The sequence below is a fragment of the Accipiter gentilis genome, chromosome 25, assembly GCF_929443795.1.
Source record: "Accipiter gentilis chromosome 25, bAccGen1.1, whole genome shotgun sequence".
NCBI lineage: Eukaryota > Metazoa > Chordata > Aves > Accipitriformes > Accipitridae > Astur > Astur gentilis.
The window spans coordinates 16,962,893-17,229,394 of record NC_064904.1 but is presented as its reverse complement, the minus strand read 5'-3'; the positions used below and the strand labels follow the sequence as shown (position 1 = coordinate 17,229,394).

The window sequence follows — 266,502 nt, the reverse complement described above, 5'->3', positions numbered from 1 at the left end:
CTGTGGGCTCTGAAACGGCTCCCAGTTAGCGACCCCATTCATTTCTCCCCGCTGCGTTGTTGCTAATGCCTGTTCCCACCTTTTCTAGGAGCCTGCATTGAGGCAGCCGCCGGTTTTGCATCCCGGGATTGGATCATCTCCCTTTCTCCAGCTGACGGAGCTGAGCCGGTGCTGGCTGGGCTGGCCAGCGTGCCTCTAGCAAGCCTATCTAGACACACCAGAGATGTTTTCTTGGCAGTAGCCCAAACTCCTCTTGGCCTATTCATGCTCACCATTGCCTTTCCCACACACCTTTCCATCTGGGCTCTATGTTATTTTTCTTCTTTTTCCAATGCTCTTTGCATTGAGTGACCTTCACAGCACCCAGTGTCCCCAGACCTCGCTGTCTCTAGTGACGGGAGCGCCTACACTGTGCTCAGACCCATACACTTCCCCCCTTTGATCAGGGCTTTCCCCAGTATAACCAGTAAGCCAGCACAGATGAGGCATCTAACACGTCCCTGGGCTTGGTGGGGCTTCCTTTGGTGCGATCCCACTCAGCATCCAGGCTGGCAAACACCGCAGCTTTCTCCTATTTACATGCCATGGCCTGTGTTTCCTACCACGGAGCATATTTATGGCCCAGCGTTGGTCAGATTTGGGCTGGCGGGGAACGTGGGACAGTGGTGGTACCATCGCAGCGCCCAGTGGCCAGGTGGGCTGGTGATGCCACGGGAAAGCATCCCCGGGCTGTGTAGTGAAAGGACCCGAGCAAAAGGGGAATGGCTTCAGCGGCTCTTCCCTTCATAAATCCCCATGTCCCCACCACAAGGGTGCTCTGGGGTGCATCCATAAATGGATGTGAACAAGCCGGCCAAACCCTACAACCCGATAAGGACCTGAAATGCTGGTTAATGGCAGATTGCAGGTTTCCTGGGCCACACCAGTGTGTGACACAGGACAGTCCCCAGGTCGGGGACGGGGTGGTGGTGGGATATGTGAGCAAGGACAGGGCATGGCTTTTTATTCAACCAAGATATCTGATGGGGAAAAAAAGCCTGGTAACGTGCCAGCTTCCCAGCCTGCAAACCCTTCCTGAGGGCTGAAATAGCAGCACCTATGGCTTGAGAACATAAATTTGAGATACAACGTTTGTTATCCCAGAGGAAAGAGAACTGTAGTGGGTGCTGTGCTGGACTGGTACAGCTGTGCTATGTGAGCCCATGCCACCAGGAGCTCATGTCCACCGAGAGCCTGGCTGGCTGGGTTTTCACCTGAAAAAGGACTTCTGTGCCCCAAATCCTGGCTGCTCCCTCCAGTTAAAGCCATGAGGGCATGCTGGATGGGCCAAACCTGCCCAGACCCGCCGGTGCCAGGGGAGCTGCGGGGCATGACACTCCCGGAGGAATTGTGCCATGGGGCCACCTGGGTCGGTGGCACCAAACCTGCTGAGCCAGCCTTGGCTGTGCTCTGCTCCAGCCTGGCAGCTTTCCCCATTGTGCTCTGCTCCAGCCTGGCAGCTTTCCCCATTGCCGAAGGCTGGGGCGACTGGGAGTCCCGCTGGAGCGAGGAGCATCAGGTGTCATCTCCTGCATTCAACCTGTTATCCTTGGCATGATGACCCAGCTTGGAAAAGATGAGTCAAGAGGTTGGGGCGATGGCCTGATGCAGACACAGTATTGCATGCAAAACTCAGCTCAGCAAGTAGGGCAGGCACAGCTCGACAGGGAGACAGCGGGCTCCCAGCCCCGCTGGCAGCACTGCCGCTTTGGTGCCACCGGCAAGGGGTCGCAGGATGCTGGGTTGGCAGGAGCTTGCCAGACTTCATGTCCAGAAATATTGATTTACTCCCAAGGCAAGGTACAATAGGACCGATGGATCTGTCAGGCTTTGGGATCCGTCCTGGAGACCCTTGGGAAAGGGTAAGCAAAGCGGGGATGCTGCCAGTCCTGCTCCATCCTGTGTTGTAGCTGGCCCTGGCTCTGTCCCCGATGCCAGTGCCTATGTCACAGGTCAAGCAGATGTTCTGGGGTAAAATTGCACTTTGCCAGCGTCATGATCTCCCACAGCCCGATCACCAGATCTGCAGCCCTTGCGCAGGGCTGGCACTGCTGGAGCGCCCCAAGAACAGGCTCATCCCTCAATGCAGAAACTAGCATAGCAATAAAACTCCATAAAAGCACCCAGGTATTTCTGTACCAGATTGTGCTGTGGGGTGAACATGCCCTTCAAGCTGTGCTTCTGGGTGGGATGGGAAAGGCCAAGGTGACACGAAGGCTGATGGGTGCAGGAGGGAGGCTGTGAGCCATCCCCATCCCCATCCCCATCCCCTCTCCTGCACCAAATCCTGCAGATATCTCTCCTGTGAGCTCTCTCCCTGGCATTGCTTGGGGTCCTGCAATATACACATGTGAAAAGAAGAGTTCTGCGTTTTACTCAGAGGCACTCTGACCTGAAACCTCTGAGCATTTTATGTTATTTTTAGCCTTGAACCAGGGTTCTTGCGTGTGTGCAGGTAAGCCAGGGAGAAAGCCGGGAGCCTGTGCTGCAGGGCCCCAGCAGAGCCTCAGGAAAGGCAGCACCACCATCTGCTGGCACTTTCCAGACTTCACGGTTTTAGAGCTGTCCTGAGTATAAAAAAATCAACCCTGCCTCTTGCTTTCCTCTGCCAGACCTCTACTGTGGTCTGAAAAGTTTAGTGTTCTCTGGCTGTGGAACAGTCAGGATGCTAAATTTCATATTTAAGTTTCCCCCAACGTAGTTGAGGAGGGATAATTTTAATTCTATCCATCATAATTTGAGTCAAAGAGCCAAAGGTCACAATGTGGGCTTCGCTGCAACTTTCTGCACTGCCTGAGCTTCAGGTTGGTGCACTCTGTGTGTGCATGCAGGCAACACGAATGCATGTATGTGTAAGATAAACTAACTCAAAATACTTTCATGGGTCTGAAATCACAGAGGGCCCCACTCCAATACAGTGGCCCCCCCCGCCGGACTTGTCCCAGTGCTAGAGTCTGTGTGGGAGCCTGTTTCATGCAGGCTCCCCTCGCTAAAACCCAGCTTTCCTTGCACTCTTTTGTCATGTTGCAGGAACTTGACATTAAGGTGGAGTTCCCCAGTTCCCAGGGCAGCTCTGTAAAGATAAGTCATTGAATTGTCATTTTTCCACTGCTTTCTTTACGGGCCCATATTCCAGCATTTGTTTACGTCCCCATGGTCTCAGTTCAGCCGTGGCTCTGCAGGAGAGGTAAGACACGTGTCCTTGCGCAACAGCAAGCAGGGCTGCCCTAAACCAAGGATTTATCCTGGGCACCAAAACAGCAAGTCTGGAGGACATGGGACAGCAAAACATAGCTATGCTCCTGCTGCCAAACCCATCCCTTTGGCTTCCAGGACGCTGCTGTAGACAAAGCTGAGCTGGGACAGTGCCCTGGCTTTACCTAGGATTTGGGCACTGTGGCATACTGGGAGCCTTTCCCTCTGCTTCAATTTGTGCTTGTGTACATTCACACAGCTTTACTTTGCCAAGCTCTGTGCAGATCATTGCATGGGCTTAAGGAAAGGTGAGGAAGCCCCAGCCTTGTGCTTCACCCACCTTGTGATCTCTCCCTGAGACCCTTTTTATTGTGAAATCAGAGTGTGAAGCACTCAGGCAAGACCAAGTTTTGACAGCAAATCTTTCCACTTTAATAGCAGGGGGCATTCACTGTTTGAGTTGTTACATTTTTCTGGAAATAATCCACAATTCAGATGTTGTATTCAAAACTTGACACGACCTCAGGGACTGTATATTACCAAATGTTCTGTAAAATGCACCAGACTGAGCACAGAAGCCACAGGCAAAGGTCAGGGAGAAGCACAAGTGCTGTGGCACATTAGATTTCGCTGGAGAAATAAGTGACCTGGTTACTCAGAGCATTTTTTCCCCTATTGCTGAGATTAGTTCAGAGTATGTTGCTAGGTCAGGAAAGCAAATCACATTTACGTGGTTGTGAGGGAATTGCTGGGGGAGCAATTTAAGAGAAATTTATCTTACTGCTTTTGTCCACATCTATGACCCTGAGGGTTTTGAATTTTTAGGACCCATCCGAGGGGGTTCATTCCTCACCAGCCGCAGCACCAGCATCTCTCCAGCTGCCCTTTGCTGCGGTGGGATGGGCTAGCCTGGTTCTAGCTGTCAGCCTCGCCTGGGAGCCAGACCAGCGCCCACATGCAGCCCAAACCTGGGGACGATTTCCGTCTGCTCTGAGTGTGCACACTTCAGCGAAACCCTCTGGTCAAGCCTCTGAGCATAAACCTAAGTGGTTAAGCCTATGCATCAGTACTGCTGGCAGAAGCAGGTGGAGGGATTCCTGCTGCCTTCAGCCAGACTTGCTCTGGCCCCTGGGAGAAACAGGGATGTTCCTCGAGAAGTGGAAGGGCAGCGCTGAGTATTTCCACTCCCAATCTCCATCCTGGGAGCTGAGGAGTGTCATTTTCCTAAGTAAGTGACCTTCCCAAGGTCACCCTTGCTGCAACTTTCTGCTTCTCCTTATGGTGGCAAGGAGGATAGGGCATCCCCATGTCTGAAGGGAAAGAAGATGCATGAAGAACTGAGATTTGCAAAGGTCTTTAACTCTTCAATGCACACACAACAATAAAAACCCCTCTGAGAAAAGGTGAAATCCTCTTTTCAGAGCAAAGCTTTAAAAAAAACCCATTTTTAGTTTATGAATCCCTTTAGATGCTCCCTTGTTTATTAGTTTCTGAGCTGACTCTTTATGAAAGAGATAAGGCTGAAAATAGTTCATAAAGGCAAGAATAATGGATGCATAAATTAAGGAACCCAAGTATTTGGAAACTGCTCCCCAATCAGTTTTGTGGGCTTCTGCCAGTGCTTGCCTTTCCAAAACCAGCTGAATCTGGAGGAGCTCAGTGCCAGCAAGTCCAGAAATAGCACAAATAACAAACAGCTCCTGTCAGAGTGAATTTACTTCCTCTGATGAATCATAGCTGGATCCAGCTCACCTTTCATGATCACCTCAGAAGCCTGTGGGCACGTTGGTGTGCTGTTTCACCCAGTACAAACTGCTCAAGCAAGGCTGCAGGGCTTGACCGCTGCCGGAACAGCAAGCACCGGCACGGCCCCTCCAGTTGGGGTGGCAAGATGAGCACAATCATCCCTGCAGAAAAACGCACAGATTGTTCTTTGGTTGTGGCTATTGCAATTTGTGCTAGAAGAGCCTGAGTTTAAGGCTCAGCCAAAAACCCACCCCTGAGGAGTGTGGAGCTGAGCACAGGGTGGCGATGGCCACAGTGATGGGGACAGGAGCTGTGCAGACACGCCAGCCTGGCCTGGGAGCTGCTTGGCGCAACCCTGCCAGCTCCCTGGGACAGAAATGCTGGAGGGTGTCACCACCTGCCTTCTTTCTGGCACAGCTGCCTGGCGAGGAGGGGGTCTTTGTGAGTGAATCCAGTGCAGGATCTGACCCTCAGTGTTCATCATGCTGTGTCGGCATTCCCTTCACCTTTAAGCCCCCCTTGCTAAATCTCCTCTGGCTTCTGTCACAGCCTCCTGGGGACTTCTTGGCTGAGCACATCATCCATCACTGCCCTGCTAGACTAATGCAGGCCCTGGTGTTGTGCTCTGGGGTTTCTACTACTTTCACTTTGATTTCATGCATTTGATGCCACTGAGAGGGATTTACAGTCTGCCTCTCCATGTCACTTTTCCTCCTGCTTCTCACAGTGGTGATTTCCTAGGAAAAAATATCAAGAAATGCAGAGCTATTCCCCAAGCACTTCAGCTGGGATGACTATCGATGCTTCAAGACTCGCAGTGTGCTGCCAGCAGCATAGCATTAGAAACCCATTGCTCCTTCACAAATTGGGAACAGCAAGAGGGCTGGCCATGGTATGCATAGTGCCTCACCCTCCCACATCCAGCCCCAGTGAAGTCACTGGGACTCACCCCACTAGTCCTGGCGAGCTCATGGCTTGCAGCAGCAAAGCAGTGCAGCGCAGTTGGGCATAGGGTCACCCAAGCCTGGATCCCACTGCAGGTTACTCCTCCTGAAGGATTTGGGACCAATTTATTTTGCCGGCGCGTAGTTGCTACCTTGTAGCTGTGTAATGCTTTGCAAGCAGATCTAGAGGTGCACCCATTTATTATTAATAATCAGAGTCACCATATAAAATTACAAATGCAGCTAGACTGAAGAGGCAGCTCTGCCGCTGAACTAAGTGCCCTGCCAGCATCAGGACTGATCTCACCAGGCATCCAGGCTGCAGCTTCTGCAGCTCTAGAGAGCGTGTTGCACAAAATGCCACTTTTCTGATGCGCTTTCTAAACTATTCATTCCAGCCTCTTTGACAAACCTTCCAAAGAGCAGCACATGTTGAGTTTGATGACTACTGAATCTGTCTTTGAAACTAGGTTTCAGAAAGCTACTCTTGGGGCTTGCACTATGTTGGTCGGAACCCTCACTCTGAATGCTTTTATTTGGGATGCAGCAGTCCTGAAGGCAGAGTGGTTGATCTCATTAACAGAAGGAGGCTTTTCTTAGGATCATTAGTTGAAAAGCTGTGCTGGGTGGTCAGGTCTCTGCTGGCATCTACTGGATATGCAAGCAAACACAAGTGCTGAAAGAGAAGTGGGAATGGGGGATCTCATTCACAGGAGCTGTTCCAGTTCTGGTGATTATTGTCAGGTATTACAGCCCATCAGGCTGTCACTTATAAATTGGTAATTGTTCACAATTCATAAGTTATGCACAAAGCATTTGCTTTGAACCAAGACTTCATCCAGAGATTAGGAAGGGAGTGGAAAATAATGCCTTGAATGAATCTGATCATTAAATCAACATCAAAACTATGACTGACTCCAGTTGGAACAATTCCTTCTAAAATGCTTGTCATTCATCAAGACATAATGTTTTTCCTTCTAAGATACAATGCATTAGTTATATCAGTGGCGTGCATATCATTGCCAGATAGTATGGCACTCTTAAACTGAGGGTAAGTACGCTGGAAAGTCAACAAGGGACTAAAGAGCCCAAGGAGTAATTTTTAATTTGGCTTTGACTAACTTTGTCACTGGTATCCAGGGCTTAACTGGTCTTCAAAACATGTGAACTGCCATCTCCCTTATGTCAAATATCCTGCACTGAATAACCCAGGTGTTTAATTGGGGTGCTAAAAAGTGTCCCAACATCCCTTGCAGAGTCCTTGTGCAAACAAGATTGCGGTTCACCTTGCATACAGGCTCATCTCAAGGGAGGAAGAAGGAAAGAACTATTGCAGACCCATGGCTGGAGGGCTGGACCCTCAAAGCTAGTTTTGCAGTGTCTAAAACCTCGCTGTCTTGCTGCCTTCTGAGTTCTCCTTCAGCCCAAAGAAAGGGGATCTCTAAGAGGGCTGACACCAGCATAGGCATGTAAGAGATGTGGAGCTGATATCCCCATAGAGGCTCGGCCAGGAGCCACCTCCTCAATGTTTTCTTACCCAGGAATAAGCAGCTGTGACCATGGGCAGAGTTCTCAGAGCTAGAGTAAAACAGTGAGGTTTTATATAACAGCGAGTAAACCAACCTCAGGTCTCCTTCTTCTGGATGAACACACAGAGCTATTGTCAGGTGCTAGCATGGCCAAGACCTTCTCGCCCACCCTGCACTGCCAGTGAGAAGCAGCAACCTTCAGCACAGCTGGGACACAGCAGCATTTCAGGTACCCTTTTGACAGGCAGCCTGCAGCCTTTGGCGTGCTTTGTGTGTGTTTGTGTGTGTCTCTCTCTCTGCTCTTTGTGGTTTAAGACACTTCACACTTTGTTGTATTTTTTAAAACATGCTTCTAAAAATGTGACAGGAGAGACCCATGTACCTGACTTGCTCAACAGTGCTGTGATATGAGGAATGGCTGATAGAGCTGGCGTTGTTTAGTCTGGAGAACAGAAGGCTGAGGGGGGAGACCTTATCGCTTTCTACAGCTACCTGAGAGGAGGTTGTGGCGAGGTGTGTACAGGTCTCTTTTCCCAAGTAACGAGTGATAGGATGAGAGGAAATGGCCTCAAGTTATACCAGGGGAAGTTTAGATTGGATATTAGGAAACATTTCTTCACTGAATGGGTTGTCAAGTGTTGGAACAGGCTGCCCAGGGAAGTGGTTGAGGCGCCATCCCTAGAGATATTTAAAAGATGTATGGACATGGCGCTTAGGGACATAGTTTAGTGGTGGAGTTGGCAGTGTTAGGTTTACAGTTGGACTTGATGATCTTAAGGGTCTTTTCCAACCTAAATGATTCTATGATTCTATGATTATGAGGAGTACAGGACAGGCACAGCTTTAAAACACAGGCTGGCTCTCTAGTGGAGCTGCAGCAGGTCCACGTCAAAAAGGATCTGGTCAAGAATCTCCCCTTGCTATAGCCCAAGTTAGTGTTTAACAGAAATGTGCTAATTTGTGAAGGCTCAAAGGCTGCAGCCAGCTGCCCTCATTCAGCTCTTCACATACAAGACTAACATATGGGCACCGGCCAGTGCTTGTTAAAAACATGTTGAAATCTGTGTTGTTCCAACTTCACTACCACCTTCCTAGAAAGCTGTGTTAGTTCACTCCTGGTGCAGCTCCCACGACACTTCATGGTCGACCTCAGTCCTAGCATCCCCAATCCTGACCTTGCCAGAAACGAGATGCTTACCTGGCCTGTGGTATGCTGGTCAGGGTATTAAAGCAGTAGAAAACTAAACCAGTATGCAAAAGAGGGAATCAGTGGTTTTCTGTGGTTTAGTGCCTGAGCTGGTTAGCGAGAGTCAGCTGGGGTGGTGGGGACAGAAGGGACTGGGAAGGTGGCCAGAGCTGAGCACCAAGGGGAGCAGGACCACCCTTTTCAAGGGCTTTCTGCCATAAGATCAATGCAGCCACAGACAGCACTGAATGGCATGCCACAAGTCAGGCACAGTGGTGCTGGACCTTCATCTTCCTCATTTTCTTAACCCAAGAACCACCCCTTAGTTCATCTATTCTGACCAAGTTTGTTCCAATTGGCAGAGAAATCTCTTCTTGCATGCAAAAAGTGGAAAAAACCGCAGTGAATCGGTGTGGTGCTAAAGACAGGAATGCTCTAAACGATCACTTCTGGTCAAAGTACAGGCTCTGCTTCAGAGCTGCAGAGGGGCCAGGCTAAAAACAGTGCCATCCTTTCTCCTACAACACGGACTTCATACCACAATAAGGATACAAGCCAAACACCCTAGCTGTACCATGGCCAGAGGATCGGAGTTAGGGTGCTGCACTGCAAGTGATACAGGAACCTGAAGCGGTCTGCCTTTGCCTGCTGTCTATACTGCACAAGGCTGATGAATATTCAGCTTGGACAGTTTTCCTTGCTTCTGCCCTCCCAGCATTACAGAGCACTGGAATTTACTCTAAGGACTGTTGCTACAACTCATGGAGAAATGTCCCTTCTGGGAAGGCAGAACCCCATGGGTTTTCTCTGCTATCTCCTGGATCATAGTTAAAGTTTTCTATAGATAATACAAGAGTCAATGACTAGTGGAACTCAGGCAAAAGCTTTTGATGCTGTTCAAACACCAGAGTGATCTGTATGGCAAATTAGACCGCACCAATCTCCTTGTTACCACCTGTCAGCTACCTAGGTAAGAGTTAAACCTAATCTCATCATTCACAACCACCTCTTTTGCTTTACACTAGCCATACCTTGCTGTGGAAGGACAGGTATGCAAGAAATTCCTGTCCTACCCTTCTAAGAAGTCACTAGTGTTCACTTGCTGTCAAACAGCTTGTGTGAAAAGCTGTGTTTTCTGTACAGCTTCTCTCTGAAACAGTATGAATACACTGCTCAACTTGTAAAATCCAGGATCTGCAGGGTGAAGTATCAGTGCTGAGAAGTAGTCAAGGGTCAAACCTTTTCCTTATGGACTTCAGGAGCATCACAGAAGAAAATTACAGTAATGCTCACAGCATGAAAAACAGCTGCCTTAAAATTTCACAAACACTTAGGTCTCTCTCTGCTATCGTTCATCTGGCAATTTTTTACAGAAGTTCCCTTTTCAAGGCTGGGCTGAGAACAATGCCAGGCTGAGACACTTTCATCTCCTGCATAAAAGACAATTTATTTCTTGTCTCACTTACAAAATAATGATAGTATGTTCACTTGGATCACGAACAGTTGAAAAAGCCGGTAAAACAGTAACAGTTTATTTTTAAAGCCTGTACAAGGAAAAACACTGCCTGTTCTTCACATTTAACTCTGGCAAAGATAAAGGAAGGCCCAGTCTTAGCTTCTGATTCAAAATACTAATTTAAGGCTTTAGGCCTTTGGACAAAAAAAATTACACCGATAAATTCACATGAATTTATGCTGTGCAATCGCACTTCCATTGTGTTATTTTCCTTTTTTTCAATGGCAAACAGAGTTGGCTTTTAAATATTAAACTCCAGCAGCAGATTGCTGCCATCAATACAGTAATAGCTGTTCTCTGCATATACACATTTTCACATGCTTAAGAGGACACAAAGAGCACATGATATTGCTTTACCTCTCCTTTCAGATACTCACCTCTCTCACATGGCTCCTCTAAACATGGTTAAACTCTTAAGAGGCGTGAGACACTTTGGACGAGCTCAGAAAGAAAACACACACCTTGTGCACAAACTCAGTGATAGCAGTCTACACCCACACCCTTTTCCTCAGTCTGTCTGAAGAACACTCATTTCTCATATTCATAGTATTTTAAGCTGACTGTACCTGCAAAAAAAAAAGAAAAGGCTGCTGAAATTCTGACAGCTGAGGTTTCACCTTCCTTTCCCTCCCTCCCGATACCATATATCTTCCCTGTCACAACAATTACTGTTTTGTTATGCTTGGGAGTTTGAAGAAAAAAAAAAAAAAAATCATCTTTCTTAATAGATCACTTTTCTAGCCTGTCCTACAGCCTGTGACTTTCTGACTATCAGCACTTCCACATATGATGGGTTAAAGCAACATTTTCTTGCTATGATGCCAATTTCACAGTGTGGTGTTTTCAGAGTGTCTTCCAGCTGCCAGTGCTCAGCTTTCAAGCACTTTTTTAGCACTTAACATACAGTTCACACAGTCAACCAGTTTGGGCTGTATTTGTGTGTCTGTCTCTTAGCTTCACTGTGGCACTTTCTGCAGCACTGGAGCAAACACCGTTTCATTCTTGCAGTCAAGCTCTTGTGCTGGCTGGGCCTGGCAGCTATCACCAGTGTGTCAGGCCTGCTGAAAGTGAAGAGGGACTGATTTCCCTGTGGAGCTCATGCTGCTCGCAGGCTGGGTATCCAAACCAGTTCATACAATGGAGAAGAAACCACACTGTGGCTCACGCAGTCCCGTCTCTCCCATTTCCCGGTAATCTGGCTGAAAAGGGCTCCAAGAGCTGGGGCTGCCTGCGTTTCCTCAGGGAGACAGTCCCGCAGCCCAGTGACTCCACACCAGGCCCCCATCCCTTCAGAGGCTGGTGTTGACGGTGTCCGCTTTGGCCGGCAAGGCAGCCTCAGAGATGGTGTCTGGTTGCCCATCCCGACAGAAGAGTACAGCGGGGTTCTTGCAGGCCCACATGGCCACCTCTGCCCCGCTCGCCGGGCTGGAGGAGGTCGGGGCGCTGCCCGGGGGGCCGCTGTGCCGGTTGACGTAGCGCTCCCGGACGCGGTCGGCCCGGTTCCAGGGCTCCGGCTGGCGGCCCGGGACCGAGAGGTAGGCTGCCACGTTGTTCCTAGTCCTGTAGCCACCCTCACGACTGCGCCGCAGCAGCACGGAGATGTTGGGGTTGCGGGCGGCGTAGATGAGTGGGTTGATGGCACCGTTGGCCCAGGCCATCCCGCTGGCTACGGCGTCCATGGTGGGCGAGAAGGGCAGGTGGCCGGCGGCGGCGGCCAGCCCCAGGATGCAGTAGGGCCCCCAGCAGCAGATGATGGAGACGATCATGATGAGGACGGTGGTGGCCGTGCGCATCTCCCCGTAAGCCCGCAGCAGGTGCCCGTAGGTGGTGAGGGGCCGCACGCGGCTCTCGGCCAGCCGCACGGCCCGGCAGATGTTGTAGTGGCAGAAGCACATGAGGGCGAAGGGCAGGAGGTAGCAGAGCACGATGAGGGCCGCGCCGTAGGGCGGCCCCAGCCGGGAGGAGCCCCAGGGCAGCACGTAGACGCAGCGGTAGGCCCCAGGCCGGGCCTCCCGCCGCCCCTCGCCCGCCAGCCCGTACCAGGGTCCGGCCAGGGCCAGGGCGGCCAGCCAGACGGCGGCCAGGAGCTGGGCGGCGCGGCGGCGGCCCATCTTGTGTCGGGGCTGGCGGACGATGGCGCAGTAGCGGTCGAAGGAGAGGAGGGCCATGGTGAGGGTGGCGGCGATGCCCAGCCCGGCATGGAGGGCGGCGCTGGCCAGGCAGAGGCGCTGGCCGAAGAGCCAGGCGCCAGGCGGGCGGCTGAGCAGGCTGAGGAAGGCCAGGGGCAGGCAGAGCAGGGCGCCCAGCAGCTCCGACAGCGACAGCGACAGCACGAAGGCGTTGGTGACCGTGCGGAGCTGCCGGTGCCGGGCGATCACCAGCACCACAGCCCCGTTGCCCAGCGCCGAGAGGGCGAAGATGAGCAGCAGCGCCAGCGCCTGCGAGGCCAGCGCCGCCGCAGACCACCCCGCCGCCGCTCCCGCCGCCGTTCCGCCGCTCTCGTTGCCGCCGCCGCCGCCGCGGGAGAGGTTGCCCGGCACGGCCGCCGCCGCCGGCTCCATAGGCAACCTCATGCCCCGGCCCGCGCCGCGGCTGTAGAGGCGCTGCCCGCCCGCCCCGCTCCCCGCCCGCGCCGGGCCGCCGGCCCCGCCAGCCCCGCCAGCCGCTGACGTCGCCCAGCCGCCGTTGCCCGGGGAACCGGCTCCCCGAGCCGAGCAGCGGGGACGGGAGACCCCGGCCATCACGGCTGGGCTGGGGACAGGGAACTTCCCCGCCGCCTCAGCCCACACTGGCATCATCCCCATCCCAGAGTCGGGGACGGGTCCCCACGGCCCCTCTCCCCTCACGGCCTCTCTCCTCTCACAGCCGTCTCCCCTCACGGCCCCTCTGCCCTCATGGTCCCCCTCCCTTCACAGCCCTCTCCCCTCACGGCCCCTCTCCCCTCATGGCCCCCGTCCCCTCACAGCCTTCTCCCCTCACGGCCTCTCTCCTCTCACAGCCCCTCTGCCCTCATGGTCCCCCTCCCTTCACAGCCCTCTCCCCTCACAGCCCCTCTCGCCTCACACCCCTCTCCCCTCACGGCCCCTGTCCCCTCACAGCCCCTCTCCCCTCACAGCCCTGCACCCCATCACGAAGGGGCAGGGGCCAGCTACCCCCAGACATTCCGGTGGAGGCCGGGACCACCCCCCATGCTCTCTGGGCTGGGGTCTCAGAAGCTGAGGGGTTGAGAGGTCAGACCGGGACCCCCCCTCCCATGGGCAGCAGGACCCCGTACCCCTGCTCTCAGCCATGCTGGAGCTGCCTGCTCCTACATGAAAAATCCCTTAGGGATAGGGATAGTGAAAAACGAAGGCTGCGACTCAATTAATGGCTGAAGAGCTTCCAACCTTCCTTTCCATGCTGGGCTTCATGACTTGCTGCCCCAGCTCTTCCCCGGGAGTCAGGCTGCGGGGCTGGTGACAAGGGAGATGCCCAGAAACTAGAAACACGTCGTGGAGTTTGCTCCTGCAAGCACAGAGGATTGGTGCGTCACTTCTTGCTCCCCTGGACCAGAGGCTGTATGGGATTTATCTGGGGGTTACAGGAAAGCTAGGAGCAAAAGCCCCTAAAAAATCACTGTTGTTGGCAGCACAGCCGTTCTCTGAACGAGGGGATTTTTGTTTCTTCCCATTCCAAAGTTATAATTTTCAAGCTGACAGAAGAAACTCCTCCCAGGCTTTTCTCTGCCAACCTTTTCCAAGCTTTCCAGTATGACTTGTTCCCTTCCACTGCATGAGCTACTGGGAGATGATTATTCTCATTTTCATGTCTCATTTTAACAAGGCACGCTCTCAGGAGTGTCTTCAATAAACGAACGCCATTTTGTCCAGAGACACAGTGGAAATTACAGGCCATGAGTGGTCTGAAGCTCTCTCTGCTTCTGACACTGCAAATCCTTGCCTACAGCCCAGGGCTTGGTTTGGTTTTTCCACCGGCAATAAGCAAGCATTGACTGCACTCCGAGCAAGCTGCCCCCAGGGCTGAGACACAATCACCAGTAAATAATTAGCAATCAAAGGTCATAATGGCTCAGACCTTCCAATTCCTGCCGTTGAAAGTTAACCATAAGGTATTTGCAGCCAATGGTCCGAGATAAACAAGAGAGGAAGGTTTAGGGAAGCGGCCTGATGTGGACACCCATCAGGGACAGCAGGAAGTTCTGAGCAAGTACCTGCAACCAGCCCCAGGACGCAGGAGAGCTCTGGCAGGAATGAAAGGAGCGCAGTGAGGAAGGGGGTGTCCGGACAGGTCTGAACAGGGTAGACTGGGGAAGCTGGGACGTGAGACAGAGCAGCAGGGCCAGCTGAGCAGGAGGCATCGAGAAAGAGCAGGCAATTCAAACCAACAGCCCTGACACTCAGCAGAGTCCTGGAAATGAGCTCCAGGAGTGAAAATGAGGAGAAAGGCAGTGTCCTCAGCTGGCATTTAATAGGAATCTGCATTTGAAATTAGTAATTTGCAGACATACAGAAGGCACATAGATTTGAAGATAGCTCTCCAAGATCGGCTCTGTTTTCTGTGAGTAATTATGGAAAAAAAAAAGAAGAAAAAGATTATGGCTTCTCAGAGTAGCCCATATATGCTAATCACATTGCACCCAATATGCTAATCACAACAGGAGAACACGCTCTGTTGTCCTGAAACATGGCAGACACTGTCACACCGCCAAAGGCTGTTCCTGTTGCTCTGGCATATTGCAACGAGCCGTGTGAAGCAGAACAGAAATGCGTGGGCAGGAGAAGTGCAGCACCGTCAGGGAGACTTTACCACTGCCCAGTGGCTCAGATCACTTGAAGAAGAAGCCATGTTTCAGCGGGTCCTCCTCTTCGACAGTGAAGGTGGCTGTACCAGTGTAAAAGGCTTCTCCCGAGACTTCCACGATGACAGCATTGTACTCCCCAAACTTGGCTTCCTGCAGAGGTATTAGGATCAGGACAGAGGCGACAGGAGGTTCTCCGCTCTCCCGACCCCTCGAAATGCCAGCACTACCTGGCACTGAGCACCCCTCACTGACCGCTCTGCCCTGCCCAGGTACACCCCAAAGTGCGCAGCAGCCTTTTTACACCTCACCTTGCCTGCATGAGCTCCACACACCCGCACAACTGCTGCTCCGACCTCACAAGGCCCCGCACTGCCACAGCGTGTGTTTGCCTTAAAGGAGGCCAACAAGCTGGCGGCTGCTTGCAGCCAAAGACCAAGAGCTCCCTGGGGCACATCCAAAACTTCACAGCCACGTGCTGCCAGATCCCATGGGGCCAGGGCCAGGCCTGGAAACCTGGATGCGCAGACCCAGCTTCTACATCTCTGAACAATGCGCTCAGCCTTTAAGCAGGGAAGAGAGGACTAAACCAGGAATCCACCCTTAGCTGCCACTGAGAATGGACCAGACTGATTTATCTACATCAGCATCGGAGATTTTCTCACCCCGGTCCTTTCCTGATGGCCGAGAGACAACTTGCAGGGAAGCCATGCAAGAGAACAAGGTCTTACTGTTGCTTGCTTCCCTAATAAAAAATCTTGAAGCCTGAGTCTTGTGGGAAAGCAAGACACCCAGGCACCTCCCTCCTTCCATACATCCTTCCCCAGGTACAGAAAGGCTTTTCTGCTTCTTCACTGACCCAAGGCAACAGGACTTTTCCAGCAGTCCTCAAGACAAAAGGAAAGTCTGGCACAAGTCACTTGCCTTCACTGCCTTCCCGGTGAACAAGGACCCCGTGGTGCTGCTCCGAAACTTTCTGGTCTGATTCAGCTGGATGAGTCCCTTATGGTACTGCAAGGCGATGCGAGCTGTCACACCTGAACCAGTCGGACTTCGGTCAATCTACATTCAGAAGAGAAGATGAACCAGCTCTAGTGTTTTGGGGTTTAATAGAAAACAATATTGCTTCTCTCAGTTCTCTTTGCCACCTTTATACTGCGCTTGGGGGAAACCCCTCTAGCCCAGGGTTTTCACCAGAATCTGGATATATCACAAATGAGAAGACAAAATAAGGTTTGGGGTACTTTTGGATTATGATCAGCTTTGGCAAACTTGTAGGGATGAATGATCTAATAAATGTTGAGGCTATTTGGGGAGCACTTGAAATCTTCCAAGCATCATAGCAAATGGACTGACAGGAGCAGAGGCTACCTTCCCCATTCTCACGTGTCAAGGTAGGATTAGTTCTCCTTACACTAACTGAGAGAGCTGCCGGCCAGCCTGGTTTTTAAAACCTCCAAAACCACAGTGTTGGCCAGCTTCCAAGGTGATCTGTCCCAGTGCTCCACACTGCTCACTGCTGGAAGTCCAACCAAAACTTCCCCTGCTATTTACATGACTGATACCTTACCCACTGCAGACAAGGTAAGGTCTCTTGCTCTGTTCATCCCCAGCAACTGTTCCCTAGACTGGGACTTTTAAGGACATGCACTATGTTGGGATCCCACCTCAGCCCCTGAACTCCTGGGAAACTCCCATCTATGGGACATGGGTATGAATGTTTTTTAAATGCCACTGTCTAGGATGTGCAGAAGTATTTCTGTCATTAGGAACTAAACTGGCATGTGTTAAGTGACACTCAGCTCTTCAGAGACATCACTGTAGCAGAAGCAACAATCGCTGCTCAAACCAAGAAGCAGCAGAGCTGCCCCTTGTCTCTGCAGTGGATGTAAGAAGGGAAAAAGGTGGTGCCTTGTGTGTCTGAGAAGAGCCTGTTTCTGTACCTGTTCGTCTGCAAACACACAGATGTTGGTGGTGGGCTCCTCACTAAAGGCGTCTTTCCCATCTGTCAGTATGGTGCCGTAGAGGAAAGCCAGGTCTTCACTTTCAGGGTGATGAAGCTTGAACTGGGAACAGCACAGAGAGATTCACCAACAGGCAACACAGCTAGGCAGTCAGCAGTACATGCAGCACAGCTTCCTCGAGAGACCAGAGGAAGGGGAGAAGGCCACAGTGCTGCGTTTCCACCTCTGCTTCTCCAGTAACAGAGACGGATGGAGCAGCAAGAAAGCGAGGTCCTTCTCACATCCTTGTGAGGCTGGAGGAGGACCCTGAAGTTCAACACGGGGTTGGAAGGGTGGGACTCCCTCCCACCTCAAGCGTCTTGGGGGAATAAAGGACCTCACCCTGGTGCAGTCACCCCTGAAGGGCACACGTTGGGGTACCACAGCACTCCGCCATACCTGTTTCTTCACCGCTTCCGTCACCACGCTCGCCGCATTGACGAGTTCTCTGGTCTTTGAGGAGCACACGTCAAGGCCCAGCTGCTTGGCGCTGAGGAAGGCGTAGAAAGTGCCACCGTAGCCGATGTCGACCACCACCTTCCCGTGACCAGGGACGTCGATGGCCAAGTCTGGGCAGGGAAAGGGAGGTCGGTGAGGAGGGGAAACCATGCCGAGTCATGGGCTCGCACGCAGAGCGAAGGGACCCAGCCGTGCACAAGGGGAGGGGACAATGACTTGAGCGCTCCCATGCCAGAGAGCAGCATGTGACACCTTATGCCATCCCTGGTGGCCTCTGAGGAACATCGGAATTGGGGAGGGATTTGCCAGACGCCCATCAGCCAAACCGCCAGCCCCCCAAACCCACAGCACGGCCACCACCAACCCCCTCCCCCTCCCCAACCCCAAAACCCATTGCGGCGGGCCTGGTTCCCACCAGTGGCGGCGGCGAAGGCGGGCACGCTGTGGAAGCGGACAGGGTTGCCGCTACGGCGGCCATCCCAAGGCACGAAGGCGGTGACGGGCCCGCAGGGGCAGCGCAGGCGGACGGCGGTCTCGGGGCTGCTGGGCTCCGCCACCAGCCCGTAGTCGAGGGCGAAGCGGCCGAGGGCCAGGACAGCGTGGCCGCACATGGCGCTGTAGCCGGCGCCGTGCAGGAAAAGGGCTGCCAGGTGGGCGCCGGCGGCGGCCGCCCCGCCGTGAACCACCACCGCCCCGTACATGCCGGCGTGGCCCCGCGGCTCGTGCACCAGCGCCCGCCGCACGTGGTCCTGCGTGGCCGCCACTTCCCGCCGCAACGACAGCAGCGACAGCCCCCCGCTCTCCGCCGCCTCCTCCGCCGCCTCCAGCCGCGGGATGATGCGCAGCGGCTCGCCGCCCGTGTGCATCTCCACCGTCTGCAGCACCAGGCCCGAGGGCGAGTGCGGCGGCAGCCGCCGGCCCGCACAAACCCCACCGGCCTCCGCCGCCTCCGCTGCCGCCGCCATCACCCTCGCCCCGGGGGGACGGGGCGGGGACCACGCGGGGCACGCCCCCAGCCCGCGGCCACGCCCCTCCGAGGCAGAGCAATCCCGCCCCTGCGTATGGCCTCGCTCATGGGCGGAGCAACCCCTCCCCCTGGGCGTGACCACGCCCACTCCACGTTCCTCTGACGGGAGGGGGGTGTAGAGCGTGTGTCCGCGCCGGAAGCGGAAGTGGCGCGTGCGGAAGTAGCTCGGCGGAGCGGGAGGGCCTTTTGTTGGGTTACCGGGATGTTCCGCTCCGGTAGGACGCGCCGGGCCGGGGGCAGCGGGCCCGGCGGTACCCGAGTGGGAGCAGGGATGGGGAATCGAAAGGGGAGGCTGTCAGCGGCTGGAGCGGGCCGGGGTGCTGCTCGGTGCCTCTCGGCTGCGGGGGGAGCCGCCGTGTGCGAGGCGGGGGGGCGGGGGGGGGGGGGGCAGATCGTATCGGAGCGCCGCGGTAACGCGGGCTGCGCTCTCCCCGCAGCTGTGGACATCCAGCCCGCCTGCCTCGGGCTGTACTGCGGCAGGACCGTCCTGTCGGTCAACGGCTCCGTAGAGACCTACGGGGACTGCGGGGTAAGTGCGGCGCCGGAGGGGCTCGGCCTGGGGAGGGGGGATGGCCCCGCTCCCTCCCGGGCTGGGCCTGGCATCGGCAGCGCGGGCCGGACCGCACCGCACCGCTGCGGAGGCTGATGGGGATCCTGCTGTAAGCAGCACCGCGGCCCGCAGCCCAGCCCCGAGGTGCCTTGGGGATCAGGGGGAGATGAGGCTGCAAAGGGCGGGCAGAGCTCCCTTGCCGAAAGCAGCAGCTGCTCGATGAAGCGTTTCCCGAAGGAGGTACTGAAGGCTCGGTGCTAAAACGGAGGTGAGCGGAGGGGCTGTGAAAGCTAGAAGAGAACGGGATGGTACGGAGAGCTGTGCTGAAATCGCTCTGTCTGCAGATTTTATTGGAGTACTAAGGGAGAGCAAGATCCAGGAAGGGTGGAATAAACAGGGAGCAAGAAACTCTGAGGGGCAGTGGTTGTGAGCGGCCTGGTGAGTGAGCTTAGTGATAACAGGACAGCAGGAGAGGAAAAGGGGGTCTTGGATGAAGCCTTTTAAACATGCTTCACCTTTGTTTATATTAAGAAGCAATAGCCAGAGAGAGCAAGGCCAGTGTAAGCTGAGAAATGGCTGGGGTTAATGTTTCATCTCTTTAAAAATCTGATACTTTTCTTGCCCCAGTACTACTTCAGGCTGTTTTTCTAGGAACCACAATGATTCATTATTGGTACTTAGATGCTTTGTAAACACAGTCTCTGCTTTTTGTAGGTATGCCCTAGAGGTCAAAGAACCGATGACAACAAAATCTGCCGGGAATGTATGGGATCTCCAGACCGCTATGACTGGCTGTACCTTGGCTTCATGGCCATGCTTCCTCTGGTTTTACACTGGTTCTTTATTGAATGGTATTCAGGAAAAAAGAGGTACGTATACCTCTTCTTCAGATAAGTTATTTAAAAATGGAAATCTCGTATCCATGAGTGATCAACCTGAGATGCTGAATTGAACTGTGCAGCAGTTCATGCTGTTGGTTGATGGTAGCACATAAGCTTTGAGCAGAGGGAGGGGAGCAGGGTTATTTACAAATACAAGAGTCCTTCGGGTCCTTCTTGCCAGTCACTGCCCTCAGGAGATGGTCCGTATCTCTTTAATGTGGTGTTGGCTGGTCCTTCTGGCAATTTGGGCTGGATTGAGTTTCCCAGTAGCGGGCAAGAGTGTGTATCCCCTCTCTCCTGGGCCAGGCCTACCACCTGCAGAGGCCCAGATCAGCAGTGCTGCACCCATGCAATGAGAGAATGAATTTGAGTTTTCTCTTTAGGAATATGTATACTGGGTTTTGGTCCTTATAGCATAGCTGATGTAACCTTTACGTCAGCATGGTACATCAAGGAAGTTCTGTAAAAAAGGAGTTTAAAACCACACTACATGTGGCCATTAGGTGCCAGACTGGAACTTTTAAGAAGTAATGACTCTGGAGTGTACTGAACGCTGAAAACATAGGGGACTGAGAGAGTTTAATATATTATTATATGCCATCTTTAGCAAGGACTTGCAGCTTTGAAAATTTTACTTATATCGTATGTAACAATGTTATCCCTTCTGAGACTTGCAGCTTTGAAAATTTTACTTGTATCCTATGTTGTTGCGGAGGATCCACAGGGGAAGTCACGCACAGACCAATGTGATCAAGTGAAGTCCAATTACTACAACTTTTAGCACAGTTATATACCTTATGTGCTTGTACACGCGCCTTATACAATACTCTAATCGGTACAATACCCCGGTTCACGCGACACTATCTTATCCTCTATTGGCTGTGCAAGCTTCTTCACGAGGTGTCCAGCAGTTACTTATTTCATTCTTCGGCATCCAGGAGTTGCTTGTCAGGCTCTTTTTATCTTCCTTTTTCCCAGCATACAAGGACACAGCGTCCTTGTCTGCTCCAGCACTTTGTAAACTTATGCTTCTTTCCCACCTAACGGCGGGATTGCTCACATGCCCTCGCCCAGCCAAGAAATCCTCAACAGGATGTAACAATGTTATCCCTTCTGAAACTTGCAGCTTTGAAAATTTTACTTGTATTGTATGTAACAATGTTATCCCTTCTGAGACGTGTTGTGTCTTATCCTCACTGCTGCTTTCTTTGAAACTGCAAGAGCATGAGTGTTGCCATCCCTCACCTGACAGGATGCTTATGCTACAGCAAGCTTTCATTTAAGAAGCTGGAATGTTGTTCAATCACATTTTGCACACTAAATCATCTGAGATTGTAAATGAGTTTTCACATTCAGCTTCAAATACTTAACTTTTTATTCAGAGTTGTCCTAACCTTGGTCACAGGGAATAGTAAGTCTGTAGAAGGTTTTGTACTGCATGGGCCTCCACTTCCCAGTCGGCATTCGAATTTCCTATAGGTTTAGCACGTTAGTAGTAAATCTCTCTTTTTCCTTCCACAGCTCCAGTGCATTGTTGCAGCATGTCACCGCCTTGTTTGAGTGCAGCATTGCAGCAATTGTTACGCTGCTCGTCAGTGACCCCGTCGGCTCTCTGCATATCCGCTCCTGCAAGGTGAAGAAGCTTTCGGACTGGTACACGATGCTTTACAACCCAAGTCCTGACTACATCACCACGGTGCACTGCACTCATGAAGCAGTCTATCCCCTGTGAGTCTAAAGGCATTTGTGCTCCTGACTGTCCTTTCCTTTTATACAAGCATGTTTCTGTCTGTGCCACTTCTCAAAGCTGCAAAAAGTGTTCAGATATAACTCAGACCAATGAGTATCAGTCCCCTGAAGTCTTTCATGCATTGGGCTGTTTTATGTGTGAAATACTTAGCAACACCTAATGACTTTCTGAGCCACCAAAGAAGGTGGCTTTGTCCAGGCTATTTAGCTATGAAGCGTAAGACTTCCTTTTTTTTCCCCTTTGCTGCATCTTGACCATTTCCACTAGGAAAAGTGAACCCGTCATTCTGTGTTTACATCCTTTGATTTTAAATTCTTTAGACTTGACTGACTCTAACCCCAAACTCTCTGGTTCTGAGTTGAGTCTGCAGGAGAAAAAGAACTGCACGTTTTAAGGAATTTCTTTTTTTTTTTTTTTTTGTTTTCCCCCCAGGTACACCATTGTGTTTATATATTACGCCTTCTGTCTTGTGTTAATGATGCTACTTCGGCCTCTTCTGGTTAAGAAAATTGCCTGTGGTTTAGGAAAGTCTGATCGATTTAAAAGCATTTATGCAGCGCTGTACTTCTTTCCTATCCTCACCGTGCTTCAGGCTGTCGGAGGAGGCTTGCTCTGTGAGTTCCTTCCTAGTAACACTCATAAATGCACCTATAAACACAAACAAACAAATGACTTATGGGAGGGAGGGAAGGGACATGACGCTCTTTTTTGCTTTGAGAATATGGACATAGTTTAAGGTTATTGTGAGGGGTCTTACCTGAAAATGTTGCTCAGTAGTAGCCCTGTCCTAACGAGGCTCCTGACCAACACTGCTTTCTCTGCCAGTGCTGCTAGAGACTGTCCTTTTCCCAGAAAGGGAGTAGAGCGGGTATGAGAGGAAATTACCTCAGAGGGAGTTAATTCCACTTCCTGCTAAGGCAGATTTTGTCTGATTTCAGGGACGGCTTATAGTATAAGTTTGGGGAGATCAGCTTTTTTTGGTTTAGCTTCCAGCATACTTGTCACTTGAAGGAGACAGGTGCCACAAAATCCCCACTCAGCCTGACTACTTTTCTTGTTATCTGCCTTTTGTCAACTAGTGATTTAAGTGTACAGTAATTCCTCCTAGAAATATTAGAAAAATTTTGAAAACCTAAGACGAAAGTGTTGAATAGTTGTATTGGACCCTTACTGCTGTGCGTGTTTGAGATGATAAAAGGCAGGCTGTAGTAGCTTAGTTTACTTCGCACCCATGGTTATATGTGGAAAAACTCTCTGCTGCAATGTCTATGGTGTTCTTTTTCCTGCTCATGTGTTCAATGTTTGCCTTTAGATTATGCGTTCCCATACATCATACTGGTATTGTCTTTGGTTACACTGGCTGTGTACATGTCTGCTTCTGAAGTGGAGGTAGGTAAACATGTTTCCTATGTTAAAACTCATAATATAAAATACTGGAATGAGCAGAGACCACTTCGTCTCTTGCCTTTTCTCAGCAGTGTATTCTGCATTTAAACCTCTTCCTTTATGACTTCTCCTCTTAGCTGGAGGAAGAAGCTCCTGCGAGAGTTCCCTCTTGTGGCGCACTGAGAAACTGTGTTATGTGCAGGAAGGTCTCAAACCCAGGAGGCTTCCCACAGTGTCTCTGCGCTTCCTAAGAACATCCCTTAAACATCAGGGACTAGGTAACAGGCTGAATGCTAACAGGATACTCTCTTTATTTTGCAAGTCTTTCAAGGATCTTCTTGTGAGGAAGAAAAGGCTCGTTGTCCTCTTCAGCCACTGGTTACTTCATGCTTATGGAATCATCTCCATTTCCAAACTGGATAAGCTTGAGCAGGACCTGCCGTTGCTTGCCTTGGTACCTGCACCTGCCCTCTTCTACTTACTGACAGCAAAGTACACCGAGCCGTCGCGCATACTCTCAGAAGGTGGAAATGGACATTAAAAGGAGCCCGTGCCAACAACGCTGTCCTAACGATCTGGATTAAGCAATTTTAGTACTTGTTACACTTTGGAAACTTCTGGTTTAAAAGAAGTTATTGATGTAGAAGACTTCTAGGTGAAACACCTCTCAGTGAGACTGTGTAATGTTAAAAAGCTGCACTTTGTATTCTTTGTGTCTCGTAGAGATCAAAGGGAATGTCTTTGCATCTATTTATCACTGTGAATCTGTATAAAAATCTTGTGCCACATCCTAGTACAGCAGTTTGCTTGTATATGTTTATTTCCTAATACAATATTTTAGGTGGTGTTTGAATAAAACAATAGAGCCTAGTTTTCAATAGACTTTAAGTAAAACAAATAGGGCTTGAATATATCATAGAGCTTCACGTACATAGGGCTTTCTCATCACATACTCTAGCTGCTATCCCCCACCAGTGAAAACAGACTTTTATCTTTCTTCCATCAAAAAATAAATCATGCTGAGCATGATTCCTCATGATGCTTTAGTCTGACTGCTAGGTAGAAGGAGAGGAAAAGTATAAAATTCTCTATAGTTTATGCTCTGTGTACTTCATGTATGGAGACCTCTTCCTGGAGAAGATTAAACAGTAGTAGTACCCTGCCCCCTAATGCTATTTTCTTATACCTTGATTATAAATTTCCATCTAAGATCAAAGATTTTCTTTTCCTGGTAGTTGTCAGCAACCCACTTGCTGTGGGTAAGCCTGTGAAGCATCTGTTCACTACATCTGGGTGAAGCCTTCTCTGCACCTTTCAGCACAGTCACCTTAGCTTCCTCCCGTGAGGGGGCTTTGTGCCCATTTCACCTGTGTATTGGTGGTGCCAGCTGCTCACGTTGCTTGCTGTGTGGGTGCAGCTGTACCCGTACTACTGTAAGAGCAGTGGTCAGGCAGGACTGGAGTTTAGCAGCGGAGAAAAGAACGGCTCTTTATGCAATATCACCGCTGCAATGACAAAAACTGCTGGAGTGACTGAAGTGCAAAACCAGCACAGATTTAATAAAAAGAATTGGAGATTGCTTATCTCCTTAAAGTGATACCATTATCTTTGCTCTACATTCATCAAAATCTATACTTCATGTGAACACCTTGCTAAGAATTGCTAGAATTTCTGAGGCTGTTCAGAAGTGAGCTTTTGGCCTTGCTGAAGCAAAATGTTCACTGACAGACTCTAGCCTTCTCTCTGAATTGTACAGGAAGATACCCAAGGTGCGTATCCCGTATGTTAGTCACCGGTAACTTAGTGCTATAGAGGGTCTAGAAGAAGATGCAGAGCAGTGCTGAAGGTCTAAACACAGAGGGAAGAGTAATCTTGATTTAAACTCTTCCTGCTGTATGGATCATTGGCTGTAGCAGTGCAAATAACTGTGTATTTCTACATTTAAGTGCAACAGTAATGCCTTTTCTATTCTATTACTTATCAACATTGGTAAGGACAGAGCCTGCCAGCAGCTCAGGGGCTTTGAGGGGTGTCATCTCAGCCAGGCTGCCTCGAGATGTCGCTCTCCTCTTTCTCCATTACATCTGAACATCTTTCCTGATGATAGCTTTTTTCCTTTGAAATGCCAATTGACAAGTTCACTGCTTCTAAAAATAGTGTGCAAACAAACTAGGTCTTGCATGCAGAAGTAAGGTTTTATTTAGGGATTAAGGAAGTAATTGATCTCCTTAAGGAAATCAAATGCTGTCTGTACTGCTATATACAATATGTACTTTGCAGACACAATCTAGACGACAGTTCTAAAAGTATGGTTTTAAAAGTCATGTGTTAAAATACCATTTCCATAACTGAGTCATAGGCCTATTTTTCTTTAAAATGTCCTAAACACAGTTTTGTGTCTACATTTGCACAACTGTCACGTCAGTACAGGCACTGTAGGCATGTGAGCAGCCAGTGCAGCACCGTCCAGGAAAAGCCCTTTGAAAAGGTGTGGTACTAAGGACCGCACACTTTTATGTGCATTTCTATGTATGGACTATATGTATTGGGTTTAAATGTTGGGCAATGTTAGCTGTAGTAAAGCGTACATCTTTCGATAGGTCTAGAGAATCATGTGTTGATTTTGAAGGCTGCAGAATGAGGGACTCTATTAAAAACAGAGCTTACAGGAAGGCAGTGTGCCCTGTGGACCATGCGTGGCATATCCAAACACTGACCTTCCTGCTGGGCTCCAGCGCTTTAGCCTTCAGCAAAACCTTCTCTCACTAGCATTAAAAAATGTAATGGCAGCCAAAGAGTTAGGTAGACGCAACTAAATTAATACATGCAGTTTTGAATGACTAAGCAATGTTTTTGTGCAGGCTCCTTGTGAAGGAACCTGCCCTGCACAACTGACACAGAAAATAATACTGGTGCTGGCTTTCAGATGAAGCAGGATTCTCTTCTGCTCTATGTTCACCATCCTTCCCCTCTCTGCCTGACTTCCTTCCAGGGCCATTCCCTTCCTCTGAAAATTCATCATTCCTTTCCCTGGTTTCCTGCCACACTACCCACACACAATGATTTCAAAGCAGCCTGTATGCCATAGCCTTTCAGCTTTAATATTTATAAAAACAGATTCTGAACAAGACAATGGTCATTCAGTGACCAAACCTGTGACTCATTACAAATGAGACCTCTGTGAAGCAACAAGTAACACAGGTATCTATAGGTCTGAGTTAAAAGGAGGCCCTGAAGCAAGTGATTGTATGTGCCCAGGGCCCCTGTGTAATACCACCTCTCCCCAAGACAGAAGTACCAAATATTGTTCATTTAAATGGAAACAGCAGTACAAATTGCCCACATGTAAAGTTCTAAAGAACATAAACAATTATCAATCATATAGTCCTATAGTGATAACCATGCAACCACAACCTGTGGGATTTGGGGGTCTGTTATCTTTATCTACCCTTTGTTGAAAAGCAAACATATAGTTCTGGAGAGACCAGTGATGCTCAGACTATTTTACAACACCCTCACTGTTATTATTACAACCCTTTAGAAAATGGAAATTAAAGATGATAATATCCAGACTGTGTTATAAAGCACGCCTAGTTCTTCTAATAAATGTACCACTAGGTCTCAATCTGCAGCAAAGTTATCAGATAGAACATGGCTGTACTACTTGTGTTTTATCACAAACTGCTAAGAATTAACATATTCTGGGATTTAAAAAAAAAAAAAAAGAAAAAGAAAAAACTTTTTAAAAGGTTGGGAAAAAAGTTTAGTGTATCTTTAAGTGATCATCCATTCTAGATTTTTTGTCAAACAGAGAAGTCAGTCCTTCCAGCTTATTTTTTAGCCTCCTATTAATATCACCAATCTTTTCCTCTCGTTGTTGAATTTTTCTTGTTAGAGCTGTCACTGTGTTCAGTACTTCCTGCTCATTCTCCAGAAATTCCTATAAAGACACAGAGTAAAATTTATTTTTTCTTTAAAAAAAGCCCAAACAAACAAAACCTTCACAAAATGTTAAGAAACTTGTTTTGTTTGTCTTGTTTTCCCACAGCTTGACTGGCCACCAGACCTGTTTGACTTTCTGATGGAATAACTGGAGAAAAACTTACATGATAGTTTGGTTTAATTCCTGTTCAAAATGAAGACTATCCCCAACTGGTTTTATGTACACGTTTAAGTAAGGCTTGAATATAAGACCAGCAAAAGGAACAACATTGGGAAAAATTATTTTTATAGCCAGGACTTCTATACAGTGTTGGAAAACATAGGTTTAATACTTTGCCCCTGTATGACTTTAAAGATTGTAGTGCCTTATTTGCAATATGAAATTTTATTTTTTACATGGTAACTGAAATATATTTATGCAAATAAGTATGATAGAAAATCGAAATTCACCTTTTGAATCAAGCTCTCCTCTGACCATCCCTTCAGAAGAAGATCTACAACAGAGACAACAGTTAAAATGTGGTAGATTGCTGTGCCAAAAAAAAGACATAAGGATGGAAACATATTCTTTTAAAAATTAAACTTTTTTGTTTTGAAACCATTATTAACATGTTACCATGAAGCACTGCTAGGTCATTCAGGATTTTGACTGTTGCTGACTTGTGGTTTTCTGCTTCAGCATTCATTGCAAAAATATCTTCTTTTATCTGCGCATTGCACTGTTAAAAAATAATTACAACTGAATACTTGCCACAGTTTTCTAAATAATTTCCAAACAGTTTCATTGTTTCTAGAGAGATCAGGAAGAATAAGCTGAGTTTTAGCTTATGGAAATACAAAGGTTAATGTATTCCTCTGGACAGGCTTTCTTTCAACAATGACATCCATTTCATCTTGTTGAACAAATTTTAACAGTTGCCAAAATCAACACAAAGCCAGCTATGTCCATGCTACCAAATAAAATTGATGAGGATGTGGAGAACAGGCAGAGCAGCATAGATTGTGTGCAAAAAGGGAAACTCTTCCTCACTCGCTCCCCCAAAATAGGATGGACTCATTCACGTTGGATCAGCTCTACCAGTACCCAGCTTGTACTGTCCCAGGTTTGGCTGAAATGGGTTAGGTGGCCCAGGTCAGGCACAATTAAAAGCATTCCCTGGTGCAATACAGGCATCAGAAAAATCAGAGCTGCTCAGCTTCTGTTAGTGAATTGTAAGGAGAGTGAAGTTTGTAGTATAACCAAGAGTTTTCTTCCCAAGGGAAGTCTTTGTTTCCATAAAGGTATAATCAGATAGAGCTGCAGAATAGCTGGTACCTCGCATCTGCAGTGCTAGCACACCCACAGATTCAGGCAGCTGCCCTTGCAGCAGTAGAGCTCTGTGCTTGCAGGCAGCAACAGTGCACAGGGTTCAGATTGTCTCGCAAACATAGCCCACATGGCTGCACAAATGTGAGTTCAGGTCTACATGGCAGCCTGGTAACAGTTGGCAATAAGACCAGGTTTTACAGGGAAGGAGATTCTACCACCCTGATAGCCCAGGGCCTGAAAGGTACACAGAGCATTTTCAAAAGCATATATTCAAAATTGCACAGGGCTATTCTACATCTCACGTTCATCTCAGCCCCCTTCATGTGGCAGGAAGGCCTTTTCCTACAATCCCTGACTGAATGCAGTAGATACACGGTATTGATTATGTCTCAGGGAGATGCCTGGACCTTGGATATTCCTCTTTGTTTCCTTCCAAATTAAACACAGCCCCACACATTCATTTAAAAGGCCTGGTTTGCCCTGTGCTGTTTATGTTTCATCATCTTCCACAGCTAGTTCTCTGTGAAATGAAAAATGTCCAGAGAACTTCATACTGGGAAGGAATACTGTCAAACTTCAATATACTTACTAATTTCAATCTGCAGTTCTCAGTGTTCACAATGTCAAGTTTCCTGTTGATCTCATAGATGTCTCGTTCTAACAGCTTCATACTCTCTGTATGATTTTTCAGCTGGCCGGTTGCAGCATCACGCTTGATCCGCAATTCGTTCCTCAGCTCCGGCTGTTAATAATAAAGTCTTCACTGCTAACTGATCTTTATATAGGTTTTTTGTAATTAAATGAAGACAGTTTTTATGTGGCAGCTTTCATTTAAAAATTTCAAAGTACCATCTGAGATGGGTTATCTATGCCCTCTTACCAACGAGGAGGAAGAGATACAGAGTGGGGAAGTGATTGCTTATGGTCCACAAGAAAGGAACAAGCTCTGATGTGAAGTGACCTTCCTGCTGCAGGGTCACCCAATGACAGGAGCATCACTTTTCTGTCACTGGAGGCTCAGGTGTACACAACCATTTTGTTGTGCTATTCCTATTCTAATATGGTTGGAGAAACAGGTCTCCCCCGTTTTCTGAACAGAGACAATTTCTGTGTTGATGCGGCTTCTGTGGAGCTCATCAGAGAGAGTTGCCCATTACGAGACCACTGGGGCACGAATCCTGCAATCTGACCAGCCTCATAAGAGCCCTTTATGTAGTTTATTGAGCTTGTCTTATGCTTATCAGTACCGAAAGACATTTTAATTCTTCCTATTAGCAGCAGAAGGTGTGACTGTGTTTCTTTTCCACTTAAAAGTTTTGCTCTGGCAGAGAAAGAGAAAGCAAAAGCAATCTGATTGTTTGCCTGGGATGTATAGCCCAGCCTCTGGCGAGGTTGCCTGATGCCCAGCAACCATAAGCAAATGGCCGCAGTACATACTGGGACTGATTAAGTATGCACCATAAAAATGACCAGTGCAGGCACAGCATGCCTGATGCACTGTGGCTACCGCACTCGGGCTCATCAGCTGTAGCAGGTCTGAGGGTGGCTGACAGGCAGAGTCACTGTGCGAGCTCTGTGGGGACACTGTGGCTGGAAGCACTAGATGTATCATGCCTCAGACATTTTGAGCAACTGCAACTACCCCCACAGCTCTACAACTTTCTCTCTCTCTGCTCATGCTGGTGCTGATAGAATGCCTGAAGTAAGAAATGAGAAATACAGATAAGGAGGCAAGGATACAGGAAGATTTTTCAAATATGAGCTACTGAGGTGGCAGAAATTCCTGCCCTAGCAGCAGCAACCATCTGAATAGAAGCAGGTTCACAAATGCCCTTAGTTCACCAGCTTCTTTTTTACTTGCTCATGTGCCTAAGGAATGCCAAATCAAGCACAAGGGCAGCTTGATATAATTGCTGCATTACAGGTTGAGCTGAGGTCTGAGGCATCCCCCAGATGGAAGCACAGCAGCAGGGAGGAAGGTATATCCCCAGTCCCAGCCTGTCTCCCCCGACCCCAGCCTCCATAGGTACCTGGACTTTACTAAGGGGAAATAAAGTTGGTGGTGGAAACTTGCAGAAGTAGTGCAGCTGAGCTTTAAGTTATTACCATGTCCTCCTTGAGCTTCTCAGTAGTTTTGATTGACTGCTGAATGGCTCTTTTGACTCGTACCTCTTCATCTTTCTTTTCTACAAAGCAAGAAAAGGGGTTTTAGATAGTGTAATGACTGAACATTAAAGTTAAGCTGTTATAAATAAAACTAGGTTCTATCAGTAAGTCAGCTGTTTAACTAGTCTGGCATTTTTAAAAATGCTTCATATTTATGTTATGGCCATGTCTACAGACTCCAGTTGTTGCAAAGAGCTCGGTTTATACTTGTTTCATAGATCACCTGAGCCATAGGCAGACAAAGGGCTATGGCACGCTGGTTTTGGAAACAGCAAGAGAATGCCCCCCTATGTAGAGGAGCTACTTAATACTTACCTAAAAATGATTTCCTCAGTTCTTGGTATTTTGCATACTTCTGTTCTGTTTCTCTCTGGGTTTCTTGCAAGGTTAGTCTGCTTGTGTTTAATTCTTGTTCTTTTTTAAGCAGATTTTCAGTTGCAGTTTTGATGTCATTCTTTAATGAAACTAAATATTAATCAATAATCTAAGCAGCATTTAAATGCATAAATAATTCAACATATCCAGAGGGGGCAGGGGGGGGGAACAAAACAGATAAAAGAATACTGGAAGTGATCCCAAAAGGTCATCTTAGTCCATCTTTTTGCTGTACAGCAGAATCAATTAGACCTAAGTACCCATGACAGATGTTTGATTTGTCCTTAAAAACCCTAGTGGTAGAGATACCGTGTCTCAGACAACTGATTCCAGGGTTTTACTATTTGTGCTGTCAATGCTTTCTTAGGGCCTAAATTTTTCTTAAGTTAAATCTATTCTCTTCCCTGTTATTTGTCTCAACAAGTGGACAAGGAGAAAAACTTATTACCTTGTTATCAATTTTTATTTATTCAGTAGTTACTACCATGTTTTCTGTTAGATTTACCTATTGTAAATGGAAAAGCTGCACATCTTTTTTTTCTGATCATCTTTACTTAGCTCCTCTTGGACCTCAAAATAAACTACATCCTCCTTAAATGAGGTGATCAATACCAAAAACTGTACTCCAGCTGTGTCCTACCAAAACCAGGTGGAGTAGAAAACTTACATCATAAGCCTTGCCTGGCTATCTGCCTTTTTATACAGACTGGTTTGACAGTTGCCTTTTTCATTGCTACAAATCTTTGTTGACTTATGTTCAACTCGTCAGCTTTAATACTATTTATCACTGCCTAAACACCTGCCTTGTGGTGGAGTTGTACGGGGATTTTATTATCTTTTTTCCCCAAAATTACTTCTCCAGCTTGCTAAAATAATTCTGAATTCTAGTTCTTCTGCCCTGCAGAGCATGCTCCCACTCTTACCATGTTTGTCATCTGCAGATACAATAAGTATTCACTCTATCCTATCACTTGAGTCATGAAGGAAATAATTACAGATTAATTCCAGGCTGAGAGCAGACCTCCCGCAAACTAATGTGGACCATTATTCTGTTTTGTCAGTAAACCATGGGTAACCATTATCTAGGATGATTTTCCAACTGTTTTTGTACCTGGGATTCTTCAGCCTGAAAAAGAGACAACTGAGGACACACACAATAAAGGTGTATAAAATCACACACCTTTGCTGGAGAAGATGAGAAGACAACAGTTATTCATTGTTTCTTGTAACGCAAGAACTGCAAGATGCCAATAAACTTGTGAGACAGCGGGTTTAAAACAAAAGAAAATTATTGTCCTTATTAAATAAATTATATGTTATAGGTTGTTATGGAGGATAAATGTATATATGAGCTAAAAGAATCAATCAGTGATAAGAGAATATTGCACTGAAGATCCAGCATAGCATAAAATTCCATCAAAGGCTATTAAATGCAGATACCATCTCCATCCAAAGAAGTCCCTGACACTTCATTTGTCACGGAAATTATACAGAAGAAGGGTCAGTCTATATTTTACTGTTCTTGCATTACTTCTCCAAGAAGGACTATTGATCACTGTAGAAGACAGGATCCTGGTAGGACCAACATCGTGTCTTACCCAGTAGGGCTATTTTTGAAACTGAAGTTGATTCGAGCTTTGCTCACCTATTCTTGATGTGCACTTAAATATAACCATGAATAGCTCCAAAATGGCTTCAGCCACTTAACTACCTGAAGGTGAATTTCGTCAGACTCAGATGATCTGAAGGCATCTGAGTTGTCTAGGTATGCTTGCTAACTGGTTCCTTCCCTATTCTTGCCTGAGATGTTACTTTTCTGATGCTGGCATTAGTATACTAGGCATTTGATTCTGCTGACCCATCACTGAAGCAAAACTAGTATTTCTTTATCTTACCACAAACATGGAGGGCTTTCACATTATTCCACATGTCCTTTCCTACCAGCATGTAATTTTGTGGCTTGACCTGTCTCACATTGTTGCTCCATGCCCAGCCATAAGCAAATTTTTTTTCAATCATAGTAATATTTGTTGGATACAAATGTAACTACAGCGCTCCTGGATCTGACCCATACATCCCCCCATAACGGGGCTGCACAGACTTACCAGCCTGGGAATCTTTGCACTCCGTTACATCAGCATGGGGAAGAAGATACTATTAGCTCTTAAAGACTAAGCAGATCATCACCTAAATACCACTACAAGTCTGTACACTTTAATCTTTCTCTGTCTCATTCCTTAGCTTTAAAAAAAATCTGACCTTTGATTTTAAAGGGGAAAAAAAAAGTCTAATTCAGTGTATGTGCATCTCTCAGCATAGTGGAATCTCATCTTGTTTTAGGCCAAAGGAACACAAGCCATGAGTTAAATGACTTTGCATTGGAAAAATACATCTCTTCTCTTTTGCTGCAACACATAAAAATACAAAAAGGGAGAACAGGAACAACCTATATAGACTGGGAGACTTGAAGAACAATATTAAGAGAGAGACAAGATGATACCGAAGGAATAAAGGTATACAAAGAAATGAAACTGGGCCCAGGATGTGAAGTGTAACACCAGGACTCTGAACTTGCTTCTTTACAGGACATTAACATCAAATGCTGCACTACAAGTTTTTGTACCCTCTGAGACTCTGAAGTCGGGTAAGTCACATCCACTTCTATGATCAAAGACTAGAAATATCAGAAAACCTCAAGTATAGATGTTTGGGTATGCTCATGAGCTGTATTTTTTTTTTTAAGGACTGAAATAGAAGAATGGGTAAAAAGAATGAAAAAACTGGAAAACATGGAGGAGGATAGATGAAATGGCTCCCTTGGCAGATACAGATAATTGAAGAAGGCAGAGAAAGAAAGGTGATCTGAGTCTCATTTCTATGGACTAATTTGATATCATGCATCATCATGATGCTCCAGACAGAGCAGAATGAACCTGATCTGACATGACTCTTACAAAGGAATTTATTCCCCTTACACAGACCACCTCCATGAGACAGCATTCAGACAGAATCATTTTGCAGGTGAAAACAGTGGAGAGCAAGTGCAAGAGAATGCTGAAAGCTCCAAAAGCAAAACGGGGAAGGAAAAAAAGCAACTTCAATTGTTTCATCAAAATGGTAGGAAATGAAAGCAAAGCAGGAAAACAGCTAGAAAAGGAGAAAATGCTAGAGCGCATCACTGAATGAAAATAAACAGTTACAATTACTTTTTCAATCTGGCTCTGTCCAGGCCACAAAGGAAATGGCAACCTTCTGATGACTATTAGATGGGGGGGAAAACTCTTTTAGAATGGATCATATTAAAGGAAAGACAGAGAGTGTCAAGGTATATTTAGCGTGTTTTTTGTATACTCTGCATAGCTCAACTGCCAGAAAGAGCATGAGAATGAATCCAGCGCAACTGTTTACTTAGCAGTGACAGTCCCAGCACTCATTTTTAGGGAAGCTTGAGCAGTTATATGACCATAACTGTCTTGTGTGATATGGGAGCATAACCTCTCCAAAGATCTTCAAGGCCTTCTGTAAATCTACCTTTCTAAGCTCAGATGTACAAAGAGAATATTTCTTACACTCCTGGCATGTGATTTATCCTCTCTCCAATCCGACTGTTGACCATGAATCAGTTTCCCTGGAGATAGAGGGTATGCTATATACCAAAGACCAGAGAAGCGCTTGAAATCTTTGAAAGCTCTGCATAGTTCATATTCAGCATTTCAGTGTCTGTCCTACTTTCTTTGGGAAAGAAAGCTCATCAGTGTTTTAAAGAACACTGACACTAAGTAGCTTTGGGTTATGTCTTGCACACCATCAGTCACTCCAATGGATTTACAACAACAATAATTCAGAGGAGACTTTGACCAGTGTCTAAAATCAAGATGTCATATCTCCATGAATGTTGGCCTGTTTACCCAAAAATGATGAAACAAATTCTACATGAACAGGTTACACATTGGGAGGCTCACTACAAAGCTAAACTGGATGCATCTCAGGAATGAATCTGGTCCTGCACATATTTTTATTTTAAAATGGGAGGCATCCCTTCTGAGAAACACCTTCACTGCATTCTTTTGACATAGATGCCCACACGTACATGAATATATATACATACATGTACTTATATAGTTGTGTACTGACTCCAGTGTCTCAATCTAAGGGTCTTAAGTGTTTTTGACCATTAAAAAAACCAAACAACAAAACACCAACCTGAAAAGTAGAGAATTTTCTTGAAACAATTACTGACAGATGGGTCACATTTGAGCATAGCTCCAATGAGCATAGCTGCAATGAGGTGCAACAAACACTACCAATTCATCCATTAGAAATCTTCCCAAGGTAAATAAAAAGAACAATGAAACTTACCTCCAGACATTTTATTTTGATAGAAAAATCCTCATTATAATTCCTGTAATCATTTTCCCTCTTACTTGCTTCTTCACTCAGGGCTTTGGCTTGCTTTTCAGACTGAAAAAGCTTTTTCTCAAGGTCTTCAATCTCATAATGGAAAGCAAAATGAAGGTCAGTGATTTCTGAAATACGTAATGTCTACGTGGACCACTCAGAAATAAGCAATTAGAGCAAAATGAGAGCAATCTGCATTTAAAACACAACATCTGCTAAGAAAAATAATTGCTTTAAAATGGTTATTAATAGGAGTTAAGGTCAGATCACAGGATCACAGAATAGTTGAGGTTGGAAGGGACCTCTGGAAGTCATCGTGTCTGACCCCCTGCTCAAGCAGGGCCACTTGGAGCAAGTTGGCCAGGACCATAGTCAAATGGCTTTTGAATGTCTCCAAGCATGGAGATATTTCGATTTTTAGATACTGAAGATCATTAGACCTGATATCATATCAGGTTTAATAGCTTACAAAGAATTCGCCTTTGGAGGTTACTTACTTAGGTGTCAGTTTACTCTGATTATGTACAGCATGAATGTATCATAACACTGGATGTAATGGGTTATAATACCTGTTGTTCAACATACATACCTCCAGAAGTAGTTCAGCATGCCTTTTTTTGCCAGCCTCTATTCTTTCATTAACTTTTCTGTTTGTATTCTCCTCCTCTGAGAAAAAGAGTTCCCTCTGCTTTGCTAAGTACAGTAGCTTCCAATGAAGCATTACTCTAGTGACAGACACATAAGCAGAAATAAATTGAAATTGGGAGAAAAAACAGAGAAGGGAGACAACATTATCAGAGGCACTGCAAGCCTAATTTGAGTGATTGGAAGACTCAAACATATAACCTGTAATTTCAGGACTACAATCAAAGTGGTTCAAATAGAAGTCTGGGATCCTGACAAAATCTAGGAGAGATGCATGAAAAGACAGAAAAACCTCTACTGAACCTGGAGAAGGAGTCTTAAGGTGACTAGTCTCACTTAAGTGCCTCTGTTTTCTACCTAAAATTAGTTAGCATAAGTCTGGACCGAATAATTTAGTTAATTTAGCTTAGCAAATTGGAAAGTTGGAATGGACAAGATTTCACATTCATAAAACTCTAGGGTTTGTAAACTGTGAAAAGGATAAAAGACTACACTGATACAAAACCAAAAAGGCACTAGCTGTCTATGTGAAAATGCAGACTGGAAGTCAGAAAAAACCTATTTTCTTACTATTCATCAAAATAATAAGATTTCAGAATGACATCTTAATGAGAGTAAGGGGGGAAAGCAACAACGGCTTTTTGGATTGAGTATGATTATTTTTGGAAGACAAAATTATGATGCAATATTCAGGAGAGAACCAGACAGGACCAGATGACCAAGAAATCTCCAGATCTCTTTGCACCTTACATGGCAGAATAATAAAATGAGAAGTCAGAGCTGCAGAGCTAGTCTGAAACAGCTGAGCAGACAATGGGTTTATTTTGGAGAGCATCCTACCAACTGTAGGGGGCTAAGTACTTTCCTGAATTAACTTTTTTTCTTGCCAGTAATGAAGTGGAGGTGAAAATCCTATCAGGGATCTCACATACAAGGAGGCATTTATGGAAGAAAAAAAAAGAATGCCCCCAAAACCTATCAAGTACATAGGTCTTAATGCTCTGACAAGAAGGCATCTCCATATTGGTGTGGAATGATAGCACCTCAAGAACCAGACACACAAAACTGAGTTTAGACAAACAGTATGAACAGACCCCCAAGAGCTTCAGTTGAAATCTGGCAGGTGCTAAGAAACTCAAAACTAGCAGGAAACCTTTATATCACTCTCACTTTAACTCCAGCTACAATCATTCACTTAGATTTATCCAACTCAAGGCTCTTTCTATAGGTACCTCACACCACTGTGGGTAGACATGTCTCTGTATATGAAGAGTGATGCAAACTACTTCATGGCAGATGTTCTGAATACAGGTAAAATAACCCTGTCTTTTTGTGACTTTTGTGTAACATGCTCCTTACAATTCTCTCTAAAAGTTTCCTAAAAAGACAGATTCAGTAGAAGACACTGCTTAAGTAATGAAAAATACATAAATCCAAGGAAGAAAGATGAAATATCTGAAAATGCAAGGATATCTCATTTTTACAGACTCAGTCAAAGGCTTTGTGTATATGACAGCTGGAACCCCAGATCCCACCAGTCTGAGGACCTGATTTTGAAAGGTGTTCAGTACACAAAGTTCCCATACTTCCTAGCTGGAGCTATGGGTGCTTGATACTACAGGGAACTGAGACACTTTTTTCTCATCAAATTCAATGGCAAAGCTCTCATTGACCTCAGAGGTGCGGGATCAGCTACCAATGAACATTAATTGAAATTAATTAAAACGAATAAATTAAAAAATGCAGTTTTACAATTTACATAAGTGTCCATATCCTGGGAAAATCCCAAATAGCTTATAAAATAAATTAGAACACTTAGTGCCATAATGATTAAAAGCCACTTATACGGTAAGTTCAGTGGTTCTCACCACTTGGCAGTATAGCAATAATATACAAATGAAACCTTGGATATACTTGAGGAGATGTCCTTTTATCTGCTATCATATCACTGAATATTTACACAGTAAGGCTTTGGGTTTATATCTCTTATATAACAGCACCAACAAGATGCGGTAATTCATTAATTTGCTGCTTTGTTTTAAAGATACAATGCACACTTTCTAGTTTATCCTACCTTGTCTTATTTTCTGTCTTCAAGTCTTGCTTTAGAGATGCCAGCTCTTCTGCATAGCTCTTTGTAGCATTTCTAGGGGGGGGAGAAAGATAAGCTTTCAGAAATAATGCTGAAGATTTGGAAAGTGCTTACTCTAAGTCAAAATTTTAGTACAGTTTTTCAAAATTTCCTTCCCACCAACCAACATGCTAACACTAGTTGGAGAGAGACAATATGGTACCTTGGGTCACATCTCAAAAACCTACACATATTATAGTGTTCAACCATAGCTATGTGTTAACACATTGTTGTTTCTCAGGTTAGAAACATCAGTTTAAAATTCAGAGGGTCTTGTTAGGGACCAAGGCAAATCCAGGAGTATTTTTTTCAAGCCAGAAACAATAAACAAATGCAAAACAGAAGAACAGATGTTTCAGAAATGAACAATTACTCTAATGTATTAGTAGCAAATACTACAAATGAGCATTGTCAGAAGTAGAACTTCTGGCCAGATGGACAAATCAATTCATTTTAATTGTGTATGTATTTTCCAGTGTATTATGTGTGATAAATACTAAAATGCATGAACTTTATACATATTCGACCCATTCTAGGAGAGTTCAATACAATAAAAAGGCTGGTAGTATGAAACCAGTGATTCTCACTTCTTCGAGACACAAAGGTGGTGGGAAGCACCTACTCCAAACCCCACATGGATTTACAAAGGGATAGTATGGTGCTTTCTTCCAAAGGTTTTATTGTTCTAAATGCAAAGCTAAATGTATGGAGCCAGCACTGCAAGGCATTTTACTAGTAGCAGAATGCATCCTAAATAATTATTAGAAAACACTGAAAAATTAGACTTCTGTTCCATACTTTCCAAAACTACATTCATTATTGTCAACTGCTCAGTTCAGAGGGTTTAATCAATTGAAGACTGCCCTCTTTGCATGAAATCTGACAGACTTCATTTGAAATTGCTCATTAAAAAAAATAAATAATCGGTTAATCTTATAAGGTGAATAGTGAGATTCTGAATATATTGCATATTACTTTTAGAAAAAAAAAATTTGACAAAAGAATTTTGATTTCCAGTTTGGTGGCCCTGTTAAAGTGACTGGGAGGTCTGTGATGTCCACTGAAATTAAATTATTTGGGGTTTGATATAGGGAGATGTTGTGAAGCTAGTGAAAATTCACAGAACAAGATAATTATGTACAGACATAAAATAAAAACCTAAGGAAGTATGGGGACAGGGACTGGGAGAAGGGAATTTTACAATCAGTTTTTCTAAGGGATCAGAGCTGCGGTGCATTTTGCACAGTTCCAGGTAGTCTAGTTTAAGAGTCTGAAATTAAAGGCTGATTGTCTCTGGGAGAAAGCTCTTACAACTCTTTTCTTTACTATCATTAGTGTAGATATCCAATTGGCATCAAGATACTATGCGATGCTTATTTCACCTCATTATCTTGTTAACTTAGTTTTATACTGTATATACATAGCACTTCATTACAAATTCTCGTCCTCTTTAGCAGTGCGTGGCTACCTCCTTTTTGGCAGTGTGTGACTACCTCATGGTCTTATTTTCTGCTTCCCACGTTTACATGGCAACAATACTTCCTTTGCCAGGAAAAATGCAGGCACTGATCCTATCAAGATAAAAATGTACTTCTTTTCCTACAAAGCAGAATAAATGTATTGTATGTTTTCTTATTCAGGATGAAAAGGGAGGTGAGCAGTTATTTTCTTACTTTTTAGTTACAATTATATCCACAAGTAGGGCAACTCCATATTAACAAAACATTCCTCAGGAGGATTTAGATAACAGGAAGACCCCAGGAGCACAGCCCCTTCAGTGCCACACTGTGAAGATATTGCACAGAACCAGGACAATTGGTGTCATTCAAAACACAGAGTGCATGCAAATATTTGGCTCTGCTAAGTTTGAGGGACATAAGATTAATTGGCTGAACCTTTTTACTTTCTCTTGCAAAGGATGAGACTCCAGCAGAGACAAAAAGAAAGGCTGTCCCATTTCTCAGGATTACCTTTGTTACATGACAGAATTTGATTATTAGCGTGTAATGTAAGGCCTTGATCTCCTGATTCTCTATCAAATAGATGAAATGGGTCAAAAGCAGGATATCTGGGGTCAGCACACATGGGCCTACCCTCACCCTATGGCAGCAAAATCCCAAATCTCTTCCACCAACTACAGGCTAACAGACAGCTGCAGTGCTTTGACCATGCTCCTGCCAGCCATCCCCCACTGCACAGGGCACAGGACGTCTGTTCTGCTTAGACTACACAAGCCAAAGATTTCTTTTGCAGAGCACTTCTGTGCACAGGGCAAATCTGTGCTTACTTAGCTTTATCTGAGTAAAAGCAGATTTCCTCAGATACCACCATAAAATGGTAGTGGCTTGGTCCAAGACCTGGTACCACACTATGGAGTTCACAGTCCCAACTGTTTGTAAGTTTTACATTCTGCATTGCTTCAATAGCTTCACTATTTGTATGTGCATTGCCTGGTGACAAGAAACTGCAGATTAAATTAGGGTAACTGGCAGCTAACCTCTTTTTTGTATGAAGTTTCATACCAGCCTACTAGTATAGTTTATAAACCCATTTAACTTCCCTATTGAATGTTACACTTCAGAATCACTTAAACCAGCTGAACTCCTGAGTAAACAGTACTGAGGCCATTTACTGTTGTCAAGATTGGAAAACTACATACAGTAGGCTGTCTTCAAGATTTTCAATCTCTTTCTCTAGGTTTTTCTTTTCCATCATATGATTTGCCAGAAATTCAAGCTTTTCATCCAACAAAACAGATAATTTCCCCAATCTACCAGAATAAAAAAGAAATGTTAGATACCTTGTCAGAAACATGATCTCACTATAGCAAGAAAATCCTTAGTCATAAAATCACAAACTTAAGAAATCTGTATTAAAAAGCTGACAGGTGAAACTTACTTTGCCGCCATCTCATCCCTTTTTATAGCCCAGCATTGTTCTTCTTCCAGTACTTGTTCATACTTTTGGCGCACAGCTTTATTTTCTGATTTAAGTTTTTTATTCAGGTATTTAGCATTGCTTAGATCTTCCTTAGTCTAGAAATAAGGACCATAGATGGTAGCTTATTATTTCTATCTCCGTTTTACCTTATAACAACATTTTATACTGCTATAGTTACTTTAATCAAAAAAATCTTGGAGAACTTTACAATGAATCAAGATTCACAGTACGTGTGTGATTAACATATATAGATGTCACATCAAGATCATGTTTCTGGATCTTCATTTCCACGGCCTCATTCAAATCCACCACTCTGAAGCAGCCTGCAAGCTGCATGCTGCTCCCAGACACATGTTGCCTTGCTCCAGCTGGAGGCAGTGACTTCCCCTGTGTGGACTACAAAGAGTGATAAAGCAGAAATGAGGAAAGCTTGATAATGAAGGAACACTGGGACGGTGGGCATGCAATATCAGGATGGAAGGAAGCAGGAGTCATGGATCCTGCCTGAATGAGGCAAGGGCAGGAAGATGGAAGAGAAAAAGGAAGTAGGAAGATGATGAGTGGGGTCCTGGCTTTTGATGGTAGGAAGGCAGTAGAAGAGCAGGTGGGGTTGCCATAGGATGGGAAGAATGTGGTTCCCACCTAGTGCTGCCTAATGTCAGTATGGCAGCATTTTTAATGGACCAGCATCTTGTTTGATGTGTACACCTTTGGAGAAGTTATGAACATAGCTAGGAAACCACCCCCGATAGATGTGTGTAGTCTACATAACAACAATAATCTCAGGCAGTCGGCATTCCTTCACAGGTTGAGCAGATGGAGTGCCGCCACTAGTTACATTTTCCCCACATGCAATAAAAGCTAATAATAATATTAAAAAGCATGGAGCAAGTCAACAAGGATGAAAACTGCACACTCAGCTTTCCAGACCAGGACCCCAACCTCATCCTTGTTAACAAATCTCCCCACAATCCTCCTACATACATCTGTCTGCCCCATTCTCTTGCTGCACATATACTCCCTCCCAAATCAACATCCTAATCTCATAACCCTCTATTCCCTTATATCCCAGCACACAAGACCCTCAAGCTTACCCCACCTGTCAGTGCCCCTTAAGTCTTTCAATTGAAGAGAAGATCTTGCCCCTACCTCCATCATGGCTTCCAAAACCCAAGTATAGTAGAAGGTAGAAGCCACATGTCCTGCAAATGTTTGTCCCTCTTCTCCCTGCTTGCACTCATCAAGCACAGAGGCACAGGCAAATCAAAGCACCTAAAGCACCTCACATGTCACACTTTGTGCAGGCCTGTTCTCATTGAGTATTTCAACAAGACAAGGCCTAGTAAAAACTCTGAGCCAGAATAAAAATATCTCTCTTACCTTTTCAAGTTCCTTATTGAAATCTTCCTTTTCTTGGGCAATTTTTGATTGTAAAAGCAGTAATTCAGAGTCAAGCTGAATCCTATTAAACAAAGCCAATGTAGACATATTTAGGAGGGCATTAACAAAAAAATATTAAAAAGAAATAAAGCATGCATTCTTATTCTCAGGCCCCTCATGTGAACATAAGCTATGCCTACATATATTTGAGTTCTATTCCATTCAACTGTCTTTTTTCATTACTTTCCTCTAATATACCTGATGAGAATACAACCTGCAAAGAAGGTAAGGACATAGAGAACTAGGAGGCTTTCTACTACAGGATCTTAAAATACAAAATATAAGCCAAGGAAGGCCTGTGGGAAGAGGCAATATTTTCTATAGACAAACTGATAGAAAAAGTACACAAGGAGAAAGCAGATAGGCTTTCAGGTAGGTAAGTTCTACTAGCAACAGGTCTACAGGTTAAAATTGGAAAGTTTGTGCATAGATTTATATTTCTTGCTTGGATGAACATTGTGCATTTGTATGTTTTACAGGATGCAGTCAGAACAAGGGATAGTCACTTCCTTTTTCTATCTTCCATACAAAACAGGAGTCATGCAAAAAGCATGAGCCTACCTAAAGAAGTGTCTGAAGAAAGAAATCTGATATGGAGGAGGAGAGGACATCAAAAAGAAAAAAGAGGAATAGAAATCCCCAGCATCCTAGTAACCTTATAGCAAACAAATACAGAACCAGAAATCCATATTGACCAGGCTTTGAGAGCATGTGCCAAACACTGTGAAATTAAAAATACATTGACCAGATCCTTTCTTTAACTCAACTGCCAAACTCATCTGTTACATTAAATAGTAGAATAAGTTATGAAGGACAACCACTCTAAAACAAATAAAGACATTCACAAAACAGCAGCTATAAAAATGCAGCACAAAAAGAACAGAAAGACAATGCTTCTGTTACACCCAGGCTATGAAATTCACCATAGCCCACAGCTCTGTGGTTGTCACCAGATCATAACTGTTTGGACCCTCGAAACATGAGCATGGTCAACTTCCCTAGTACAAATATTTCTACTGAAGTTAATACTCAGGAGAGTAAAGATAAGCAATTTATAACTGCCTACAGGATCAAGAGCCACAGCCGGATGCTGGCTACAGCTCATTTTTTACAGTAATTACATTGTTAATTAATGGCAACATTCATTTCATGAAGACATTAATGAATTAGTTCTGCCATCAAGAAAAATGGTGGAGTTCAGAGCAATAATTTTAGCCAAGTTTCCAAGAACTTATATTTTCTTCTTTGTAGGGATTCTCAGCTCAGCTTGTACAGAGAAATGGGTTCAAAAAAGAAGTTTGAATCACCAGGAAAAGTCTGAGTTTTTCTCCCCATCTCTTTGGTCATATAACCCTTCAGAAGGCCTATGGCAGCATCAGAAGAGAAGCAGCTATGGAGCTAGCCTGGATAATATTAAATTGAGGATCTCCACATTGAGCTCCATGGGTGTAACATAGGCAAGCCCATAGAATGATATTTGGATTATTTTGCTTATTCACATCATTTGTCATGCTTTGCATCTCAGGTAACATACAGAAGAAATCTCTGTGCCACAGCAAATGTAAGTATTCCAGCTGATAGGACAATGATAGCATATGTAGGCAGTAATGACTGACTTTCCAACCATGTGTATTGTTAGAATAACAGTATAACTCTAGCCCAAAGGGCACTGTTTGTGAATATTTGTTCCCTGACAGTTAATTTAGATTAACTTCAGCTGTCCTCCAAGTCTTTACTGTATGCCCACTGATGCCAATAGAAAGATTCCCATTACATAATTCACATACTTTATAGAATTTGGCTGGTTCTTCTTAAACACTGGGCAAAAATTCCCTCAGAAAACATTAATGCAGGTTTAGCAAAAAGATCAAATCAAATGGTATAATAATTCTTACTTCTTCTCTGAGAGTGCCAGCATGTCTGTCTTTTTTAATTCCAGGGTTTTTTCCAGTTGCTTGCTTTTTTCTTTCAGTTTTGCTATGAGGCTTTCCTCATTAAATATAGCCTATAAAAATATAACAGACTATGTCAAAAACATCTGAAATTTCCAAAACAGCAGATAATGAATGCCTTTACTGCCACTGGTCGGTATTTTTGTTTTGTTTTGTTTTTTTTAAGATTTCATAACATCTGCATGAGACTGCTATTTTCTAGCCACTCTGAGATTTCACAGTCAAAATGGCTACAGCCTGCAAAGAAAGAATATTGAGGAAGCAGTAGTTAAGGCTGTATTTACTGTATTTAATCACTGAAAGAGTTAAAAAAAAATAATCAGTGCAGGTTGGTAATGAAAAGACACTTTAAAAAATTAACCTATGAAATCTGTCATTCAAGGGAACCTCGCTGCAGAGGTAACTCAGGTGCAGTTCTGGAATTTTTACTAACATGGTACTCATTCAGACAGAAAGGACTTTTACTGGGAGGGCAGCAGTGCTTCTGACAGAAGTTAGCAAGACTGGGACAGAAAATGGATGTTTTACATCTCAGTTTGGCTCAGCTCATTACACAAGTATTAGTTTTGCAGTATGGTTGCTTTCAGGAGTCCTGAGGTAACTTAGCAGATATCAAACTGAATGCACATAGTTTGAGTTAACTCTGCAAGAAATCATAAAAGGAAAGATGAAGACACTGATCTTTCCTTACTTTTCTCTGATAAGTTATCCCTGCAAAAAGGGAAAAGTAGTTTTAGAGTAGGCAGGGTTGAACTAGAAGCCCATATTAAATAGGTGGCAGACGAAGAAAGCCTGGTTGTCTTTTAGCCCTATTAGCCTTGACTTTCCAGATCCTGAGCCTCCTTAAAATTGCCATGTCCACCAGTGTGGAGTTACTTACACTGCTGAATGCATTCCCAGGAGGTTGGGCATATTTTAGTTCCTACAACACTTTTCCAGTACAAACTCTTTCATAATATCTGAACAGCCTTCTTTTCTAAATTTCTTCCTATTTCTTCCTCTTACATCATAGTTTGCATCCACTAAATATCTGTTGATTATCATGTCTCTTTTTCAGCTAGTCCTCCAACTACCTCTACCAGAGCGATGTGCAGGACTGGGAGCCAAGTCATCCTCTCAATGACTTTTTTTTAATATTCCCTGTAACAATGTCCTGATAAATAGAATGACGAGCACATAGTAGCCAACTGTTTCATTAAGCTGGTAAAAACAGTCTATATGGACCTTCTATTTTTTAAAGTGACTTTATAACTGATTAACTAACAGTTAATAATGTCAGTCAATTAGACATCATGCAAGCTTATTTTTCTTCTTAAGAGGTAGGGACTGTGTTTCTCTATAAATTCCCCTTACATTGACCAATTATGAATTGAATTTTGATCTTTGCATTAATGAACCGAAACAATTTTCTATATAACTTACCATTGAACTCAGACTTATCAAATTCTGTAGGTCCAAAGATTTTATATTCAAGTTTTCAAATTCCTGCTGTTTCTTGGAATTGTTTGCCTCCTGAGTATCGAGGATTTTTTTCATTTCTCTCTTCTACATTAAAAATCATACAATTAATTGAGCAATGTACGGTACAATGTTTAAAAATTTATATTAAAACATCTGAAGCCTTCCAAAATTAAATGAGCACAAAATTTACCCTGGAAGAAAATAATTTTCTGCAAAAGCCACAGCTATGTACCAAATGGCAAAATTCTATAAGAAAAAGAAACAATAATTAATTAATATAACAAGCAAATTAGGACCTGATCTGTCAAAACTTCATGTGATTTTATTCCAGTGTAGGAATCTGATTATATGATATTTTCTACCAGAAAGTTTTCTTTTAATCTGATCATCTGTTTTTATGTTATTGTTCAGAAAGAATATCAAATATACACAACTGAAAGTAGGGCAGAATATAAAAAAACCAGTAAAACCTTATCTCAGAGCTTGCTGGAAAATATAGGTACCTTTATTTTAAGCAGTTTGCCTGGAGGGGTTGAGTTCCCAGTACATGATTATTTGTCCCACAGTCAGTAAGAAGCACCAATACAGACATGACATTCTGAGATGTGCTGCTAGAAAACAAATTTCATATACCATGCAATTTTGATGTGTGGGTGTTTATGTGTATATGTATACACACCACATACAGATAAGTACATGTATACAGAAGTCAAAACAGCATGTGCGCACCTGATGTCAAAAGAGTCACTGTTCTGTTTGTGCTGCTGTGGAGCCATACGTTAGCACCATATGAGAAAGCAAAATACAACATCTGCAATAATTTCTAAGGTAATTTACTGTGAAGTACATTTCAAAACCTTTACCTTTTTATCACATTCTTCTTTCTCTTTCTCAAGTTTACTTATTTTTTCAGCTATTTTTTCTTTCAATTCTGCTAATGCTGCCCTCGCCCTGATTATTTCTCTTTCTGTATCTCTTGTTTTATCACAAGTTTCAATTAAGAGAACATTTGTGTTAACTTTTGTTGCCATCCTTTCATTCAGCAAGTCTACTCTTTCTTTATACTGTGTCCGCAAGTATTCCTGTTCCTCACTGGAAAAAAAAAAAAAAATAGATGAAAATTATATTTCCTACCATTCATTCAGATCGAAGACTTGGTTCAGATGTTCGTTGAAATGAATACTTGCCTATCCATATGTTAGCAACTCAGTCTACTATAGCACTATATGTACTATAAAGCATGACATGCAGCAGTACCTGTGATGAAGACCATCTAAGACCTTGCATTCCAATGAAACAGCTTTCAGTTATTTGTATTATAACTTTATCAAAGCTTTACTTTTACTGATGAGATTATTTTGCACAAGTTTCATTAAAAATGGAACGGCTGCTTGCAAGCATTGAAAGAATCAAGAATTCAGGCTTCCCCTAAGAAAATGCATTGCGATTTATTTTTGAACAGCTCTAGCAGCAAGGCAGAAGGTGACAGTAACATGAAATCTGGCAGGGAGAAAACAAATATCTCCCAAGTCTCTGTACCCTCTTGGGGTAACTCTTGAAGAGGAAGATGGGTCTCTAGCACAGTAACTGATTCAGAGTTCCTTCCACTGTTCTTGTTTTAACTGAAAACTATGATTTTTGTCTGTAGTAGTTCCTTAACATTAATTGTTGAAAAAGAAAACTCTCCCTGCTGGTGTGAGAAGTGAAGCTGCAGACGATTTTCCCTAAGAGAGCTTGTCAGGGCTACAGAGGGCAGGCAGCAGCAGGCAGGCTCTGCTCTTCAACAAAATAGTTCTTAAAAACCAGGCTTGCTGCTGCAGCAAAGAGTTGCCTAGGAACATTTGTGGCTAGCTGCAGGGGTGAGGGCCAAGCACTACTCAGCATGTTTTGATAACATTTCAGTTCTCCTTAATCATCTCGCTAGTATGGTTTTCCTTGTTCAAATGAAAACATACCACAGTGCAGCATTCTGTCTTTCACAAAGGCTTTGCTTCTCATTCAGTAATTCAATTTCACAAGCAATGCTTTTCAATGCAGACTGCAGCTGATGTATCTTAGCAGCACTAGATTCGCGTGCAGCAGTAACAAGAGCTAAAAAATAAATACAAAACATGCAGAAGCCTTTTAGCTATAAAAAGGTATATACAAGATAATGCAATAAGGGATTGATCCATAATCTTTAATTCACTACTATTGGTACTAGTGCCCGGTAAGGGATAGCTGTGATTCTAAGACACTAACATCCCTGAAATCATGTATGTTATTTCAGTAGCTTAGTCTTATCACATTTTCCCTGAGTCATCTGCATTTATCAACAAGAAGCCTGCTGTGTTCTCATGGAACAATTGCTCTTTTTCATACTATATGTCTAAGAAATTCCCTAGATGTATTGTGAACTGATAAAAATTATCCCCGCCCCCCGCCCCCCAATCTTCTGCATAACCAGCTCTGGCAGCCAGGGACAAGGAACAAGATCACCTGGCTTGAAATTCAATAGATTTTCTCCCAGAAGAGCCACTGCTGTGTAAAACTGAAGACCCTGCATGAAGAGGCACTGTGGATAAAGCTCCTCTGTGCAGGGGCGTTGTACTACAGCATCTCTTCAGCTTCTGAGATAACAGTCACATTAGTGTACATCCACCCACATAAAAACACTTAGGCAGTGCAGAATGGGAGCAGCTAGTATAAACAATCAACTAACTGCATTGCAGCCACGTGGTATAGGCAGAGAGAAGGTGAGGGAGGAAACTTGCTATGAGAAAGTAATCAAGAAACATAGAATGTAGCTGGGGGAAAAAAAATAAAAAAAAGAAAGAAAAAAAATATAAAAAGAGCAACTCTGGTTGCCGTTTCATGACGAACCTAAAGCTGATCTAACTCCATAGTACTCCAAAAGAAGCAGTCCTGCTCTCGCTGGCCACCCTGCCATGTTGCCATTCCTCCTCCTGTGCCACTGTTGTCCCACAAACAGGGTTCATTTACCCAGCATGCAAGCCAGTAACACACAGAGTCGAGGTATTTTCAAATTAATTTCATTGATGTGTGTGAATGGGTGCCTGTCTCAAGACAGCACACCCTTGTCTCAAAAATTCTCACATTTAGACACTTAATACATATTCATTGTTATTTTCCTTAATGAGACGTTCTTTCTTCTTCACCCCTCAAGTAAATTAATGAGCAGACACTTTCTTCCTTCATTGTCTTCTTTTGAGTAGGTGGTATCATTTAAGTAGGTGGTCAATGAGTCAGTGGTCGCGATCTCCTCCTGTAGGAATTACCTTTTACCTACTTCTTTCCTAATCTTGGCAGTTCCAAGTGTTTCTTCAAGTGTGACCAGACCAGACCACAATCCATTACCTTTTCTGACATAAACATAAAGCCCCATGGTCTAGTAATTAGTTCCTAAACACTGAATCATGTCTAGTTATTGTTTTCCTGTTTTAACTATTAACTGATGGGAACTATACACAGGACTTTAGCAGCTCCTTGGTTATTTCAGTCATATTGTACATATTAATTGATAACACCACCACTAACAATCATGCAGCCTCATGGTTAGCCAGATAAAGAACTCCAACTCTGTTGCTTCTCCCACAAAGAAGAAATCCTAACATTCATCTAGATCAGCTCCCTGACCACTTTGCTTGTGACTACAGTGTAAAGAGAAGGGTGGTAGCAGAATATGCCTTGGTCATCTTAAAAGTCAAGCCATTCCTGGCGGGGGGGGGGGGAGAAATAGAGCTCAACTTTATTTTCATCTAGATATCTACATTTGAGCCAGGGCTTTAGCCTCCCTTCATAGCCAGTAGAGAGAAAGAGGCACTTCCAACTCATGATTCTTGTGACTTGCTTTAAACATCTATTCTAGGGTGAGATGAATCATGTCTAGAAGTGCGTCTCTCTCTTCTCTGTCTACAAGAGACAGCTGATAAGCATTTGGTCAGATGAACCCCACCCAAAAGTAACAGTGCATCAGATAAGCATTATTATCCCAACTTCACAAAGAGGGAACTTGCAGCACAGAGCACTCAAATGCTTCTTCTCAAGTATCAGAGAAAGGCTGTGGCACAGCTGGGATCAGAACCGAATACTGCAATTCTCCAGTCATTCCTCTAGTGCTTGTGCATGGTCTTCAGTGAAGATATCTCTCATTTATACTCTTATGTGAGACAATAATCCCTCACAGTATCACACATCAGCAAACACCTATCTTCTTTCATTAAGAAGTTATTATAGAAAGTTATTCCCTTTAGCAGTAAGATTTATTTTATAGAATACTTCAAGTTGTTTAAATGCATAGAAAACTCAATTCTCTTGTTTTTTCAGAACTGGTTAAATCAGTACTACCTGTCATCTCTGCAATAATCTCTCCTGGAAAACTCTGCATTCTGAAGCGAAGATTGCTGGTTTTTATAGTCTCCTCTTCTAGGCATTCAAGGGTATGTCTTCGAATTTCTTCCTGACAATTAAAAAATCCACAAGTGAGAACCAAGTAATACAACAGATGAAAAAGCACTTCTTCCTGACAAACCCTTTATTTCTTTTTTAAATTAGTTGATACTGGATATTTTCCATGCCTACATATATCACTCCCCTTGCTCATACTTGCTCTCTTTCCTCCTTTCTTTCACTCTTCAAAATAACAACTAACTTGTTTCACAGGTAGCTGAACAAACCTATGTATCTCCAGGAACTGTTGGCTTCTGACTGTTAACAACCTTTAGGAAGCCGTTACCGACACCTCTGCTACAAAAGCTGTGCTGGCAGGGAAGGTCTTAGCTGTCAGCTTCTGCCATTGTGCACGAGAGGTGTTATTTAGGCAACAGCAGAGTGTCACTTCCCTGTGGCCTGAAGCTGTACTGAAGAAGGGGGACCCTAGCTGGCCTTGAGACACACTAGAAAGTCATCTGGTTCATGGTTAATGGTATGAAAAAGGTCACTTTTAGAGTGATGGTGGAGCAAGAGAAAACAGACTGAACTGTTTGTGGGAAAAGCCCTCAAACAACTGAGTCCACAAATTTGTATGACTGGAAGTTGTAGGTGGGTTGATGAAGCCCCAAATGTCTGGGACAGAAATTGGTTCTTAAATGGATGTTGACCTTGGCATCACAATTTATGCATAAAATGAATCCTATCTTTCTCCTTCAGTTTTGCTAGCAGTTACAATCACCAGCTGAGACACTATGAGAAGAAAAGATACTGTTGGATTTTACTGTCTACAGAGCAAATTCTATATGTACACATATAAATTACTCTCATTTCCTTGGGAAGATGAAATATTTAGAGATGTAAAATAAATGTGTAAAAGGTTTTAATTTCGTATGAGTTACATCGTCAATTAGCTGAAGCAGTGAAAAAGAAAACAGCTTTATGATTTCAGAACGTTACATAAAACACTCATCTGACAGGCTAATGCAGAGCTGGTCTGAAATAGATGACTTAGAGGCCTACTGAAGGAGAAAGTAAAGTTTTACAAGATTTACACCTACCTAGACAAATACATTATGGAGATACTTTTAAAATACCTTCTGTTTGAAGCCATTCTGGCTTTAATGGCTTCAGAGGTCTTACAGCAAAAGTTAGCTACCTATGAACAGCCATTCTCAGCTCATAATTACTATAGGGTCTCTTATTATCACACACAATGCAATTGTTTCAAGGAAAAACAAACTGTTAAAAAAAAAAATCCTTTTGTACCTAGTCATAGGGCAAACGACCTACCTGTTGAACTCTGTACCATCTGCAGAACACACTAACATTAGTGGGTGTATCCTCACAGCAGCCCTGAGAGGGAGCATTATTTTTCTCCCTTGTACCAACAGCATTAATGCCCTTATGACGTAAAAAGCTTTACAGAACACCTTTGCCTTCGAGTGATTTTTGTGATGTTGCTACTAAGTCACTGTAGGTTCAGAGCTTACACTTCTCACACAAAAGCAAACTATGAAGACACACTAGAGTAAAGGGGAAAAAAACGTCAGCCCTGAGTCCCAAATTACTTTGCTGAGCATAAGACCCTTCCTCTTTTTACTGCAACAGAAGGCTAGCCATGCCTCAAATTTCACTAGCCCCCAGTATAAGTGGTATCTACTGTTCCCCCATTAAGATATCAGCAGGTGAGCTAAGGCTTGTATCAGCTGTGTGATCTATACTAGTCAGGTTGGTTGGTTCTATTATAGCCAAACTTCTGCAGGCAGCAAAGTACATGCAAGCACCCACCAACTTCACTCCAAACTGCCTCTTTCTCTCTCTAAAAGTAGAATGTTACTCACACAAGAGAACACAGTACAACCATAAAAGATTAATTTCATGGCTACCAACTAACTTTTCCCCACATATTTGAAACTAAATATTAGATTTTTCTTACCAATTTCTTAATAGCAGCAATAGTATCTTCAAGACACTGTACAATTTCCCCACTGAATGGAGAATCTTCATTTTTTAAGTGTTTTTCTAAATGAAAAATACAGTGAAATTAGAACATATAGTTTTAAATCTTCAAATATTGCTCTATTGTTCTGCAAGAATTATCCTGAAAGAGAAGGATTTATTTTTTAATTATTTCCTAAATCTGTTTTCCCTTGTTCTAAAGTAGGTCAGCATCCTTCATACTCCTCCTCCTGGTGCACAGAAAAGGCAGATGCACAAGTGGCATATGAAGTCCACAGGACCTGGTAAAATTTTCAGTCACAATATGCTTCCAACTTAAATTCTGCAGAATTAATCTTTTCGGAGTCATTCAGAGAAGTTTACAGAGGTTATTAAAAAGAAGTAAAAGCTGTGGATCAAAATAATTTCCCTTTAAGCAGGGTGTAACTAATCTTTAGAATTTTTCCAAGCAGTCATGGCTTCATTATGTCTCTTTCCAACCAATACTAATCCGGATTCATCAAAGCCTGAAGTGAGATTTACAGTACTCCAGAAGCTACTTTTTGTATTGTTAAATTTAATTTAGCTTGAGCTGGAATAATAATTGCAAGGATTTGAATTCATCCAAAAGATTATTGTACCTGTTACAGTGGCATGAAATTTTTTTATACCCTGATTTTGTAACAGAGACTAAATCCTTATGGGGGGGGCGGGGGAGAAAATTCGTGACCCAAGCATAAGTGAATTTGTAGGGAAGATGAGGCACTCAGCCAGCTGAGAGCTCTGTTTTTAATTTGACCTACTAACTTGTTTGAAAAGCAGCAACTGTCCCATTTCACTAGGATCTTTATCTGGAGTTGGTGGGAGCAAAGGCCATGAGCAGCTGCTACCTCTGCCCATCTTCAGACCTGATGATGACAATCACCTACCAGTATGACATTTTCTGTGAACTATGAGCAGGAGAGATGTCAGAAAACAAGCCTATATATGCAGCAAACAGCAGAGTGGGTGGGGTAAGAGCAGAATTTGCCCCAGCTTCACCAATTAGTAGTAATTCCAGACAATTCTTTCTAATGATAGCAGTCTGAAATCACAGTCTTTTTACCACCTGAGAATCAAAAGAACTATGAGCTGTTTTCCTCAGAAACATAAAAAAATTTAAGGCATATTGTGCATAAATGAAAATCCATGTTAAAATCTAACTTAAGTCCTGCTTCTGAAGACTTTTTTTCCAGTCATTTAGGCCGTCTTTCTTCCAGACCCCCTCTTGATTTCTTTTTATCTGTTTGATTTTCTCACCTCTTTTGTATTTACACTTGCTCTCTCAAAATCTCTATTTCCTAGCTGAAACATCTCCTTCAGAAAAAAGTTGAGATAAAGCATTCAGATATTTTCAATTTCCTTCTATGTCTGTTATTAAACCAAACCCGAATGCCAGATGTAAATTAACATTAGTAAATTATAGGTTTCCTAAATGCAGAGTTTTTATTAAAAAAAAAAAAAAAAGCCTCTGAAAAGTCTTGCCATTTTTTCCTACATGCTGCTCCAGAATTCAGCCAGCCTTTTATCCCAGCCTCTTCACTGCCAAAACTCTTCTCATAATCAAACCCTTAAGCCTAAAAGTGGCATAAAAATCAAGGTGATATGCAAATAATGTCAGCTATCCAATCCCTCCTGGTCTCTCTCCTTCAGTGGCACAGGCACAAATTTCTGGCTTCAGAACAGCATCAGTTCACCCTCCTTGCACAGCAGTGCATTACTTGCATACCACATTCTCAAAAACTATAGTCACTGCTTTGTCCCACCTGAAATCCCTCCTGAACCCCCCTGGCTCCTTTGGGCACGGGATGAACTGCAACCTGACAGTGGCTGGGAGGGCAGAGTACTGAGACCATGGACATTTACTGGTGAAGTGTTTCCATATCATCTTAGATCTCATACTACAGCTTATGTCACCCCAAGCCATTTGTTTCATATGTATATACCTTTTTCTGACCTCTAGGTTATAAGCTCTTTGAGGGACATTATAATTGCACAGCCTTTGAAACCAAGCTGTTGAGATAATGCCCTGCAACCAATCTCAAAGGCAACAGGGAAGCTCAGGCCCTAGTTCCATACAGCCCTTAGTTGGACAGCTGAGGCCTCCAGAAGTGAATTTTTGTTATACTATAACCACAAGCTGTGCCCAATCCTTGCTATTTATAAAAAACCAGTTTTGTTAGACAAGAATAACTTTCTATTAAACAGATTTGACAGCGATGGAAAGTTTTGAATGTTCTGAAATTGGAAAATTTGAAATGATAACCAGAGGCAGTGTCACCCAGCATGGAATCCATCCCTCGAGACTGCTCAGCTGTAATACATGTCTGCCCCTACCTCTCAAAAAGGAGTATTTGAGAGCCAGATAAAATATGTTTGAAAGGTATCTCCTCGTACTTAGTTTATTTGGTGCTTTTACTCTGGCTAACTTTATTACTCATAACACAATTTCCTTGCTTACACTTGAAGCAATCCTTCTCTTGCATGATGATTATTCTTTCCTTCTAAAGCAAATTTATTCCGGTTTTAGTCATTACTTCATCTCCTTCATGAAGGCCTTTGCACCAAGTTCCTGATTGCTGAATTGTTGCAGTTTTGCATCTCTGTAATCCATCCAGCTACCCTGAAAGCAAGCTATATTTCTTACAAGAAACACCATGATAAATGTGATTCTATAGGTCACATTTATCTTCCAAGAAGGCCCAACAGCTCCATAAGCAGCTTCTCGCCTGATACTGCACAGGAAAAAACATTAACATTCAAGACAATTCAAGGGCTTCTAACCTCTCAAGACTTGAAAGGAACGAATTTGTGCTTTGAGCATATTTAAAATTTTCTTCTGCCTTGAGATACCATGCCACATGCTCACTTCAGAGGCTGAGGGGACCACAAGCATCTGTCTCACACCACCTGCCACAGCACCTGAACCACCCTGTGAAGTGCATTCGCTTTCTTAATGTGCCACCAGACCTGTAGTTGAAGGAGGATTTTTCTCAATGCTGCCCTACAATGTCAGCTCTGCTGATAGTGAGGAGGTTTGTGTTACAGGTAGAGACTGCAGCTGTCCATGAAAACTCTTTTTTAAGCAGGGTTTCCAGAAATAAGATGTAGTAGAAAGGCTTGAGAGGAAAAACCCTAGACATCTTCAGATATGTGCTTGCCAAAAAGTCTTGGGAGTCCCACAGAGGAACCAGATGGCCCCATATGTGATAGTAAAACAAAAAAGACAAGGATGAAATGCATTAATAACCATGGCAGCCATCTCATCTAGAAGCACATGGCCTACACATGGCCCTTCCCCACCAAATGCTTGCAGTGACTCTTCCCTTCAGATTTTATGTCTTCTACATTAACCCCAGTAAACCAGGCTGAAGGTAAACAGGAAAAGACAGTCCATGGCCATTGCAGCCATGGGGAGAACATTAGCCATATTTTCTTAGGCGGATATTTAAAACGGCAAAAAAGTGTAAGGCAAAATACTACCCATTTTCTCTCTTAAGCCCTGGCTCCACACATGCCCACAGTAGCAAATATATGTACAAGACAAGGTGTGGGCCTTTCCCTGCTTCTGCCTGCCCGGGGCTGGAGGGACGTTGTTCCTAGGGACACCAGCCCTCCAGCCCTCCCTCCCTCCCTCCCAGTGCCAGGGCAGGAGTCACCTCAGCAGCCCCCCAGGCCCTGCGCCCACCCACCCAGGCTCTGCAGGCGGCTGAGGGCGGCCGGCGCCACCGCAGAGGACGAGAGCGCCGTGGTGGATCGACCAGGTCTCAACATGGCGGCCAGGCCAGACTTCAACATGGCGGCCAGGCCAGGCCTCGCTGTTGCCAGGCAACCAGGCTCTGAGAGCCCAGGGCCATGCTCTGTCCCCTCACCCCGGGGCAGAAGGACAGACGTCCTGGGGGCTCAGGCTGGGTCCGTCCCCCTGACAGACATCCCAGGGTTATGGTGGGGGTGTAGCCCCCACCCCATGCCACTCTCCCAGAGGTGCTGATGAGGGTGTTGTGATGTCCATGGGCGTCTGAGGAAGACCTTGGGCAGAAGACCTCACCGCCTTCCACACATCACATCCCTGGGGACAACGGCAGGGTTGTTGTTCCTTGTAGAAGTCATTTTTGGGGAGCAGATGAATGATCAGGAATTTTCTTTGTTGTTGCAACCTCTGTGCTTCTGGTTTGAGGCTTTCCTCTGTCACAGACAATGAATCACATCAAGATTAGATCAAAATATTACAATAAACCTAGAAGAGTCTTGGCCCGCATATTAAATGGCCTTCTCACAAAACACAGTGCATACAGTACTTTTAGGTCTCAGAAGTTAAACCTGGTAATTTCTGGCCTTGGAGACTATTGCTGGCACCGCAACATTTCAAAGCATGCAAGATTTAAAAATATTAATAATAAAGGTTAGATTCTTTATTTGATTTTTTCAAGCCTGCAGGCTGCAATTGACTTGCATTTTGAAGCTTTCCCATGGATCTTTTAAAATGCAGTCATCTGTGTTTTACAGTTATCACTGTAAAAACAGGGGCTTTAAGAACAAATATCCTCTATTCAAATTTGAAGATAAAATAGTGATTGTATGAGGGAATATCAGATGGCACTGCTGATTATTTCCAAGTGAACTAAGCTCATACAGACAAATAATCAGCGGGATAATTTCACCTCTTTTTAATTATCTTAAAAAAATCTAATAAAAAGTGCTGTAAGTTTCCTCTGGAGATAACCAGCTTGTTAGGAGATGACCCCTTTCTTTCCTACATATTTACGGCTGCTGCCACCTTGCCAAGCTACTACTGGAGACCTTTGTTCACAATCAGTATTGATTTATGGCTCAGCAAGGGACAATCAGCAAAGGTGGTGCCATCCTTCACCTCCAGCACTCTGAGAAATTGCTTTGGAAATTGAACTGTGCTAAGAACAGCCACATTAAGTGATCTGCTGTTAATCCTGTATGTTGGGTACACGCACAGGACCTGATCCCAAGCGAGATGAGCATCCTGCCCTCCTCCTGATGTTTGCAGGAGATGGGGGCAATCAGTGTCCACTGCCTTGTAGACTGTGGTAACGCTCTTCTGCAGTTTGAATACGCAAAGTATCTCCAGTTAACCCCCCAAATAGATGGATCCATGTCTTCATTTCACTGCAGACAGAATACCATTATCTGGGTGAACATAGTAATGCCTGGACTAGTAGAAGACCTGCTCATAGACCTGGACTAGTAGAAGACCTATCCTTTCTGACTTAAAAATAAAAAGGTCAGCTGTACACTGCATGGCAGCCAATTTGGTAACTAGAAGATAAAGCTTTGCTAGGAAGAAGGTGTCATGACCCACTTTTAGAAGAGGAGGGTTGGAGACTCAGATTTGTAAATCCCCAGCAACATAGACTAAGGTGAGACAACTCTCAAGGTCCATACACAAACATTTATTAGATTCCCACAGTGATTAATATATGTCTTGAACTAGGTTTTCCCATAATTGTTTAGGAATAGAACAAATTATGGCAAGCTGTAAGGTATGCCTTGTGTTACTTAACAACTCTAAGAGAAAAGAGAAACAGGGCGGGAGGGGGGAGGGGGGGAGATAAAGAGATCATCGGTCCTGGTTCCAGCATTGGTCCAGCCAACGGGGAGGGGTTCTGGTTCATAAGAGCACTCTTCTGCAGAATTCCACTTTTCCTTTTCTTTAGTGGCACCTATCTTCCCCCTTTAGATTCATCGTATCAGTATAACCTGCCCTTCTGCTACAGTGGCAGCTTCCTTTCAGGTTCTCCCCCCTTCCCCCAGGTGATGTGTAGCATGATTTGGGTTGAGAGAGGAGTGCTGTAGTCACATATGTTTAGCGTGATCTCCATAATCTTCATTAGTATATGCAGGGGGGTCAACTTTAATATGCATTTCACAGATAATGAGGCCAAGGTCATTCATTGGACACTATGGCCCCGAAAACAGAAAGTTAACAAGTTTCACAAGTTTTTTCAGAGTGGAACCGTCCTGCCTTCACAGGGCTTCCTCCTCCAGCATCACCCTTTGCTATTTCTCCCACATGGTATCCTTATCTGTCCATTGAGCACCAGACCTGCATTATTCAGTTCAGGATACTTGCAAGTGTTTGAGGGATTCCTCAGAGAGGATCAGAGGGCCTCTACCTCCCTCCCCCCTTATCTTTACCAAGTTTTGTCTCTCGCCATTGTTCGTGCTTCCCTTAGCTTGCTTTTCTCAATCTTTGTTTGGGAGTTACAAGCCATCTCCTACAGAAGGGAAGGGCCCTCTTTTTCTGAAAATCTTTAAAAGTCTTAAGCAGAAGTCAGGCCTCAATGAACTCAGTGGTTGCAGAGCGCAGGCAGTTTTGTTCCTGACTGACGTTCAGGCACCTCCGGGCCAAGTAGACAAATTGATTTCTATAATATCAAACTAGTGGGGGCACAATTCTCATGGTGAATTTAGCCCTTCAACTAGAAATTATACTTGATGAAAAACTATAGGTTGTTTCCTTTTCAAGCAATTAAGCATTTCCAGGTAGAAAATTTACCCATTCTTTCTGGGCTTTTTTGAAATATTATGGTCCCACTGTTGTGGTGGTACAGATAGATTTGTAAAAATGTATCAGTGGAATTACAGATTTTACTGGAAAAATAATAGTAGTTTTCCTGTTTCTTTATGAAATATCCATTTTTTATGCAAAAACCAGCCTCAAAATCAGGACTTCTGATGTGAAATAGTAACTTTTTTTCCAGCAGATATTTCAAGACAAGGCTTCACTAGAGCTTAAAACACTTCTGCAGAGTTGCAAAGGACTTCAAGCTCTTTAATACTTAACAGAAAATTTCTAGTTGCCTTTACACAAAAGGTCCTCCGCAGGGCTATCTCCTCTCCTAAAGACATGCCTTTTCAATTGCCATCATGCTGCCTGTGCAAGTCCTGTAAGACCTTATCTGCAGATGTTGCTTTCAAATTCGTGTCAAAGATGAGGGTGGTAAATATGGTACAGACATATAAAGTGCACACATGAGCAAAGGATAGATCATAAACTGGGATAGTTTTACAATGGCTGCAGGATATTTAAGCTAAGAAATACTTTGTTTTCTAGCTCCCGACTTCTAGGAATTTATTGCTGTGCTGTATCTGAAGTAAATTTAGCTACTGCATTGATCATCAAATGGGGAATGTCAAATCCCTGCCCAGCATTATGGTGAGAGTAGCTGGGCAATGCAGCACCAGCTTACAAGAGCTACCAGGATATTAGGTCTGAGTAAGCAGAGGTAATTTTGTCTAGGAGGATCTGCTCCCTCCTTCCTTTTACTACAACGCACAGTCTGAACATGGATAAAGCAAATGCATGTTCAATGTGAATGAAAATTTACATCTCTCATAAATCATCTGCTTCCTGACAAGTTTATTAGAGTAAAAACTAAGAAGGACATTCCAATAGATTTTTTCCCCCTCTATCTACTTATGCCAGAAAAAAATATTTTGGTTTGTTTGCACGTATTTCTATTAACCTGTCCATCACAACCTGAATCTAATCTGGTTACCCTTTTCCCTGCATAGAAAATTATGTCACAGCAAACAGGATTCATAGAGGGAGACATGGACCAGTCTGTCTTTATAGTATCTTCCTAACTCCCAGGAAATAAGAGGAGGCATGAAGCCCCATCTGCACTTGCAAGAATTGACAAGCCTTTACAATTTTGTCACAATTCTAACGATGGCCTCACTGGTGCCTGGATTTCTCTGCTGAGCCTGGAATACCTTTCTTGAGATCACAAATATTACTAGTTAATAAACGACAAGGGCAATCTTTTCTTCCCAAAGAGAATGGGCCAAATTTTGAGTTCATATGATCTGGAGAGAACTGCTCTGACTTCAGTAGATCTACTTGTCCTATCAGATGAGCACCTGTAATATTCTCTTCCTGATAAATAAACACAGAGATTCTAATTGTTAATGCACTAGTGCAATAATTTTGGGGGGGCAGGGGGCAGAATGTGTGTGATTCCCTTCAGTCATCTCTTGTAAACTCACTTTCGGCACAAAAGAAGAGTCACAGCGGGAATTGCCATCTGCTTATTTTATCAACAAGGCAATCAGCATTGTATGCAATGTATTTCCTACCTTGAATGACTCACAGTGCTTGTTTCCAGCTCCTGTTTGGGAGCTAGTGTTAATTTCCCTGACCAATAATAAATTTCAATTTCAAAACCAAAGCCATAGAATGTAATTTTTTTCCTGTGTCATCATTAAGCAGCTTAATTAAGCACCAGCTTAAACAGCTTTTAGCCTTCCTGGTGTTTACCCCCAGTGTACGTGTAAAGAACAACTACATCACTGCTTCCCAGCCTTCATTTTGCTAGTGTAATGAAGCCAAACTCTTCTGGACTCCATTCCTGTAACCGCCCCTACATTCCCTTTGATACCCCTAATAGCATTTCTCTGCCCCACTGAGCACTTTCTTACCATGTTGACTAGGGTTTTCTCATCACTATTTGTTTCTAACCGGCAACCTTCTAGCCAACAAGAGAATTTTCTGTTATCAATCCAGGACATAAATTTGTATTTGTGATGCAAAATATCATCTGATTTTTATTGCTCATGGGCTTCAAGATTATCCAGTTCCTTCCATATGGCATCCCCATGGTCTCCTCCAGTACTACTTTGTATCTTTAGCAAAGCTCGTTAGCGTCCTCTGCATCTGGGATATTTTATTTATTTTCATTTTATGTATGAAAAGTTGAAATACGGCTGATATTTGGGAAACTTCAGTACTGACCTCTTCTTTTAAAACTACCGTTTACCATCTGCTCCTGAAGAGCTTCTTAAAATCTTTTATTAACTGCCATTTTATCTGGTTCACTCATAATTTCTCTCATGGCACCATATCACAGACTCCAGGTACATGACTGTTTAGCAGCTTCTCTGCCTGATTTCTTTTGCAAAACTTAAGTTATGATACTGTAGTTCAACCTGCATAACGGAGTCCATAGCATTTCACTCTAAAAGGAAGATTTACTCAGGTCTCTTGTGACTGGAGAGCTGTAGGAGTACCTTTGGCTAAATGGCAGTAGGAACAATGTTTTCTTTTAATTTGCACTATTGGTATAGTGTATGAGTCATAGACTTGTGATTGCTGTTGAGCGAGTGGGTGAGATAAAACACTTGAGACTAAGAGAGATTCTTAGTTATATCCTCATGTCAGAATTAAAATTTAAGCTTATTTCTGAAAGTCTGGTGTTCAAATGTGACACTACTAGTATCAGCATTTTATACAGGGGGTTTTTTTAAGCTTACGTGAAAACTTTGCATATACTTTTTGATAGTTTTGCTTTCTGTAGTTCATCACAGCTCTGTATTTCAGCTGAGAAAGTTGTAAATTGTCTAGTTTTCAAGGGGGGAGAGACGTGAGAAAGGTTTCCAGGACTTCAGAATTTCTGACTAGAAGGAATACAAGAGGTGCTTCCTCAAATGAGTTCTAAGAAGGCTAGAGCCCTACCTCTTCCTAATTAAGTGCTGCAAATTTGCTGATAACTGACAAGTTAAGCTGATGTTCTGGTGGTAACTGTTCAGTAACTATGTTTAGCCTGTGCTGAAGGTGATACTTTTTCACCTGTAGCCTGTAACAGGCTAATAATCCTGTGGATGGTGCCTTGTTCAAGCAAGCATCTGTGGAATTAAGAGAAATTAAATTAGGCCTCATGTCTAACTTGGTAAATGAAGAATATTTTGTGTAAAGACATCTGCTATCCAAGTCACTCCACCACCTGGATGTTACATATTCCCCCTCCGCTTTTTTTTTTTTTTTAAGTCACATCTATAAAACATTATAGACATTTTTGGACTGGTCTGTGCTACTTTACATCACTTCAGCTAAATTAGAGGGCTATACAAAAGAAGTCAAAATGTAACTAATACTCTCTTTATAGCTTCCTCGTAAAGGCAAATATATGCAGAGAGGCCTTACTGTGAATGACGATTAGCTTCACTGGACTGAATTATTTTTTCAACTTAAACGAAAAAAGCCATGAGGAGGCATAAATTGCAGCCTTGAAGCTGAATCACTCTGATATTCAGTGAACATGAGAAATGAGTCTGACGTACTAGTTAAGGGGCAGACAGGAGGGAAAAGCAATGAAAGCATGTCAGCACAGGGCTACTTTGTCTTTTGGTTTTCCCTGATAGACTCCTTCTGCAGCTCTATCCCATCCTCTTATTTTGATCCTGGTCCCTTCAGCATCTCCCAGCAATTTGGCTGAGGCAGAGCAGGAGGGAAAGGGAAGACAAGAACACAGGCAATGCGGAGATGGGCACATCCCAGTCAATGGGGGATTGCCAGAGGGCTAGACAGAACCGTCTACCCACGTACCTGCCTGCCCACGTAACTTTACCTTACCTTGTGCATACATGGTGATGTCCCCCAGATTATAAGTCTGGCATACTTGTAGATATAGCAGTCTTTCTAGGGGAGCTGCAGAGATGGTGAAGATAGCTGGGCTTGCAACAGGTTCAGGGGGCTCAGGTGCCCTTTCTGGTTCTGTTATCAATTAATATGTACGATACGATTGAAATAACCAGGGAGCTACTAAAGTCCTGTGTACAGTCCCCATCAGTCAATAATTAAAACAGGAAAACAATATCTAGACATGATTCAGTGTTTAGGAACTAATTACTAGACCATGGGGCTTTATGTTTATGTCAGAAAAGGTAATGGATTGTGGTCTGGTCAATAAACCTTGAAGAACCACTTGGAACTGCCAAGATTAGGAAAGAAGTAGGTAAAAGGTAATTCCTACAGGGGGAGAGAGCTACCACTGACTCATTGACCACCTACTTAAATGATACCACCTACTCAAAAGAAGACAATGAAGGAATAAGAAAGCGTCTGTGCACTAATTTGCATGAGGGGCGAAGAAGAAAGAACGTCTCATTAAGGAAAATAACAATGAATATGTATTAAGTGTCTAAATGTGAGAATTTTTGAGACAAGGGTGTGCTGTCTTGAGACAGGCACCCATTCACACACATCAATGAAATTAATTTGAAAATACCTCGACTCTGTGTGTTACTGGCTTGCATGCTGGGTAAATGAACCCTGTTTGTGGGACAACAGTTCTACAGAGGTCATCCTCACCCAATAACCCTCACCCATACAAAGAAGAAAGGAGAGCTGTAGAAGTGGCGAGTCACAGGCATCTGACTTGCTAGCCTGCAGTTACTCAGATTAGATGCTGACCAGAGGAGAACACCAACAGATGGTGAGCTGACTGTGTTGTCCTAAAAGGAGATTCGTTACTTGGTGTGCAAGAGGCCAGTCTCACACACTCAGGAGAGCTATTGCTTTTTATTCAGGCCTGGGTGCTTGGTGGACTTTCCACAAATCAGGCACACCAGGTTCATCAGGTGTGTCCCTTTTATACAGTAACAATTGCACCTAATTTATTAAACTACTCCTACCTAGTACATAGTAAAACTATCTAACATGTATGCATAGGATTATATAAACATGACACACCAAATGCCTTCTCCGCATGCGCAGGGGTCTCAGGTGGTCTTCAGTGGTCGTTTGGGGAGTATCACCTCTTCACTTTGACTGCTAAGTTGCTCTCTATAGGGTCAATGGTTTGTTTTCCTGCCAAGAGGGATGCATTATCAATCAGGAAGACTAGAAAGGATCAGAACGATCTTGGCTACTTCTCTAGGTATTATTAAGTTCAAAATGATTAACTAACTTAATTTAAAACAGGATTTTCTATATCTGACTTCTACTGTTCACTTACAAGCAAACACCGAAGACAAGGAAATGAACAGTTCAGGTAAGAGAGAGGCAGGTCAAGCCCATATACCTACTTACAGTCAACTCCCATTTCCATGCACACCTGTGGAGAAGGATCATCCGCTCTCACTGTCTTTCCCCGACCGCGGCAGAGAGCAGGGTTTTGCCACTCTCTCCTGTAAAGGTGCTGAGCAGCAAGAAAGCCTGGCAGAAATGACTAGAGAGCATTCCTCCTTCCATTTTTCAGGCACTGCAGCTATTTAATCTTATCAGTGGACATGTCTCACCCTTATCCAAATACCATATGTTCCACAGTGGCTGCATGTGCCAGCCAGTCTTACCAGGCTCCTTCATGCCAGCAGCCTCACTCCACTGATTCCCGGCATCCCAGGAAGCTTGCAAGCAAGTTCACTGATGGAGCATCTTTTAATTCTATACCTGAGAAACAAATGTATTAAGAAAAGCCAGGAAGAAATACATCACACTTGGTGTTTTCAAAGCTGCACTGGGCAAACACATGGGCTTGCCATGTATTTCTCTGGGCCCATATGGAGAAGGAAAGGCTGAGAAGCTTACAGCTGACTGACTTGTAACCCACCAGGACAGGAATGGGAGCCAGCTGCCATCTGAAAGCGTGCAGGGAGATAGCAAAAGCTATGAAGAAGCAGACAAATTCTCTTTAACTGGATTAGCTGCTCACAGAATATTATATCATTCTTTCCTCCCCCAGTTCCAGGACTTCCCTGATGCTGATGTGTTTTATGATCCTACTCTCACTAGATTAATATTAAAGAGCAGAGGATGCATAAAAAAAGATCAGTAACAGCTCAGAGGCAAATACATAGGCTTGAAGAAGAGTGGAATACTGCTGAGGCACCAAGAAGGAGGGAATCAAAACCAACAACATTAGAGAGTATTCACATTTCACATCAAATTACCAATGGAGTATCCATTTCAAGGTACATAGACATTCAAGTGACAAGGCACTGACAGAGCTCTTCAGTAACTATCGAACGTCTCCTTAACAGGCAGCAATTTAGGAGCAAGCTTCTAAAGTTTCTGGAAGTACAGGTGAAACCATGGAGAAGATATTTTAAAGTCATAGAGCTTAAAAAAGACACATTTGTAGGTGTAGATATTCCAACAAAATTTTTTCTCCCATCAGCACGCCACTCCTGATTTCATATCCCCAAGTCAGAGTTGAACAGGTTTGAGTTCAAATTAGCACAGTCATTTGGGCTGGCTTTCAAAGGTAAGCTCAGCAGTAGACCTGTTATCTTCCTTGAAAGGCAGCCCCATGTTGAGCAGATCAAAACACAGCCGTCTTCTTTAGCCAGCCAGTTCCCATCGGAAGGCCAGGTCCACACCTGTCCTTGCATCTAAAGAAGCCTCCCAGCTGAGACATCCACCTTAGAAACCTCTCAGCTTCCTCTCCAGAAAGGGAGTATCAGCATCTCAAGCTACCCAGAGACAGAGGATGAGAGACACTCTTGGGCAAGGTATTTAGCACAACCTAACTCCAACCACCTGAACTTGGTTAGGTGGGTCTTCAAAACATCCATACACTTGCTTATCTTGTTAAAGCAGCCTTTGAACCAGGAGGATAAGCTGACTCGTGAAGCACTAGTGATGTGGTGTGATGCCCAGGTTCCTCTAGCAAGGAACATTTTTAAGACAAAAGAATGGTTTAATGCCTTCCCCTCCTCTGCATTTTACCCAGGCAGTGTGAGCTGCTTTCCAAGTTTCACCTGCCTAGAAATCCTCACAAGTTTGCTGCTTTTACTATTCAGGCTTGTCTACCCCTGCTCTTCACTTTGAATACAAATAAAGATCAGAAACAAAAGGGCTTTACAGCCTGTGAACCTCAGAGCACAGCTCAGCCCATGAATGTGTCATTGTGGTATCTTTAGCCATCTACTGTAATCACACTAAAATATTTTAAAAAGTAGAGCTCAGTGTTGTTTTTTTCCCCCACTTGTTTGACAACCAAAAAAAGATGGAGGTATAGCCCCTCCCCACAGTGTTGCTCAATGAATGAGACTTAATCAGGGAACACAAAAGGCATCACAAGCTCTCAGTCCCTATAGGCACAGGGGCTCTGTTGTTGCAAGCTGTATAGCAGGACCATGAGTTAGCAAAGGTTTGCAAACAAGGCTTATGGGAACTTTGGGCATGATGGCTTTCTCCAGGCTTCCCTGTTCAAAGGTATTATGGGAAGTGCTGCTGTGATCCCAGTAAGGTGATAGTGGCCATGGGCAGCACAAGCAATCCAAGCCCTGGCTAAAGTCCTCTGCTTCTGGTATGTCCCAGCATGGTGTCTCAAGTTGGTTCCACCCACCAGATTAGCGCACCCCAGCTGCTCAGCAGCACTTGCCCACTTGCAGGCTGTTGTTGCTAAACACATGGAAAGTCAGAGTGGCTGCAAGGAAGTTTGGGAGCTGGGCTGGAAAGGTGGGATGTGAGGAAAAGATAAAGGGTATGGGCTTGAGAGGTGTAGGTGCAGGGGTACGGTCAGGGTGATGAGGGCCTGGTGTGGGAGGATGGGGGTTTTGAGAAAGGCTGATGCTGGAGGAGACAAGAATGGGGTTCTTTGTCTCTATTGATTTAGGCTCTTAAGAATATTTAGACTCTGCCAGAAGGTTTTCTTTTGTTTGATTTCCAAATATACAGGAGATTTAGCCTTTAAATCCTGCATACTGTTCAGCATTGCAAAAGGCTAGTCTTGGGTATAACTGCATTGGTGGTGCTAGGGAAGAACGTATTTATGTGGCCAGTGGGATGGGACACTAAATGTGCTCAGTTTCAAAATTAAGCTGTTGGACCCACATACTCATCTTGTAAATGGCAAGAATTCTGAAGGTCAATCTTTATCCTCAAGTGCACTAGTACAGGCTGTACTGTCTTCGTCAGAGATACAGGGTATATATTGGCCACCTGAATGCACTGATAGGAAAGTCTAAGAGGCAGTTAAAGCTGGGGGTAGATGTTGAATTTTAACTCCTGGCTGCAATCTACACGTGCTAAACCAAAGGTACTCCATTTGATCAAAAGCAACACATGTCACTGAGGCATTCAGTTTTTCATTGAGAAAAAATGTTCCTATCTAGCTGAAGGTGACATTTAAAAGACAGTTTAGTATTTTTAAATAAGAGCAAAGAAGCACATAAATCTTAAATGAAAATAATGGTATTTGAGACTCATCACAATTAACTAGCCCACAGCCATACCAATGTTTCTACCAACTCCTCTTGTGCATTTGGGTTGTAGATTTATACACAGAACTGCAGCCTGACCTCGGACAGATGTCACCATGTCCATGTGTAACTGAGATGCTGAATTGAATGAATCTAAGGAAAGACTTCAAGTCAATAAGTTGGGATAAGTGCTTAAGGATCTAGTTCTTCGTAGAAAAAATAATTTCTGCATAAAACCCTTTTGTGATAGAAAAAAAGAAAAACTGCAATTTGGCTGAAAATGTTTTGATGTTCACATTTTTATAAAAAAAAAAAAAAAAATTTCTACAGGTATGTTCCACAAATGGGCAAATCATTCAGCACTTAACCAATTGTTTGTTTTGAAGCACTTTAGATAATGTTCAACAGCTGTTTCTCTTGTCTGATGGTTCTCAAACACCAAATCCCAATTTTAAAAAACTTTGCCTTTGAACAAGAGCAAATGTTTATTTCAGTTCTCAGCCTCCAGATTCAGTATGGATCCCACAGTTTAAAGCAGATTTCAGAGAACAGCTTTGGATAAGAGAGTAACATGACGATAAGGAAATTAAAAAGTCCATTTTGGTGTGCTGACCCCTCCCATAGTGAGTTGCTTATGATTTGCACAATGTGCAAATGGAGGAAGAGACAATTATTCAGTTCCTGTTATTTGCCAACACCACCAACAAAAAAACCAAACGACATGCTAAGATCCTTTTTTTATTGCCGTACTCATCAAGATGTGAAACTGATAGATGAGCTACGTATTACAGATGATCTTGTTGGACTGTACCATTTTGTAAGGGCAAGGCATGGGAGGATCTCAAGGGGAGAGAGAGAGAAAAAAAATCCTTCTTTTTGCATGGTACGTGTCTGGTTTGCAAACATCAGGATAATCCCAGTGGCAACAAGAGGGAGAATGTTTTACATTTAGTAACATTTATTTCTGCATTCGGTATCAAGTACATAAGTGCAAATATTCAGAGTCCATAATTAAGTCCATTAGGAACTACAGAGAATGTAATACAAATTGTAATAAATTTAACATGCTGGAACTTTCCAGTTACCATACATGTAAGTCAGCCTGTCAATCCCTTACGACAAAAGTACTGGGTTTTGTTTTCATTTTTTTGAGTTATACAAAACTGATTACCATAAGTACCGATTACTGTTTATTTTATTTGTGCTGGAAAACACTAAAACATCAGTCTACAATTCTATATAGTTAATAAAGATGAATCCAACCAGCAACCCAGTGACGTAGAAGCAATTTTAACTATTGCATCAGTGCGCTAAGCAGGAAAGCCCCTAGCCACATGTAACATTAAAAGTTATAGAAGCAATGCCAATAGAAGAAGGAAAAACACTAAAAAAATAAAATAAAAAGGTCAATATTATTTAGGCTCTCACCATCATGCACTTTATAAGCAACACAAAAAACCACATCTAGTACACTTTTCTCTTTACTATACTTTAGTGCTTGACACAAGTGATTGCAAATATTCTAAGTGCAGAAGCAGCAGGGGAAAAGCACTGCTTCTGAGTTTTATGTTTCTAAGATTACGGTGTTGAGAAAAAAAAGAACGATAAATTTGCAGTAAAGTGTAAGAACAGAGCTGTTTCACTCCAGATTCCCCCATTATTCGCTACTGTAGTAGATGAATTCTTGACGTCTGCTTTACTCTGCCTTTCTCTTAGCACCTGGGATTTTAGCTTGAATCCTAGAAATAAAGAAGAAAAAAAAAAGGATTATATGGTGAGGCAGCTATTCCATTCCAGTGGATCCCCACCTGGAGTCTTATTCAGGGGTATTCTCTAGCTTGCATTCAGTGTCTTGTTGCAACAGGTGGGCTAGAGTCTAGTAAAAAACAGAGGTGATGTCCATCTATGTGTTCTTACATGCCCCTAGTTGTAAATAGACCAGTTTGGGGTGGTTCATGTAACCATGGGATATGCTCAGTGATATTCTCCCCTGCTTCGTTATTCTACCATGGTATATTATCTATTGGAAGTCAGGAATTAAGTTTAAACAAACAATTTTCAATACAAACTTTTAGTCCTGCCCAAGGCTAAGGGTTTTGCAGAATCACAGAACTATTGGCTGGAAAAGACCCCAGAAGTCTTTGGATCAACTTCCTACATGAGGCAGGACTATTGCCAATGCTAAATCAGGTTGGCCACGGCTTTCTCTCGCTGCATCTTGAAAACCTCCAAGGAAGGGGGTTCTGGCACCTTCCTGTGTAGCCTGCTCTAGTGCTGTCCTGGTCTCCTAGTGAAAAAGTTTCTCCTAATGTCCAACAGCAACATCCTAAACTGGATTTGTGTTGTTGCTCCTTGTTATAACTTCTGCCACTACTGAGAAGACTTTGGCTCTATCATCTTGTAACTTCCCATCAAGTACTTACAGGCTGCTATGAAATCACTCCTTAGCTGCCTCCTTCTCAGGCTAAACAAGCCCAGTTTCCTCAGCATCTCCTTGTGAGTCACTTGCTCTCTGTACCTCACCATTTTGTAACCTTCCATGGGATACTTGTTATTCAGCCAGTTTTTGCAAAGCCATAGATACAAACTGCTGAGATGCACAGATCTACCTACCAGACCCGCCATCCTGCTTCAGTAATTCTCAAGTTTCAAGAACTATGCTTAGACCCTCACTGTGCCCTTAGGGATCCCACAAAAGCTTTTGATACAGGCAGCGCATTAGGAACTAGAGCAGACTGGCTCAAAAATTTCATCCAGGTCTTCTGTCTGTTCCATGGCGGTTTGAAACAAGATCATGGTGCTTCCAGGTATTTTCTTTCTGTAACAGGGTGGTGTTCTAATTCCCACTTTGTTCATTAATGGTATTATTAACTCTAAAGGACAGAGTCCCTGAAAGCAAAAACCCAGGCTTGGAGCAGTCAGGGGGGAAGGCAGTTAACACATTTCTTCCTGTTTGTCTTGGCCTATTTGTGTGGACGTCAGTCCTGGGTTGGGCTGCTCTGTCCACAGCTCCCCCAAATGGCAGGAGAGGAGAGAGAAAGATGTAGGGTCACAGCTCTGCCTTAGTCTACGCTCAGCTGAGAAGGCCTGTGTTTGTCCGGGGATCTGCCCTCCCGCAGTCTTACAGGCCAGGAGCTGGGGAGGACATCATTCATAGGGCACGTTGTCCCCGGGACCACCCAGCTCTTAGCCACCCTCAGGGCACCGCAACCTCACAGCAAGACTTCTGGTCAAGCCTGCTGCTGAACTCACTTTGCCACAACAGTGTTTATGTGGGTCCGCACAAGTCCCAAGTATTGATCAATCTGTGCCTGCAAAGAGCAAAAGGAGACCCAGTCAATCAGGCATCAACAAGGCAGAACCACCCAGACACCTAAACCACACCGAACAGACAGACTTACCTGGTACTTGTCATATACAACAGGGAGAGTAAACATAGACACCACAGCTGAGGAGAAAAAGAGCACACTGTTATATTCCTGCAGATCAGATTCCTCCAGAGAAGAGACCTACTTTAGTGACAAACACATATCATGCCACTTGGTCAGCTGATCCACCAGGGATCTTTGTATTAAAAATGAACTTTGCTCAAACCTCCCAAATATGGAATTTCCCATTGCTCTGCAAAACCATAGAACACAAATTAGTTCTAGCAGGAGGGACAATGTAATAGGAATAATGAATATTTACTGGAAAAGGAAATGAAGTTGATGGTTTAACTGTGGGGAAGGCACAACAAAGATAGGCTGTTTTGTCTAAGTAGAAATCGCGAGGGAGTTAAAGTTAAAAATAGATTTTAAAAGAAATGATGATTTTTACCCATTATCAGAAGAGTCAGGCCATTGAAGAGGGCTCCCACGTAAGTCAGCAGCCACATTAGTACTGCAAACTAAATTAAAGACGGATCATTACATCACTTCCACTGTCAGCATAAGAAGAAATTAGTGCACTTAACTAGCTAACATAATAGCACATTAGCCTTTTTTAACGTGTAAGGGGAGTTGTTAAGTAAGGCACATTAGGAACTAGGTACTTTTTCTGGGTGTATAAACCCCATTCTCTGTTCTGCTGTTCACTGCTTCTCACCCTCTTAGCTGAGCTTTCATGTATATTTAGGGCTTAATTGCATACATTTAGGACTCTGCACTGAGCAGGCATAGGCAGATTTCGGCATCCAATTTTGATGATGGCAGGGGTCACAGCCCCACAGTGATAATCCCAGTGACTGAAAACTCTTGAGGCTGGGAGATGGGTACATTTTCCTAAAAATCTTCAGTAATTTAGGAGCCTAACCCATGCCTGCTCTCTTAATGATCTTCCTTTTGCTCTGAAGAACACCTACTTGGGTTCTAGGGTGTAAGGCTTAAAATAATTACCTCAGCGGGAGGAAAAGAAGACCTTCCTCCATAGCAGGAAATGCCACCATTAGAGGAACTCCAGATTAACAGAGGTATTAGAGGGGAACACATTATTTTGTGGCAAAGTCATAGAAAGCATAATGCAGAGATGCTTCTAGAAGTGCAGTGGAGCTAAGCTCGTCCTGCAACTCTTATAACTCCTGTAGTACATACCAATAAATTCAAATGCAGATTGCCAAACCTCTTAACTGCTGGAAGAAAGCAGTTTGGAAATCAAAAAAGAGAGCAATTTTTATATTTGGAGCTACACAAAACTAGGTTTTATGATGACACTGTCAACAAGTGAAGCAGCACTTTGAAATGTAGATTGATCCTCTAGAGAGGGGTTAAAAATATTTAAAGCAATCCTACTTTTAAAGAATCCACGAGGTCCTGAACAAGAAAGAGTCTCCTCAGCTCTTTGACTGTGCTGTTGACATATAGCTGGAGACAGTCTGTGTATTTCTGAATCTGGTCCTGTGAAAGATTCATTTCCATCTCCAAGTAGGCTCTGCCAGAAACACAGGTCCAGTTACAAACCCAGGCAGGTTCACCTGCCGTTCATGCTCCTGCCTGTCTATCCCATCACTCCCTCCTCCCCAGACCTCATTTCTTTGCGCTGGAGCAACGTGTCCCCCTTCCACCAGGCACAGAGCCACCAGCACACACTGTCTTTGCCTTGCATGACCCATCTCCCTGGGCAATTGCAGGCTGTGTGGGGGCTGTTTGCCTCCAGCCTTGCCCTCTCCCCATGCAGAGCCTGGTCTTGATGGGTTGTCTCTTTACTCCATGCGAAGGGGGATGTAAATCCTAACTGGGGGTGTTTCCCCACAAACTTCTGTGCAACATCATTGCTGCAGAAGAGGATACCTCCTCCATCTGGCAGCCTCTGGAGGAACAAAAGCTGCTGTCTGGCCACGTATCACCTTCAGCAGTGATGCCCCCTTCTCTCTCCTCCATCCCTCCACCTGCCCTGCACCTCTGAGCTATGCCCATGTCCTGAGTTGCATCTCAGAACTGATCCAAGTGAAACAGTAGGAGCAGCACCCCAACAAGCCTTTTTTTCAGTGTGTGTGTTTGCAAACCAGACCGGTTCCATGACCTGGTTTACCAACTTGGTGGCACAGCAGAGGAGAAAAGATGACTGCTCTCCTGGAGCAAACCACCCAGACCCTGGGGAGGGTGGGGAGGACACTGGCATTGGCACCATCACCTAGGGTAGTGGATTGCCACATCACAGCCAAGCAATGTTGCAGAAAAGATATAAATAGTTCCCCTCTATGCCCAAAAGAGTGTGCCCAGAAACAATACTCCTCCTGCTTGCAGAGATACTGTATTATCATTAGTTCTAATGAAACTCTTTTTCTGTTTGCTTAAAAGTTTCCAGATCTTTTGAATTTCAGGAAAAAAAATTCCCATGTATCAGAGGATGATGGCTTTTGTGTTGTTTTTCTTCCCCCAGGATCTGAACCAATACAGCCTTACAGCTCTTGAGACACTGGACAACAGAAAAAATTATTTCCCCTGTTATGAGCAAGAAAAGAATTTTAGCCAGTATAAAAGCAGCAGCTAAAGAAACATGAATTGCCACTGGGAATGGATCCTTTGCAAGACAAATGGCCCCTGGCCATGACTGCAAAGCACTCACTTGAAGGGGTGGCCCTCGTCCGTCTTCTGCACAGCCTGTAGGACCGATTTGTAGATTCTGAAGCTAATGGTGGCCGAGAGGCCAGCAAGGGCCAGGTAGGCCACGACGCTGACGACGCTGAACTGGGTCAGGGAGAACAGCAGCAACAGGAGGCTGCCAAACACGATCCCTGTCTGCTTGATGTCACGCCAGTACAACAGGTCAATAGCTGGGGAGAGAAGACCAACATGTTAAAGGCAGGACCTGGAAGGGCATTGAGGATGGCCACCATGGCCACTGCGATGCTCGGAGTCCTTGCAGGAGAGTAAAGGGAGGAGTGATGCTCCTGCTCACATCAGCATCAACAGGTACTCCTCAGCAGAAGCAGTGAAGTGACTTCAGCGACACACTGAGGAAACTGCAACTGGTGACCTACTTGAAATCCTTGTATTTCTTGCATTTGTGTCTGGGTTAGATAAGATGGATGAATATCTCCAACCACAGCACGGTAAGGTGCAGCAGCAAGGCAAATGTAAGCTGCGGTTTGTGTTGTCGCTAGGGTTGTATGGAAGTTTTCATCCTAGCTTGCCTTTACTTACTGTGGAAACTGGATTAATTCTTTGTCACAAGTCCAAATGCCAAATGATTGATCAAAGCATTTTCAAATTTTGGTTGTTGATAAACCAATGAGAAAGTTTGGGGTTAGCCACAATAAACCACTTTCCCATTCAAAGTTTTGACAATATTATTTTGTTATTTCCTAAGTTTTGAGAAAGGAAAAGACTCCTGGTTTTACCACTGCTTAATAGTTACATGGGTAGGAAACCATTTTTCAGATGGGATCTTAAAATACAGAATAAATCCCTTTTGCTACTCAAATCCAACCATCTCAGAAATATTTAAAAAAAAAGCTTTCTGCTTGTTAGATAACTTCCCTTGTCTAGATCCATGGGAGATATTAGAACAAAGCAAGTGCAGAAAACCATTTGCAACCAATGTATTTTTACATTTGTAAAGCAGTTAATTTTGACAGTGTTTTTCACCCAGTTTGTATAGTTTATTCCAACTCCTCCAGCAAACAATCTTACCATCAGGAATAGCCACTATAAAAGCAAAATTTTATGAAATGATTGCTGAATATCCAGTCCACAAAGGTGAATTTAATTTCTTTACACCAATAACCTCTTCTTGAGAGGACTTTTCATCCAGCCAAAGAACATGCTTATGACAATCTAAACAAAACAGCTTTAATTTCACACACTGCACAAGTCCTCATGAACAGCTTGAACACACCACCAGCCAAACAGATTTCATAGCTGCCACTTGTCAAATCATTCTGAACAAAGAGTAAATTCAGGAAAACTGCAATCTGTCAAAAAAATTTCACAAATACAAAAAGAAACAAAATTAATCCAGCCTAGCAGTTCTTATCATCTAATCTCCAAAAATTGTGAGTCACCGCAGCATGTTTGCCTTGAGTCAATGTGCTATATTACTCATTACTATTACACATATTAGCATTGCTTTTCAAAGTGATGGGCTTGAATCTCCATCAATATACACAATATAATAACTCTTTCATATCTTTAAGTGCCAGCATTCAGCACTGGACCTGTGATCACAAGCATTCATGAATAGATCTATGGGCTGCATGGAAGCCAAGGGACAGGGGACCTTGGTGGTACATGCTGAGGTCCTGGGTGCTGACTTTACAAATCAAGGACCAGGCCAGAGTCTTTCCAGATATATGCCCAGGTCTCTTTCCTGCAGAAGCCTAGGGGCATGGACTAGGGAATGCTCCAAAATGCAGTTACAGCATAGTCAGAGCATGCACCTCTATCGAGGAGGTTAGCAGCAGGACCAGCTGTATTGATGCAGGCAGATGGAGCTCCACAAATTGCTTACAGTGTTGAGGTGCTGGAGTATGCGACTTGCAAACCATCCTTACAAAATGGCATCCAGAACACAAGTGTGCCGTTTTTACCATTTTTCATATTCTTTTTCAGTCCAGGCGCTGTAAATTTCTGCAGTACAGCACAGCAACTGGGGTGCTTTCACCAGCAAGCATTTGGACAGGAGGTGTTATTCACAGCCTGATCATTTTTGTGCTTAAAAATTCCTCTGTCAGAGGACAGTATTGGAAATTTATGCAAATCTCACTTCTCGAGCTACTTAAAGTTTATATCACACAATACCTTCATGTTAAATGAAATAAGCTGAGCTAGCTCAGCAAGCTGTACATGGAACATCATCTACTGATGAAAGAAAAAGGCCACTCACCAGGGGAAAATACTACCTGGAACGCAGGCAGTAGACAGGCAAACAAATGAGACCTGAGCCAAAAAATACAAAAGCCCACTTCAGCAGAGTTCCCTGAATCATCCCAATTGATGGTAAGACCCAAGATGAGCAACTAAGCCCCCTCTCTTTCTTTCGAGGATCTTTCACCTCGTATTCCTGCAGACTGGAAGTGGGCTCTATTCTCACATAGAGACAGATGCCAAACTGCATTTTCTCATTCCCCTCAACAAGGAAGATGCTGAATGACTCAAGACAGACTTGACCAGGTGTGTGTACATCCTGAAACTTGCCCTTTTCTGCCATGAAATGACTGGAATATTTGCTGAGCTGTATCAGGTAAGGAAAGGCTTGCCATAAATCAGAGCAAGATGGACAGACGCCAAATGACACAGTTCTGGGGATATGTGCATGCGCGAGGGAGGAGATGAGAAGGCAGCTGGCCTCTTTCTCCCGCCAAATGAGACCTGGGAGAGAGGGATCCTGTGTCTTTTAGACCTGAGGCCAATATTCCCATGTGCATGGAAAAAATATGTGCCAACTGCTAGGTGGAAAATCTCAGCACAGAGGAGGGAGATAGGAGTTGAATGATTTTTACATGGCTGTCCCAGTGCCCAGGTCCAGCCTGGGAACACAACCCTCCCACCCAGAGCCTGCAGTAGGTCAGTTAGGATTTTCAAGGGCAGGAACCAAATCTGCCTTCTCCTTGTCTCTCTCACAGGGATGGGGAGCTGCGGCACTGCTGCCATGTCCAGCTGTTCAGGAGGGATTTGCTGCTCCCGCAGCCATTCCTCCTCCTCTCCCTTAGGGAGATGGCAGTGAGCCAAACTGACTTGCAAAAGGCTGTGCAGGAGGGAGAGGAACCTCACGGCTCCTTGGGCAGGGAAGGGGGAGAAGGAGAGTTCAGAGCCACAGATCAGTGGAGACTTGTGGGGTCCAGTCATGGTCCATGGGCTTCCCTGGAGAAAGCACTTTTTTTGCTGACAGGCCTCAGGGATTTGAGCTGTATCAGTTCCCCTGAAATTTAGATGGTGCTGAAAACACCTGAGCTACATGTCAGAACTACGTTTGCTCCTTCAGTCACAGCTTCAGTCACTTCAAAGACTTTTTGCATGAATAGAATAGAATAGAATAGAATAGAATAGAATATTTCAGTTGGAAGGGACCTAAAACAATCATCTAGTCCAACTGCCTGACCAATTGAGGGCTGAACAAAAGTTAAAGCATGTTGTTAAGGGTGTTGTCCAAATGCCTCTTAAACACCGACAGGCTTGGGGCATCAACCACCCCTCTAGGCAGCCTGTTCCAGTGTTTGACCACCCTCTCTGTAAAGAAATGCTTCCTTACCGAGAGGGTAGTCAAACGTATTTTTGTCCTACATTTCCTTACATAAACAAATCTCCCTTAAAAGCAGGCAGAGGTGCACTGGGTGCAGAATCCACTAGCTGGGATCCTTTGCCTGACTTCCTCGGGGTGCCGTTTTCTCCTGTAACCATTTACGCCAGAGCAAAAGTACCTGTCACATTGTTATCTGCTGTTGTAAATAGATACCAAGGGGCAAAGGAATGAGAAATTTGCTCCTTCACCATCAGGTGAACCCAGAGCTGGGAGCATTAACACACACACACACACACACCCCGCCCCCCTTTTTTTTATTCTGAATGGGAATGAAAATGAAAGATGAAGTTGTCCACCACATTTATATGTCTGCTTTGAGTTTCATCTCATCCTGTATTCATATACAAAACTGATTAACACAGCAAACAACTCCCTCAAACACTCACCGACCCACGCGTTTACTGCCCTTCAACAAGTCACAAAATATAAATGCTGGCCTGAGTCTTTGATGATGGGTAGCTGCCTGTTCATGCCTGCACCCCTTCCTTTGCACGCTGAAGAAATGACCACCCAAGCTCAGACCAGCCTCCCCAGCACACAGGGACCCAGTGAGTCTGAGGATGGCGGGGCTGGGAGCTGGGCTGGAGCTGCGCACCTTCACACACACACTTCTCTGCAAAGCCACTTGCCAGCATGTGCTGGCCCCATGCTTGGCAGGGCTGAGACAGGCTTCGAGTCTGGCTCTTACATGGGCACAGCGTTTCCCAGATAAATTAAAGGAGATGGGATCCCTCACAGTATGAGTTAATGACATAATAATTAAATGCTTTGGTCAATCTGTAGAGAAAGAAAAAAGGTCCTAGTGCGGTGAAGGGTCCTGCAAGTGCCAGGTGTGTTACAGACAGCGTGTGAGTCTGTGTGTGTGTGCACGGCACTGCTCAGACCCGACTACAATGGCATGATTCTGAGCAATGCACGCTGAATATGCATGAAGCAGGAGGCTGGTGCCACGTGAGCCTGTCGATATGTGATGTGCATGCAATTGGACGGTGGGTCAATCTGCCTGGCTAAGCAAGATACACTTCTGAGAGCCAAAATGCCAACTTCAAACCACCTAAGGTTTGCAGCTAGGATTTGCAAACAGGGTTTGGAAAACAGGCACAGAAACCAGCCTCAGCTTCACTGAGATTTGAGTTCCTTCTGGTTTGAAAATCACAACTGTAAAATCCTGACCGTGCCCATTAACATGCAGAAGCTGTTCAGCTGTAGCTTTCCATGATCTCCCTTTAGCCTCCTGGAAGGAGACAAGCAGTGTCAGTCACTTTGCACTCTTTCCAGTGCAACACTCCAGAGCTCTGGCTCATTTGTGGAGATATAAAAGGACTCTGGGTCTTGCCAGAACTGCCTCAGACTCAAAAGTATTTGTATTTATTAAGGAGGACTTGCCAGCCATCTCTAAGACAGCAGTGCTGCAGGTCACTGCAACTGCCTTTGAAGAACTTTTCTGGAGAATCATGTCTGATGAGCTATTTATCTGAAAGTATCACCTACCTGTGCTTTTTAACTGACAGCAGAACTTGTAAAATGTTACTCAAGTAGCCTTCTATTTAAAAGAAAAAGTTTTCAAAGGTGCCAAATCAGTGTCTTTGCTATACTTTATGGTATAACTTCATCTCATTAAACTAATGTGAGTCCTCCATTTGGGGCCAACCCCCAGACTAATGATGCACAAAGGTAAACTCTATGATAGAAGCAACCACTTGTTAATATGAGTAGCTGGTAAATACCCATGTTTGCGAGGCAAGCTAAAATTAACCTCACAAATATAACAGCAGCAGCATGCAATGCTTGTGCCAGCAAGGAACTGCTCCTGAGTACAGTGCCTGAAAGCTCTCCCAGCTCTCATCATGGCTTTCAGCAGAAAATGTGTCTGCTCCTCAATATTTGGCAACAAAAAAAGCCAGAAGACAGACCTGGGGGCTGGAAAGGGCAATGCTGGAGGCAAGGAGTGAACAACTTGAGACGGACAAGGTGGACTAAGTAGTGATGCTCCTTAATCCATTCTCCTTGGCACCTGATAGAAACATGAGGACTGGGATCTGGTGGTTTACATGGTCCCCAGAAGTACCGTGGTATGGGGCTGCTGCAGCCCAAGGCTCCTGAGCGGAGATCCCAGAGGGAGAATAGAGGATCCAAACCAACTTGTAGCTAAAATGTCCTCACACCTTCAGACTCCTGTGTGGTTTTGTTTCTGAAAGGTACTTTTGTAAGAGAAACAGGGATCTTCCCATTCCATGTCTCAAAGAAAGCATTTTAAGATGAAAATTAATGAAGATCAACCGAGCACAGACTGGACAATTCACATCTTCCACAGTTTCTTCCTCCCTTCCTCTGAAAACCTCTGTTCTCTCCTTCTGACTTCGCACAATTTTCCTCTATTGCAACAACTGTATGAAAAATGAACATGCATTAAGCAGCATTTACATGGAAGTTAGTACAAAAAGTGTGTGCAAAACCCTTGTATCCAGCCTTCAAATGAGGCCCATGGGCCTTGATGACTAAATAAAAGGTTATGTGCTCTTCAGCATACTAAAAACACCCTTGGATGTGATCAAGCTGCCCCCCCACCCCCCCAATGGAAGTCCCATTGGGCCTCCTTAGGAGGTAAAATCAATGGGTCATACAGCTTCATTCACTATGCAATATTAGTATTAGTGAGAAAAACCTGTCTAGACACAGGCTTTAATCCTGTATACAGTGTAATACTATGACTTCATAAATATAAATGACTTCATAAGGAATTTCTCAGACCTACTGGAAGTAGAAAGATCAGGAAACATGATTTAAGAGGGCAATTTTGTTTATAGCATTGCCACAACAATATTTGACAACAAATGCAACAAAGCTGTAAATCTTTGAATAGAAGTAAATACTGCTCACAGTCAAAGAAATTCTAGTTTGCAGCTTTAACCACAGGCTGCAGGACCAGGCTTTCGCTCTTCTCTCCTGTGAAGGATCCAATGTGGTCATTTCTGCCCTCCCCACGACAGATCTGATTCAAATGTAATACAGATGGATACACCATTTAATGAGCAATCTGGTGCCTTCAGAAGACTGCTGTGATTAACAGCAGAGTCAAGACAGAATATCTGTGCGATTTCATGAGGCATCTCTCCTTATCCTTTATCTCCAGCCTTGAGGGATCTCTCCATACTTCTTCTGCCTCTTGGACACACTTTGTCCATTAACTTCCTGTCCTTAGTTCAGCTTTATATCTTTATCATTCACCTGCTGCAAGACTCAACTTGAAAGTTCAGACCTTCTTGGTCCCCAAACTCTGACGAGAGGAGACCTGGAATAGTACCAGGGAAAAGGAAAGTCTTGATATAGGATGCCCTCCACATTATTTCCTACTCCATCTGCAAGATCAAGATGTGAGCAAAACAGTATTGATTGATTGCCTTATGTGAGTCACCAGAGTGGGTTTGAGTAGACAGAAAAGGATTGGCAATAAAAAATCAGCCCTAAAACCATGCTGTACACATGTCTATTGTAGTATTTATTATTATTATTATTATTGTTGTTGTTGTTGTTATTGTTTTCACATGAGAGATACTTTAAGACCAGGATTTAACATAGGAGCAGGAGAAAGCCTCCTCCACCCACCTCCTGTTCATCAAACCATATCACTACCTGCCTTGGCCAGTTTCTATGGAGGATGTTACTGCTCTCACCTTAAGTGAGCAGAAACCCAGGAGACCAAGCAAAGCCCTTGAACTGAGTCCCTGAACGCACATAATGCTATGGAAATGTTAAGATTTTCCTGAGATGCTCCTGGACCAAAATAACAGAGCTGGACCCTTCCAAACTCTATCTGAACATTTGAAAATCTACAGATTTTCAAAATGAATGGGCCAGACCTATGGTATTTTTACATGGAGAGAGTATCCCCTCTGATATCAAAAAAAGCCTTACCAAAACTCATTTCCCAGAGACCTAATGAAAGCAAAAGCAGCCCTCCAATGTTGCCTTCAGCTATTGCCCCATCATCACCCTCTTGCTAGAGTTTAAATTACTCCTCAGGGAATACCTGAAAATAATCTTACTTTTGGGGAACCTTCTCCTCGTTCTGGCAGTGAAAGAATATTGTTCATCTATTCTTAAAAGGAAAGAAAAAAATTTACATTCAGACATGGCACAGCACGTGTGCAGAGCACATTTTGGCAGACCTATTGAAATCTCAGTGATTTTTTGATACTACCTATGTCAAGGTATTTGTTGGGATGGTTGGCAGTCAAACAGTGTGAAGCTCATCTAAGAGAGTTTGTCATCTAACTTTAAGCTTTTGGTCTTGCAGTTGTATTGCCATCACCAGGAAGGTGCTTGAGGAAGGATTGATACAACTTCTGCAGCAGCAATGAAAAAAGGAAAGCAGATCTGAAAGTGGAAACAAATCTTGACAAATTTAATTCAAATTTCACAGGAAATCAACTGTGAAATTAGGAATTCAATTCCTCATAAGTTAGTGTAGTTTTGTGAAACTACTAGCTAAATTGGTTACATCAGATGATGACTTATTTCCAAGATTTTAGCTCTACCAACATAATAGCCAACTACTGGGATGGATATTTAGCTGCTGAAAAGACAGAGAGCTCATTTGAGCAAGATAAGTGGATCCCAGCTGAGAGTTCAGCCCACAATATTTTCAGGAAAGCACTGAAGGAACCAACTGGCTGAATATGACAATATCTGTAATTAGACAGATTTCAGAACTGTCAATAGATTATAGATTAATAGCATGCACCCGTATTATTGCCATTGAATTTCTTTATGAGTCTTAAAGTGGGGAATGTTGCCATGAATACTTGGTGCAGCTTCTCAGCACCCTTTGGAAACCTACTGACAGATCAAGCAAGCAAGGTAGCTGGTTCTCTGAAACAGCTGCCAAGAAAATGCTACTCACTAACTCCAGTCCCAGTGGAGTTACATCAGCTAGACGGATTTGATAAAGTCTGCAGTCCTGTTCCACATTAAGTTTTATAATGTGGGTAATATTTAGGATCATTGCTATGAATGGTTCGCGGGCCTTTTTCTCTGGATCTTTCAGATTTTCTTTTTTAATAAGTCTTGCAGGAAGTTGAAACTGCAGGAACAAGCATGTCACTTATGACCACCCAAGAGCTGGCACATAGAAGAAACAAGGAAGAGGGAATAGCCATGGGGACCAGTGTACTGACATCAAATAGCTCCATCAAGTTGGGGTGCAAAGACCTTCCTAATCCAGAGAAACCTCTCCAGCAAGGCCTGGGGATGAGTCCTGCTGAGCTGGGCTGAGTCCCTTGGGAAGGCACAGAGACCTGCTCCACCACCTGAACCTGGAGGCACACCTCATCCAGCAGCTCCCCTCGGGGAGCTGTGCTCTGCGATGCGTCACACAGCTGGCGCTGGCCATAGGTTGTTACACGAAGGCCCACATCGGCCAGCATGCCCGGTCGGAGACGTTTCTCCGCACACTCATGCATTATGCATGGCTCCATCCCAGCCTACTTCAAATGCATCACCTTCCAATGCGAAAGATGACTTGGGTGTGGAAGCCAGCTGCAATTCCCCAAAGCAGCCTATGATAATATTTTGAATGTAGCATATGCCCAGCAGGGGCGAATTACTCTCCCGCTCCCCCGAGGGGCTGTATCGTGATCTACCATTGACATAATCATGCTGTACCTGCAGGATGGGTAGGTAAAACACACTGCAATATTTCTAAATGTATGAAGCAGCATCAATTGCTTCATTGCAAGGAAAATAACAGTACATTGATTGAGTGGGGCAAAGCCAAAGCTCCACCAAGTGTCCCTGCAGCTTCTTAAGATCCCCACCCAATTTTACACCAATTGTAAGTACTATAAGGGCAAACCAACAATACAGCTAGTTGAAGGCTTGACTATTAACTAAAACTTATGTTAACCTCAATGTTGTATCTCCGTAATTTCACTAAAAATATGCTCTGTATTTACTGAGGTTTGTGTCTGCATCTGTTACATTCACAGACATTTCCAGAGTTTTCAGAAAGGAACCATAATTCCATTGAAAATGAATCTGGCAAAATTATACAACTCCAGGTTTGCACAAAACTGATATTCTGGGTTGAGACAGACACTACATCAATAATAGATATTAAAAGAATCAATGAATCAAATCTTTAGTTTTCATTATTCTGAATTTTAAATTTCTCCTATTTTATCTGGGACCAATCAAAGAATTTTGCCGACAGAAATAATATTCTATGACTATTTCATGCTTTCTGCAGTATCATTTTTGAACCATAAAGCACCACCCAAGAAAAAGAAAAAAATATGCAAATGATGTGGAAGTGAGGCAAGTGATTTATTTTAGCTGCGTTGATTTTTTCAGATCTGGGTTTTATTTCAAATCATCATGGGACATACTGTGTCATTTAATTTTCAGCAAAGCTACTTCGGTTTCAAAAAGGAGAGCACAGAAGGAGGGAAAGCCCACTATTATTATTAATTATTAATTAAACAATAGCAGCATGCCCTTTGTTAGTCCTCTCTTTTTAATATATGAAAAATTACTATTTTTTTCTAATAAAGAGAGAAAATATTTAGTTTGCCTCCAAATACAGGTGTTTCAGCAATCTGACTCAGCAAATCAATGTTTTTTATAAGGATCAGCAAAATATTGAGACTTTTTGGAAACAAAACAAACAAAAAACCCAAACCCTGCCTAACAAGGAAGTTTATCTGCAAAGCTCAGATGAAAAGACCCTGAAGTTTGGTTGTGGCTCTGCCATATAAGCTTAATGAATCATGCGATCCTATAGAAAAAGCTAGCCCTTGATTAAGGCATGGAAAGCCCGATCTGCTGGAGGCTGGCATTTAACAGGTGCATCTGTTTACTTTCCAGCTACTCGTCTTCCTTAAAAAACCCCTCAGACCATAAATACAGTTAGGTACTGAATTAAGATTGCAAAAATATCGAGCTCCCTAGAGACAAGTGTCTGTCTGAAAGATGTCCCCTTGCCCTCCCCTCCCCAAAAAACAATGCAGAAAGGTTTTCTGTCTTCTGTTACATTGAGCTGCAATTATGAAACTATGTCTGCGTGCATCCTGGACCCTTTAATGAGATGATGCTATAGAGCAATCTCTCTCCCAGGGACCCTGTTGTGAGCATCAACATTACGTACCGTCTATTCAGCGTAAACATGCACCTTAACATTAAAAAATACATTCCAACAAAGCCTGCCCAAAGCAGACAGCAGCCTGCCCGGCAGGATCAGCCACTAGCTTTTCTCCCTCTAATCTGCCCACCGAGCAGTGTCACAGAGACTGTCTTTTATCAAAACAAAGGCTGGATGCTGGCTGGGAAGTGTGAAGCTGACTAAAAATGGCTGAAAAGCTGTCCGAGGCGCCCGGGAAGGTAGCCAGCCCCACCCAGCACAGACACCGACCCGCTCAAAATAAGCTGAAAATAAGCCCAAAAGGGAGACGCTATTGTTCCCCTCGCCTACTCGGAAGACAACATCATCGCAATATTTTGCCCCCGAACAGCTCAGCGGAGCGCTCGAAAGCACAACGAAGGGATTAATTTTTTATTATTTTTTTTTTTTTTAAAGCAATCCTACAGCAAAGTACGAAGTGGGCGGCAATGCCGCGGCCGCCTCGGTGCTATCGCACTTCTTGCCGAAGCTGTGTTTTCTTTGTGTCGACGCTAGGCTAAGCCCTCACTATGGGTGTGTCCGTGGGCAGGATGCACCGAGGCACCCAACGCAACCGCCTTGAACCCTCGCGAGCCCAAGCAGGCACAAATTCACCATCGCCCGGCTTTCCTAAAGCCCAAAAGGTATGAAATCCTGCCAGCAGCAGCCCGGTGGAGAGAGTCAGGGATGAGAAATGGCACCGCTAACAGCAAGGGCGGATGCTTTGGGAATGAGCTGTAAGGTGGGAAGGAAGGTCCTGTTATCCTGGATGCTTTCAGGGTGAGACAGCTGGAGATGGGAGAAATACATTCAAAGAACAGAATTAAGGGCTCTTTATCTTTCTTTCTTAAATTACCCCCAAAGAAAAGCTTCACGGGGAGGGAGAGAAAATAGCATGCAAAGGCCCACAGGTGAACAATGCAAAAATGGATGGATCCTGCCTTTGCCTCCTCTGACATGCAGTCCTTCTAGCATGCAACACTAGAATAGATATAATACCCTGACATTTCCAGTTGCTCCAAAGACAGTCCATCTTGGTGGAATCGGCACTGGCTTGCATCTCGGAGAGCTGAGGAATTGCCGGTCCTTTCGTCGGAGGCACTGCGTTACCAGTCAGGCATTCCCGAGCATGGGTGGGTTAGTGGGTATCGCTCCCGTCTCCCCGCTCGGCTCCGGACTGATGCTGTAAGCAGCACAGGCGGAGGGGGGAGGGCATATTGTACGCGCTGCGGTCTCCACTGCAGCAAATCAGCGGTGTGATGTGGTTGCCCTAGGGAGCAGGCTCCTTTGAAAAGGGGATGCAGTCCCCTTTCAAATCAAAAGCTTGCGCTCGGCAGCTTAGCCTCCTAAGCCATCGAAATGGTTAAGGCAACCTGACGGCAAAGAAATAAAAACAAATTGGGGGGGGGGGGGGGGGGGAACAGTGTTTCCTATGTGGCTGTATAGTTGTGACTATTCATGTTCCAGAAATTTCTTGAGAGCAATGAAATCCGGTGTTTTCTTAATTTTTTTTGGAGGGCCAAATTCTTCCCAACCCTTCCAGGTTTTGATGCCCCCCCCCCTCCTCTGCCCAGCTGGGTGAGGTTGGAGAGCAGGGAGAAAACCAAAGTCAAGATCCAACCCCAACAGAGCAACCCCCATTTTGCTACTTTTTTCAAAACTATTCCAGAAACAGTAGAAAATAGCAGAGTACCCACACCACCAGGGATCACCCTTCTCCCCCTATAGGCATGAGCACCCACACACACGGGGTGACCCGCATGGCCCCCCAGCCCCTCATGCCAAGCCTCGCTACACCAGGATGCCAAGCACTGCAAGCTGCACCCAGGTTAGGGTGGGGGGGATATGAGCGCTGCCTCCCCTCGTTGCTCAAAATGCTGCATAAACCAGGATTTGAGGTGCAAGAGTGCAGGTATACAGGGCAATTTGTGAAAAAGCTTGTGCTCTCAGTAGTCACCGTGAGCCCACTAATGGCTGAATTTTAACACAAGCCTCAGCACTGCTCCCCCAGATAAGACACTGCCCTTGCCTCAGTTTCCCCATCAATAAACTACTATAATTAACCTCACAGAGATGTCATAACTAAGCAATGGGCACACAGTACTTGGTAAATACTTGGAAAGAAAATGCTTTATATCCACCCAACCTATTTGCCTTTTCAGATTTTGGGGAGGGGGTTGGTTATTAATCACAAAGAACTCCCCAAAAAGTCACCCCATTTCACTGAAGAGTGACCTGAGATACAGCATATCAGACTTGGTCCAGTCATTGTTGGCAGAATGATCCCAACTGGGGACCTCTCGGTTCTGAGGCTGTATTTAATCTTTTCAATCATGCTAGTTTATGAAATAATCTTGCTTTAGCCACGTTATATGGAGTTTAGCTTTTTTATAGGGAAACAGACACCAGCACAGACACAGTGGGTCACGTACACACCAGCATGGGGAACAGAGTTTGAACCTCTCTGCTCTTTTGGCTCCAAAATCAAACAGTCTTTAATGCCTGAGTTAACAGAGATCTCCTCCAACTGGTAGTAGTAGGACACTTGTCCTTCCCTCAGGTAACTCATCTCATAGAAGAAAGCCAAAATTTAAGGAGAGATTCACCACAGTGCGATCTTAACCTTTACCTAGCAAACTCTGCTGGGATTACAGAAGCCAACAGCTATTGTTCATGTCTCAAAACCGTCTTTGAAATCCCCCAGAAGACTTGCTTCGGCTTGAATCCAGCATCTTCAGTCCCCTAACAGGGAAATAATTAACTAATTGGTGTAGAACTGGCTTCAGCTGTCATTGCATACAGTAAGTTAAATCATCTACAAACAATGTTACAAGTCTTGATTTTGTGTTCTTCCAGGCTTTGTTAAAAAAAAGGAAGAAACAGGTTGGCAAGGGATGATTTCTCAGCATGGACTGATTGGTTTAGACCCTTTGCAAGAGCAGAAAATATCCCTATTGACACATTTTGCCCTGCACACTGCTTGCAGCTCTGTGATGGGGTTCCCAGCTCCAATCCATAATATGAGATATTTACAAGCAGTGTATATAAAACAGAGCCATCATTCACATGAACTTCTTAAATCCTGGTGCCCCTGAAAAAAAGCCAGAGAGACCTCAAACTTAGTGCACCAATGAAACACATGGCTATTGCGCACATACCATCAGCAACACAGACATGAGAAGACACAAAATCTCTGCTTAGTCTCACTGTAACCCACATTTCTCAGTCAGGTATAAAAGACAAATGCCCTTTGGACAGAATAGTAGTCCATGTGCATTTAGCAACCCAGGGTTGTATAAAGCAGTGATGATTTCTCCTTTCCTTCATTGTTGGCAGGGATTTTTCTTGCCCCAGACTTCAGGTCTCCATCTCCTTCCCCAGGCTTCTAAAATAAACCATACCATCACTTTTCCTGCTTAAATTCTTACTTCCCTTTGAAAAAGTGTCTCTTCAGACCTGGCCTGTGTGATTGTACTGTCCCATGCTACTTCTAGAGCTATTTTAATTCATGGGCACCAGAACCCATCACTTTACCAGCAGTAACAACAACAATGCATCTGTGTCAGAAACCGAACTGGACTGGAACTGTGAGATGAACATACTTAGAAAATGTGAATGGGCTAAGAAGGTCTTCCAGCATGCACTCACTCATCCCAGGAGCCAAGTCGGGTGAGGGACGGAGGCAGCACCTGGCATTAACTCTGTATGTGCGTCCACACAGACGTGCACGAGCAGTTCAACAAAATCCCAATCAGCACAGGGTGGATCCAGGACTAAAATGGGAATTAATAAAAAATGCATCTCTACAATGAGAATTTAAATTATGCATTCAGTAAGTAGTAAGCCAGAAATAGGACTAAGGAGTTGGCTATCAATAGACTGAGGGTGAGAACTACTTCTTTGCAACAGAACTAAACCAGGATCACCAATTAAACATTTACTGAGCAGACTGAAAGGCACAAATAAGCATAGCACTGCCAGGATCTTGAAAACATGCACAGGTCAGAGATCTTGGCATCAAGCACAGGATACTGCAGTGTTGGAGGAAAGCTTTCCTGTGATCATGAAGAGAAGCAGGATTAAAAGCAGTAAGTGGAATTTGCTTCCCTTCCCTTCAGAGCACTGTCCATGGGAAGCCTTATTCTGCCGCAGGATATTACTGAAATGATTACAGATCTTAAGATGTTTTACTGAGGTCACCTAAAGCTCAGTGTTGATGGCACAGCCACAAGCCAAGTGGGCTCATCACTATTTGCCCGTTAAGCAGCTCTGCTGGAGATAATGAGCCATGTATGTAGGACGTGTATGGTAAGGACTCAGTAAAATAAAGTTACCTGGTTGCTTTCAGCCCATCCTAACCTCCCATTGAGGGAAACCTCTGGCCAAGTTAACACCTGAGTAGGGTATTGCTGTCTGCCTCATTTCTTTCCATCCCTCTAACCCGAGCAGGGTTTGCTGGATGAGGTTCAGACTGCAGCTCAGCAAAGGACACAGGCACCCTGCCATGGTGCGTGGGTCACCAGGGTTGTGCTGCTTACAGGGACACAACAAGCCCTGCGACAGGGCTAACTCTCCAGCTCTACCTTGCTTCCCTCTGAAGGTGAAGAGGTCACTTCCATGGTGACCCAGCCTGCCTGTGCACTGCTGATGAGCTCTGATGAGGTCAGAGTTAGCAACGTTTAAGGCTTTTTAGGTAAATATACTTGAACTGACATAACGTCCATAAGAGCTCAGAAGTACCCACTGTTCTACCATGGGAAGGATCACACGTGGCCCTAAACTTCAGGGCTGTCCCTTAACAATCCTGCTGGAGGGCAGGGTGGAAATCAGCATTGGTTTCAAAGAATATCTAATGATAACAAATTCAAAGATAGAGCTGAAACCCGTCGCCAGTTCTGCTTTAAGTGCAGTGACTTTGAAGACACTTTGGACTGATTATGTTTTTCAGAACAGCACTCTGCATCACTCCGCGTCAACGCATCGTGGGACACATTGAGGGCAGTGCCAGATCTGCAACGTGGTGCTGTAAGATCCTGACATTTAGCACTTTAGGAAAACAATAGCATTAACGGAGATCATTGGGTTTTTCTTCTAAGCTAATTTGTTCTTAGCATTAGCAACAAAAATAGAGGGGATGCTATTTTAAAAGTTGCATTAATATGTCTCGAAGCTCTAAAGAACAACGGGGAATTTTTGCCTGACTACTCCAAGCCAAGGGCAGCCAGCAATTACATTTTCATGAGGAGGCTGTCAATAGCAGAGGAATGGGCCAGATCCTGGCTCTGCTCTCATCCTTCCCACTGTCCTGCACTCACTCTTGCACATTTTCTGGGCTGCAAAATTGCTCAGAGGCAGCCCAGGTGGAAAGGCCATGAGCTGGGAGATGCTGACGGCTATTTCAGGTCCATCACTTTTCACAGCATAGGTGGTACATAAACAGCTCTGTCCTTGCTGTCTTTTGCCCGACATGTTTGATATTTTCTCTTAGGAGATGTAAGGCAGTGATTAATTACTTATTTTCTCAGGTCTTTAGACCACAAAAGCAACGAATAAGCTGGTAAAAAATATGGTTTTAAACTGGTGCAATTCAAGTCTGGAGCTGCATGCTCCTAACAAAAGAAACCTCATGTCTCGGTATGCCACATTATGTTCCAGCTTCCCTGTGATTTCTTTTAGAAGTCTTGAAATGCCTGGATTTATCAGGGCTTTTTTAAATCATCAGTCAAAATATTTAGGTTGTTCACAAGGACAAGAAGTGTGTTCTGAGATGTGTTGCTAAGCTTCTGTTCTGCTGCCTCTGTTTCGCTTTCTGCTCAGCAGAACTGTTCTTCATGCCCATTTTTGCCCAAAGTCTGAGATTATCATAAGGTCTTCAGCAACAACCATCCGACATGAGTCAAATGAGTGGGTGAAAGAATCAGGTGAGACACACTTTGCACTTGCTTCCCTCCCTGGGAATGAGGTGCCTTTCCTTGAATCCTAGTAAATGATCCATTTGGGGTGAAGTCCTTAGATTTGGCTCTATTGCTGAGAAACAATTTTCCATTTTGGTTTTTGAACCACTGATGTGCAGCCCCTCAGCGAATTTGGCACAGATCCTCTTCACTGGCCATCTTGGAGATGGCTGGCACTTCTGCAGTGCCATCTGAGCTCACTGACTACTACAGGCAACAGCACGTCTAAGACATAAGAATCAGTTTTGATTTACTCCTGGCTCTTCAGCGGTGCATAATTTCTCTTGGTTCTTTAATGTTATTTTTGAACTGTGAGGATCATAGAAATGAAGGCTCTATTCCTGCCATTGACCTAGAAAAGTCTTTTGATTCTTTCCAGTGGGACTACTTTTTTCAGTTGCTGGGAACCTTAAAATCGGGTGTTTCTTTCCTGTGGGGGAGGTAGTTGGTACATCTTCATTCCTCCTTTAAGATTTGATCAGTAAAACTGACGAAATTCTAAAATTCTGGCTGACCTATTGCATTCCCCCATTACAGTGGGCTCGTATGGTGCTTGCAGCCTACCCCCATTTTCAAGCCTGCCACTTTTAAGCCTGTGCTGCTAAATTTTTCTCTCTTACAGCATTGCTGGTGCTGCAGCTGGCATTATTAATTCCATTTCATTAACTGATCTTTCTAATGGACTGGAAGACAAAAGAGAAGACAGTCCTGAGACCACAGTGTGGCTGCGCCTCAGGAGATCTATGTTCAGTCCTTGCGTCTGCCACAGGCTTCCTACGTGACCTTGGGAATCATCTCTCTTAGGTCTCTGGGTCTGCTTGGTCTATTTAAATTTGGGGCATCTTCTGCTTTTTAAGCTTTATTTCTGCAGCACCCAGCACAACATCTGCTGCTCTAGGAAATGAGCCTTACTCATTTTTGCAATACCACTTGGAGGCTGGTGTTACTGGCTGTCATTCTTGGACCAGTGGAGATCAAGCAAGATCGTAAAGATGAATTGGGATTGCATTGCTCTTGGAAATGGTGAAATCCTGCCTGGTGCTGTGGAAGGATGCTGGGGGACAGAGAAGCCTCCTCTTTGGCCAAGCAGGCCCAGAAGAGATGAAGAAGATACACTTTTAGCAAATTCTCAAAGCAAGGTCTGGCAGCCAGTGCCTAAGCTGGGGAAATGAGGCCTGGACTTTGCCACATGAGTGTGCCACAAGCCACCAGGGACCCTGTCCCTGCCTGGGCAAGGTCCTGTGCTGGAAGCAGAGGAGGTGGCCTTGGAGCAGCTCACCTCACTGGCTCTCCCCCTGCACTGCTGGCACGCTGCAGGGCAGGCACAGCCCCTCTGAGCTGTTTTGCTGGGAGTAGGAGGCAGTAAGAGGCAGAAATAAGAGCGTGAGCAGTGACAATGCCAGTACAAGCACGCAGGCATGTGGCGTGGTAGTGCACAGAGAGAATCATGCCCCAGGCAGGCAGCCCTGCTGCAAGCTCAGGCAAAGTGCCACACTAACGCAGCTCTGCCACACAGCAGCACTAGACAGGTCCTACCTAGTCAAGTCCTTCCCCTTGCTCCTCTGCACATCCAGGTCCTGGGCTGAGACAGCTCTGGTGCAACCCCCAGGAAAGATGTGCCCACCGAAGTGTCCAAAGCCTTGCTTCCAGCTTAGAGGGGACACCCCTTGCTCCTGCCCAGCTGGGATCAGGCTGAAGTTTTGAAGCTCCAGGTGCTGATTCAGGGGCTGGGATGCTCTGTCCAAGTGCAAAATGCAACTACAGGTTGTGCAAACGTGGCTGCAAATTGAACAGCCTGCAGGCAGAGGCTCAGGAGACTGAGGTTTCATTTGCAGCAATGCCACAAGCCCTTAATTCAGGTTGGGATTCTCATAAGCAGCCAGGGGTGCTTGCAAATGAGCTGTGGTTTGCAGGGTTTCTTCTGGCTCCTCTGCTCCTGTACCCAGCACTCCTCCTGCCAGCCCAAACTAGTTGGGTGGGTGAAGGCGCAGAAAGACTTACCGCAGACCAGGCCCCTTTCCCCAGCCCTTGTTCCCCCATAAAAGTAATTTTTTGGGGGGAAGGGAATCACCCAGCATGCCCTGAGCTGCTCACCCCTCTGCACCATGTTGGAGAGCTGCTTTGAGCATTTTGGTATGGACATCTTTGCGTGCCCCGCCACTGACCCAACCCCACTGCACAGGAGGCCAGGAGGATAAATGCGTTAGTGGCAGAGGTGTGCGGATGCTGTGGCCATGCACGCACTGGCTCAACTGACACACAATTGTCATGGCAACCCCAGCTTTCCCTGGAAAACAGCAACAGATCACTAATACACAGCTGGATGCAATAGCCACAACTGCCTGCTCCATGGATGCAAGACACCTGGGTACCAAAATGCTCTCTGCAAAGGGAGGGGTGGCACTCACCGAGCCATAGCTCTAGATTATACTCAGGCTGGGATGTCAGCTGCTAATATGCAAAAATCTTGGCCGAGTTTGCAGAGGAAGAGGGGACAGGTTGGGCAGAGGCAGGTTAGAGAGTGGCCCCTTCTGTCCTGAGCAAATGCAACCCTACAGTGCTTGCAAAGGTGAGGGAGGAGGCAGAGAGTGTGGCTGCTTATTGCAGCAACGCTAACAGTGCTTCGTGGCATGAAGGGCTGATGAACGTGTTAGTACTGTCTAAGGAGAAAAAAAACAACAAAAGGCAAAATGAAGGACATAAAATACTGGTGTGTAAGACAGGAATGTCAGTGCAAGGCTGTGGGAGGGCAAAAGCAAAGAGAATATGAACAGGGCCCTGGTAAGAGCCAATATGAGCACTGGCTAGAGAAACACTTTGGACAGTGAAGCAGCACTCTGATTTTTAAATGTTATTATGGGCCTCTAGGGTAATTAGAAGAATTAGATCAGGAAATGATGTGCCAGAAGTGTTGCCTGGAAAGTGGTCAGAGTTGTGTTTGCTGGTGAAGTGAGCGGGGAAAATGGTTTTGTGGGGCATTTTAGGACATTGGCTGGAAGAAGAGCTATGCAGAAAAGCAGTGACAGTTTGAGTATTGGTGGAGCTGGCCCTGCCACGGCACATCCCCTCACAGGGGGCAGAGAGAAGAGGAAAGGATGGTTCATATGTATATATCTTATGGAAGGTACCATGAGCCAGCTTCCAGCATCAAATCAGCAAAATATGCAATGAAAATCCACACCCTGGAGCCAGCTCATTAGGAACTTGATATCAGTCATCCCTAAAATTAGGTATCTTAAACATACAGATGCAAAATGAGGAAAAAGAGAAGAAAAAAATGCAGAACCCAGATAAACCCACTGAATTTGTGGAAATGGTTTTCTCCCTGAAAAACAGATTCCATCTCTGAGTACTTGAATTCTCGCTCCCCCTCTCTGCACACAATGAGAAAGTCCTGATTTGGATGCTGACGTTGAGGATCTGAGAAAACACAATTTCATTTCCCATTCTCAAGACCAAAGGATTAAAGATAGATCAGCAAAACTATTTCACATTTAGAAAGCCAAACTAAAAGGCCTAAGGAATTCAGATTTCCCTGACGATATCATTAAACATCACAAGCTACGTTTTCCTGATTGCTTCTGCAAAGGAATGATAGCTCTCTATTCTAGGATGAGCATGAATATATAATAGGAGGTATAGAGTGAATTTTAATATATATATGTAAAATGGAATTATTTTGCCATCTTTATCAATTAATAAGCAGCATGAGTGTTCACTGAACAAAACTGAACAAGGGAAAATGTTTTCCTTATATCACAGTACATTTAACCACTCTGCTTCAATAACGGATAGCACGCAGATATGGTAGAAGTAGCAGTAGTTTCAGAGTAACAGTGTAGATTTGCAGATGCAGAACTAGCTGTTATCCCAGAGCGCTGCACATGAACAATGCGAGGTGGAAGGATAGCATACTACATTTTCTGCGAGAATAGTGAATTCCCTTGCAACAGGTTTGGCTTTTGCAGAAACTAGGGAATTCCAAAAGGAATTGTAGAGTCGGTCTGGGCAAGCATTGCAAAAGGTCTGCTGGGATTTCTGAGCTGCTTTCCCCAAGTGTTTCACTCCTTGCAAACATTTTAGTACATGGAGCTTTGCTGAAACTCCCTGACTGAGACAGGTACCACCAAATACCCCTTTGTACTGTATCAGACACCTCATTCTAAATAAAAACACCCAGAGACAAAAGCACAATATCCCTGTGTCCCATCTAAAGCTCTTGCATTTCATATACCAGATACTTAAAAATCATTTCTTGCAAATAAATCAGAGATAAAACATAATGGCATGACATTAATTTTACGTTATGATAAATTCAAGAAAACAATAATCTTTGTATATGCAAATAAAACAAACCCAAACCCCAAATCCAAATACCATGTTTTGTTTTGGATGAACCTTATCTTTCACAGGTATGCTGGACATGATCAGCCATTGCTGAATGCCAAGCAGATCTCCAAGTCCTGCTGGTCCTCAGCACCAGCAGGTCTGGGCTTTGGAAACCTCTGCCTCTGGGTACCCCCAGCTTGGTGCCGAGAAACATCAGCCCTCTCTGGGCTAGGATGTCTAGTACTGGGGGCCAGAAGAGATCGTACTTCATTTTGGAAACAGCAGCTCCTACTTTTTCCAAAACACTTGCTTTTTAATTGTGCTTTTTTTCCTCCTTTTTTTTCCCAGGCCGTCTGACATTTAAAGTGATCAAAGTTTCCTGTGAACCACAGCTTCCAAGTTTCAGATAAATATAGCCACGCTGCTCTGCGTTTGTTTGTTTTCCTCAGGTTGCAAACCTGCAGTCGAGACCTACTTGTTTTGCAGCAGGGAGAGCTGCTGCTTGTCACCATGTGCTTCAGCAGCCTGGGAGAAGCACAGCCTGGCGCACAGGGTGCAGCACCACACCGCTCGCAACATGGGGTTCAATCCTGCTCTGGTTTCAGAGCAAACTAACCAGCAGCCCCTGTGCTGGCTTGAGGAGCCAGAGCAACCCTGGAGCAGGCAGAAAGCAAAAGGAGGCGTGATGCACAGAGACAGGCTGCTTACAGGGGTGCATGGAGGCGATGATGGAGATGGCCGATGCTGAGTGTTGTGACATGTCCAGCCTACGCTGGCACACGGGGACAACACTCAGCCCTTTGAGACACAGCGAAACCACGTGCAAGGGCAGGAAGGTCCTGGCCGCGCCTCCCTTGCCCACCCATGCATACCCACTGAACCCAGTACAATTTATTTTGGCCTCCCCATTAGCTGGGAAGTAAACGTGGCAATTACTTTGCACATCTGAAGCGTCAGAACCCTTCAGCACATTTCCCTGAAGCTAAATAATTAATGAAGGGCTCTGATTAGCGTGAATCTTGTGGAATCATCAGACAGCACGCAGTGACATTTATTTTTACCTCTTGATGCCTGAGATAGGGCTTTGTTAAGAGGCCAAGGATGGATGAGCTTCCTGGCCACCGAAATGGGAGGCTGTCCTGCAGCTGAAAGGGAGCTTGGGGTTTATTTTGGAAAAGAAGGTTTCTGCCCTGCTTTGTGCTTAGGTTGCCACAGACAGAAGCAGCCTTCAAAATCTGAATGCTTTGCAAGTGATGGAGGATAAAATACACTTCTTTTCCGCGCAGGAAAGACAGCCCGCATACGTAGCACCCAGCAACTCGTTCACCTCAGTGCCTTGTTAGAGGCACCACAACTAAAAGGCTTTTTCCCCCTCTCACCAACAGCGGCCAAGCAGAAGATACCAGGTGTGCGGCTGCCAGGGGTGAGGCTCAGATCCTGCAAACCAGACCTCCACAGCAGGACCTGGCTCCCACACCAGGATCAGGCCCAGTGGAGCCATGCCTGTGGCAGTGGGTTTTTCCCCTTGGCCCCTAGTGGCAGAGCAAGCTGGTGTCCGTGCGGGATGGGAGTCCTTCTAGTGAGAGACTGCTGCATGGGAGATGCAGGAAGAGCCGGTGGCTGTCACTCCAGATCCATTTTCTCTTGCATGTTCTTTCTTTCTGAATCAGTTCCCCATACAAAACACGCCAGCCACTCAAAAAGCTGTATTGAGCCCTGCCTATGCCACGCAGGTCTGTGTGAGCTGCTGCCCTTTTCCCGGCCCTCCCTTGTTTTGCCCTCAGACTGCAAATAATCTCTTTTTTACCGTGACCCAAGGAGGAGAGAGGCTGCCCAGCGGACACATGGAGCTATTACATGAGCAAATTGGGTATCTTTGGGGTCCCGAAGCGCAGAGGAGGAGGTGAAGGTATAGCAAAGGGATTACATTAAAGCTGAACTCTCCTGACCCCAAATGCCATGGCCATAACTACACCAGCTTCAAAACCCACTGTCCCTCCCCTGCCTCACGCATTTCACCTCCGAGCAGCAAAGGGGCATGTTCACGCGCTCAGGGAGGATGCTTTCAACCCCTGCAGCAACACCAGTCAGGCACCTCAAAAAGTTGCCTCTCCCTAAAGGGATTTCCTCCTCATCCGGAGTTTTGTACAAACAGGAGGTAAAGGACTCCTTGCAAGGAAAAGCAAATATTTTGGAAATCATGTACTTTAAGTCTATGCCTGGTTTCGCCTCATCCAACACATGTTTCCATGGAAGCAGAGGAGGAAATGGGCAGCCTGCGGCTGCAAATCACAGCTATCTCACTGCCTGCTCCCGAGTCTGAAGAGACAAATGGATCGTTAAAAATAAAACAAAACTGAAATTTAAAAAAATCCCTTCTGATAGTAAATAGCTGATATTTACTGCTGCAATGTTGGTTTTAGGGACCAGGGTCCAAGGGCATCATGGCTGAATGAAACCAAACTTGGGCTCATTCTCAGAGAAAACGGAGTATGCTCTGAATAAAATGATTTGTGTTCTTTTGTTGATCACATTGGTGTAGTGATTGTGTGAGCACAGAGAATGGCAGCACAGCACACAAAGGGAGTTATATAAACGGATTAAAAAGATGTTTTCAGCATGGTTTGGAGGAGTGTATTGCAGAGAGAGACCAAAACAAGGATGATTTAGGAAATACGTATTGTTTAGGAAAACAGAAGGTTTATCTGTTGATCCAAACCCGGTTCTATCTCAGGAATGAGTCTCCTGAAGTCAGTCTGTCAGTCAGTTGCTCTTATCAACATGTCCTTTGAGCAGAAACTTATTTTTTACTATAACCACAAAGTTTTCCTGGCCTTAAACTAGCATCTTGAGGCACCACCGCATTCAAACAAAACATGCAGTTCCTAACAGCTTGCAAGCGTGTTGTAAATACATCTTTCTGCTGACCCAGGCACATTTCACTGGGAGTAATTACCATATATCCTCAGGTAAGAGCTGCCTTTTACCCAAAATGTTGCATTCAGTGACTTGAACGCAGCCGCTCCACACAGCTGCTCTCAAGCGACTGAGCTGGATCTACCCGGTTGCCTCATGCCAGCTCCCAGCAAGGTAGCAGGGCTGATATATGTGCAGCCATTACGTGAGCCAATGCAAAATGTTCTTCCTGCATTTACCCCCTCTCTGAAAAATATATATCTGCTTTACAGCATCCTGCCTTCTCCCAAAAGGCAGCAGAATTTCTCATCAGTAGATTGTTTTTTTTTCTTTCTTGACTACTGGGCAAGAAAAATTAGGCACACTTACAAAAACTGCCAATTAAAAAATATAGTTGCAGACTCTAGTGAGTTAAAAACCTGGAGTTTTTAGTGCTTGTGAGATTTCCTCCCCACAGCTCTGTGTAATGGATTTGGAGCTGTTCTTTATAGCTGCCTGAACACTGAATTTCTGAATACTGTGATCAATACTGTATTGAATACCGATACCTACAGATCTAATGACAGCTCTGTGTGCATCTATTACTTAAGTTTAGTAGATAGATTTCAGGGGGAGAATAGCAAAAGTTGAAAGAACGGGTCAAAACAACTTGAGTTTGTTAGATTCTACGTCTGAGCAGGGAAATATGTGAGATGAAAATAAATCTATTGGGGAAAATGAAGAGATTCAGCTTGGACCAGAACTGACCCTATTTCCACAGCCTGCAAAGGTCCCAGACAACTCTATACCAGCAAATCCCAATGAGCAAATGGCAGTATCACCAAAGGTACCATTCTTACCTTTTTTAGCCTGTGAAATTAATTGCTAAAAGGGGGTTCGAGCCAGCAGACCCAGACAGGGCAGGGCCCTGCAAAGGCTTTTATGCACAGGCTGGAGACACAGTCTGCAAGTGGTGCCGAGCACCAGCATCCTGGCAGGACCTGCAGGGAGTAGGGAACCACTGGTTTAGTTTTCATCTCTGGTTAGTGCTTGGTTTCTGTCTTCATCCCACCAACAGGAATTACCTGATGGTACTGGTTGGTACCATGAACTGGAATAATCCAGGATTTCTTTTTTAAAAATATGGACATCAAATCATAATAGTGATTTGTGGCTCGTTTCTACCTATGCCATTGATGAGTGAGCCATTGAGTGTCCACTGGGCCCAACGGCTTGAAGGTGAAAGGCTCTTGTATCCCATTCCCAATCCTGAGCCCACGAGGACAAGTTTTACAAACATGTAACTCAGCAAGGGAGGAACAGTGCACCTGAATTCTTGGACCAATTCAGAATGAACTGGAAGGCGAGAGAAAAACTAGTGCAGATGAGGCTGGAGGATATCAGAAAAGCATTTGCCTCTAGACAGTGTGGGATATTGATCTGCAGAGTCACACAGCAGCTCATGCTGGACAGGAAGCATCCAAAATGTATCAGAAATTGGCTGAGGGAAAGGGAGAAAGCTGTCAATAAACTCAAGCAGTGTGGCAAAGAAAGGAGGAAGGAGGAGGCTAGCAGGCCAGCTAGCGCTGGAGCCATGGGTGTTTACCTCGTGCTGTGTATCAGTGACCTTGAGAGTGATGCCATTATCTAATGATGCCAAATTGTAGGAGGCACAGAACAAATTAATTACAAATGGGAGATTAGGCTTACAGTCTGATAAGCAGCTCATGGAGTTCAATGAAGAGAAGTTTTAATGAGATTAAGTGACAAAGCCATCACTTAGAAGGAAGCATTAAACAGACTACAGACAAGGAGAAAGAACTGGGGGCGAAGGCAGAGAACTATTAAAACCATCTGTGTTATTAAAAGAAGAGTAAACAAGGCCTGTGCCTCTCAGGGAGAAATGGAGATGATAGTAAGGCATGCTGGCACTGCCGGTGGGAACTCTTCCCTTGAATGTTTCATATGCAGCATCTGAGTCAGGCTTGGGGGCATATTGATGGAGCACAGCAAGGGAAACCCAACACACATTTGGGACCAACACAAGCAGCAAAGCACTGGCTGGCTTAGTAGGAATTACTGCAAGCAAGAGCCCTGAGAGGAGGTCCAGGAGGCCTGGGTTACTGGGAGACAGCAATGGGTTGGAGCCGGCTTGATCGAGAAGACCTTTGCCGTGGCCCACTTCAAGAGCAAATACAGCAGGGCATTGGATGGTAGCAATCAAGGAAAGAAACAGGCTAGCAGTTAATATTTCAGGCTAAGAAAGGCTCTTAAATAATAATAGCTACTGCTAATGATGAATAATTAAAGCAGACCATTTGGTCCTCCAGCCCTTACGTAGTTCCGTTCCTCTAATGTACAGCAGAAGCATGATTTATAGTACGTGGCAGGAGGAACCATGCACTCGCACGGACTGGCTGAGCTTTATCTCCTACCAAACCCACTGCATCCTTCTCCATCACCTGTATTTAAAGCCGAGTTCAAATACAATGGGAACGGGAGCAGCTTCAAATCAGACTGATGACACACCTGGGGTGTAAAGGCGGCCCCATCTTGCCATGCAGCAAACATGTGCAAGGCTAGGGATTGGAGAAAACATCCTCTGTTCACGTTACCTACAAGTAATGGGCCAAAACAGTTCCTGAAGAGGAAGAGAGACTCATCTCATCTTTCAACGGAGGTGGGCAGACTTCTGTTTGTCTGTTTAATAAAGGAAATATTGGACACATTTCCTCATCTTTCCTCTTTGTGATGGGACATGTGCAGTCGGGGTATGTGGGGCTGACTGACATTGCCAGGCATGTAGTGACTCACTGGCACAAGAGTTTACCAATTCTTACTTCTCAAATGGATCCAATTAGGGAAAAGGTTTGGGAACAAAGCAGCGCAGATCCCAGCCCCCTCACTTGTCTCCCCTCTCCCTCGCCTTTCCACCCACCCCTCCACCTGTATAGTAACACCAACGTGAGGGGATTGGGGAACTCAAAAAAGGAGTGGGCACCAGGCAAAGCAGGGCTGACCCTCAGCCAACCCAAAATGGTGGAATTTCCTAGTTTCATGCATTAAACAATCCTCCTTAGACTGAAATTCATCCTGCAAACTCTCCAAGGAGAGGACCTTACTGCATGCTCTTACCTTGGCTAACAAAAGATCCTGATCTTGACTGGGTGTCCAGGCACTACAACTAAAATAAGATCTAAACCCAATAATCAGCGCAAAGCTTTCTTTTTCCTTATGAAATCAGGGAGCAATTTGTGCATGTTAAGAAACATGTCTAGCACTACAGCTTTTCAAAGTCATCTGCTATTCCCCTGACTTCTCTTGCAATGCAGATTATCCAAATGTGGATCCCTGGGTGCTCGCTGATACACAATTGCAGTAAATATTTACATCCCCTCTCTTCCTATTTTGGTCTGAAATATGCTAAAAGGATGCACAGGGGGTGCCTCAGCATTTTACAGACTCTTCACTTTGGTCAGCAAAAGCAAAATCCTGCAGGAGTGACAGCCGAAACTGTGTGTTGCATTCTTACCTTTCTGCAAAGAGTCAAACCCCTACAGTTAAATCTTATTTTTAAAAACTGCACAAAACCAAAGTCTGTGGCAGAACCTTCTTCGGTGATTTGATTTTTCAAATCTCTTTTCCCTTCCATGGGGATTATCCAAGATAAACTAACAGAGATAGACTCTCCCCATTTCTTAGGGTCTGTCACTAAGGATGGAAGAACCAATCCTGAGAAAACACAGACCTTGGTGGTTTAGGATGCACATGCTTTGTGCACGCTTCCTTGTTTGTACCTCATCTTCCCAAGCCAGTGTTGATAGGGATGAGATGATAACTTGGCTCACATGCCTGGTCACACCTGGCTTGACCTGGATGTCAGATCCCGAGGAAACCCGAGCACAGGCTGGGTGGGGGCTGTAGGTCCTTCCGACAAGTCCCTGTTCTGAGTGATGGGGACCAGGACCTCAGGGCTCACCACAGCACACCCCAGCAGGGACATATTTAGAGACAGGTCAGCTACAAACCCCAAGTGTCACACTTGTTTTGTGGCATTTGCTGGAAGTGGATGGGATGGTCTTAACGCTGGGTGTGAGGGGGGCTCAGCTCTGGTGGGGATGGCATAGGGGCTTGCTTTGCTTTCGGCTCTGGAAATAGGAAGGTGCATTGCACTCTGCAGGAGCCCAAAGAAACCAAGGATGTGGTATTTGCATGCAGCTGAGCACAGCTGGACATGCTGATGTTGGCTTTGCAAAGGCCCAGACAGTTCCTGCTGTATGTGTTTCTGCTGCGTGATTGTCCCTGTGCTTTCTCTGCAAAACCTCCATTTAGCAGCACTGGGAACTCTCTACTGAGCAAGCACAGAGCAGGCAGGAGGAGATGGGAAGGCTTAGGTATAGAATTATACAGATAGGTATGATACATATCTATGCCTGACTCAAATCCATGAATAGAAACTGCAGATCTGAACTCCACCCTTGCCCACAGGGCAAAAGCAAAGCTTGCATCTGAATAAATCCTGAAAATCTCAGCTGCCAACATCTCCAAATCAGAGCAACAACAACAGGAGCTGAAGTGAAGTGCTCTGAATATTTTCTTCCAGAATACCCAGGAGAGCTCAGCTATATGTAGCAGAGCCATTTACATGGTGTTTGAGGCAACATTTCTAGTCTTAGTAGACAGAGAGGTGCCAGGAAATGATTCTGCTCCCCAGGCAGAACTCAAACCACAGCAGTCAGGCCTTTGAATCCATGATTATCACATTGATCTTTTCACCGCCCCCCATGTAGCATCAAACATGTGTTAGATGGCTACTGCTCATCCCACATACTCTTCTTAGCTACTGCTGTGGGTTGTAGTGCAGTGAATACTGCAAAGGCAGTGTCTCTGCTCAGTCTGTCCCTGAGAAGAGGGTCAGATCCTAACCGTGCTAAAGACAAGGCTTCAGTTCCCTCCTTTCCCTCAAAACACAGTGGTGTAATACAGAACAGTTTGATGAAGCATTGTTCCCCTCTTTCTATGAGATTTCAAGTGGAGGGAAGAGGGGGGGGATACCTGCAGACAGCTGCCCAGATTGGCCAGGGAAAGGGGCTCTCACCTGGAGAAGGAGCACTGGGGGAAGACACTGCAAAACTTGTGATTGAGTTTTAACCAGGGGTGCAGGAACAGAAGAAAGCAAGACACCTTTAAAAGGGATAAGAGGAGATGGCATGTTCTCCAGACAGATGTGGCTGACAAGGATTAATCTTTCAGACTTCCTGGGTCTACCTGCTATAACACAGTTGCCCCATCAACGCCTCTGGCCCTAGACAGCTCCCTGCTGGCCATTCCCTACTCTTTGTAATACCTCCCCTCAAAGGGAGGGTCTCCCATCACAAACCGAGCTAATCTGGGCCCACAAGCATCACCAAAGTCACACCTGTCATGGCCAAAACGTTCACTCTCTCTTTTACAAAAGGCTTGCACACAGCAGCAGCTAGCACGTAAGGGGTGGGATCCCAGGCCAGATCCTCTGTGAAATCTGTGACACTGGGGCATTTGGCTAACACATCATTTGGCATTTTCTCTCCAGCACCCTCATTTATTTCCCTTTGCAATGTCAGTTTGCCCAGCCAGCTCAATGAATAATTCAGCACCATTAAGCATGTGCCAAAGCTGCTTCAGCACTTAGTAGGATCAGTTCTTTGGCCCTTTTCTCCATTTAAACTTCATTGCAACATAATCTCCCCTTCATTGCTGCTGGAGGAGCAAGATCTACAAGTAAAAAGCACATTGCCATAGGTATGTGGAAATATAGCTATATATATGGAAATCACGCCTTTGATAGAAAAGGTGTGCTGCTAACCATTCTGCCCGATGCATGATGCATGGTGCTTTGCTGCTCCGGCTCACTGCCACTTTGCATGATGGAGAAACCCACTGTGTTTTTACAGACATTTGTTGGATGTAAGGGTCAATAACGAGGCAGTAAAGGATGATCTCACAAGCCAGGATTCAGAAAAACCTGAGGTAACTTCCCAGTCCTGTTATGTATTCCTGGTGTTATTGCAGTGAAATCAATTCATCACACCCAACAAATCAATTAATCATAAGATAAATTAGTCAATCTCAGTCCCTTTTTCACCAGCTTTTCTAGACAAAGGGGCTTTAAGATGGGTGTGCACGAGTTTCAGCATCCCATCTGTAAGATGAAAATAACATCTCCTTTCTTGCCTTGCCTGGAGATTTGGACCGTTTCACTGTCCCTTGCTGCCAACCTGCAATGCTGAGAAAACTGGGGCTCTCAGCATGGACAAAACCTGTAGGTTCACTGCTTCTAGTAGCCCTGTCACTGTGATTGAACCATCTTTACTACAGTCCCCCAAAATGGCACTACTCAGACCCTTTCCCTGCAAGGACCGAGGGCTGTTCCTCTGGAACATCAGACATAACTGCACACACAATTTCTGACCCAGTTTGCATGTGCAATTACCGTGTCTGAGAGCACCAGGCAGCAGAGTCAGCACATAATATCCAGCTGCAATAACTGTCTGTGCAAATAAAGTGTATAGGTGAGCGCTCATTTCAGAAGGCACAATTGCTACTATGGCTTTTATTAAATCCCACTCATTTTATGACTCCCTAGTTGGAGTAATAAACCTTTTGCTTTCAGCTAAAGGTGAACATGGACCTGCTGTTTCAGCAGCAGCGGCACAGCTCCAGCAGCTCAAGTGCAGGCGTCTGAGACGAACAGCGAAGGCAGCCCGTTCTCTTGCTTTGGTAAGTAACTTCCATTCTTTGGAAAAGCTCTCGCACTTAACCTAAGCAAGTAAGCGTAGCTGCTTGTGTTTCAACGGTACATTAGCTGACAAAGTAACCTTCAGAAATCCTGACTATTAATCTCCGCTGCCTTTTCTGTAAGCTCTCCCACCCTGCTCCTTGCTCGTTGCCCAGATACAGACCTTGTTTTGTGGATGTTATCAGCATTTCATTAGGATGTATGCAGTAACTCCACCCCCCCCCACCCCGCCCTGTCTCTGTAAGGAACTGTCTATATTTCTAAACGAGAGCAGAAAAACCTGTCTGTACAACCCCTGCCTCTGCTAACAGCACTCACTAAGTGAGCATAGATCCTAGGTTGCTTTTAAATGAGTCACTGTGAAAACAGTGTCTCCAGGATTGTCAGAGGCTGGATTTTGATCTTACAGTACTGTGGATCCCAAGTAACACCAAACAAGGCAAAGAGTTTATACCAGCCAGGCCATAGGTGGTATCAGACCTTGGAAATCTGCATTTATTTTTTCCCTTAAATTTTGCTATCTCATTGCACCTTCTATTCAAAAGATAAGAAGCAATTTTAAAAGTTTACATTTTGCTGATTTGTATGAAATGTGCTGATCCAACAGTGTTTACATCCAGCCAGATGATGTAGCAACACCAGGACCTGCTTCCCTGGCAAATTATTCTTTAGGATCCAGTTTGAAAGGGGAGTCTTTACTAAGATTCCTACTTTACCTGGCAATCTGGACAGTCTAATGCCAAATCCTTAATGCAAGCTAAATTTGCAGCCTTGGAAGCGTCTCTCTCTAAGGCATGGCTTTTCACAAATAGTGATTATCTGTGTCCTTTTTGTGCCTCTCAAGTTACCCCAGCTCTAGAGGACTCCTGAGGTCACCTCTCACAGTTGTTTGCACTCTAATGAACTGAGTCGTGGATTATTTTCGTATGAACTGTAAGAAAGCTTGTACATCTTTTCCAGTAATGTTGAAGAATTGTAGGAAAGTACTGGACGACTGATAGCACCCAGGTGGACCTAATCAGTGCCCATGTTACAGACGACCCCTACAGGGAACAGCAATGTGAAGCAAACTCCAACACTAGCTGAAACCTTTGGAAGAGATCACCAGTTCCACATAAAATCACATGGCAGGGAAAAGGGTTTCTCTAAGCAAGCGATACCAAAGGGCTTTCAGTGCATAGACCTGTGAATCAAGTTGAAGCTGCAAGGAAGATAAACCCTAAAATGAGGCTTCTGGGAAAGCAAAGAACCCTTCACCTAAAAGCAACCCAACTGGCAGGGTTTTTCCCCACAAAATATTGACTGCCACATAATGTGTCCTTCAAATCACTCCTGCTTTGTGTCTTCTGAGCCCTGAATACACAGGAAATGAACACTCAGTCCTTTTGAATGGAGATACGCCTATTTCAGAAGCACCGGGATCTTTGTATGTCCAATTTTCATAAATGATGGAACCGCCCTGACTCGGAGCACTTGTGAAATCTATCATCACTACCAAAATGACAAGCCTTCACTTTCATTGCTAGAGCTGATTTAAGCAACTTTGACATCACCAAACGTCCCCACCACAGGCAGGCTAGTGTCTGGCAGACCAGTGTCTGGCAGACCTGTGGTGGAGGTAGAAGACTATTGCCATCCAAACCAACTCGTCCTCTTGTAGCATTAATTTTTTCCACACTTGTTTGTATTCCTCACACACAAACGAAGTGCTGTGAAAGCAAAACACCAGAATGACCTCTCACTGCCACAGTTCCCATGTAACCACTAAGCTGCTGTCAGAGCCAGAGAGGGAAGAGAGGATATCTGTGATACCTCTCTGGAAAAAACAGTGGGCAAAATTGCCCAAGTTGGGTAAAAGTCAAGAGAGTTAGAAAAAAAAATTACTGCAGAGGACTAAAACAAAAGTGGTAATCAAGATTAAGAGTCAAAATGACAAAAACAGGAGACACTCTTTCTTCAGAGGGGAAATCAAGCCCTTTGAATTGTTGGATCATTGCATGTCCCTTATTTTCTATATTGTTCTGAACCGACATGAACACAGCAGCCTGCCAAGGAAAAGGAAAAAAAGCAAATCCCCTCCAGTCAATATTGCTATTATGTCCCAATCACCAGTGCACTCTCAGAAGCTAAGGAAAAACACCAGTAAAATCAATACCCACCTCCAGGTTTTATTCCCAATGGAAATCTCCTACCACATGCCTCCCCTTCACTACAATCAAATACAACCTCATGCTATCTACCAGACACAAATAGCAGTACTCAGGGAAGCCCTCATTCTGCTTAACATCTGAAGAATTTGAGTGTTAAGACACCCTGAAACAGGCAGAGATATTAAAAAGTTTGTATTTCACTTCTTCTTGAGAGCTAGTGAGGTATTTTATATCACCAGACCTTAATCATAAATTTAAATCTGACCTGAAATGAGTCCAAACTGTTCATTTGAATTAATGAATAAAACTGGTGAACACCCATGATTCCCAGCTCACGGAGCACTGCCGAGGTTCAGAAGCAGCACCTCTAGCACATCAGAAAACAAAATATTCCAGAATTTCCCTGCAAAATACTACATTCATGAGAAAATTGCATTAATGGGCAAAATATTTTGTTAATAAAACCAAAATGTTTTATTTTTATTTTTCCTTTGCCTAATTTGTTTTATAGTATATAAACTTCCCTAAGCATCTTCTGGGCTAAAAACATGAATTGGTATGGAAAAAGCTCTTTAACATCATTTACAGAAAAGCCTTGCAAGTGGTATAACTTTTCCCCTTCATTACATACTGCATTTTTTTCTTGTTTCTGTACACCCAGAATAAACACCTCTCCTTCCTGTATATTCTGTCAGCCCCAGAAAAGCTATCAATAGGTATTAGATTTCTCTGTCAATAACAAGTCTCTGAGATCTGCTGGGAGTATCCAGGCAAAGCATCACTATATCTAGGCATCTGGGAGAAACTGCTTGCCGTCAGATTGTCAGTGTCACAGCCTTCCCTGAAAGCTGAGTCATTGATCCCTAACGCCAAGAGACACCAAAAGGGACACCGTGTCAAGATTTTGGCTTCTAAAACGTGCTTCAACTGTGAGTGATTCTGTGACTGAGGTTTGTCCGCATGAACAGAAAAATCACTTGTGAGCAGAGCAGTTGTCTCCTTGCAGCCTTCCCCAGGAGCAGGACTGAGCCAACCTTGGGTGCTCAGCTTGGCAGAGCATGGACATGGGCATGGGCATGGACACGGACACGGACGTGGACACGGACAGGGGCAGAGCCAGCAGTGGGTTTGTGCAGCCCAGCTCGCAGATATAGGTCTTCACAGATTACATGTCTTTCTTCTTTGGACCTCTTCTCAGAAGGTTCCTGTTTGTATACAGACACCCACCAACTCACTGTGCTTGGCTTAAACTTTGCCATTCACGGCTTTGATATTTAAACATTTGACATAACCATCAGGCACCTGTACACAGTCAAACAAGTAGCTCTTTTTTTTTTTTTTTTTTTCCTGGTCACAATGTAATCTCGACCACCTGTCAGAAACATTTTATAAACACCATCTTGTGTCGTACCTATCAGAAAGGTCTGTATACTTCTGTTTGAGTGCTATGACTTATGACAGCTCATCAGAGGCAGTCCTTTGCTCATAAAGGGAAGATATATGAAAACAGAAGGATAAGGACTATAAATTTTTATAGCTCTGTACTTAACTCACACACAGGCAGTGGAGCGGATAGCAGTCCCAAGAGAAGATGTATGATCCTGCTACATTAAGCTATGCCCATTTTTTAAAGCACCTCTGAGCATCCAGCCACTGTGTTTAAGATGCTTTGACACTTAGGCATTAAAAGTTTGACCTTAGCCAACACGTGGGGAGTAATTTTCACGAGCACAGCCAAAAATCAGGGGAGGAAACAGATGCCAGGGGTGAAGCGGGCCAAATGCTAAGGCTATGGACAACACAGGTTGTGATCTGAAGGGTATGAGATTTATTGAGATATTTCTGAAGGTCATCTCAAGACCATGCATGGTGCTAATCACGAGAGGGCATCATTGCCCTTGGTGGTCACTGATCCCAGCCGCTGCCCAAGCAAACCTTCATTTGGGGAGAGGAGAGAAAATTCCCTGTTCTTTGCTTCACTCTGATCCTTTCCAGGGCTCAGGCATCTCCTCTAAGTGACCACTCCTTACTTAGGAGACCCTGCTATCCTCCCACCAGACCAGGACTCCAGGAAGAACCCCAGAGCCAGCACCTGAACATCTATCAGCTTTCCTTGTCCCCTCTGCAGAGAAGACAGGTGACCCTGCAACCACTCCTGAGGCCAGAAAGTGCCAAACTCACTCCTGCCTCCCTGAAAAAAAAAGGGTCTGGGAGGAGTGGAAGAGAAATCATGTACAGCACAAACCTGCCGGTGCGTGCACTGTTCATTTCCACCACCACGACCTGCACGTCTCCAGGTTTCTCCAGCTCAGCTTCGGTTGAGTTATCACAGCTTGACAGTCATAACAAGCTGTCATGTGGCAGCTGAATTGCATTAACTGGCCAGAAATGGGGAGGCGGGCCATAGCCTGCTGCAAAGGCAGAAACATTTCCAACTTCTTGGCCCACAGTGAAAAAGGGTAGCTGTGAAGTTCCCTCTCCTCCTCCGTGGGCAGAAGAATGTGCCCATGAGTCGCTGCTGGCGCAGCTCAGCTGGGATGGGGAAACTCCTCCAGTCACAGTGGCTGGAGATGGTGTCTGGGGCCCCACTGCCTCGGTTGTTCAAAAGCCTCTGGAGTGAGACCCCATGAAATGAGGCCATCTGAATGTGTCTGCAGAGTCCATGTCATCACAGCTCGCTGTTTATGTCCTATCACGTGTTCAGAGTCATTTTTTAGATTCCTCGAACAGAGCAAAAGCACAATTGCAAACCAGCTGGAAGCCAAGACCTCTTGGTCTACCAATCTACTGCTAAACCTCCCAAAATACCACGAATGTACCATGGAAAGGTGAATCCCTGGTATGAAGCTATTCTCAGTAAGAACAACCCTCACTCCTTGCTGCAGCTCTGCATGCCTCAGACACTTTCATTTAAAGCTGTTTTCTTACTCTTTATTGACCACTTTTGATCCATCTAGCCAATAAATAGCTAATTGGCTATTTTTGCTGTAACTTTGGGTTGCTAGGCCACAAAGCCAAGGAAGAACATGCATCAGAGCAGAGAGACAAGAGCAGGCTGAAGCATATCTTAGCTGTGTTTTCTCCTGCCCACCGCCTTGGTCTTAAATTCATCCCTGACCTTACATCAGGGCAGTCAAGTAGAGGTATGGAAGGAGAAGACTGGCCTGGACAACAGACCAATTGCCAGTGCTCCAGGTGTGTCCCTAGCATGGGGTTTAGCAATGCAGGTGCCATTTCTTCTTCTAAGACCCTCTATACATAAGCTATTTCGCTGCTCTGCAACTGAGAGTACACATGACCAGTTCCTAAAGAGGGTAGGCTGGGGAAGGGCCATGCATACAGCAGAGTAAGAGAGAATTGTGAACCAAAGTGGCCTGTGGGATTGGACAGCCCAGGAGAAAGAGAAACCGTTTTGCTCAGGGGAGGAGTCCAGAAGATTTGTTGAAAAGTTATGCCTGCAGGCAATGCCTGCTCATGGTTCTTGGGAAAACACCGGTCCCTCTAGGTTCATCTGCTCTGCATTAACCAGGCAAGCCCACTTTAGCTGGCATTCAACCATCTGACCAGTAAGTCATTCAAGTTCTCCATTTCTACATTGAGTAGTATCTCTCCTTTACCCTGCTCTGCAGCGTACCTGCAGCTAATGGTGCTGAGGCAGCATCATGAGACTGACCCAGATTTGCAAGCTCCAACTCTCAGCTACCCCCAAACCTCTGCCAAGAAAATGGACAGGGAGACAAGGCCCTGAGCACCGTGACCAAACTGCTTTGAGCAAGGGGCTGGACCAGAGACCTCCACAGGTCCCTTCCCACCTAAATTATTCCATGTGGGAGGCAAGCACACCAATCTACTCCAAGATTTTGTGGCAAGGCCAGGCCTAGATTCATGTGTTTACTTCTCCAAGTGGGTTTTACCCCACTCCTCCTACAGCATCACAAGGTGAAGACACTCAAGCCCCAGGCAGGACATCTGTCTCCCCTACACCTTTTCCAAGCAGGGACTTTCCAAAGGATGCAAAGCTACCGGAGGCCCATAAAAAGCAAACTGAAGCACACAAAACAGATGGGCCAGAGTGTGGAGGCACTTGCAGCAGATGGCACTAAAATATTAAACTAACATTACCGTATGCTTAAGCCGCGGCCTGGCTTGCTGCTGATTGCAGAGCCAGCCTGGTGAAAGCATGCAGATGAGAAATGAGCCTCAGATTGCTAAATCACCCTACCAAACATCCCCTTCCGACAGAAAAATGCCTCACTAGCAACTCCTCCAACAGCAGGGACGTTCTAATGCGATACAGACGACGTTTTGCTGAACAAAAACCATCCCCAATAACTTAAAGTCTGTTCCAGATCTCTGCCAGAAAACCATCTCCTTGAGAAACTGTGTAAAATCAATTTGTCTGTGACACCAAATAGGTGGATGCAGTGAGAGATTAAACAGGAAAAGCCCACACTGCTTTGTGCTTGTCCACTGTGTGACAGCCCTGGACACCATGGGATGGCACAAGAGGAACCAGGGAGGAGGGGAAATGTTCTTCAATCCAGGGCACTTTCCAGTGTCACCTCAAAACAAGAAGTGATCCTGACTGCAGCTTGTGCCACTACCTGAGAAACACTGGGTCACCACATAGAGGTGGGTGACCATGAACCTTGGTGTTCTCATGGGCGCTCAGAGCCACAGCAGCCATGAAGGGTGTGTGGTAAGGACACACTCTTGTAGGGGACTAGCCAGATTAGTGCTCCAAAAGCCTTTCATAAAGCATGAAAAACAAGATGCCTCATAGCAGGGTGGCATAGGACTGTGCTGCAGAATAAAGCATTTCAACTAATGAACTTTATTTGGCTGAGTTTCCAGCAGGACCCCGTCTGGAACCTGGGTCCTGCCAGTTGTGCCGTCAAGCACGTGAGCGACAGCACGACCCCATAGCCCCGGGCCTGGGTTTTCCTTTTCCTATGCTAAATTTTGCCATAAAATAAAAAGAAAATTAAAGTAAACATTACTATTAATGTCCACATCTTTTTATTTTTTTTAACCTGAGCTCAGACATCTTATCTGTAAGGTAACAAGCTGTTGCACGTTTCATTAAATGGATCAAGCAGAAGGAATCTCCTAATATTGTCATTGAAGGAGAGGCTGGAGAGAGACACGATGCCCCAGCATAAGTGAAATCTCTGCCCAGGACCAGATCCCCAGGCTGTGGGACTCCAGCATGCAGTCAGCCAGGCCACTCTGGCAGAGAGCTACCAACAGGCACAGCAAGACAAGACAGGAAAGGACTCAGCCAAAATGCTGCTTCCCAGCCTGCCTTGGTCCAGGCTTTTTTGGGCTTCTTGCAAACTGCCCCAGGCCAAAAGATGCGTGTTTCCAGGATAGCAGGTCTTTTCTGAAATTTCCTGCATACCCAAGCCATGTGCAAACCCAGCCTGGATGTCACCTGGGCTATGCAATGTCACAGTGCTGTGCAGGCCACACCGATCAGTTGTATTATTTTCCAAAGGTTGTGAAAATCTGTTGCAAGACAGGGTTTTCTTAGAGTAACCTAAAAATCTGCATTTCTTGCTCTGGCTAATAGAAAAAACAAATGCATCTGCTCTTCCTTCTCTGTGGCTGAATATTTAAAAAAAAGAGGGGGGGGGGGGGGGAGAAACTGAGCTGGCAACCTCCTTTCCTGTAGAGCCACAGCCAGATGTGCTCTAAACCCTGTTGTGTAAGGGCTGTAGGGCTCGGTCCACCTCTGAGGGGGAGATGCCAGGAGTGATGCAGGGGCAGCGACAGCCAAATAGCCAATGTCTTGCTACAGCTCTCCCTTCCCCTCTTTGCTCTGCAGGAGGCAAATGAGTTGGTAACACTAACATAGATAGTAACTGTCCAATTCTGGCCAAAACAAGGCCTGTGTTGCAGCAAGCAGCGCAATCTTTCTGACCGTGCGGAAAAGCGAGCGAGGCTGCTTAGCAGTTAACAGCATGGGAATAGCTCCACTCTTTAAAATCGTGATAGTCAGCTCCAGTAAAATGGAGGTAGGAAGTCACTGCCCATTTTTGTTACTGCCACTGGATGGCAACAGACGTTAAGCAGAGATGTTGAGTTATCGCTGCACAAACCACACATGCACTTGAAGTGCTCCGCCTTGTTATTTAGGGAAATGCCTAGCAGACACACCAGAAAGGTCTCTGAGGAAATAAGCCGCAGCCTGGCAGCAACACAATCAGCAAGACTGCTCCTGGGGTCAGGTTGGATGCTGGGCTTTCACTTTGCACAGCTTCTGTATGTATTTCCTGGAGTGTGCACTCAAAATCAATTTTTGTCTTGCCAGCCCAGGGCAAACTCTTCTGATGAGCCATGCAAAGTATATTTAATGCCATGAATAGGAGTAAAAAACTCCTTGGTGGAATTACAGTATCACGCTGTGAAATAGTTAACACCTACATGTGAAACTGATGGCTGACTATTTTTAAATTACATATACCTGGATATGAGCTGGCCAAGGGCCACAGAAAGATCTACAGCTAGGTGTCAAAAACACAGCCACGCATGTCAAACAACTTCATTTGATCCATCAGTTTCCTACGAATCTCCAGACACGCTGGGCTAGCACTGACCTGAACTCAGGTGGGACTTGCCATGGCCATAGGGGGATCAGTGCCCACCCGGACTCTGAACATCACTAAAACCATTCTGTCTTAATAAGGATGTGCGGTGGTAGCATAACACTTCTGAGGTGATGTGTAACAAGGAGATAACAGGAAACAATGAAGGTTTTTCTGTTTTCTCTCTTTTAACAAATGCATAGTCACATCTTGTTAGTATTCTCTTAATGACAGATAACTACAAGTAAGATAATTCTCTTAATTAATGAATGATGACACTGTTCCTGCTTTGGGTGACATCGTTCTGCTGCACCTCCATTATGCGGCACTGCCACATCTCCCTCTATTTTCACCACTTTGGCTGAGTGTGGCCCGTGCCAAATGCCTGCCAGGTGCATCTGAGTTGGCGTATGTCACATATATGATGCCATAATGTAAAGCTCTGCCAAGACTTCAAGTTGATGCTATGAAGGCAATCCCTGTCCCCTTGGATGTGCTCTGCCACACCATTTCCTTGCCAGCCGATGCGGCTGCAGGCTGACGGAGCCTGAGAGGACCCATGGGGGATGCTCTGGTTCCACCCAGTTCACCTCTGATAACCGGAAAACTGCTGAAGGGTTTCACATGAATTCTCCGAGTGAGGAACAAGCTGTCCTTTCCCAGGACAGGAGACCCCATACTCCACCTTCAACATAAAAATTTAACTAGTGTCCAGACACAAGTGACCTATGCAGCAAGTACCTGTGACTGGAAGGTAGTGTAAACTGGACCCCACTATCATCCATATTTTCTTATCTTGAGTCCATCTCTCCATACCTTGAAATCAGCTTTAAAAAGTTACACAAGTTTTAGGAATAATCTTCTTGAGAGGCTTTATGTTTTTATTTTCCTTGCCTTAGGCACTGGAGTGTCTCAATGAAGCAAAGCACATACTGAAATAGTCCTCTATGCACCACCAAATAGTAATTAGCTGTCTTGTGTCTGTCCTGGAGGACAAGTTCCTGCCACTACTGTCCTACAGGGAATACAGATAGGAAAATACGGACACGCTACAACGCAGGGAGAAAGTCTGCTCATGCACACAGGGATTTTCTCTGACCACCATATGAGAACAAGCCTCTGTTAGTATCAGTTTAGACAACGACAGAAATTAAATGAGACGCAATAGTTAGGCCAAAAAAATCTGCATATGATCAAGGGGGACTGAATATTGTAACAGGGCCTGAAGTCTCAAAATTGAGGGACAGGCAACTAGCTGCCCACGTGATATTCCCCAACTACTTTCCCCAAATCCAAGATCAAACTGTTAGTCATCTCTGCCCAGAAAAACACACAAAACACAGTATGTGGTTGGTTGCGGAGACCCAATGCTAGAGACTGCAAGAAGGGTGTGTAAGGTAAATTCAATCATCAGCCCTACAGCTTCTAGGGTTTGGGCAGGGCCTGGGCCAGTCCTACAAAACAGGAATTTGGGAAGTGGGAAAGAAATGGTTGGAACTCATCCTACTCGTGAGGGAGCTAAGATATGCACAGTGTGACGTTGCAAGCTCTGAGAATCTGGCAGGAAAACATACTTACAAGCTATAATCATGTGTTTCTTATTCAGTCTATTAATGTCATTAGTTCATTACCGCTAAGAATATCAGTATTAACATATTTTATTGCACTGCAGATCTTGCAGTCCTTAGCGCATCATGCAAGTTCGGGCCGTTCGCTTACTAGACTTGCAGGTTTGGGTTTGCAGTGCTAGATAAATCAGTTGTAAAAGAGTACCACTTAAACGTGTCTGCCACATCTCCAGACCGTCATGTGGTCAAATGTCTGCACAAACGTGGATGGACAAAGAAGATGCTCTCTAAGCAGCAGGGGTGGGTTTCACCCCCCCTCCATCTCTACCAGCTGCTTGCAAGGAAGCAGCAGCTCTCTGAATTGCAAAACAACATCCGACAGAAGAGCAGTGGACAGCCGCTGCCCCCCAGCCCAGTCGGGGGAGACGACAGAAGGGGAGCAGCGTAGGCTTGGGGCAGCCCCAGTGTCCCTCCCTTCCATGCCAGCCTATAAAGCCAGAGGCACACAAAAGTCCTGGCTATTTAGAGCTGGCATCTTGCAAAGAATAAAATGCCTTTTTCTCTTATGCGCCTTGTGAACGAAGCCAGTTACAGGCTGCAGGGACGCCTGGCAGTGTCGGTGTGCAGTGACCGCGTGCTACCCTTTGGTCCTCAGGGTTTAGCTCAGACCAAAAGCTGGTGGTGGCTCTAAAGGTTTGGTGGGTCCAGTCAGACCTCAGTGCCTGGCACAACAAGCCAGGGCCTGGCTGGCTCTACACTGGCTTTGAAGGGATCCTAGCAGACAAGTGCTCTTGAGTTCACCTGAGTACCGGGGAAGTGTCATGCCTTTCCCCCTCCCAGAGCTGGATTAAGGAAGGGGCTTTCAGAGGGGCACACAGGATGCCCAAACGCACACAGAGCTGGGATGAGCACCCCTAAGCCACCCACCTCCCTGCACTAGCCTGGAAACATACACAAAGCCCTCATTATTCAGGATGGAGGGTGTCAGCCACCATGAGAGAGATTGGTTTAAACTGCACCACCTTCAGAAACACGCAGACCCACCAAACCCAACCCTTCTCCTCCTCCAAATCTTTCTTTTTTCCTAATTGTACACTCAAAAACATTATCCTTACATTTTTGGGAGGGTCAGGACCACCTCCCTGATTACACCCCTTCCCTGGGGCAAGGCAGGTAGTATTTCAAAAGAAAAATGATCATTAGCTGCTCTTTGTCCTCCAGATGCCTGATGTACAAATCAGTCTTATGTTACTGGGGTTCCTGCTTGAACCGGTATCTATATGCTTAAGCCTAAAAATTATTGTTGCTGGTACTTTTAATTTTTTTTCCTAAGGGAAAGGAAAAGGAGAAAAAGAAGAGGATGGGAAGGTCAGAGATAATGTGTGCATTGTCACAGGTATGCCCTGCTTTGAGTTGAGGTTATCGAGTGCCAGCAGCTCGCCCGGCTCGGCACTGCTAACATCTCCCCTGCAAGGAACAGGCACTTCTCCCTCCTCCCCCTCCTCAGCAGCATGGCAAAAAACAACATAAACATCTGCATTTACCTTTCTGCTTATTTAAAAACGGTAGTAGGGGTGAAGCCAAGGGACTTCTTTTGCCAGAGTCCTTGGAAGACACTTTACTTTGGTTAACAACAGTTTCTTCAATGGGTTTCTTCAGGATTATTCTTTCCTTCAGCTCATCGGTGCTGACGGCAGAGGTCGGGGGCTCAGCACCTACTTTTGGTGCAACAAAGGAGCATTTCAGGTAGGACGCGGACTCCGCCAGGTTTTCCCTGTTCATCCTGCTCTCTGTCGTTTTACTTGCTTCGTAGTCTGAGGTGTCAGTGCGTGAGCTGTTCTCTTCCTTGATAATGTCCATGACCATGGGCTTCATCAGAGGGGAGTCCTGCTCCCTCTTAGGGCTCTCTTCGGAGGCTGATGAGGCATCGCAGGACTCGATGATGAGCTCACTGTCAAGCTCGGCCTCCCGCTCCTCCCGCAGGATGCTGTACTGGATGGAGGGGGAAGCGGGTGACGGAGGGGGCCCTCCAATGTGGCTGAAGGTCATATAGTTGGAGTGCAGCACCTCCTCGGCAGCCAGTGGGTCCTCCGAGACCAGCTCGATCTCTGAGTCTCCTGACTCAGCGCTGCTGGCTTCGTTATCCAGGGGTGAAGAGACGGCAGGGCGCCCAGGTTTGACCCTCTGATCTCTCTTCTCCGTGGAAAGGGCTGGTGACTGCTGTACCTCCGGGGTCTCAAAGGAAAAGCTTTTTGCTTCCTTGATGGCACTGATGAGTTCATCCTCCGACAGGCTGCCTTTGCCTTGCGACTCTGAGCCGGATGGTTCTGCCACCCAGAAAGAAAGTGGGGGGAAAAAAAATTGTTAAGAATGAGATTTTCTGGCTGCTTACACAACAAACACAATAGATTTCAGGCCAGCATGAATCCTTCTAGCAGGGCTGGTAACATAGACAGAACGTCTCCCCGTCTGGGATAACTAACACTAATAACAGCTTGTCCTTACAGAGCGTTTCCCATGCACATACTCATTATAAAAGAAGTATCATTAGCATCATTTACTGAAGAAAAAGCTGAGGCACAAGGCAATGCTGGTCAGTGCTTGGCCAGTGGCTCAGCGATATGGTTTTCACCAGGAAAATCACCAGTCATGAGGAATGTGGGCTCAGGCCACACATGACAGCATCTGACTGTCACGGACAGATACAGGTCTGTTCTGGGGACAAATGCACACAGAGCTGGTGGGTTCCTGACACTGCTGATCATAACAACCCATGTGTAGTTACTAGAAGTTTTGTCAAACTTTGACTTTCAGGTGTAGAAAGTTCCAGGTCAGAAACTTTTCTCAGACTTTTTTTTTTTTTTTTTTGGGGGGGGGGGGGGGGGGAGAGGGTGGAATTCTCTGTTTGCTTTTATGTCAGCTGGGTCCAAGAATTAAACTTATTTTTTTACTGTAATTCTTAATATCATTAAGAACTACATTAACAAAATAATGACCGACCAACTTGTCACCCAAAATCTGAAACAAAAAATTTCTCTGCATTTTCTGGCTCACACTGGAAGAAGACAGACTCAGAGAGTGAAAATGAGCAGTTGAAAAGGCTGCCTAGTCATCCAGGATTAGCAAGGAGCCCACAAGCGGTACGAGAAGGGAACCTAGCACCAGACTTCCCACCTGTTCTGCCTCCCTGTATATCACTCTACCACATGGGATTTTGTAATGAAATAACAAAGAAAGTAAAACTGCATGTAGAGTGTTCACAATAAGAGGTGACGGAGGCAGCATGAGGTGCATCAGGAGCTGTCTTGAGTTACTGCATGGGGAACAGGCTTCACTTGATCATTCACAGAACATCAGCCAGCCTCAAACCCAGAGTGCACCTGGTGCATCAGCAGCAAGGCCAGCCAGGCCACCTGAGCCTGTCTGTGCCAAGGGGGACCACGGTGGCAGTTTGCATCCGATCCCCTGCCGGCACCTGGCCACCGCCGCCTCCTGATCACCGGTTTCCACTTTGTACTTCACTCACCCAGAGACTGCTGCCATCCACACCCAAGACCCTCCCTTTTGGGGGAAAAAACCACTGAATTCCCCAGTCGCGTTGAAACAGCCATCAAGCACACGTGGAGGTTTGTCCTCTGGACTCTCGAGTGCTCATTCACTGATTTTATATCATTATTAACATGACAGGGATCACTACGTGGCATTGCAGGCGTTGAGTGTTCGAGAAAGCCGTCAGGGAAAGAGACCCCCAAGTTTTCTCCTGCTGATGCTGGTAAAGAGGCCCATGGCAGACCACCACCTGTGTCTGCACATCTGGAGACCACGGCAGAGTGTAGGGAGGTTTCCAGCCCTTCGGTTGCAGGTGTGGGGAGCCCTGAGCTGACCTGTGCCCACTCCCAGTGGGTATTTGCCTTCAGTCTAGCCCTGCTTAGGGTACAGCCACTGGCATCGGCTCCCTGAGCCCACCCAGGTGCACTGGCCACCTCTGGAAGCTCCTCCACAACAGAGGGTGGGAAAGAGATTGTACCAGATGTGACCTGGGACAAAACCACTATTTCTGGCTATTTCCAGACTTAATTTCTCATGGCAATAGCATAGCTGATTTCTTCCTGATCATATGCCTTCCCCAAGATGAATCATGTAAACAGGGAGGTTTTAACGATAGCATCTAAGCCATGACATCCTACTGGGAGATGGGTAAGAAAAAGAACCTGCCCACACCCCCCCAAGCAGTTTTGGTTTGTGCATCTGCGAAAATGCATGTCAGCAGCAGTTTTGAGCATGTATTGTTGGCATGTCTGCAGCTCCTCTGACAAAACAGCTCTCTTGTAACACATCCCTCTTGCATGAGAAAGTCCTTCTGCAACCCAGAGTATGGCCACAGACAGGATTAAGGTGTTTGGGACTGTTATGACACACTCCTGTCCGGATGCTGGGAAGTTTCTGTTGTATCAGCCGCGCTGAGCAGGACCCTGTGCATCCTTTTCCTCTGGGTGCAGGAAACCCACGTGAGCCGCACCACTCTCCTGCATTACCGCATGTGAGCATTTTCTCACTGAGCGATGACTTAATCCGGCACGCGTCCAAACAGGCGTGTGATCGCCAGCCCTTGTAGCGCAGCAACGCGCCGTCCCTTGGCTTCATCCTGCTCCTGCCTGCGCTGGCAGTTTGTAACTCTCAGCCACGGCATTTACCTTGCGAACAAAAAAGTCCTTTGTGGCCAGCAGCAGGGTGTCACATTTACCGCTGGCATGGGGAAGCGTATAAATACCCACTGCCTTTCAGTGCCAGCACAGTGTATGAACAGACCACATCTTCCTTCCACAGAAAGATGATGGCCAGTAATTAAAAGCAAACTGTTTTCAAAAGTCCTGATCCAAGCAGGGGGGAACTGGGGGCTTCGCCAGAATGCTTGAGGGGTATCTAGGAGCAACGACTTTGCTGGGTCACTGAGTAGAAATAGCAAGGGCAGGTTTTACATTTCTTCCTCGCATATGAACACGGAGTCTGAGCGCAGCGTGTCCCCAGCTGCGGGAAAGGGGGAAAATCCAGAGAAAACACCCTGTGGGAGCCAGCCCCTAAAAGAAGATGCCTGCTTCTTTCCTTAATGCGATAGATAAGCAGTCTTTCTGGCTTTCCAGCACCCTGATGCAAGGCAGTGGGACCTCCCAGGGCTGTTTGGGCAGTGCTGGCAATCAGCTTAACCCACAGAGAGGAATATTCCCATGCCAGCAATCATGCTGGCCACACCAGTGCTTCCCAGTAAGGCAGCAGCCCTGAGGCTCAGCCACACACTATTCAGCTGTTACGATGGGATACAGTTAACAAGTGTCATGGAGTCAGCTTTGAACAGTCAGCAAGGACTGAATAAATAACAGTTAGTGCCTGAAGTTCTTAATTACCTTGTAGTGCAAAAAGTGTTAATCGATAAAAACCGGCATGCGTCAGAAGTAGTGAGTGATGTCACGCAGTTAAATAAAAGAAGAAAAATGGGACTTTAATGTCTATTATCTAAAGTTTCTGGCTGATGCAGGCAGGATAAAATCATGGCTGCGGTGGACTATATCTCTTTCTTTGTGTGTGAAAGTGTACAAATGCACACTCGTTTTGGATAGGAACTAGGTATTTCTCTAAGGGTAGATACTAGTGTGAGTGGAAATGCCAGACTGCCATTTTAAGGAAATTCCAGCTGATTTTTAAGTGCTTCTAGACGCCATCAAAGCCAAAGCAATGGAAATTTCAGCTTGGGGATGTTCATTGTCAAATGTCAAATGTTCATTGTCAAGGGGTTTTGATCCAGGACGTTGAAATTTAATTTCAAGTCTGAAAATTGTTTCCTGTCACAGAACTTTATTCCTTTTAAAAACACTATACTACTTTCCTATTTTAGCAGTGTATAATATTGAAAACAAGGAATAGGTATTATGTCCTACTGCAGTAATCAGACAATAAAAAAATGTATAAACACGGGATTTTGGTGCTTCCCCAATAGAAATCAGGAGCCTTTAAAAGAGACTGGCCCTTTATCCCTGCAGTCCCCTTTGTAAATGAGGTGACAGCATTTCTCTCCTCAGCACTTTCTAAAAGCAGCACTTTCACTTGAAAACAGCACTTCACCTTATTCTCTCCAAGAGCAAAGAGGTGTTAAAACAGCCATTAAAATAAAAAAAAAATGAACCCAGACACTTGCAGCACCCTGGTCCCACACACCTCATTTCCTCTTGGAGCGTGGCCAGCCAGGGTGACCAAGAGACCCCAAAATCACTGGGATCCAGCCCAAACTGTCAGCTGGCTGACAATACCCGCAATGACATCTGCCAACTCACAACTAAAGATCCCCATGGGGACCAGGCTCAGCAAGCCTGGATCTGACCCCAGCCACGCTAGTGAGTGGCTCTCGGCAACTTATTTCTGTGGATCCCCAGCCCTGTCTTCCCCTCTTTTCACACAGAAAAGTCAGCCCATCCTGAGCAGCATGTTAGTGATGGGCAGCACAGCTCGCATCCTCCTTCGGTTGGTAAAGCATGGTGCCTGAACAGAGTAGAAACACCTCCAGCCATGGAGACCCATTAATATCTGCTCGCACCCCCTTACACCCACCCCACAAACCCATAGTAGTTCTCCAACATGTAGGGCTACAATTGCAACCACTCTCCGAATACCAAAAAAAACGGTGCCATGCACAAGCATTACCTGTGCCAGACGACGGTGGCGTAACAGACCCTGGGCTGTCATCTTCTGGCTCTGACACTGTCACCGTTGGTACCACCTCATGGCTCGGCTTCAGGCCAGTCTCCGGCTGAGTCGGGCTCGACTCTTTGCTGGCAGCTTCCCCGCTGCTTTCTGTCTTGGTGAGCGTGATCTTGACAGGGGCTGTAACCACGGAGGCACTGTGCTGATCTCCAGACCTTGCGTCTTCAAGCAGGTCTTGCTCTTTGGCTGCCTTTGTGTTCTCCGAAGCCGTCCGCTGTGGTTCAGCAGTGTGGCTGGACCTAGTGGGTACTCCCTGGTACTTATCGATAAGGCCTGGGCTCTCATCTTCTGAGTCAGGGTCATGTTTTTCTTGGTATTTTATTTCTTCTGATCTACTTATGTCCATGTACTTATAAGCTTCTACTTTCATGGGATCTGCTAAGGTTTTATCAACTTCAGTAGACTCTGCAGGAGTCATTTCTATTCCCGAATCTGAGCTAAACAAGCCACGGGACTCAAACCCAGTCACATCTTGAACAGGATGCCCCAGCGTGTTAAACCCCTCTGTGCTGCCGGAGCAGGGAATGGGGCTGTTTTCCTGCTGATAAATGCCCGTGAAATAGGTGGAGTCCCGTGGGGTGGTGTAGTGGACGTCCGAGATCAGAGAGGTGTAGAAGGAGCTGTCACCTCCATTGGCAGTGGAGCCATAGTCAAAGAGGTGCGATGAGGCTGTGACACCTAAAGCAAAGACACAAAAATGGTGTGCAATGAAGAGACAAATGCCTGCATGCATCAATCTTTCTGCAAAGCCGTACTCTTTCCCTGCTGGCTTTAGATTCAGTTTGTGCACCAGGCTTGGCTTTGCGTGGAAGCTCTTTGGGACTGTCTCTTACTATACCTTGGGCGACATAGTGGCACATCTGTCAGATGAGGTTTCCAGCTGCTGCTGTATCTTAAAATAGCTATAATGATCCTGATAGCTGCTAAGAGTCCCCGGCCAATGTTTACCCAGTCTGTGCATAAAAATCTCCAGTGATGGCAATCCCAGAACCTCCCTCACAATCTGACTCAGGGGCTCACCATCCAATAACCATTTAAAAAAAATCCAATGTCCAAACCAAAAACAATCCTGAGCAAACAATTTTTTTTTTTTTTTTTTTTTTTTTTTTTTTAAATACAGAGAAATGGAAGAGTTTCACCGTAAGGAAACTTTTCATTAAGAAAAAAAAGATGCTGGACAGAAATTGAGATAGAAAGTTGGTATGCAGTTTTAGGTTTCATTTGCTCTTTTAAAAGTAGCCACCCTAAATTTGTGAAACACCAGGGCAGAGACTAAACATCCTCATTTAGTGATTTCCATGTGCCCAGAAAGCTGTATCCTGTGTGCATCATCTACAAAACATGCTGGCATGAAAGCAGTTAAACCTCTACCCACGCCCAGGCATCATTTTCATCCAGTACTTCTAATTCCCGCTGTCAAGCTTTAAGTGCCTGTGGATGACGCTAATTAAATTACAAACAATGGCCACTCTCTATTTGCAGCATTAATATAAAGCACAGCTCGATGATGAGAACAGCAAGATCTCCCATGAGGGAGGCAGGATGTGGCGAGACAAATTTTTATAGGGGCTGAGGGAACGGGTATGTAGAGGAACAAAGCTAATGTCTGCAGGAGCTGGTGCCTATAGGAAGGCAGTAGCCTCTTAACTGCTTGTGCACTGATGCACGCTGCATCGCAGAGGCTGGCCGCCTTTCTCCGACCTTTGCTCACCACCCTGCAAGGGATGTGGGGCTCCTGACCTCCTCCACATGTGCCCAGTCCTGGGCTACCATGCACAATGGAAATTTAACAGTAATATTAAAGGGACATTGCTGCAGCTACAAAGCCAGAAGCTGGGAAATGTCAGTGTGAAAGCTCCTGAGCTACTTGCATTTGGTTATTTTCTTTCTCCTCGCACACACCTAATGATACCATCACAACTATTTTTTCCCACAGCCCTCCGTGCATTAGGCATGTGCAACTCATTTAGTGAGCCCTGAAGCAATTCCTTTTCCCCTTAACACCGTTCAGTGTGTAGCTGCAGGCTTTGTTTTACTGCAAAACCTTGCTGGATTTTACATGCACAACCCAAGCCCTGCACAAAGGCAGAATGCCCGTTTCCCTCATGATATTTTTGCATCGCTTGGTGCTATGATGACTTGCAAGCAAATTCTCTTCCCTGGGCCACCTTTAGGGTGGGAACCATATGCTCCTCCTTTTACAAGGGAAACTTGACAGCATAGGGAAAAAGCAGCCCCGAAGTGCCACACTTTGCTTTTCAGCCTAGCTATGCTACCTGCTCCTGTGTGTCCATCCTCACTGACTGCAGGTGCTGCCCACCAGCCCTCACCGCTAATCTGCTCCTGCACACACGATGCTGACAGCAGCTCCATCCCCACACCCCGAGAGCCCGTGGCCAGGGATTTGGGGCAGCTGCCTTTGCCATACGAGAGCGCAGAGCAAAGGATGCCGTAGCTAGCAGGGGAAAAATTTTCATCACCGTTCCCAGTTATTCCTGGCTTTTAGTTTGCTCTTCTCACCACTATGGAGCACTGCATAGAACTTTTCATAGAAATATTTATGATCAAGCCAAGACCTTGTTTCCGAGCGGTCAGGGTCGCTGCAGAGATTTTTCCTATGCGTGTGAGTTTGGGACTTTTTTTTCCTCTCTATCTGTGTAACTTTACATTTATCTACTCTAAATTTTACCTTCTACTTTCCTGCCAGCTCACTCAGGGCCGCAAGATCCTTTTGTACCTCACTGCAGGCAGCTTTCATCCTCACTGCTCCAAATGACTCAGTCTCATCAGCAAAGGTAGATGAGAACAGAGCCTAAGCAGAAAACCACAGTGAAACCGAAGCAGAAAGAGGGCTAAGCTGGGCTGCCCAGCACCCACATCTGGTACTACCTGACATCATCCAGTACCTCGCAAAGACAGCTCATACCCAAAAAACATTTCTAAATGATCAGTAAGCAAAAAGGGATAGGTTCTTTTTCTTGCAAATATTTTTCTTGCTGAACTTGCCCTTTTGAAAATTATCAATAAACAGGCTTGGATTTTCACAAATGTGTTGGTTAGCTGGAATTATCTGATGCATTGTTTATGCCAACATATTTCAGGCTGTGAATTGCTGACTACAGACTATTCATGCCTGTTGCTGCCAGTATCTGCTGTTTGTAATTTACTATTTGTGCTGGGTGAGTGGCTGTCTAAATCACGGGGTTTCAGGGTTGCTCTTTCAATAGATGATTCCTCAGTGCCTACTGGGCCTGATCCAAAGCCCACCGAATTCACTAGAAAAGTCTCATTGATTCTGAGTGGCTTTGAACGAGCTCAAGATGGCTGAGCAGTACTTTCTGCTCTGGGTGCTCATGAAAAATACACCGTCACAACACCATCAGCGAGCAAAAAGTCTGTTTCTACAAACATCCCCACTATTGCTAGTCAAGAGAGAGCACAAACATAGTCAAAGGAAATTGAAGTCACCATCAAACCAATATTCATGGATGCTGTTTGCAGCATTCATTTCTGCTTTGTCCACTGTATATGCGAGCCAGATGCACATGAATTTGCAGCACTGAGTAATGCTGATCAATAGAGCAGTGAAAGGGTTTCTAATGCATTTGTGTCAGGTGCTTCATAGCAGGAGTTATAGCAACCCAGGAGAGCTCACAGGAGAACCACTGTGGTAAAGAGAGCCTGGGAAAATATCATCCTATTCTTTATGTTATTCATCAACAGAAAGAAAAAATAACCCTGAAATAGTCATTGACAGAAACATCACTTCACATTTTCAAATAGTACAAAGCCAATGCTGTAGCAGATGTTAACAAAAGAGCTGATTTAAAATGGACTCACTGTCGATCGTAAACCTTTTTTTTTTTTTTCTTTCTGCAGTGGTTTTGCAAATAACAATGAAACCAGAAAATGCATTTCTTACTGGGGTTCAGGAGGAAGACAAAGAGTTAAAGGGTGTGTGAGCATGTCCACGTGCATGTGTGAGTAGAGAGAAGGTTCACATTAGCAGGACATAGAGGGATCCCAAATCTCAAGGCAACCGCAGAGTCAAAAGCACTGAAGACAGCTGAAATTGCCTAATTACTAGGATTTAATGCAACTCTATTTCCACAGGGAATGATTTAAAGCTATTGGTAAAACTGCCTCTTATTTGGGAAGTGTGAATCTATCAGCTATTAGGCTGGCTATTAAAGACATGGAAACCTATAATAGCTGAGCAGATTTTTGCTGAAGAATAGTGTATTCAGAGCCTGGCGATTAAGCAATGCCCTCTCTGACTTTAAGTTTATTTAGTTCAATATCCGTGGGAAGGAGAAGCCTTGAATAGCACTGGTAACTGAGGGCAGTATCAGATCTGAATTTACCCTTGTTACAAAGGCTTGGTTTTTTTAATCTGGATTTCCCTCAAATGTGCCCAAAAACTTGCCTGCCAATTCAGGTAAAGCAAAACTATTCAGCACTTGAGAGCAGCAGTCATGCTTTCTTGTAATATGAGCCCTCGGGAAATAATTTCACTTCCTGTGACCAGCTAAGAAGTAATGGGTCTGATTCAATCATTCAAGCACAGCTGAGATGCGCAGCAAGTTACATGTGTTTTCATCAGCAGTAAAGGAAAAAAGAATTTGAAAATGACTGTTTTGTTTCCTCAGAATAACTAAGTGAATGCTCCAGAAATCCCCTCCTACAGCACTGGATTTAGAGCTATTTAGCAATTGACACAGGAAATAATTTAGAAATCATTGGTTCCATGCAGAGTAACTCTTAATTTAAGAAAGGCAGCTGAAGCCCAATTTGTATCAATGCAAGCTGAACTACTGCAGTACACTGGAAGAGGAAATCAAAAGTTAGCTGAGGATGATAGACAAGAAAAAGAGCTAATTTAAATAAAACTGCCTTCCCCGCCCCCCCCCCCCCCCCAACTAGAGTATGCTCAGTGTTCTTAAAATTGATCACTTCAGAATATTGTGTTCAATTTTCAACAAAATAACCAGTTTCCACGTTAACCTGCCTTTCTTAATCTTCACATGCAACTCTGGTGACCTTCAATGGCACAGACAGACTGACACAGAAGGACATGAAATTTCAGTTCTGCAGAACAGCTGGCAACCCCTCAATGTGAGGTTCAGTATTTATTTTATGTCAGTGATTCGATCAGAATTATTAATTTTTCAGAAGAGGAGGGGGGGAACTAATCTTTAATTAGATGATGCTATTTTTACAGCCTGGAGCTGCACCGAGAAGAGGAAGGATCTTTGGTTGCAAGTGGAGGAATCAAGGTTTCAGTGACCTTTTCAGACAAAAGCAGAATAATGTGAGCAAGCCGCTTCCAGCAAATTCCTGTAAGTCTTTTAAATAGTTGGCTCTGACTTTTACTTTGGATACTAAGCCTTAGGAGCCATTACCGGCTACCCCAGTTCTGCAGGGCTGGTAGCTCCCAGGAGCAGGATCTCCCCAGCTCTCTCCCGTGTCCACGCAGATCACAACTTCCTGGCGACAAGATCCACCTTGTCCTGTTTGGACAGTCCCTGACTTGCGTTAATTTATGGACTAGAGATAATAATGAGCAAAGGCCTATAAACAAGGGGAGTAGTCTTGTTTGACTGGCTCCAAATGATGCTAGAGGGTCTCTCAGGCCACATGGCACTCCCAGTACCTCAGCCCTTTAGGTGTCATCCGGAGACTTTAGGTAACAAAGAGGCCAAATCTGAGCGATGAGCATTTTCCGGCACAGCAACTTTGCTCTGATCCAAGACTCCTGAAGGCACCACAGAGCTCAAGAATATGCAGTGACTTTCTTTCAGCACTCAGACTAAAGCCTGGTTCTTTAAAAGATATCCTATATTGTCTTAAAGACTCAAGGAGGTGATTGAGCACTTTGCAAAGCTTTTTATTTCATAGTTACCCTCTTGCCTAGAAAGGCTGATTTCATAGCAAGGCTGACTGTCTAAATCCAAGGAGCCATCATGGCATCCCATCGCACCTGACAGTGATGCAGGAGAGTCCTATTGCCCAGACCTTGCCACCACCTAAACATCTGTATCTGGAGATCAAACCACAGCTCAGGGTCCTCTCTGATGACCAGCACAGACCATGTTTCCCAGCCCCACATCAGCAGCTTACATTCCAGCCTCTCCTTCATTTTTATTGTTCATCCATGACCACCAGATAGATGCATCTTCCTGCTTGCTTCCAAATACACAACAAAAGTAGCTATTAAACAACCTGCCTTTTCTGTACCAAATTTACAATTTTGTCATCAGCCACTAGTAAAAAGCCTATGCTTGACCTTGGCTGCTTCTTATTCCTAACTTATCCTTAAAAAAGGAGGGGGAAAAAGGGAAAGACTTTTTACTTCTGTTCTTTTGACCCTTATATATAATGTCTCACTGTTTCTTTTTAGTTTCCCAACTCAGTTACCTTCCTTTTTAAAACTCACATTATATTGCCTTACTATGATCTCATCTGTAGTCATATACATCTTTATACAGATGTTCAGTGTTTTATCATGTTTCCACATCTCTTTACAGTACCCAGATGGACAGCAATCCCAAGCCTAACTGCAAATTCAAAGCACACCCTGTTGTCTTAGATCCAGACCAAGCTGTTTCTTCCTCTCTGCTTGATTTCAAGTCCAACTCAAACCTCAGGAAAGCTCTGCGGATTTCCAAACGTCCTTTGCTAGTACCACTCCCAGCAGCGGCAAGGGCAGCTTGCACGAATGGCAGAGACATCTCTGAGCCCCATGCCAAATCACACAATGCTTCAAAGGAGGCTGGCTACCCCCAGGGATATTTGAGGGTACCACTTGGAAGCCGTGCTCTCAATTTTGCAAGACCCTTCTCCATGAATTTTCTAACCTAAGACATTTCAATATCCATGCAAACCTCAAAAGTACTTGAGCACTTGTGTGTCAGCTCAAATAGAGTTTGAAACCCAAACAGCTGAGACCTCTCATGCCAAGTGCAGGCATCACCACGTTGTGGATAACACCACGAAATCAGCTCTCAGTCTCCCCGGGATTAGCCTTTCTCAATAGCCAGAGCCAGCTGTCAGCCCTGAGCTATACAACCTCTAGATGCTATAGGTTAGATGCAGAGAGCAGCAAGCTGCTTGCAAGAGAACTGCACTAGGCATGCATCCCTGGTAGCAGTGCCAGCTATTCCCAGCTGCCAGGAGATGGTGCTCTTTGTTTTAGCTCAGGATTTGCAAACCCACTTTACAGGTTAGCAACTTCTTTTCCTCCAGGACTCTCACGTTGCTGACTGCAGGAAAGATATAACTCCTCAAGTCACAGCACTCGCAAATATGAAGTATATGGCCATACTCTGAAAGTCATTTTGAGATTCATTTGCACAATAGATGCTATAAGAAAATTGGATGTATCAGAAGGATACATGCTCCTACTCTATTATTTCCCCCTGGCTCTCTGCATGGGTCCTGAATGTGTTGGGGAAACTCAGAGCAGCAAGAAGGCTGCTTCCCGCTGTCTCAGAGCAGCTGACAGCTCTGCGCCTTAGCTCCTGGGGACAGGAATGAGTCAGTGCATCAGCTGTGCAAGTTATTCATCCTTCCCCTCCAGATCCCACAGCAGCCAGAGGAAACGCTGCCATGCAGAGAGGCTGGTGCTGTCTCCTGCACAGGTAGGAGGGCAAAAGGACGGGGGGGGGGGGGGGGATTCTCTTTACACTTCGGTTACTCCATTGACTTCATTGGAGTGACTTCTGATTCATCCCGCCTGAGATGGAAAGCAAGTCCTAAACTCAAACAAGTTAATGATATGCTTTGATGCATGTAAAACCCCTTCTGCAGATCAATATGCAGAGGAGAGGAGTTACTACAGCCGCCAGCCCCAGAGCTTTAGCTGTGTATTACAAGCAGGCATTGCAGCTTCCAGTTCCAGGGCTTCCCCGTTTCAGTCCTCCATGTGCTAAATATATGTGGGGTTGGGGGTCAGCTGGGATCCCAGCCCCCAGAAAACCTTGGCTTCTGAGGATGAGCATCCTTTATCAACACACCACCTCCTAGTAAGTAGAGAGGCTAGAGGAGGGGACAAATATCTTTCAGGATCCAACCCCTGGACGCCCTAACACTTTTAGGAATTTCAGTTTGGGGGCTGCCTGGTTGAGACACTCCCCCCAGCAGCTGGTGCCAGGGCACCGTCATGTTATGCCAAAGCGTGGTTCTTCCGTGTGGCTTCCCAAGACCCTGCCTGGGGGGTTCTCCTGTTGCCCCAGCTGACTTCGGATTTCTTCCGAAAACTGGACAGGCATGGATAGGTCCTGGCTCAGCTGCTGAGTACTGCAGCCCTGTCTGCAGGAGGGATGTGTAAGAAACACTGATAAGCTTTTAATAAGGTTAAGACAGATCCACTCAGAACGCAGGATGCACTGCACTGCCGGCACCATCATCCCGGCAGACTATTAACAGCATCTTTTTTTTTGTTGTGGACTCTGCACCACAAGAGCTATCGTCTCCCTGCCAGCACCACTCTGAAAAGATACCAGGGTCCATCTTTTTGCTGCTGCTCAGTAGGCACTGTGGCTATCATGCTGCACCCTGGACCAAGCCGAGTCAAAGAGAGGAGTGGAGCTTGGTTTGGTGATGTTGAACAGCCTCAGGTCCCACGGACATCCACAGAGCTCATGGCATCTGACAGGGGATGTTCAGCAGGTTCCCCAAAGCCAACCAGCCAGTGTGCAAAGTGAACCCATAGTAAATGATTCAGCAGTTCCCACCCCACATGCCCTCTAGGCTTTCTGCTTCAATAAATGGTCTCAGGGAGCTCCAGTTTGACCTGGCAGTAAAACCCTGGTTTAAGGTCCATGACAGCCCCCCCAGTACTCTAGACAGCATGGAAAAATCAGGAACACTGAAGAACAAGCCCTGAGAGGAGCACAAGAACTGTCTGAAATGTGCATAAAGTTGCAAATGCTCCTGCTAGAAATGCAGCTGCAGCAGATTTTCATAATTATCAGAAAAGGATACAAATAGCATTTAGTAAGTTTTAACAAAAGTCTGGTTCAGGAAAAATGCAGTTTTTCACTCCTGTGATATGAGTAACATGGCTGGCCGGTAGGGTTCAGCAACACTAAGGTACTGCCTGAAATGCTATCAAATGCATTTTGCTAAGGATAATTAAACCCCACTTATGAGAATAATTCATTCTTATTTCACTGTAGTCACATTTCCCCTAGAATGATCAAACTCCACTGAGTACCACTCCAAGCACTAAATGAATTAGCACCTAAATCATTCTTTTCAATGACTTGAAATGGGGCCTAACTCCCTTTAGAGCACTAGACACCAAAGTGTCTCACAAAATCTGGATGTGTTTGGCTAAGTGTCATTCACCTTTAAGTTCTAAAATACCTAAATCCCATTTCAAACATGATTTAGGAACTTCAGCTATTCACTGTTTTTACCCCCAAACCCTGTCACTCTCCAAACTCAGACCAGGTTGTTATTTCAATACCCCCTGTAGAAACACCTTCTTCCCCTGCCCAGCCTCCATCCCCGGGCTCTGCCACAGGCACCTCCTGCACATCCAGCCCCACCTTTGCTGCATCCCAGTTACTTAAAAATTCATCTTCGCATGATTGCTGTAAGGCAATCCACACCCGCTCAGCTGCAGATTCAAACTTAGCCTGGAAAAGAGAAAAATGCCAACGCCAGCTGCTCTTGATGCCGCAATAAACCCAGGACAGAAATCATTGCCCTACAGCTTCAGGCTCTTCCACACCCAGGGAGAGAGGGCTCAGCAGCAGGGAGGTAAAAGCCAGTATTGGAGAAGGGCTTCTATTGAAATACAAGTCTTTGAGCAAGAGTCTGATGCACATGTGGAAGGGACTGCTGAGTTTTCTCTATGCCACCTGACCGCAACACCTCATGGAAATCCAGCTAATAAAAATTGAGAAAAAAGGAAGAAAGGGTCGCTTTGCACTTGGCTCCCCATCCCCGAAGATTGAAGCTACCCCAGTGGCATGAATCTTCCAGGGAGACAGAGCGACAATAGCAATGAAGTTCAGCTGAAATCACTGAGGGCTCTCAAGAGGAAAATTAATTTTGTGACGATGCATAACACCTACAGCGATGTGTCAGGCACGGTAATTCAGGGAGAAAACCAGCTGTCAGGCACTGAGGGCTGGGGTAAATCAGGAGCGACTCCACCAAAGGCACTAGAGTTACACCTGCATAAAACTGTCACCGGGGAAGGAAGTACGAGGCCCTGGGAGCCAACAAATAGAGTCTGAAGACAAGGCATTGCTGGCCACAAATCAGGATCAAATCTAATTCCCAAGGGACAGCAGGGAAATCTAGGTCAGAGAGGACACGGCGGCATGAAGCTCATGCAGGCAAAGAGACAGACCTCAAAAATCACCATCTAAGTCTCTTTTAACCTGAGGTTTTCCCATCGCAACATGACCTGTGCCAGAAAGACCAGATGACCACTGTATGCTGGCTCCTGGTGACCACCTTTATTGGCAGTAATAAAAACATTAGGCGAAAAGACCCTGTATAGCATCAAATAGGATCCAGATTATATAACATCAAGGAGGAGTGAGGGAATATGAGCAACATCAGAAAAGATATTTGGGGTTTTTTTATTTAAAAAGAGAAACAGGGAGGTTCTGCTGAGGCAGGTGAGGCAGCAGGCTCTGATCCAAGTGCTAATGCGGCTTCCTTGCATGTTAAGTGATTTCTCTCTGTTTCTAGAAGGTGGGGGCACCAAGGGTGCATCTGAAAGTCAACCAAAAAGTTTCAAAAGTGTATTAAAAGTTAAACCTCTCAAAGTAGTGCAAAATGTGGGGCAGAGCCACTGCAGTCATAAATCAGCATCAAGCTGCTGGCTCCAGCTTCTGCTTAAGGAGGATCGGGCCATATGTGCTATAACTAATGCTATAAATGTCCTTTCCTTCAAGGTCTCTCCTTTATTTACCTGCCACTATGTATCTTCCCCTGCAAAAGATGAGTTTACTCCAGAGACAGGAAAAATCCTCCCCAGACATCTCACTTCCCTGAAGGACATTTTTAGAGACTTATTCCGCCCTTCACTCAAGTAGAGTGAAGAACCGATACAACTACAAGCCACTCCATTTCCTGACCATGAATACCTGACATCAAAAATATTTGCCCACCCAGGAGACCAGCCAGCAAGTCTGAAGTCTATACTTTGAGCAGAGGCATAATTAAGGTTTCAAGGAACACAGGTTAGTTGGACTGTCCCCCTCCCTGAAAGCCCAGGAGAAGCTCCTGCTCCTTCCTCACTCGGCAGCTCTCCATCTCTTTCCATTTGCAAAGCCTGAAGGCTTGCAAGGGTGACGTGGGACCTCTGTGGTGAGCTGGGGCCTGGTCAACAGGCTGGCTTGCCTTTGGGGACCTTTCACAGACACCTTGGATGTCACCCACAAGCTCCTCACTCCTGGATACCCCCAAGCTGTGGGAAAAGAAGCAGCTCCTCTCCCCTCTATACATGCACACCATGCAGGCAACCCCATGGGCAGCACTGCAGACTCACCCAGTTTCCTGGGATAAAGAAACCTAGCACATGGGCATCTTTGGCTCTGGCCCTCTTCTGTCCTGCTGCAGCCAGCAGGGCAGGGATAGGGGCAATTGCTTTGCTCTAGGGCTGGCAGCTGCCGATCACCACTTTTCTGGAAGAGCAGGGGAAAGCCAAGGCAAAGTCATGCCTCTGCTCTTTGCAAGGGGACCCAGCTCTCCGCAGACAGAGTTGGTGGCTAAATCACAGTCTTCTGCAGATTTAAAGACAGCGGAGGCTGCACTGCAGAAAGCTTTTGAGGTTGTGGTGGAGCAACCTTGATTCAAACCAACCATTTGCTGGAATTAATGTGTGTTATTAAAGCAGGAGGGGGGCAGCAGCTTGACAGCAGTGCCAGGACCAACCTCTCTGACAGGCGTTTCTCTCTGCATTCAGCGGCACAGCCTGGCATTTGGCTTCACAAGTGAAAAGCTGGGGATAATTACCCAGATCACAATGCCTCATGCAGCTTTCCTAAAGTCTCTGTCACCTGCCCGGGAAGGGTCAGCTGCCAGGTAACTGTGGAAGCTGCAGCGAAAGGCAGGAGCAGACAGTCGTCCCCTTGCTCTCCTCCTCTGCCTGACCTCTCATCCGTGTGCCGACGGTGCTGCTGAAGCAGTTCTTGTGGAGCAGTTATTGCACACCACTGCCTCACCCACACCTGCTGGAAGATTTCCATTAAAAGCTGCAATGAAATCTTAGCTTTTCAATCACAGGGACATCTATTTTCCTCTGAAGACTGTCCCTTCCCCCAGAGAAACATCCAAGACCCCAAAACTGAAAATCTCTGACTTTGCTACCATCCTGACCTTAGAAGGGCCAGAAAGCACTGAAATAATTTCCTATTCAGCCCAGGGAGGTTTCAGATCCTACATACTGAAGGTTTTTAAGAGTAGTTACACAAGTAACTCTTAAATGCTTTCAGTAGAGGTCCTCCTGCTTGGGGAGACAGGATAAATACATGACATCCACAGCAGCTCTCCTGCTTTAGGCTCTAGCATAAACTACTTTTGGAGGACAGCTACACAACAGCCAGACTTCCAGCTATGATCATGAACAAGGACCTTTCCATCCCAGCAGATACACCAGGTAGAGCGCTTCATCTGAGAATAAAGCAGCTTCTAGATCAAGTTCTGAACAGGACATCTCTGCAGATACTGCTGATTCACCTACGGGTTCGTGCCAAAACAATAAACATGTCTAAAGAGAAAAAGCAAATATGGCAAGCAGTTTTTCTGCTGTGTTTTCAAAGCGATAGAAAGGAACATCCAGAAAACTTCAGGGCAAGCGAAGCAACATGTCCTCGGGGAAAAAGCCCATTTTGAGAGTCTACCACAGTGAGTGAGCCAGAGGGCATTTGAAAGAGCATGACTACTACCTAAGATTAAGCATTAGGTTTTGCTTAAAAAAAAAAATAATCTAATAGCCTTCTTGGCTATAAGCTTGGTGTTAGGAAGCCAAGGAAAAGTAGTGAGTGTAGGAAACTTAACTTTCTCATGTATTTTTGGCATTCAGTCCTCACTGGTAATCAACTCAAGCTATGTAAAGGAAATCAGTCAAACGGACAAAGTGTTAACAGGGGAATTAAGACACTAAGATAACCTGGAGCGAGTTCTTCACATGCAATATCAGATATTGGCTAATCATTCATTGCATTAAAAACCTCCGCCAGGGTAGTGTAAATGCATCAGCAGATGACACTATGTGCAGGGATGTAGCATATTTCCCTTGGGCAGAAGCCAGAGTGCAAGGGTGTATGCAGTGCTGCAGACTGAGCATGACGAAGTACCCAGGCAGGACATGAAAGGAGGCAAGAGGCAGCCCAAGAACAGACAGCAAAAGAAATAAGAGCTCATGGACTAACCCTGCAATGTAAAACAAAGAAGGTCCCATATAGGGATGGGCAAGGAAGGGAGAAGAGACTCCCACTATTTATCTGTAGCTTGTCCTCTGGCACAGATAAACCAGGAGCCAGGTATTTGTGCAGTTTGTTTTCTTCATTTAGGAAAAGCATGGAAAGATGCAGAGAAGTTACAGAAGTTGCTGGTGGCGTAAGTACTGGAGGGCAGGATACCTGGAACCAGTCTGGAGGAAGGAATAAGAGATAGATTTATATTGTATGGAAAGGGGAAGGGAGGGGGAGGGCAGGATCAGAGTCTATAAATACTCTGAAGGTACCAGTATAAGTGAAGGGAGGGAATTAGTCACAGTCTTAAGAGGATGAGAGGAAAAAGAGCAATGGCTTGAAGTTAAGATATAAATTTAGGCTACATGTCAAGGTATATTTCTTGATGGAAAAGGGCAGAGAAGTGGAATAGGGAGCACAAGGTGCGCCCATATACTGTCTCCCCATTACAGCACATCTGGATGGGTCCTAGCAGGGAATGAACTCCAGCTCTGCCCTGGGAAAGGGTTCCAGATGTCTTTTTCTGGCACCACTGTCAATAGCCCAATTTTGCCTCTTGTACATTAGCACTTCAGATGAAGTTTGGCAAAACAGAAAATTAAAGGGAAATAATTCTGCTTGGAACTGAGCTGGAACAGATTTTTTTTCCATGGGTTCCCCCCCTCCCTTTTTTTTTTTTTTTTTTTTAATGAAACACAAAAACAAACCAATAAAAATCATTCTAGGTCAAATCAATTTAATTTGACCTGAAGCTAAATGTCAGATCTGGTTTACAGCAAACTTTGAATATCAAAGGGAAGCACTGTGCATCAGGGCCCCTCGTGGCAGCACGCACAACATAGTGCACATAGGGGGACCTTCATTTTCCCTACCCCACCCCAGCTGCACCTAACAGGCTGCAGCTCCCTTCAGAGTAGCATCTTTTACCTTCTTCCCTAACTTCTCCCCAAGTCCAACCATTTCAGCATAGCAGATGACCAAAGTTCACAGGCAGTCCTAAATCATGCTCAGACCCATCTTAGTTCCCAGTGTTTTGGATTTGAGCCCATGAAATTAATCACCACATCATATAGTTGCTATAGTAACATCCTATTGAGTATTATTAGAAATCGCTGTCCCAAAATCCCATATACTGGAAGAAGTTGTGCAGCAGGGGTAAGAGCCATCTTTGCCTGCACAGCTTTCCATTCCCCATAGCTCCCAACAGCAGATGATCCAGGCAGTGGATTAATCGTGCCCTATCTTTCCCCAGCACTATTGGTTGCAGCACTGAGCTGTGGAGTGCAAAAAGCAATGTGTACCCCACTTCCAACTGACCCAGCTTGTTCAAAGCAGCTGCTGTTTAAAGCTGCTTCTTCACAGCAACTTGCTTACACATTTTCCAGACGTGAATTAACAAAATATGCTCTAATTTAAATGCAGACAACGGGTATTTTTGTTAGCTCAAGCAAACAAGGAAAATCTGAGACCCTTTCCCCTCCATTTTTCACAAGAATTTAGAATATGATCCTGCAGAGATTCAATTTCGCAGTAAACCTTCCTGAACATTTCCCTTTTATGAAAAAGAACCACAACTCTTTTTTTTTTTCTGATGTTAAATGTTAGAACAGTGCACATTCCTTAGGAAACAGGAAATTAAGCCAGTACAGGGCTGAGGATGGACAGAGATGACTGGACAGAGGAAGAATCAAGCTGCACCTTGCTCTAAAACACAAGTCACTACATTCTTCCACTAAACTCCTCTTCCAAGAGGACAACTGGGTTTCAGTAGTTAAATATAACTAATTCAGGCAATGGCTTTCCACAATAAATTAGAAATTCAGGGAAGTTCTAAATAGCATTTGATGTTGTCTAATGCAAATGCCACATGGCTCAGGTGCTGCATCTCTTGCTGCCCGCAAGGCCAGCAGATGTCCACATCAGCTGTGGGGTTATAAGACAAAAAGGGCTTCCGAGGTCCACACAGCTCCCAGCCTGATCTGAAATAGTCCAAAGACAATAACCAATGCTCTCCTCCTTTAAAAACTGGAAACAGGACAGAGAAGGGAAGTTGGAGATGGGAGAGTATATGAAGAGTATTTCCAACAGGCTATTTATTACTGGCTCGACTTCCATTTACCCTGAAGGCATTTAACACTGTTTCGCAGTGTGAAAGGGCCTTCATGTGGATAAACATTCAGGTCTGTCACTGTAAGGCACTCACAACATATGGGCAAACTCTTCCTTTTTAGTATTTTCATCCACTTAAATACATCAGATAAAGGCTTAAGGATTTTATGCCTGCTTTTGACCACGGTGACAAGTGTAAACAGCCATTCCAGTGAGATATTTCTGCCTGCACACCCAGGATGCAACAAAACACCTCCCTGGGCTGCCCTCCCATTTCCCAAGCCAAATGCTATGCTGGCAACCCAGGTCAGGCCCTCACCTTTGGGTATCAAGAGCCCCCATCTCTTGTCTGAACCTGTCTCAGGGTATCTCCAGGTGGTTCTCACATAAGCTGCAGACCAAGGTCAGATTGGTCTTCAATGGGGAGAGCAGAAATGGCTTTTCCATCCTAACTATAGGTGGTCACCTTGATGCAAGATGCTTCATCCCCCAGCCCAGTTTACCCAGTCTCTGCATCTTTCAGCTAGCTCTCAAGTCAGCTTTTAAGCTGACACATAGGTTTTGGCCATCTCTGTACCAGGCGGCTAAATCACACCAGAGATCTTTGGCACCTCGCTTGCCCCAGGAACTATGTGGGCAGAGCATCCCCAACAGATTTTTGGTTGTGATGATGAGAAGGAAACAGCTGAGGAATGAAGCAAAATGGATGCAGAGACAAGAGGAAGAATGGGGAGAAGAACTCAGTGCTAAGAACAGGGAGAAGTATTGGGGGAGAAGAAAAAGATGGGGTGTGTGGGACTGATATGGAAAGCAGAGGGGAAAAAGGACACTGATGTGGAGAGAGAGAAATAGACAGTGAGAATTAAATGAAAGAAGAGTGATGCAGAGGAATTAAAACAAAGTAATGTGAACAAAGGACAAGAGAGGTAGAAAGCAGAGGGCGAAGTATGAAATGGGTGAGAAGAGACAGAAGAAATTTTAGAACTGCTAGGGTGACACACATACCTGTCTGTATGTACAGTCTGACAGATACTACATTTGATGTACACTTCCCTCGTTCATGTTCATCCATCATACATTTCTGGGACACTATTTTTAGCCACGTACAAAATCACACTAGAAGCTTTTCTCGCTTCCATTTTGGAGGAAGGGCCAGGCACTTCCCAGGCACAAGGTGAATCTCTTTTTAGAATAAATTCAGAAAGACTATCAGAGCGAACCCAATGCCTATGAATAAATAACTCTGCTCCTGTGGAGGAGGCTGTGGCAAGGAGCTATTCTCAGATATTCACATAGCCCCAAATAAGAGGATGCTTGGGAGCAAACAAGGAGGTGGCGGCCACAAGTCCTGCGTGGCTTGGGCATTTGACCTGCCCTCCTGTGGGGAAGGAGCTTTTCCAGCCTGGAGCAGCAAAGGGCATGAGGAGCAACACGTGCACAAAGGCAGAAGAACATGGCCGACATGAGCTGTTCTACAGGTCCTGTTGCCTGGACCAAGGCAGCTCCTTCTTGCACCATGGCCATCCCATGCCCTCTGCACCAGTCTGCTGGTTGATAGCCTGTGTCAGGTTCAGCAGCACCAGTCTGATGCTATTTTTGTTCCACATCAGGTGTGAGGACCTTGGGTGGAGCAGACCTGCTACTGGAGGGAGCAGGGAGGCAGGAGGCTTTGCTCTGTGCTGTTGTGCTGCCATTCTCATCAGCAGGCCTGGGATATTGCTGGCTAACATGGCTGCAGCGTGAAACATTGGGCAGGGCAGGGATTAGCTTAAGGCAGAAATGTGCTGATTTAAGTGTACCCTTCCCCAGCGTCATCTCTGTGCTTGAATCCATCAAATAAGCTGTTGTGTCTGGCTCCCTGCACATTACAGCTGCTCTGCGCCTCACTATAAGCATCAGATGAGGTCAATTTATCCAGTTATAGGAGGAAGAACCCAGAAGTTTGTATAAGCCACTGATCCCTTCTTGGATAGGACAGCAAGAAAGGCAGGAATTGAGTCTGACCAAAGATCAGCTCCAGTTTCTTCCCTTTAGGGCTGCTTGAGCCTGGCATAACTTAGCCCTGCCTCAAGGCTGCTCTAACTCCACAATGGGAGAGTGGCTCTGCATGGAGTAGCCCATGGAGATGCCCAAAGCCATTTCTATCCTCCCTCAGCACCCCCTCCATGCCACATGCAATTTGACCATGCTATACAGTACATTCAGCCTGCTCTGAAAAGCATCTGTCCACCTTCCTGGGAGGTGGCTGGGGACAGCCATGAGCTGAGACACAGGAACTAAAACAAGGTTTGGCAGTACTCATGCAAGCATCTTTCAATTATCCACTTACCCACATGTTCCTTCCCTTTGGCTGCTATATTACTAATTACCTAAATTATGCAGCCATATTCATCTGGAAATGTATGAAATAGGACATTGATACATTTTATAAGATGGCACTGGAAGCTTCACTTCCATGAGAGGTAAAAACAAAATAAGACTTTCATCCATCTGTAATCCGACTTTACTCAACTGCCTTTTATAGCAGTTGGGATGACAGAGGTGCATGTTCCTGAGAGCCCCGACACTAAAAGTATCTGTAATGTGCATCAGACTGTGAGCGCCTGCACCATTTATACTCATTAAATTGATGTGAGGCTCCCAAATCCATTCACTACTCTTTCAGAAGATACAGATTCTTGCTTAAAAACTGGTAGGTTCCCCAATTCTGGTCCATTCCCAAAGTCTCTAGGATCAGAGCTGCAGAGGTCCTGACTGCAGCACAGATGGCTTTAATGAAGTTAGTGGGCTGGGCTGTGTCCCGTGGCCAGAGGAATGTGCCAGACATGCACAGAGATGTCAGGAGGGTGAAGCTGGGTGGAAATGCAGCAGTAGTGCTGAACTCCAGGCAGGGCTGTGGCTCAGCCACAGAGGCTGTGAAGATGCAGAAGTGCTGCTTGAGAGTTGGAGGAGCGTGTTCTTGGTGAATTCAATGGATCATGCAGATGCAGAAAGTGGAGAATGTGCAAGTGCCCAGATGGGAACCAGTCTCTCCTGTGGCACTCTGTCATCCATTCCATGCAAATCCATGCAGAGCATGGGCAACGCAAAAACAAAACCCTTATGGGTTTGAAATGTGAGAGAGGTCTCTGTTGCAGGCTTTCAAACACAGACTGCCTTGATACCACAGCTAAAGAAGGAGCCTGGATATCTCAGGTCCAAGGCTTGCTGCCAGCCTTGGAAATGGCTGAAGTCCCTTCTGCTCACCAGCACTTCAGCCCTCAAAAATAAACCTATTTCCTATCACCACTTGGCAGGAGTGCAGAGTTACCTGTGCTGCTGGAAGGGAATGGCAGACTGTTCAAAGGGGAAAATGGAAGTGGGGTAAATGCCTCCCAGATGTGCAAGGCAATACACTGTAAGCTCCTGCCCTCTCCAGCCCCAGCATGACTTGCATGTCCATGACCTTGCTTCTCAACTAGACTTTTTGGGGTCATCAAACGAGACACGGCCATCTTATTTATCTCCAGCTACACCACCTTTAAACCAAGGAGTCAGACTTTTAGAGCCAAGCCGCTCAGTCACACAGCAGCCTGCTGCTGTCCAACACATTTTAAAGACACTTCATGGGAAAAGGAGCCAGTTTTCAACAACATGTAAAGGTGTAAATGGGGAATGTTTGGATCACTAAGTAGAGCCATCCCCTTACCCAACGGTGAACAATATCGCAGGCCCATTTTCAGGACATCAACCTCTGTCTTAAAAAACAATTTGACTTTTGACTCCTTACACCCATTAGAAAACTGGTCCACAACATGACTGATCTGGTGTTTAAGAGTCTCCTAAATTTCCAGCCTAAATTTATTCATCACCAACCTACATCCATTAATTCTTCTGTCAGCATTGGCTTTGGCCCTTGAAAATATTTATAGGAAGCAATCATTCCCTTGGAGCTTTCATTTTGCTAGACTGAACAAATTACTCTCTCTAGTCTCCTAAAGAAAGCTCTCCACACCCTGACATTAAATCTCATGGAGAGTCTAGGATGCCTGGTGCCACGCTCTGGGAAGTTTCTTCTATTTTCTGTCCTAAATTCTTCTTTAGTGCTATGTACTTTAAGCCACTCTTTAATGATGTTTCTACACACAGAAATGCATTTTAACTCAGTGCAGACAGCTCACACCATTATTTCATTTGGCTGGAGTAGCATGAAAACACACTGATAGCAGTAGGTTAGTTTCTGAAGCATTGTTCTTGGTTCAACCATCATAATTTCTGCTCTGGCATCATGAGAGGGAAAAAATACTGTTAAGGGTCAGAAATTATGCCGAAATTGGAAGCATACAGCACTGTCAGGGTAAAGCAAGTAGTTATCAGAGTTTCCCTGGCAAGCATGGCCACACAGTAAATACCATATCAAAGAATCAAAACCAAACTACACTCCAAAGCACATCCTTATGTATGCATGCCTATGTGTGCACACACACCTCCATGCTTACACCTTTCTTTCCCAAGCTGAAGCAATTAACTCTCAGCCTCTAAAATTTCTGGAATCACATTTCTGGATGACCATCACACACAGTGCCCTGGTCCAGTCTCTGCATTGCCATATTTGAAATGGAAAGCTCTGTGCAAGTCAGCATGTTCACACTGAATTTTAGCCAGAGCATCCTGGCCCATCTGTTTGAGATTAAGACCACAAAGGAGCAGAGCATTAATAAATGATCTGCAATTCCTACCGTCTTCCACTTTGGAACACTGGGGGGGGATGGGGGGGGGAATATTACCAACACCCAAATGCACTTTTCAGCAACAAATAATGATTTGGTTCAGCATTAAGCATATAAGGAAAAAGTTTAATGCAGAATCTGAGCACCATCCTATCTCACGGGGCTATTGTTCCGACATGAAGAATTATATATAGCTGAGTCTTTATTACATTAATTCAATTCTTCAGCTGCTTAGACTGCTCCTGTATATCTTTTCTAAATTAAATTTGGTTTTCTGTACCTGCAGCTATGGTTATCCTGGGTATTTTCTTGTGTATTCCACTGTGAAAATCGTGATTAAGTTCATTTGTCATAAAACAAACATGATGCCATGAATGATAAATAAGCAAAGCCTACTGCAGAGACTGGCAATGCAGCTCAGCTTTCTCAGTGCTTGGGGGATGGGGATGGTTTCTGTGTTGCTCATGTCTGAGATTAGAAAACTTCCTAATGAAGAAATCTGCCTAACAAATGATGTCATTTCTGGCAAAGCCACAAGCCTAATTTGCAGGGAAGGGCCCAGCGACCCCAGCATCACCTCCCCAGGCATGCAGAGAAGTTGCCTTTGCAAGCTCTCAGGCAAGGAGGATGCAGCACAGAGGCAGCAGTGGGGGCTGCCTGCCTGGCCCCCACCTCTCAAACTGAGCTGCACGCACCCACACACCTCTGCAGAGTTTAGAGAGGGACATTCACCCCAAGGGGACATCACCTGCTGTCACCTTCGTTGCATGCCTGTAGATCCAGGGATCCCATCCACTGCTGCACTGGGGCCGTAGACACTCCCCCACCCCTGCTCCTTTCTATGGCACTTGCGTCAGAGGGCAAAGGGGAAGAGGGTAATGTTCACAGCCAGATTTTGTTAAATGCATCTCAGGATAAACTATGATATTGGACAGTATTTCACCAGCACCCATGACAAGATCCCCAGCCCATATCCAGCTCCAAGCCAACAGCAGCTGGCTGGGGTCTCCCACCCCCCAGCACAGTACCATAACCAGGAAGCTGTGGGCTGTGTTTCTTGCCAGCTTTCATGTCCCAGACTTCAGGAGTTGCTAAAGCAGCCTGGCCCACCTCCAGGAGAGTCACTCCAGCACCCTGATGAGATCCAGGGCATAGACAATTGGAAATCAGGCCCTCAGCTCTGCTGGGCACATAAGCTCTGGGCTTACTTGTAAGCTCCCTGTCCCACTACCCTCACCTTCTGGGTGCTGCGTACTTTATCACCATCCCTAGATTTCAGCACTTCAAACCATGGAAGTGAAGCCCATTTTCCCCATCAAGATTATTTAACTCAGGACAGGTTAAATGCTAAGCTCAGACCCCAGGAAGCCTTCAGTGTTTTGTGGCACCCCTGGCTAGAAGATCAGGTTGATGTGGGCTGCAGTCCTCAGTTTGTGTTGCCCTGCTCTTGCTTCCAACCTTTGAGCCGGAGTTTCCACCCTGTAGACTTGATCTGCACCAACTTGCTTACTTCTGTAGAGCCCACAGGTTCTTACTCAGACCTCTCAATTCTGTGTTTAACATAAACCACAGGAGTAGCCAGAATGCAAGCCCATGCTTTGCTAAACCACAGCAAATAGAAAAAGCTGTGGCTCATGAGCTAAACAGAGGTCTTTACTGCCTATAAATCAATCCCATTCAGGCTCTTCCTTCTCCAGTTCCTAGCCCTCCCAAAGAACTTTCTTGCTCTCAGGTTATCTCAGCCCTCTGGCTATCCCTTCACCTAGCAGGCCCCAATAAAAACATATCTTTTTCCATTTTCACTGCCTTCTTGCTCCAGAGATTACCAGACCCATTGACATAATGTTTTCCACTAACCTCACACTTCAAGGCATCCATGGATCTTTGTGTTCAACACCACCTCTGGCGCTGATAAATCCTAAACCAAAAGCCTGCAGAAGCAGCCAGCCAAACGCAGACCTGCTAAATGCAGTAGCTGCAAGCCAGCTAAGCACAGCAACACAGCCATCAGGATGTGAACCCATGACAACTGCCTCCTGACCACAGGCAGCTCTTCTTTCTCTACAGGATTAAGGACAAGAGTGAGGTAGGGAGTACCTGCAAAAATTCAGAGCAAGTTTGTGACCTCCCCTGTGGGTTGCCAAAGCACCCCTTCCGTTCAGCTGTAGCTAATCCTGCTTCATTTACCTTATTTACAAGCACCACCACCATGTTTGCTTTATTTCCCAGTCCATTCTGTCTTCTGTGTTCCAGAATGTGCTCAAATTCAGCATTCCCCATTCCCAAAAATTTCTTTGGCCAACTCTCTTCCTAACCTTTTCAGCTTACAAAGTTTCAGTTAATGGCTGTTCAATATCTTCCCATTAACACAGTATTTTCTCTTCCATCCATAATGAAAGCAAGATGCAAATACATCCTGCTTCCCTTTCCAAAAGTGTCATCTCCTCTTTCTAGACCCCATCAGACATGTACTTTCTTGCCTTTCTGACACACTGATCAACGAGGTTGTCCTCTCTTTCTCTAACATCAGAGCCAATTGCTCTAATTACATGCTGTCTGCTGTGCTCTGAGAAGCTGTAAACAAAGAACTAGTCACAGTATCATCTTATCTATACTGTCCTCCAAAGCAGCAGCCCCCATGGTCTCTGCTTGCAGTGCAGACAGGCTGAGGATATATTTTGTGCAGAGCTACCTAACCAGCAGGTCTCTAACACAAAAAGGCAGATGCTATAGGCTTGGGTGTCTCTATAGGGGCCCAGCTCAGCACAGCATTTAGCTGGTCATGGGCCATTCCCCAAATACCTAAACTGCTCTACACACCCCGCTGCACAATTGCAGCAAACTGAGAGCCAGGGTCTGCTATGAACTGTATTTTTACCTATAGTGATTTTTAGGAAGGAGATCCCAGTTTTGCAGGTATTCACATATTTGAGACCTAACTGAAAATTTGATGAAGCCAGTCTGAATTGTTTCTACTTGCTAAAGCTTTCAGTCAGGTCACCTCCATCCCCTATAGAAACAAAATGGGAGGAATTAATAAGTTTCTACAGGAATTACCCCAGAAATGGTACAAAGACACATTCTAGCAACAAGACCCTTTGGGATGGTCTGAACAGCATGCAGGCAGACAGAAAGCCTGTGCTCAGCACTAGGAATTTTCCCGCAGACATTATTAAACAAGGAGAGGAATTGCTGCTTGTGAGCAGAGGCACACTGCTCTTTTAATTCAGCCTCGGGAAGACCCACACTGAATCAATGCTGTGTTTCTCAAGTGCAGGATGGGAGCTCCCCAGTCAGCCAATAATGGTGTTTGTCGGAACAATTAAATTGGAAAACACATTTCTAGGTGTCACCAAGTCACTGGCAACGCTAGCCAGAAAGTCAGTTAAAAAAAAGCTAACAACCTGCTGTTCAGTGAAGGAAACAGAGAGATATGCACTTCATCAGGCTGCACACAAGCAGCTCAAGCACTGCACAATACAGAGAACCACTGCCAGGTTTGTGGACAGTAGCAACTCTACAAGGCAGTGCTGCAGGGTTGTATCCCCTTTTCTAAGCCATGGAGCACTCCAGGTGTGGCAGAGCGGGGACAGTCCCCAACCTGCTTCCTCACCAGCAATCTGCTGCTGCACTTACTGGGCAAGAGCATCCTTGCTGGAGAGAGTGACCCTGCACAGGGCCAGTCCAGGAAAGTAGTTACTCTTCCCATTTCCCAGGTGAAAACCCATGAGACTGAAAATTTAAATGACATACCCAAAGCCACACTGAGAGATCAAGGAAGCGAGATGGCCATCTCAAGTCACTGCTCTCCTCACAAAATCAGTGCCTTCCACGTGTCCCTTTGCTCGTGCACAAGTGGCTGCAGTCCGCAGGAGGACTCCTTACAGCCAGAGAGCAAACACTGCTGGGGGTTTGCACGTATCTATTGCAGCACCCTGTTCAGAACAGGCCCAAGATCTTCAAAACAGCAAGTTTTAAAATTTAAAAACCTCTTTTAGGGCATTGTTCTTGCATTTAGACAAAGCAGCAGCAATGGTGAGGGGTTTATTGAGCTTGGTCGAAGAGTCATTGTAATAGCTTTTTCCCCCCAAAACGAAAGCTCCATCATCATACCTTAAAAGTGGAGGTGAATGGGTTCATGCAGACATCCAAGGCAGCAAGCTCCTCACTGTAGCACAGGCTTTGTAACCCACTAACCTGACTTACGATGGCAGAATAATAATATCTAGCTCTTAGACAGTCCTTTTCATCAGCAGATCTAAGAAAACTTTCTAAATGCTGGTTGTGTCAGTGCTTGTAACTGCCAGGAGAATAGGAAGAGAGCAGTGAGAGAGATTTCTGAAGATAGCTTTGGAGCACCAGGTTTTGATCAGTATCATCCTACAATGGGAAACCTGATTCAAAGGCTGCCAAAATTCAATGGAGCCATTATGCAGACTTCAAGGGGCTTTGGAGCAGAACACCAGGGATTACTGTAACTTTTACTACAATTTCTTTTACAACAATAAAACCACATGATTGTAATATGCTTTATTTGCCTCGTGTGCCCTCGTATATCTAAAAGCTTAAAGTGATCTGTTGTTGGCTGTTCCCAATGTCACATCTGCAGCAGTTCTCTAGACATTGTAAGTCCAGCTGTAAGTGATGCTAAGGATCACACAGCAGACTAAAGAGACTTTAAAAGACCGATTTACTAAAAGCCTTTTCTAAGGTTCACTGTTCCTCAGTATTTTGCGCAGTGCATTCTTCAAGACCTTAAAACAATGCCATCTGTCATGATGCTGTATTTCTTGAACTAACATCAAGAAGGACAGGATAGTTGAAAGCAACATCAGTCCAACTCAGATGTTACACCTCAGTATCTCTGCAACAGACCTGAGCAAATAACACAGGTGAATCATGATGTCCATGAAGTGGTTTTTTTGTTTGGTTTTTTTGTTGTTTTTTTTAAAGGTAGTCTTGCTACAATATCACACATTTTAGTAAAATATATTCCTGCCAGAGAAGAACAAGTACGCTCTTCAGATGCAATAAGTCCTCTGTTTACATTTTCCTTTTACTTGCATTTGCAGACCAGTGAAAAAGAAGCTAATTTCCAGTATGCCATAAGCAAGCAGGCTGTGAGCAGCAAAGTAATTTTAGAGGGGAGGAATATGCATCTACTGCTGAAATTGCTGCTCTTTTGCAAGGAAAAGTTGAACCAAAGTGCCCTTAAATTAGTGAGTGCCACTTGCCCACAAAGCTGGCAGAGGAGACCAAGCCATCTCCAGTCAACATGAATACAACTACTAGCAATTCTGGTGGAATGCGTCATGTGAAACACCCTGCATAGAAAGGGTGGCAATTTACCAGGATACATTTCCTCACAGATTAAAAAAAAAAAAAAAAAAAACAACCAACCAAACTATATGTTGTGTTGCTTATTACTTTAGCTAAACCATACCCTACTAAGGTTCAATTTTTATGTCAATGGAATAACTACAGTGTCCAACATGGGAGGATCAGGCACAAAAAAAGCACACAGGAAGGCAAGCAGGAGTCTGTAACCAGTCAGTCAGACCATGCTGTAGGAAGCAGAGAGACATGGGCTCCACTGCCTGCTCCAAAAAATTCACTTTATACAACTTTAATAGCTTATAAATAAACCAGCATATGAACACGGACTGAAATTGAGGTCCTTTGCCTTGGAGTTCTGCCTGAAGCACTAGCACTAGTCATCTCCCATTGGCTGCACACAGGCTCATGCGCTTACCCTGCTGGGGTGCAGGTTGTACCCAGCCCTCCTGAACACAAGGGTAAGACACTGATGTCCCAGGGGGATTCCCACCCCATCCCTTCTCCTCAATCCAAATCAGCTGCTTTATCAACTACTTGGGTTTCCCAGCCTCTGTGCAAGTGGCTTGGGTGCCAAAATCAGACCTGCAGCTTCCAGTCAGCAAGTTCAGCACCTCCAGACTCACCGCTGTTGTGCTGACCCAGTTGGGGATGCAAGTGACCCCCAAAGGAAGAGGTGTTTGAGGAACACAAGAGTGGGACCACAGCTCTGTTCTGAAATAGCTTTGCTCCCCATCACAATTTTATTAAGATCTCACTTGTCCAACTTTAAGGACAGGGCAATAAATTAAGTGCTTTTACTAGCCCAATGCCAAGAATAAATTAATGATTTATATTAATAATATACAGCATTCTATAAATTAATGATGTATATTAATAATATACAGCATTCTTACTGAAGCTGAGGCCATTTTCTGATGCATAAAATAGTAAGCTAAAAATGACTTATTTTTAAATCAATACAAAATTCACTCCCCAGTACTACCACATAAACCGTAACTTTTATGCTGCGTCTTAAATATTAGATGAAAGTGGATGGAAAACTCTGAGAAACTTCTCCTCCTCTACAATCTCAGAGGTGAGCTTCAGGTTTGCAAGTGGGTTTGGACCTCCCCAGAAGAGAAAAACAGAAGAATCACTGCACACAGTGAAAGACTGTTCAGAGCAGCAAGTGTTACCTGGTGATACATGAACCGCAGGTTCTGGACAGGCACAAGAGTGTTACTTTCTTTAACTCACAACCAGCTCAATGCAGCACAGGACAATGCCCATACAGATATCGGCTCCCTCCCCTCCAAGTCACCTTGCCTGGTCCAAATCTACTCGTAGCACTCCTCTCTAGCCTCTATCCTCCTTACTCACCAGGACAAGGTCACTAAAACCAGTATGGTCCTTCCCCACTACTTCCAGTACATCGGCTTAAATCCAGGAAGACAGATTTGTCCATCAGTGCAGGCAGAGGAACCAACAGTTCAGCCACCAGATATTCAGGTGAACTAGGAACAAGGGAAGGGGGGGCCATTTTTGACCTTCAGGCCTGGCACTGGAGCAGCAATCTCACACTGCAGTTTCTCACAATCAGGTCTGACCCACCGACCATCCAGCTCTTGTGAAGCAAAGAGCTGTTTAACCAAACAAGCAGCATTTCAGAGAAAACCCACCCTAAACTATGGAACAGCTTATACTTATGCCAGGTTAACCAAGTAGCTGCTCATCTTTGAGCTAAAGGGTCACATTTATGTACTCTTGTCCCTCTTTTCACCCAGGTCACAGCACTAAAAAAAAAAACAAAAAATCCCAACAAACAAATAAAAAAACACCACAAGTCCAGAGACACCACACAGCACTTGCCCTGGGATTCCTCTTGACCCACCTCTGGCCAAAAATCTTTTGTTGGGTTTTGGGGGGTGTTTGGTTTGTTTGGGTTTGGGGTTTTTTTAACCTTTCCTGGTTGCATCTGTGAAGCACCATGCCATGCAGCAGAGCAGCATCTGTGAAGCACATCACCTGAGACTGTGCACCCAGAGTGGTGGGAGGAGAGCACCCAGGGGTTCCGAGTCTGAGGGCATAAAACCTTCTGGGATGGGGCCAACACACACATAGGGTGGAACCAAACCCCAGGATTTAGCTAAAACCATGTTAATCAGCCCACCCAAAGAAACACACGTGGGAACGTGTGTGGGAGGATGATAACGATCCAGTGTTTGAGCTGGACAGCTGTGGGCTAAGAGACCCTCACAGGCACAAGATGTACAGCATTAAGAAAGGCATCTGTAAGTATTCCTACTCCCAAATCTCCTTTGCTTCCACCCAGCTGAAATTCATCTTCATGCTTTTCTAACAAGCAGTGGCTGCCTGGCTGTTTTAATTTTGGAGAAAATACATGTAACCCTCAGCTACTTTAATCTGGACAGACCACTGAAATTAATAGGTTTCCATCAGTAAAAGACTGGGTCCTGCAAGCACTTTCTTAGCAAGAGCAGGACTGATTTGCTCTGCAATGAGTTCTTACAGCAACCTTTACTGAACACCTAACTGAACACGGGTGTGCAACACCACCATTAAAAAAACTGCCTTTGGTTACGCTAATCAGGAGGACTTGAGCAGTTCCAGCTCTAAGTATGAGCCCCACACATACTGTTATAATACGATAAAGGTTAACATGACTGTACTGCAGGTATTCATCACCTAATACAATTAACTGGGAGCTCACTTCAGTCTCCCCTTCATACAATATTGTGAAAAAGGAAACCATGCAGATGCATTTTGGCTTGAAACAACAATATTTGCTACCCACAAACAGAAGCATCTGGCAACATACAGACATGACTGCTCTTTTGGGCTCTGCTGACTTCTGCAGAGAAGCAGAGTCATGAAGAGTGCCTAAACCATCTAGAGGGGTAAACCCCAATTCTTTTCACTGCTCTGCACTAAGCAAACAGAATTTTTCTCATCATTAAGATAACATAATCTCCACCGGCCTCCCAAAACCCAAGTCTGAGCAGAACTAACATAAAGGAAAAAGGTATTTTTCTTAACTTAATACAAATATTGGAAACACAATAATTTGCTTTCTGGGTGTGCCTCATCCCCCATTGTCTACAAATAAATCTTATTCAATTAAGTTAAACCAGAATGCCAACTTTTAAAATACTAAAGTCAGGTGAGATGAGTGCTATTCCTAAAAGCATAATATTCTGGGTTATAAACACATATAGGACCTCACAGTTACAGGCTCCCTAGAAACATCCAATGTTTCCTCTTACAACATGAAACCATTGCTCCTTCTAGCCATATCCCCAGCTGGTAGCAGGCAACAGAGCAGTCTTAAAATAGATATGGATGTAGGACACACTCTATTTCCCAAGGCAAACTGCAGGCAAAATACCATGACCATTATAAAAAAAAAAAAATACACACACAATAAACTCACAAGAAAGAAACACGTTAAGACAAGACAGTGACAATTTGGTGCAGGTACTGTCCAGCTTCTTTATCAACCAACAAAGTAACACCACTACAAGGACACACTCACACATCTTCCCAGTGCACAGAGATGAATACGCTATGCAAACCCCGGAAAAGAATTCTCCCCTGCTCCTCCACATAAATCCTTAGCTCTAGGCTCTTTGCAAGCTCAGAGGCAGCTGAGGAAGGCACTCCCATTTGGGTGCTAATTAGATAAAGCTGAGGTAATTAGCAAAAGCTGGTGTTCAAGTCAAAGGGGAGCCCAGAGGGTTACAGAAGAGGAAACTCTGGTATACGTGTGGATAGATGAGCGCTGCTGTCTGCTGAACAGTTATGTCCTTTCTGTGTATATCACTTATATTAGCCCACTGAAGCAGCTATTCCTGATGTAAGCTCAGAGGTGGAAGTGGGTAGGACGTGGGACTGAAGAACTCCCTGTGGCTATGTCTTCTGCAGCAGCAGCTCACACAGCTGCACAGGCACCAGCCCCTGCACCCAGCAGAGCCGCTGACTCTCCCCACACAGCTTTAGAGATGTGGGCAGCTCTGCAAAGCCAAGCAGAGCCAAGCTGGAGGGAGCCATGCCCAAGGAAAGGCACCTCTGCTTGCGGCACCGTGAACCCAAACCACAGCATCTGTGTTTGCCGCTTATAAAACTGCATGGGAAAACCTTGGTGCTAAAGTCTTCTGCCAACCCACAGTCTCCCTGCATTAAAACAAGGCACCTAAAGCTTCCAGGGTGTTTTTGTGTTCAAACAAGAGCTTTTGCTGAGCTTCCTTTAGCATGTTATTCTGTGCAACAGGTACAAATAATGCATTTTCCAAGGTGGCTTCAACATTGCATACACCTCGCCATGCACAGAGAGCCATCAGGCAGATAGCCATGTGTCGTGGTTTAACCCCAGCCAGCAACTAAGCACCATGCAGCCACTCACTGAGTTCCCCCCCCCGCCAGTGGGATGAGGGAGAGAATCGGAAGGAAAAAGGTAAAACTCATGGGTTGAGATAAGAACAGTTTAATAGAACAGAAAGGAAGAAACTAATAATGATAATAATAAAATTACAATAATAATAAAAGGATTGGAATATACAAAACAAGTCATGCACAATGCAATTACTCACTGACCGATGCCCAGTTAGTTCCTGAGCAGCAATCCCCCCCAGGCCACTCCCCCCCAGTTTATATACTGGACGTGATGTCACAGGGTATGGAGTACTCCTTTGGCCAGTTTGGGTCAGCTGTCCTGGCTGTGTCCCCTCCCAACTTCTTGTGCCCTTCCAGCCTTCTTGCTGGCTGGGCATGAGAAGCTGAAAAATCCTTGACTTCTTATTATAAACACTACTTGGCAACAACTGAAAATATCAGAGTGTCATCAACATTCTTCTCCAAGACATAACACTATACCAGCTACTAGAAAGAAAATTAACTCCATCCCAGCCAAAACCAGGACACCATGCCACCTGCATCATGGACAGAGTGGACAGAGCACACAATGTGGTTAAAAATTGGATGTCTGGGAAAATAAACAAGCACAACAAGTTTTATTCTAGTGAAATAAATCATATGCATGATGTACCATGCCCTGTGAGGTGCATCTTATTTAAAAAAAAAAAACACCAAGAAATTGTATATGTAAGTTACTGAAATCCAAGGATGGGGGTTTTTGCAGAAGCAGCATGTTGGAGGGACCCCCTGGCAGAAATGCCTAGCAAACCCCTCAGGCTGGACAACAGTTGTACAAGTCCTTCTGCGTATATTATCTTGAGATCGTTTTATTCAAGTACGACACTGCCAGTCTGCATTAATGCCAGAATGTTAATATCTAGGGAAGCCAATCTGACTAAATACCATGCTGCTCTAATGAGCAATTTTTCTGTATTCACCAGCAGTAAGGCTCTGTTGTCGAAATGTAGCTCTCCATAATTAGCACCCACTCATCACACTGCTGTGAGCTGGTGTCTGAAGGCAAAAATAAGAAGGGAAGCCCGTAAAGTTGGAAGTGCTCCTTCAGTGATATGTGTATTAGGGATAAAGATGCTCTATGGCCTTTTTAGCACAAAGAAAGGAGAGGGATGGAGAAAGAAGTGACAGTATCTTCCAAAGGATAAGGAACATCTCAACAAAGTATATACTGCGCTGAAAAAATGGAGCTATGCTTTGAAAGATATATCTGTAGATACCCGTAACGTCAGGGCATGTCCTCTATTTTCAGCTCACAGTTGGGTTTCCCCTCTGAGCCAAGGAATCCCCATAATTTTCCCTCTCCTTGTGATCAGGGTTTTGGTGGGAGACACAAGTAAATAAACAAGCCTCTACATTGCACATTTCACCCGCAAATCTCAAAGCAGTCAAAGGTTTTACAAAGCTTGTTAAGAAACAGCAGCTTTAAAGGGCTCTGGCTGACCCAGCTGGAGCAAGTTCTTGTATGGCTCAGAGGCTGGTGTTAACAACCTGGATGGTTTTGATCTTGGGCACTGAATGAAGCAGATCTCTCATACTGCTCAGCTCTGAGCAACTTTGGAGCTACACTGAGGGTTACAGAAGTGCTTTGTCTGAGACGCGCAGTGAGGGAAAAAGCGTTTGAGAAAGATAAGTACCTGAATCCCTTTGACGGGGTGGAAAAGGCTCTGCATAACCTGTTGGCACTAGCATTGGTGTTCTCCTTGCTAACCACATGTTAGCTTCTCACACCTCCCTACCTGTGGTCACTGAATAAAGATACAGAAAATGAAAGCCAAAAATGATGCCATGGATTTTTCCAATTTTTAAAAGAAATTCTTTTGAGGCTTTTTGAACAGCAGCTACAACAAAATAGAGCACATTTGTGGACCAGTAAGCAAATATTCAACAGTTCAGACATCCTTTCCCTCAAATCCCTGACTAATTAAGTGCTAAAAAGCTCAGGCTGAGGAAAATTATTATGTAACCCAATGTGGTAATTCTCAATACCACTTAAGGGGAAAAAAAGGAATCTAAGATTTTTTTTTTAGTTTCCAAATTTTACCTTCAAAACTTCCATGCTGTGTAACTCTTAGAGGGAAATAGTGAGTTTTGTAGTCAGTCATTTCAGGCATTAAAGAAGCTGTTCCTCCTCGTTAGTGCAGAAGGCAGCATAGCTTTGCATGGCTTGGACCAGTCCAGAGCCCTGTCCTTGCTCTAGTGCAGGAAAACAGGGCAAATTTCTTCTGCAGGGGCCAGTTCAAAGAAAACTTAGGGTGGTGGATGGAGCCCTGACTTCGGCATTTCAAATACATTGGCAAAACCTCTCGTATTTTAAGACATGAAGATGTTCGTCTATACTAAGAATGAGTATGTCGCTAAGGTACAATGTGCAATAAGGGGGGGTGCAATAAAGGGACTCTATGCAATAAATGTGCAATAAAGGGACTCTGCTTTGGCTCAGCAAGTGATGACAGGACTTAGTGAAGGGGATCAGTATATCTGCTAAAGTATTTGGTTGTCAGCAGCTCCATCCACAAGTGATGCATTGAAAACATCAGCTCCCCATTTTTGGTAGTTCTAGCACTGGTCCTGTTACAAATCTTCACCTAAAGCCACGCTACCTCAACAGCATCCCCATCTGCAAACTAACAATCCAGTGACAGATCAGACACGAATCCTCTGCTTGGCTCCAGGCACACATTTTGGTAAGTTGTGAGCTTATGGAAGCCATGTGTACTAGCTGACAGCTGATACAACAGTACATGTTAAATCCAATCCCCATTTAGCCCCTGATCTTCAACGTGCATGAGACCAGCTGAGTCACAGCCTGTGCAGGATGGAAAACACTGGCCTTCAGTAGTGACACTAAATATTTTCCAAATAAAACTCACTGCATTACAGGGTCAATCTAACTCCCCTTGATAAAGGCCCAGTGCTGGACATCATAGCCCTCCCAGTCTCCTCCTACAAGAACTCCTCTCTTACAGGCCAAGGTTATAAAGTAGACAAAAGGGTAAAAGATCATCAAAAATCAAATCACCTTCTAGCTTCCCCTCTTCACCCACCTCTAAAAAAAAGACAGCAAAATATCAAGCTCCAATAGATGACTTCCGTCCTGCGAGAAGTTATGGAGAGAGGGGGAGAGGAGATGGAGGGTCCAAGTCACGCAGGAGACGCGCTAGTGGCATGGCCAACCCTGTGGCCACTGCTGAGACATGAGGGTGAGGAACAGGAGAAGCAGCACAGGAGGGGTGAGACATGCCCCTGTGATACTGCTGGGATCAATGAGCACACAGGGCATAGTAGGGTGTGTCATGGGGCGTTTCCATTCACGTAGCAGGTTGTTAAAAAGCCTCTTCCCATGCAATGACTGGATCATGTATAACCCTAACAGGTCCACAGAGCTTTCACTGGAAGTTTGCATGTAGTTGCATGTAGCAAACAATGTAGTAATAGGGACATCTCTCTCTCTCTCTCTCCCCCCCTTTCTGCAGTTGTATCATGCATGAAACCAATGTCCTTGAGTGCCTCCACTCTGCAACCACCTTTTGGCCTGATCTTCTCCTTACTCATGTCTCTCATTTAGCAGGCATTATGCTGGTACGTTCATAAACATGTATTCATAACTCTATTCAAGTATACATCAGACTACACACAATGCCACCACTCAGCTGGCTTTTTTATAATGCTGTTGTTTTTACTATTTTGCTAGACCTAACACTGTTTTGTGATAACTCCAGACCTCCATGAAGACACATACCAGTGGGGCTAAGGAAGATACAGTTCCCACACATCTCTCCTAGAGCAATTAGGAAAAGCCTACTGACTGCTAAAGAACCCTCTCCTTTCCTTTACTACAGCAAAACAGGGGGAAAAGAGGCTGCTTGTGAGTCTGCCCACAATTGCCATCTGAACCTGATTAGGGTCCTGATTTGAGAAACCACGTGGGAAAAAAAAGGTTTTTCCCCAGGAACACAACAGAATTGCTCACTTATAATGATCCCTCTTTGCCTTAGCTGCGCTTGAGGAGCTGGTCCTTTATCCTGGTTAGCAGGAACTTTGTGCCCTGAAGATGCAAATCCTCATTCTGAATGCCCGAAATGCTGGAGACAGGCCTCTGGCAAACAGAAGGAGACATGAGGAAGCACTTGTGCTTGAGAGTGTGTCTGTTTTCCCTACCAAAATCAGCTGGTCCATTAGAAGCTGTTCTCGCTCCTTACCAGCTCTGCCTCGTGTATCCTCAGGCCATCACGGCTGCAACACTGTTATGACACTGGCAAACAGCTCTGGCAGCTGTTTGGGGTGTTAATAATGACGTAAGGATTGGGCTGAAGGGGAAGGAAGAGTAAACACACTAACGAATCCATGCATCCTTTTCCAGATCTCACTGGACTTGCGGTAAAACTTCACAGGATGATATTCTGACCATTGCACTCACTGGGAACTCCACCAGTCTTCAGTGTGATTGGGATTCACTCATCACTTCTTTCCCAATGACCCCTTCCTTCATCCAGATTGTTCCTTCCTTTGATAAAATAAGCTGAAAGTCTTCTTTGGTTTTTTTTTCTTTTCATTTCAGCTACTGAACAAATAAAATCATTTTCTTACTCAGCTCTCAAAGGCCAGCAAATACCTGCACATACCATGTGCAAGTAAAGAGCACATGGCTGATAGAGGCAGAGTTTGCTGTATAGGAAAAGTGCTCACAGCATAGACCTGTCTGTGGGGACCTAATGGAATCAGGAGAATGAAAATAAAACTTGTTTTTTGGAAGACAAATATCTTTCACTCTCCATCACTGTCCTCACCACAAAATGCAATGTCTGGGATGAGGACCAAGGGTTATACGCAAAAGCAAAGAACATCCAACGTATGCAGGAATGGGGAGAAAGATCTAAAAATAAATGCACCATCCTGAGAGAAAGACATCTGGATCCTCTTAGGAGAGAGGCATGAGCAGTGTTTACTGCAAAGCAATAGTGGCGCTTGCAAATGCAAATGTGTGTGTGAATCTGAAAAAGCAACAGACTGCAGGAGCAACACGAGTGCGTGGGATGCGACACAGCATTAGCTATATCTGCTTGGGGTTTTTTTTTAAGGATAGGAAAAGAAAAAGCGAGTTAGTAATGCCAAGGGAATTTAGCACACTAAACCTTGTCACTATAAGGATTGATTCTGGCTTGGGTGTTTAAAAGAAAGAAAGAAACCAATCACCTAACTAATTCATTTATCCTTCTACTTAAAGTCAATGGCTGTCATGCCCATCAAGTGTGGCTAACATCCTTTGATCACTGTGTTGAGGGGTCAATGAAACTCACCTCTAATAATCTAGATTTAACAGACAATTACAATGAGATACCCTTTTAAAAAGTCAGCCTGGAAAGCCTTGCCTGTCTCCTAAAAAGCAAGGTGGGAATTTCAAGAGCTCTTCAAGGGCTCTGTTGTGCTCACTAAAAGGAGAGGTGGAGCTCCCCACTCCTGCTCAGTCACCATGGATTGCAGGTGGGTCTATTGTTTCATGCAGTGCCAACAGAACTTAAGACCTTCACCTGTCTCCACATGACACTGTTCTTCGCATACATGTGATCAAAATAGATTCAAAATAGTTTTTGTCAAATGGACAAGCCTGACGTTCAAGCCATAGCTTCCAAAGGAAACACTTAAAAATGTAATCTGCCACAATCCGTTAACTGTAGTGCATGTACTATTATTACTAATTGTTTGAATTTCAATAAACCCTAGGTGTCCCAATAGTGACTTGTACTCCTAAACGCTGAAAACTGAACAAAGAAGATAGTCTTGCCCCAACAGCTACAGTCTGAAAAGACAGAGGCAGAAAGTAAAGGAGAAATGGGGAACACAAAGAAGCCATGTCACTGTAACTGGGACCATTTTCTATTTCGGTTATGTGCACCTCAGAGGAAGGATCTCTCTTACTACATGCCCGTAGAGTACCAATCTCAATAGTGCCTTGACCTTGGTTAATGTGATAAGCTAGATATGATAATAATAGACAGATATTTTCTGAGTGTGCTCACCTGAGATCCATGGTTTTCTGAGGGCTGGACTTAATAATCAAGCACTGCCTTGCTGAAAACATCTTGGCAAGAAATTTGCTTAGGAGGAAACTGTATTACCAGTGCCAGACAAAAAGGCTGGATCGCTTTTAACCAGACACTGAACAGCCACATCTTTCACAGATGTCCTCCCACTGTTTTCAATAGGACCTGTGAAAGGCTTGAACTTTTGAAAAGCTGGGAGTTTCATTTGAGTTCCCAAATGGCATATGTATGTTTTTAATCTGGATCTCCTTAACTATCATATTGTTAGTTCTGAATAAATTATCCAGAAACCTGAGCCTTTTTATTGCCCCTCAGTTCTGCTTTCTATAAATACATTCATTATTTGCATGTTGTCACTGAACACTTAATACTCGCTCTCCTGTGGAGCTATGGCAAATTGTTAGTTTGGAATATATACACTATTCATTAGCCACTGTGGAACTAAACAATTAACTCACATGATGTCGTCTCCTTCAGCTGATGATGATAATAACCAGCAGCAGATTGTGAATAACAAATATCCCTATTATCAAGGAATAGCCCTGTACAAATGAAGAGAAGCATCGTTTTCATATTGGTGCACTGGGGTCTGGATGATCCAGCTAGCACTTGATCAGAACTTAAGCAAACACTTGTGAGTACTGCTTTATCCCACTGTCCTAACCGCTTTATTTTTAAACAATTTGTCAAAGAAGATTAAAAGAAGCACTGTGAAATCATTTCCAGCTTTGAGCCACAGAGCAGAAGATAACTTGATAAAGAAAAGTCTCCATGTGTTTTCACTCTCGTGCATGGAACAGAAGAGAGGGATGGGGTCAGGCAGCCTGCACACGATGCAGGGCTGCAAACTCTCATGCTGTGCCTGGTTTTGGGAGAGGTGTGTGGCTTTGGGCATCCTATTTAATTTCTCCATCTGTTTATTCAGTTGGCCCTGATACTTCCACACCCGCTACAGGAAAAGGCAGCATGTGTGAATTACAATCCATATGAAAATGTTGAAGAACCATACAAAATAGGGGGGGGTGCTTATTTCAAACATATCAAATGATAGGAAGAAATGAAAAGGCTTCTTCTGTTTCCCATCCCTTTCAAATATAGACATGCACAGAAACACACACTTACTTCCAAGGTAATTACTTGCAGGGTGAGTTTGACCTTGCCATAGCACCATAAAATGACATCTTTAAGCATGAGTTCTGCAGGATGTCAGATTACATGATGTAATGTTTTCTTCTCATTTAAATCCATGAAGGACCATTTCCTTCCACCAGTAATCCTCCACCCATAAAATGCAACTGATCTTCAGCTTTGCTTTCTTTTTTTTTTTCTCTCTTCACATTAAGCTGCTGTGTTGAGTGGAGAAGGCCACATGCTCATCTGCCTGCACCTCCATCTCAACTTTGCTATATGCCAAGTGCCCATGGTCGTGTACGGCAATTCCCAATGTGTTTTCAGCCATCCTGGATACCTGAACTCACCAGGAAGGTAACTATGAGTTTGAGCTGTGTAATCTCAGGAGCAATGCACTAATGTGTTAGGGTGTCTCTGTAGGAGACCCACCACAGCATATTGCTTATTGCCTTTTCAATAATGGATTCAAATCTTTCATGTGGTTCTTAAGCAGGAACATTTTTTTACTTTGATATTTTACTTTATCATAACATCAGCAGCCATTACAACTACAGACTTTAGCATGTCATTGTCCATCTGTAATACAGCAGAGGGCATCTGATCTTCAGCAGATTATTCCCACTTATGGTGTCAGTCCCAGCCCACAAGCCCCAGGTAAACTGTGTCCCTGCAGACACTGCCTTTGCATCTTTCTACTCTGTGGCCCCTGGCTCAGTCCCTGGCTCACAGCAGATGTGGTAGTGAAAGAACAGTGGCAGGGGTGCCCCAAGAAGAAGCCCCAAAAGTGCACTGGGAAACTGCAGAGTGCTGATGGAATGGGTTATATGGCTTATATGGCTCATGTCAGCAGAACCACGTGCTAAAGATGCATCAAAAGTCTCAGGCATCAAATGGCTATTTTTAAGTTTCACCTTGGGCTTTAAGAGAAGTTACAGATGTTTATGGCTTACAGGATTTGCCCGTGTTCCTTTGACCCTGCAGGAAGGACAGGCCACTACTGCATTTCATGCCAAGGGCAGAAATTGGATGCCATATTGTAGGAAGATGGACTGAAGACACAGTACTGATTCCAAAATATGTGTGCACAATGCATCTAGCAAAGGAGATAGCTGCTCTGGGCAGGGCAGTCGGGCACATTTTGATGACAAAAGAAAGGAAAATTCCACCCAGGTATCCTACTAAAACTCCTTCACAAGTTTAATCTGGTCACATATCCCACTTCAGACTTATAGACAATCTCAGAGCCACCCCCATCCCCCTCCCTCCCCCAAAAAAAGGAGGTCGGTCTGACTTAATAGGGAAGTAAATACTGATGCACTCCTTGAAAATTGTGCTGGAGTACATACATACAAAAAACAAATGTGTGAAACAGTCAACAACTGCTTATATATAAGCAGTGTAGTGGTATTTTGCACAAGGGAAGAAGTGTCTTGGGTGGTTTCCATAGCAGGTCACTACATTTTGGTCTGTTTAAGAGGTCTCCTACTGTTTGAACGAAGTATGTTATTCATCTCATGTGCAGTCAGCACCATAGCCATGTTGTATTGTTCCTTGGGCAGCTAACACTGCACTCCATGGGCAGTGGTGCCAGAGAAATGATGTCTTTTTGGTTTTCCTACTTGCTTTAGTTTTTAAGCCTCTGTCAGTGGAAGCTTTGGATAACTAGTGCCCCAACAGCAGGTGTTTATCTGAATATGCACTGTAGACACATCTGATATTTCTAGATAGCCAGAGGCAATGACAGAGCTGTTGATGTAACCTGCTGGGATGCCAGGCCCATACAAGTGTATTAAATCCCCTAATTATCTTTGGACAATATTTCCAGGTGGAAAAGGAGGCTCAGCTCAATATATAGACGAGCTCTGCCCTCTGTGCAAGCCCTGCTCTAACAGCCTCTGTCCCCAAGGATCTTGCCCTAATTCTGCCCTAATTACTGAAAGCTGAATGGTGTCTGGGGTCAGGCAGAAAGGATGGCCGGAGGGATCCAGCTGGATTGCTCTGCCCTACATGGCAAAGGGCTTCTGGGAATAAGGAACACTGGTTTCTATTCCTGGCTCTAGAAAGCAGTATAGCCTCTTGGTGACGAACAGCACAACCTGCGGCAGGGATGGGCAGATGTCGCCTGCTCATTTTACTGGCCAGCTCACATGTGATTTTATTCTTTATTGGTTTTTAAACAAGGTGCTTAGTTGGAAGGACAACTTAAGCCAGGTTTTTCTCATTATTTCTCGGGCATGAATCTTACACTTAAAATAATGAGTTCATCTTTAAAAGAGCTATAGTAGGAGGCTTTAAAATGACTCAATACTGTATTCTGAAAAGAACTCGTGGATCGCTTGTGCCTCAGAGCTATTTATACGCTACCTGCCAGGGAAATTCACAGATGAACGAACTAGCAAGAAACATACTATTCAACAGAGAGTTTCTTAGGATCTGGAGTCAAAAAAAATCCACATAATTACATAAGGGTTCTGGTTCGGAGGGCTCGGCTCACTGGAGAGAAACTCTCCAACATCATTTCTCCATGTGCTGCTGCTGTTGGTCTCTTCCCTCTGCCAGAGAAAGTCTCTACCAAGCAGGTTTGGAATCCAATACATTCTAACAAATTGTTATTGCAGCAACATTATCGGCACTATAGCTGTCATATGAAACCAGCTTGCAAAAAATGGAAAAATGCATATGCCCGTAACTGGTTCATGCCCTGTAGCTGCTCTTTTCCATGGGTGAATAGTAATAAACAGAAATGAAAATCCAGCACACTTTCTTGCTCTCTCCTTAAAAGTGCACGATTAAAGGCATTGTTTGGAGGGGCATGGTCTCTGTGTGTCACTTTGCTCACCACCAAATAACCTCAAGAGTTTCTCCATGGGTGAAAGCTGGCTTTAAAGATGCTTGGTGCAGCCTGCAAGATGTTAAAGCGACAGAGAAGGAAGTCTCAGCAGAGGTGGAGGGGTGATGCCGAGACACCCAGCCCCAAGATTAAGATGCAGAGAGGTGTCTTGTGTTAGGCTCAGGTACTTACTTCCACTGGTTTTAACAGCACCAGAATTAATGCAAGGCATGTCTCCAAATCCCCCTTCAGGGTGGTCCTGACAGCCTCAGCCTGGCCTCCTAATTAGCCGTTCAGTCCCGGCCCAGTGAGGGAAGGCAGGGGCTCTCTCACATGTCCACATTTGGCACAGGGCAGAGATTAATTTCCTGCTGACACCGATGCAGAAAGCAGCCTGGGATTGAGTAGTAGCATGTAACTGAGGTTTCAGCACAGCATGGTAAAGGGGAAAAGCAAGAGGTATGTGGCATTGGAGAAAGAAGACCTTTTGGGGACATCCTCTGGGAGAAGGGCATCCCCACACCTCCCACTACATTGCAGGGAAGTCCTTGGAGATTTCTTCCTCCTCCTCCTTCTTCTTCTCCTCTTGCTCCTTTTCCTCCTCCCTGCAGGGCAGGCAGCAGGGCAGCAGCTCTAGTGGCCGGGGCTCCCAGGGGACACCCCAGTCCTGAGCCTGCCCTGGGCTGCTGCAGATCATGACTTGGAGGAAAAGGCCTCAGATTTTGTCCTCATTGCCATACTTTCCTCTTTTCTCAGGTATTTCCTCTGCTTTAGGGAAGGGCTGTCGCTCTACACTGTGGTTTCCTCCTCCTTTGGTAGTTAAAGAGGCTCACGGCACAATTTCAGCTAACACTTGTATCTCTTTGCCCCCACAGGTTTTATCAAGCCACAACATTGCTAACCTCTGTGTTCCCAAACCGGCATTTGTGTGTGAGCTCTCTGCAACCTACTTAATATGCACAGGGCTGTGAAAACGATGCTTCATAATCTCTCTTTAGGCAGCCACAGAGCTCTCTGGAGCAACCGGGCTGGGACAACCCAGGGGCACTCATCCACCTAATAAAGAGTAAAAACCATGCCGTTTACCAGATCAGCTGCATAAATATTGCACGAGCTGCAGACGCAGAGATCATCCCTGCGTCTCGCTGAGGCAGGCAAGGCTGCTGGGCTGACAGTCCAGGCAGGTGAATGGAGGCTTCACTTCCCCACACCGCTGCCCGTGGAGGATGGTCTCCTGACTGGAGAAAGTGCCCCGTGTGGCACAGACTGCCCCAAAACCTTCATGCTCATGCCTGCCACTGCCCACTCACTGGCTCTGAACAGTTCAGGAAATTTTCTGACCTCTCAGACCTGGGCTACAGGGCTGGGGGGGGCAGATTTGACCCACCGAGCCTTCCCTTCCCATTCCCCAGGAGAGTAGTTTGAGGGTGTTTGCCACTAGGGAGGGGAGCAAAGTGTCTGGCATGCTCAGCTGCCTAGAAAAACTGCTAGTTAAACATCTCAGGCATCTCTGGAAAGCCCCAGCCCACATAAAGCCAACAGTCGGGGTCTGCCACCTGCAAAGATGCAGCCTGCAATGAAATGGGTGGAGGAGGAAAGCAGTGCTGGGACCACACAGCCCAATCCTGCTCCGCAGTCCCCTGAGCTGCAACAAAACTCCCACCATAAGAATGGCAGTCAAAAGGCACACTGAGGGAAAAAAACACAACAAAAGTATAAGACTTGTTTCCACTGTTCTCTTTTTTAGTGCAGCTGTTCAGCTCCTTGCAAGTTGCAGAGGATCTGGCAGAACTGCTGCTGGAAAATATATTTTTTCAATTGAAAGGAGTGGAAAAAAAGCCCTCCCTTTGTTTCATGATCAGCTGTTCTGATTTTGTGTTTGATGGAGTCCTTGTCTCATATAACTCAGCCCTGGCAAAATCCACAATGGACATCTTTTAAAGTCAGCAGGATTATAACCCCACAGGCACAAGTCCCTTCCTATCTACACCCCTTTACACTGAATGGCAGGAAACCAGCCCAAAAGACAATGAAAAACACTTCCTCTAAAATTTTCTCCCTTTAAAAAGGTATTTAAAAAAATTTCCTAAAGAACAGCTTCCCATTAACCTTAAGAGGAGCAGCTCACAAGGAAGAAATGTTAGTGGCCAACACTGCAGGCTCATCTACACAGGCAGGCACCTATGCCCACATCTGGGCTCTGCAAGGGGACCGGATCCATTCGCACAGAGAGCAGCAGCCCTGGACCACATTAGTCCTTCTTGCAAGATTTTCATGATTGACACCAGACAGGGCTCCTGAGGATGGCCAAGGGCCAGCCTTATCTCAGGCTCATCAGCATTTTTGTCCTTCTAAAGGTGAACTGCAAAGGAAATGCTTCAAATCCAGAGGACTGCAAAAATAGCAGCATCCCAGCAGGGTTTCCCTGTCTGCCTTAAGATGCCTGGCTATTTATAGAGAGACACAAAACAAAAGGCTGAGGGGTTTCTATAGGCTGCTCTAACCCTTTGGCTCCAGAGCAGGTTGAGGCAATGAGGGCCGAACCCTGGCAGACCTTTGAGGTCTATTTGTTGCAGTATCCTACTTGTGCATCACAGTGATGGAGAGGCAGTCAGACATGTAACAGGCAGTCAGATACATAATGGTTGTTATCAGGTGTTCACAGTCTAACAGGGATGGAGATAAGCACCTAATAACATAGAAAATAAAAAGCCATTCCAGGACTTGAGTTTTTATTGGGTCAAAGCCTTTTCTTTTTCCTTCCAAACACAAAAAAGTTGCAATCTGATGACATGGAAATTGTTCTGGGAAGACTGCTCCCCTTCCTAGACAGGGGTTTCTAATCCCCTTTCCTCTCCCTGTCCAGTACTGTGTCTCTGTGTGCTTTCAACAGCCCTAAATCAAAGAAATTCCATTTTCTGAGCAACAAATACCTGGAGATTTGGGCTTCTGGGAGCAAACAACATGAAAAATGTTGTGGAAAATGTCAACACAAAGTTATGGCAAATATCACATGTTTTTCAATCACCTCCAGGAGCTTTCCCCATTATGGACAGGGAAAATACTCCTTGCCAAATTTACAGGGATGTTTTTTGATGTCCACAGAGATTGCCAGGGCAGTGACCCTGTGCATGCTACAAGGCACTGCCATGTACCAACCTGGGACTCTCCCTGGCTTCACATTAAGATCAGGGACAGGAGAGAGGGTCAGGAAAATCACCTTTCTCTGGGAGTGCAGCTCTGCCTGCTGGAACAGGGTTTTGCCCTCAATTTCAGCATCCCAGTGTTAGCCCCCTTGCACAGTTCAATATCTTCTGGAGGAAGCACCTTTCCACGGCTTATTTGCAAACACAGAAACAGCAGCCAATTCCTCTTTTGAAGACATCAAAGAAAGCAGCAGACATATTTCTGAAACTTGCTCGCAGGCCTCAAGGGCCTTTTATTTTCCCTAGTTTATCTTGCAGATCTATTTAACTATTTGTTGAGCCTCAGGTGCCTGCCCAGATGGGCCAGAGAGGCCATACAAACCATGTTCACAGTTGCAGAGGAAATCCTGACAACCTACCCAACAGCACATGTATTCATCTGAAGCCACTCCCATATGGAAACAGAATTCTACAGGATGCCCTGGGGGGGTTATCATTCAGTAGAGATAGCAGTCATTATGAAGTATACAACAATGTTCCTGAGTTCCCAGATCTCCTGCACAGGACCTTTACCAGTTTAACAGCCGAAAATCAAGCCTGTGGGTGGTGGTCACCCTTCCATTCGTCCCACACGTGTCCTCCCTACCACCTGCCTGAGGCACTGGCTGGTCCAGATTTGTTTAACGTATCTTCCTGTCCACTCCCTTTTTGTCCCATCTGCTTTCCAGGAGGAGCTCTCCTCTGCATAACCCTGCCTGTCACAGCAGATAACGATGCTCTTTGTGCTTTTGCCCAAGAGACAGATGGAAAAGAGAGGAGAGGGAGGCATCTCAGACACGCTGTCGTGGTGTCAGAAGGGGCTGGCTGTGACGGGCTGGTGGAGAAGAGGGCTGTCTGACACTGGGGCTTCACCAGCCGGCAGGAAGGCACTGACGGGGACCCTGAGACTCGTTTCCTATGCGGGGAGTTACAGGAGCACATGATGAGATCTCCAGCTGATGCTCAGGAGAGAAAGGGAGGAAAAAATGAGCCTGATGAAGTGACAGTCCCCAGCAGAAGCAGAATTACAAGGTTGGTTGCAAGTAGGACAAGCTCGGATGCTAGGGATGACCTGCAAACATTACATCTCCTTGGAAATGGCCTGGATACAAAAACACATATTAACTCCTACAGTAACAGAGCATGGTGCCAGGGGCTTTATTTTCCTACTCAGAACATAAACAAAGAACATCCTGGCTTTAAGCATAGCATCTAAAAGAGACGGTGAACTCACTCCTACAATGCACCCAGCTAATTTTACAGTAGGGGGAAATGTATTCCTGCTCCCAGCTGGTGAGGAGCTCAGCCACAGCAGTTGATGGCCTTCAGATTTTATCCTTGCTGGAATAATCCCAGTTTCATAACTAAGGGATATAGCTGACAAATTTCTCAGTTTGCAGATTAGAGAGAGGTCAACCCCAGCTTAATCGGCTGCTGCGACAGGTCAGGAGGCAGAGTAACTCATAAACAGTGTGAAATTAATACAAGTATTTAGCATATTGTGTATGCAGTTTTCCATGCCTGCCATCCAAAGAAAACAGAAAGGAGGAACCAAAAGCCTTCCAAGCAATTGCCAAATAACTTCTTGGAAAAATCAAGCTAGGAATGTAGTAGGGAAAAGTCAACAGTGTGCAAACTGTGAGGGATCAGATCTACCCTTCCCAAGCATAGGCTAGGGGCAGAAAAAGTTTTTGGAACAGGCCTTTGCAAGTTCATGACCTGCCTGAACTCAAAGAACCAGAGAAGAGACCTCAGTGGAGCTCTGCTGGCTTACAGTGACCAAGGGTCTGGGTCTGCCACCCCACATGTCACCCTTGGTACTTACAGCAAGGCATGGCCCAAGTGGGGGTGGCAGAGATGTTATGGATGTCATTGGTATTACTGGAGGAAGTCCAGCAGAGATTTTTAAAGGAAACAACAGAGATGCAGTCTTGTGCAAAAAGAGGTGGTAAATATCTGTGGTAAATATTTCTGCTTTATTTAAACTTCCTTTCAAAACACATTTAGGGCTTAACAATAGGCTTCATATTTTGTTCAGGATTCAAATACATGTTTTCTTCCACTCCACCCAATTAAGGGTTGCTGGAGTTTCTGCTATTAGAAAATATTCTATTTTGTGCAGATAAATGGCACAGCAGATTATGTTTGGGGCAGACTGTATTAGGTTACTTAGGAAATTAAGGCTCAGGAGCACAGCTTGACTTCTGGAAAACTGCACTGAAGAATGAAATGTTATACAGCAGGGCTGCACACCTCATAGCTTCTATAAACCAACAGCAAAGCACAGTACTGATCTCTGGCATACCTTCATCCCTCTGTCCTACAAACCTTTGCATGCCATTCCCATCCTCCACTTGACCTACAATCTCCATGCAGTCCTCCATACCAGGACCTCCTGATGAGTCCTCTTATTTCCCAAACCTTCTGTAGACCAGTTACCATCACAAGCTGGAGGCTGACTGTCTTCTCAAACCCACTCACCCTTCATAAACTGGACTGTGGAAAATGTCTGGCTTGTCCTTGGGCACATCTGCATTGCCCAAGAACACATTGCATCACCACAGCAGTGCAGAATTAAGCCTCAGCTACTCAGTCCTGCTGAGAGGCTTATTTTTTCCAGACAGGCAGAGCACTACAGAAGCTCAGCTCACAAGGCCAAGATGGCACCTCCACAGAGCATGGGGCCGCCCACGATGGACGGACAGATGGTTAATCCCTAATGCACTGCTTGCTACTGCTTGGTCTCAACTGCCCCTACACCTCAGTAACACCTCTCTTACCACTTTCCCATTCTCTCTCTATCTGGCGATCCTGCTGGTGTCTCCACATCATCTGCAGCACTCGCAACCCCACTGCGGCGTTTCTGCTGGTGCCAGGGTACCTGGGAATACCCACCCCACATCACGCTCTGCACCTTGTCCTCATATCACAGCATTTGCCAGAGGGAGTTTCTCCTGACCTAGTCAAGGGCTGAGGAATGTGAAGACAGTACTTGATGGTGAAAGGACAGTCTGCATCACACCAGCTCACACACAGCACCTTCGGGAACCAGCACACCCACTTAGCTGCCCTCACGCAAGCAGCTACTAGCTGAGATAGGTAATGGTGCTTCTTTTTTCTTTCCTGCCTTGCTAAAATGTTGTAACAACCCCATGGTGAGCAGAACAGCAGGAGAATTGCACATTGCTCATGAAAATTAAACCAGAAAATAAACAAGCCGACACACAGCAGGAGAGATACGGCAGCTCCAAAGACTTGCTCTCCTCCCTTTGACTTGATCGAAACCAGCCACTGTGAGCTGTGTCCCACCACTGTGCAACTGGACTAACACTCAGAGAGGGCAGATTCATGGCCAAACACCTTTTCCTCTGGAGAAATCAAGATTTCTCAAGTGTTAATTGAGTTTTCCACCCGTGAGCTGATAACACAGCACATGAGCAAACATCAGCACTTTTGTCACTACCTTGCCCTTATTCTATTATCACCACCCATCCTCACAAAACACTACCAGCAAAGAGCGCCAGCTCCAAGAAGCAACCATTACTCATCTCTGAGGATGGGGAAAAGAGGGAGAAAGACAGGAAGAACACATGCGCACAGGTCTTGAACATGTTAGCACTTGGGACAATGGGTGGCTGTGCCAATTTCAGTAGCCCAGTCAAACTGCCTTACAAAAACCTCATCACTACACCTTCACCTTTCTCCTTAGCTTCAGTCCTGCTTTTCACTCCTATAAAACAAGAAAAAACACTCTATACCAACTTATTCCTCCTTGAAACCAGCAGCAGCTTCACTAGTGCAAATCTCTGCTTCACCCTGCTAAAAAATGTAGTTTGTAGCACAAATATGGGATACAGGATATCCCTTCTGCACTGCCAGAATTGAAGATGGGTGAGATTTTGGGGCTTAATAGCTGATTTGGTGGAAAGCTCACACTTGATTGACCCCAATGTTTGGAAGTTGCTGCCAAATTCAGCCAATAATTTTAGCTTAGAAAAAAGATTTTTTTGATAAGGCTTGCATTTACTGCACAGTGGTTGTGGCAAACCGCATTGCAATTTGCTTATGTTCAAACAATGTCTTTTGCCAAAGCTGACTTTTCATAAAAATAGTAAATAGTTTCCAAAGTGAAGTGAAGGGAATTGGTGGGGAGACAATTGAGCACCTGGTGTGGTGGTGCATTCCCCCCTAAATCCTGGGCCCCTCTACAATCTCAGGAATTGCCATTATGCCTTGGCCTTTGTGTAATGAGTTGGGCAGTCAAGCGTCCCTTGGCCATACCAGGAACTCTTGCCTGGCTAAGGCGGGGAGTAGCACCAACTGTACCAAGAACTCCTGTTGCCTGGCCGAGGCAGGGAACAAGACTGGGAATAATTAGTCATCCCCTGACAGCCTTGGAACATCCCTTACCTGGATCATAGCTTGAGTGGAATGGTACCAGTGTTACTGGAATTCCAGTAATTTGCTGATGGCTAAAGCCGATCATCTTCCGAACCTATGAACAGCGGTCCTAAGTGAGGCCCTTTGAGCTCTCCTGGACTGCAGCAGGCTGCGACCCAGCATCTCCCTCTGTGGGGGTTGCCTCTCAGAGCTTGTGAACTCTCCAGTTTGCAAAAACCAGAGGACCGTTGCCAAAAGCTGACAATGGGACCTGGGCTGATACCCTTCACTCCTTGAAGCTCAACCCTTCACCCATTGGGAAAATGTTGACACATTTGACGTGAATATTTCACTGAACTCGAGGGGAATTTTTAACACGCATACCTTTGTTTATATATATATCTTAGTGTCTGTGTGCGTGCATGTCTGAATTGACTCAGGTATCTGATAGCAAGTACAGTATAAATATTGCCCTTTCAAATCTATAATTAAGTCACTGTCATGATTGTAGTAAATTCTATTGAATCACTTTAAATGATCAAGTTCTGCTAAATCTTGTGATTCACCTCAAACTGTGAATGAACCTCAGACTCCTGCTACACACATAATCCCTTTAGACATAAACCGTTGACCAAATCTGGGGCTAGGAGTGGATCCAGCCACACCTAAGCTCCATCAGGAGTTTAGAAAGCTAGGGGGTCTTCTCTGAACCTCATGACTCAACAGGAGGGTCTCCCCTACTTTTTTACATCTCCGATCTCTGTGTAAATCATGAAAAATTCTAACTTGATTTTCCTTTGCATGTTTCTCGCTTACCCTTTTGCATCTTTGGTCTCTGTATAAATCATTCTAGTTTGATCCTAACTTGATTTTTCTTTGTATGCTTCATCCATGCATTAAGGAATAGAGTGAATCTTGCCATTGAGCTTTGTGAAGTCACACTTTTATAAATCCCTATTAAATTGCTTTTGCTAATACCCTTGACGGTGATTCTTTAAGCGGTCCAACCCACTCATTCACAACACCTGGGATTTAATAAAAACAACTTTTTGTTTGTTTTTTGTTTTCCTGAGGAAACGGAAAATTCCTTGTCTCAGGCTGACCTGCAGAAATACATATATTTTTAATTCATTAATTTGGTCTGTGAACCAGAAAGAGAGAAGGGACTTACTCAGCAGAGCAATGAGACACCCAGCTGGGCTTGAGAAGCAACACAAGCCCTTTGTTGGTGCAGAAATGCCTCGAGGGCCAACTTTTAAAATAGCCCTAATTACATTTATATTTATAACAGGAAAATAGGTGGAAGTGGTCAGGAATAGTAGGTAGAAGCACAGCAGAGAAAAAGGTAATATAGCTGAGTCTTGAAAGTCATAGAATTACAGAAAAAATCAGGCTGGACAGGACCTCTGGAGGTCTCCAGCTCAACCCCTTCTCAAAGCAGGGGTATTTCAAAGCTAGTTCAGGTTGCTCAATGTTTTCCTTCTATCCACCCTTAGCTGAATGGAGGGAATAATCTCTTCTCTTGACTCGCTGGCTTTGCTCTTGCTAATACAGCCCACACTGCTCACTCCAGCTCAACTTACTGACCACCAGAACCTCTGCACATCATTCTGACAAAACAATTGCACTATGTGTTTGCAATATACACATGTATGTTTGCATTAATAAATGCATCATTCAGATTATGATAGCAAAATTCTAATGAATTTTATATGAATAAAGTCCAATAAAATCCTAAGAAAGACCCTAAAAAATTCTAATAATATTCACTCCCTGTATAGGAAGTGATTTGCTTACAGTGCCCCATAATATAGATTTTTGGCCTTCTTTCAGTGATCCACATGGCACCAGAGACATGCCACAAGGCAGGACCAGGCATTTGATGGGGAGATCGACTCAGGGCTGGAACAGGACAGCAAAGCCTGGAGTTCTCCCAGGTGTCATGCACCCACAACCATGCCACATCCTCTCCCCAGCTCCCCAACATATGAGGCTCTCAGCAGGTGGTGTGAAATGTGGTAGCATCTTGTGTTGCAAAGGTGATGTGCAGCTTGATGGGAGCATTACCTGGTGATGCTCAATTAGAGCATCCTCAGGATATCCTCCAGAGATCCTCAGGGAAAGGCCCCAGCTGGAAAATGGCAGAAGAACTTCTCCAAATTCCTCAGAAATCTTGGTTTTGCCTCATGGGATAATGACGTTAACTATTAGCCCTACTCAAACCCCAGCATTTGAATTTCAAACTGGATGGAAGTTCTTCTCAATCTTGCATACAAAGAAATGAAAAACTACCCACAGTTCAACACTGCTTCAATGGCATGTCTTTTGTGAAAGAAAACCCAAACATTTGCTAGAAAACTTATTCATTGCTTATTGTAGCTATTCAAGGTTATATAAAATTGATATGTTCCCTTATAAGTGTGGAAAACAATGTTACCCCAAAGCCATATAAGAAAAATCTAGGGAGCTATTTAAAAAATTGATTTTGTCCTTGGCTTATCATAGTGGTTGATGGGGGAAAGTGTATCTTTGCAGTTGAAAACATTTAATAATGAAATATTCAGTGCAGGCCAATTTTCGTACACTCTTTCTCTTCTTGGCCCCCTTTTATTTCTTTGAGCTTCTCCCTGCTCTGCAATATTAGACAGGGTCCCAGATCTCTCAAGCAGCAACTGCACCACCAGCAACAAGCAGAAACTAAGAAAGCTGATTCCAGTCAATGCCAGCCTGCTACCAGCTCAGCAATATTTTGCTGTGGTGGGAACATAAGCTAAAATTTTCTCATCATGGGTGCCTGGAGTTTGCCCCTCTAAATAAAATCCTTTCTGTAATAGGGGTGTAGCTTTCTCAGATGCCAGCAACTGGAAAAGGAGTTAGGCATTCCCAGCACTTCAAAATCTCAGGCCACTTTGGTTGAGTCAGCAAAGCACAGAATATCAAGCTTATTTTAACCATGCACAGAGTTCTATTTGAGACCTTATTTTCCTTCCTACATACCGACTGAGATCTGTAAATATTGACAAACATGAAAAATGGGTCTTCATATTTTATGAGTAAAATACTAGTCCGATCAAAAAGGAAACAACCATCTGCCACTTCGCCTTCCAGATGTTTTCCTAAACATTCTCCATTTTTTCTTCCCAAATTTGTGTTTTCTGAGTACTCCAAGAACTGCCATGATCCCCTCTTGTTTATCCATGCCCAGCTTCAGATTTCCAAGCCTGTTATTTCTTTCCCTTTTTTCTTAGTTAATCTGTCACTCCTTCAGTCAGTGAGTGGAATCTAGCAAACAGTATTGTGTTTTTGGAAAGAATTTGCCTTTTATTATGTTTGTGGTTCAAAGGGTTGTGGCTGGCTTGGCAGCAGTGTTTGAAAGGACAGCTTGTTAATAATTTAAGCCAACACATTGACCAAGGAATTTTAGAAATATCCATGCCACTAGGATGAATTTACAACATTCACTTGAACTGGGAAATAATCATCAATGTTTGGTGGAATCTCTGCTGGGACAGAAAATGAGTGTGTTGTACCTGTGAAGTCACTTTCCAAACGGATAAACTCTCGCCTTTGTACCATACAAAAAAAACCTGTAACCTCAGGGATCAAGCAGGTCACGTATCCTGGACCATTGCAGCTATACTGACCTTTACAGTGTGAAAAACTGAGATTATTTTTCGATGCAGGCAGCTCACTGACTCTGTCTTACATCAGCAGCAGCCTTTGCTGCTGAGCAGAAGGAAGATCACATATGTCATGTTTTATATTCATGAAACAGAGCTTTAAATCCAGTGAAAAGGTACTGCAGAGAAGGCTCTTCTGAACTCTGTTGTAGCTGAATGCTTTAATGAGGTCTTCAGGAAAGATAAAGTCTTTTTTTCCCAAACTTAATAAACCCTCTTTTATGAAAAATTGTTGCAACAAGCAGTGTACCACAAACGGTAAAACTACCAGTCTCCTCACATGATGATCTTTTGTGGACCTTGTGATTCCCCATTAATGCTGCATGCAGGATGAAACCCAGAGACCGGCAGCAGATGTGGCATTGGAGCAGCTATATTGGAGCTGCAACACCCACTCTTGTTCTGAGGTAAGAATTAACAGCCACCCTAACGCCCAGGAGAAACCTAAATGTACAAAAAAATGCAAAAAAACCCCAAGCCTCCAACTTACAACAGAGCTAAGAAAGCAATCAAACTGGCCTTTCCTGAAGCTGGTTCTGACTTCACCTAATAAGATTTCCACAGCTGGAAATATACAACACTGCCACCCAAATGTATCTCACAAGTGAATCTTAGTGTTATTTTCTAATTTTGGTACAGAGGGGATGATACAAGCATTTTTCAGTGGCCGTTACACATTTAAATGATTTTATAATAAGTAAATCCATATATCATTTTCTGTCAATGCTTGAGAAATGATTTTTTTGGCAAAGAAATGTTTGCCAAGGCCAATAACAAACATGTATGTATCAGCATCAAACAAAAATAAGTGCTGAAATTGGCACAGTCAAGTATGTATAAAAGATGTGTTTGCTCATTCCTCCAATCAAGGATCCTCGTTAAATAGTCATGTGACTCATATAAGAGGCTACAATTAAGCAGTACAGCTCACATTTCAAATATTCATGATCAGTCCAGAGAGTCCAAATATAAAGGGAATCATCTCCAAATTTGGCTCACGAACTGGTCTGAGGAAACGCTGTTTGCTCACTGATATTAACACAGCTGGGAAGAGGTGCTACATTTCTCAAAACTACTTTTATTGATTATTTCCTCATCCTCTGAGGAGGACGGAAAACTTTACTTAAAAGAATTGGCTAGAAAAAGTCATTTCAGTAAAACTGGACTTTTTTTCTCTTTTTTTTTTTTTTTTTGTTGAATTAGAACTGTTTCCAAGCAAATGTATTTTTGTTTTGGGAAACTTTGAAACCAAGCATGAGGTATTTAACATTTCAATTTCTTTTCTCTGATGTCATTCTTATTGCTTTCACCATTTTGTCAGAGGGCCATAGTGACTCTGTACAAAACCAGTGCAGTTATCCATAGCACTGAATGACGGTGATCCCAAGGTCAAAGCAGAAGCTGAACCAGCACTTGTACAAAGGCATTACAACCTCATCCTAGAGAGGATACACCTCAACAAACACAGCTCTTTTCACCCTTGCAGGGTGTCGGGATGTATTTCTACACCTCACAACTGCCTGGCTCAGCCAGCTTCCCCTGTAAGATGCTCCAGCCACCTCTCACCCCAACTCCCAGCATACTCCCATAGTCTGCTCTGGCTTTTGGTAGCAAACATTTTACAAAGGTATTTAATAAGATGGGCCCCAAGACTGACTGAGGAGCCCCACCAGCAACTCCCACACTGCCTGAGTAGTCTGCTTTCAGCATAAGCTGAAGCATGCCATGGCTGTATTGCCTTCCACCTTCTCCAGCTCAGCCAGTAATTTTCCATGTAGTACTGGGTTTTACACTTCACTGAAACCCAGTCAGAAACCAATTGGTTTCTTACTGAAGTAAACTATCAGGTTTGTCTTCACAGTCCACATTTATAAATCAATGATGCATTTTTCCAATTTCCTTTTACCTTAATGTTCTTAACAATACTAATTAGATCAAATTAATAAGCTGGCACTTGCTGTATCTTTTTCCCTTTCCTACTTCCCTGGATGCAGGCACTATGCTGTTAATCTCCAACTATCATTGCACACTTCATCTTCTAGAATTTCTCCCCACCGAGCATGCATGTATTCAAAATCCTTAGTTAGTACTCTTTTGTGCTCTGTTTGTCCAACTTAAGCTATTGAATGCTATGTTTAGGTTTGTCTTCAGGAGTCAATTCACCCCCCCCCCAAGGAAAGCAGGGCTTTTCCTGAAAAACAAACAAAAAGCTATTTTTCTTTAAAAAAATAAATAATTACCATCAAAAGACACTGAAACACAAAAATATCAGCCATTCCTACTTTTCTGTGATTCACGGTTGGTGTGCACTTTCAAAGGGTAACAGAAGAAGCTGCTGATTTGAACAGGATGGGGACCAAACTAAGATGGGAAAAGAAATTATTGTATTTCCTGCTGCCACCCCTCAGCTCAGCTTACAGACTCCCCCAAAATAGGGCCAGAAAGGCCTGAAAGATATCACCTAGCTCCATTGCTGGCCCTAGCCAGCAGTACCACTTCCTATGTGATCTGGGTGATGTCCCTCTGCACTGCCTGTACAGCTCTCCAGCAATGGAGCTGCAGCCACTCCCTACAGTTACCTGTGTTTCTTTATCCTACATGTCTACATTCTCCAAAAGTTTTTTCCAAATGATTAATCTGATTCTGTTATGTTGCAACTGAAGCCACATCCATTCCTGCCCACCACGCACCTGGAGATCAGGTTAACTCAGGCTCTTTGGGCTTTCATGTACTTAAAGACTGCTCTTGTTCTGTCCCCTGGTGATTCTCTCATTTAGCTTAAACAAACCTAGTTCTTTCAATCTTCCCTCCTAGATCATGTTTCCCAGCTGTCTGATCACCCTTGTTGCTCTCCGCCATACTTTCTGCATTGCTCCTGAAGTGCTGTGCTCTAGACTGGACACTGCTCTCCTCCCCAGGCCATTTGCTGCATCATGCACACAAAACCCACATCACCATATCTCAGTGTGGCATCTGCCGTTTAGCAACAGCAAAACAGCACAAGCTTTGCAGCTTTGTTGTGACCCTCAACACCCCAATGCTTCTCTGATGGACTCATCTGTGGTCTCCCATCCTGTGTTTATGAAGTTGGCTCTTCCTGCTGAGATGCTCCGTCCCTGCTGAACCCCCTCCTATTTATTGAGACCATTTAAACGGATGGCCAAGATCATTCTGAGTTTTCATGGTCTTCCTTGTAGTTTCCCAGGGTAAGCTGTAGGAGCTGGGAGAGGTCGGCCAGTCTCCAAGGGTCTGAAGAGCAAAGCCAGCACATTGGGTCCTGCTGTGGCACAGCACTCCTCCAGGTAGTACTTTCATGGTGAAAGGTTGAACAAATTTGTCTCTGCCTTGAAGAAGGAGGATTTTATGCCCTTCCACTTGAATAAAAGAAATAATTGAAAAAGTAAAACGCATTGAAAAGCTTTTTTTAAGAGAAATTATGTTAATAGCTCCAACTAAACAAAGGGTTGGGGGACTTGGTTTTGCTAGGAAAGTCTGCTTCCAGAACTCATGAACACAGAAGAAGTGGACCTGCTGAGTTTCTAAGCTTAACCCCCTACCACTACAAGCATCACATTACCTCATTGCCTCCACAACTGATGAGAAATCCATCACTTGAGAAATCCACTCCTTAGAGTAGTTCAGATTTCTTTTTCTTGCTATTCATTTTTCCCTCCATCCTGACTTCCTCTCCTCCCCGGCCTGAACGCTCCTGTCCAATTTATACAACTTTATTCTTGTGCTTACACTGACTTTTAGTGTAGCTCATTTCTCCTGGCTGTTTGCCCCAAGCTCCAGGAGCAAATACCCCTTTCCCTCTCAACTTTCTGTTGGACAAGGTTAGAAACCAGCTCCTCTAACCCGTCTTCTCAGAAGTTGGTTTGTACCTGGCACAGCAGAGCAGCTGTGACCAGAAACCTGAGCAACTAACACTGCAGGCAACATGGTGCTTTGCTCACATCTGGCTTTTTCATTTCTAAAGGCTACAAAAGCCTGGGGCACCTGGTGCTGGGTGCAGGCAGGAGCAGAGGACTCCTGGGAAACCTTGGATCTTACCTACTCTGGCAGTTACCACCATCCAGCTAAATGGATCTGAAGTTGGTTGAAAATGTCTGGAACAGCCCTTTTTTTTCTAAAATGCTGGTTAAAACACACAGCACAGCAAGGCTGAGGAAGCGGTTGTCATTGCAGCTCCAAGCGCAGGGTTGGGAAAGGGAACCTGATGGTTTCTAAAGACTTCACTTGCTGCTCACAGAGGAGCCTGCATTGCTTTCCTGCTCACACAAAGTGTGAGCTTTTAAAAAAGAAGTTGTCTTGTGGAGAGCCTGAGAAGAAAGAGTCAGATTTGCTGTCTTCATTGGCTTTCCTTCCCTTGCTCGGCACCAATAGGCAAGTCACATTTTTAAGTGAGTAAGGGAGGGAGCAGTATATAATTATTTGAATCCAAGGACACTGGGCAGCTGCTAGGTTGGGGAACACTGTTCGCTTCATGCCACCTTCCGCACAGTGGTAGCAAAGTCATCTGCCATAAAGAGAGAACAACCTGCTTGGTATTATAGTTCAGCAGCAATTAGATGGGCTGGACCAGGAGGCAACTTCATTTTCACCAGTGACAGAGAACCAAGGTCACACTCCTGTTGAGTGCATTAAATAGGTGCTAACAAATCCTACTTGCTAGTGCACTAGCTCTTGGATTTAATGGGTATTTTCAAGCTGAGAGTAAAGTGTGTTGATGTCATTGCTCTTCAGACAGCAACAGCAAAGAATAAGTCGTAAATGCAGGGTTGAAATTAAGCATACTGACTGCATTGTTTGTGTTTTTCCTGACATTAGCTGGAAGTGGAGCTATTATTGCAAAGGAAATTCTGTCCTGTGGGAAAATTTCATATTATTTTCAATTTTCTTTTCATCTCAAATCAAGGGGAAATAGAAAACCTTTCTATGGAAGAGAAAGCTCCACAGGAAAAATGTTTGGAAACGTTGAAACATGTTGCCTCAGCAAATTTAGCAATGTCAGTAGTGATGGCAAATAACACATGGTATTCCCTCTATGTTGTTCAGCTGGAACAGTGAATGCCTTTGCAAAGCATAACTAAGGATCCTCGATATGAATTTAAAAGTGAAAAACAGGCAGGAAAAAAAAAAAAACAACCCTATCTTCATGCACCTAAGTAAAAATAGCTGCCCTACATTTTTCAGGAGAGAGGAGTGACTTTTTGGAGTCTCAGCCTTAGAGGCCCCATAAACTGAGTCACCTATGATGAAGCTGAGACCCCTTTGGAGCAGCCTGGCACTGTCTGGGGCTCAGCAGACCCAGACCTAGTTCAAATGCAGCTGCTGGGGACTGTTTGTAAGACCCTTCACTTCACTGTGCATCAGTTGTCCCATCAGCAAAATAGTAATAAAGGTATCTACTTCCTTACACCTCCCCAGAATGCACCCTGAGGAACACCAGCTTAGTCTTCCATTCCGCACTTTTCATCGTCTCTTGGAAAGCAAAGGATGATGTTGGCAAAGAGCTGGCCAAGAAAAAGCAAATAGAAACACAGAGACATTATAAAGCAAAGCTCCAAGTACTACAGTCTTGCTAAACTCCTAGTTCCAGTAAATACCAAAGACCCAAGCAGGTTATGGGCAGGGGAAGGGGACAACTGACTGCTGAGAAAGTGCTGGAGGATGTGGCATTTCCATTTCCAAGATGTTGCTGATACGCTGAAAAATCCCCTTTCTGCTCATTTAGCACAGCTGGAACTTTGCTAAAATCAAACCCTCCCTGTGAAATATTTTTTGCAAATCAGCACATTCCGCAGCACATTTTTCTTCCCTTGGCGGGGAGGGAGGCGTCAGGAGTTACCACCCGGCTGTGATGACACCTCATAGGAACAGTCAGAAGAAATTCCTGAAATCCTTATTGCTGAAGCTCAGGCTTTGACCAATATAGCAGAGGGACCGTGTCCACTCACTGCTAACAGCTGCAGGCAATTATCTGCAGGCTGAGATGGGAAAATATGCAACATATTTTATACAGATGTCAGACTAAGAGAACAAGTAGTAGAAAAGGGAGCGACTGAAGCTGGCACTTCTGGGACCAGTTCACAGAACTGTGTGGAAACAGTTCAGGATTCATCCTGTGCAGATCACATTAGAAATTATCTTGATGACAAAGGAAAAAGAAATGAAGCTATTCTGTGCATCTTCCTACTCTTCAGGGTGCAATCAGAGCACATCTTCAGCACTGCTATTAGCATTCCTCCACCAAAGAAGTCTCAGCAAAGCATTGAGCTCACATTTTCAAAGATGATGCTGGAAAGCTTCCCAGATTATATATTTTCCTCTTTAATTTATACCTCTGAGGATAATGCTAATCAAGGAGGCACTGAAACTGGTGAAACATCCTCGGATCCAGGTTGATTTATTATCAGTGGTTGCATTATTCGCACTTGGAGAACGATGCTAGTATCCCAAGCTTCCAGAAAAAAAATCTTGTTTGCTGGTAGGTTAGCAAATAAAAGCTGACAATGTACTTGCACAGCAGATATGCATAACTGCATTGCACAGTATGATTCATCTGCAAAACATCTAGCATGCTAGATGCTTGATTTAAAGTAGGTTAGAAGAACGATTCATTAAAAAGCAAGAGCACAGAGAGAGGGGGGTGGAAGAAGCCCAAACTCTGAAATCTCCTACTGGGAATGATATATTTTCTTCTCACTCTTTGTTCAGCCCTCTCTCCTCAGGTTGCTTTTGAGTAGAGTTTGGATGGCATAGGGATGGACAACCATGTAAAAACACATGTAGCTAGACAAATATTACAAGTGCTGTCTTCATGGCCTGGCAGATCTACCAAATATTCTAGGGATTATATATGGTCTGTTTACCACGTTTGAAGTGAGAAGAGATTGACTATATTTCACACAGCATAAATCCCCAAGCCTGTCTCCTTAGCTCTGACCTGAACTTCTAGTACACAGCAACTGAATTATGAAGGCTAATGTCAGAAAGACTTTGAAGGAAAAAAAATTCCCAAAATGGCAACTGGCTTTTACTATGATAGCTGCTCAGATGATCCACTGTGATCTCCAGTGGTATTTTTTAGGGCAGAAGAAAAAAAAAAAAAAAAAAAAACAACAGAAAAAATCTGTGTGACATGGCAATTCTAAAATAGAATAGAGAACTTTGCAGGGCAGAATTAGTGCTTTTAAAATGAAATTTATGTGTATTTAGAATAAATGTCCTACTATAAAACCAAATGTAGAGATTTCTAAACACTGTTGCCAGACAAATCAGGTGAAACATATGAATTGATTTGGGAATAATTTGAAAATATATACACTGATTTGTAATATGTCACTATTTTTTAATTATTATTTTAATCCATGTATCTCTTGTGGAAAAATTTTTTTGTCTGATGGCAAGTTTTTTAAAAAATTTACATTTCAGGAAATTCAGTCCTTGTTCCTGGCATCAGCAGAGATAGGTATGCATTTTCAAAGGCAGAGTTCCTATTTCACCCATGTAAAAGTAGCCCAGTTTTTACTCAGTGACTCCACATTTGTGCATGCAACCAATTATCTGCTTGCTTGACTTTTCAATCCTGTATGCAACATACCCATGTTAAACACACATGAAACTTTTTAAGTAGAGAATTAAATACAAGCTACTAAAGATCTACTACAAATTGTTCAGTGATGTGAAAATCCTGTCTTGCCTGTAACCAAGATGCCACTTACCAGCCATTTTGATATAAGGATTTCTGCTTAGCGAAAGTGATAAAGAGAGCTGCTGCATAGAGGATCCAAAATTCTATTTTCTTTCATAAGCAATGTGTTCAGAAGAGGTTGAGTCCTCTAGGACTTCTCCTGACTCTCACACATCTTCTTGGAGCTTCACCTTTGGGCCCAACACCTTTCCTACAAACTAATTATGGTCTGAGAATCACAGATTATACACACAGACTTTCAGGATAACCAGGAGGTTCTGAGAAATCAATTCAATATTCAACCACGGTGATACTTTTGCTAGAGCAGTAGAGAAAACAGCAACATGAATGCTGCATTATGACTTTTTTGAAGAACTGCAAAAGCTGCAAAAGAGAGGAATCAGCCCCAGCTTTAGGTCAGCCCCATATCAAAGGCAACTGTCTCAATTAAAGTTTAGTGCACAGCAATCAGTTTAGAGCATCTATTTGGTCAATGATGTTTACTGAAGATACAAACCTTTGTACTAAAAAGGAAAAAAAAACAGCAAACTGGCAAGCAGGGTACATCCTAAGCCAGAGATGAGCACTAACCAGGAGATGAAAAAACGGTGAGCAAAATAGGGATACAGATTTTTATAACTTTTAGAACGGGTGAGAGAAGGCATTTCCCTTTTTACTACAAATAACATATGATTACTCTTCATATCATACAGCTACACCTGCACAGAGAGGAGTTAAGCCTCTAGTTCAGCTGAAGTGCACATTTGATTTCCAGCATGTTGCATTGCGCTTCATTGCTGAAGTCAACAGGAATGAAAATATCCTGAAATGCAAAACATTTCCTACGCACACAAGCAGCAAGTGCGTCTCTTTTGCCTCTAAATTAAGGACATCAAGGGAAAGACCTAATTAAGACTTATTAGAATTCAGACCCTGCCGTACATCAGTAGTCAGCGGAGAGATGGTACCTGTGAAACCTCATTGCACGCTCCCACAAAGCACATAGGGATGCTACTCAGTAGATCGGAGCAGAGATGGGACACTGTGTTCCCCAGATCTGCCTGCTGCAGGTTTTCACCTCCCGCCCCAGCCATGGCCTCAGCGCATGTTCCTGGCACAGGGAGGGGGACACAGCTGACCCGAATATGGGTGAAAAGTTGTGCAGTGGTGGCAGACTTACAGCAACTTTTAGGCTTTGCTCAGGATCTAGACCTTTGGCCTGCCAAATAAGCTTGGGATTAAAAGCATTTCCAAGCAGAGCTGCTCTGCTGGCTATGTGCATGTCAAGACCTATATAGGGTGAGGGAATCCCAGCCTCCCTGGCATGCAGAATGCTGTCTTTGGTGGGTGTAGGCATCCTCCCTGCATCAGCCTTGCTACCTCCAAGTTGGGTGGTGGGATTAGGCCTGTAAATGGCAAAACTCCCTTGCTGATTGCAAGCCATAAATGCAGTCTGTCTCTCCAGCAATTCCTTTACAGGTGCTCCTGAGTGCTTTTGGGAGCAGTGTGTAAGGGGCCAGGCTCAGCAGAAGAAAATCAGTAAAAACTCTGATGGCTCAGGCTGTCTGCAGCCCCCCTCTGCACAGCTATGCTGCAGAGGCTGCCCAGGGCAAGGATTTTTAGGCTGTTTGGTTGTACAGCCAGTGACTAACGCAGCACAGTCAGGGAAAGTTTGGGGATGTCGTTCAGATCTATAACTTCTGCATCTGTGGCTTTGCAACGTGCACATGAAGGGTGCTTCAACGGGGTGAGGGACGGCCACCCTGGGCTGTGTTTGGGAGACAAAGCACTGCCAGCACTGGCAGCCAGAGGCTCCTGCTCGGCCCCATGGCCAGAGGCTGTGTCCCTGTGCCGTGGTTCCTCCTCCTTGGCCATGGGGCTCACCCAGGGGTGCCCACGTGTGCATCTGAGACATGGACTGATATTTGCATGGAAAAAAACTCAGAGACAAGAGAAGCACAGGATCCCCAGGGTCTGGGAGCAGGAAGGTTTCCCGCCTGACAAGGCCACCCCATACATTTGCTTTTTACTGGCTGCAGTTAACAAGCCCTTCAATGTCTTTAAATCTACCAACAATAAATCAGCTGCAGTTAATAAATTCAGCACTCCTGAAAAATAAGATGTAATTCATGTCCTGAATGGCACAGTAAAGCCTTGAGCTGACATAAGTCTGCGAGTCTGCAGAGTCACCCCGGCGCAGACAGCATCCTTCGGCGAGCATCCTCCCGCGCTCAGTCCTCACCTGTACCCAAGCAAACACCCCACTGCAGCACCACATCTGGGACAGGAGCCACAGCTACACGAAGGAGACGTTGGGAATGCCGCAGCTGTTAGCGGCAATTGTGTCGAAATAATCTCTGAAGAACTGGCTACCTTTTCTGATACAAGATCTCATGATAATTGGAGGCTGTATCAAGGGCAAGCATCTCATTACAGCAGTGAAAGAAATATTCAAAGAACTCTTTTAGCAGCTGTTATTTAAATAAAGATGGAAAAGCCCACTTTTAAGGAATATTAAAGTATAAAGCCAATGCTTATGAGGTAACAGCTTAATATTTGAAAGAGACAGGCTTATAAAGGCTGTAGTCATTTCCAACAATTTTTAGTCTCACCTGGACATACACAATAGATCAAAAGAAACAACACAACATTATAATGACTTTCATTCCAAGTTTTCAATGTCTTTAAATGTTAATTTTCACAGTGCTGTAATGAGATAGGTAAGTGCTGGTATCTCCATTTTACACACAAGTGACCTGAAGCAGTCTGATCTAATGGGTAATAAAGCCAATTTATCCATGATCTATCTTCTACTTCATTTATCCCTAAATTCAGCAAAACACATGCTCACCTTTATGTGTAAGACCATCCCAATTTTTTAAAGCAGTTAAGAATGCACTTATGTTCCATATAATTAGGATCTTAAATACTTTATTGAAACAAGGAGGACTGAAATAGATGATTAAGGTCCCCTCTATTTCGAGTCTTGTCTTGCAGGTGAGTGCCAAGAATTTATTCTCACTGTTGAAGGTATGGGGTTTCTTAGAGGAATAGGCTGACCATAAATCCAAAGTATCTTAAAAAACAATACTAAACGTGGGGTGTGTTCTTGAGTGCTGAATCATGCCAAGTCTACAGCAGTACATATATTTACTTTCCCTAAATTAGAAAAGTAATTACAAATAACGCTTCATTACTTGAAACATGGTTTGCTATGTGATGGCCGCCTTTTCTTTTGAAAAAACCCACCAACCAACACAAGAAAAACAAGAATCCCCAGAATTTTCTAAGCAGCCCTAATCTGGCAGTAGGAGAATACAGCATGAAAAACAGACACAAGGACATAAACGCTACATTATGAAATGCTACAAAAATGAAAAAGGCTTAGTGCGTACTTGGCCGACTTTAGAGGTACTGACTACTCTAGGAGGGAAAGTGAGGCAAATTCCTAAGAAGTCACCCATTTAAAAACCTCCATTCCCTGTTGACGTGGTCCTGCAGCACAACTCCTTGGGTATTTCAGGAATTTTGAGCTAAAACACACGTGCACAAAATAATTAGGTCTTGGGGCCAAATCAGTTCTCGGGGCCTAAAGCAAAGCCAAACGCTAGTCCTGAGCATCGCGGGTCAATCTAGGCCATGCAGTTGGGCTGACATTCTTTCATGGGACAGTCTGTGAAGACACTATAAACAGACCTATGGGATCTGCCCAAACTTTTCCAGGAGGACTGAGCCAGAGGCAGCACCCAGGCATTTGCTGGGGTTGCCATCCCCAGGCAGACTGAAAGTACACGCTGAGTGTGCATGTACCGCACACTACAGTTTTGGGGGGAAAAATAAGGTGTAAGACATATCACTGAATGGCATTTCCAGAGCTGCAGAAAAAAGGAGGCAGATGTGCCTCCCAGAACCCTTTCACCACTGAGATACAGTGAATGACCCAGCTAAGGGGATGCTCACAGCCCAGGAAATACTGCAATATGCAAAACCCAATGCTTGCTGCAACTGGGACATCCAAAGCCTCTCCCCTCCATGCTGTTCTCCTCCTCCCCAACCTCTCTTCCTCAGTTCCTCGCTTATAAATAAAACATTTCATTACCAAGTGAGGAAGATTAAAATAAGGCAGGTGAGTCACCCTCCCTGGTACTACTCTGCTCTTTCATCTGCCTCATCCTCTTCCTCAGCCCATTTGCAGCCCTGAAGGCTGAAGAAAATTCATCAGCATGGAAGTCAAAGCAGGAATGGAGCTATCTGCATCCCTGTGGGGAAAAGGACAAAGCTGCATTTTGATCTGTATGGAGTTGAGAACTACACTGCTGTACAGATTTTAAACCAGGAGATTTTATGGACCTCTGATAGCACTTTTCACCCCCAGAAGCACAGCACTTGCTGGAGGAGCCCAACAGGAGTCGTTGCTCCTACTTTAACCAAGTGGGAATGAAGGATGGTATTTCAATAGGAATTTTTTTAGATGACTGATTGTGGGCTGTGATGAAATGGCCACTTTGTCAAGCTTCATGAGAATTACAGGAACAGAAGGATCCAAGAAGAAATCTGCTGTGTTTCTGTCCCTCTCTGCAAATCTGCTTGCTCTCACAAAACCCCAGAGAATGGGGAGAGCCTCCACCAAATGATCTCGATCACCTTCACTCACATCAGTACGTCAGAGATTTTGAGGGACTAATCCAGGGAGCAGACAAAAAATAAATTCAATTCTCTAAATCAGGAAGGACTAAAATGTCAATAATAGAATTGGCATGAATATATACTCTTCCAAAGTGAGACTAAATTTGGCCTCAGTTGGCTAAATCTGAGCAAGATTGCCTGGCAGTTGAGCACATATTTCCAAACAGCTGCTTAGGCTCCCTCGTGGCATACGCTTAGGCCAGTGAATCCACTCTATCAAGACTCTCTCTACAGCAACTTGAAAAACCAGGTTTTAGATCTTGGCCTTTACAGTGCACATGGCCTGGAGCAGTACATTGCCATGAACACTTAGGGAGGGAGAGTTCTTGCTAAAGCAATACTTGGAAAGGGGTGGGAAGGCCCCAAAGGGCAACTGAGCCAGTTGTCTTGGGGAACCTGCTGCGTTTGGTTGTGCTGTGACATACCGGAAAAGCATCAGTGCCAAACCCAAGCGGTGCAGATGTTCACGTTCATACCCACTTCTCTCCACCCAGATGAACTACAGGGCTCTCAAGCTACCTGAAAACCATCAAAAACCTCTTTCATGTTGAGGTGTAAAACTGCCAGTAACTCTCCAGTAACTGGAGAGAAACAATAAACTGAGATTTGCAGGTGAAGCATTATCAGTACAAACACAAGCTTATGCTAGGAGCACCTCACTGCAGTTGGCAGGGGCTTGGTGGCTTAGTTCATGGTGAGAGCATGCGGGTACACTGCACACATTTTCAAACTCAACCTCTACAAATCATGTGAATTAGAAATGTTTTTTAAAAATATCTTTACTTAAAGCACTGAGCCTAGAGAGCCTGTCCTTGTCACGGATGTCATGGAGCAGCAGGAGCCAGGACCACTCATGGTCTTGTGTGCTACATCTACACCCATCAGAGCACAAAACACTCCTGGGATTTGGTATCTCACTGCTCCTCGGCAGGCAGAAGCTGTTCCTCCACTCATCTGCCTCATCCAAGCAGCTTCTAGTCGCGCTTTCCCTCCTTGCCTCACTGGCACATACCATATGGGTGCCATTCAGTCCCATAATCACAGGACTTCCATGCCACTGAGGCACCTCAGGGGATCCCAACCAGCTGGTAGCTGCTGTTTCAGAAGGGTTCCCATAGGCCATATTCACCATCCCCCTGCATCCCCACAGGCACGTCCCAGTTATTAATGCCATCTCCTGTGGCACTGGCCACCTCTCCTTTGGGCAGCGGGACCCCACCTGCAGCCTGTCTTTCGAGGCAGCTGGAAATGGGCCAGGATTGCCAGAGATGTCCTGACTGCTGTGGCCAGTCTGAAGGCAAAGAGCATCCTGGCCTAAGTACCAGCAGGCAGGGCTCACTGGCAGTTCTCTCAATCTCAGTTACATAGACACAGCGGTGTACCACTGCTGCCTGTAAATCACCCTACAGATACCAACAAAATGCACAAGGCTGCTTACAGCTTTCCCGATCCTGACACACGAATCACCATTTGTATGAGTTCCTGCCCTTTTTCTCCTCTTTTCCCCCCTAAGCACACCTGCATTGTGGAGGTACAGTCCATTCTTACATTTTGCCATTTCTCTGAAGGAAACCATATGTATTTACCCTAAGGAATGCCTGGTAGCCTGTCTAGTATTTTTGTAAATAATTCTTTTCAAGGAATTTTAATCACTGTTGATGTATAAAACTAAATAACAGAATCTGTGACCAGATGGTGTGTTGGGTGGCATGGGGCTCTTTCCACCAACATGCAACTGCTCACCAGCCTTTCAGGACTACTTCAGTCTCCAGTCCTTGCAAGATCTGCCTGCAAGCAACTCTCACCCTGAACCAAATTCATCTTTGGGAAGGAGAGAAACTCTCCCTTTGAGGGAGAGAAACATTTTCAGCAAAATCCAGGGGCCAAGTATGAAAGCAAGAGAAACTGCTTTGTCCCTGCCCAGAAGCTACTGGAGTCAATCTTCATTGTAGCTCTGCAGGAGAAGCAGATGTGGGATCTGCAGCTCCTTACTGCCCTGACTTTGCTTGAGAAATCTCTGAGCTTTCCATTCCTCATGGGAATTTTTTTCTGCAGCCCCAATCATTGCCGATTTTGGTTGGTCCGAAGAACGAGGAGTGAAATCCATTGCTTTTCATCATTCAGAAACCACTCAGAAGGTTTTGACACAAAGCCAGTTTGGCTCAAAGCTGGGCCCACGGCCAGCTTGAAAATATTCCTGAACCTTTCAACAATCCCTGGCTGGTTTTCAAACTTAAAACAAAGGCCAAGATCAGGGTAAGTTTGCAAATTTTTAGGTTGTATAAGAAAACTTCTGTACAACTTGTGATAAATTCCCACCATTTATTTTCAGTTATTTTCATGCTGGGAGAGTCTCTCGGTCTCCAAACCCTGCTCTTGCCTCAAAGAGCCTAACCATGTTTCTCACAAAAAAGACTGGTCTGAGAGGTATGGAGGAAGATACAGGATGTGTTGGGAAACTACCTGGAAAACATACCATCCAGTTCACTCTTGTTTAGATGCATTGTTCCTTGTCTAAAGTGTCCCCAGGTGCCCTATTTTATAGGGAGTGTTGTAAGTTTACGGCAGATTATGGCAGTGTTGTAAGTTGCCGGAGCTAGGTATCTCCCACTGGGTCCATTCCTACAGCTTAGGAACACAGAGCAATCCCCCTCTGAGAAGGAGAATTAAAGAGTTTTCTGAAATACTTGACAGTTTTAGATATTCAGCAATATGACAGACCTCTTATTCAGCAACTTAAGAATATTTAGTCACACAGAGAGAACAGGGAAATTATTTACTTCCCCCGGTGAAGGGAGCGGGAGCTGCAGCTGACTAGGTAATGTGGAACAGAAATACAGGTGCTGCAGCCACAAACGGAAAAGGCAACTGCATGCACAGGACTGCACTGTTTGGGATGCTGCTCTGTCTGTCATGGTCGGCTAGACACACGCACAACCACATAACAGTTACTTTATTAAACAGGGAGAACAAAATGGAAATGTTTAAAACACATTACTGCTCTTATGATATTGCTAATTTGACAGTCTGTCAATCCACAGCTAGCAAACACCAAAAAGGTCTGTATTGCTCACTTTATCTCCACCTTGCCACAGTTTGACACATGCAAACAAACATGTCTAAAGCCCTTTCGCAGAGGATTCCAAAAGCCAAAAATTAAATTTTTTTGCTTCTCTTTTTCCTTTTCTTTCCTTTTTTCTTTTTCTTTTTTCTTTTTCTTTTCTTTCTTTCTTTCCTTCTTCCTTTCTTTCTTTCCTTCTTCCTTTCTTTCTTTCTTTCATTCTGTCTATTCTGCATTCTATAAGCCTGAATTTACAGATCAGGTTAAGCCTGAAGAAGCCTTCATTAAATGTAAGCAGTATCACACTCATTCAACTTAATGGGGATTTACACAATTTAAGAGACCACCCCTCTTTGTTCTGTACGCTAACATTCAGCATGGCCGTATTTTTATCCATCAGTGAACAACAAAAGCTCACAAGATCTTTTCCCCTTTCTTCATGTCATGATACTGTTGAGGCAACCCTACCTGGAAACCCCAATCCTGCCCCTCTTCACACACACTCCCCCTGCACCTACAACAGCCTTACATTACAAGCCATCTGCCTCTACCTCCAGTAAAAAGTCACGTTTCACAACCCACCACGCAGATCAGCGAATGAGCAGCACATCAGCAGATTAGCTGCCTGCCCAAAGCTACAAAACAGCAAAACATTTCCCACATCAGCCTATGGGCGTTAGATCCTATTTTACTACTGAACTCGGTAGCATCAAGCAGACAGAAAAGCACCAGGGAAACATCCATGTTGAGAGCGCACACATGCACAGATGCACACTCAGTCCCTGAAAAAAACATACAGATGGGTATCAGTGGAATAATACACGTAGTCATGCAGACTGTGTTGTTTCTGGCCAGCTACTCTCTGTGCTGATTGACTGGAGGGGATTAGAAAGGACTCAGCCCAAAAACGCAGTTCCTAATGCTTCTGCAGCTATTGCATAATGGAGACCAATTCCCGTCCCAAGCCCTGACCCTCAACTTACTCAAGACAAGTCAGGCTGTATAATGGAAACATCTACTTCCTAGTGAAGAGGAATCTAGATGGGATCCACCAGCCTCCCCAGGGCTGGGTTATTTGGGTTCTCTGATGGGTGGCAGTAGGAAAGAAAGTAGGGAAGTGTCACCAAGAAGGAAAGAGAGTAATTTTTCCCCAAACATTTCTACCAGGAGCTACTGGAAGCTGAAGCCTTCTGGGGTTCCTTTATAGATATATACCTGCTATTAATACACCCACTAAAGAAAGGAACCCTAAACCAACGGAAATCAAATAAATCCCAAAAGTAAACTGAAAATCCACGAACCTGCAGTCCCTAGCTAAACTAAATGCATCTTAAGTCAAAGACACCTAAAAAAGCAAAAGGAGGAAAACACAGCAACTAAAAAGTCCACAATTAAATGGATGTGTCTCAAAAGCATGCAGGAAACACACAAACACTTCAGAATAGGCACTCCATTAAAAGCCACACGTTTAAATAACATAAGGGGCCATGCAGGAATTCCAGGTGCACGGGGAATAGCTGAAGTAACTCCTTTGAGATCCGTCACTCCAGATGTGTACAGGTGTACAACAGACGAGGACAGAGCCTCATCAAGTCAGGTGAAATCAAATGCCCTCCAACATTTGACTGAAATCTGGATGTCCTGTGCCTAGCAAAGTGCAAAGAGCTTTAGGGAACTTGGCCGGGTCCTGCATTCCCCACCCCCCATCAGCAAAAATTATTATTTGCAAAGGCCGCAATTGCTCGTTATTTTCTGTTTTCCTACATGCGCTCACTAACTCATTAGCAATGTTTCCAAGCAGCCAGGCTGGGGGAAGAACCGGGGAAGGGACGGGAACGAGACAAGCAGGAGATGCTGCTGCCAGGGCCCCTTTGTTGAGCATCCCTGGGTACCCCTCGCCTTTTACCTGGGGATGCAGTCGCCATGGCAACGGGCGGGTGTTCCCTGGCTGAGCCGAAAACCAGCTGTTCCCGCTGCTGAGCCCCATCTCCATCTCGCAGCGGAGCCCCAGCTGCATACTGGTCCGCCCCGTCCGCAGCCCAGTGCACCCCAGTGCCCGACAGCAGCAGGTCCTGGGGGTCCGGCGGGGCTGACATGCTGCCTGCAAGGCGGCCGCTCGTCTCCGGCTCTCAGGCTGCAGCGGGAAGCCACCGAAAAAGCTGCGGTGGCCGCCGGGGGCTGGATGGTGCTGCGGCCGGGCTGGAGGCTGGCCGGCTGCGGGGACTCGGAGCCGCCGCTGCTGCTGCTGTTGCTGTATCTCCACTAGCGCTTATTACGCAGGTGAAAATGGCTTGTTAGTTGGAGCCTTCCAGCCCTTGCGTCACCCTGTGGCTGGCATATCACAGGGCAGGAATCTGCCAGCCTGGCTGCTGCTCTCCCCCGTTTAACTGCTTCGGCAGGGTAGGCATCGGCTTGTGCGTACAAGGGAAGAAGTGCCCCCTTCCAGGCAGGCACACGCCTCCCTCCCCTCTCCTGCGGTCCCCCACATAGCGCGCATCCCCCTCCTCTGCATCCCCTCCTCTCTAGAGCATCCCCCCGAGCCCCACGGCCGGGCTCAGCAACGCGCCCGCCGTGGGAACGCGCCGCTCGTTCCTCCCGCACCTCCGGGCTTGGCGGAGAGGGGAAAGACAGCCCACGGCGAAGCGCATCCGAAAAGCTCCCCAATCCCCCCTCCCTCCGGCAGCCCCCCAACCCTGCGGAAGGAGCCGCGTTCTGCTCCCGAGCACCTGGGGTTGTTTTCCCAGTCGGCTCCCTTCTGTTTGCAGCCACGCCGGAGAGAAGATCACAGCTTATTGCATCTAAATGACACTTGTCAAAATAAACTCACAGCAGGTGTCTGTGTGTGCCTTTTTTTTTTTTTTTTTCCCCCCCTCTTTTTGGTGTGCCATTGTATTTGCTTGCTTACAGAGGTGGTGTGAACTCTCAGGAATCCTTGCTGTTCGGGAAAGCAGCAGTGGCATGAGATATAGCAAAGGTGAAAGTACAGAGCGGGATCTGTGACACTTCTCAGGTGCACTGGGAACCAGTATCCTTGCCATCCTTTTACAGGTGAGGAAAGGGAGTCAGGTAAATGGTACGGGATCATTCCTGCATTGCATGGAGCTCTGGCACTGACAGGTCAAAGTAAGGAATTTACTGTCCAGCAGAAGGACCTCTCTCTCGTGGTATGACAAGTCAAGCTACAAAGTGGAGAGTAATTGCCGCAGCCAGACGACTTCAGCCCCATCTGGCTCTTTGCCTGTTGCAGCAACAGATCTCCAGCTGTGATCTTTATGTCACAGCATCCCCTAGGCATGCTTCAGACCCTCTCCAGCTCCAGCATGCTTATGCTTGGGTTTGAAAACTTAACACGTTTCTACTCTCTCTAGGCAACGGGGGAGGAAGTTCAGGGTAAGCCCACAGTGCAAGTTGAAAAGCTTCAGAAGTAGTCTCCAGCATTTCCATCTGTGTTATCTTCCCAGGGAATTGCCACCCTTATCCTCACTCCAGTCCAAGTTCTATTTCTGGGAGCTATTCTGCTGCTGCCTGAGTCCATGCTGCTCAGTTCCAGCTCCCATGGCCCTTCAAAGATGGGCTCCTTAGCATGGGGGGGTGGATCAGGGACAGGGGTGTCCTTTTGGACGTCTGCAGCCAACGGTGCCAGTGTGAGCAACATGCTTCAGATTAGCCAAATCACAGTGGAAGTGAAGTGACTGATGTGAATGCAGATAAACTCTACTGTCTCAAGCTCTAAGTAGCAAGGGTGATTTTAAAGAGTAAGGCCTTATTCTGATTGGGGTTGCGTGGTACAATTCTATTGTGGAGATACTGTAGGCTAAGACCAGCAAGATTTGGCTTTAAAAATGAAAATCACATGTCTGTTTCTATATTGTCATGAAAAAACACCTCAGAAGTAGCTATAAACCAGGTATACCATCTTCTGTCTGCCCTGTAAGCTCTGATGTCTTGCGGGACAGCTTCTGCAAACATGATTCATGACATACCATCATGAACTGCATTTGTATGCACAAGTGGACCCTTGAGGCTCTGCCTGCCCTGATAGCCATGCTTGAAAACTCATGGTATAGGTCAGTGAGCTAGTATTTGAGGCAGATCTCAACAGACAATGTGGACCTAACCACCAATACCTTCTTGTTCTGAGCTTCCCCGTGTGATTAATTACTGAAAAACAATGACATCAAACCCACTTCTCCCTTTTCTATGATTTACACCCTATTTCAAGATCAGCATTATTATATAGGTCATTTTACTTTTCAGGGCAACATATGCTTTAACACAGCATGCTAGACCATCTGAGCTAGAATAAAAAAACTACTCCAAACCGCTTTGCTGAAATATGGTTATCCAGAGGATAAAGACTACCAGGGAATCTTCTATTTAGCCACTGCTTTGTTAAAACAATTACAGAGGTAAGTGTCACACAACACAGTCTACCAAATTCAGCTTTACGTGTGAGTTACTTCCAGGTAATCCATCCTCCAAAGACACGTGAAATGATAGACAGAAAACGTATGTTTGATACCAGCTTCAAGTTTTTTGATTGAGGGTACCACTATGGAAAAAGCTGCCTGAACCCTGCAGCTCCACTGAACCCCTCGTTGTGAATTCTGACTCTCCTGTAACTCACACATAAAGCGTTTATTAATTAAGCATTATTTAACGTCTTCATGGAACAATGGTGAAAACATGCCCTTCCAGTGTGCTCAACCTGCCTTACATGCACAAGCTCATTAGATTTTCTTTATTTGTTTACGTCAAGATAGGATGGTGTTTGCTGCAGTTCAGTAGCATATAATTTTAGTCATCATGTTTGTATCGCCAAATCCCACACCTAAACCTCATGTCATGAGCAAAGGAGATGAATTTACCTAATTCATGGTTCCCCCTTTGACATATACCATGTCATGTACCACATTTTGTCTGATTATGATTCCTGCAAGATTCTGGTGACTTCAGAGTTACTATTAATGATGTTAATGATATTCAGTATGTTTTCAAAAATATGTCTTCCCATAGATCTTAATACCTGTCCTTGTTCAGACTTCCCAGTTTTCTTTTGTGTCCATCACTCTCTGGGGCAGCCTTATGATACTATTTGAGTGCATCGGTAATGGACTGGGGGGCTCAGGAGAAGGTCTGTAAGAGCACTGAGCCCCTGACAGCTTTGCTGTGTGAGCAATATGCAATCACAAAGGTCTTCTGATAATGCAGCATCATCAGAATGTGTGCACACACACTAGGAATGATTCGTTTCTACAGACCAAAAAGGTTATCATGATCTGAGGGCTGCTGGCATGAACACAGACAGTGTTACTATAGTAAAAGACTTAGAGGAAAGAGTGTGGACTGTGGGCTCTGCTTATTGAAGAGAAATGGGGACAAGCAAGGATAAGAACATAAATAAAGCAGAAAAGTGTTTTTTGCTTCAGGGATTCCAATTGTAGTGCAACCCAGGGCTTTATTTCACTGGTTCCTGTACAGTCCCCAGGTGACCTGGAACAGTCTCATGCAATACAATCAGCCCTGCTCATCACCACATAATATCGGGTGGGAAACTAGAGGTGCAATTTCAAACCTTGGATGCAAATCCTGGGCTCCTACTGACCGTCACAGGTGTGGTGCATACGTTTCTGATAGCAAAGCTCTGGTTTGCCAGGATGAAAAAAAAAAAAAATTCAACAGGAACAACAGGACAAATACTCAGAAAGCTTGACTGATCCATTTTGCATGCTTGTACAGAAAACTTTGAACTCAGCATAACCTGGGCTGTCATGTATAAAGTTAAGTCACTAGAGATTTTACAGGGGTTTTTAAGATCCCTGCAGGAGGATCAGGCTGGATGAAGATTTAATCAAATGTGTGCTTAAGAGAGGTGTGAGTTTAAATAATATTCAGCACAAAGGAACAAAGATGATGTATTTCTGTTTTCAATGAATTTACAAAAGCTCTCAGTAATTTGTATGGTATTGTGTTGAAAACTGACTTGTGCAGGGGTCATCTATCTCTGCTCATTGGTATTTAATTCTCTTGCTCTTCCCTTTGGACATTATAAATCTCTGAATGTATGAAGTCTGAAAACATACACACAAATTGCTTCTCTTTCCCTTTGTGTTCTGGGGCTGATGTATGCTGCTGGGCCAAAATGACTTTGAACCTTGAGGGGATTTTTGGTCTCAGATGTAACATTACCGGCAAAGAGCATAGGACCTGGCAGGGTATATCAACTGATTCAGCAATAGAAAAAAAATCATCTCCTCTTCCCTGAGGATTTATTCTTCAGGTTTTAGAATAAATGAATTGCAATAGGAAAAAGCAAAGCAAAAAAAAAAAAAAAAAAAAAAAGAGAAAAGGCTTCTAATATAAATAGGAAAATGAAGGTAAGTAAAACAACTTTCCCCTACCCCATAGAAAAGACTCCAGCACTGTAGCAGCTACAGTCTGGTTTTCAATTCACCACATCTGCACTGCAGACCACCTGGTTTCCACCTGTGTGTCTCATCCTCTCTCCCAAACAGGCAAACCTCTGGGAGTGTATGACAGCACTGGCCTGGCCAGCATGCATGAACTTCCTTCCACAGCATGCAACCAGATCTCATTCGGACACAGTCAGGTAGAAACCCCAGGAGCCATGCTGTGGGGTAAATCAGGCACAAGCCTGCCCTACAAGGCACAGAGAGCTGTTGGGACTCCCAAAGCAAGGCTGGAAATCTGGTGAGAATAAAGACTCCTCCTGGGCAAGCCAAACTACTCAAAACTGTCACTACAGAGAGTCAAATGGCTTGAGAGAAAAGCTGACCCATGGTGGTGGCTCTCCCCACAGCAAAGGTCCATCAAGCAGCTCTCGCACAATGGTCCTTCTGAGAGAGGCCCTTGGACCTTTGGTCTTCACACCTTCTCCCCCTCCATCTCCACAAGCTCTGGCAATGAAGCTGGGCCAGGCAGCCTCTGCAAGGTCCTCTTCATCTACTCCTCCCACTGCCACAACTGCCAAGGCCAATGCTTCAGGCCTGTCTCAAATAGGTACCCCAACCTTCTACAGAGCTTCAGGGCATCATGCACCTCGCCGCTTCCCCCCACAGCACCCGTGGGACCCACCACACAGGCTCCTATCCCAGCACTGCTTTGTAACCTGGATTAAGTTTCTACACCAGCCAGTGTGTCTTAGACACAATTGTGGTGCTGAAAGCACAAGCGTCCCAGTGCCAGGAAAGCAACAGCAAAACTAGTTAGGCCCAGGAAAGACAGAAGTTTGAGTCCGGGTGTAATAACAACCTTCCCGGACAAACAGCTCTGTAGGGTGTGCTCTCCTTTGTAATGAACAGCTGCAGAGATGAGACAGGTAATCAATCCAGAACTGCAGCTCTGAAAACGATCTCCTGGAAAGGACCATCTCTTACCACATGCTGTAAAATGGGAAGATTGATTCAACTGGGGCCTCTAGTAAGTGCAATTTCAAAAATACCAAAGTCTAAATAGTAGCATTTTTACTACATATTGTGTAATTTAACCTTCCTTCACTTTCAAAGTTCACAGCCACAGTCGTTAGCAGACAGTTCATCGCTCTGAGGTCTGCCTGGCTATAGCCGTACCAAAGCAGTATATAAAGTCCCTGCCTGGCCCTTTAATTCCCACATCACGCTAGAGCTTTCAGCATCTCTAGCCCTCCAGTTGTAATGAAATGTGATTAAAGGTGGTGCCTTCCCCGAGTAAGCCTGACTGACTGCTCTGTCCTTCATTCCCTCCACATCAACAGCTGCTCTAGAAGCAGTGAGGATTACCTCTGTTTCTCTGAAAAGGGAGTTTTGCAAGGAAATCCAGTGACAGGAACTTAAACAGCAAAACTGTTGACCACATGAGCAGGCACAGCCATGGGATGTGTGTGTATCAGGTGTCAGATAGGAGAAAACCTACTGGGCCTCTGATGAACACAGCCTGTTTCCCCCTTCTTCCCAGCTTCAACCTCTATGTAGAGAAGGAGAGCTGAGCAGAGTAGACAGGTGAGTAGGTGGAGCTCTGCATATGCAAGATACATTCAGTAGTGGCCTAGTTTGAGCAGTGCTTGGTAGCTGAATTGCCATCAAAGTGCTCTGTCTGAAAAGGTCTGCATTCACCTCTAGAATATATGTCTATTGAAATGACTCCCTGTCCTGGAGGACACTGGACCTGGAGTCTGAATCTGAATCCATGATCTTAGCTGGTGATATTATTTGCAAGTACATACTCCATGCGTCAGCAGGATCTCTGTGTGCTATCGCAAGTGTTGTTCACGAGCATCTTTAGAACAGTAATCTTTTTCTCTTTTTACAGTGCTCATCCTGGGAGCCCAGCCCAGGGTTATTAAAAGAAGAAGCATTAGAATTTGTCCTGTCAGAGATTCCCAGCTGCATGGAACAGGACTTCCTTCTTCAAGCCCTGGCAGAGCAGTTTCAGAGGCCAGTCATCACTGAGAAAAAATGTTCAGACTGACACCAATGGGTCTGGTGCTATTTAATTTCACTGTTAATGACCCAGCTGAAAAGAAAGTATCAGACAAGACAGTCTATGTGAGCTCTGAACAGATCATACAGTGCCCAGAAGTTTATATGGGTAATGGTTTTGATACTGGTAAAACAGCAAAAGTAAACAAACAAAAAAAAAACAATAAAAATACCCACAAATCTACTTTTGGGAGAAGCTGAAGAAAGTGTGACAAAGGTCTAACCAGAATTGTTTCCATCATAGGATAGTTAGGTTTGTACCCAAAAGGTACAGCCAGCTGCCAGGGAAGCAGAAACAGGTTTTTTTATGAATTCTCATTCCCTTGCATTACATTAGAATCTATTTTGCACAGAGTGCTCTGTGCACTTACACAGCTCCACAGCAAGTCCATTAGAGGTTAGCGTCTGAGTCCTGATTTATGCTGATACAGCGTTGATAATGTACTGTTTGCACATCTCAGAAACTCATAGATACGAAAGATTACAGCTTCCGTGCTGGAGGAAACAGAAATGGCCTGATATGCTTTCATTTAGGATTTGGCATAGCCCAGAGGGTATCAGAGATTCAGCCGATGGAGATAATAAGACCTGCAATCATGTCTAAAACACACAAGAGATTATACCTTTTAGTGTAACTGAGAGGCACATCCACCATCCCTAAGACCCGGAACTGCTGCAATATGCCAATATTGACAAAACCGCAGTGAAAGGCAACACATTCTTGATAGACACAATGCTTTGTGCCCAGAGATACGTCTAAGCAACTGTCACCTGGAGGTAATCAGCAGTGCTTCTAATAGTTGTTATGAAGATATCTACATGCATGCCTTTGGTTCATCTAAAGATACAGTGCTAATAGGTAACATAAGAGATCAAGTTTAATGTAAGAGGTCTGAGGACAGAGAAGTCTGCATATGATAAAACTGAACATTGCAATAGCTGCCTCAGTGTAACCTTGATAGCTGGGACTTGTATTCCCCTAATGAGCAACATAGTCTTTTCCTCCATTTTTTATAGCACAGACCTAATTTTCTTGCTTTGTATACAAATGAGAACCAAGAACATCTTTACAGCAGCCACCAGGGCCAATCCATAAATCAAAATCAGGCTCAGAACTCCCCATTTCTAATTATTCATTTAAATATTTCTTATGAGAAGAAGGTATCTAAGCAAGAGGCCGTTGCCTGTTGCCCAGTCAGCCCTGAGTATGGCAACTCTACCTCAAACCAAACTAGACAGCAAATAACGGATGTGTCTAGTTGCTCTTTTGAGCTGGGTCTATGTGGTGGGTTGACCCTGGCTGGACACCAGGTGCCCACCAAAGCCGTTCTGTCACTCCCCCCACCCCCCTCAGCTGGACAGGAGAGAGAAAATATAACAAAGGGCTCATGGGTTGAGATAAGGACAGGAGAGATCACTCACCAATTACCATCACAGGCAAAACAGACTCAACTTGGGGAAAATTAACTAATTAAATCAACCAGGGTAGGGTAATGAGAAATAAAACCAAATCTCAAAACATCTTCCCTCCACCCCTCCCTTCATCCCAGGCACAACTTCACTCCCAGATTGTCTACCTACCCCCTCCATCGGTGCAAGGGGACAGGGAATGGGGTTTATGGTCAGTTCATCACGCGTTGTCTCTGCCACTTCAACCTCTTCAGGGGCAGGACTTATCATGCTCTTCCCCTGCTCCAGCGTGGGATCCCTCCCACGGGAGACAGTCCTCCACGAACTTCTCCAACGTGGGTCCTTCCCACGGGCTGCAGTTCTTCACGAACTGCTCCAGCGTGGTCCCTTCCATGGTGTGTAGTCCTTCAGGAGCACACTGCTCCCGTGTGGGTCCCCCACAGGGTCACAAGTCCTGCCAGAAAACCTGCTCCAGTGTGGGCTCCTCTCTCCACGGAGCCACAGGTCCTGCTGGGAGCCTGCTCCAGCATGGGCTTCCCATGGGGTCACAGCCTCCTTCAGGCACCCACCTGCTTTGGCATTAGGTCCTCCCCGGGCTGTAGGTAGATATCTGCTCCACCGTGGACCTCCCTGGGCTGCAGGGGGACAGCCTGCCTCACCATGGTCTTCCCCACAGGCTGCAGGGGAATCTCTGCTCCGGCGCCTGGAGCATCTCCTCCCCTCCTTCTGCACTGACCTTGGGGTCTGCAGGGTTGTTTCTCTTACATGTTCTCACTCCTCTCTCTGGCTGCCATTTCTGTGTGCCCCGCAACTTTTTTTTTCCTTCTTAAATACGTTATCACAGAGGCATTACCACTATTGCTGATGGGCTTGGCCTTGGCCAGTGGCAGGTCCATCTTTGAGCCGGCTGGTATTGGCTCTGTCGGACACAGGGGAAACTTCCAGCAGCTTCTCACTGAACCCACCCCTGTAACCCCCCCTGCTACTAAAACCTTGCCACACAAACCCAATGCACTCTACCTGCCTTAAGGTTGGGTGTTATAATACTGAATAGTTAGGCTATAATACTGAATATAACTCTTTGCCAGTTGGTGCCCACACACCTCATCTATGATATGAGAACTGTAATGCTCTGCAGTGCAAAGTTAAACACAATTCTGAGCTGCTTGGGTGCTAGAGACCCACAGATGGCAGAGTCAGGCAGGCATTGCATTTTGCCAGTTTGAAGCCAAGCTAGAGTTGTTCTAAGACCTTTAATCTATTTTTTATTAAATTCATGAAATTAAACTCCAGTTAACAGAAGTGCTGTAGAACCAGGCTCTATTTTATATTTGTAATTAGTCCCATTGACTTCAAAGAAGCTGGTTTTGTATAACATTTGCAGGGTTGGGATTTGTTTTTGCATTTAATTGATATATCATTTAGCACTTGATATCAGCTCTTCAAAGGGAACATTATTGCTTTACATTTCAAAATCACTTTCTAGTGCATTCTGTATATCACATTATTCAAATTGGAGAGAACAACCTGCAAATTCTTACCAGCTCTACTCATCTGTGGCTTTATTTTGTGAATTAAATGTCTGCAATGAACACAAGCCTACATTCCCCAAACTCTAGCTGATGTCAGTGCTGAAAAAGCAAAACCAGGCAGGATTAATCCCTGATATAACTAACCCCTAAAATCATCATTTTTATTCTCTGCATTTTGCAGTGGAGTGAGTAGGTAAGTAAATAAGCCTGGTTGTTTGTTTTTATACCATGTGGCATGTTCTTTTCTTAATGTAACTTAACTTTTGCAAAAATCAAAACCTGAACTGAAAGCAGGGCTCTGCTGGTTTCTCATGAACAGCCCCATTGTGTAATTAAAGTAATCTTCTGCCAAAAAAAAAAAGTGAAATCAGATCCAGGGCCCTCTGCTGGATTGTGAAGAGAATGTTACCTTCCTCAAAATGCTGAGATGAATTGCTGCCTTGGAAAGTTCGTAGTAAGCATCAACATACAACTTTTGGCCACCAACGTTATGTTTATGAAAACAGAACTACAGGTTATGACTCATCTGTGTGACAATAAAGTGGGTTTTGCAACTCACAAGCAACATTACAGGGTTTCCTAGAGTAAGGCATAAAGAATCTGTCCTTATTGTGCCCAAGAATTAAAAAACAAGGTCCCATTCATTGTAATTTCCTTATCTGAGTTCTTATCAACTCATTACAGCTGAACATGGTAGAGAAATAGATAAGAAAACAGAAATAGATAAGAGCCAGTGAAAGATGCTGTAAGAGGAAATGAGCTTTTGCCCTTCACACAGCTTGGGGAGTTTGGGAGAAAAATTCAAGCAAGTGAAAGTAGTTGAATATTCTCTGTGCTTTACACTAGGAAGTCTTATCAACCCTTCTAAAGATTGCCGTGCCTTCAAGTGGTGGAAAGACCACGTTTGCGTAATTCTGTCATCTACCCCCGGGCAGCAGGAGCTTTGTGAGCTCTAGGACCTCAATCAACAAAGCAAAGTGGAGATAGGGGCTGGGGGGGGGGGGGTGGGGAGGGTGGGGAAGTGAGATAACTGGGCTCCCAGGACAGCAGGAGAAATGCTAACTCCAGATGGAAGGGGGATTGTGATGCTGATAGAAAGCATTTCAGGTCAGCAGTGTCTCTGTTCAGCTGCTAGTAGAACAGGTTTCACAAGACCATTCTGGACAAAATTAACCTGGAAGACAGGATTGATTTCTTCCTCCGTATCATGTACACAATTCTTGTGACATTCATAAAGAGGCTTCTGAAAAAGGGGGGAATCTTGGCGACTCTGACTCTCCAGCCAGGGGTGAGAAATCAAAATGAGATGATCACATAACTAGTGACCGCATGATTCAATATAGAGTTGAAAACTTAAAAGCTGCTTGAGGTTTGCCTTGTGGAAACAGGGAGGAATTATTTGTGATTTTGGTTTTTTATGACTTCTCAGAACTTTCTTAGCATCTCCTACTTGCAGCTGTATTAAGCTACTAGCTTAATTGCCTTTGTGCTCATTTATGGTAGATACATGGGAGTTTTCCTGCATCTTTACTTTTTCACTAATTTATATAAAATAAGTTTTGAAATACTTTTGGCTATTATGATAACTTCTGTGAAAGTTAAATGTTTTAAATGACACTATCTCAAAATAGTGGTTTGGATTCTGGATTTGCATTTCCACCTCCTAGCTGAAGCAGTTCAGCAGAATCAGTAGGAGATAATTCATGATTCTGAGCCTGTATTCCTAGTGGTGAAAGTATTGCTGACAGGGTTTTGTCCAGCTCTGGTATTCTCAGTAGTGAAAGTTACATCAACTGAGTTCATGAAAAAGAAATGTGAGAACTTTTACTTTAATTATTCATACATCGGTCTTGGACAGAGCCCCAAATTTCAATGCTTTTAGCAATTTGATTGTATATTAAGGCTAGCTGCTTGATATCTGTTGTGCAAGTGTGCATGGTCAGATACTAAATGCTCCAAGTGCATATTTTTTTAATCAAGAAATACAAATGTCAAGGGGGTAGATTAAAAGATCTCTCTTGAGGACAATGAAATGGCCTTCTACTGATATACATGGGAACAAGTCTTAAAATGTAAAGAATAAAAACTTTAGTTTGAATTAAAATCAGAAAACTCATTCAGATAGCTTAATTTCCCAAATACGTCTGCTTTTACTATGGCTTATTTTCCATTAAAAAAGACAATCAATGAAGTTAGAATTCATATCTTCATCCTCCATTAAAGATCTGTTCTAGTTCACTAAAACCACCACTGTGAAGCCATTACCTGTTGGTATAATAATAACACTCTCTAAAATATGCATTGTGCCTAGAGCCACAGTGATACATTACCAAGGATCCAGTCTATTATTTCAAAGATGCACTAAAGCTAACCACCAGTGACTGTTCTTGTAAGAGAAAAACATTCTGACCTGTTCTTCTATCCTACTGTATCTTCCATGTGTTTCAGTCTCTATACCATCATTTTCACCATTAATCTGGAAAACAATGTTCCAGCAGCTCTCACCAGAAAACCTACTGCTATGGTTTTCATTCAGATGACAGAAGACCTTCCTGTGTGCCTGAGAAAGAGGAGAGGGGATCACTGAGCATTTCTAACATCATATTTTCCCAAAGTGAAACATAAGATTAGATGGCAGCTTAATATTCAAAAAAAGTCATCTTCAGAGAGAAGCAGCTGTTTAAAGATAAAACTAAAATTAGAAGCTAATTTTGTAGTCTGCACTGGCCAATCGTTGTATCTGAGGTCTGATCTTTCAGGTACTGACTTCCATGGTTAGTGCCTTAGTTATAGGAACTTTCCTGAAGCCACCTGGTCTCAGAATCTGAGGTTCTTTCATGATATTTTGAACCACGTACCTGGAAATGTTGGTTCTGAAGCTCCTCTTGAAATTTATATCTCCCTACAGGCTTCTTTCTAGGATGCAGACCCTGCTCATAGTGACAATGTGGAAACCTGACACCAATTGCCTTCGAGCTGAGGGGAGCAGGTAGGAGTCCCCAGCCCAACAGGCATAACTTTTAGTCACTATTTCCTCCTTTCCAGCAACTTTCAGAGGATCCATCTCCCTGTGTGTCATATATTTGTCAGTGAGCTCCAGGGTTTGATCCTTCAAGGCTCTGTAATGTTGACTCATGATGAAGATGGGCCAATTAAAATTGCCTTGTTCATTACATTGGCCACTGCAGGGCACATCTTGAAAGTACCTGGATTACTGCTTTATTCAGTCTTATTTTAGACAACCCAAATGATGAGTCATCCATGAGTTCCTTTGAGTAAATATTGCATAACCACTTCACTCTCAGAAAGTTTCTCAAGAAAGTACTTCTCCCTCTGCCCTTCAAATGTTTATGTTCTCAAATCTTCCTTCATCTTATAATACAGAATTGCTTAAAATACAAAAATATGAGGGACTTCGTGGCTTGCCAGGCACAGTCCTCTTCTATTTCAGGCAACAATATCACATAAACTGTTCACTGTCATTTTAAAATGAGGTAGAGTGTTCTGTCCCTCTTATTTCTACTGGAAAGCTGTTCCAAAAATTCACTCCTCTTAGGGCTAGACAAATTCCTCTGATTTCCAGCCTGAATTTATTCATGGCCAGTTTACAGCCATTTGTTCTTGTGCCAACAGTGTACTTTAGCTTAAACAACTTTTCCCCCTCCCTGGTGTTTTCTTTGCTGATGTATTCATAGCTTCCCAAAAGTCACTCACTATTTTCATTTTGCTGCAGGTTTTGAACTTTGTGTAATTTGTTCTGGTTTTATTATTAACAGTCTTCTGAACCTAGATGCAGCATCATAGACATGCTTTACTACAGTTAAATCAGAAGCGACTTCATGACATAATGCCTCTGTATATACAGATCAAATTGACCATCCCCATTTCCATTTCTATATACCACTGTGATTTCATTTTCCTGTTGCTGTTCATTTAACCTCTGCTTTTCTATGTACCCACCAACATTTCTGCCTCCCATTGAAAACACGAATATGGGAAGGAGGAAGGGCAGAGTGATTCCCAGATGTATCAGTTTACAAGAGAGAGGTCATTTTTTAAAACTAATTTCCAGATTCCATTTCTTAGCTGTTCTTTTTTTCCCCCAATTGGTGTTTGCCTGTTCCAGAGCTGGATCATTTACACATTTTTTATTTGTGCATTTAAGTGGTCTTTTCGGTAACAGAAATTCATTCATGAAGAATAGCTCTTTATACAGATTTTTTTCAACCTAGCTCAACTCACTACATATTGTCACTGTCCACTATCACAGTCAATCCAGGAACACGTCACCAGTAATTAGAACTGTAACTCTGGTCTGTTCTGTGCCTCAGACAACTGTCCATACTTGCCTAGCACTGTCTTCAAAAACTTTTCCAGGAGGCATCAAGGAAAAAAACCTCTATGGCTCACATACCCAGGAGCTAATTAAAAATCCTCCCCATTTTGCCAGGTGCTAAGCATTAAGACAAGACACAGGTGAACTGTCCAATACTCCCAGGAGTCAAAAAGCATTGTAAATTCTGGTCACCCAGGAGCTATGCTACTGAGAGTCTTAGCTAATCCAATGGTTTGGTTATAAAAACTGAAGACAGATAAAGGGAAAGGAGAAAGGAAATAGAGTAAGAATTATGAAGAGCCATAATGAGTCAAGCCAAAGGATTGCTTAGGATCCTGTCTCCGAGAGGGTCCAGTTGCAGCTGATTAGAGAAAGTACACATAGAGAGGGAAACCAGGATGAAAAATCACTCCCTTTCACAGGGAGTGAAAATCCTCTGCCTTCCTTCCTCAATATATCCTTGCAGATTTCCTGCAATCTTTGCTAAAAGATTTCCCAAGTCAGATATTGAAACCGCATCCTTCTGTTTAACAGCCTTTGATAGAGGTATGTCCATAAATTTATCTAATCACATTTTTAATTCATTTATGCTTTCAGCTTCCATGACATCCTGTAGCAACAAGTTCCACAATTTAATTATAAGCTGCTTGAAGAAATACTTCTTTCTGTTTGTTCTGAACCTGACTGACAATTTCATGATGTGCTCGTATTGTAAGGAATAATAGCTATTGTTCCCTATTTGCATCTTCATGCCACTTGTGTGGCATATTTTATATATTTTTAATGTAAATATATATTTCATATATATTTTATATACCTCTGTGATTTAGTCATCTGCTTTCCAAGGGCAGCACATCTATTTAGGCTCTCCTCATATGGAAATTATTCCATACTGCCAGTCGTGTTAAGTACTCTTTCCTGAGCATTTTCTAGCTATGTTTTTAAAAAATTTTGTGAAGAAGGAACAGGGAAGAGGCCAAACGGCTTGTGTGATGTAAGGTGTGAGTACACTGGGGATTTGCTGCTGCGCTGTGATGTTTTCTTGTCTCCCCCTTCAGTGGTTTCTAACTTTTCAGCTGCTTTTTTCACTGCTCCCAAACATGATACTGATATTTTCATTGAATTATCCACAATTACTCTGAGATCTTTTTTCCTGAGATGTGATAGCTAAGTTAGAGCTCATCAGTGCATATCTGTAGTCACAGCTGTTTGTCCTCCTGTGCGGCAGTTTGCCGTTATCGCCATGGAGTTTCATCTACTGTTTCACCATCCAGTTACTCAAATTTTAAGAAGTCCCTTTTGCAACTCTTTGCAGAAAGCTTTTGTTTTTATTAGCCTGACTAATTCCGCATCATTTGTAATCTCTGTCACATCACTGTTCTCCTTTTTTCACGTCATTTGTGAGTATGACGAGCAGCACATATCCAGCACATGGGCCCCCTGAACATTACTGGGAGCATCCAGTGTCCCCTGTGCCTCCTCTTTTCAGCCATCATTTCCCACCCTCCTGCCCCTCAGCTCACTAAGCGTCCCCCCTCATTTCCCTCCCTCACGCCTAGCTTGCTAATTCTTCTCACAGCACTAAATCTATGCTCCAGCATTTTGCTGTGACAGAGAAAATTTTAGCCATTTGTGTCCTCTGGTTTTGGAGACTCTGCCTTTTAGTGAGCACGGTGGTATCATCCTGTTTCACACCTTGACTTCCCAGCAACAGAAATATCCCTCTGGATATGCTGCAGCCATCGCTCCTGCACAGTAAGGAATGGTATGTCATGGCTGGACTGCGTAGTGTGTAGAGAGACCACATTGCACAGCAAACAAGGATACACAACACATAAGCACTAATCCCAGGCATGCATGAAGCAGCTCCATGTCTGCAAAGCTGACCCCTGCTGCGCTCATCTTTCTCTGGTGGGATGGTGAGTGACAGAACTCCCTTTGCACAAAAGGGTGAAGATCATCCCTCACTGATTCTGTCTAGAGATACTTTGGTCCTATGGGAGAGACTGGAGAATAGAGTTTGCAGCTTTGCAGGCAGGGCCCAACATCTGGAGAGGCTGCCTGGATTTGTTACATCTTAACAGAAGTTTGGCCCATCTTCTCCTCTTCTGGTGGAACCGTAGGCAAAGAGGCAACAGGATCTAATCCACATAACCATCTTTTGATCCAGCTGCAACCCCAGAAGACTAGAGACTAAGAATGGTGTGTAAACTAATGATAAGAAAAGCTGTTGCTTTCTGCCTGGCTTCCACCCAACTTGGACCTCTGAAACCTCCTTTGGTGACAGAAAGTCTAGAGGCATTAGAAAGGGGCAGAAAGAAGAAATTGGTTTTGCCAAGAGTACTGCCAATGCCAATCTCACTGCAGTCAGTGAGCAGTGAAATGTTTTAACCATTGAACCAGAATTTAGGAGAATGTTGCATACTGTTTGCTCCTTCTCCAACCACACATCACCAATTTCTGATTTGTCTCTCACACCACAATCTCATAAATAATCCTCAGGGACACATGTCATGCAGGCAGATTAATTTTACCATAACTTTAAGTGGAACAGATCAAGACAGTGTGGACTGTGTTTGATGTTTCCTCTCACAGGATGTATCTGGGTAGGAAAATCAGCATGGCCATTCCTTCCCCTGCAGCGGAAGCAGCATTCATCTGCATACTGCTGTGCTCTCTGTAACTGATTTGATTGAGGCAGCACTATATTATACTTTCAATAATACCTGTCAAAACAGTAAACTGAGATTTCTTTGTTTTATTGGAAAGCTGAAGACTTCACTTGATCAATGGCCAGTTTCACCATAAGATCTCATACAGGTGTTACCACTCAGCCAGTGACATTCCCACCACCTAAATCCCCTTGAATTAAGTTTTGAGAGGTATCTGTTTCAAATACACATTCTGTCAAATACAAGGCAGATTTTGGATTCCCTCTTTCCATTACATTTTATAATTCTATTTAAAAAGCAATCAAATCTGTCTGGCAAGAGAGAATCAGTCTACCCTGATGCTAGTTCAATATGCAGAGTTTCATTATGATTGCTAAATTTTACATCTATCTCATTCTTTCCTCTCTATTTTGTTCAGTATTTCCCTAGAAATGTGAGCTAGTTTTGGAAGAGAAAAGCTGCTGCCTGAGCCTGTCTTTATTACCCCTGTGGCAGCACAGTCCTAGATCTGTCACACTACAAGAAGCTGCTGGAGTGTTGGGTGGCCTTTTTAATGCATCCTTTGTGGTTGACCAGTACCAAAGCCAAGTAACAGCAACAAATTAATTAACCTCTGTCCTCTACTATTGTGGTCTTGGGGCTCAGAGCTTGTCTTCCAAGCATGCTAAGACAGTCCTTAAGGCTTTATTCACTACATGCTACCACCATTATAGTACAGTACCATACACTTCCTCTGTGGTTTTATTCATTGATGTCATGAGTCAGCAAACATTTTAGCATCCCATTATCTTTAAATATCTGAGTATTTCCGAAGTCAGACTTGATGCAAAATTTAGTACAAGTTTGGCCCTGAACTAGTATTTCAGCCTCCTTCATGATTTTCGTAATTGTTTTCAAACATCTTAATTGATCACAAATTGCAGCATAAAAATTGGGAAGAAATTACTTGCCAGCATGGCTTTGAATTTTTAAAAGTACATGTGTCTTGGTAGTAAATCCACTGCACTGGGCTGCAACCAGCAGAGTGTTAGGTCTCAATTTCTTCTAGCACAACTATTTATCATACGTATCTTTTTCCCCAAAATTTACAGATATGTGATGCAAACAACTAGTCGCATATATTTCCCAGGAAATTTCACATATATTTCCCAGGGAATTATTTTATCCTCATAGCCAGTTTATTCTAACTAGCTAAGTTCTTTTTTATATTTTTCTCTAGATTCCTCTTTTCCTTCCATACTTGGTTTCCATTAAATATTTTCTGTTTTCTTCCTTCAACATATAAACTGCAGGCAGAGCAATTAGATCTTGGCTATTTCTCTTGGCTTTTCTCCTCTTACTGTGGTTCCCCCCAGACTCCTCCTGTTCTCTTCTCCCTCTGTTTATTGTCTCACAACCATGACTGTTCTCCACCACTCTGATATAATGGTCTTACCCATGACTTGCAACCCTTTCTGTTCCCTTTACCTTCCCTGTCTTTGGAGAATGTATTGTGCTGTGTAATTCCCCAGAGCAGTAGTGAAACAGGGCTCCCATCATCTAGAGGGTATATATGGACTATATAAGTAAATATTCATCAATCTGAAGCAGTTCTCTTCAAGCATTGGAAATACATGAACATAACCTTTGTATTGGAAAAACAGAAATTTGGCCACCTTTGCCTCTGAAAGTACAGACAGCATAAGCCTTATCTAGAAAACTAATTAGATCCTGAAGTACAGAACTCGTTCATAAAAAAACCCTGCTAATTAGCATGTCTTTCCATCTTTTACTCATCTGCTGGAATTAATTTGGTCTGTGGGAAGCACAACCAAGAAACAAGTCTCATCAGCTGTCTTCATTATGTCTGCTCTCCCTCTTAATCCCAGAAGGCACTTTTTCTGCTCGTATGCGTGTGTCACTGTAGACAGCAAACCAGCCTTTGCTACTGTTGTTCTAGTGGGCTTGTTATAAGGAGTTTAGTTTAGTGAAAGAAATCATTTGAATCACAGATGGCCCAAGATGCGATCAAGAATATGATGCAGTACTACAATCAACATTCTGGGGAGCCGCATTTCCTCTTTTCCCCAAGAAGCAAAGCATCTGATGCTATCAGGGTTTGCGTTTCTTCTCCTAACAGAGACATTCTCTTCTCGGTTGTACTGGCTGGAATTTCTCTACTGAGACACACCCCTGTGATTTACCCCACTCTGGGAGTGAATGTTGACTGGCACTAGGCCTTGTGGCCCTCATGTGTAGTTTTTGCTTTTTCTGTGGGTTTTTTTGCTTTGTTTTGCTTTTTGTTGGGATGGTGGTGGTGTTTACTTCCTGTTCGTTTTCCAGTTTCATTTAAAAGAGCAAGGAGATCCAGGTCCAGGTGTGACTCTTACAAATCATTACAGAGGTGGTAAGATGAAGGTCTGGAAATGGTGTTTACATTAAATTTTCAATGTCAGATATCACAGAACCAATAGAAGCATCAGAGAAAGAGAAAGACACATTCTTCACTCCAAAAATGAAACAATAGAGTGTCCTGAGCCCTAGCATCTAGTTTCTATATTATGCTCAGAAAGACTGGTGTATTATATTGCTAAAATAATTTTCCAGAATGTGGTGTGAGTGCCTTTCAGCTGCACTTCTGAAATCATAATCCCTCTCCCAGAGCAATTGAAGGCAGTTGTCAGGACCCTGGATACTCGGGCTCCACAGGCCTGGCATGTCTGTTGATGGAGTCATTCTACATTTCAGATGGCTTCAGTATCTTGGGCTTCTTGAAATTCTCCTTTGCTTTGGCAATATCAGTATCTCAACCTGTCAGAGCACACTCACTACCATAACAGAAACTTACACATAATCTTTTTGCCCTAGAACATTTTTACTTACGGCAATGCAAGAAGAAAAATTAAAGACACATTTTTGCTGCATCTTTTCAAAAGAAATACATAAATTGTGGCTCTCAGAACCAGGCAGGAATTCTTAACTTTTTTTTATTATTATTAAATATAACACAAAGAGCCTTAAGTCCTTCTTTGAAAAGTAGAACTGTTCTACAGTAATACCAGTTGATCATTTCTCAGTGTTCCTTTGCCCAAAGTATAACAATGTTTAGCAGCCTTTACAATGTTTCATTAACTTATTCATTCAGAATATGAACTTAGAATATTAATTTTATATTTTTAGTAATTCTGAGTCCTTTAGACTGTGTTATAACTTTTTTTACAGTGGGAACCTAGTGACAGCTAAATATGGTTCCCTGTTAGATAATTTCAAATATGGCTTTATGTTTTGGAGGTTTTTGATACATTAACCTGCTCAAAACTATAAATTGGGTGTTTTCTCCTCTATCATATTAATAGTCGAAATCATACTCATTCCATTTCCTGCTATCAATTGTCAGTTCAGGAATTTGAGCAAGAAATTTATTCCTTATGCAACGTAAAGGGATATAAACTTGTACAAATAGTTCAGAGACATCACGGAAACTCCTGACATAGTTAGCTGAGCCTTTGAAATTTCCAGGTTCTTGCTGTCCTACAGCAAAACAGAAAAGGTAATGTAATATCAAAGTGCCATTGAGCATACCACTATTTTCTCTTGCACTCACTAACTTTCTCTGCTCACTGGAATTAACATTTGCCATTAGTCTTTGGGTTTGGAATTTCCATTACCAGAGGCTTTTAAAAACAAGTTACAGAAACAGTACACAGGGAAGGTTTGGAAGAAGTCCTTTCTGCCTTGGAGCAAAGGGGTGAATTAGGTGACTTCTCAGGGTCCTTGCTAGTCTTGTTTCTCTGTATCAGGAAAAAAAAAGGTTGATGAGAAAAAGAAATACAAGAGAAAGAAAAATATTTTTTTTAAGATTTCCTTAAGCTGGTTATGTAGGAAGTCCATTATATGCTCAAAACAATGTTGTGATACATAAGTCTTACAGTATCCTTGTTCTGTGAATTATGTTACCAGGTCTCTTTGTCAAAAGATACAAATAGCTCAAGGAAGATTTGCTGATATCAGATCTAGGATGCTTTTCTCATCATATCTCTCAGACTGGGATGACAGGGCTCGGCCCTTTTTCATCCATGCAGACACACCAATTAAGGTATTATTTCATCCTGGAAAGCTGACTGCACTTTTTCCAGTCCGGCAGGTTTTCAATTTCCATTGTGCCTCAGAGACAAAGAGATATGCTAGTCACCGTGGAAAAATGCAAGAAAAGAAAAGCAGGTGAAAATTCCTCACTGCATTTTATTGTTGCTTTCAAGTGCAATTCTTTTGCCCCAGATATTAGACAAAATGTTCCAATGCTTCTTCTGTGGTGCTTTTTGAGGTTCACATTTCCTAGAGAACTCTGGTAACTGACATTACAGTGTGACAGCAACATATGCTCAAGAACCCTGTTGAACATTTTTGTTTGCTTCTCCCTACCACTTTGTAACTAGTGGTCTTGATCTCAGTGTAACCAGGCTCTGGGAAAAAATGATTCATAAGGATGCTTCATAAGACTGAAATGATTCTTCCACACCTACTCTGGTGGTTGGGTTTAATGCCCGGTGTGTAGAATAAAGCCAATAGCAGGCAAGAATATGACCATAAAACAGTTTTGGCCTTCAGTAGGCACAAAACTAGCATCATTCCTTGGGATATAGCGGAGCTATAGGATTACACATGGACTGCAGATTAGAGCCAAAATTACTTCCCTTGTGACTTCATGAGACTGTAATGACACCATGCCCCATGGAAGATTTACTTTTGTTTCAGTGGAGCTTGTTGAGGCTCATGATGCATAGAGAGAAAAGAAAGACAAAAAGGATGGACAGAAAAAGGTGATGTTTTGCAAAGTACTGGTGCAAACAGAATTTGTTCTCTTATAAAAATCAGCAATATTCACCAATAAGACGAGAAGTACACTCATATTCCTATATCTGCAGAACCTCTTTAGAAATCATGAAGAGCTTGATCCCCTTCTTGGGGAAATTATTTACTTAACTATTCATAAGCATTGAAAAATATAGATTGTAAACTTTAAAGAGCTTAATGGCTTGTATATTATTGATAGATTAAAAGGAAAGATAAAGTTGAGATTAATAAAAAGACAATCTTGCAACTTCTTTTTCAAGATTGTCCATGAAACTATCAGGATGAAGTTTCACAGGTGCTGATTTCTAACCTAACGCAGATCCCACTGAGATTAATGGTACAGAAGAATTCAGTATTGACACAACGCTACCCCCACTAATGCTGACATTACGTTATGTGCATGCTACAATACACTGTCCAACTTAAAATTTCAGTGGCTGGATATTGTTGCACCTTTCCTTGTCAGACTCAAAAGCCTTCTGCTATCAGCTGTAATTTTCCATAGCTACCTATATACTACTATTCAGTTCAGACTCAACGTTCCTTTCATCAGGGAGGGTCTGTTAGCAGACCCTAGTTTGTTTGGTTGGTTCCTAGTCCATGGCTATGTTTGTGGCCTCCTTCTCTGGAGTGAAGGCACATTAAATGAACACACCATTACAGGAGCTGGTTCATCAGTGCTGCATACAAAAGAAAAAAAATCCCTTCTCTGTCTTACTCTCTGTGTTCATCTACTTGATAAACCCATAGATCATGTTGGTCAGTTCAACTAGAGCACAACAGTAGGAGCTCAGGCTGATGTAGTTTGCTATGGATAAGCCTATGTCCCTCTCCTGAGTCAGAGCATTTCAAGATAAGGTTTCTTACCCTGCAGCTGTAGTCCATATACACTCAGTGTATCAGCTTGCTTTTAGCTGTATTGAAGTGCATATTGCTTAACTGTCACCATTTAATTAGGTGATTCAAATAACTTTATACGTGTAACTTCATTACTTACTACTCAGCAAGCCTGTCATCTGCAGATTTAACTGGCAGAGACTTATGTTACCATTTGGATGGACAATAAAATTATTAGATAGCTTCATTAAATTGATCCATAATCATTAAAATTATTTTTTCCCATTTTGAGATCTGCTTTTAAACCAATTTATAATGCATTTAATATATGCCCTGCAAATTCTATTTTATGCTACATTGCTTATTTTTATATATTTCAGACCATATTTTTTGTGTGTGGTTTTTTTTTCCTTGCAGTGTGTTTATAGTAACATTCCTTTGCAGGTACCTAGCTGATGGCTTCTGAACAATTCCCTGCTTTCATTGACATTTTCCATTTTCAAGTTACTCTCCCTGTCAAAATTTATGTCAAAAATTGCTATAAGCTCTGGGACAGTGACCCTGACAAAAAATTGGCATGTACCCATTACTGCATAGTGCTATTTTTTGTTTGCACAAAGAGAGTGTGCCAAGATCATGAGTCACTAGGCAACTGCTAATTTATAGATCAATGCTGAGCTCATTTCTGTCTGTTAGCATGACATCCGGTCCAGGGCTGACTGAAGAAGTTACTGCAATAATAAAACATTCTGTAAGTAATGTCTTACCTACTGTTTTTAGAAGCAATAATGAAGTTTTATTGGTTTGGTTTTGTTTTTTTCATCTCCTTACAGGAGACTTTCAACAGCTATCCCCAAGAGCAAGCCATCCGAGGTAAGTCTGTCTTCCTACATGTTATTGACTGATATATAAGAAGCAGCTTGCCCTTTTCCACAGGGGATTTCATATAGATGCCCAGTGCCCATCTGAATTCACTCCTCAGTCTTTATGGCCTGTCATCCAAAGCAACAAGAAAATACAGTAATTCAGATGATCTAAAAACATGCAAAATACAAAGCACAGACATACATATTCATCTATATACTTCTGTCTAGTTCATTTACTTTAGAAAAATCGTGAACGGTTGTCTGTAAAATCAGGTTAGCTGCAGAGAGAGCAGAGGCCCACAGCACTGACATTCATTCTGCATCATACACTCTGTGGCATGACGATGCAGCCAGAGCCACTGGGAAATGGCCTTTCCCACCCAGAGCTCAGAGAGTCAGGAGTTATTTTAGATAAAACACTAATGCATATGCATTTAAAGTCATGATTCTGGATTGTCTGTGATGAATGTCTGTTGTTAGTGACATACCTGAGACAACAAACTTTTATTCCATTTGATCTTACTGGTCAAGCTGTAACTAGTTTGGGATACATACCAGAATGCTCCCAAAATAACATCTATTTTTGGCAGCGCCAAAAGCAAGCAAGTGCACTTCTTCCCACATTTGTGCTCATGGTTCATGGGACTCTTGTGAACACACTTAATGCATCATCACTGCTGGGCCAAACCCTACAAGCCTTCCTCAGTCTTGTCTCAGCACTATTTTTCTTGATCTCAGTGGGAGTGAGGACTCTGCATTAAGTGGAGACATCAATATAACTAGATCATGTTTCCAACTACCGTCCATGCTTATCCTGATAACCTAACTGCTTGCAATCACAGCTGAAGGGGTGATATTTCCTAGGTGCTTAATGGGAAATCTATTATTTTAAATACTTTAAAAGACATAGCCATGTATCACATCAAAGTATTTATACTGCTAAAATTATTAAAAAAAACAGCCCCCAAACTATCTCATATATCTTACCTGATACTAAAAGCTAGCTAAAGTGCTTACAGTTTTATTAACGCTAAGGCATACAGAGCCTAGATTCTAAAATATAATCTCTCTTAAACATTTACATGAGGTCTATCATGACCGTTTCTTGCCATTTAATCTGACATTTCATCTAAATATGCACTCACTTGCAGAGATGATACCAGAAACACTTTGGCTAATAAATGGCCCAGTGGAAGTCAGAAATATTCCAGTGATACAAAGCAGAAGCAGACAAAAAGCTGCACATAGATTACAAATAGTGTTTTTTTAAGGATGAAGACCCTTCTACGAACAAATACAATGATGACTGTTTAGCAATGCCAGTGAAACCAAATACCAACATCAGTAAAAGGTGGAGGCAGAAACACATGCCTATGAGGCACAGTGATCCATGAGAATCTGATGAACATCAGTTTCAAAAGTTTCTACAGTAATCAGCAAAACTACAAGGACAATTCCAAAAGTAAATATACAGCAGCAAAGCACCACCAGCACTTAAACAGTTGCTTTGACTATACTATGAAATTATTTCAAATTATAGTAAAAGGATTTAGCAGAATTAGAGCAGAATGTGCCACAGCAGAAGGTGAGAGATAACACACTACAAATGATTAATTCAGACTGAGGTTTGAAAATCCTTTACATTAAAAGAGAAATGTAGCAACTACTGCCAGACATTTTTAAAATATTGTACATGCGAATATACATTTTAACTGCTTTATAAACCACCACAAGATTATCTAGCAGTAACATTAGCTAGCTCTTAATGAGCTGAGTTAATGACTAATATTGTAATGTTGCCCTGCACGTTTGCTGCAATTGAAGAGATTAGGAATATTACGCACACAGATTTTAGGCTGCCAGAGCAGGTCACTCTGAGATGATTCAGTCACCTAGAAAGGACTAAAAGTGGTGCACAATAATGTTGATTTTTACAATAATTCCCTTCTGGTAAGAGAGGAGTGCTTTCCAGTCAAACAGAAATCCCTATACCCAAATTAGAGCATTTAGCTTTCCTCACTGCCAATAATGAGTCATTCCATTACACGCTCAGAAACAAAAGCAGTTGCATTTTGCTATGGATAGTACCGATGAATATCTGAATTTAGATGCAATGTCCAGTTTTAATGCTTATTCATTCAATTACTGTTTAAAGAAATATTAGACAGATCACAAAATGGTATCCGTTGGCCTAGCTGCCCCAACTAATTTACTGAGAAGGCTGATCCTAAGATTCTTTGTCAATGAGAAAGGAAAGGAAAGAAAATGAGTAATTTGCTAAAGGAGACCCTCTTCCTTGCAGGATCTGGTGTAAAGGGAACAGAACATACTCCCCTTAAGCAAAATTACATAAAAATTTCCCTGGAGAAGGGTCAGAGCAGATGATTGTTTGGGTTTTTTTTTTCCTTGAATTAGAAAGTGTGCACATTTTCAGAGCATTAACATCCACTTTTTAATTTCAAAATGTTTCATTACGTACTTGTTACAATATGTTAGTTCAGGAGACCATATTTGGACTCATAGACTTTGTTACAGGCTTCTGCTAAAAGAAGTGGTATATATGTATTTTTGCCTTTGGGTAAGTGAAATGTAGCACCTATGGTTAAGGAAGTCTAAAACCAAGCCAGAACATCTTTTACAATGTGGGAATAAACGGAAGCCGTCTGCCTTATGTGGACTTGGAGTGACATCTAGTGACAAGAAAAAGCAGTGCAAGTAACGAGCTACAGACAGGTTGATCCGCCTCGGTAGATCTGCAGAAGCTGCTTGAGCAATTTTCTCCCTTATCATTAAAAATGTTAAGAAACATTAATACAAAGACTTTAACAGAAATATTTGTAATTTTCAATAAATGTAACTTCCTTACTCACAAATCAGGCATCTTTGGTGATATTTGTTTCAGTGAGGATCCAATTTTCTGCTGAGTAATTCTACCACTGGAAAATGGTTGGCTGGTTCTTACTGCATGCAAAAAAAAAAAAACAACCAAAATATATAGTGCTTTAATTATAATTGTTCTTAAATTGATAAAATTAATCCAGTGCAAATGGCTCAATGAACAGAGTCCTTTTGGTTTAAGAATGGCCTATTTTATCTCACACTTACATTTCTAATTGATTTAAGCTAAGCCACAGCAAGCTTCTGTGCTGCAGTTTGGCACAGTCGGTTTACATTGCCTCCTGAAGATAAACTGCTGCATAGACATGACAACTTCCCTGACCGAGGGAGATACACAAGCCAGAATAAAACTCTCTAACCCTCTTTTTTTGACATTTCACAAACCAGCTTACCAGCTACACTCCACCACCCCACACACTGACAGGGCAAGAGGAAACGTCACTGCAGCTTAAATTAAGCACCAGCACTGGGCCAGGTGCCCGGAAAAGGGATGGAGAAGGTCTCTAGTGTGTTGCTGTCAGGCCGTTGGCCTAGCGCAGCTGCGGATTGCAAGGACCCAGTTTCCACTGGCCCATTTCACTGGGCTTACTGGTGCTGAGCCCTCTGGCACGTGTCAATACCCCCTGGCCTTGCAGGCGCCTCTCACTGAGGTAACCGCCATGGCGGCAGTCCCTGCTCACAAGAACTGACCCCCCTCACACACATGCCTCCGATTGGCCGCTGCTCTGCCCCACCTGACCCGTGAGGGCGGGTCAGTGCATCACGCACTCGCCTCTGGTTGGCTCTCAGCCCACTGGTGGGCGGGGCGAGGGGGGTCTCCCATACACAGCTGGAGTTGGTGGCCCGTCCTGAGGGTTCAACCCAGCCTCAGGCTTGAGGCCTCGACTAGGCCGCAGCGGGCAAATCCGTGGCATTACTCTGTGGGAATGTATTCTATGGAAGCTCTCTGTGGAGGCAGTGATCCAGAAGAGATGCTGGCAAAGCCATGTCCCTTCTAGGCGAGGTAGAACAATTCCCTGAGCTCCCCTACGGAGCCCAGAGGAGCGGGCATCCACCCAAATCTAATTCAGGTCTAATGTAATTTCCTTAGCTGTTGTAAATGGAAAAATATATTTTTCGTTTCCTGTCCTAAATTACTTGCTAGAGGGGCTGTGTGTCGTTAAATACTGTGGCAGAAATTCAAAAGCAGTGGGGATGTGGTATATTAAGGGTGTAGTTTGTGCATACTGTGGTTAATATACCGTGAAAGTGCTTTCAAAAGGAAAAAAAAGAAAAAGCTGCTGCAATACTCATTACTAATAAGTGTTTGATAATTCTAAAGAAGAATTGTAGCAGCTGTGTTATTACTTAAAAAATTGTAGCAGAGGTTTTATACTCTCCATTATATTCTGGTATATTTTTACATACATGCAGAGGGGCTTTTGTTGAGGTTTTTGGTGAATTATGAGCTCTGACTGGTTCTTTTTTACTATGTCTTTGTGCAAATACCATTTACTGAGTCCAATACAAGGATAAGTGGGTGCAATTCCTCCTCCTTCCTTATGAAGGTGGTCAGAATAGCTTATACTATACTACTTTCTGTGCCTTTAGAATCTAAAAAAGTTAATTTAAAAAGTAATAAAGTATTCCAGGCAATTTCAGCTTTATTCTGTTGTAATCTCCATTGTGATTCCATTAGAAATACAGATTCTGGAACTCAGTCCATTAGGAATTTAGATCTCCTATCCAAACTTCTTGGAAATCCTGTGACTTATAAATTCTGTGGATGGCTACACAGCTGATAATATTACTGTACTTTTTCTAAGAAGATACTAAGAAATAATAGTCACTGCAGAGAGCTCAAGAGATGATGCAAGTGATAACCAAAACCAGAATCTTGTGGAAATAATTATGGCACTGAGAAGCTACTAATTTGGGTTTGGTTTTAATTTTTTTTTTTTTTCCTCTCCTCTCAGTACTTCTATAAATATCAATATCCTTGCTAGAATATACAATTATTTTTGCTCCTCTGGAGAGACCATCTCTAGAGACAGGGTTGTCTCCATTCTGGAATACCCCAAAGGTGATATAGGGCATGCATTAATAACAGTTTGTGGTGATCTGAATATTTCAGAACTCTGAAAACAATGTTAGTAGTTAGGATGCAGAAATGAGAATCTCTCAAGAGAGTATCTTCAGAGTAAACTACTTTTAAGGTACAATTCCCTACTTTTTTTCTTGTGAAATGCCCTGCAGAATTATTCTTATGTAGAAACAGAAATAAGCTTGTCATATAAATTTGATCAAAATAAATCTTGTAGTTTTGACTTAGTCCTGCATTTTTGTAGACAATGGATAGTTGTGAGCAGAATTGGGTGATTAACTAAGATAGTGGAAATTTTGTCTACTTTGAACTGGTTAGAATTTTAAAATAGAAACCCACTCCAGTTTAAGACACCTTCAATTAGGTGTCTACAGGTAGTTGTCTACATATGCATTTCAGTTCTTGGCTCTTATTACAGTCAGTGGAAACCAAGGATAGGATTCATCTGCATAGATACAGCTGTCTAGTGCCATTTTACTTGCCTCCAGGTAACTAAGACACCACACGTCTCTAGGAGGATAATGGAACAGCTGCTGCAGGATACTTTAAGGTCTCTGAAATTGCAACAGATATTCTGAATGCTATCCTTAGTCAATATAGTCAGGGAAGCCTATAGAATAAGTCAATATAGTGTAACATAAACACCTCCTGTCTGATCATCTGGAATGGCTTTCCAGAATCCTTTGGCTATATTGGTTAAATCTCTTGACTAACATGAGAGCTTAGGCAAGAGGCACACTTGTGGATACATACTGCTTCGTGTCTTAAGCTGAATCTCACCCATAATGAAATTCCATGTAAACTTTTAATTTTTTCCTGGCTAAAAGCTTTTATTATTACATTTGCTTGATACAACCACTCCAGAAGTGGAAAACTACAAGACTGATAAAGCACACCGTCTTTCCTCATATATACATATATATATATATGTATGTGTGTGTGTGTATACATATACACATACATATACTAGCTTATAGAGAAGGTTACAAATTTCCAGGTTTTAATCTTCATTAGAATTAGCAGAATTGAAAATTATGTAATATGTTTTTTACAGCATGGATATGAAGTGACTAATAGTTGCATTTGTTTTCCAGTACACATGTAATGGATTGTCTTATGAAGACATTGATCAAGAGGGATAAAAACAGCAGCACTGGAGATGTTTTTCACAGGTTATCCCAAAATCATAGGCATTAAATATTTCCCAAATTTAACTACTCTCATTCTCATTGGACAAAGCATTCAAAAGATTTCAGACCTAGAAATCTTGCTCAAAGAGCTGTGGATTGCTGAATGCTGTTTAGTGGTAGGTTAACTACAAGGTTTTTTTCTAGCCAAGTTTAGCCAATTTCCACGCCCTTACAATCGTTATCATATTCTTACACAAACACTCCATTCATCTGTTCAAGGAAGAAGGCACTATTCGAAGGAGTCATGATCTGGCACTTCTTTACTTAAGTATCTAAAAATCCCATTTTAGATATGGATCAAATTACGTCTGTTACATATTACAGTTTTTTGTAATTTAGAACCTATTGTTGAATTTTTTTCTCTCTCATTAGAAACACTATTTTTTAAAACTAGAATAATTAAATTGAAACCTTTTCCAGGAAACTGGTTAGAATGAAGACATTTTAATGAAAATAATACTGTATTTAAAAACACATAATCATTTATCATGAACTGTTGTAGCTGCTACTATTTTTTCTTTGTTGGCTTAATTGAAAAGCTTTCTAAATCACTAGAATTCTGCATAGAGCATGTGGTCTCAAATTATTTGGAACTACCTAACAATTTTCTGTACAAGTTAATAGCACCTTGACAAAAAAAAGAGTGACATATTGTTGTTCAGTACCGCAAAGTAATACCTCCCATTGCAGAAAATAGATGGTCTACAAAAATGTGTAAATTTGCAAAAGCTTTATCTTTATTGCAATGAAATTTCCAGAACTGAAAATCGGGAAGCCCTAACAAAGCTGAATGTACTTTGGTTGAATAATAACCTGATCAAGAATATAGAGGTGAGTCTGGTGTCCTTATTATGATTTCTTCTAATTTGTCTAATGTATGGTATTTTAATAGTATGATATATATATATGTCTAATAAGGAGGGCTAACTTTTAGATTATTGAACAACAGAAAGGACAATTTTAAACTTCCATTTATAAGAAGTAAGGCTGAAATATTATTTAGAACTGATTAGCTGTCAAGGTTTCATGCATATGCAGAGTTAGCTAAATCACTCATTTTTGAAGACCTCAGAGATTCTGGATAGGGAAAAGATTTTTTTAGTTTTCTTATAACTGCAGATTTTTGTCTACACTTCAGTATTATGTAAAAGGCTTGCCATTTAATTTTATTTTAGTGTTTGGATTTTTTTATTTTTTTTTTAACTTGGAGAGATTAACTCCTGTTCAGGAGAAGTTTTATCCTGGCCTTTTCTCATGCTATCATATATCAAAGTAGCTCCTATGAGAAATTGGTTTCTACCCTTTCCCCCCCAAATTAGTACTCTTCATGTTAATCTTTGAGTTGGGGGCTAGTCCAGAACCAGCAAGAACTCTGTGATTAGCAGTTTGGCATGTAAAGGAAGAAGAAATTTGTAGATGTCCATTTCTAGCAAAAGACCATGTAGCTTTCTGAATTACCTGAGTCATCGCACCCTAACAGGGAGACAGAAGTGCTGCAGCTCAGTCCACCTTCCCTTGGGAGAGTACATGAAAAAACAGGCAGAGGGAGATAATGAAACCAAGATAAAAGTAGTTAGAGCAGAAGGAGATGCTGATAGGCATGAATGAAACCAGATCACTGTGAACCTTCAAAGCCATAAAAGAGAGGAGAGAGAAATCAAAGCTGGGCATGATGATAGGGAAGGAAAAGGAAGACTGAGAAATTACAGCTGACAAAGTACAAATGTAAAGGCAGTAGACTGTTTCCAGAAATTATTATTAGCAAAGCCACTACAAACACTAGTGGCATCTCACTGTAAAGAACTGCAGTGTCATCATGGAGAGAAATGATTGACATCAGTGATTTAGCTCTCATGATATCCCAAGGCCAAGACATGGGCTGCAGCCAAAAGCTAATGAGTACTCATGACATGGGGCATGATCTGTTAGGTTTCTCATGCACAGCTGTGAAGCTAAGGCTGGGGGACTAAGTTTATTTTCATTGCAGTATCATTTACAAAGGCTTTCCAAGCTAATTCCCTTTCGGCAAAATGCATTCTCTCTTTCCATGTCAAAAGAAAGCTATAGTTTACAACAGAGGCCAACATTGTTTAGACTCCAGTCAAATTTGTTTTTACATTTGAATGATCTGCCTCTTAGCCTACAGGCTCTTCAGCATTTGCAGTGCTATATTAGATTAAAACTGTATTGTTTAAAATATTCACAGGGCTTACATACTCTGCAGAATTTGCAGAAGGTCAACATTGCTGGAAACTTAATAGAAAAAATAGGAAGGTGATACCAGTCTGGCATTTCTAGCATGAGCATTCTGATTACTACCAAGGATTTATGTACATGGTTTAATCTTTCTCTCATTCTGATAAAAATTTCCTACGAACTTGCATGGTTCAGAGTCATATCCAATATACACAGCCCTGATCATCCCAAAGTCTGTGTCAAAACTCCCTAGGGCTCATCTTTGTTTACTCCAAACTCCTTTCCATTGCTGTAGCCATGTCAAAGATGACAGAAAATTGGTATCAGTGGGATTTGTGCATATATTTATTTTTCTTTTTCACTGCCTTTAGTATAAAGGGCATTTAGTTTAAATCTAAATCAAGCCTATCTGGTTATAAAATGGAAATGTAAATCATGCCTGCATATCTGAATAGATGCTAGAGAATCTATTAATTTTTCTTGGTTTATCTTTATCTGTAATAAAAAGACCTTCCATGTGCTATCCCTCCACTTTGGGTGGAAATAGAAAATAATATATTACATGTATGATGTCATTGTGTTAATTATTCTTCAGAATAATCAACAGTCAAGTTTCTAGGACACTTAATGTGTTGCAGGGGATCCATTTCCAGTTTTCAGTTCTGCCATGTTCCTAAATATTTGAATTTGGTGTCTCAAGCCTTAGGTAAGCACTTTGACCAATGGGCTCTTAAGCTGAACTGCACCAAGAAAGAAGCCTTAGAAATACAGTCCAGAACAGTGGACTAGATAAGATACAGACCTAATGTGGTAAACTGTGTTTCAGGTTGCTTCTTTTATTCATCCAGTACAGGTGTTTGCAGAGGACCTTCCTGCTGAGTTCCCAGATTATTATGGTTATTGCCTATTCTAGCTGATACTACAAACATTTCTGAAAGGTCTCTGTTTTGCAGATTAGAAAGCTCTTTCTCACCCAGCTCTTGAGTTACTGTTTTGGTTTTTTTTCTGATTTCCAACTGATTGGTCTGTTCCCCTTCCTTTAAGAACAGTATAAGCAACATAATGGATCAGAATCGGACTGTAGTTGCATCAGTGCAACTGCAGTTATTCAATAATGAAAAGATCTGTGTCACAGATTTTCTGTACAGCAGTTTGTAAACATTCCTAGTACGTCTTCAATGCACTTTGAGTGAGCTCTTTGCACATATGTCTGTACAAATATAACTGAAAAAATATTGCTGGTTATGTAAATAGGACCCCTTAAAAGTACTTTGATCAAGAGTCAACAGATTCTTTTGGTCAAGGGTGCACACACCAAGGACTCTGCCAATGCAGGCTCATGCCTTTATGGTCATATCTTCCTCCTTTGCTTGCCATATGTAGATCAGGAAGCAGACATCTCTTTGTCAGAAGTGCCTATAGTTAGGGCATATATGAATATTTTCAATAATATTCACATCGGGGCGTGTAGGCAGAGTGAGCTAAATTGCTTTCTTTAAGAATAGTTTTTTGGAAGTTTTATACTTGAGAGCCAAATCCTTGCTTGTTATTCAAAAGGAATGAGTAGTTTATTCTCCTGCTTTACCTAATCTCAGCTGTATAGCAGCTTCATTGATCCTGAAGATTTACCTCTTTAAAAAGAATGCAAAAAAAGTTTTGCTTTCACAAAGCAGAGAGTAATTATGCCACACAGTGATCACACATGGGGAGAGAAATGTTCCCTACCCTTAGGTGTCTGAAGAAAATCTGCATTTCCATTTTAATTGTACCCTCTAACTCTCTTTTCATTGCTGAGACTTGCATCATAATGAAGTCACACTGAGGGGTCGGTTCTGCCTGGGTGAAACAATGGTCTAAATGATATGAATAGGACTGGGATATAAGCCAGTATACAACAGAAGAGTTTGTGCAGTTGCTCAGAGCAGAGCTGTCCCTTTGGCCAAGTAATTCAGCTTTTTCTATTGACAATCAAGAGTTTGAATTTATTAAAATAATTTTCTGGTTTGATGTTTTCAGGTATGCTTTTTAGTACACATCTAGAGGACTTCTCTTTTGAGGAAACATAAATAAGATAATTTTCTTGCCATACTTTAACATAACCTCTTGCTTCTGAATCCTAATGGGATCTTTTTATCAGCTGGAAAATGAATTGGCCAAGCTGCAAATGTTGGGTAAAACATCAAGTAATAAATCTCTAAAGAGTAAGAATCTGGAAACTGAAAATTCAGTTCATGATAATGAAGATACAGAAAATACGTGTCTTGGCATTCTTACAAAAAATAAATGCACTGGAGGAAAGAATAACACTCCAGAACAGAAAACTGAATTAGTATGTTTAGTGAATTGTAGAAGAACGGTATTCTGATATTTTCAGGGTATGATGGTGGCTGGTGGGTAGGAGATTAATGGCAGGAATTGAAGCCTGTCTCAAATACATTTTTTATAAGGTCCAAACTAGGAGTATTGCAAATATCATTAAAGTGGCAGCTCTCGGCTCTTGCGTGGTCTGAATTATTGGAACCAGGCCAGCTTCTAGCAGGCAGATGCTGCCATTCCCATTATTGGTGATCTAGTAAATAGGAAAAGGATTGAACAAAAATAGCTGGGATGAGTAGTTATATTGGACCAGTGCTTGGAAAAGTTTTCTGGGCCTTTAAACAGTAGAGATCCAGCAAAGTGCTGTGGGGGTTTTTTTGTTTCTGTTTGTTAGAGTATTTTTCCTCCTGTATTTCCAATGTGATTTTAATGGCTTCTTTTTCTTGTCATTCTTGATTCTGGCTTAGGACTTCATGAGTCAAAGTCACTCTATAGTCAATGGCCAGCACAAAGTCTCCACACAAAGAAACCTTTGTAATAGGGCATGCGCAGGATATCAGTGATGCCATAGACCTAGTATTGGATGCCAGCATGGATCTGAAGCTCATTCCACAGAATTTTTATGAAGGGAGAATTAGATGGCTCTTTTCTGATGCGTAGAAAGCTGTCTCTTCTCTCTCTGATGTTCTGCAGGACAACTAAGGCATGCCACTCATCTGGCCAGTTCTTGCTTTGGTTTGGGTCTTAGACCAATGAACACTGTCCTTAGCTACAAGTGTAGTACAAAGAGTCTGTAGTGCATCAGGCCCCAAAAGAATCAAATCATTTAGATTCTGCGTTTAAGTAGAAATAGCATACTGAAGTAGTACTGTGTTAAAACTTGTTAATAAAGAGAGGGAAAGACTGTCAATCATCTCGAGGAAGAAACAACTGGTGGAGGTGTGGGAGAATTTAAACATACTGGGAAATTTGTTGCTGTTACTTGCCACTGATTTCATGCCGGTGCCTCACATTGCACTCAAGTCCAGCATGGTTTTGTTAGTGCTGCAGTTTGGACTGACATCATTATGAATACTAAATAGCAAACTAAGACCTTCTCTTATTTGAAGAGGTGATTCCCTTAAGTTAATGATTACAGAGCAACACTGAGGATGAAGTGGATGAAGCTTGGTGTTATGGATCAGTATAGGACCAGTATATCCACATATAAGGATCAGTATATCCACAGTTGTAGTCTTTTGGTTTTAAAAAAAAAAAAAAAAAAAAGTCTTTCTGTAATAATTTGTCTAAATTTCTTGTTTTTTAAAAAATCAAAGTTCTGTTAATTTGTCCTGTTGTGTTGTTCCAGGCAGAATTTTACAAGATTTCCAAGTGGAAATGAAGAAAAGTTTTAATTTGGTAGTACAATTCTTGTTGATGGAATTGGAAACAGTGGGAAACATTCACTTTGAAGAAGGTTTATCAAATATTCTTTTAGAGATACTTCAAACTAGAACCTGTTTCTTATGATTCCAAGTTAATAATTTTTACAAAACAAATTTATTACAAGGATCTGGAGTATTTTGAAGCATCAGTGCTCCACAGACTCCATTTGCAGATAGCTGACAAGAAAGGAAATACTCTCTTCTTCTCTTGGTGGTATACTAGGCTGAAGCTTTGAGCCCACAAAGATGGATTTTTTTGTTGCCTTTATTTTTTTATTACCTATTTATGAAGGCCTGGATTTTAAAAAAGGAAGGTAAAAGAATACGCAAGCTATCTAATTGCTTTTTAACAACAGTGATAATGATTATTCTAAGTTTCTACACAGCTGTATTTGTAAAGAAGCATTAGAAGTTGCTTACATAATCTTTGTATGAATAACCTTGACGCTCAGTTGAGGGGAGATTCAAATTTAGACTGGCAGTATTTCAAGGACTGTTTTCTGCTTGAGTACTCCAAGCTTGTCCACCTCAGGTATGCCTTCTTTTTGTGTTCAGGGACGTTTGTTAGAGCTGCAGGTAGTTCTGTACCTGCAGGTTCCGTTTGAGGTTGTTTATAAATAGCATTCTGGTTACTTTTAATGCCACTTTCTCAAGCCAAGGATCTTTTTGTTTTGGCAAGGATAAATTAATAAATTACTCTTGTGGGGATGAAAGCCAAACCAAAGGTTTTTGAATGAATAATCTTAGCACAAAATCTTTTTGAGAAAGAGTAATATTTTTATTAGTTGCAGTAAGGATTTTGACTGTTGCATCTTCTTTTTTAAGAAAAGCTTCCATCAAATTAAGAACTGGAGAACCTACTGCATTTCTAGGTTGGTTCTCTTTCTAAGGTGTCTGATTATCCCATAATCTTTAAGGCAACTTACCAGTACCAGATGGAAGTATGGGAGTTTATTGTCTTCTTAGTCAGACACAGAGAAAACGGCCACATACTTTTGAGTTATTTGACCTGTGTACCACAAGAAATAGGTGAGCTTCTGCCCCCAGGTTCCTGGCTGGCCAGTGGGCTGCCTCCTCTTTCTCAAGTTTGACTGTAGAAGCTATTGTAGGTTCTTGCAAACCATGCTCACTCTATGCATAATTGTGCTTACTATAGTGGAACTGCTTATTTGCATAGTGAAGAAGGATTTAAACAGATTTTAAATATGACAGTGCAAATAGAGAAAAGGAACACAATGGATCACATGTGATTGGATATTGATATTTGATGCTTTGAATGGAGCATTTGCATAAAATAAGGTGAATTTATTTGTCTCCACTTGAGAGAACAAAGTTACAATGAAATGAAACAGGCTAGAGGTATTGCTTGTGATTCTTTCTTCTGAATAGGAAACAGAAGAAAATCATGTGGATAGCACTGAAAAATTCAGTGCAAAACAAGAAGGAAATATTATTATTTTAGTCCTCTCCTCTGTGCATTTCTGCACACAGGTTTAGTTCTTGTTATTATATAATTCAATCACTATTCTGTACCTGGGACTTCAGAGCATACAGTATCATGGGAATGAAAATAAATCACATCTGTAGAGTGCACAATCAAATTCTGATGCTGAAATTAAAGGAGGAGTTTCAAATATATCTGTAAAAAAGAAGTTTTCAGTGTAGCAGAGTTAGTGCCTGAGTTTTAAGAGCTGTTTAGTGTAGCGCTGTCCTGTGAACAGTTAACTTTGTGATTATAGAAGAGAAACATTTTGCAAATCATCAAATAATTTAGGATTATTAAGAAGTTTTACCCAGATAGAGGTGGCTTGAAGTTCCCCAAAGTCCCTATGCTTGGTGTTTCAATGACTGGCTCTTGGACTTCAGAGGTCTGTAGCTTGGTAGAAAATACCAGGCACGAGAACTGATTCAGATTTTTGCTGTTAGAATCTGGGTCTTACCTCATGTATTCCTAATGGTTGTGCAAACAGACTAAATAGTTATGCGTGGCCATATTTCTGAAAGTGGAAAGCAGTGGTAGATTAACAATGCAGAAACAAAACAAAACCCACCCAGATGTATATGCGTCCGTATTTCTTCTGTATCACAGGAGAGCATATGCATATGTCAGGACAGTCACAAGGCAGATTTGTGTCCATGCAGATAAGTCCCAAGTTTTTGTGGGTAAGTCTCAACTTTGAAATTTGTGTGATTGTACTTATTTATTTCACTGCCTTCCAAGAATCAGGTTGAGACTTGTGATGCAGCCATGATCTTTGTCATAAGCACTGGGAAACATCTGCCCAAAGCAGGTTGTAGAACTGTGTCAGCAGTGGAGCAATGAATGGTCTTAGGACACCCAGTTGCCCACTTCTAGCTATGAGAGAGAACTCCTGTTGAATCCATTTCTTTCTCTGCATACTGAGCAGTTTGCTGACTTGATATGTGTGACTGTATTGTTATGATTTTAGTATAGTTTATACAGTGCTTTTCATCTTTTATGTGCATTTACTATATGTATGTGAAAGTTTATTTTATACATATAACTGTATTTGTGATTTCTGTGTGTAGAAATCAGAGCTGAGAGCTTGAAGGGAGCTGGAAGACCTTTTCAATCTTGAAAGCAAAATCTTATCTGCCTGAGAGACAGCAGGTACCCTCTCAGCTCAGGACATTTTAGCTGCTAAGATCAAAACAAATTCCCTGGGATTCAGAGCATACCCATTCTGAGATACAGTATTTCAGTTAATAGCATAACATGGCTCAGCATGTTTGGGGGGCTTTTTTTAGGGTGGGGGGTTTTTTTGTTTGCTTCATAGTTTTGGGGGCCGGGGTATGGTTTGACTGAGAAACAGCATAGCCACAAGAAACATTCCGAGGTGGGCAGAGATGATCTTATGGATTGTACCACTTTCAAATTTTTTTCCTGTAAGCCTTTAGCTAATAGTTATTTTCCTCCATAGCTGAAACACCACTATTGAGCATCTAGTCCATTCCAATACAACAAGAAACAGATTTGTTCACCCTTTGGTATTCTTCACATAAAGTTGGAAACACAAAATTACTCTTACTCTTATAGCTTTACCTAAAATTATCCAAAGTAACAATCTTTATCAGACAATTCAACTATGCACTTCCAGCACTTTTTTTGGCCCTTGGGGAAGTCAGATTGGCAGAACTAATGATTTTGGGAGCTCTTTTCATATTACCTGAAGAGAACAAAACTTTTCAGGAAGCTCCCCAATGCACTCTGCATCATGCTGGTAGGATATCCTCCAGGTTGTATGAAAAACTGTCTCGTTGTATTAGCTCCTAGTATGTATTAGCCAGATCAGCTCCATTCATATATATTAGACCCCATTCCAGTTGGTGATAGGGAATTTCTGCATCTTCCCTAAAAAGCAACTATCAGCACAATGCTGTTCTTAAATTGAAACCTCATGGTCTGATGCTTATTTTGGCAGAGAAGTCCAGCAATAATTAATCAAATCCTCGCACTAACTTGCTGATACTCAAACTGCAGTGTTGTAAATCACCAGAAATAGCATCCTTATAAAAAAGAATTTCAAGAAGAAAATAAGTTATCAACAGTTTTGTAGTATTTGTATGGGGTTCTGGATCTGCTGTCAACATTTATTGTACTATTCTCTTTCTTCTCATGGTATTGCTACCTTCATGCTAAGGATCTTCAGCAAAGACAAGACTTGTGATTCCAGAGGCAAATAAATATATTTTTTTATTATTTTTTTATTTTTTTTTTATGTAATACAGAACATGGAGACTACTCTTACTGATTATAAAGAAGCGGGGCGGGGGGTGGAAGTCTTGCAAGTGATCTCATGATTATTGTGAACATCAGTATTATGGAATTTGTCTTAAATGTCCCTAGTAAATATTGTGCAACATATAAACTTTGTATGGTCTGAATGTCTATTCTTGTCTTTTGTCTGCTTTTGCAACAGCATAATGAAAACATGGAGTCTTTCCCTATTTCTTCTCTTCATAGTTTCTTAACAAGAAAAGATGGAATGTCTCTCTTATGTATGCAACCCTGAATTGCCAGTTAAGGAAAAGCAGCTGCTACAAATGCTGGAGGGTGGTTTCCAGGGTCTGGAAGTGCATATGGTATGCTGCATTGTGGAAAGAAGAATGCTGTTCTTTAGTAAAGGATAGCACAGAAGAGAGCAGGAAGAAAAGTGCTGCTTTCTTTTCCTTTCTCCTTTCATCATTTTTCTATTCATCTTTCTTTTGTTTTCCTCCTCTGTTCTCATTATACGTCTTTGTGTTACCTCTGCTTCATTCTTCACATCTTTATGCCATCTGTGGCAAAGGCATGATTAGTACTTTCCGCTTTTTCTCATCATCTTCTTGTCCTTTCCTTACCCTTTCTCTTTTTGTTGCATTTTGTCTCTTCTCACCACTTCTCGCTAGTGTCTCCCACTAGAGTTTGTGGAGACTGATGCAGGGCTAGTTTGGAAGTCTCCACAGTAGCAGCTGCAGCACCTGTATTTACTGCCTGTGGAAGAGATTTGCTCATTGGTTTCTTCAGCCATTTATTTTATAATCTTCATTTGTATTTGTTTGAACACAATATTATTTTGCTATTATTTTGTTCTTCCTACTGGTGCTAGAACAAAGCATACCATGCGTTTTCATTTCTTTCAGTCTCAGTTCTAGTAATACAGCATTCCAGGTCCTGGCTTGCAAGCCTCGTCCTACCTCTGAATCACTGCCTCCTTTGTCCTTAATCTTAAATTTAATCCTAGTCCATTTATCCCTGGTATCTCCAGATACCTAGCCCTAATCGTAAGGTTCCTCTGGCATGGATCCTACTTGTCAGACGAGTCATAACCCTAGTAACTGTCAGTCCTGTCCTAGTGACCCCTTCCATCTCCAGACTGTAAAATAGCCAGACAGGTGGAATATATTATTTCTTGCTGAGTAAGAAATTAAGAAATTAAGAAGTATTTTCACAGACTCACAGAATGCTTGAGATTGGAAGGGGTCCCTGGAGGTCACCTTGCCCAACCCACCTGATCAAGCAGGGTCACTTACAGCAGGCTGCGCAGAGGCGTGTCTAGACAGCTTTTGAATATCTCCAAGGATGGAGATATTTCAGGTAAGGAAGTTTTCATTCTGACTTATGAAGGAAAGTTAATTCAGGGCAACTCTTCTGTAGTGCCCATTACTCTCCTTTTCTTCTTTCCAACATTTTGCCCACCTGCCTTTCTCTTTTTGCTCTGAGAAGTGATCAGATTTTTGGCTGGCAAGATTGTATCTTCAGATGCAGTGTCTATTGTCCTGTTTTGCTTTATTATTGTTTATATCATGCTAGTTTGCAGAGGCCCCACTGAGATTCCTCTCTGTGGTGTTAAATGCTTAATAAGCATACAGGAAGATGGGCCCTGTCCCACAGAGCTAAACGTCTGATTTTCTTGTCTGTATCTCTCATTCTGTTGGAATAATGACACCATAAACTATTTTGTTATTCATTATTCTTCACTTTCCCTGCCTGCCATCCCTTATCATAATTCATAGCTATATTTTCATGCTGCTTAAATTTGTTTAAATTTTTAAGGAATAGTCTCAGTCAAATAAAGATACTTGGCCCTTGCTTTAACCTTTGCAGCAGTCTGACAGGAAAAAAAGCTTTTCTTCTCTGTAACAGTCTAAGCATATGTGAATGTCCCAGAACAGAGTTTCTGAAACAACAAGCTAAGGCAGAAGGCAAGAAGAGTCATGATCCTGAGAAGTCATTCAAGCATGGTAATTCAAAATTTGGAAAGATCTTGTGAAATATGTGTTGTATGGCTTGTATAATTGCTGTTAGAAAGGACATTTTGTAAATACTGTAGATGGCCATGAGGTGGCATATGCAGCCTTGAAAGTTGCTCTGAAACTGCTGAAATCTGTTCCAGAGGCATTCCTGTGTATTAGGAAGCTCCACAAAGGGCTTCAACTGCTGGGAGTAATTCCCAGACAGCAGTTTGAAGCGTCTGTGAGACATATCCTCATGTGAGTAATAATTAGATATGTCTAATCTTTTCTAGATGAGTGAGGAAAGACACAAATACATTGGGTCAATCTGTGTCCAGGACAAGGCGTGGAAGGAAAAAACACCAGTCATGTTGTGTAACTCTGTCATTGCAGTGGCTTAGGAATTATCAAATTTCAACCAAATTTGCAAAAAAGTATCAAAGTCTTAAAGGTAATTAAGTATTTATGTTTTTTGTAGAAATGTGTCTTAACCTAAATTAGGACACCTCTCCTCCTCCTCACAAAGAAAAAAGATATTTCTCAGCTTTTCTAGGGTTCAGTTAGCATCAGCCAACAGGGCAGTCAGTATGGACTTCTGGCAAGTTTGTCAGCATATATGTAGCTTGAGATTAGCCATTGCACATATGTCCTGGTTTTAGCTGGGATAGAGTTAATTTTCTTTCTAGTAGGTGGTACCCTGTTAGGTTTTGGGTTCAGTATGAGAAGAATGTTGATAACACACTGATGTTTTCAGCTGTTGCTGAGTAGTGTTTATAATAAGTCAAGGATTTTTCAGCTTCTGATGCCCAGCCAGCAAGAAGGCTGGAGGGGCACAAGAAGTTGGGAGGGGACACAGCCAGGGCAGCTGACCCAAGGTGGCCAAAGAGATATTCCATACCATGTGATGTCATGCCCAGTATATAAACTGGGGGGAGTTGGTCTGGGGGGTATTGCTGCCTGGGAAATAACTGGGCACCAGTTGGTGGGTGGTGAGCAATTGCATTGTGCATCACTTGTATATTCCAATCCTTTTATTATTACTGTCATTTTGTTATTGTTGTTATTATCATTACTAGTTTCTTCCTTTCTGTTCTACTAAACTGTTCTTATCTCAACCCATGAGGTTTACCTTTTTTTTCCCCAATTCTGTCCCCCATCCCACTGGGTGGGGGGGAAGTCAGTGAGCGGCTGCGTGGTGCTTAGTTACCGGCTGGGGTTAAACCATAACAACAGACTACCTTTTGCTTGGCCTTGGTGTCGGAGAGAGCTTGGGGAAGCTGGGTTTACTGCATTATGGAAGAAGGAGGTTGGAAGACACAAGTCCAAAGGATACCTGGACTTACAGGTTCCACTGTTTATGAAATTACTTATTTTCAGATTTCACTGGCTTTAAATATTAGCCAGCTACAAATGTTAGATTCCACAGTGTAATTTTTTCCAAAGTATATTTGTTTCATGAAAAACATAAAACCAGAATCACAATATATAAAAATACGTATTTTTATTAATAAGTATTACATACATATTAGAGCATTCATTTGTCAGCCCAAGATGTAGCTGCCTGTTATTACATTAAGCATCAATGTTGTATTATCCTGTCTGCACTCCCAAGCTAAAATTAGAAGTATTAAGTGTTTTTTCTCCCTCTTCTAGGGAAAGTGGTAATTGCAAAAGTTTTCCTTGGCCACAGTGCTCCAGCTTGTGCGGTGAATCCCATCCATCAAGTCAACTACCCAGAAGCTAATCCAGTATTCAGGCCATGGAAATGCCTAGAAAGTGATGCATCTACTTTTGGCAATGGTATGTATCTGTAGGCACTTGTTAGCATAAAGTTAAGGTTAAATTAACATTTGTGTTCTAACCTCATCTTTGACATTAGGTTGTGTCAAGAGCTTTCATCCCTCAAAACATGGTCTCTGCTCAGCTGAAGTGTGTTTTTTTCACAGACAATAGCAAGCAAGAAGATTCCTCTTTGAATAAATATTTGTGCTTGTTTAGTTCACACAGTAAAAGTGAGATGTGCTATTTAGCCATTAGTCTGCACTAAAAGTAGCTTACTTCATGCAGTTTCATAACTACTCTTTGTACAGCAGGATTGAGTGAGTGTTGCAAAGGGCAATATGCATATACCACAGAGGGAATCTTCACCCTTAAAATCCACAGCCTTTACCTTTAAGAAAAATAAAAATGAGTACTGCCGAGAAATACACTGTCGTAAGTAACCACATTAAATCTCTGTATCATATGTATCCTCTGAGTGATAGATTCTGCTTTACCCTTTTTTTTGCAAGAGAACAGATTGGGAATTGAGTAATAATTTTACCTGCTCACTCTGATATACTCTCCAAACTTTTAGATGCTAACAGGGAGCAACATCTGCCTCTCTATAACGGAACTGGGATTGTTTCTGGTTTCTTAGAAGGGAGGAAATGAAAGCTGATTTGGAAGGTGATCACACCATAATATGATGGAGTAGTTTTGGACAGTGCAGCAATGAAGGTACTACAGGAGAGCTGTCCATGCCCTCCAGATCTAAGTTAGTCTTTGACAGGCTGTGATCTTCATGCTGGAATCTGACAGTTGCTTATTCTACATAGAGTATTAGAAAGCCAAGTTAAACTCCTTTATTAGCCTCTGTGAATCTGTATGGCAAAAAAAGTCTAATGGTAGAAAAGAATAAAACTGATGCATCTTCATGGAAGGAGATACCTTTTTCTCATTTACATTCTGAAATTAATACCAAACTTAGCTAAAAACCAATATATTTACCCTGTTTTGTCCACTTTCAAGATGTGAGCTTCCTCGGAACAGAGAAATTGTGACTGCAGCCATTGGTGTTGCGAGTGGTTTGTGTTTGACCATGAACTGATCCTGCCAGAATACATTGCTGAGTTTGGGTACATTACACTGGTATGAACTTTGTTTTTCCTCCTGTGACATTAGAAGGCAAGCTTTGGATTTCACAGATCAAAAGAAAAAAAACAAGTAGGTAAAATTAAATTCTGTTCTACTAACACAACCTGACAAGCTCAGGTTTAAGGTTGATTCTCTTCTGTCCATTCTGTCAGAGCCAGATGAAACTTCTGTGGAAATCAGTGAGAAACTTTCTGCTCCTTGTAGTGAGATTTCAATGAGGCTTTCATTTTGTACTTGCAAAAAGCATAGCAGAGAAAGCAAAGATCCTCTAAGTTTCAACAGATTAAATGAAATGCAGCTGAAAACTAAGTTCTCTGTCAGTAAGAACTACTTTCTCTGGAGTACCAACGTTAGTATTGACTGTGCAAAGGATCTTTCTTTCATGGGATCTTGCAGGAGCAAATGATCTTTAGTTGTTTGATTTAAATTGTGAGATGTGCAGTTTTGAAAAAAAAAAATATATATATTTTATTCTCACCTGGTATTCTGAAAAAGTTTTTCCTTGATTCCTTTTATTCATTTTTACAAGTATATAATGCTGCTGTTTCACTCATCTAACTTCATAACTTTCTGCCAGGGTAGAAGGGCTCATTTCAGACTCTGAGTTACTCTGTCTGTTAGAAACAAGAGAGTATGGGGAAGTGGGATGTTCAGCTCTGGGCAAAGGCAGGAGAGAGTCGAATTCACTAATGAGTACATCTAACTGGTCCCATGGTCCAGTGTTAGGCTGCTGTTGGACTTTGGGAATTTCAGTGCATAGGTGTACTTCTTTTAATTCTAGCCAGAGTTCTGTATGGTACACAACAACCCATACAAGAAAAAACATTATGCAGTGCTTTGATTATGAGGCAATTAAATCCAGTTTCTAGCAGATCTGTGTTAGAGAAAGATGATTTCCTGACTTGATTGCTATTAATTTCATAATCAAACTTCTCTCATTTTACACTCAGTATTAAATTATTTAATTAAAAATCAGAAAGTTTACAAATTTCAAATGCTTTTTATTTTATATAGCTCAAAGACCTGTGTCTGTTTTCTATGTGCAATATAATTGTGGAAGAGGGAAAGAGAAGCACAAAAAGATTTATTCTGTCTTATGATTTGCAATGTGATGATGAAGTTTTGAACATGGAACTGACAGTAAAGGTCAAGCCTCAGATTTTTTGCTTAAATAAAAAAAAAACCAATATTCTTAGTGGCTAAGGCCAATATTTAGTCAGGTACAGGTGAGGCATTGCTGTCAAATTTTCAGTAAAATAAATGTATTATGTAATTTTTACTTTGGTGTTCAGGTTGGCCCATGACCTAAACTCAACACAAAAGTTAAAAATCAGCGTTTCCATTTGGACTTGATTGTGATGTTGCTTATGTTTCCTTAACTAGAACTTGTGTTCCTCTGCCTATCAGTGATTATGCAATGTGAATTACAATTATTGGGCTGAATCCTAATTGCATTTCCTACTGTGTAATGGACATGTAATTTCAATGAAAAAAGTTTAAGAAGAATGCATCTGAGGATAGGACGTGACCTAAACTATCAGCCTTTCCTTTGAATTTATGAAATACGTGACTTCGTGCCATTATGCCAGTTGTTCTTGAAAAGACTGGGGGGGGGGGGGGGGGGGGGGTTGGGACAGGACAGATTTGACATCACAAGAACATAGCCTGGGGAAAAAACTACATCAAAACAGTAGCGGGCTACAGATTTTAGCTTCAGAAATATATATTGTTATAATAGCTGCACAGAAATATGCTTCTTCAGGTGGACATTTATATGCATAATTCTGACATTGCATTGTATGGCACCTTCAACAGCCGGCCTTTCTGATGACGTAGCCCTGCTAAATATCTGATACATGAAACTGTGAAATGGTTTCTGAACTGTCCCATTTGTAACCGTAGTTTGTGAATGGTGTTATTTCTTGTACTTGATGGTTATATTTTCAATCCCATTTTTTTACAGTTTCAAATAAACTTTCTCTTTTCTAAAACTTATTTAAAGACAATGTTAAGTAAGGGTGAATAACAATTCTCTTCTTATTTTACCAAAGTGCCATCTTTCCAGTAATTTGTGTTTGTAGTGAGAGGCTAGCGATTCTCCTCTCATTTTGCTTTTTCCTAAGGATCTGTTGTCTGTCTCTGCTTGGCTTCACTCTTTCCATACTGCTCTTTCATGATGGAAGAGTTGCCAGTTCCTCCGTGTCGGCAGCATCTCTTCCCTTCTCCTGTGAACTGATTGACTGTTGGACTCCCCATCTTACTCAGGTTACTTGTATTTCAGGGCGAAGTTGGAGAATAAACTGTCTTCAAATAAGTGAAGAAGAGTCATCATAGCCCTTATTGTCTTTTCACTGTTTCATGTTAATTTGGATTCACATTTTATAGTCTTTTTATGGTTTACTAGTAGGATAGTATTTGTATTTGCACTCCATCAGTTGAAGCTCTTTGATTTTAAAGGCAGCCATGGAGTATTACAGAATTTGGCTGTGTGTCCGGTAAAATTGTCATTTCTGATCTACTTTTGGCCTAGGTTTTGAATTTGAATGGGAACAACCTGAGCATGCTGTAGGACATCTCTAGACTTAAAAACATTTCAAAAGCTTATCATCATCTTTAATGAATTTACTTCCTTAAATAATATTTATGACCTGGTGAGAAATTAAGCTCTAATTCTTTTTTTTTTAAGGAACATTTACTAGCATAAATATTCTTGCATTGTGAGGTGTGCCTCACAAGACAGGATTGAGCCAGGATGCACACAGGGGAAGACAGTGGGGGACTAAACTAGGACCATGAACACTATGATATTATTAGCAGCCCACAGTTTTGGTGCCTGTTGATATTGTCTCCAATTTGAGTCACAGTATTACAATGGTATCACTTTGTCACCCATCTGACCTTTATAATGGTCATTTCATTTTAACAAATAAAGTAACATGTCTGGAGCACACTAGGTTTCCCTCAACAGACCCAATACTGAGCAAAGGGAGTCCCAGGCACTGTATCCAATTAAGTCTATTTAAAGATTAAATGTGTCTGATTACTTTAACCGAAGTTTCTTTTGCAACACTTTTGGCCATACAACTATTTTCAAACCTGCATTGCCTTGCAGCCCAACCGGGAATATTTTGATGTGAGCTATAACCATGTTATAATGCCCTTTTGAGGGCATTAGAGGCTTAAGCAAACTGCAGTTCTTCAGCCTGAGCTGGAACCAGCTGAAAAAGTCCAGGGAAGAGATAAACATCTTACATAAACACATTCCCAACACACTCACTCTTGACATCACACACAACCTATGGCATAAGGTACATATCAGCACTTGAAATTCCTGGGAAAGCATTCTGACCATGACCACAGTTACAAAGGCTTAAAATCTGGTCTTGCACTTTATTAATTCTAAGGCCCTTGCAATGTAAGAAGCCTTATGATCATGTTATGGCAACTTTGTTCTCACAGGGCCTTCACTTCTTTTTGTAGTCACAGCCTAACCAAGTGAATAAGCTCTGTGGCATTTTTGCTCAGAGACATCTTTGAGGCATAGTTCCTTTCTTTTTTGCTTCCCTTAAGAATTAAATTTATTGGTGGCCTGTGCCAGATATAAAAAACAAGCCCTGGCTTCAATTTTGCTGTCTCAGCTGCACTGAATAAGGGGTGGGAGCAGAGACAGTTCCTAGCCTTGGGGATGTGCATATATACTGTTAGTCTCTCTGTTACTGCATGTATCTGTCTGCAGCAGCACAGCTGTGTTGGCTGGAGCTTTGGCAAGAAAGCCAGTACTCACCCCTTTTACTGACTCTCATTCATTCCTGCTGCTCAACCAGCTTCTGGAACAAATGTTTCTTTCTGTTCTTTATTCGCTTTGAATTGGTACATTTTAACATTATTTAAAGGGCTCAGTCAGAGTCTGCAGGGTTAAACCTTACAAATTTCAGACTCTTAAAAAAAGCTTTTTTAATGATCATTTAACAGTAAATTTAATATTTTGTACAAGTCAAAGTCAGGCAAACAGAGTACTATCTGAACAGAATGCCTCTCAAATAATTTGAACAGCAAGCCAATGCAGGAAACAGAACTCCATTGGGGCACCCAGGAAGCATCCAAAAAGATGCTGCCTTGTCTATTTGGCCTGTCAATTAAGCTTCAATGCATCTTTTCAATACACGCTAAGATATAAAAAGAAATAATAAGAGCTACCAGTTCCGGTCTCTGGTTCTTTGGTGTTATTACTTAGGTTGGAACTCAGTATTGTGCTAACACAACTTTCATGTGATCACAGCACAGTCACAGTGAGACTATGTCTGCTCACATGCTGAGTAAGATCATGTCTTACTGAAAAAATCTGGATAAATATCTTCACAAAAACCAGACTGTAGTTAACACAGAGCATTTTAATGAGGTCTACCTTCTCTGTTTTATGTACTGAAAACTCTAAAAACTTGATATGTGCAAAATCTATAGGAGTCTTGCAAACTATTAAACTTATTAGATGTATGAATTATTATGTCTACTAATATATCACCTTCCTCTTCCAAGAACAACAGGATTTTTATGCCATTTACTATATGCTAAGCTGTGAAGTATGTACAGTATATCTAGTTACATTATATACTTAATATACTTAAAATGTTTTTCTTTCCCCTAGGTGTCTCTGTTAGAATATTCTAGGTCTGATGAAGAAAAAATTCCCATTCTCAGTGTTATTTCCTTGCACTAAAATTTTGTCTCAAATTTGCAAGAACAAGGTGGAGTCGCAGATGTATCGTAGTAACTGGTATTCAATGGTAGGGCTGATGTTGTTTAATGTATTTAGGTTAACATTTAGATTAATATCTGTAAAAGGTTTTTTTGTTGTCTTAGGGTATGCTTTTTGGTTAAAACATATTTCTGAACACATCTAAATCTAGCCAATAGTTACCTTGTCTCTGAGCTCTGAGAATGGCCATTTCCAGATGCCTCACAGGAGCTCCAGGATACCCTGAAGAGAGCATTTAAGTTACTTATTTTGCAGTAAAACTGTCTTTTTAGCATTAATAGACTTCTAAGACCAAGGGGTACTAATAAGATTCTCTAGACTGACTTTATGCATAAAGCAGGCAGGAAAGAATTGCGTGATAATTTCTGCATCAATTTCATACCATCTGTTTGAGCTACAGCAGATTTTACAGTAAACCATCCAGATTAGGATTAATTTCACCTAATTTTGCTCATCTACAGTGTAGAAGATAACCATATTTGAACTAGTCACCCTACATTCCTTTTATAGGCAGTGCAGAAACAAAAACAGTTTGGGGACATGAGTCACCTAACAGTTTAGAGGGTTACTGGAGGTTGAATTGAATTGCATCCTACCAGAGAGCCCAACCAGCCACCACAGATGGAGATATCTCTGTTGCTGATATTTTTTTGCTGGTATGAAAGCCACTCTTAGTGGTTTTTTTAAGATTTCAAGTAACAGTGAATCTACCAGGTCTCTCCTATCTCCCTCTTTCTTGTCTATCTTGTTTCTAATACAAATTTGGCTACTATCAAATCTAATCCACTGGGTCTCATTTTATCTCTTTCTGGTGTTCTAAAGAAGCAGAACCAGATGTTCTAAAAGAACCAGAAGTCTTTTCCTTATTTAGCCAAAATCATCCCACTTTACCTTATCTTTAGGAAACTAAGTTAGGTTGAACTTCTTAAGTGTCTCATTATAAAGTGTTTTTTTTTATTTCTCATTACATTATTCTAGTTCATTCCTGAACATGTTTCATTATGTCCACTTGTTTTTTATATATGGCCTCCTACAAAACTATACACTAACTTTCAACACTGGGCTGATAATGACACACCCAGATATAATTCTGCTTGCCTACTCACTAATCCAATGATTAAATATTAACTGTCATGTATGTCCTTGTGGCAACAGTGCAAGCTCATATTCATCTGGTTTTCTATCATTAGTTCTAGTCCTTTTCAGTGTTCCTGAGATACAATCCTTCATCGCATGAGTGTGAATTTCTCTTTTCCTAGCTACATCATTTACAAATTGTTCTATGCAGAGGTGTGCTTTTTAAATAGGGCCACCATGCTAGTCATTATGAGACTGTTCTTTATAGCTGACCTTACTAACATCTTTATGTCGTCTCCTAGTTTACCAGGAAGGAACTCCTGCTCTTTTTTACTAGGTCATTGAGAAAAAGAATTTTGAGCAGAACATCAATAAAAATACGCTGTAAAGTGAAGATTTTCCTGCTATAGCTAGATTTTGAGATCCATCCTCTAACCAGTTTTTGTCTATTTGACAAGAGTTACCTTCACTTTTGGATATCATTATTTTTCTATTAGATTATCAGACAGAAGCTATTAATCTTATCAATACATTTAAATTTTCATCAAAAGCAATTTAATATTAATTTTTGTTTCCTGTGCACCATACTGGCATCTATTAATAAATCCATTAACTTGTATTTATTTACTGTGTTGCACACCAGCCTTTCTGTGATACCTAAGGATGGTATCAAGCTAACTGACCTATTTATCCTCAACACTAGTATAACTTCAGTTTGTTCCTAACCTTCTAGAACTTCCCAAGCATACTATCATTTGTATAAAATGAATTAATGAGGGGCTTAGAAAGTTCTTCAACTGGTTCATTAATATTCTTGATTGAAAAATGCCTCATTAAAAAATGTTAACATGAGTAGTTCCAGCTTTATATACTTTTTAGTTATTAATGAAATACAAAGTATTTTTTTATCCATGTAAATTATGAGCACCTCATCATGGTCTGTCCCAAAGGCAGAGAAAAATATGCATTGAAACTATCTGTCTCTCCTGTATTCTGATTGACTATTTTAAAATCCGTAGATAGGATCAAGTCTATAGTGTTGCTTGAATTTCACTAGGTCCTGATTATGATCTCTGATTATATTCGCCATCAAATTTTCATTGACATTTGTAGCTTTCATTTTCAGTAACCCGTGTTTCTAACAACTATTTTATTCCCACTGCTATCGTTTTTCCTATTTTTCATTCATTTCTGCTGTAGTGGAATAAAAGGGCCATGGCCCGATCCAGTAGGGCTCATGAATATTTGCTTTAGTCTGTAAACTTAAAAGGGTGAAAGAGTGTGTAATGATGAAGTGTTTAGTGTTTAACCTTCTGCGTCGTTAAACCTCTCCTAACTAGCCTTCACATTTTTTAGCTTAAGTTTTTGTGTCACTCATTTCGCTCGTGACTGCTTTTGGCATATGAAAAGTGCCCTTTGTAAAACACCAAGGCTATATAAAAGACGTGCTTATGACATACACTTGCTTGTTTTTTTAAAGAATTGCCTCCTAAGGCAAGACAAAATCCTTAATCTACTTGCTTCCTTTAAGGATTCCAGGAATTCCAAGTGCTCTGGAAGTATTTCAAAGGAGAGTATCAGTGAAGCTTCAAGAATATTGGGAATTTTTTAAAGAGCAAGGACACTGGTGGCAAGGATAATGACAGAACCAGACTGATTCAGGAAACTGCAGCCGGCTCCTTTGCATTCTCTCCCTGAATAGTAGAGATATGCCCTGAGAATTTTTCGTTAGAAAATTCAGTAGCTATGCTGAGCTAATTTATTCTGCCAATTTTGAACCCAACTTTTTTCCGACGTCACAAAAGTATAACGTTGAAACATGTTGAAACATTAGTTCTCCCAGTAAATTCTATAAACTTCAATTCTCTAATGCACATAGCAACACAGTTTTCTAATGCTGACTCTTCAAATATACCCTGCCCTAAAATTTAGAGGCTTAAGCATTTTTCATGTCTAAAGCCAAATAAGCTTTGCCACATGCATATTGAACTCTCTATACTAATCCATTTCTTGTGGTCAGGCACGATTAATATTTCACAGAGTTCTACTAAATACCAATATGAAAAACAGATTGCAAGAAGAGAGCTAGTAGATCTAATTTCAAACCAACAAACATTGAGAACAACCCTTTGAACATTATCTTTCACCTTGAAAGACTACCTAGAATTATAAAATAATTAAGCAGTCACTTGATGAGCAGCAGGACTGAAGGAAATTGGTTTGCCTTAAGAAAGAGCTTTGTCTTTGGGTTATCCAGTGCCTCATCAGTTGTGAGCTCTCAGAGTTTCTCAGATCATTCAGAACAGGTCTCTCCTGAATCGTCCAGTGTCTGGCGTCATAGCTGAGCCAATATTGCAGCCTTTCCTTCACTGGGATCATCAGTTTATAACTGTAATTCAGCTGCTCATTTTCATGGAATTTGTTGGAAGCCAAGTAGTGCTTGTCTGACAGATAGGGCCAAAACTCACCAATAGGTTTAAAAATTAGTGGTAAGGCTAGCAGATGGCTAGACAGATAGCACAATCACATCAGCCTTGTTTCCTAAGGAAACTGAGCTAACAAAAAGCCACAAGAGTCAGTGGAGGAAGATCCAAGGTCATCCTAACCTGTTCTGATCCATCAGCTGAAATCATGTTAATCTACCCAGTATGAAAGGTTAAAAGCTCCTCTGTCAGCTCAATTTGTTATTAGAATATAGAATAGCTAGGGGAAAACAGATTTCTGCTGATAAGTGTAGCGCTTTATTCTGTGTGCATTAGGGAATTCATGTTTAGAAAAATTGCCAGGAGAATTAATGCTTTAGCATATGTCATATAAGTTTTGTGACATCAGAGAGAAGGGATTCATAAAGGGTAAGATAAATACCTCAGAAAATAAAATAATAGAGCCAAAAAATGTTCTTTAGTCATCACCAAAGCCAGTCTAATGGCACTGAATATTTAAGTAATTATTTGTCTTCGACACAATCTCGATACAATACTGGATATTTTGGGCCCCTACAATACAACTTGAATTTTTTGATTGGGACTCTGTGATCTTTTATTTTCTCCATTGTACAATGATTGACTAACATAGTGTAGTATTATTGGAAAGGGGGAGTCGTAGTCATACAAACAGGTTATAGATTGGATCACTGACAGCCTTGTCTTTACAGGAAGCTTGCTGCCAGGTGTCTAAAGTCAGATCCTGTGTAAGAAAGTCATTTCACAACCTAGACAGCAAAATATATGTTTAGTATTGACATTTATTTGTTTCTGTTCAAGAATATTTCAAACAAGAAAATTACTGAGTTTGTTAATCTATGATATAGAGAAAAGGGTACTTAGCTTGTATATAAAAAGCATGAAGAACTATAAAGTTAGGATGAATTCTGCTCTGACTTTGCACTCAGCCTCTTCTAGACTAAATGTCCAGCCTTGGTGTTAGGCTGAAATCCTGTTTCCATTAAAGTCCTGTTGGAGAATGAGGATGTGTAAAGCAGTCTAGCCAATAAAATAACCGTGTATTACAGAAGGATTTAAATTGAACAAAACTATCTAAGATCTAATGCAGAGAAGAAAAAATTGTCTTTATGTTCAGATAGCTTCAACTGCAAAGATACATTTGGGAGCTGGCACACTTATGTTATAGAGCTCTTGTTTTTGGAGGAGAAGCTGAACTTTTTTGAAATGCATTAAAGATGAGTAGCTCTGTTGCATAATGGGGAAATATCACATTCTACATCCAAGAAGTTGCCATTGATATTACTAGAAAATGAACACATAGAAACTGAGCACAGAATAAATAGGTGGAATTAATTTACAGATTAATTGACTGTTTGGTTTCTTTCAACTCTAATACTGAATTTTATTACAGATCACTGTCTTAAATCTGGCTGACCAGCACTCTTCAAAATTTCCAACTTGGAAAAACGGGAGCATTTAGGATGGACATCATTTAGCAACAACAAACTACATAAATAAAAGGAATAGAGTCTTGTCTTAACCTCAGAGAACTCACTTTAGATGAAAACTACATTTCAACACTAGATGGTACTATATTTACCGTGGTAGTGATAATGCAGGCTGTTAAGCTGGGACAAAGTGTTTCTTTATAGTGAATATTATAGAGGGTAAGTTTTTACTCGCTGCCAACAGAGTGAGTTTTTCAAATATTAAAAAATCTGAGTGTATCTTTAGCAGAAATGAAGAAAGAGAGTGAGGCAGAACAGTTATGTTCCAGCAAAATAAGTACTTCTTATTAAAATGTACATATTTATCTATGTTTAATGATCTAATTGATCTAATGATCATTGATCTAGTTACAGTTGGACCCAGTAACACAAACTGTGTCACTTGTAACTTGTTTTATCTTCTCTATAAGCCACCAAAGCTCACCAAACTTACAAGACATAGTGTAAATAGGAATATATTCAGATAGTGAGGAATATATTGAGATAGTATTTCAGTCCCTTGAGCCTGACCTGTGAAAATTCAGCTGCCTTACACTGTATAGTATTCTGATGGCAGTCACAACCCTTTGTTAGCATCAATGAGTTTAGCCAGTTCAGACTATATAGTACCTTTTAGGAGCATAAAGAAGGCTTTTGCATATTCATCCAAAGTTCTTCTGCAATGATGTGTGTAGTCTAAGCAGTCATTCATCCTGCCATTAAACCTCTTTTCCTTTGCTCACTTCAGAAGTGATATTCTTTTCGTCATCCTCTGAAGGAGACTCATTCTTCAGCATACTGTTCTTCATAGCGCTGCAAGATAAATTTAAAATGTATGTGTTTTCATGAGTATGTTGCAGTGATGGGCTGTCCTTTCAATGTTCCAAAGCAGGTCAGATCTGTGAAGAAAGGTCAAAGAATGTTAAAGGATTTCTGAAATACTTGATTTTATTTTTAAAATGGCTCAATAGCAATCTTTTTTGTTGTTTTGCACATCACTCCTTGCAAGAGTCCCGAAGGAAAATTTCAGGTTTCTTTTTTTCCAGACGTGTTTCTGTTTTTCAGTGTACTACTGTGGGTTTGCCTTTTTTCATCCCTGGGAACAAACTATTAGAACACAGTAAAGAAGAGTCTAGCCTTTGTGATTTTATGAATACATAGCTGTGGGACAGAAGACAGCTAACACTTTCACACAGTAGAAAAGGCTTTCCTGGTAGCCATAAAAGGACAAGTGGAACTCAGTGGGGCCAAGTGTTTGAATAAAGATTGTAGGATCTCAGCTTCATGTATTTAAGTATCTTAGCATTGCTGAGCTTTAAAGTAGCATCAAATATAAATGGAAACAAAAATATATTTTTCATTGTTAGTTTTGAGAAAAAACGTGGCTTTCCAAATTTCAGTTGAAAATATAGTTCATATGGCAAGTTTTAATAAACAGACCCTTGAAGATTAGGTGGAAAGAAGTCCAAGTTCTAAATGCCCCTTAACATCCTTTTACCATAAACCAGCAGTTTCTGGTCTAAAGCAACAGCTGGAAACACAGGGAAGAAAGAAGGCAGGGACACGTTAGAGCAGTAGTACATATGGTGCAGTCATGCACTCTGTTTTCAGTGGTTGACTCAGAAAAATATTTTTACACTTATGACATTTTTTAAACCAACTTTTAAAGGGTTATAACAGAGTGGGAAATGAACTGGCTTCTGAAATGGATGATGAAATGGCAGGAGAATGTCAAGCAAACTGAATGTTACCCAGTAATGGCAGGAACAGTCATGCACCTTGCAAGGAAAAAAGACAAACAGATCCCTCTTGGGAAATTGCTATTCCAGGGTTTCCTTCTTCAGAATTGTAGGCCTAGACTTTTTCCTGAAGGGGATCAAGGTGGTGAGCTCAGCTGTGTCCTATACAATGTGGCATTAAGAAGTACATCTCAGTATAAGCGTCAGTTAGTACACCACACACTTCAGATAGCTTACCGCCTGTCATTTTCAATAACATTGTACATTAAAACAGAAAAATATTGCTAGCCTTTTCTTTCTGCAGCACAGCCTGCATCTCAACACTTGGCCTTCTGTAAGTCTGTTTCCTAGTCACATCTCTCCAGGGCGCACAATGCACTCAAATCCTCGTAAATGCTGAGAGCCATGAGAAGCTGCTGTGGTCTGGGCTACCTTGATAAGGAAGGTATAAATTTGCCCACAGCATGCCACTTTCTCAGTACAAAGTGTCAGTTATTCACGGGCACTTAAAGTTGAAAAAAGTTGCTCAAGAGTATATAGTCTTTTACGCACAGGTTGGATCCTGTTTCTAGGAGAGTAGCATTGGTGTAAGGTTTGGTTCAGACATTTACTGGTGTAGCCAAGATACTGTCAGATCGAATTCTTGGACAAGGACCCCATTTCTAGGTTGATTTGTATTTTCTTTGCACAGGCTTCTCTCAAGAACAACTACTGTTTATTGCTTATGTTTTGACTGCCAGTAAACGCAGAAGAGAGGATGAGAACTGCCTACCAGCCCCTGGAACAAGTAAAGCAAATGTTTTTCAAATTCCAAGGACAATATTCATGTCACCTATAATGGGTGCCTAATGTGGTTATCATAGCATTAAAATAGATTTTTTTTCTTCCTTCTTCCTCTCTGAAGCAATCTCAGGTTTTGTAAAGTCAGGAAAAATAAAAGTCATACCATCTGCTCCCTTTCTTCACCACAGAATTTAATGAGTGTGAGAACCTATATCAGGTTCTTTCTATCATCCTGTCAGGAAGATGCCTACTATTTGGGTGTTGTGATACCTTCATTGAGGTGCCTGTGATATGCAATTGCAATACAAACCAAACATTTAAAAACTGGAAAGGACCCATTAGAGTCTCAGGCTCCTCTATCTATAGATATAGGTGACACTATAGATTTTATTGTTCAGAAATGTGAAATTTACCCCTGGTAGTAACTTATACTTACCCTGAAGTTCCATTCTGCAGCAAATCCACTCATTTTTTCCAGCAGGGTTCACCCTCAGTTCATGCTCCTGTGCACTTACACAGCTTTTGGATAGTCTAGACTACAGGTAGAATGAGGTCATAGGGAGAATTAAACTGTGCAGGTGCACATTTGACGAACCAAATCCTCATAAGTAGGTTAAGCAGATGCACTATCAGTGTCATGCAAGTTATGTCCACGTGGAACAAGAACAGAAGGAATAGAAGCACCCGTACTTTCACAGGGTATCTGTCTGATAATTTTTTATAAATTTTCAGAGGAACCTATTTCTGTTACCTCATAATGTTACTACATAGCGCAGTATCACAGCAATGCTGCATCAGTGTTTTAAACTGTAATTTCAAAGTGCATTATTCACCGATATAACTTCTTTGTCCATCTTTTCTCAGTTGATGGGATTCTTGACACACCTGATTCCAATTTCTGTTCTTGCTGATAGTTACCTTCATAATTATTTTCAACTATAATTTGATAATGCAATATCGTATTGGCTTGTCTTGAAAGATACTGTCTTGTCCCATCTGTATCCATTGGGAATACTTCAACACAGATAGTATTCTTCATTTATTGCTTTGCCCATAATCCTGTTGCTTTGTGTTAGCTCTCACTGTCCCTCCTCATCAAAGTACTTGTCTCCATTGCTGTGGTTCAGTCTTGCCTATCCCCATGCTTCTTGTTGAGAGTGAGGTCATGTCCTAATGCCTTCAGATGCAATTGCATATGATAAGCTGACCACTGTTACTAGTCTTCAACACCCCTTTTTCACTGCCATATTTCTACCTTTGCTACTCCTTTTATTGAGAAGGGGCTTCCTGGACAGGCTACCTTGTTGTTTTCTTCCAGACCTTGACCTGAAATTCTCACCGACTATGAAACCAAAAGAAAGCTTCACAACAGTTGGGCATCTGCTCTGACTATTGTCTGTCACACTAACCAATTTTATTGCTCATTATTTTCTTGTGCTCACCCATCTGTCAGTCTGTCTGGATTCATTGGGTGTGCCTCATCTCATTTTACAGTATAAATTCACTGGAACAGAGATTTTTAGTAGGATTCACTGTTAGGTTTCCTAAATACAAGAGTAACAGTAACAACACCAAGGAGTCAGAGGAGGCTAGCCCAGCACGTCTCTCCTACGAACAGAAGGTTCATTGTCTCTGTGGTTCTGTTTATCACTAAGACCCCACTCACTGAAAGAGTTTGTTGTCCCACAGAAGACCTGTGTTTTCCGTATCACAGCATGAAACTTCTCGGGAGATTTGTTTGATGAACAGAATTCTTTTCCTCCAGTTCAAAAGACTGCAGTATGCATTTTAACCATTGGTTTCCCCAGAAGGACCACTAGAGTAATGAGGAGATCTAGAGTCTGTTCCCACTCTGTGTTGTGCAAGCCAGTTCTCTCTTCATCTCTCAGTTTCATATTTATGCAGCACAGAAACAGTTCTTTTACACATCTGAAACGTACGTACTAAGGATGATGAGAAGCATCAGTAAAATTGGTTTTATTCTCCCGTCCTCAGCAACTTACCCAGCTTTTCCTCAAACCTTTTTGTGATATAGATAAGAAGTGCTACCAGGAGACACTTACACCACAAGGTTATTCTACTCCAATTATCTCCTTAAATTTTTTACTGCCATGATGCTGTCACCATGCCCAACCACATCTAAACTGTTGCCCAGCTGCAAATACTACTTGATGCACTGAATCTAACCCCTTTGCTGTTACCTTATGCTTCCCACACCTATGGGTTTTGTCCTTATTGTATCCCTATATAAAATTCTTTGCATAAATACTTTATTGTATAAATAAAGCTCTTTAGCAGGATATTAGCTTCTAGGTACTACCAGAATAAATGCTATTATTTGATACGGATACTTCATCATTCTGCCAAATCACAGTCTTCACACTGATAGTAGGTCACTGCTGAAACCAGGTAGGTTAAAATCCATGTACACTTGGGTTCTGCCTCAGAACTCCATCTGCCAAAAATGTGTTATCACACATCTCTGTCTGGCTACATTAATATCTCTGTTTGCAGACCCGGGACCTTAGTAAGCTAGTGAAACACATTTTCCCACTTGAAGCCACAATGCTTATATACAGAGTTCAAAGCACTTTTGGATTGAGTAATTTCATGTGTAAATGTTTTATTTCAAAACTGACCTGTGCTTTTATTCATTGGACATCACTTAAATAAAAACATGGCAGAATGAGTAAAGCAATAGAAGCATGTTAAGACTATATCTTCAGAGAAATCTCTGTTTTATATTCAGGTTCAGTGAAGATGTTATACCTCATTAGCTACAACAGAACTGAGCCATTTTCTCATTAGATCATTCAAGTGGAACAACACAAAAGATTTTTCAAGTTTGTCAGTTGCATTTTAGTTGTGCTTTTTAAAGTGCTTGTTAGAAAGCAAGAATTGAAACCGTATGGTGTTGTTTAAGCTTAAAAAGTGCTTTTGATCTTAAGCTTCAAAAGAGATTTTCCCAGCAGAAAGTAGGCTAGCACTTTATTTAGTACTGGTTTAGGTAGACACCAGAACACTGTACACAATAATATTTTATTTTTTCGTGCTATTGATTAAATCTCTTCTAATGTTGTCACTGCTGAATTAGAGATGATTTACAGAAGGCAATCAATCACCGTTGTCACTGTACTGTACCCAGTTTTAACAAAATTAACAAATCAGCACAGGCCGGCACACAGACTTAAATCAATTGCTAGAAGAAGTGGTGGTCACAAAGTGAGACTTATGAACTACTAAGTATTTAAAAATATTATAAAGATCCTTCCAAAGCTGAATTTTTAGCAGCCCCCTGCCAGCCATCCCCTGTATTGGGTTTACATTTGAAAATGTATTGTTTTCTATCTTTCTCAGTACAAACAGCTTCAGTGCATTACAGTAGCTTTGTTCTTGAAGTGGTTACAATTTTGTTTCAAGCATTTTAGTTTTGTAGCTACTGGTACTTTTTAATGTACACAACTTGCATAGCTTCTGTGTTTGACGGTTTATCTAGAGAGGGCAATAGTCAAATCTTAAGCTCACAACAGTAACTTGAAGAACTGATCATGCAGTTCTTTAATCACAAAATGTTGATCATTACTGTTTATATTACTGCAAAACCAAAAAGACATTTCTATCAGAAAGACCAAGATATGTAATCTTTATTTTTGGTTTTCCAGCAAACTCTCCAGAGGAGTCTGGATTTCCTGCACTGCCAGCAAACTTTACAAGACATAATCCTCTCAGAATAACAAATGGAAATCTGAATGAAAACATTAACAATTTATTTGGCTCTGATCTTATATTTGGCCATGAACTTGAAGAGCCTCTACTGAATTAGTCAAATGAAAGTAAGCGTAAACAAACAGGATTACGTATTCCTGAATACTTAACATAGTTATACTCCTTCGTGCTACATGTTATATGGCCAAATAAAGCATTTTTAACAAGAACATTTTTATCTTTCCTGGGTATCTTGCAAGTCTGTAAGTTTCTCACAACCTTCCCAGAGCTGGGAAATGTGTTTTCTGGAGGAATACATATCTTTCTTGGTTCTTTACCCTAGGATGGATCTTGAGATTCAGTCTGAATCACTGATAGAAGAGTTAGCCTTTCAGTGCTTTCAAAACCTTTGGGTTGTGGGGTGGGGTTTTTTTTAATTTATTAACAAATATCAGTCTGTAAATTAAAGTTTTAACTATGCTAGGAACTGAAGGAAAATGATGTAACATTGTTCTGGTGAGGAAAATTAAGAAGAAAAGAAGAATGAGTGCAGTACTTGATGATTGGCAGCTGGGGTGAGTCTGTGCAGGGAGAATATCCATGTGCATTTTGTGTTACAGATAAGGCTAAGAACCCAAGAATTACAACAAATAATCTTTGAAGCATCCATGCAGAAAGACCTCTTAGGCAAGCCAAAGGAGCAGCAACTAATCTTCTAAACCATTTGGTGCATCACAGCACTACTTCTCGAACCAGCCAACTGCATCAAGGCAAAACAGAAAATCCAGGCAGGTGAGGCTCTTACCAGCCCTAAATACTGCTGCTGCTTCTTTCGGGGGTGGGGGTGGGGGGGGGGTCTGTGCAGCCAAAGCACTTATCTTCAAATATTATTTTTCTTTCTCTAAATGCTACCATATTTTCTTTACCTCAGTTTCCAGATCCACCAAAAATGTGTTTACTCTCTTTCTTCTGATAAAACTTGCAATGCAGCTAAGAAAACATCTAGACAACAATTTAAAGTTTTGCAGTTAGAGCAATGACTGTACTATAAAATGGAGCCAGCTGCTTAACAGAAATAAGCTGGTATCTCCCAAATCCACGCTTAATCCTGTTCTATCACTAACTCAAAGACCTTCTGGTTGGTTGGTTGGTTTGTTTTCTGTTGCATGAAGTCTAACTTGGTTTAGTAATTAAAAATACTAAGTATGGAAGCAGAAATGCAAAGGTAAAGCTGTTACTGTGGTTAAATACATCTAATAATTGTGATACAAACAGCAATATCTTGCTATCACTGACTGTCAGCAGCTGGAACGAGCCAGTGTGTGACTGAATGTTACACCAATATTTCTTATTGTATCAAATGCTTCTCCACAACAAGGAAGTGAACAAACAGGTCTGGCACTAGGACTTTTACATTTCTATCTTGATTACTAGTATTTACTACCTAAAGAGATTCCCTCAAAATCACATGGAAGTCAGTGAGGTGATTGTTTCTGGAATCAGTATGCATAGTTGCTTCTTGTGTACGATTAATCCCAAACAAGCATTTTTCTTAGGCATATTTCATATATTATTATACCTATACACCATGGTGTAAGCTATGACTTTTCCTTGCTAGAAAAATGTGTTTAAAAGCTGTAGGCCGTATTTGCCAATGAAAAAGAGAGCTAATTAAGGGCTTGTTCCCAAAGATGTTTCTCCACAGCCATCTTCAATTGGTATTTACATATGCACAGGGTTGACAGGAGTAGTTTCCAAAGGAATATTTGTTTTTGGTGACTGATATCACCAAACCTCTAGAGGGGAAACACTTTAAATAACCTTATTTCAACCAAGCAGTGCCATGCTGACTCAGATGTTACAGATTAGAAAGCAGTGATCAGAGGAAGTGATATTACTTAGCATGACTGATTTATACAGAACTAAATTCCCCCTAGCCATGATCTAAGCTGGCCTCTTCACAGAACTGGATTTTACCTTAACTGTATACTGTCCAGGATCCTTTTAAAGGTACTTCTCTTTTACTTAAAAAGTGGGCTTTTCAGGCTTAAAGCAGCATGTCTGACCTTTTCCCCATGTTGTAGAATGATCCCCACACATTAAAAAAAAAAACATATGGAGACCACGTATTTTTAAATAATGTAGATGAGATGCTGTAGCAAGCATCCTCTATCAGTAGCTATGTTTGGATTCCCTCACATGCCACATGTCTTTTTTGATCTTTTCCCATTTCTCTCAACCTGTTGTAACATTACAAAACTATGCATAGTGTCTGGGTGTTTCCAATTTAATCTTACCTTTTATTAAATTCAACATACTAAAATTAGAAGAACACCACAATTGCACCCAGATAGTAAAATGTTTGCCTCTGATTAAGCAGTGGTAGTCACATCATGCCAGACTAGATGAAGTGATGTTTTAGGACAAATCAGGCCTTTTTTTAACCTTTCCCCTTATGGCATCTCTTCAGGCAGAGTTAAAGCTATTCAGGTGTCTTAACAGCCTAATTCTTTCCTTACTACGGTTAGATTTCTTTGAAGAATTATCTTCCCTAAATTTTTTAACTTAGATGATATTTGTAGCATCTCTTAGCATTTTATAGTTGCTTCCGATATTTACTACTTAATTTCTATTTTAATTTTATTTTATAATGAGAAATTCTGCATACAACCCTAAAGTAAAAATGAAACAGGAATGCTGTTATGCGATACTTTTCATTATTTCTGTTTACAGGATCTGTCTTTAATCAGTACTGATTTTTTTAACTTCAAGGAGGATTCACTGATACATCAAAGCAGGAAGACTACAGTAAGCACTTAAGCTAAATTTATAGTTGCATTCCATCACCAGAAAACATATGAACCCATGCATTTCTTCCTTAATCTTTGGAATTCAAAGAGTTAGTTTGTATGGTAACATAAGTTCAACTTTGACTGTATATCTATGTAGGAAGGAAGATCCTAGTTTCCTGAGTCCAAAAAGTTTTTAAGGTTTTAACGTTGCTTCAGGTCTTTTGACAATGCTCTTTCAATGCTCACAGTCAGCCCACTGTCAAGGTACTCAAGGTACCATGCAGCCATGACATTTCTTAGGACAGCTAACATTCAATGAACAATTTTATGCTAGTGAGCCATTACAACATGTGGAAGTGGTGTATGAAAATTAGCAGTGGAGGTCACAGGGTGAATAGTCGGTGGACGCATATTAAGACAGTTACCCTTTGGAGTTAACTAAATTTTTGTCCTAGGTTTGTGTGTGTCATAGTTAATCATAACGCTTGTGTATGATTTTTATTAGTAACTTAAATTTACTGCCAGGTAATTTATTCAAGTGCAGTCTATGTATAATATATATATTTCCCTTGAAAGTTTAAAGCACCTGTATTTTTCCTTTGTTATGATCAGGAAGAGAAACAACCACACAGGAAGGCAACGCTCTTAAAAGACAGAGTTTTACCTCACTACATTTCAAAAAGTAACAAATGGATTTGCTTGAATTTCCCCATTCTATTAGAGAGCTGGTAATGCACTGTTTAATGTACAAAAGAAGGAGTCTGAATCCTTGCTTAATGTGGAAAACAACTTTGCTTTACCACTGGAGTCTCAACTACAGTCCCCTGCTGAAAACAGAACATCACATTTGTTTGCCTTTCTGAGTATTAAAATCTTCCAGGCTTCATTTTGTTCAGTTTTAAATATTATAGTTACAACTTGTACTTCAACAGAAGGCAAACTCTACCAAAAAGAGATGATTAAAAAAAGATAATTTGGACTCAAATGGAAATACCTTTGTTTTAAGAGCGTTGGCTTTTTATCCTTTGATGGCACAAAGCAGTAGGCAGTCACTCCATCTATCAGCTGCTTCTAGATGCGTGTGATAATAAGATAATACTCTATTATCTTAGGGGTTCTTTGAGGTCACATTCTCGGACACATGCTCCCTAGTATTAGGTCAGTACTGTTTTCATGTTATCACAACTGGAACAGGGCTAAAAGCTTTCTCATTACACAGAGAAATCAATGAGTTTGATCAGAGTTAAAAGATGCAACAGGATCTTTATGAACCACTAATGACATATTTCTCTGCTTGTCATTTGTGAATCACCTGTTAGTATGGGCAATATGATAGTTGATTTTCAGTAGGATTAAAACTATTAAGATATTTAGGCTTCTCAGGGCTAATAGCAATATCTAGGTATGGTTACAAATCTGATCCTAGGGGAATTCAGTATTTCATCATTTTTGTAAATAATCTCTTCTTCATAAAGCACGAAAAGTTCTAAAAATGCTTGTAGAAGGATGTACTGAAGTACATGGTGAAATCTTGGCTTGTCTGTATTAGCAGTAGATCTCCAAGTTACTTAAGCAAAGTCCTGATTTCATCTGTGAATGGTACATATAGTTATTGTCATGGGAGTGCATGATAGGACTGAATATCATGTTATTAATGTATTAAATACATATTATTATTATTATTACTTCTCAAAATCAATGGATTTTTTTTAAAACAAAGTCTCTGTAGTTTGACTTGGAATTGTTTCTAGCCTCTCCACACTAAATGAACCGTAAGAGTCAAGAGAACTGTAAAAATTAGAGACATTCACGGGGAAGAAAATCTTCCTGAGGAGGACTGCTCCACAGACTTAAATGGTGTTACTGAAGGGATAATTTTGCCATGTGTACTTGTATTTTAATATGGTGATTGTGAATGTATAATGAATATGAAATATCAATTACATAATGAAATTATTTAATTCAGTGAAGCAACCATTTACACACATGCAGAATACCTGGATCCCGTGGGACTTGGAGATCCCTTTGGCTTGTTCTGTTTTCATTCACCCTGGTATAAATCAGCAATAAAATCTCAGAATTTAGTTGACAAGAAGTCTGAATTCAATACAATTTCTTCAGATTTGCACTGGAAAAAACAGAGGGCAGAGTCTGATCTCTCCACCTTTATTGCATAGTGGGTTGCTCTTTGTTCCAAGAGCTTTATGATCTGAATTAATTACTCTTCCTTTTTACTAAACTGAGAAAATATCATGGCTTATATTATAATGAATTTTAATGTAAAGGTGAGGAAGAAAAAGTGTAAGTACATCTCAGATCAAGGTTATATGCTGGTAAATCTGCTGTGCAAGATTTTCTTCTACTGTTCAAAAATGCAGTTTTAGATAATCACAAAAATTGCCACTTCACTATAATAGATGAGCTTACTGTATCTATAGAGCCTTTCTCATATATATGTGTGTGTGAACTGATGCAAGGAATAGCAATGAAGCTACATCTGAATGTAATTATGGACTGTATTATTACATCTCTTTTTTAAAAAATACATTTCACTTTTCATATTATATTTTTTAAAATATAGGGTTTGGGGTATAGTGCATAGGATTATATAGGGTTTTAAAAAATATACTGGTGTACAAAACTATAAACATGTTATATATCTGCTGATATCTAATAAAATTATACGTATTTTAAAAGTAAATGTTGATAAGTTACCATGTTACTATGAAATTAAGGTTCTTAGAAGACTTTAGAGTACTATCTCTAATATAAGAGCTTACTTCCAGACTTGATAAATTCTTCATAGCATTCACATCATGTACCAAGTCAAATGAAATTACTGCTAGAGTTACTGTTTTTTAATTTAATAATTTGAGTTTCTATGCTTAATTTCTATTAATTATATTATTTAATTTTTACAATTAAGATATTATTATACATATTTTTTTTTGTTTCTCCTAGGTGATTTGAAAGAGGGGTTAGTATTAATTATACTTACAAGTAGATGGCAGGCAGTAAGTGTGAAGATTGTTACCAGACCAGAGACATTCACGTTGTGGTCAGATCTCCTGGCTGGCTGGTAAGTCTTCTTTGTCTCGTGTGCGGTTTGCAGGACAGCCACGAGGTGTCTTTGTTGTACTGCTCATTTTTTACATCAGGGCTACTAAGATGTGCCATGAGTACATAGGGTAACAGACTCCCCCCTCGCCTCAACAGGGATATGGCAGATTTGCACCAGAATAAATCAAAGATTTAAATCCCATTCTTGAAATTTCAAGGCAAGCAAAGACCGCTTGCAGTGTTGCAGAGCTCAATGTGGGTCTGTGAGAGCAGCACAGCCTTCGGCTCCGATTCATTTTGCTTTGTAATTTGGAGCCCTGCCTTCTTGGGGAATGGGTCTGAGTGTGACTGGTTTGGTATTTGTACAGACAACTTCGGTCACATTGCACCTAAAAGGCACTGCCCTGCTAGCAGTCAGGTTTGTTCATTGCAGGAGAGCTAGAGGGACCTGAACAAGGACACAGAAGTGTCAGGGAAAGCAGTTTGTACCTCTGAGGTGAGCCCAAAGGAGAGATAAGCACGTGTAGCTGATGGAGGCAGAAGAACAACACAAAACAGAAGTCAACTGGTTGTAAAAGTAGTATATGGAGGAAAAAGAAGAGTAGGACTGCTCATGCAGCATGTGGTACTCATGGCCTCGTGTTACTGTCCCCTGTACATGGCCAGTCCCAGCCCGCCACAGGTAACAACTGAATTTTAAGGCAGGACTTAAAAATTGGCCTTAACTAGGAGTAAGGGGAGAGGAAAGGGATGAGAGTAAGCACAGATAGCTCTCTGCAGAGACTGCTCCGGGCAGCTTTTTGCTCTTGTGCTCTCTGTGTAATTTTGAACCCTACAGAAAGGCCTTTGTGTAATCCTGAGTAGAAATATCCTGTGCCTCAAAGCAGCCAAAGTTTCCTAAAAGACTTGGAGCTTCTGTGGCATGCTACCTTCATCTGAGATGGGAGAGCATTGCTCTGCCAGCCTATTACAGGTGAATAGCTTTCATTTCTGTAGGCTGTAAAAGCACAATGTGGTGAATGTGAAATTAGAAATATGTGTGTACCCCCTATAGCTTTGCTTCTTTTTAATTCTCTGAACTTACCTATGCTTGTGCATAATATTCTTTCAAATTTGCATCTCTTTCAGGGATTTTAAATTCTACCTTTGCCTATTGCCTGGGCTTTTTTAAGTGCAGAATTTTATAATGGAAGCATATTCCTGTTTGGGGGGCTAACTGCACTCCTTTTAAACATGTTTTCTGTCTCTCCTGCTTTAGTAAAAAATTTCAATTGCAAATAACAGTATAATTAAATATAGTTAAATGCAGAAGCACCATAAATATACAGGGCACTCGCATTGCAAGGCTTTTAGAAGAGATGTCTTCGTGTCTAGAAGACGTAGTTACAACACTGGAGCATGTATGTGAGTTCCAGGAAATGCAGATTCAAGCCATAAGAAGTTTCTTAGCATTTAGGTGGTTTCCCAAAATTAAGTTGAAAGATTTAATAATATTTTGTTTGCTTTTGATTCACACTCCTTACACACACAGAGCAGCACTAGCAAAGTGTAGCAAAGGGGTTGCGGCAGGACAGAAATAGAAGCCTTGAGGCTGTGGTCCTGTTTCTGTGTTTCTGCCTTATTAGACACTGGTTTTCTGGCATAAAATTAAAGGTTGTTATGAGATTCTCTAATGGATGTTGGAGCACACAGGATGATGGAGGTCTTCTCACCCCCGCTGACCTGTTTATGTTCATGACAAGCAGCTCCACCACAGTCTTTGCAGTGGAGAGGCATAAGTGGGATATCACCACTCCCAAACTTGCCAGTGGAGACCCAGACATAAGTGGTCAAACAGCCCACAGAGAGTTCAGCAGGAAGACTATAATTAGTTTACTGACAAGAAAAGGGATAAACCTTCAAGTAAAATCCCAGACAAGGATTTAAAGGCTCGCATCAGAGACATGATCAGTTCTTTGGCGGGATGCACCCAGGATTGTCTGCATTTACTTATCAATCTCTTCTGTGGGAAGAATCTCAGAAGAAAGCAAGCCTTCTTGGAGCATCTTTGTTGAATCTCACTCAGCAGGCTTACTTCCACTGACAGAAATGGAATTGCCTCTGCATTCACCAGTACTGAATTTGGCCCAGTGAACTGTAGTGGGACTACAGCAGAGAAGTTTTGATCCCATATATGCATTGAAATCAATGGGATGTTTTGCCTGATAAAAGGATGCAGGAGTGGCCTTTAGGTTTTTTCTGACTCCTGACTCTAAAGAACACCAAAGCCTTTCTTTAGTATAAACTCCATTTGCATCCAGGCTTGTTGCATACATTCCCTGTAAAATACAAAATGAAAGCTTAGAGCCTGAAGAACACAGACAGAACTGCTAGAGAGGCCTCACTTCTGCAACCATCCCCTGGGCAGAACTGTGAATACAGGAGTCTTTGTCTATTGCCTTCTTCTTTAATTTTGTATAAAGTTGATGGTCAAAAAAAAAGCAAACAAAACTTTGAATCTCCCCATCTGTGCATGCACGCAGACATTTAAGAGGTACTGGTACTGCACCATTTCAATAGCTTTTGCCTGCAAAGTGTCACACTTTTCATCTACCATTTAATTCTTCTAAATGGATGTTACTCTTCTTCCCATTATGGATCTCCATTGCTTCTATGAAACATTATTTGCATAAAAGGAACTGAATAATTGATAGAGGATGTGAGCAAGAGCTAGCACACAGCTTGGTAGGGGTTTGCTGGTAATCCCAGTGAGTCCAACACATAGCTCATAGCTCGTTTAATGGGATGGAAACTGACAGGGTTTCCTTGTACCACTGCTACAGAACTCATCGCTGCTGCATGACCTCCTTGTATTTAGCTGCTTTTCTTGTTGATCTCACTGCTCTTTTCCTCCATTAACGGGAGAATTCTTAAAGGAAGCGATACAGTATGCTACAATTTGTGTTCACGTACACCATCAAATACTACTGCATTTGAGGTCTGGTGGACTTATTCTGTTGCTTTTATAAAATTAAAAGGAACAAAAATCTTAAATGGATCGCATTATTAAAGGCAAAATCTAGGAACAGATTTCATTTACAAGTTTGTTTCATCCTGGATTCAAACCTGAGTTTGATCTTGGGGCTAGGTAGGGGTGGGAGGGGTCCGTATTAAGATTTGTTTGGTTGGGAAAAAACACCTGTAAAACTGTAGAACTCACACTATGCAGATTTTTTTTCTACTGTTCTGTAACAGGAGTCTTATACTGAAAGTCTTCTGCATTTTAGATGTTTCCACTTAGTGAGATGACTGTCAGAATCAATATCTGTATTTCTGAAAAGAGAAAAAGCCACAGAAGTAATATATCTTGTAAATGAAATATGTTTGGGAGTTGTCTGAAAAATTATCTAAAACTAAAATCAAATATTTTTTTCTTTTAAAGCTTTCCACATTTCTAAAGTATATATTTTTTAATGATAAGCAGCAGTATTAGAAGAGCCTGGAAACAGCTGGAACGATTAGTATTTTGTTTGGTGAGGAGCCGTCTCAGCTGCTCTGACGAGCAAGCTGCCATTTTCAGTGTAATCACTTTTGATTCTAAAGCACTTGCTTTGCTTTTAACTTTGTGCAAATCCCTCTTGATACTTCTCTTTTTAAAGCAGATGCATTTCCATATGTCTATAAAAGTTTCCCTGACAATTCAGCATGCTGTTCAGAATGACTTCTCTTATTCCTGTTGGGTGATTTGTGAAATGAGGCTGCTTTGTTTATTAAGTATACATAATGTGAAACGTACTTAATATCCTCAACCACTGCACAGATGTTTTTGTGCTGAAAGGACACTCAAAGTTTCACTGATTTAATTAACCTTTCTTTTTCTCTCATTTGTAAAGCAATTTATTAAGGACTCATCCTATTCCTGATAAATATGTTATTCCATGGTTCAAATGTTACTCTTAAAAAGAAATAGTTTTCCATATTCTCTGAAGAGAAATATTTGAGACTAAAAAATATTTTTTTAAAAAACAGCAAATCATGAAAATAACTGATCCAGATACTTCTGTTCATTCTGCCATTTTCTCTCTTCATTGTGCCTGATATTTTGGGGCGAAAAGGCTTTCTGCAACAAAAAGCTACTGCATGGCGTATTTTCTTAATGTCTTGATATTTTATTCCTCAAAATGTTTTACACATGTTTTTTCTATTCTTATAAAAATAAGTAGCAAACAAATATATATCAGTAACATTTTTAAATTTCAGTTCTTATTCCTTCCCATCAATTTGGCTGAAAACAGGTATTTGCAAACACTGGTAGCCTAATTTCTTATGGCCTTTCATTTTTTATGAAGTGTTTTCAAAAGACTTCAATCAACCTTAATGGTGCATTTTTAGTTAAGGAAACAGAATGGAGAGAAGTCAATTTAAGCTCCCCAATGAACAAGTGTGTACAGAAAAAAAGCCATAAATGGGTTTAGAAAACAGAGCCAGTACAAGCAAAATGCAGCGAGCAGAGCGCTCAGGGAAGCCAAGATATAATGGAAAGAGTAAAACACTGCAGAGCTTTTTAAACTATATACAATTGGAACAATGGACTGGACCCAGACATCTATGTTAAACTGTTAGAAGATAGGTGAAAAGCAAGCTGCAATTCTGTAACCAGGGCTAGAGAATACTAGAATGGAAGGGCTTAAAGCTGAAGCAAATGAATGTGGGGTAGTTTAGCAGCATAGAAATCAAGTCAAAATTGGCATGTTTCACTGTTTAATGTACCACGTGAAGAACCATCTCCTGGCTTTCTGTATTAAAGGACTATTAGTACCAGCCTCCTTAATGAAGCTACTTTTATGCCACCTGTGAAATAATAATACCTTTTTTTGCACACCTATTTTTACCAAAATACTTTAAAAGCATTGGGTAATTAAGTAATGTAGCCACTGTGAGAATACATTATATATCTACAAAATATATAAACCAGAAATACACCTGGGAAACTATTACCCAGTGATTGTTTGATTGTCTCCCATTATTTAAACATGGCATTAATAATACATATAACATATTTTTCCAAAGCATCACAACCTCACTGGTAAAAGGGTAACTACATAAATATTAAAAATCCAAAGACTAAAATAATTCAGTCCTGCTAAACGGGATTGATGCATGCTCTCAGTTGTCTGGGCCCCACCACCTCTTTGAAACAAACTACTGTACAGGGTACCGGCGATTATTACCACTCGTATTGTAGCATATCAGTTTATACTTCGCTTTTATGCACGCTTACAGCTGACTGCAATTGTTTTTAATGTCTGCCTTACAATAGAATTCAATCCATTTGGGTAGCTTAATGCAAAGATTTCGTAATGTACACAGGGATGAGTAGCACTAAGGCAACGAACATAGTACTCATTATTCTTTTAACGGGAATGTCAACAAGAAGAGGAATTAGAGAGGAAATCATTGTAACTCCAAAAGAACATCTGACTAACCACTACAGATGACATGTTTTTTCCCTTTTTATCCTCTTCATGATCCATAAAGCAGGATTTTTCCAAAACAATTAATTTGGTTGCCAAACCCTTCTTAATTCTAAGGAGATTTAAAACTCATCTACTTGGAGTCTGTCTCATGGAGCTAGACCCACAACCGGATTACAAGCTATTCCATCATATGGCTGTTGTTAGCCCAGTTGCTGCTATGTGGTACATAATTGGACTGTTTAAAGAAAAAAAAAACCAACCAAGGAAGACATATAAACCTCCAAGTCTTCTTTACACTAAGCCCACTGGCACCCCTGCATTTTATTATTTGTGTTACTTTCTCCTCAAAATAAAAGCTCAGCAGCCTGAGAGAAAGAGTTTTCAGAAACTTCCAAGTAATCTTGATATACAGTCCCCAAAATAAACATTAATGCTCTAAACTGAACAAGCCAATCAACAGCAATGGGCATTCCAATCCTACAGCAAAACTGAGGTTTAAGTTGGGAAAATGGCTTTTCTTTGTGTCTGGTGTTGGAGAGCATATGGCAAATTTCCACTTAACAAGAATCTTGATTTGCAACGCAAACTAAGTCCCATGTTAATTCTTTTAATTATTGTATGTGTGCATGTGTGTGCGTGCACAAAAGTATGTGCTGTTTTCTTTCTTTAGAGAGAATCAGTGACCTTAAAAAAGCCGAGGCAGACTTAAATCCAGATTCACCCCTTTGTAACATCACTGACTTAGAGGTGGGGTCACAGCAATGTTCTCTTTCTCTCTGCTGGTGGTGCACAATGTTCTACACTTGATCTTTGCAAGCCAAGATAGGGCCAATGGTTAGAGAATGTCTACACTGACAGCCACTCTCTTGGGCCTCCGATGATCCAAATCAGAGCCCTCCTCAATACAACACAACCACTGTCTAGCCTTTTGTGCATGATACCTTTATGTGGGAACTATAGAGGCCATGGAAGAGGAAGAAATGTCCCAAAGTCTTGTCCTGAGATGGCACTAGAAGCGGTCATAGGTCAGCTGGTTTAGATAATACTGTTGAAGTCCTTAGTTTAGGATTTCACCCTGAAGTATAAACTCAATTGTTTTGCTGACAGCCTCATACCCTTTATGTTCCTTCATTGTGTTTCTTTTATTTAATGTACCATAGGCATGTAATTGTTATTAAGCTTGTAAGCATAATTTGTAGAAGCCCCAAAAGTGCAGCTATATGACCATCTCAGTGCAAAATTAACAGGAACTGATTGTCTCAGAAGAACAAAGGTCTTAGGCAAGTGCATTAATGGAAAGGTGTTTCTTCTTCCATGAACTTGAAAAAAATTATGTAATATGCTAGTATTTATTAAAGGTGCTGCTTTAAATTTTTTCTTTGCCATCAAAATACACTCCCGGTATTTTTAGTCTGTAATTGCCACACGCACGGCCCCGCTCAGATCCCACAACATTAATCTGATCATATGCATGTGTGAGAACAAAAGTTTCACGTAAGTAAATATACTGCTTTCTTCTGCAAAGACCAAAATCAGGGGTGACTGCTGGTGTCATTTCTTCTGTTATCCCTTTACTGCACACAAAGAGATGAACCCAGCAATAAATCAGTGCTCGTAGTTGGTAATAGTTTTCTGATTTAGCAAATCTAAACCACTTCCAAAAATGAGGTGCTTGTGCCCTTTATCGGTCGCTTCATTCATCCTGTCCCTTTCTAACCCATTTTGTGACTGGACATGATATTGAGTGCACTCAATGCATTCTCCTCCCCTCCCCCCTTTTTTGGGGGTGTACGTTGGCCTTTTTGTGACTGTTATTCCCAGGTTAAATACAAGTTGAGTTCACAAGAGTAACACAAAGAGTAACCTGGGAATTACTCTACACCTGACTGCCCAATATGCATCAACACTGGCAAAATCCATGGGGCAACCCAGGATTTAGAAAGAAAAGAAATAATGAATGAATTACAGAAAATGGAGTAGAAGTGGTGTTTGAAATGCAGCTTGGACTGATAATTAAAGCCAGAATATAGTACAGTCCAGACAGAGTATCTGCCTGGGAAAACCCTATCCATTTTGCAAGAAGGGATGAAATATTGTAAGTCAAAGGGATGCTGATGCACGTGAGGACCAATCATTCAAATTCCTATATAGCAGCCTAGTTTTTACATAGAGTTGAATCATTTAATTTAACCATTTATGGTTTGGTGTGCCAGGAAATAAACTGCTTAAAGCTAAATATTTAAATTCAGATAAACTCTTTTAAACTATTTTCTTCAAAACCAAAATGCACTGGCATCAGATTTTCACCTTTGGGTTTCAGTTTTCCAGCTTGTAATAAGAGTCCAAGTTTCTCCTGTCTATTAAATGCTACCGTTGTCCCACAGGGCCCATACCCCGAAACAGACCCTCTTCGGAGAGGAAGGCTGAAGTGTGAGTTTATGATGAATTCCAGCTTTGGAATCCAAGGTGAGATTTCTCCTCTCCATCTCCAACGAGCAGCTTTGGCACTCCTGCTGCTGCTCTGCTCAGCAGTGTGTGGGACCTGTTTTGCCCTGCCACAGAAAAGCACAGGGAAATTCTATTACCATTTCTCATCCTCACTCTCTCCAGGGCTCAATAGGGAATGCCCCTTCTTCACTTCCTTCTTTTTGTGCAGCTCAAGCCAACTTTACCAACATTAAATAACAATACCTCTTCCTATCTCTGGTTTGTTCAGTATGTTACGTCATCTAGAACCAAACAAACTGCAGCATTTCCTAAAACAGAAATTGTTTTTAAAAAATTCAGGCTGGCCAGCTGTTTGGAGTCTCCCAGCTGGGAATGCTGCCTTCAGAATCCACACTTGATGCTCCTGCACGGTCTCTGTATTGCTCAACAATCTGTCCATCTGTCTGCATGGCATGTCGCCAGCTCTTAAGTTGGCCTGATCTTTATCTGGGGTACCAAAGCAACATGGATTTGGACTGACAGTCTCAGTAACTGCAAGTGTCACTTCTTCTGCTAGAAGTCCCTCTGCAGTGACAGCATTGCTTTTCTTGCTAGACTGCTATCTCAGGTTGGTATTTCACTCCCGTTGGCCTTTCAGCTCTGTTTCAGAAAACGACAGAGAGACATTAATGCAGAGCCATAGAGTTATTAGTGAATACAAAATAATAAACATTCCATTTTTATATACATCATTTTTATGTACATAAATGTGTTCTTTCCAGTTAGGAGTTACATATTTGAGGTACATGAAAAGGTAAGAAAAGTTAATTGTCATATAATATAGAAACTAAGTCACAAAACTCCCATTTGTCTTAACGTGACAAGAATTTGCCCCTAAATATATTTTTGCTAAAGCCGTTTTAAAACAAGCAGGTTAGGACCCAACTTTGCCATCATTAGTTGAGTAGTACTGTGCTCCAAGGAAGCCCCACTGAAATGAATGAGATTTCTGCTAGAGACATTATCCATCACAACTCTGGGTACCAGGGTAAGGTTCTGAGAGCAGTGAATATGGTTTTTCAGTATTTTTCTTTCTTTTGTGTAGCTCCATATGTGAATGATCTAGCTTTCTGACACCACACAGGGAAAGGCTTCTCGTTGGGGTCATCACAATTTGTAAACAACTTCTACAATCCCTGGCCCAGAAGCAGCCTTTTTCCTTTACAAATTCCTCTTAATTTCAGTGGGCATATTTGCTCTGCAGCCTGCACAAACCAACAAGGCATTGGTTTTCTTTTCAGAAAGCTAGATAGCTTATGTACTGGATTGAGGAGAGCAAGTACCCGGTTGTCATTGTAACCATAATTTCTCTCTGTCAATTGTTATACAGTGAAAAGTAAAAGTTTAAATCTTTAATCTGGAAATAATTGATTTAGGTTCTTGTTTTCTAAGATGACCTGGTTTATGCAGAGGTGATTGTAGCTGAGTGGAGAGATCTTATACTAACTTTGTATTAATTAGCATTATAATTGAACATTTACATTTAGACCCTTTATCATTTTAAAAAAAAATCTTTAAAAGAAAAAAAGAGCCTTACACAAAGAAAACAGTAAGATGGGTTGACATTGATACTTCCTTGGGCAAACTGCCACAAGGCAAAGCTTGCATCACTTCTGTGTACACAACACAGTCCCTCCATCTTAGTTTTCATGACGGCGAGCAGGGAAGTCAGGGCTGGCTAAGGGAAGGTTTATTGGGCACCACACAGGCAGCCAAAGTGCAGAGTCCCCCCGCACCCCTCTGCACACCAACATGTGCCACGGGCAACAGCAGCGGCTGGGCCACCACTCGCTCCTGCGGCAGGCAGCCGCAGATGAAGCCAAGGCGGCTCCACGGAGGCCGGGGAAAGCAAGTGGCACTTGGGACTGGGCTTCCTCAGCACTGCTCCCGAGGCGGCACAACCTGGCAGTGCTCTAGCACACGTCCCTGCTCTCAAGCCCTCCTCCAGCCCCTCCGCTTTTTGAGGTTGTTTTTTTTAAGTAAACAGTCTGTCTTGCATATGCATCACATTAAAAAAGCATCGATGTTCTAGTAAGTAACTTAATTCAGTAAGTTCATCTTACTTCCCAATTATTTCTTATTCATAACTAACAGGATAAACACCAGCAAAAGTTACTGTATTCCACAAATGACATGCAGATCACCATTTGCACCAGGGGAAACTTAGTCACTTAAATTGGTACTTCAGCACGTTTAAAAACTAAGGTGCTCATTTCTAGGCACCATAGCATCTTATGACAAACAAAAACAGCTACAAGAGCTCTGAAAGCTCATTGTACTTCTGCCTTTGCAAAGAAGGCTACAAAAGTGAGGCCACTTCTGCACATCAGGAAACTTCTGAATCACATACTGAAACCTTTCCATGCTTACCAGAAAGTTCTTGAAAAAGTATCACTTACGGGCTGTGCATTCTGCGTTGGGATAGGATTATAATAAGACATGGATAATTATTTCCAAATTTCCCTATTTTCATTCTTTCCATTTTTATGGGGGTTTTTTTTAGCTTTCTTGTATTTTCTGTTCTTTTGTTACTATATGGTCTCACTAAGATTCTTCATCAGATTAACCTTTAAAAGAAAACACACGCACAGCACAGCGCACAGTTTCTCTACTGTGCAGAGAAACAACATGAAATCTGCAGCAGTGAAGAGCCATCTTAAACTACCCCCGTACTTACACTGGTATTCAGGCTCTGTCAGTCTTCTTCGGGGGCAGTAATAACATTATAATGGGACTGGGAGACAAAACTGTCAAATTCTTTCCAAGACAATCTTCCAGGCTCATCAGCATAGACAATCATTCCATTCACTTCTGGAGTAATAGGAAGATTTTAAGCAATATCTTTTGATTTGAGTTGGACTTGAAAAATGACATAGCTGGGGGCCTTATTTGAAATGCAACGAGACTGAAATGTAAAGCGCAATTTCCCATGCAGTCTGCAGAGAGAATGAGGCACTTGTCCCAGTTTTCTTAATTGTCTCTGATTGCTGTTTGTGTAGCACAGTCACTTCCTCGTCTTCGAAATCACCTTCAAGGGCTCCAACATTTTTCACTTCACTGTTTTAAATCAAGAAGGGCTAAACACCCACCCATTCAACCATTATGGCTCTTTTATGTTATTTATGTGGTTTATGCTATTAGGCTTTAAAATTTTGTTTATTTAATTGGCCTTAACAAGTACTTAAGTAACAGGTTTGAGGACACATCAGTGGGTCTCGGCACATGTTGATTAAGGTGTGCTTAACCTGACAGTTA

General features: G+C 43.1%; 5 protein-coding genes and 1 long non-coding RNA gene across 9 annotated transcripts; 2 read left to right on the top strand and 4 right to left on the bottom strand.

The window, feature by feature from the left end:
• Window positions 1-11,351: 11,351 nt before the first annotated feature.
• GPR135 (G protein-coupled receptor 135) lies at window positions 11,352-12,728 on the bottom strand. The gene has a single exon (XM_049828637.1). It carries the CDS (start codon window positions 12,726-12,728, stop codon window positions 11,445-11,447), a length of 1,284 nt encoding a protein of 427 aa, XP_049684594.1. The 3' UTR covers window positions 11,352-11,444.
• A 1,877-nt stretch (window positions 12,729-14,605) lies between these two features.
• On the bottom strand, window positions 14,606-18,394 carry L3HYPDH (trans-L-3-hydroxyproline dehydratase). The gene is made up of 5 exons (XM_049828640.1): window positions 17,831-18,394; window positions 17,356-17,525; window positions 16,897-17,019; window positions 15,874-16,015; window positions 14,606-15,102 (listed from the first exon to the last, which is right to left on the bottom strand). The coding sequence occupies exons 1-5, from the start codon at window positions 18,378-18,380 to the stop codon at window positions 14,981-14,983; spliced, it is 1,107 nt and encodes a 368-aa protein (XP_049684597.1). The 5' UTR covers window positions 18,381-18,394; the 3' UTR covers window positions 14,606-14,980.
• Window positions 18,395-18,576: 182 nt separating this feature from the next.
• On the top strand, window positions 18,577-24,517 carry JKAMP (JNK1/MAPK8 associated membrane protein). Of its 3 annotated transcripts, XM_049828643.1 has the most exons (7): window positions 18,577-18,657; window positions 18,880-18,971; window positions 19,707-19,861; window positions 21,395-21,601; window positions 22,056-22,237; window positions 22,936-23,012; window positions 23,332-24,512. In XM_049828643.1, exons 1-7 carry the CDS (start codon window positions 18,645-18,647, stop codon window positions 23,548-23,550), a joined length of 945 nt encoding a protein of 314 aa, XP_049684600.1. In that variant the 5' UTR covers window positions 18,577-18,644; the 3' UTR covers window positions 23,551-24,512. The 3 variants fall into 3 exon arrangements, with proteins under 3 accessions (XP_049684600.1, XP_049684602.1, XP_049684601.1); XM_049828645.1 differs by lacking the exon at window positions 18,880-18,971 and having other exon boundaries at window positions 18,611-18,657; window positions 23,332-24,517; XM_049828644.1 differs by lacking the exons at window positions 18,577-18,657; window positions 18,880-18,971 and adding an exon at window positions 18,980-19,260 and having other exon boundaries at window positions 23,332-24,517.
• A 5,849-nt stretch (window positions 24,518-30,366) lies between these two features.
• LOC126050597 (uncharacterized) lies at window positions 30,367-35,272 on the bottom strand. The gene is made up of 3 exons (XR_007509600.1): window positions 35,161-35,272; window positions 30,742-30,880; window positions 30,367-30,446 (listed from the first exon to the last, which is right to left on the bottom strand). It is a non-coding gene; the product is annotated as an uncharacterized LOC126050597 (long non-coding RNA).
• A 32,353-nt stretch (window positions 35,273-67,625) lies between these two features.
• Window positions 67,626-190,148, bottom strand: RTN1 (reticulon 1). Of its 2 annotated transcripts, XM_049828635.1 has the most exons (9): window positions 189,646-190,148; window positions 120,965-121,702; window positions 115,816-116,598; window positions 73,180-73,387; window positions 71,904-72,042; window positions 70,954-71,023; window positions 70,536-70,582; window positions 70,387-70,445; window positions 67,626-68,873 (listed from the first exon to the last, which is right to left on the bottom strand). In XM_049828635.1, the coding sequence occupies exons 1-9, from the start codon at window positions 189,833-189,835 to the stop codon at window positions 68,831-68,833; spliced, it is 2,277 nt and encodes a 758-aa protein (XP_049684592.1). In that variant the 5' UTR covers window positions 189,836-190,148; the 3' UTR covers window positions 67,626-68,830. The 2 variants fall into 2 exon arrangements, with proteins under 2 accessions (XP_049684592.1, XP_049684593.1); XM_049828636.1 differs by lacking the exons at window positions 115,816-116,598; window positions 120,965-121,702; window positions 189,646-190,148 and adding an exon at window positions 85,010-85,247 and having other exon boundaries at window positions 67,682-68,873.
• A 4,439-nt stretch (window positions 190,149-194,587) lies between these two features.
• LRRC9 (leucine rich repeat containing 9) lies at window positions 194,588-250,248 on the top strand. The gene is given in 30 exon segments (XM_049828314.1): window positions 194,588-194,823; window positions 212,670-212,709; window positions 218,778-218,820; window positions 218,823-218,989; window positions 219,564-219,704; window positions 221,080-221,147; window positions 221,365-221,389; window positions 223,207-223,331; window positions 223,333-223,398; window positions 224,738-224,859; window positions 226,300-226,482; window positions 228,795-228,913; window positions 229,579-229,688; window positions 230,418-230,554; window positions 232,199-232,365; window positions 233,336-233,455; window positions 234,476-234,676; window positions 235,992-236,042; window positions 236,044-236,112; window positions 236,574-236,618; window positions 236,620-236,769; window positions 238,107-238,163; window positions 238,165-238,245; window positions 243,150-243,177; window positions 243,180-243,248; window positions 243,251-243,339; window positions 243,666-243,689; window positions 244,291-244,345; window positions 249,410-249,580; window positions 250,073-250,248. Coding segments are annotated over 30 exon segments (3,135 nt in total).
• Window positions 250,249-266,502: the final 16,254 nt, after the last annotated feature.

Coding starts and splice junctions, on each gene's coding strand:
- GPR135 (XM_049828637.1), bottom strand. CDS start 12,728: ATGAGGTTGCCTATGGAGCCGGCGGCGGCGGCCGTGCCGGGCAACCTC.
- L3HYPDH (XM_049828640.1), bottom strand. CDS start 18,380: ATGGCGGCGGCAGCGGAGGCGGCGGAGGCCGGTGGGGTTTGTGCGGGC. Junction 16,016..16,896: donor GTGTGTTTGCAGACGAACAG/GTACAGAAACAG, acceptor TTCTGAATGTAG/ATTGACCGAAGTCCGACTGG. Junction 15,103..15,873: donor CGGGAAGGCAGTGAAGGCAA/GTGACTTGTGCC, acceptor CTCTGCAGGAAG/CCAAGTTTGGGGAGTACAAT.
- JKAMP (XM_049828643.1), top strand. Junction 18,972..19,706: donor AGACCTACGGGGACTGCGGG/GTAAGTGCGGCG, acceptor TGCTTTTTGTAG/GTATGCCCTAGAGGTCAAAG. Junction 19,862..21,394: donor TGGTATTCAGGAAAAAAGAG/GTACGTATACCT, acceptor TTCCTTCCACAG/CTCCAGTGCATTGTTGCAGC.
- RTN1 (XM_049828635.1), bottom strand. CDS start 189,835: ATGTCAGCCCCGCCGGACCCCCAGGACCTGCTGCTGTCGGGCACTGGG. Junction 116,599..120,964: donor GCCACCGTCGTCTGGCACAG/GTAATGCTTGTG, acceptor TCTGGGTGGCAG/AACCATCCGGCTCAGAGTCG. Junction 72,043..73,179: donor GACGAGGGCCACCCCTTCAA/GTGAGTGCTTTG, acceptor TGTTTCTGGCAG/AGCCTACTTGGAGATGGAAA.